Source organism: Hypanus sabinus, chromosome 19 (assembly GCF_030144855.1).
Source record: "Hypanus sabinus isolate sHypSab1 chromosome 19, sHypSab1.hap1, whole genome shotgun sequence".
Taxonomy (NCBI): Eukaryota; Metazoa; Chordata; class Chondrichthyes; order Myliobatiformes; family Dasyatidae; genus Hypanus; species Hypanus sabinus.
The window spans coordinates 55426972-55715329 of NC_082724.1; the positions used below are offsets into that span (position 1 = coordinate 55426972).

General features: G+C 42.9%; 2 protein-coding genes and 2 long non-coding RNA genes across 6 annotated transcripts; 1 reads left to right on the plus strand and 3 right to left on the minus strand.

Moving 5' to 3' along the window:
* Positions 1–49923: 49923 nt before the first annotated feature.
* LOC132377940 (uncharacterized) lies at positions 49924–55002 on the minus strand. Its single transcript, XR_009506849.1, has 2 exons — positions 53731–55002; positions 49924–52697 (listed from the first exon to the last, which is right to left on the minus strand). It is a non-coding gene; the product is annotated as an uncharacterized LOC132377940 (long non-coding RNA).
* Positions 53061–206549, plus strand: dag1 (dystroglycan 1). 3 transcript variants are annotated; one of them, XM_059944446.1, is made up of 3 exons: positions 53204–53339; positions 145981–146410; positions 202446–206549. In XM_059944446.1, the coding sequence occupies exons 2-3, from the start codon at positions 146153–146155 to the stop codon at positions 204843–204845; spliced, it is 2658 nt and encodes an 885-aa protein (XP_059800429.1). In that variant the 5' UTR covers positions 53204–53339; positions 145981–146152; the 3' UTR covers positions 204846–206549. The 3 variants fall into 3 exon arrangements, with proteins under 3 accessions (XP_059800425.1, XP_059800429.1, XP_059800426.1); XM_059944443.1 differs by lacking the exon at positions 53204–53339 and adding an exon at positions 61277–61342; XM_059944442.1 differs by lacking the exon at positions 145981–146410 and having other exon boundaries at positions 53061–53339.
* On the minus strand, positions 88607–89113 carry LOC132378157 (10 kDa heat shock protein, mitochondrial-like). Its single transcript, XM_059944891.1, has one exon. It carries the CDS (start codon positions 88993–88995, stop codon positions 88687–88689), a length of 309 nt encoding a protein of 102 aa, XP_059800874.1. The 5' UTR covers positions 88996–89113; the 3' UTR covers positions 88607–88686.
* Positions 206550–250153: 43604 nt separating the features above from the next.
* LOC132377941 (uncharacterized) lies at positions 250154–266053 on the minus strand. The gene is made up of 4 exons (XR_009506850.1): positions 265863–266053; positions 255454–255524; positions 252669–252751; positions 250154–250680 (listed from the first exon to the last, which is right to left on the minus strand). It is a non-coding gene; the product is annotated as an uncharacterized LOC132377941 (long non-coding RNA).
* Between the last annotated feature and the right edge of the window lie 22305 nt (positions 266054–288358).

The following is a 288358-nucleotide window of genomic DNA, read 5'->3' on the forward strand; positions in this document are numbered from 1 at the left end:
CTCCTAGAAATTTAGTTAGTTGATGCTATTTTTGCTTAGTATTATACAAATTGAAAATAAATATTTCTTTCAAGCGTAGTTTCACAGTCAACACCAGCAATGGCAATATCCACACTAATTTCTTGCAATTCAGTGGCGTTTGATGAAATTTTGAATAAATTTCAAAGGGGACACCTGGAGCAGCTTCTTCATGTGAAAAGTGGTGCATATTTGGAAAGAGCTGCCGGAACTAGTGGTTAAGGAAGGCACATTAACAACATTTAAAAGCCATGCAGATAGTTTTATGGATGGGGGAAGGTTGAAGGGCTAATGAGCAAATGGCTAGATGGGACGAACTCACCGGGCAACACCACAGGTGTGGACAAGTTGGGCAGGTACAATAATATCACTTAAGAAGCTCTTGGACAAGGACAAGGAGGAGCGGGGTTAGAGAGATAAGGGATGAATTCAGAAAATTGGGACTCATTGGGCCAAAGAGCCCTATGTTGTGTGCTCTATGAAGCACATAGCATCAGACATTTTAAGGTTATTGTGCTTTACCCCAAAAATATGACAAAATTTGGATGAGGGATGATTTCATTCCTTTTGCAACATTCCTCTGTACCCCTCAGGGTATTTTCCTTCATCTTCATGCTCTCCTCATCTTTGTCCCCACACTATCCCATAATCTCCACACTGGCCTAATTCTCCAGAGTTAGTTCCCAGCCTCCCCAACCCTGTGACTGTTCAATGCCCCTACCTCTCATGATCTTCCAGACCTTGTAATTACACAAGGTCTCCATCCCTGCAGAATCCCTACTCTAAATGTACACAATTCTCCCTTCCCTGAGTGGGTTCCAAATGACCAACTCCCCCTACCCCATCGATAACAGACGCCAAGCAACACACAAAATACTGGAGGAATTCAGCAGGTCAGGCAGCATCTGTGGGGGGAATAAACAGTCCAACTTTTGGGCCAAGGCTGAGTTGCTCCAGCAGTTTGTGTGCGTTGCTCCAGATTTCCATCATCTGTAGAATCTCCTCCTATTTTGTTGTGTATTAAGAGCTGCTAAGCTTTAAAAAAAAGTAAAACTCCCATAATCCGTGACCTCTGACACAATGGGGACACAGTTCCCGCACTCCTTTCGACACAGTGGCCCCAGTTCTTGCAATCCCTCTGAGATACTAGGCCCCCAGGTCCCACTCTTCCTCTGACACACTAGGGCCTCCGTTCCCGCACTCCCTCTGATACGCAGTGACATGGTGATGCCCCAAGTTCAGAGGGAGAGACACAGCAATGGAATGAACAGTTTTAATAAGAACGGTACAGAACCAAAGGAAAAATAATAGATACTAGGCCAACAAGGCTGCTAGCCAAACTCTCAGACTAAAACCTAACACCTTCATTGCGACTTGGAAGCAATAACTTAATACTAAACTAGTAGCACTCTTTTGCAGAGTCAATCTAAATTAAAATCTTCTTTCTCGGAATGAGGACTAAGGAATCAGGGAGCATGCAGTCACCATGTTTTGGTCAAGATTCAACAAGACCAAAATGAAAGGAAGGGAGTTAAAAACAACTACAATTAAACACTAGTTGGCCCCAATGTGCATCTGCACAAACACGATTGCTGACCCCATTCAGTTGTCCGCCTGCAAGGGTGTCCACACTTTGTGGCAGAGTCCGGTTGTCTGCCTGCGAGGGCACCCAGACTCTGCGGCAGAGTCCATGGTTGTGACCGGGACTCCCTCCCTAGACACAGCTCCTTAGGCACTAGCTGGAACCCCGAATAAGAGACTTGGCCAGGACGTCATGTGCCAGATTCCAAAACTGTTACAGGGGTCATATCCTTCCCAATCCACGAGATACTGGACGCTGGCCCACACTGGGTGAGATGTTAGAAAGTCTCACACAGAATAGGCCAGGGACCTATCCACCAAGTGGGGAGGAGGTGACTGCAGCAAGGGTGGAGGATGTCACAGTCAGCGCAGTCGAAGGCCCACCTCTAGATGCTACACAGACTTTCTCCCCAGCTGAAGAGGATTCACCTCTCGGCAGAGGCGATTAGCCTGCCAAGCATATTGTTTCTGAACGTGCAGTAGAGAAGCCGTGGTCTGTCTCCAAATGTGCTTGTAGGGTTGGACCAACTGTTCAGCAGCAGAAACTCTCACGTCAATCTCTTGATCAGAGAAGAGTGGTCACTGGAATCCCTTCTGGCATTCAAAGGGGCACATGCCATGAGGACAACTGGAGGTTATTGTGAGGGATCTCTGCCCAAATCATTTGGGAGCTCCAGGTCATAAGACCGTAAGATATAGGAGCAGAATTAGGCCATTTGGCCCATCGAGTCTGCTCCACCATTCCATCATGGCTGATCCATTTCCCCTCTCAGCCCCAATCTCCTGCCTTCTCATATCCCTTCATGCCCTGACTAACCAAGAATCTACCAACCTCTGCCTTAAATATACCCAATGACTTGGCCTCCACAGGCACCAGTTGTAACAAATTCCACAGATTCCGTACTCTCTGGCTAAAGAAATTCCACCTCACCTCCATTCTATACAGATGCCATCTATTCTCAGTCTCTCTGGTCTCAGACTCCCCCCCACCCCACCATAGGAAACATCCTGTCTACACCTACTCTACAGAGGACTTTCAACATTTGATAGGTTTCAATTAGGTCAACCCTCATTCTTCTGAATTCCAGTGAATATGGCCCCAGAACTTACAAACACTCTTCATTTGATAAGCCTTTCAACCCCAGAATCATTTTTGTGAACCTCCTTTGAACCCTTTCCAATGTCAGCACATTCTTTCTTAAATAAGGGGCCCAAAACTGTTCACAATACTCCATGTGAGGTCTCACCAGTGTTTTATAAAACCTCAGCATTACACCTTTGCTTGTTATTTTCTTGTCCCCTTGAAATGAACACTAACATCGCATTTGTTTTCCTCACCACCAGCTCGACCGGCACTTGCACAAGTCTCTTTGCACCTCAGATTTTTAAATTTTCTATCCATTTTGAAAAATAATCTATCCTTTTATTTCTTCTCTAATTCCTCAAAACTACCTGCCCCTCGACCTATCTTCGTATCATCTGCAAACTTTACAAAGCCAGGTCATTCACATATAACGTAAAAAGAATCAGTCCCAACGCAAACACCTGTGGAACACCATTAGTCACCATCAGCCAACCAGAAAAAGGCCCCCTTTATTCCCACTCTTTGCCTCCTGCCACTCTTCAATCCGTGCTAGCATCTTTCCTGTAATACCATGGGCTTGTAACTTATTAAGCAGCCTCTTGCATGGCAGCTTGTCAAAGGCCTTCTGAAAATCCAAGTTCACAACATCCACCAATTCTACTTTGTCTATCCTGCTTTTTATTTCTTCAAAGAATTCCAACAGATTTATCAGGCGAGCTCACGTGCCTGCAGGTACCCCAAAACCACATCCTTAACTATCAACAACATGTTCCTAACCACTGAGGTCAGCCTAACTGCCCTTTATTCTGCCTCTCTCTCTTCTTGAAAAGTGGAATGACATTTGTAATTTTCCATTCCTCTGGAACCATGCCAGAATCAGCTGATTTTTGAAAGATCATTACTAATGCCTCTACAATTTCTTCAACCACCTCTCTCAGAACCTTGAGCGGTAGACCTCTGGTCCAGGTGATTTATCTACCTTCAGACCTTTCAGTTTCCCAACAATCTTCTCCCTACTAATGTCAACTTCACACACTTCTGCAACCCACCCCCCCCCCCCCACTATATCCACTCTCACCTCTCTTTTACACTTGGTATCCTCTTTAATATTATGGGATAGCTTAACTTCATATTCCATCTTTTCCTTCCTAATTTCTTTTTAGTTGCTTTCTGTTGGTCTTTAAAAGCCTCCTAATCCTCTACCTTTCCACTAATTTTTGCTCTACCATATGCCTTCTCTTTGGCTTTTATATAACCATATAACAATTACAGCATGGAAACAGGCCATCTCGGCCCTTCTAGTCCGTGCTGAACACTCACTCTCACCTAGTCCCACTGACCCGCACTCAGCCCATAACCCTCCATTCCTTTCCTGTCCATATACCTATCCAATTTTTTTTTTAAATGACAAAATCGAACCTGCCTCTACCACTTCTACTGGAAGTTCATTCCACACAGCTACCGCTCCCTGAGTAAAGAAGTTTCCCCTCATGTTACTCCTAAACTTTTGCCCCTTAACTCTCAACTCATGTCCTCTTGTTTGAATCTCCCCTACTCTCAATGGAAAAAGCCTAATTACATCAACTTTATCTATCTCCCTCATAATTTTAAATACCTCTATCAAGTCCCCCCTCAACCTTCTAAGCTCCAAAGAATAAAGTCAAGTCAAGTCACTTTTATTGTCATTTCGACCATAACTGCTGCTACAATACATAGTAAAAATGAGATAACATTTTTCAGGACCATGGTGTTACATGACACAGTACAAAAACTAGACTGAACTACATAATAAAAAAGCCACACAGAGAAAACTACGCTAGACTACAGACCTACACAGGTCTTTGCGTAAAGTGCACAAAAACAGTGCATGCATTACTATAAACAGGACAACAGGGCAAGGTATCAGTCCAGGCGCTGTGTATTGAGGAGTCTGATAGCTTGGGGGAAGAAACTGTCACATAGTCTGGTCATGAGAGCCCGAATGCTTTGGTGCCTTTTCCCAGACGGCAGGAGGGAGAAGAGTTTGTATGAGGGGTGCATGGGGTTCTTCATAATGCTGTTTCCTTTGTGGATGCAGCATGTGGTGTAAGTGTCCATGATGGCAGGAAGAGAGACCCTGATGATCTTCTCAGCTGACCTCACTATCCGCTGCAGGGTCTTGCGATCCAAGATGGTGCAATTTCCAAACCAGGCAGTGATGCAGCTGCTCAGGATGCTCTCAATACAACCCCTGTAGAATGTGATGAGGATGGGGGCGGGGTGGGAGATAGACTTTACTCAGCCTTCGCAGAAAGTAGAGGCACTGCTGGGCTTTCTTTTCTATGGAGCTGGTGTTGAGGGACCAGGTGAGATTCTCCGCCAGGTGAACACCAAGAAATCTGGTGCTCTTAACGATCTCTACCGAGGAGCCGTCAATGTTCAGCGGAGAGCGGTTGCTCCATGCCCTCCTGAAGTCAACAACCATCTTTTTTGTTTTGTTCACATGAAGAGACAGGTTGTTGGCTCTGCACCAGTCCGTTAGCCGCTGCACCTCCTCTCTGTAAGCTGACTCATCGTTCTTGCTGATGAGACCCACCACGGTCGTGTCATCAGCGAACTTGATGATATGGTTTGAGCTGTGTGTTGCAGCACAGACCACTAACTTGTTCAACCTTTCTCTGTAACTTAGGTGCTGAAATCCAAGTAACATCTAGTAAATCTCTTCTGTATTCTCTCTAGTTTGTTGACATCTTTCCTATAATTCAGTGACTAGAACTGTACACAATACTCCAAATTTGGCCTCACCAATGCCTTGTACAATTTTAACATTACATCCCAACTCCTATACTCAATGCTCTGATTTATAAAGGCCAGCATAGCAAAAGCTTTTTTCACCACCCTATCCACATGAGATTCCACCTTCAGGGAACTATGCTCCATTATTCCTAGATCACTCTGTTCTACTGCATTCCTCAATGCCCTTCCATTTACCATGTATGTCCTATTTGGATTATTCCTACCAAAATGTAGCACCTCACACTTATCAGCATTAAACTCCATCTGCCATCTTACAGCCCACTCTTCTAACTGGCCTAAATCTTTCTGCGAGTTTTGAAAACCTACTTCATTATCCACAACAGCATCCATCTTCGTATCATCTGCATACTTACTAATCCAATTTACCATGCCATCATCCAGTTCATTAATGTATATGACAAACAACATTGGACCCAGTGCAGATTCCTGAGGCACACCACTAGTCACTGGCCTCCAACCTGACAAATAGTTATCCACCACTACTCTCTGGCATCTCCCATCCAGCCACTGTTGAATCCATTTTACTACTTCAATATTAACACCTAACGATTGAACCTTCCTAACTAACCTTCCATGTGGAACCTTGTCGAAGGCCTTACTGAAGTCTATATAGACAATATCCACTGCTTTACCTTCGTCAATTTTCCTAGTAACCTCTTCAAAAAAATTCAATAAGATTTGTCAAACATGACCTTCCACGCACAAATCCATGTTGACTGTTCCTAATCAGACCCTCTCTATCGAGATAATATATGTACCATCTCTAAGAATACTTTCCATTAATTTACCCACCACTGATGTCAAACTTTATGTCATTAGGTCATGGGGTTGGAAGAGACAAAGGAATGTCTCCAGCACTTGATTCACTCTCTCAGTCCGGCTGTTAGATTGAGCGTGTAAATCTCAAAAGAGGCTGGCTGTGGATCCCAAAATTGAACAGCGAGCCATCCAAGAATGGGATGCGAACCATGGTCCTCCATGAAACACTACATTCTGAGGAAAGCAGTGGAGCCTGAGCACATGCTGAACCACGAGGGTGGCAGTTTCACGAGATGACGGGAGCTTGAGGAGAGCAGTGAAGTGCTCAGCCTTGGACAATCGGCTTACAATGGTGGTATTTCCATCTGACAGAAGTAAACCAGTAATGAAATCCACCGAGAGGTGAGACCAGGGGCAGTGAGGCACCAACAGAGGGCAGAGTAGATCAGCAGGGTATCTTGCTCTGGGCACAAGTGGGACAGGCAGAGAAGAAGCTATGGACATCCTGGGACATACATGGCCATCTCAACAATCTCTTTATAAATTCCAGGATGGAAAACCGGATGGAAAGGATAGTCCCACTCCAACGCTCTGGAACACACAGTGGCAAGAACAAACAGCTGGTTGGGAGGTCCCCCTCCTCAGACTGTTTGGCAGCTCTCACTTCTCTATTCACTCAATCACCAGAGCAGCAATACACAAGTGAAGAGGGATGGACTCTGGATTGGTGTTGCCCTCAGCAATGTCAAACTGGTGGGACAGGGCATCATCCTTCCTATTCTCGCTGTCAGGATGGTAGAAGAGGGTGAAATAGAACAGAGTGAAGAAGAGAGCCCAATGGCCTGGATAAGGGGTCTTGGCAACACGGATGTCTGATAGGTTACTGTGATCTGTCTGTACCAGAAAAGGGTGCTCTGCCCCCTCCAGCCAGTATCGCGGGGCCTTCAGGATCTTCCCGACAGCCAGAAGTTCTCGATTCCCAACGTCATATTTACTCTCTGCAGGAATCAAGCAATGGAAAAGAAAAGGATGCAGCCAATTATCTATAGAAGAACACTGGAAGAGTATGGATCCAACCGCGATACTTGATGCATCAGTCGTGACGATGAATGGACGGGATGGGTCTTGATTGCAGCACTGGGGCAGGAGTGAAGCATGGCTTTAGTTCTGAGAATACTTGGTCTGTTTCACTTGTCCATAACAATCCTACAGAGATCTTCTTGGTGAGTGCATTTATGGGGTTGCAGCTGAGTTGAAGATTCTCATGAAGCAGAGATAAAAGTTTGCGAACGCCATGAAGTGCCTCACCTGCTTGATTGTTTGGCGGTTTGTGCCACTCTGTGACTGACTGAACTTTGCGCAAGTCCACTTGAACCCTGGGAAGGGAGAGGATGTAGCCCAAGAACAACACTTGCTCTTTATGGAACTCACACTTCTCCGGCTTGTCATAAAGGTTGTTTTCGAGGAGCCATCTAAGAAAATTCTGGACATGTTCCTGGTGAGAGTAGGAATAGATAAGAATGTTGTAAAATACACAGAAACAAATGGATTCAATGTGTCCCAGAGCAGATCATGGACTAGAGCCTGAAAAGTAGCTGGTGCCTTGGCGAAACCAAATGACATCACAAGGCCTGAGCAAGGGACAGGCCATTTCAGCTCACACTCTGGGTGGTTTACTTGGTTCAGCACTGGATTAAGGGTCGGCAGATGGACTGTCTTTGTGCATTCAGTTCAGAATGATATTTGTTTGCATTTAGGGTTTTGTATGATTGTTTTCTTTTCTCTCTGCTCATTGGGTGTTTGACAGTCTTTTCTTGAAATGGATTCTTTTGGGTTTCGTTGTTTTCTGGCTGCCTGTAAGGAGATGAATCTCAAAGTTGGTTAATGTTCACATCCTTTGATAACAAATGTACTTTGAACTTTGAGGTACTCATAGAGATGCTAAATGATATCTTCCACTTCTCCCCTTCTCGGATGTGTAACAGTTGTAAGCATTGCATGGATCTACCTTGTAGAATATGGTTAGGCAGGCCAAAGATTCCATGATCTATTCTTTAATGGCCACCATTAAAGGGAAAAGAGTTGGCCCCAGGGAGGCGGTTAATGGCGCAATTATATCGCCAGTGTGGAGACAGGAAGGTAACTTTCTTACTAGAGACCTCAAGAAGGTCAGCATATTCAGCTGGAATGCCAGACAGGTCCACAGTATCAACTGGCACAAGGAGGGGCTATGCCGACAAGAGCTTCAGCTGAACCCAGACAGGCAAGCCGAGGGGGGGCCTATATTCTTGCAGGTGGGTTTGTTAGTGCTATAGGGAGTGATTTAAGCTAATATGCTGGGAGATGGGAACCAGTATGATAGAGCTGAGGATGAGGCAGCAGGTTTACAAGTAGATAATGACTGTAACATGAATGTAAGGAAGGACAAGCCAATGATTGGGTACAATTGCAGACACAGCAAAGAGTTAAATTGTACCACAGAGGCAAAATTCAAAAGGGTGAAGAATAAAGGACTGAAGATGCTGTATTTAAATGCATGTAGCATTCAGGATAAGGTGGATGAACTTATGGCACAATTAGAGATTGGTTGGTACAATGTTGTGGGCATCATGGAGTTGTGGCTGAAAGAAGGCCATCGTTGGGAGCTTAACATCTAAGATAACATCTCCCTTTGAAATGAAGAGTATTACTACAGCTCTGAAGAACTCTGCTGCACCTGGTGACCCTGTGATCTCTGTCTCAGAGGCCGACGTTAGACTGTCTTTAAAGAGAGTGAACCCTCACAAGGTGGAAGGTCCTGATGGAGTACCTGGTAAGGCTCTGAAAACCTGTGCCAACCAACTAGTGGGAGTATTCAAGGACATTTTCAACCTCTCACTGCTACAGGGGGAAGTTCCCACTTGCTTCAAAAAGGCAACAATTATACCAGTGCCTAAGAAGAATAATGTGAGCTGCCTTAATGACTATTGCCCAGTAGAACTCAATCTACTGTGCTGAAATGTTTTGAGAGGTTGGTCATGACTAGACTGAACTCTTGTCTCAGCAAGGACCTGGACCCATTTCAATTTGCCAATCGCCACAATAGGTCAACAGCAGATGCAATCACAATGGCTCTCCACACAGCTTTAGACCACCTGGATTACACAAACACCTATGTCAGGATGCTGTTCATTGACTATAGCTCAGCACTTAACGCCATCATTCCCACAATCTTGATTGAGAAGTTGCAGAACCTGGGCCTCTGTACATCCCTCTGCAATTGTATCCTGACTTCCTAACTGGAAGACCACAATCTGTGTGGATTGGTGATAACATCTCCTCACTGACGATCAACACTGGTGCATCTCAAGGGTTGTAAATTTAGTCAGCTGCATCTTGGGTACTAGCCTGCAAAGTATCCAGGACATCTTTAAGGAGCAGTGTCTCAGAAAGGCAGTGTCCATTATTGAGGACCTCCAGCACCCAGGACATGCCCTTTTCTCACTGTTACCATCAGGTAGGAGATACAGAAGCCTGAAGGCACACACTCAGCGATTCAGGAACAGCTTCTTCCCCTCTGCCATCTGATTCCTAAATGGACATTGAACCCTTGAACACTACCTCACTTTCTTAATATTCTGTTTTTTCTGTTTTTTGCACAATTTTTAATCTATTAGATATATGCATACTGTAATTGATTTATTTACTTACTATTAATATTGTATTTTCCTCTATATTATGTATTACATTGAACTGCAGCTGCTAAATTAACAAATTTCACGACACATGCTGGTGACAATAAACCTGATTCTGATATACTTTGTATTGAGAGGACAGGCAGGAAGGCATAGGCGGCAGTGTGGTAAGAGATGGAATTACATCCTTAGAAGGAGGTGACATAGGGTTAGAGAATGTTGAATCTTTGTGTGGAGTTAAGAAACTGCAAGGATAAAAAAAACATTATGGGAATCATATATAGGTCTCCAAATAGTGGGCAAGATGTGTGGTTGAGATCGCAAAGGGAGCTGCAAAAGGCATAGAATGACACAATTGTAATGGGAGATTTCAACATGCAAAGGGATTAAAATAATCAGGTTGGTTTCATATGCAAGAGAAGGAATTCGTTGAATGCCTATGAGATGGTTTTTTAGAGCAGCTTGTGCTTGAGCCTTCTTGGGGAAAGACTATCTTAGATTGAATGTTGTGTAATAACCCAGATCTTACGAGGGAGCTTAGGAGGCAGAGATCATAATATGATTGAATTCATACTGCAATTTGAGAGGGAGAAGGATAAGTCACATGTATCATTTCACAATGGAATAAAGGGAATTACAGAGGCATGGGAGAGGAGCTTGCCCAGGTGGATTGGAGGAGGATACTGGTGGGGATGATGGCAAAGCAGAGGTGGTTGAGTTTTCTGGGAGCAGTTCACAAGGTGCAGGATAGTTATGTCCCACAGAAGAAGTAGTTCTTAAACGGCAGGGGTAGGCAAACGTGTTTGGCAAGGGAAGTTAAGTACATCATAAAAGCCAAGGAAAGGGCAAAAAGTGAGTGGGAAGTTGGATGATTGGAAAGCTTTTAAAATCCAACAAGAGCCAACTAAAAAAGCTGTAAGAAGGGAAAAGATGAAATATGAGGGCAAACTAGCCAATAATATAAAGCAGGATAGCAAAAGCTATAAAGAGTAAAAGTGCGGTGAGAGGTGATAGTGGACCACTGGAAAATGATGCTGGTGAGGTGGTAATGGGGGACAAAGAAATGGCAGATAAATGGAATGGCTACTTGCATCAGTCTTCACTGTGGAAGACACAAGCAGTGTGCCAGAGGTCCGTGAGTATCAAGGGGCAGGAGTGAGTGCCATTGCTATTACAAAGGAAAAAGTGCTAGGCAAATTCAAAGGTCTTAAGGTGAATAAGTCAGCTGGACCAGATGGACTACATCCCAGAGTCCTGAAAGAGGATGCGGAAAAGATAACGGATGCATTGGTCGTGATCTTTCAAGAATCACTTGAATCTGGAATGGTCCCGGAGGACTGGGAAGATTGCAAATGTCACTCCACTCTTTAAGAAGGAAGGAAAACAAAAGAAAGGAAATTTTAGGCCAGTCAGCCCAACCTCAGTGGTTGGGAAAGTGTTGGAGTCTATTATCAAGGATGAGGTTTCAGGGTACTTGGAGATTAATGATAAAATAAGTCAAAGTCAGCATGGCTTCAGTAGAGGGAAATCTTACCTGACAAATCTGTTAGAGTCCTTTGAGGAAGTAACAAGCAGGTGGACAAAGCAGAGGCCGTGGATGTCAGTTACTTGGATTTTCAGAAGGCATTTGATAAGGTGCCACACATGAGGCTGTTTAACAAGATAAAATCCTATGGCTTTACAGGAAAGATACTGGCATGGATAGAGAAACTGCTAGCAGGCAGGGGGCAGTGAGTGAGAATAAAGGGGGCTTTTCTGGTTGGCTGCCAGTGACGAGTGGTGTTGCTCAGGGGTCAGTATTGGGACCGTTACTTTTCACAATGTTTGTCGGTGATTTAGATAATGGAACTGATGGCTTTGTGGCAAAGTTTGTGGATGATACGAAGATAGGTCGAGGGGTAGGTAGTGCAGAGGAAGCAATGCAATTGCAGCAAGACAGACAAATTGGAAGCATGCGCAAACAAGTGGCAGATGGAATACAGTGTTAGGAAATGTATGATAATGCATTTTGGTAAAAGGAACAATAGTGCAGACTATTATCTAAATGGGGAGAAGGTTCAAACATCAGAGGTGCAGAGGGACTTGGGAGTCCTCATGCAGAACTCCTAGAAGGTTAAACCACAGGTTGAGTCTGTGGTAAAGAAGGCAAATGCAATGTTGGCATTTATTTCAAGGGGAAATAGAATATAAAAGCAAGGAGATAATGCTGAGCCTTTATAAGACACTAGTCAGGTTGCACATAGAGCACTATCAACAGTTTTGAGCCCCATATGTCAGAAAGGATGTGTTGTCATTGTAGAGAGCCCAGAGAAGGTTCACAAGGATGATTTCAGGAATGAAGGGGTTAACATATGAGGAGTGTTTGGTGGCTTTTGGCCTGGACTCACTGGAATTTAGGAAAATGCGGGCAGATCTCATTGAAACCTGCCGAATGTTGAAAGGACTAGATAGGGTGAATGTGGAGAGGATGTTTCCTGTGGTGGGGGTATCCAGAACTAGAGGGCACAGCCTCAAAATTGAGGGGGCAACCTTTTAGAACAGAGGTAAGGAGGAATTTGGAGAGAGTAGTGAATCTATGGAATGCTCTGCCACTGACTGTGGTGGAGGTCAAGTCCATGGGTATCTTTAAGGTGGAAGTTGATTGTTTCCTGATTGGTCAAGTCATCAAAGGATATGGCGAGAAGGCAGGTGTATGGGGCTGAGTGGGATCTGGGATCAGCCATGATGGAATGGTGGAGCAGACTTGATGGGCTGAATGGCCTAATTCTGCTCCCATGTCTTATGGTCTTATGCTAGTCCCCACATTTGTAGCTCCTTTAAGGACCAATTGATCCATGCATTGTGTTTAGATTGCCAGGGAAGGCCAAGCGTCACTGGTAGTTCAGATGAATCAACAAGGTAGGAGAGCTATTCTCGATAGTTGCCCTCTAGCACAAGTTGGAGAGGCTGTGTGGAAAGGTGATCTTGCCACTGCCCAGAGGCTAACCATCCAGAGCGCTAACAACAATAGTCTCTCTCAATTGTTGAGTTGGATCTTCTCATGTTTGAGCCAAAAACATATCCATGAGGTTTGCAGCTGCTCTGGTGCCATGGGTCTGAGGCCACTATGAGAAGGAAGCTGGGTGCATTACACAATTAGGGGAAGGTGCTTGCTATCAGGATTCCACTTCCTGCTGACAGGAATCCTCCTTTACCAGGTGCCTGGGAAAACATGTCCTGAGGTGACTTGGAATGCCACAGTCGAGGCAGCAATCTGTTCTCCTGAGCTGATCTCATTCTTCTTGAGCTATGCATACCTGCATATAGGTTCTTCTGTGGGCTCATACTAGGTGATGAGAGAGAGGGTGAAGATAGATGCTGATCCAAAGAGGAGGCGGCGCGGGGCATTGTCTCCCTCTGAACCACTCAATTGTCCAGTTGTCGATTCAAGTGGCCAGGTCATCCAGACTGTCCAGTTTGTCATGCACTGCAAACTCGTGCTGAACTCCTGGGCTAATGCCACTCCTTTGCAGCATCAGTCTAAATTATAATCTTCTTTCCTGGAATGTGGAGTAAGGAAGCTGGCAGTGCTGCCATCTCTGTGCTTCAGTCAAGGCTGAAATGAGAGGAATGGTGTTAAATGCAACCACAATGAAACACCAATTGGCTGGAACATGGAAACTCAGGAGCATGATTGCCGACTCCGTTCCGTTGTCTGCCTGTGAGTGCACCCAACTCCGTGGCGGAGCCCGTGGTCATGACACGCAGGGTCCCCGGTTCCCACATTCCCTCTGACACACCGGGGTCTCGGTCACCATCTTTCACTTAACACACCCATGGGTCAGTTCCCACATTTCCCTTATACTCACCAGATTTCACCTGGTTCAGTTCCTGCTGAACGGTGTCCTGAGTGCACATTCCAGCATCTTTACAACCTGAACACAGAGCAGCAGACTTGCTGGGATGTTAGCTTGTGCAGTGCTTTAACACACACAATAAAATGAACAAAGATTGCAGATGTTATTTTAGTGAGTCAAACTTTCTGGCCAACATTTATCCATCACTGAACCAGATAATCTGGAGATAAGCTGATTGCAGTTTGTGGGTGTTGAAATTAGCTGCAATATTTCTATATTTAACCAACATCTACACTTCAAGAGTTCACTGGAAGCCAAGTACTTTGTACTCTCCAGCTGGATGCAAATGTAATATGTCAATGCACACCTTCCTTCTTGATATTTGCTCCCTGTTAAAGGCCATACTTCTTATCTCCTAGATGGCAGCTGGATAACAGTCGAGAAAACACCCGGACTGATTCCTCCCTTCTTCCAATAGCTCAGATTCAGATTTATTTATCACATCTACATCGAAACATACAGTGAAATGTGTGTTAAAAACCAACACTAGGATGTACTAGGGGCAGTCTGCAAAATGGCCACACATTCCAGAGCCCGCATAGCAAGGCCACCATGCTCTGCAGAACAACACAGGACACAGCAACAACAGTAGAACAAGCCCCATTCTTCTACTTCTGATCAATCTTCAGGCTACAAAATGGACCTCCAATCCGCCTCCAGGCTTTGATCTTTGATATTGATCCAGGATAAATGACCGATGGCAAAGAATTAGGACCTGAACTTCTGGCCTCGAATGCCAGACTTGCCAGTGACAGGGCCCCAAACATTAGGCTTCAAACTCTGATCTTGCCAATTTGTGTACCTAGAAGGTCACCAGCCCTTGTGCCTCCTGCCCACTCGGAACTCCGCCTCATCCACACTCCTCTGCCAGCCTGTCATCCGGCCACATCCTTTGAACACTGGGGTGTTACCCACACCACTGTCCCTAAACCCTAACCTGACCCCCAATTCTCCTCTCCTACCTGGACACTGAGGCCAATTATTGTATCTGTAACCTAATTTTAGGTGCAATATCAACACAGAACTAGGCATCTGATCCATATGGTTCACATACATACCAAATGACAAGCAGTGCTAACAGGGAAAGCTACAGGATTTTTTTCCTAGTAGCAGAAGATGATTGATGCTCATTGTAACTGAAGAAAGAGGTAATAGATTAAGTTGACTTATTCCAACTGACAGTATCCTGGGGCATTTCTAACACTTTTATTTATCAAGAAGTTACTTTTACAGAAGGTATGAAAGCACCAGCTGAACTGGATGCTCTGAGAAATGTTTTAACTTCAGAATCTTTGGGTGACAGAGTACAACAGCCTTTTCTCTTTGAGGCTTTAGGCTTAGTCCAGCCTTGACTGGTGTGATGTGAGGTATTTTAGCTATGCCCCCCCCCACAAAATTAAAGTGCACTCTAACAAGTTGCACAAGGGCATGAACCCATTGCAAAAAAAACTTTATTGAATCATACAGCAGGGGAGAAAATCACTTGATCAGTCATGCCTGTTCTGGCTCTTTGAAGCAGCTTTCCAATGACCTGAAGTTACAATTCCTAGAGCTTTGCAAATGTTTCCTTTTAAAATATGCAATCCAATTACAGAGCATAGATCATCCAACATTGTACAGGCCCTTCGGCCCATGATGCTCAACCTACTCTAAGATCAAGCTAACCCTTCGCTTCTACATAGCCCTCCATTTTATTATCGTGCTTATCTAAGAGTTTCTTAACAGTCCTTAATGTATCTGTTTCTACTGCTACCCTAGCAGGACGTTCCACGCACCCACCGCTCCGTGTAAAAGCTTACCTCTGACATTCCCCTATACATTCCTCCAATCACCTTAAAATTATGCCCCTTTATATTAGCCAATTCTCCCTTGGGAAAAAGTATCTGATTATTCACTCAATTTATGCCTTTTATCATCTCTATTAAGTCCCCTCTCATCCTTCTTTGTTCCAAAGAGAAAAGACCTACCTCATCAGACATGCTCTGTAATACTTTTATGTTATAAATATGTTTGTAATACCATTTCAGATGGTGCCCTCTGGATGAAAGTTCAAAGTCTATTTAATATCAAAGTATGTATGCATTATACAACCTTGAGATTTGTCTCCTTACAGGCAGCCACAAAACAAAGAAACCCAGAAGAACCCATTAAAAAAAGAAGACTGTCGAACACCCAATGTGCAGGAAAAAAAACACATCATGCAAACAATAAAAGTCAGCAAATACCACTCAGAACATGTGAGCCCTCAGACACGAAATCCAGAGCAGCCGGAACAGGCCACAGCCTCAGCCTAGCACAGAGTGGAGTAAACATTGCAGAGGCCTCAGACACGGAGCACGGGGCACAGAGCAGCTGGAACAGGCCACAGCTCAGTTCCGTACAGAGCCGACATCAGAACATCTCACTGTATAAAAAGAAATTCTCCTCATTCATTCTCTTTCCCATCATCTTTAATTTATTTTCTCTGGTTATCATCTCACTTACAATTTATTACTATTTATTCAATCAAAATAACATCAAGATTTGCACTTCTGTAGCACCTTTGTGTAACAAAATGTCCCATTTGAAACCTGGCCCAGAGCCACATCAACAGATAATAAATAAAGGTCAGTGGCGGGTTCGTTAATTGCTGAGTGATCGATGAAAGTATGGAGATGATAAAGGAGGAAATTCCGAAGCTTAGAACTCAAGCAGATAACAGTGGAGTAATGAAAATCATTGACGCACAAGGCCAGAATTAACAGGCAGGATTTCCAGGGGGCCATCATTTTAATTCTACTTCCCATCGGCATTCTAACACGTTGGTCTATTGCCACCTCTACCTCCCACGATAAGCCCACTCTCAAGTTGGAGGAGCAACATCTCATATTCTGTCTGGGTAACCCTCCAAACTGATGGCATGAGCATCGATTTTTTTAACTTTTCTTAAATTCTCCCCTTTGCTCATTTTTCACTCCCCATTCTGGCTCCCCTCAAAAGCATTCCCTTCTCCTCACCTGCCCATTACTTCCTTCTGGTGCCCCTCCTCCTTCTCCCTTTCTCCCATGGTCCACTCTCCCCTCCTATCAGATTCCTCCTTCTTCAGCCCTGTAGTAATTCCACCTCTCACCTCCCAGCTTCTCACTTCATCCGCCCTCCCCCAGCCTCCCACCTTCATCCTCACCTGGTCTCACCCATCACCCATCAGCTTGTATTCCCTTGACTCCCCCCGCCACCTTATTCTGGCTCCTTCCCTCTTCCTTTCCAATCCTGATGAAGCCTAAAATGTCAACTGTTCATTCCTCTCCATAGATGCTGCCTGACCTACTGAGCTCCTCCAGCATTTTGCATCTGTTGCTTTGAATCAGCACAGGGATTTTGAAAGAATGCATGGTGAGATGACATTATGGGGATGTAGAGAATTATGGCCACGGGCAGACTTTAATTTGAGGCTGAGAATTTTTAACATCAAAGCGTTGCCATAGCAGAACTGCAGCCTCTGAGGTCATGAATGAATGGGACGTTGCAAACTGGGATAAAAGCAGATGAAGGATCTGGACGAGATCCAGTTTATGGAGGTTGAACGATGAGTGGGTGGCCAATGAGTCTAAATGATTTTTACTCCTAATTTGGCACCAGTTGGAAGTAAATTATCGTGCTCATTAAAATGTCAGCTATTGTAATGTGAGAACTTTGTTCTGGAGTTGTTGTATTGCAGGAGCATATTCTGAATTTCCTTCAGAGGGTGGGGGAGCACTGGAAATCCGTTCCAATTTCTACCAGATTCTCAGCTTGCCAATGGCAATTCATAATAAAAAAAACTTCAGAATTATTTCAGTCTCACCTTTAAGCTGCCTGAAGACAGCATGTACTATTGGCTACTCAAGATTTAAAACTAGTTTTTGGGTAGTGTGTACATAGAGTACAATTATAGATCAGTTTTACTATCAAGAACTGCCCACACAGGAGTGGTTTGGTTGAGTGAGCTCAGGCTTGGAGCAAAGGAGTTTGAGAGATGACTTGATGGAGGAGTACAAGATGAAAAGAGACATAGATCGAATTGATATTTTTTCCCATGGTGTAAATGGCTAATACCAGGGGACATACTTTTAATGTGCTTGGACGAAAGTTCGTCAGAGAGTGGTGAGTGCGTGGAACTGCCAGGGTGATGGTAGAGGCAGATATGTTAGTGGCATTTTAGAAACTCTTAGATAGGCACATGAATAGTAGAAGAATGGAGCGCTCTGTGTGAAGAAGGATTAGATTTATCTCAGAATAGGTTAGAAGGACAACGCAATATTGTGGGTTCAAGGGTCTGTACTGTGCTGTAATGTTCTGTGTTCTGTGATTTACGAGGAAGGTAATTGTCCTCTTTCACTAATTTCACTTCCATCTGTCACAAAAACTTTCAACAGCTCAACAACCTGTTCATGCAACTGCACATTACCCGTGCCTTTGTATCATGTCTAACAGGACTAAATGACTGAGAAAAGAACCGGAGGAGATGAGAGGACGAGTTTTTTTAAATGATCGGAAATGCATTACCTGTAAAGGTGGTGGAAGCAGATTTAATCATTCAAAAGAGAAATAAATCAGAGTTTGAAGGGGAAATGTTGCAAAGTTAATGAGAACGAGTGGCTCCTGGGACTAACTGGGTTGCTTTTCAAATCAGATGGCATGGACCTGATGGGTCTCCTGTAATGTCTTAATGGCTTCTGTCAAAGGAGAGCAAATAATTGAAACTGAAAGTCAACAAATTATCAGCAGATTTGGACTTCATCATGGAACTGAACTTTGATTAAGTTCATTTGGAACATTGTGATTGCTCTAACTGTGAGACGTATTGCTTACAATCTTATGAAGTTTTATAAGAGCATAAAACAAACAAGAAAGAGGAGCTGAGAAAATAAAGAAAAGAACAATGGAAGAAACAATCGCAGATGCCTCATACTCCAACTAAAGATTAAAAAATTCCCATCATAACTATTAACCTATAAAATAGCCAGATTCAAGTGGTGTAATATCTGCTACAGAAAAAAATAAGAAGCTTCTAGAAAAATATGGAGGCAACTGCACCATAATTGCTGGAAAATTCACTGAACAATTACATATATATAGGTGATTACATAAAAATACAACCAAGCGTAGGGAAGTTACATTACAAGAATAATACAAGAGAAATAACAATTCTACACTCTAATCCAACATGTTTGTTGCCAAAAACCTGAACGTTTTCTCCAAATGCTTTCTACCTGGATCAAGATAACTGTCTTCAATAGTACTTTCCTTTCTGTGTGCAAATTGGCTACCGTCTTCTTCACTTCTGCAGTGAGGACACCTCAAAAGTACTTCAGTATGAAAAACTTTCAACTATATTGAGATGAAGACAGGTGCAATAGAAATGCAAACTTTTTTGTTGTATTACTTATCATTGGCATGGGACTAATTATAAACCAGTTGTTCCTGCGTCACCATGACATGGACTTGGGCTAACTTTAAATACACACACACACACACACACACACTGTCAAAAGCCTGACTGTATGAAGAGTGGTCTTTGAGTACGTGGGATTTCTTTGCTGGAATTTGGGTAACATTGCTTGCTTCTCTAAACTTGAGAACTAGATGAATATGTTTACAAGGTCATGTAGGACCATATAATCCACTGGACTACTGCTCATCGTTGCAGAGTGATACAGCATGGGAACAGGCCCTTCAGCCATCTTGTCCAAGCCAGCCAAAATGCCTATCTAAGTTTGTTCCATTTTCCCATGTTTGGCCAATATATATCTAAACCCTCCTTCTCCATGTACCTGTCTTTAAGTTGTTAATTGGTCCACTTAAAAGTCAGCAATATATTCACCTTTTTTTCAATAACAGCACACATCTTTACCTAAACTGTGATTTAAAGATCCTCTCACAGCAGTGAGGTGCCTGATCTTTTAGGCTGATTGTAGCTTCCCATTGTCCATTGGCCTGGCTTGCGAGGTCCTGTCGGGTGTTGTAACGTCTGGCTTGCAATTCTGGAGCACGGTTTGTGATGTCAATAAATCTCATAAATCTTTACAGCCACTTCTGAAGTATCCTGACTGCTGGAATGAAGGAAACATGCCAGACGACGTGCACACAATGACATCCTACACGTACCCTGTAGGACTATAAGACCATAGGATACAGGAGAGAATTAGGCTGTTCAGCTCATTGGGTCTGCTCCACTATTCAATCATGGCTGACTTATTATCCCTCTCAACCCCATTCTTCTCCCTATCTCTGATGCCTTTACTAATCAAGAACCTATCAACCTCAGCTTTAAGTATACTTTAAGTGACCTGGCCTCCACAATGATCTGTGGCAATGAATTCCCATATTCACCACAATCTCAGCTTGTACGGGAGAGAGAGGAGATAATCAATCAGAGTTACAGGGAAGGAGTCACCCTGCAGTTGCAGGAGGTAAGTAGCTGAGTCAGGAGAAATGGAAATGTGAATAGGCAGTTAATGCAGAGCACCCTGTGGCCATTCCCCTCAATAATAACTATACCATTTTGTTTACTATTGTGGGGGTTGACCTCCCAGGGCATGACATGGAAACTAGGTTACTGGCACCAAGCAGGGGTCCAGGGTGCAGAAGGGAAAAAGGGAGAAGAGGTGAGCGGTAGTGATAGGGGATTCAATAGTCAGGGAGACAGACAGGAGATTCTGTGGATGTGAACGGGATGTGTTGCCTCCCAGGTACCAGGGTCAGGGATGTCTCAGATTGCGTCCAGAGCACTTTGGAGGGGAAGAGAGAGCAGACAGATGTCTTGGTACATATAGGTACCAATGACATAGGAAGGAAAAGCAATGAGGTCCTGAAAAGAGAATTTAGAGAGCTAGGTAGAAAGCTGAGAAGTAGGACCTCCAAGGTACTAATTTCTGGTTTGCTGCCTAAGCCATGCACCAGTGAGGGTAGAAAGAGGATGATTTGGCAGATTAATGTGTGGCTGAGAAGCTGGTGCAGGGGGCAGGGCTTCAGATTCTTGGATCTTTGGGATCTCTTCTGGGAGAGGTATGACCTGTTCAAAAGTGAAGGGTTGCACCTGACTGCAAGGAAGACCAATATTCTCACGGCTAGATTCGTTAGAACTTTTGTGGATGGTTTAAACTAATTTGGCAGGGTGGTGGGAACTGGAATGAAGGGACTCAGGATAGGACAGATGGTCAAAAAGCAATTAAAGCGTGCAGTCAGGCTGTCAGGAAGGGCAGACAGACGATAGGACAAAATTGCAGCCAACAAGATGAGTATCAGTGCATTAGGGAAGCAAATGTATCACTTTAAGTGTTATATCTCAATGCATGGAGTATAAGAAATAAGGCAGATGACCTTGTTGCACTATTACAGATGGTCTGGTATTATGTTGTTGCCATCACTGAATCGTGGCTGAAGGATGTTGTAATTGGGAGTCATACATTCAAGGTTACACATTGTATTGGAGGGATAGGAATGTAGGTGGGAGTGGGTGAGCAGTGGTACGTTTCTGCTGGTAAAGAATCACATCAAATCAGTAAAATGATGTGACATAGGATCAGAAGATGTTGACTCCTTGTGGGTTGAGTTAAGAAACTGCAAGGGACCATGATGGCAGTTATAGACAAGCCTCCCAACAGTAGTTGGGATTTTTTTTTAATGTGTCACACCAGACAGTCAACCATTCTTGTCTGGCGCGTGGTGTCAGGATTGGTCTCTTTTCAGATTAACCGGGTCACAATATGAACGTTCCTGACTCAACCCTTCTATTTTTTACGAGGCCGAGTGACTAGCTTGTCACTCAACCTGGCACAAATGTGAAGTGAGCTCGGGGGATGGCCCAACTTGGATTCAAACTCGGGAGCCTTCGCTTCAGAGTCCAGCGCTGATGCCAGTGCACCACCAGCCAGCCAGTAGTTGGGATGTGGACCACAGATTACAATGGGAAATAGAAAAGGCATACCAGAAAGGCAAATAGTCATGGGAGATTTTAACATGCAGGTTGATTGGGAAAATCAGGTTTGTAATGGATCTCAAGAGAGTGAGTTTGTTGAATGCCTATCTCCCCGCTGTGACAGATGTAATAATGGAAAAGCTTTATTAATTCATATGATTTGGACTTGTCCGGATCTTGAAAAATATTGGAAGTTTTTCAAACTTTTTCCTTACTTTTTAAAGTCAATTTTAAGCCTAACCCTCTGACAGCCCTATCCGGTATTGTTGCAGGACAAGATATTGTTACACCTGTGCCCCTCTCTCCTTTTTGAGAATTGCAAGATCGCTATTAAGTCAGGTCAGGAGACCCAGGAAATGAGAGAGAGAGACATTTCGAATGTCCTGGCCCCAGCGATACAAAGCCACGGTACAGGTCATTGTCTCTTGGAGACGGAATTGTGTATTGAGTACAGTACTTCATGGAAGCCCTCAGGCAACGTGGGCTGGTTGGGGGATGGCATCATTCCACCCTGATTGACATCTGAGATCCTGTGAGTCAGGATAAAAGAGGGTCTGGGGAACAGCCCTTGACACGCACCAGGAGAAACGCTAGAAGTTCCATGATAGCGTTTAATAGTGATAGCCGGTGGAGGGCCCACGTGTGTCCTTTCCCGTTGCCCCGGGATTGAGGCCCTACCACAGAAGGCGGCTTAGCTAAAGGAGAAATCAGCCCCAACGACTCTCGAAGGATCGACATCATAAAAGGAATGAGCAAGTTTTAATCCGTCTCTCTCTCCAACCAAAAGCTGCAGCTTGAATGAACTAAAGTGACTTTTATATTTCCATCGGACAATACATTATTTCCCAGACAACGATAGAGCTATTTCTTATTGATTATTAATATACCCGCGCTTTTAGATTTAGTATTGACGACGTATATTATATGTATGTTTGCATTGATATTATTTTTGTTTATTTTTATCAATAAATACTGTTAAAAATAGTACCATCAGACTTCAACGGACCTCTCTATCTTTGCTGGTAAGTGACCCAGTTACGGGGTACGTAGCAATTGGGGTTCTCGTCTCGAGATTTGACGCCAAATTGGGAGGCCAGTGAATCGGGCTTGTAAGTCCAAACTTGGATCTGGTACGTGGGTAGCCAGACGGGAAACCAGCAAAGATGGACGTGGATGAATTTATAGAAAACCTGACTCAAGAGGCGCTAGAGGCGGCCACCAAATCAGACTTGATAAATCTGGCGAAAGGGCTAAACCTCGCAGAGGTGAGGTTGTCCATGAAAAAGCGGGAGGTGCGAAGGGCAATAACTCAGTATTATATTGGGAAGAATGTGTTTGCAGCTGAGGTATTGGAAAGTATCCCTGAAAAGGTACCAGCTAGAGGGACGGCTCAGTTAGAGTTGGAGAAATTAAGGTTGGAACATGCAATTAAGTTATAGCAGCTGAGAAAGAGAAAGAAAGAGCCGAGAGAGAGAAAGAGAGAGAGAAAGAAAGGGCCGACAAACAAAGGGAGCATACGCTCCAGCTAAAGGAGTTAGAGGTGAAAAGGGAGCATGAGCTCCAGCTAAAGGTGTTAGAGGTGAAAAGGGACCAGGACAGGGCTGAGAAACAAAGGGAGCATGAAATTCAGTTAAAACAGCTGGAAGCAGCTGAAAAGGAGAGAGAGAGGGCCGAGAAGGAGAGAGAGAGGGCCGAGAAAGAGAGGAAACATGACTTGGAGATGGAGAAGTTAAGGCAAGAGCGAAGAGATCAAGGGTCAGACCGAGAGGTTTAATGTTAGTCAGGAATTGAGGTTAATACCTCCGTTCGAGAAGACGGATGTTGATAGTTATTTCTTGCTTTTTGAGAAGGTGGCAATGAATCAGAAGTGACCCAGAGATCAGTGGGTGGTGCTGTTACAAAGTGTGTTAAAAGGGAAGGCACAACGAGCATATACGGCGTTGTCCACGGAGGAGGGAGAGGAGAATTATGACAAAGTAAAAGCAGCCATTCTCCGGAGTTATGAATTGGTACCTGAAGCGTATAGACAAAAGTTCAGAAATCTAAAGAAAGGGTGGAATCAGACGTATACCGAGTTTGCCTATGAGAAGGGTGTGCTCTTGGACCGTTGGTGTACAGCAGAAATAGTGGCAGAGGATTTTTGGCATCTCAGGGAGTTAATTCTGATTGAGGTTGTGTTTTGGAGGATATCCGGATGTATTTGAATGAGAAGCTGAATAAGTCCATCTCAGAATTTGCTAGGTTCACAGATGAATATGCCCTAACCCACAAGACAAAGTTTTCCTCGAATAAAAGTTAACAGAGAGACCGTGGGACCGATAGAGAAAGCCCACCGGCTGAGGCAGAGGTCCCGCTGGGAGCTAGTGGTAAGATTGAGGGGGAAAGGCAAGACAGCCAGAGATTTCCGGGCTTGACCTGTTTTAATTGTGGAAAGGGGGAGCATATTGCATCTAGGTGCTTTGCTCCGAGGAAAGAGGCAGGAAAAGGGAAAGCAGCAGTCCCTGTTGGATGTGCCATGGTAATCAGTAAATCGACAAGAGAGCCCCAGGTAGACAGAGTACGAGAAGGAACTGAGACTTGTATGTCAAACGGAACCGTGTCTGTGAGGGAGGGAGACACACCCAGTTCCAGTACGGATCTGGAGAGACACGGGGGCTGAGCTGTCATTGATTAGCAGTAAGGTACTGGATTTTGGTCGCAAGACGGGAATGGTAGCTGCGAAAGGAATAGGAAAAGGGACGGAAATGGTGCCCTTACATAGGGTCATTATGGATTGTGAGCTGGTATCTGGACCAGTTGAAATAGGGGTGCGATCAGAATTCCCGAGAACTGATGCGGACGTCCTTCTTGGTAATGATTTAGCCAGTGGTAAGGTCTGGTCAGCAATGACAATGACAAGCTGGCCTGTGAGTGTTGCGGTCCCACCCCTAGATTCCAAGATCTATCCCGCATGCGCGATCACTCGCAGCATGTCGAGAAAGGCAGCTGAGACAGAGAGCAGTTTAAATCAGGCCAGTATTGATTTGGCCGAGATGTTTTTACCAACCCTGTACCGGGGGGGGGGGGGGGGGGGAGGGGAACGGAGAATAGGAAAGTGAAAGAGAGTAAGGGAGAGGGGGTAGACCTACCCTTAGCGAGGAGAAAAGTTCTAGAGGCACAAAATAAAGATGAGAAACAGATAGGGATGATCTGTCTGGTTTGGCAGAACTGTTCGAAGAAGTTGAAAATTCTAAAGGTGTTCCCGATAATGAAATGAGGGCAGTCCTAGATGAAAAGGGTGCCCTTGAAGAAGTCTGCTGGGTTGGCAGATGAGGTTGTTTCAGCCCGCGGGGTTGAGTTTACTCCGGAAGGGAGTTGCCCAGAGAGTAGCTGGGAGAATCAGGGGAATTTAGAATTTGGACCGGGTACGGGTATTGAAAGCCTGGAAGAGGCAAATGTCCCGTTTGAGTGTGTCCAAGATGTGGATGCACATGGTACTGAACCTAGTAATGGAGCTCAGAAAAAGTCTGAGGTATTTGATTCAGTTGAAAAGGAATGCAGTCCTTGTGGGTCAGATAGACTTGGTTCAGTGAAGAAAGGGTTAACCTTGGTAATAGTGGGAAGTGAGAATTCCCAGGTGTTTGTGCTCGAAGGTGTGTTAAAAGTTAGTGAGGAGATCAAAAGTGGGGAGATGAATATTATTATTGAAGGAGAAGGGAAATATGTAGTTCCCAAATTGAATGAAACAAATTTAAAGGCTGGACTGATATCAAATGCGGCAATCAGGCTACAGAGACAATGGTGTGGTACCACAAAGCCTGTGAATCAATTAAAGATTGAGTTGGAAGGTAACGGGGGCCCCCCACGCTATTGTTATTCCAGAGTGTGGTGTGAAAAGGCAGAATTTGAAATGCTGTTTTGAACAAAGAGATTAAACTGAAAACTAACGGCCTCAAGGGTCCTGAAAAGACAACTAGCAAATTGCGTAAAATTAAAGAATTGGGTAGAAATTGGGGAAATGGTCTAAGTTTGGAAAACATTGTTGATAAAATAACTTCTATGGAAGGAGCTGGCGAAAGCCTATTTCGCCAGGGTGCACAAGCTCCCCACGTGGGAATTAACCGGAAAAGCGGCGAGGGTTAATGGGACGCCATTTTTAAATGGCAGAAGCCGGTTTTAAGGGATTTCGACAAAGCATGTGAATAATAAAAGACAACCCCCATGGAAGCCTGCCTGTTAAGTTTGAAAGCATGAACTTTTGTAGTATACCCGTAAGCTAAGATCACAACTCTTTAGTTTTTGTTTGCTAAAGAAAAATAAGACCTAAAAATAGGTGGTTATTAAATTGGAGTCTGATGCTACAAGACTTCAGTAAGGTACAAGATGTTAAGGTATTAAAGGAAGTGACAATGTAATCGGTAGCCATCTAGATACTGAATTGAATGTATAACTGTATTACCCTGTAGAAAAAAACTTTTGTATGGTGTTAGATTCTAAAATCCTGTAAGACTCTGTATTGCTTCGTTTTTTCCGATGGTAAAAAACGCGTTGAAGAAAGGGGGTGTTAAGCCTGTGCCCCCCCCCTTTTTGAGAATTTCAAGATCGCTATTAAGTCAGTTCAGGAGACCCAGGAAATGATAGAGAGAGAGACGTTTGGAATGTCCAGGCCCCAGCGATACAAAGCCATGGAACAGGTCATTGTCTCTTGGAGACGGAATTGTGTATTGAGTACAGTACTTTATGGAAGCCGTCAGGCAACGTGAGCTGGTTGGGGGATGACATCATTCCACCCTGATTGACATCTGAGACCCTGTGAGTCAGGATAAAAGAGGGTCTGGGGAACAGCCCTTGACACACACCAGGAGAAACGCTAGAAGTTCCGTGATAGCGTTTAATAGCGATAGCCGGTGGAGGGCCCACGTGTGTCCTTTCCCGTTGCCCTGGGATTGAGGCCCTACCATGGAAGGCGGCTTAGCTAAAGGAGAAATCAGCCCCAACGACTCTCGAAGGATCGACATCATAAAAGGAATGGGCAAGTTTTAATCCGTCTCTCTCTCCAACCAAAAGCTGCAGCTTGAATGAACTAAAGTGACTTTTATATTTCCATCGGACAATACATTATTTCCTAGACAACGATAGAGCTATTTCTTATTGATTATTAATATACCCGCGCTTTTAGATTTAGTATTGACAACGTATATTATCTGTATGTTTGCATTGATATTATTTTTGTGTATTTTTATCAATAAATACTGTTAAAAATAGTGCCATCAGACTTCAACAGACCTCTCTATCTTTGCTGGTAAGTGACCCAGTTACGGGGTATGTAACAATACTAAGCTGAAGGCATCTGATTTACATATTTTGGCCTTTAGCTCTCTTATTGTTAGGAGGGCGCTTTTGTTTAAATGGAGTGATGTTTTTCCTCCTACTCAAGCTCAATGGTTATGCGACGTTATGTCTTGTTTAGATTTAGAGAAGATTCATTGTTCAATTTCTGAATCTCGCCAGGACTTTCAAACATTGTGGGGATCTTTTCTGAATTATTTTCAAAACCTTCTACTCTTTTAAATTCAGATGTTGGCTATTATTAATCTTTATTATATGAGAAGGTATTTTACCTTCTTTTCTGCTTAATGAGCAACTTCGGTCTTGGTCAGGATTAGATTCTTTTTCTTGTAATAAATTAGTAAAGTTATGTATAACTATTGATTAACTTGTATGAATATGGGGTAATGAGATTGTTATTATGAACAGATATAATGTAATCGGTATTTTTAAAAAATATTTTTTGACCTTTTATATACACTTCTTTTACTCTGAATATTGGAAAAGAAAAGGAAGGAGGAAGGCAGCAGAAAGGAAATTATATACCAGTTAGCCTGACCTCAGTGGCTGGGAAGATGTTAGAGTAAATTGTTAAAGATGAGGTGATGGAGTACTTGGTGACACAGGACAAGATAGGACAAAGTCAGCATGGTTTCCTTCAGGGAAAATCCTGCCTGATGAGCCTGTTGGAATTCTTTGGGGAGATTACATGTAGGAAGGATAAAGGGGATGCAGTGGATGTTGTATGTTTGGACTTTGACAGGCTGATTCTGATTCTGATACAAAGACTGGTGGAGGGGCAGGTAGTGTTGAGGAAACAGGTAGGATGAAGAAGAACTTAGACAGATTAGGAGAATGGGCAAGAAAGTGGCAAATGATATATAATGTTGGAAAATGCATGATAATACACTTTGGTTGTAGAACTAAATGTTCAGACTATTTTCTAAATGAGAGAAAATCCAAAAACTAAGATGCAAAGGGACTTGGAAGTCCTTGTGCAGAACACCCTAAAGGTTAATTTGCAGTTTGACTGGGTGATGAGGAAGGCAAATACAATGTTAGCATTCATTTCAAGAGGTCTGGAATACAAGAGCAGGGATGTGATGCTGAGGCTATATGAAGCACTGGTGAGGCATCACCTTGAGTATCGTGAACAGTTTTGGGCTCCTTATCAAAGAGATGTGCTAGCATTAGAGAGGGTCCAGAGGATGTTCACAAGGATTGACTCCAGGACTGAAAGGGTTATCATATGAAGAATATTTGATAGCTCTCGGTCTGTACTCGCTGTCATTTAGAAGGATGGGGGTGGAGGGGGATCTCATTGAAGCTTATCGAATGTTGAAAGGCCTCGATCAAGTAGATGTGGAAAGGATGTTTCCAATGGTCAGGGAGTCTAGAACAAGAGGACACAGCTTCAGGAAAGAGGACCCTCCATTTAAAACAGAGATGCGGAGAAATCTCTTTAGCCAGAGGGTGGTGAATTTGTGGAATTTATTACCACGGGCAGCTGTGGAGGCCAGTCGTTGGGTGTAGTTAATGCAGAGTTTGATAGGTTCTTGATTGGACAGCGCATCAAAGGTTACTGGGAGAAAGCTGGGGAGGGGGGCTGAGGAGGGGGAAAAGGGATCAGCCAGGATTGAATGGTGGAGCAAACTCGATGGGCCAAATGGCCTAATTCTGCTCCTATGTCTTATGGTCTCCTCCTAAAGAAATTCCCCCTGGTCTCTGTTCTAAAGGGGAGTCCTTGTATTTTAAGTGTCACAGTGTGGGGGGGGGGGGGGTTAAGGGTGCTGGACGAGAACCCAAATGCAGGATGCAAACACGTTATGTAAGGTTAACTAAATAGAGTTTATTACTCTTTATAATGAGAGCCGTGACGCAAGGATCGAACAGAGAGAAATCAAAGAGAGCAAAGAGGAAGCGGGAATAGGCATAATGTTTGGTTTCAAGATAGTGGCGTTATGCAGCATGCAGTGGCCACTTTGGAATGAATATCTGTAATCTGTCAAGTAGAGAGCTGTGTACAATCCTGATTTGATGGAGGCGGACATGTGAAGCACGGAGGAACATCTGGTGAAACTTTTGAAGTGCCTGTTTCGCTGCCGCTGCTACTGTGCGATCGGAAAAATCTCTGGGAGGAAGGCCCCGAACCCTCGGCTTTGCCAGTTGCTTGGCGGCCGATGCCGGGCTCAAAGCGCTCGGCAGTGATGGTGCTCGGTGACGGAGGGCTGGTCGGAGGCTCGAAGTTTTCGGACAGACTCGGAGTTGGCTGTCGTTAGGGCTCCCAAAGTGCTGCATCGGCAAGCTGCAGCGCTGAAGGTTCATGGCAGGAAGAGTTTTTCTTCCTTCTACTGTCTGTGTGAGGTGATGGGCTATCGGGACTTTGAGACTCTTTTAAACAGTGCATGGACTGCTCTTTATCAGATTATGCTATTGCTTTGCACTGTTGAAACTACGTGTTATAATTATGTGGTTTTTGTCAGTTAGTCTTTTATCAATTATGGTATTGTCTGCACTGTTGAAACTATACGTTAACTATAACTATATGTAACTATGTGGTTTTGTGTGGGTCTTGTAGCTTTAGGTTTGTCTGGTGGGTTTGTAGTTCCTTTCCGGGGAACGTGCTAAGACGGTAGCACGATATCGATTCGCAGCAGCCTCTCTGGACTCTGGATTGGGGATTACCAAACATTATGTGGTTTTTCTTGAGTGGTCTGTTTTGTGTTTTTTTGTGTTATCATTCCGGAGAACGTTGTCTCATTTTTAACTGCATTGTATTTGTGGTTATAAATGACATTAAACTGAATCTGAATCTGAATGGACGAGGACGCAGGCCCGGGACTAGACTGGGACTCAGGGTCTGGGGGCTAGGACTTGGAGCTTCGGGATCAGAGCCAGGACTCAGAACACGGACCTTGCAGCTTGAACTTGATACGTGGAACACCAGAGCCGGGACTCTTCTTATTCATGAGACAGACACAGACACAGGACATAAAACACTGAGCCGGGAATCCTCCTTAGACACAGGATGGAGTCGGGACTCTTCTTGACACAGGGTCAGGACCCTTCTAGGGTACAGGGCCGGGACCCCTTTTAAACACAGGACACGGATACGGAGACCACACAGCGACAGACTACTATAACTGGGCACAAGTTCGCTCCAAGCAGCGGTGAGCTCTTGACTTACCCCGGCGGTTAACCTTGCCAGACCTGCTCTGGCAACAGAAGGCGGCTTGCTGGCACTTGCTGCGGGAAGAGACTTAGTTTGCTCCGACTTTAGCTCGCACTAGCTTCGGTGACTTTGTTAACACTCCATAAACACTCTTGCCCCGAACTGCTGAAGCCAGAGACTTATAAACAGCCGGTTCGGATGAGAGTAAATTCCTTTAATCACCAAGCCCGAGGGACACGGGAAAACAGGGAATTAAAGGGAAACAAGGAGTCAATGGTCCGGATCGTAACACAGCCTAGGTAAATTTAAAGGGAACCCAATCTGGACCATGACACTAAGGTTGTCTCCCCAGTCCTGGACTCCCCAGCTATTGGAGACATCCTCTGCACATCCACTCTATCTATTCAATAGGTTTCAATAAGATCTCCCCTCATTCTTCTAAACTCCAGCAGGTAAAGGCCCAGAGCCATCAAACGCTCCTCATGCATAAGCACTTTCATTCCCAGACCCATTCCAGTAAAACTTCTCCGGACCCACTCCAATTCCAGCACATCCTTTCTTCAATAAGGGGCTCAAAGCTGCTCAGAATAAGCCAAGCAACGTCTAATCAATACCTTATAAAGCCAGAGCAACGAAGAAGAGTAGGGATTTATGCTCAATGTTCTTACCTGTGTTAACTGAACAGAATAAGATCCCACAGAATTACAGGAAAGAGACTAGCGTGGATAGAAGATTAGCTGATTGGCAGGAGCAAAGAGAGCCCCTTCTGGTTGATTGGCAACAAGTTCAATATTACATTCTTGCTTTTATTTATAGTCCTCTCGAAATGAATGCTAACTTTGCATTTGCCATCCTTACTACTAACTCAACCTACAAATTAACCTTTAGGGAATCCTGCACTAGGACTTCGCACCTCCAATTTCTGAATTCACTCCCAATTGAGTTTCCTTCTGCCAAAGTACATGACCGTTCACTTCCCTACACTGTATTCCATCTGCCTTCACCTATTCTCCTAATCTGCCTAAGTACTTCTGCAGACCCCCCTGCTTCTTCAACACTGCCTATCTTTGTGTTGTCCGCAAACTTGACTACAAAGTTATTAATTCCATCATCTAAATCATTGATATATAATGTGAAAGAAGCAGTCCCAACACTGACTGCTGTGGAATAGCACTAGTCACTGGCAGCCAATGTCAGTTTCCTCAGCCAATTTGGAACTCATACTTTGGAATTCATAACTTGTACTCGACATCAACAAGATCAAGAAACTGACTGGATTTCAGGAAGGAGGGAGTGGGAAGAGCACTGGTTAGGGGGTCAGTGATAGAAACGGTGAGCAGCTTTAAGTTCCCGGCATCAACAGCTTGGGCAATCTATCCTGGGCCCAATACAATCATGAAGAATGCATGCAGGTGGCTCTACTTTGTTAAGGAGGCTTGGTCTGATACCAGAAGACTCTTACAAATTTATTTATTTACTTATTGAGGTACAGCATTGAATAGACCCTTCCAGCCCTGTAAGCAGTGCTGCCCAACAATCCTCGATTAACTTCATACCCAATCACAGGACAATTTACAATGACAAGTTAACCTAACAACCAGTACTCCTTTGGACTGTGGGAGGAAACCCATGCAGTCACAGGGAGAAGGTAGAAACTCCTTAGCGTGAATTGAACCCAGGTCACCTGTAGTGTAAAGCATTGTTCTAACCACTATGCTACTGTGCCACCTTATGTTGATTGATATGAGGTGGAAAGCATTCTGACTGGTTGCATCACAGATCTGGTATGGAGCCAACAGGGTCACTGGAGGCTATAGTTGGTTATAGACTCAGCCAGTTCATCATGGGCACCATTGAGGGCATCTTCAAGAGGCCATGCCTCAGAAGGGTATATCCATCATCAAGGACACTATGCCCTCTTCATGTTATTACCATCAGAGAGGAGGTACAGGAACTTGAAAACTAATACTCAACCATTCAGGCACAACTTCTTCCCCCTGCCATCAAATTTCTGAATGGTCCATGAACCCAACCTTGTTATTCCTTTTTTGTACATATTTTTTGCAATTATAGATTTTATGCTGCGCTGTTGCAACAACAAATTTCACATCATATATTAGTGATAATAATTGATTCTAACTTCTTGACAAAGGAGGGTGAACAAGCTAAATTATTCCTCATTTGTTTGATACTTGAAGAAGAGTTTTGAATGCCTAACTGCCAAAGCATATTACTCTCTCATATCCCTTTCCTTTTGAGCCCAACAGTGTAATTGACACAATGGATTGATTCTCCACCCTGCCTGAAAGATACCCAAGCTGCAAATCCAGACTGCATCCATTGCTCATTGATCTCTCTCAGTTACCATGTGCACTTCTAACACTTTGGCACAGAACATCTTATTCACATCTCACTCCCAGATCTGACTTCTTTATTATCTATTTTGTGGACTTTCAATTCTTCAAGACACCTCAGACTCCAACCATTTCCATACGTGTTGGCTTACATAGCCCTATGACCTGGACAGCCAACTGTAAAACTTCAAGTAAGCACAAAGTACACTACAGATAAATCCTGACGAAGGGTCTTGACCCGAAACGTTGACTGTGTGGCGACCCACTTTCTGCGCAGGCAAACCGGCTCACAAATAGCCCGCGCATGGGGAGAGACTTTGGTAATGCACCTCTGACGTCATTTCAGCCCGGAGAAGACGGGCGCTAGGGATTAAGTGCCAGCGCCGCGAAGGTTGAATAAACTAGTCTTGAAATGACTTACCGACTGCGTGTCGTTGTCTCTAGCTCTGTATGTAGTACATTGCTACACTGGTGACCCCGACGGTCCAAACAGGATTTGGACCAAAGATAACCAACTCTTCAACTGTTCACGCAGTTTCGCTAAAACTGCCGACTTTCTGGACGCTGCGACCACGCGTGTGGTTTAGCCAAGCAGAAGCCCAGTTCCAGATTCGGCAGATATCCTCTGATTCCACGCGTTACTATCACGTGGTGAGCGCCCTTGACCAGGAAATGGCCGCCCAGGTTGCGGATTTCATACAGTCGCCCCAGGAAGAAGGCAAATATGAAGCATTCAAGGTGCTGCTCATTGGGACCTTTGGCCTCTCACGGTGTGAGCAGGGTGCCCACCTGCTTCACCTGGACGGTTTGGAAGACAGGCTGCCATCAGCATTGATGAACGAGATGCTGTACCTGGCTGACAGACACAAGCCCTGTCTCATGTTCGAGACAGCGTTCCTAGAGCAACTACCCGAGGACATACATCTGCTGCTGGCCAACGCAGATTTCAGGGACCCCGGAAGGCGGCGGCCCGGGCAGACGTGTTGTGGAAAGCCACGAGGGAGCGCGTGGCATCCGTCGGTCAGATCACTAAGCCATGCACCCAACAGCAGACCAGACCAGGCCCAGCAAGGGGGCGCACACAACACAGAGGCAGGAGTGAGGAGGCCAGTGAACAGTGGTGTTTCTACCACCAGCAGTGGAGCACAGAAGCAAGGGCCAGGGCCAGCTGCCGCTAATGGTTATGGCGGCTGGCCACCAGGACAGCCTCTTGTACGTCTGGGATAAACAGTCAGGATGCCGCTTCTTGGTCGACACCAGAGCGGAAATCAGCATCTTACCCCTGACGGGGTACGACACCCATAACAGGAAGCCAGGACCCACCCTGAGGGCTGCAAATGGCAGCACAATACGGGCCTACGGCACCCGCACAGTGCAGCTGCAGTTCGGCGCCAGCCGGTTCACGTGGGACTTCACACTGGCCGCCGTGGCCCAACCACTCCTGGGAGCGGACTTCTTGCGAGCTCACAGACTGCTGATCAACTTGCAAGGGAAAAGACTGGTACATCCTGAGACTTTCCAGACAATCTCCCTGGGTGAATAAACTAGTCTTGAAATGACTTACCGACTGCGTGTCGTTGTCTCTAGCTCTGTATGTAGTACATTGCTACACTGGTGACCCTGGGTGAAGCCAAGTTGCCGGCCCCACACCTGGACTCCATCACGCTGGCAGACAACGAATTCACCAGATTCCTGGCGGACTTTCCATCGATTCTGGCACCGCAGTTCACGGCAGCCATGCCCAGACACGGGGTACAGCACAACATTCTGTCCCAGGGACCACCCCTCCACGCCCACGCACGAAGGCTCCCCCCCCCCGGAAAAGTTCCGCCTGGCGAAGGAGGAGTTCAAGAGGATGGAGGAATTGGGGATCATACGGAGGTCTGTCAGCTCATGGGCCTCCCCCTTGCACATGGTGCCCAAAACAGCCGGGGGTTGGAGACCATGCAGCGACTACCGCCGATTGAACGAGGCTACCACTCCAGACCGCTACCCTTTGCTGCACATACAGGACTTTGCAGCAAACCTACACAGGGCAAGAATCTTTTCCAAAGTAGACCTCGTTCAGGGTACCATCAAATCCCAGTGCACCCTGAAGACATCCCCAAAACAGCACTCATCACCCCATTTGGCCTGTTTGAATTCCTCCAAATGCCGTTCAGCCTGAAGAATGCCGCACAGACGTTCCAGCAGCTAATGGATGTGGTGGGACGCAACCTGGACTTTGCGGTTATCTATTTGGACAACATCCTCAGAGCCAGCAGCAGTCATCAGGAGCATCTGTCCCACCTCCGTCAGCCCTACTCCCGCCTGAGTGATTTTGGCCTCACGTTCAACCCGGCCAAATGCCAGTTCGGTCTCGATACCATCGACTTCCTGGGCCACAGGATTACCAAAGACGGGGCAACACCTCTAACTGCCAAGGTAGACACGATCTGCCACTTTGCTGGGCCCAACACAGTCAAAGGCCTGTAGAAGTTCATTGGTATGGTGAACTTCTACCACCGTTTCCTCCTTTCAGCAGCCCGTATCATGAGCCCTTTGTACACCTGATGTCACTTAAAGGCAAGGACATTACTTGGGACGAAGCCTTGGCAGATGCCGCAATGCTGGTGCACCCCAGAACGGACGTTCTGACCACACTCACGGTGGACGCATCCGACACAGCAGTCGGTGGGGTGCTGGAGCAACTCATCGAGGGGCGCTGGCAACCCCTGGCATTCTTCAGCAAGCACCTACGACCACCCAAACTCAAGTACAGTGCCTTCAGCCAGGAGCTGTTGGCACTGTATCTGGCAATCCAGCATTTCAGGTACTTCTTCGAAGTTCACCGCGTTCACGGACCACAAACCTTTGACCTTCACATTCACGAAGGTGTCTGATCCCTGGTCGGCTCGCCAGTAGCAGCATCTGTCCTACATCTCCGAGTACACGACGGACATCCAGCATGTCTCAGGAAAGGACAATGTCGTGGCGGACACACTCTCCAGACCAGCTGTCCAGGCCCTGTCCCTGGGGGTGGACTATGCAGCACTGGCGGAGGCGCAGCAGGCAGACGACGAGATGCCCAGCTACAGGACCGCAGTCTCGGGTTTGCAGCTGCAGGACTTTCTCATAGGCCCAGGTGAGAGGACCCTCCTGTGTGATGTGGCTACTGGCCAACCTCGCCCCATTGTCCCGGCAGCCTGGAGGCGGTGAGTTTTCAACTCCATACACGGTTTGGCGCACCCGTCTATCAGGACAACCATCTGGCTGGTCTCCAGCAAGTTCGCGTGGCACGGACTTTGCAAGCAGGTCAGTGAATGGGCCAGAACATGCACGCAGTGCCAAACTACAGCAGCACACTAAAGCTCCACCGCAGTGGTTCGAACCCACCCACCGGAGGTTCGACCACATTCATGTGGAAATCTTGGGCCCCCTACCAGTGTCGCAAGGAGCGCGGTACCTCCTGACTATGGTAGACCTGTTCACGAGGTGGCCAGATTCCTGCGCCCGAGCACTGATCGCAACCTAGTAGCATATTTCAGGGTACCGGCCCACATTACCACCAACGGAGGCACCCACTTCACCTCCAGCCTGTGGTCAGCTGTGGCCAGCTTGTTGGGAATGCAGCTACACCACACAACTGCCTACCACCCACAGTCGAACGGACTGGTGGAACGCTTCCACCATCACTTGAAGTCGGCTCTCATGGCCCGCCTGAGAGGACCTAACTGGGTGGATGAGCTTCCCTGGGTCCTGCTTGGAATTCGCACAGCACCCAAAGAGGATCTGCATGCCTCGTCAGCTGAGTTGCTGTACGGCACACCCCTGGCTGTCCCAGGAGAGTTCATACCAGCCCCGAGGGGGCAAGAGGAAGAACCCTCAGCAGTCCTGGATAGGCTACGCAAAAGGCTCGGCAGCCTGGCCCCCGTACCGACTTCACAGCACAGACAGACCCCAACCTACATACCCAAAGACCTGCAGAACTCTAAGTTAGTGTTTGTACGAAGGGGCGGACACCGGGCACCGCTACAGCAGCCGTACGAGGGGCCGTTCAAGGTGATCAACAACAACGGGTCCACGTACGTTCTGGACACTGGGGGGAGAGAGGAGGTTTTCACGGTGGACCGACTCAAACCAGCCCATGTGGACTTGGAGCAGACGGTCGAGGTTCAGGCACCGCGGCGCAGAGGCAGACCTCCCAAACAGAGTCCGACCCAGACTGTGGACATTGGGGGGGTGTATCGCCGGTTCTGGGACAGGGTTATGTGGCGACCCACTTTCTGTGCAGGCGAACCGGCTCACAAATAGCCAGCGCGTGGGGAGAGACTTTGGTAATGCACTTCTGGATGTCATTTCTGCCCGGAGAGGGTGGGAGCTAGGGATTAAAAGCCAGTGCCGCGAAGTTTGAATAAACTAGTCCCGAAACGACTTACTGACTGTGTGTCGTTGTTTCTAGCTCTGTATGTAGTACATCGCTACAACTGCTTCTTTCAGCGGATGCTGCCCGACCTGCCGAGTTCATGCAGCTTTTTCGTACATCTTGTAGAACTTCAAGCTGGACCACATAAACCAGCAAACTGTGATTCCCCAACATTAACATGCCCTTGGTGAAAGTCCTTTCATGACTTTGCCATTATTGATAAATTCTAATTTGTGTGTGTTGCTTGAATTTCCAGCATCTGCAGATTTCCTCAAGTTTGCCTTTTAAATTCTAAGCCTGTGGGTTTCCAACTTTGGTATATCTGTGTGAAACGGAAGAAAAGCATGGAGTCACAGAGTAATACAGCTGTGTCATGGTTTTCAGCTCAAATAGTCCATGCTAACGAAAAAGCATATCTAAGCTACGAACACAAAGCCCTGGAGGAACACAACAGGCCAGGCAACATCTATGGAGGAGAATGAACATCTGACGTTTCAGGCTGAGACCATTCTTCAGGGGGCAGAAGCTAGAATAAGAAGGTGGAAGGAAGGGAAGGAACACAAGTTGATACATCAAAATCAGAACTAGGTTTACTATCATTGGCATATGTCGTTAAATTCATTAACTTAGCGGCAGCTGTACAATGCTATACATGATAATATAGAAAAAATAAGTAAATCAATTACAGCAAATATAGTTAAATTAAAATAGTGCAAAAACAGAAACAATAAAGGTGAGGTGGTGTTCATGGTTCAATGTCCATTTAGGAATCAGATGACAGAGGGGAAGAAACTGTTCCTGAATCGTTGAGTGTGTGCCTTCAGGCTTTTGTACCCCCATTCTGACAGTAACAATGAGAAAGGGCATGTCCTAGTTGAGAGGGAAGCTGAGTGGGTGGCGTGTCTAGCCCATCTAAGGTAGTCCCTTTTGCCTGTGTCTGGCTCACATCCCTCAAAAATATTTCTTGTTGCTCTTCAGTGTCAATATTCCTCCTCCATGCCTGCACTCGCTAGACATGGCATGACTTGACTTGTTTCACAGAGATGAAAGACCCACAAGTAGGAGGGAGATTTGCAGGCTGCTTACTTTAAAGTTGCTTGTATCTGCCAGCTGTGCATCACGTCCTCTCAGTGATTCATGCCCTCGTGTCGCTCCAGAACAACTGTTCCAGGGTGGACAGATGTTGTACCCCCTGTTGACACTGTGTCTTTACTAATCCCTCAGCAAAGGGTATACCTGTAATTCCAAAGACTGCAATACTTCTACCAAAAATAAAATAATTTTATCCCCACGCCCCTCCCTCCATACTAATCTACATTCCTCCAAAGGGTGAAGGACTTTGTTGTGGTTTCTGCTGCTTTTTAAATTTTTCCTTCTTTTCTACACTCCAGTTCTCGATCATCCTCATTTTAGGGTTGTGAAACGTGGCTTATCAGGACCATCACCGAGGCTGCTGAGAGAGCCTCCAGATGGCTGTGGATCAGGAGGGGTGATCCGTGGGCCAATGCTGCTGGGGTCTGATCAACCCCAGCTGGGTCGCCTGGGCGAGGGTGAAATAACATTGAAAGACCCAAAATACCCGATGACCCCAGGTTACATCATTGATGATGTGTCCCAGCGCATCCTAGGATGTGTCTCAGAATCGAATTTCACTAACCTTTCCCATCTTTCTCTCAACTTTATGTACACTGACACCTTTTAAAAGACAGTTGGCATGTATGTGTATAGGAAAGGTTAGTAAGATTATGTAGCAAATGCTGACTGTTGGAACTTGCCTGAATGAACACCTTGGTTGGCATGGCACAGTTAAACTGAAGAGCCCAATTCCATGCTTTTCCACTCTACCACTCCAAAAAACTTGGGTTATGATTTTGAAGAGGCAATGGAAGTGGTGATACCTGGATGTTGTTTAACTGGATTTCCAGGAGCTGAAATCCAAATTAAAAACAGAACCAGCTGGAAAAACTAAGCAGGTTAGACAGCATCTGTGGAGAGAGGACTAGGAAAGGTGCAATTTCAGCATTACCAACAATTCTTCCAAACATACTTTTTCAGGACTTTGATCACTTCAACCCACAGCATACAAATTCCCACTGGGAGGTGCGCTTTTGAACTGTCTGTACAATCTGGCATTTTTGTGGTATCCTGAAGGATTCGGTGAACTGGACTGCAGATAGGGCTGCAGCTGCCATTGCTAGAGCAGACTTGGGTCTGGACTGAAACACTGGGCAGGATTGATACGGTGGAGCCCGAGCCCAGGCCCAAGAGTGGACAATGAATTGATGTTTGGTCGACTAAAGCACTGTGCCAGATTAAAAAGATAAATCATCGAGGCTGAGGGCAAAGCACAAACCAGTGTGAGGCTTTACTCAGCGAAGAACTGACTCTGCAGCTATCGGCACTACACATGGCGTTGTGGCTGTGGAGAGCAGTTTGACTCCCAGACTGGCCGCACCACTGAACTGCCCGCGTAGCTGTTGGCTTACTTCTGGAAAGTTTTCAGTTCCTGTTCTGTGCATTGTTATTTGTTCTTTAATTTTTTAAAAAATATTGATTTATTCTTCCTTTTTCACTCATTGAATGTTAGACTGTCTTTGTGGTGGTCAGTTTTTCATAAATTGCTTTCTGTTTTGTGGCTGCCTGCAAGAAGATGAATCTCAAGGTCATTTATGGTATACATAGTTTCATAACAAATGTCCTTTGAACTTTCAAAGATGCAATTTTGGGCGACTTCAGATGGGACTTTATGGTGAGGCATTATGACCCACATTATTGGAGGTGGAAGAAAAAGCTCCTGCTCCTGCTGATGGCTCCCACTTCAGACTCAGAAGAAGACTACCTAGGAGTCACTGGCAAACATACGTTGTTATAGCATCAAGAGTATGCCGAGAAATCAATTAAAAACTTTACATATAGAATACACAATCACAACCTTTTAAACTAGCAAACTGGAACACAAAAGAATGGAAGTGTTAACACTCCTAGGTTAGGCAACACCAGGATTACTATCAGCATTACATTACATATCAGCTCCACATCTTTTTTATATGCCAATATAGACTTTATTCATAATAAAAATACTTATAAGAATAAACCATGCAATGTCTTTTAATTCTTTACACTCATAGTCAATGCTTTCAGTACTGTTCTATTAGAGTCCTACACATCAATAGCACTATTGCCACTCACATGGTACCCTGGGGTGCTACACTACCACAATGATTGAGGGGCTTCCTCACCCTACCTGAGGAATGATATATAGTTAGAATGCTAGCATAAGTGCAGTGGTTAAATTGAGAGGGCAGATTACGTAATTTAGTTGTACATTCTCTGCAATGATGAAAGATAAAAAGTGATTTCATTGACGTTTTCAAGTTATATGGAGATCTGATAGTTACTGAGGTTGAATGGGGAACACGGTCTACAAATTAGAGCTAGCATTTAGCAGTGTAGTTAAGAAGTGCTTTCATACACAGAGGGTGGTTGAAATCTGAAACTCTCTTTTGAACATTGGTGGCAGGTCATTTGTTAATTTTTAACCAGAGACAATTTTTTTGTTAACATCCATGGGCGATCATGGTCTTTCCAGTACCATGATTGTTCTTAGCAAATTTTTCAACCGAAGTGATTTGCCATTGCCTTCTTCTAGGAAGTGCCTTTACAAGACAGGCGACCCCAGCCACTTTCAGAGGTTGTCTGCCTGGCATCAGTGGTCACATGACCAGGATATGCACCAGCTGCTCATACAACCATTCACCACCTGCTCCAGTGGCTCCACGTGACCCTGATCAGGGAGCTAGGTAGGTGTTATGCTTTGCCCAAGGCTAGCGGAGGGAAGGAGCATCTTACACCTCCTTTAGTAGACATATCTCCACCCCACCATCCTAATGTTAATAAAAGATACTAATGAAGAAATGGTAAAGGGTGGGTTTGTGGGGCTGAGACATTGATCAGTCAACATGAAGTGTTTCAAGAGGCTCGTCATGAGGCACATCAAGACCCAGCTGCCCTCCTCACTGGACCCCCTGCAATTCACGTATCGTCCCAACCACTCAACAGACGACACCATTGCCACCACTCTCCACCTGGTCCTCACCCACCTGGACAAAAAAGACACGTATGTTCGAATGCTGTTCATAGACTTCAGTTCTGCATTCAACACAATCATCCCTCAGAAACTGATTGAAAAGCCGAGCCTACTGGGCCAGAACACCTCCCTCTGAAACTGGATCCTAGACTTCCTGACTGGGAGACCTCAGTCAGTCCGGATCGGGAGCAGCATCTCCAACACCATCACAATGAGCACGAGGGCCCCCCAGGACTGTGTGCTCAGTCCACTGCTGTTCACTCTGCTGACCCACGACTGTGCTGCAACACACAGCTCGAACCATATCATCAAGTTCGCCGATGACATGACCATGGTGGGTCTCATCAGCAAGAACGACAAGTCAACTTACAGAGAGGAGATGCAGCAATTAACAGACTGGTGCAGAGCCAACAACCTGTTTCTCAATGTGAACAAAAGAGATGGTGGTTGACTTCAGGAGAGCACCAAATTTCTTGGTGTTCACCTGGCAGAGAATCTCACCTGGTTCCTCAACAACAGCTCCATAGCCAAGAGAGCCCAGCAACATCTCTAGTTTCTGCAAAGGCTGAGGAAAGTCCATCCCCCACCCCCCATCCTCATCACATTCTACAGGGGTTGTATTGAGAGCATCCTGAGCAACTGCATCACTGCCTGGTTCGGAAATTGCACCATCTCAGGTCGCAAGACCCTGCAGCGGATAGCAAGGTCAGCTGAGAAGATCATTGGGGTCTCTCTTCCCACTATTACAGACATTTATACTACACGCTGCATCCACAAAGATAACAGCATTGTGAAGGATCCCACGCACCCCTCAGACAAACTCTTCTCCTTCCTGCCGTCTCGGCACTCGGGCTCTCATGACTAGACTGCGCAACAGCTTCTTCTCCCAAACCATCAGACTCCTCAATACCCAGAGTCTAGACTGACATCTACATCATTTATTATTATATTGTAATTTGTCCTCTACTGTGCCTATTGTCTTGTTTATTAATTATTGTACTGCCTTGCACTGTTTTGTGCACTTTATGTGGTCCTGTGCAGGTCTGTACTCTAGTGCAGTTTTTATGTTGTTTTTACGTAGTCTAGTGTAGCCTTGAGTTGTCTCACATAGTCTCGTGTAGTTTTGTGTTGTTTCATGTAGGACCAGGGTCCTGGAGGAATGTTATTTCATTTTTACTGTGTACTGCACCAGCAGGTTATGGTCGAAATGACAATAAACTTGACTTGACTTGAACGGCAGAATAAGTTTAAGGGGTTAAGTCACACACAAAAAAGTGCTGGAGGAATTAAGCTGGTCAGGTAGCATCTATAGAAAAGAGTACAGTCAACACTTTGAGCTGAGACCATTCAGCAGGACTGGAGAGAAAAAATGTTGGAGGGGGGGGGGAGGGGAGGGAGAAATACAAGGTGGCTCGTGAAACTAGTGGAGGGAGATGTGTAAAGTAAAGCATTGTTAAGTTCATTAGTGAAAGAAATACAGGGCTGGAGAAGGAGGAATCTAATAGGAGCAGACAGAAGGTCATGGAAGGAAGAAAGAAAAAGAGGCAGGAACACCAGAGTGAAGCGATGGGCAGTTAAGGGGATAAGATGGAAGAGGAAAAAGGGGAAGAGGAATAGAGAACGGAGGGGGGGGGGGGGGGGAGGGATTACCAGAAGTTTGTGAATTCAATGTTCTTACCATCAGCTTGGAGGCTACCCAGACGGAATATAAGGTGTTGATCCTCCAAACTGAGTGTGGGCTCATCACAACAGTATAGAGGAGGCCATGTCAGATTGGGAATGGGAAGTGGATTAACTCTCCCTCCTTTCCCAGTTTCACCCATCACCTTGCTGCTCACTCCCCTTCCTACCCCTACCACCCTCTAACTCTGACTCATCTTTTTTTCTCCGGTCCTGCAAAAGGATCTCGGCCTGAAACCGACTGTACTCTTTTTCCATTAATGTTGCCTGGCCTGCTGAGTTCATCTAGAATTTTGTGTGTGTTACTTGGATTTCCAACATCTGCAGATTTTCTCTTGTTTGTGAAGGGGTTAAATCATCTATTTTCTAATGTTCCATGTGTGAAATCTGCCCAGTTTTCTCTTCCTCCCCCTTCTACCTCATTCTGCCTTTAAACTGGAGACAGCCTCTGTTTCTCATAGTTAGAGAGGTCATATGACGCTCACTTTACCACTGATGTCGGGAGGATTCTCTTTGTGCAGTAAGTACTTCCTGATTGGATTTTTAAAATTTTTACTTAGAGATAAAGCATGATAACAGGCCCTATGTCCCTTTGAACCCACATTGCCCAATCACACCCATATGATCAATTAACCTACTAATCCATAGGTCTTTGGAATGTGGAAGGAATACAGGGCACCCAGAGGAAACCCACGCAGTCACGGGGAGAACGTACGAACTCCTTACAGGCAGTGGTGGGAATTGAACCAGGGCCGCTGGCACTGTGAAATACTTCACTAACCACTAACACGTTGAGGGAAATTCCAGGAAAACTTTAATTTAAAAGCTGAAGTCCCAGATGAATGAATTGAGATAGGCCAATGGAGGAAGCCACAACTGTTCCCGGGTGACAGACGTATATCTTTCCCCAGATAGACAGAATTTTTCCCATAGCTGCAGAGCTCCCCATCTGTTCCCAGGCTGTCCCTAGAATAGAGCAGTGGGAACAAATAAGCCTACCAGCTTGCTTTTGCACTAGAAATGCTATGTAATTCACTAGGGAGTGACTCAAAACTAGGAACCTGTGTTCTAACCAACATTGCTCAATGTTGGTGCGGAGACAAACCTTTGCCTTTCTGCTTCACATAATAGTTATCTTGGGCACTAAGGTAAGAAGGTGGGAGATGGTAGCGTGGCATATTGCTTCTCTTTGTAGCTTTTTAATAGAGTTAACACTGCATGGAAACAGGCCAACGCAACAATGCTGACTGAGATGCCCACCTAAATTAACCCTGTTTAACCCTTATCCTTCTATCCTTTCCTATCCAAATGGAAATAATTCAGAAAATGTGTAGCAACACATACAAAATGCTGGAGGAACTTATCAGGCCAGGCACATCTGTGGAAAAAAAGTACAGTTGACGTTTCCGGCTAAAATCCTTCGGCAGGACTGGCCTTTTTTCCATAGATGCTGCCTAGCCTGCTGAGTTGCTCCAGCATTTTGTGTGTGTCGCTCGGATTTCCAGCATCTGCAGATTTTCTCATTTCAGAAAATGTGTAGCTCGGGTGGTTAATGGTTGGGTCGAGTTGTTCTCTGATCTTGGCAATTTACTTGCAAACATTTTGTCACCTTATGAAGAGACATCATCCATGCACTATTAATTACGGTGAAATTAGCAGCACACTGATGCTGCCTTCTCGTGTGGTGACGAAACATTTGTAAGTAAATTGCCAAGATTAGAGAACAACTCGACCCAACCTACCTGTGGAGTTTATTGCCACAGATGGCTGTGGAGGCCAAGTCATTGGGTATATTTAGGGTAGAGGTTGATAGGTTTTTGATTGGTCAGGGCATGAAAGGATACGGGGAGAAGGCAGCAGATTGGGGCTGAAAGGGAAATGGATCGGCAGTAATGAAATGACGGAGCAGGCTCGATGGGCCAAATGGCCTAATTCTGCTTCTGCATCTTATGGTGTAACCATTTCACCAAATGCCTCATAAAATTTGCTGTTGTACTCACCTCAACTTTCTCCATAAGCTCATTCCATATATAAGCACCACAACTCTGCATAAAAAGGTGTTCTTTCAAATCTTTCTCCTCACCTTAAACCAATGTCATCTAGTTCTTTGTTCACTTTTCCCTGGAAAAAGACAATGTTCTCTCTATCTATGCTCCTCTAAGCTCACCTCTAGACTCTAAGGAATAAGGTTCTAGCCAACCCAATCCTTTCCTATAATTCAGGCTCTTGAATCCTTGCAACCTTCTTATAAATCTTCCATACGCTCTCTCCAGCTTAATAACGTCCTTCTCATAACAGGGTGAACAAAACTGTACAAATATTCCAAAAGTAGCCTCACCAATGTCTTGTGTAATTGCAATGTTTAATGCTTCAACCATATTTCAAATGGTGGCACACTCCTCTCTTAACATAGAGGTTGTGTGGTCAGCACCGGAAATAGAGCACAAAACACAAGCTGAGCGAATGCTGCAGAGAGCTGATTACTGACTATAGGAGAAAGACACCAGAAGTCATGAGCCAATCCTCGTTAGAGGATCAGAGTGAAGAGAGTCAGTAAATTTAAGTTCTTCATGTCCTGGGACCAGCAGCACATAAGTGTCATTATGAAGAAGGTATAATGGTACTTATACTTTCTTAGAGGCTTGAGCAGATTTGGCATGTCATCCAAACGTTTGGCAAACTTCTATAGATGCAGAGTGGAGAGTATCCTGACAGGTGCAACACGGCCTGAAATGGAAACACAACAGTCCAAGAACAGAAAAACCTCCAACTGGTATCAGATATAGTCCATCGCAGGAAAATCCATATCCACTATTGAGCACATCTACAAGGAGTGCTACCACAAGCATGCAGTATCCATTGCCATTGGAAGGAGGTATAGAGGCCTTAGGTCTCAGACCAGGTAACAGTTATTAAATTACCTTTTAACTTCCAGGCTCCTGAATCAATGTGGATAAGTTTACTCACTCAGCTCTGAACTGTTCCACAACCTATAGACCCCCTTTCAAGGAGTCTAAACTCAGTATCTCAGCGATATTTATTTATCGTACTTGCTCAGTCGGCCTTCTTTTGCACATCCGTTCTTTGTCTGTCTTTACCTATGTGTAGTTTTTAATTGGTTCTATTGCATTCTGTGTTCTACTGTGAACGCTTACAAGGAAATGAATCTCTCGGTAGTATATGGTGTTTTAACTTCTGAACTTTGAACATTGGAAGTGTTGTCTTTTAGATGCAGCAGCCCACTCTTCAGTTTGAGGCACAAGATCAAATTGTATTAGCTTTGACCAATTCAGCCAACATCTGAAAATGTTGGAAATACTCAGCAGACTGGGTGGCATCTATGAAGAAACAGTTAATGTTTCCTCTCCAGAACGCTTCGTTAGACTTCTAGCATTTTTATTTTTTAAGATTTCTAGCATCGGCATTTTTTTTACTTATCAATAACATTTGTTTAGCATCTTTCTGGTATTTTGGAGGCTTGTTATGTGCGTTAGATGGTTATCACATTTCCCTTTTCTCTTCTCAGTACTACCATCAGGGAGGAGGTCCAGGAGCCTGAAGACACATTCAACATGTTAAGAATAGCTTCTTCCCCTCCGCTATCAGATTTCTGAACAGTCCAAGAACCCATAAACACTACCACACTATTTTTGTTCTCTTTTTGCATTACCTATTTAATTTACATATAAAGAAATATATACATTATTTATTTATATAAGTATCTATGTATGTAAATATACAGTATATATATCTTTCTGTAATATATAGTATATTTTATTTCTTGCCCCGTTGGCACAAAACAAGTTTCACAACATACGTCAGTGATCATAAACTTGATTCTGAGAAAATATTTCTGACTGTGGGTCTATCGAAAAATAGTCAGCACAGAACATTTTGAGATAGAACACTACTTGAGCGTTCTGTCAAAACCATTTAGCAGAATGGCTCATTAGCAGCAGTCACCGATAAGCACCAAAGCCTCACGTGCTGCCAGTGGAAGGGCCTCTCTGAGATCGATCCCTCCTGCACGATCGAAGTCTCATTCCCAGTTCATGCTGCCCTTGAGACGGCTGCTGTGCAGACAACCATTTATTGTTTTGTGGACTATGTGTTTGTCAAGAAGCTCTGTGAAAGGCTGCAATGGCCTTTTTTCAAGGTTCATCTCTACTAACAGCATACATAAAACTCGCTGCAAAACAGGCACAGGTACTGAGACCTGCTTCTTCTGGAGCAGCAGGTCACAACCTTTATGCTGTGGAGTTTACCAACCAAGGGGTCCATGGACCCAGGTTGGGAACCCCTGCTCTACGGGATCATTAACTTGTATACACTGGAATTTAAAAGGATGAGAGGGGATCTGATTGAAACATATACGATTATTAAGGGATTGGACATGCTAGAGGCAGGAAACATGTTCCCAATGTTGGGGGAGTCCAGAAACAGAGGCCACAGTTTAAAAATAAGGGGTGAGCCATTTAGAACGGAGTTCAGGAAAAAACTTCTTCACCCAGAGAGTTGTGGATCTATGGAATGCTCTGCCTCAGAAGGCAGTGGAGGCCAATTCTCTGGATGCTTTTAAGAAAGAGTTAGATAGAGCTCTTAAAGATAGTGGAGTCAAGGGATATGGGGAGAAGGCAGGAATGGGGTTCTGATTACAGATGATCAGCCATGATCACATTGAATGGTGGTGCTGGCTCAAAGGGCCGAATTGTCTTCTCCTGCACCTGTTGTCTGTTGTATAGTTCTAAGAGCTCATGGTAAGCATATTTAAATGATGCCCAAAGTACAAGAATGGAGCAGGAGGAATATACAATCTGAGAACATTTTTGCCATCAACAACCATTTACTTAGTTTGTTACTCTCTTGGCTGATTCAGCAGCGGGCTCACCAATCTACAAAAACTGAGGCTCACCTTTGTTATAATGAGTGAATGTTGTAGTATTGGAGGTGATATCTCTTGGTTAAGATTTTAAACCAAGTGTTTGCATTCTTGGGTGAATGCACAGAGAACTTTGTGATACTTCTTAACTAAAACTTATTGTTATCTCTGCTGCCTTAGCCATTGTAATTGCCTTTCACCATGATATTCAAAGCATTTCAGCCAATCAAGTAGATTTAAATACAAGCATTGTTTTAACAGAAGAGCCATATCAGTCAGTTTGCACACAATAGGATAAATGACTAATCTCCTCTGCAATCTTGGTTATGGGACAGATAATGGCCAGGGCATTAGAAATTCCCCTTCAATGGTTCAGGATCTTTACAAGAGCTTGATGTTCTATTTTTCTCCAAGGGTGCTGGATCTCCCAATTCCAGTATTGACATGTCAATTGCAGTTTGTGTCCCAGTCCATTGCACAACATAAACTCAAAACATTGACTTGGTTAACAAAAAGTGCTTGTTGATGAGACAAGACTAAATCAAAAATTAATTAGCAAATTCTAAGTAAAATTCTTTCATCCCAAAAGTATAACTTTTCTACGCAAAGATAAAATTGTTGCTACACGTGCTTTGGTCGTAAATCAAAATGAGACTAATAAACATTTAAAGATGCACAGGTTCAGCAGGCAGCCAATATGGATTTATGAATGTCAAGGCATGCACAACAAATTTGAAACATATATCTGAAGAAGTGACAGATGACATAGAGATTGGTGTAAGTGTACTATATATAAATTTTGGGAATGTACAAAAGGTCATGGTTAATAAGCAAGCTTTAGAGTGAAGTGATGTACCCTTGGGGTCAATATGATGAATTTATTTATAAATGACAGGCACAGCTTAATGGCAATTGTGGTGGAAATACAAACAGGAAAACTCTGAAAGGTTGTGAAGGATCAGCGAAACATAGACAAGTGAACTGAATAGGCAAACGACTTGATGCAGATGTAACTGAGGTCAACCATTTAGTAACACAAAAATGAGTTATTTAAGTACAAATTTTATCTAGAGTTTAGGATGCATGAAGTTCAAAGAAATAACCCATTGCAAGTATAAGACATTTTTATCCTTGCAAGTGGCCTAAGTGCTGCACCTACCCATTCAGCCCCCTCTCTAACCTCCATTCAGGGCTAAAACAATCCTTCCAGGTGAGGCAACACTCCACCTAAGAATTTGCTGGGGTCATCTACTGAGCCCAGTGATCCCAGTGCAGCCTCTCTGCATCGGTGAGATCCGTCGTAAATTGGGGGAATCACTTCGTCGAGCACTTCTTCTCCATTGACCAAAAGAAGGACTTCCCAATGTCCAAACATTTTAATCCCTATTCCCAGATGTTGGTCCATGGCCACCTCAGGGTGGAGGAGCAACACTTTATATTCCTCCTTGGTAGCCTCTAACCTGATGGCATAAATATCGATTTCTCCTCCCGGTAAAAAAATTCCATCCCCCCCCCCCCCCCCCCTTATTCTATTCCCCACTGTGGCCTCTTAGCTCTTCTCACCTGCCTGTCACTTCCCCCAGTCTCAATCTACTTCCCTTTCGCCTATGGTCCACTCTAGCAGATTCTTTCTTCTTCAGCCCTTTACCTTTCCTACCCACCTGGTTTCACTTACCGACTTCTAGCTACCTTCCTTCCCCCTCCCCCACCCACTTTTTATTCTAGCATCTTCCCTCTGCCTTTTCAGTCCTGAAGAAGGGTCTCGACTCGAAATGTCAACTGTTGACTGATGCTGCCTGACTGCTGAGTTCCTCCATTTTGTATGTCTTGCAAGTAATTACAGTAAAAGGGAAATTATTTTTCAGGCATTGCAAATAGGGTCACATAATATCCCGTAAGAGATTGTGATAAATTTGTACAATAGACTTCACAGTTAGAAAGCCTCACTACACACACAAAAAAAACTATAATATAGATTTACTGGGGGTACAAAACTAACTCTGAAAGAGAACCTGATAACAGGTTAGAGTTACTGCTCATTGAGGCATATTTAGATTTTAGACTTGGGCTTATTTATCACATGTTCATTGAACCACACAGTGAAAAGCATCGTTCGTGTTTTACAACCAACACAACCTAAGGATGTTCTGGGGGCAGCCTGCAAGTGTTGCCACACATTCTGGCACCAACATAGCATGCCCACAATGCTCGGCTGAACGCAACAATCAACAAAAACAACAGCAAGAAAACAAACCCCATTCTCTCAATCCCACCCACTCCTGTCTCCAGGCATCAAGTCAAAGCACTTTTATTGTCATTTCGACCATAACTGCTGGCACAGTACATAGTAAAAATGAGACAACGTTTTTCAGGACCATGGTGTTACAAGAAACAGTACAAAAACTATGTAAAAACTGAACTATGTAAAAAAACAACACAGAGAAAAAAAACACACAACCACACTAGACTACAGTCCTACCCAGGACTGAATAAAGTATGCAAAACAGTGCAGGCATTACAATAAACAGGACAATAGGGCAGTAAGGTATCAGTCCAGGCTCTGGTATTGAGGAGTCTGATGGCTTGGGGGAAGAAACTGTTACACAGTCTGGTTGTGAGGGCCCGAATGCTTCGGTGCCTTTTCCCAGATGGCAGGAGGGAGAAGAGATTGTATGAGGGGTGTGTGGGATCCTTCATAATGCTGTTTCCTTAGCAGATGCAGCATGTAGTGTAAATGTCCGTGATGGCAGGAAGAGAGACCCCAATGATCTTCTCAGCTGACCTCACTATGCACTGCAGGGTCTTGCGATCCGAGATGGTGCAATTTCCGAACCAGGCAGTGATGCAGCTGCTCAGGATGCTCTCAATACAACCCCTGTAGAATGTGATGAGGATGGGGGGGGGGGGGAGATGGACTTTCCTCAGCCTTCGCAGAAAGTAGAGACACTGCTGGGCTTTCTTTCCTGTGGAGCTGATGTTGAGGGAACAGGTGAAATTCTCCGCCAGATGAACACCAAGAAATTTGGTGCTCTTAACGATCTCTACCGAGGGTCTGTTGATGTTCAGCGGGGAGTGGTCGCTCCATGCCATCAGACATTGACTTCCAGACTTCCAATTGACCTTCAGGCTCTGACATCTGGTATCGACCCCCAGACTAGCAGACGGTGGTGTATTTCATTTATACAAAGTTACTACTAAAGAGAATATCTATCTCATTTCACTAACAATATAATCACTGTTATTACAAACACAGTAAATAGATGAATGAAGACAACCTCTTTTTGAAGACATTAATCTACGAATGTTCTTAAATAAGCCACTTGCAACATATTTTTAATTGTGCAAGAAATCTATTACAAGTGATTTTAAAACATTGTTCAAAGAGGTAGATTTAAAGAAACATCAGAGTAAGAAAGATAGATATAGACAGGGTTGGGGACAGAGAGCTTTAGAAAGGAATAACAGAGCTCAGGTCCTAGGAATATGAATCTATCCAATATAAGGCACTGAAAATTGGGAAAACAGACGCAAAAACTGATGGATGGCAATGGCTGGAATCGGTTACAGAGTCAGTCAGCAAAGCATTAGAGAACTTAAACAAGGGTGAGAATTTTGAAACCTACATACTGGTAGGCTGCAATCAATATAGCATCCGCTAGGATAATGGGATGAAGTAGTTAGCATGTGAACTGCAACTGAATGAGTTACAGCTTGCAGTGGTCAAACAGCTTTGGAAAAGTTGAGTCTAAAGGTAACGAGACAGGAGCAGAAGCAACTGACACTACAAGTGGAAAAATGAGCTTTGGTGATAAAGGATGTTCAAATATGATGTGGAAAAAGTCTGGCGTAATTTTTGTAATTGTCACATGTGCCCATATACAGTGGAAAGCATGCTATCCAGACAGATCATGACACATTAATTACTTCCAGAATGATAGGAGCCATAACTGTGGGAGGAATTGTGGTGATGGCCTAATAGAAAATGTACAGTATAGTATTCTCAAATATTTGGTTACAAAGAATTCCTCCTCATAATACTGGTTACCTGAAAAGCTGCATGACAAATCAGAGGCAGTGAAAGGGTTACAATAGTGGTGCTGGGCTACACATGTAATGAGAATGTCCGGTCGCAGACTGGGATCAATTATTAGATATCACCGAGCTGATTTGGGGACATGGACTCATTCTAAGTGCAGAGTATCAGAACAAGATTTTAAGCAAAGTGGAGCTGTAAACCAGGAGCTAGGTCAGCTCACAGGAATGGTACCAGATGAATTACTAAAGCCCTATATTTGGCCATCGTTATCCATGCCTTTCCAGACTGTTCCCAAAATGTAAAGCTGCACTCTTTTAAGGATACTAAGCACCTTTATTTTGGAATCTTAACACCCTTTTGCTTGGGGTCCAGCAGAAGAGAGAACAGCACAGCAATGGTTTGGGCGAAGATGAGGGAGAATTAAAATACAAGCCCATGACAGGACAGAAGGAAAAAAGCTCAAGTCCAGGAGGAGGCCATAGTTATATCTGCCGGACAAACGGCCAAAGCTTCAGGGCCAATCTTTTGCGAGACATGGGTTTCAATAATATTATTCACATTTTTAGTTTTCAGTTCCACAGTTAATTTGAGGATTTAGAAATGTAACCCTAAACCACTTAAAGCTTTAAGACATGACCAAAAGTTTGTCGCATGTAGCTTTCAAATGCATTAGAAATGGAAGTAGGAAGCCATATAGCCTATGGATTTGATTTCCTGTCTTAAACGAGAAGAGAGAGGCAGAGTTGAGCGTGTGTGCGCATCCATCACAAGCGATGAGGACCACTGACATCCTTGGTTTGGATGTCGTGACTCGCGGGTGAGTTTGATTTAAGAGAGGCAGAGTTGCGCAGGTCCTCACTCCCTGGTAGTGGTCTATCTGGACCCAGTGGCAAGACGAGAGGCAGAGTTATTCATATGGTGAATTACAAAGCCGAGGCCGTTAACGGTAGAGTGCTGGAACGTGGTTATCGTCAGAGATGGAGGAGCCCAGATATCCTGAAGGGTCACTGGGCTGGTGGCGACTGCAGACCTGCAGAAAAACGGTTGAACGCTTCAGACTGTTGCTTGGGCGGACTGAGACGAGCCGATGCGAACTGAAGCAGGGTGGAGTGGTTCACCTGCTTCCGAGGTGCATCTGAGCCCGCGAACCCCACTGTCTGCGGTTACCTACTACCTCCCAGTCAAGGTACGGTATTCGGTCACCGGCCGCCGCCGCGCATCCACGCGAGAGGTCGACGGGAGCCGTGGTTGGCCGCTCGGATGTAACAGCGGCGATGTCGCCCATGCTGATTGACTGAAGGCCCCAGACTGCGATTGGGTGATTTGCGTTAACAGCTGGTTGGGCCGCTAGGGGAGGCGGGCCATTCGATTGAGTGAAGCTGTGATTGGGTGTTCTCGTTTGATTGACATGCGGGGAGGCGGGGGAATTTGGATTCGCTTTCTCCGGGTGATTGACAGTGGGAGGGGTGGGCCCGTGAGGCAGCGTGCGGAGGTGATTGGGTGCCAGCGGCTGCCCGCTGGAGGGAGGAGGCTTTCTTGGGCCGCAGCTGCAGACGGCGCAGTCGCGGCTGCGAGTGGAATGGATGTAGTGGCGGGCTGGGAAGCACTGCCTGCTCTCGGATATCGTCCCGCAGCGGCTGGGGCAAGGAGCGCTCGGTGCGGCGCCGTGCAGGTAGGCGCAGCGCGCAGGCCGGGACCGGGGAGTGGGTGGGGGCCGAGGTTTCCCGTTAAGTCAGCATCAGTTGTCATCCCCCCCCCCCCCACTACCACCACCACCTCCTCCCCTCTGTCAGTCCCTGGCCATCGGCCAGCCCAGCCGCTCGCATTCCGCTCCTCTCAGCTTGTCGCCCGGCTTCGGCTTTCAAACCCCTTCCGCCAGACTAGGCCGCTGCTGCCGCTTCAAAGTCACCTCCAGCCGGGGAAGTTTCGCCAACTGCTCCGGGGTAGAACGGGGCAGGTTTAGCTTGGCCTGGCAGGACAGTTCTCTTTGCCTTGGCAACTAGAATGGGTACATGTATTTCTCCCCCCCCCCCTTTCCGTGCCAACAACACTGTGCAACTTACCAATCACCAAACCTGGTTTACGTCTAGAGGCAGCGCCGTTTGCCAGTGGGGTGCGGGCCTGGTGACCGGTATTGGCTGCATTTAAACTGTGATTTGTATCCAGTGCGAGATAAAGATTTGTCACTTGTTACTTGGCTTGCTCTTCTGTTGGTATCAACCTGCTGAATAAGTCTCGTGACAACTATGTTAGATAAGCAATAACTTGCAGCATAACTGACCCCTAAAGATTACTTGGTTAATTAATTATTGATCTATTTCTCTATTTTAACGAGCACTTGTGAAGATGTGAAACTTTTTACCTTGTCTTGCGATCAGGAGCTGGGTTGTTTTGGGCATTCTGCTGGCGTCTGCCAAGATTAAATCAAGTTTTGTATTGAGCCGCGTAATTCTTAATACAATGATTTACTCCAGTTGAACATGCAAAAGCAGCTTTGGTCAATATTGAAAATGAAATTTAAGGCAGTTAATATTGTATTAGTGTTTGTGTTCATTTACAAGGTTAAATTAGTGTTTTTAAATAAAAGGTGGCTTCTGTTTATAAGCTCTTGGTTCTGTGTAATTGCTTAAAGTTAAGGGGCACTTTAAAAATCAGAATCTGCCGGTAATAGAAAAATAATGGGAAAACTGATAATATCTCGGAATCTAGAGGCGTTGACTGTTTCAGCAGATTGTGGGCAATACCTGGAGAAAGTATCTCTGCTGTAGATTTATAACTAAACTGAACTATAACTGAACAGTTTCCTGGACTTTCAGTTTTCATGCAATGTTATTGATAGATTTGTTAATGAAGCTTCTAATGGTGGTTGAATTTCAAAATGCTCTGAATTGTTCGAATTGGCAATTAAACTCAATCTGATAACTTTAATTCAGAAGTGTGAGGTGATAAAACTTGCTTGAAATTAATAACTTTAAAAAGATCTGCCCAAGTGGCAAATTCTTATGAAGTAATATCTTGAGGTTATGCAATTATGTTGAATTGCAGAGGATCTTGACTTGCTCTCACCCTGAGTAGCATTGTCTGGAAACAGCAAGCTGTGGTTTGCAGAGGAAGTGAAGTTCTACCTACATTTCAGAAAAGGCCAAAGCACTTTTGCAGCCCACAATAAGTTTCTGCAATGTGATTGTGACCAGGTAACAATGCTGTGAATCTTGGCCACAGTACAGCCCCTTTGTACAGTTGTGTGGGATTCTTTTACAATCACCTGCTTGCCCAGTTTATGACATGCATAATTGAATAACCAGCCCCTGTGTGTTCCCCAGCCCATTAAGTGGTCAGCCTTTTTAGTCCTCAATGGCAGGGGGTGGAGATCAGCTATGTGTTAGTGTCTGTGAAATTCAATACTGCAAGTGGAAGTTTTCTTGTGAAAATGGTACATATTTGTTGGCACATTTGGGAGGCTGAACAGGTTTAATTACCACCAGTGTTGCATGTTTATCTATCTTTTGCAGCAGTGTGATAACAGGTGATTGTTGCTCTTCATTTATAGATATTTGTTTCAGTAGAAGTTTAAAAGAAGCTATAGTATGTGTAACTTTTATAGTATCCAGCAGTACAATTGTACTTTTACTGGTACTGATTTCCTTTATAGTAAGCCTTCTGAGAATACTGCATTCTTGTAATTCTAACCTTAAGTGCACTGACACCCCACCCCATACACATGCTCCCTTCTGGCTGATTTTTCAGCTGTCTTGAGCTTTCCACCTTTTACAATGCTCCTTAAAACCTAACTCTCTTTGACCAAGCTTTGCCCATCTGTTCAAATATCTGTCTGAGTGATACATGGTCAGTTTTGTCCGGTTCTGTGAAGTGCATTAAGATATTTGCTTGATATAAAAAATGCTCTAAAGTGCAATGTAGAAAGTTTCCTTATTTCACTACCAAATGGACATGTTCTGATTTTATAGTTGTCTCCTTGGTTTAGATTTGCCATTAGTGGAAAGTAGTTTTCAAGATATCTACACCAGTGAATCAGCTTTTCATAGTAGGCAACTCAGACTCAAACACTCAAGGGAATAGTAGTCATAAACCTGACATTGTAATTTATCTCCTTTTGTCTTGGTGCCCAAATAGAATGTGCTATAGGTAAGCTTCTGTCACAGCCTGGTAATGGGATGAGCTAATCCTTTTTAAAATACAACTAGTTTTTCTGTAATCTAAAATGTAAAATGCAGTAAATATTGAGCAGGTCAGGTTGTACCTGTGAATACAGAAGTAGAATTGAAGTTTCAGGTAATCCCACCTCATTTACTACCCCAGTCATTTCACTGTAAACCACTTTTTATAATGCTGTTTACATTGTGAGTGCATGCTGGTATTTATGCACAGCTTACACCATGCCCATACTTCAAAGTTCAATGTGAGTTTATTGAAGTACATGTATGTCACCACATAGAACCCCGAGATTCATTTTCTTACAGACATACTCTGTAAATCTATAATGGAATGATAACCATAATAGTAATAACAATGAAAGACTGCACCATCTTGGGGGTTCAACCAGTGTGCAAAAGAATGCAAACTGTGCAAATGCAAAAAGAAAGAAATAAACAATAAATACTGAGAACATGAGATGGAGTCCTTGAAAGTGAGTCCATAGGTTGTGGAAAAGTTTCAATGATGGGGCAAGTGAAGTTATCACCTCTGTGTCAAGAGCTTGATGGTTGAGGGGTTCCTGAACCTGGTGGTGTGAATCCTGTACCACCGCCTTGATGGCAGCATTGAGAAGGGAGCATTTCATGGATGGTAGGAGTCCCTGATGCTGCTTTCCTGTGACAGTACTTCATGTAGTTGTGCTCACTTGGTGGGGAGGGTTTTACCTGTGATGGACTGGGCCATACCAACTACTTTTTGTGGGATTTTCCATTCAAGGGCATTGATATTTCCATACTAGGCTGTGATGCAGCCAGTCAGTATGTGTAGAAGTTTGTCAAAGTTTTGGATGTCACACCAATTCTTCGCAAGGTCCTGAGGAGGTAGTAGTGCTGCTATGCTTTCTTTGTAATTTTGCTTATGTGGTCCTAGGACTGAACGTTCAATGAGAACTGGCTCATGGACATCTGGTTTCCTTCTCCTGAAGTCAATAATCTGCTCCTTGGTCTGGTTGACATTGAGTAAGAAGTTATTACTGTGGCAACACTCAGCTAGATTTTCAATCTCCCTCCTGTATATTGATTTATCACCACCTTCAATTTAGCCTATGGCAGTGGTGTCATCAGCAAACATGAATATGGCATTGGAGCTGTGCTTAGCTTCTCAGTCATCAATGTACATCGTGTAGAACAGGGACTATACGCACACATCCTTGTGGTGCATCTGTGCTGATGAAGATGGTACCAAGCTGATCTGACTGGGGTCTGCAAATGGCAAAATTCAGGATTCAATTGCCCAACCTTGAAGTTTAATTTTTATATAATTCCTATTGTTGAATGGCTTTGTTGCATGTCACGCTAACCCACCGCAGCACATTCCTAATGCGTGTCTATTGTGATTAAAGTTCATCCTTGATCCAAATAACTTTGCATTGGAGCTAACAAGCACGGAGGCAGCAGAAATGTGGAGAAAAAAAAAATCTGTGATAAGATTGAGGACAACTGATTTAATGTCTAAAAGGGGAGGTAGAGCAAATGAAAGCAGCAAAAGATGATTAAGAAACAAATCTGTATTTAACCACTAATATCAGAACCATTACTAACACTTTTTGGAGAAAACTAGCTTTGATTTTGGAAGGTTATAAAGTGCCTGAATGAATGTAAATGTAGCTGAAGATGTAGGTGTTTTACTGGGCCGGGTGTGAACAAGATGGAAAATAAAACTGGTAAGTGATCAGAGGTTTTAATCTTGCAGACTAAATGCAAACCAGTGCTGTTTTATGATGGTGGCTGAATTGTCTAGAGCAGTGAAGGTGGGCAGTCATTAAGTCACCGCAAAAGTTACTGGCCAGCAGATGTGCACTTCTAGAACGAGAGCATGGTCTTCACAACCTGGAAGACAGGTAATTGTGGGCAGATTAATCAGGAAGGCTCAGTAAAACTAAGCTTCCTAGACAGTTGATATTTCATTCCTCCCACCCCATTTGATGGGCCTCACTGGAACCATCTCTATTGGACATTGGAAAGTAGCAAGGAGGTGGGGATACTTCATAATACTGATATCTTTCTCTTCCCACATACAGTTGGTCTTCTGTTAGAACTGTAACTATTGATGTATTGTCATGGAAACAGACCATATTACAATTTCAAAGGGAAAAAACGCAATGAAGGAATTAAGTTATTATCAGTTCAGTATGTATTTTCCAAATTAAATACAAGGCCAGCAGGCTTGTAGTTCATTGGCAAAGGTTTGAGTCTGTTATTCCCCAGTTTATTAGTGTAAAAAGGCTCAGATTTTACCTGGGTGAGGGAGTCAGTAAGATGTGAATAATTGACCAAAACCGGCAGAACTACTGTTCAGCACCCAATATAGTCCTAGAATTTAGGCAATTAATTTCTGGAAGTGCGATTGGGTTCTGGGTTACAGGAGAGGAAAAAGCAAGGTTGAACAAGGCAAAGAATATTTATCTTTGATTGTAAAAGATAAAATATTAGATAACATAGGAAACCTACAGCACAATACAAGCCCTTTGGCCCACAAAGTTGTGCCAAGCGTGTCCCTACCTTAGAAATTACTAGGCTTATCCGTAGCCCTCTTTTTCTGAACTCTATGTACCTATCCAAAAGTCTCCTAAAAGACCCTATCATATCTGCCTCCACTGCTGTTACCAGCAGCCCATCCCATGCACACACCACTCTGAGTAAAAATACACTTGCCATGACATCTCCACTTTACCTATTCCCCAGCACCCTAAACCTGTGTCCTCTTGTGGCAACTATTTCAGCCCTGGAGAAAAAGCCTCTGACTATCCACACAATCAGTGCCTCTCATCAATGCTACTCATTGGCCTTTCCTCAATTGTCATGGAAGTGAAACTGTAAGGTAAGTTGGGTGTCTGATTAAAGTTACTTCAGTGTATTCTGTACACTATCTCTCACCCATCAATGTATTAGCACATTCTTGAGTGGTTGTTTGGAAAATGTATGCTATATGTGTTTAATGACCTGTTGCTGAAAGGGAGGTTTCTTCATCCTCCTGAACTCAGCAGATGGGTGGCACTGAGGAAGGGTTGAGTCACTTGTCCAGTGGGCTTATGAATCTTGGCTAAGCGACTCTATTTTCTCCAGCAGATGAGTCAAACTTTTACAAATTTAGTCAGGTAACTTGGGAGTGTTGCAAAGTACTTATTTGGATTAAGAGTCATAAAAATCTAGAACTCGCTCACAAAAGGTTGTAGATACTTATTCAATTCCAGCTTGGATTGGAGACCAAGGTGAATAGACTTCTGTTAGGTAAATGCCAGGAAAATTGGAACAGACACTTGGGTAAATATATTGAATGGGGTAGGGGGCAGGGTCAGTGCGCTAAATTGCCTACTCCTCTCTGATTGACTTGATGTACCTGGCAATCTCTAAATTCTCTTCGCCTTTACATTCAGGATCACCTTAATATGTATTTCAAGCAATATTAATAATCATAATCTGCATAGCAGGTGCTTTTCTAGGATTTCTACAAAGATTAACTGGTTAAGCAAGATGTGAAGAATGATCAGTGGGTCTTGTATGTTACCTCCAGAAGCAAATAAGGCTGGCATTTTCTTGGCAAGCATTGAGAATGGACTGAAGAGCAATTCATGCTGACCCTTGGATTGAAAGATAGAAACTTAGTTGCAGTTAAATTATACATCTTTGGTATGTCATATTGCAGATGAATTCCTCAGGTTTAGTAATATGTAGTTAATTAATAATTATGCAATACAAACAATTCTAGCTGCAGTGTGCAGTTACGTTCTTCTCCAGCGTTAAACAAAGATGACTTTTGTGTCTGCCTGCTTAGGGTATTTGTGCACAGTTGGGCTAAGGGACCTTATGGCTGAATACTTAACTGTTATTTTGTAACAAAATGCTGGAGCAATTTGGCATCTATAGAGGAAAGTGGACAGTCAACATTTTGGGTCAGGCCATTCAATTAGTCTGAAAGGGAGAGATGGCCTCTCTTGCACAGTGGTTTTTTTTGTTGGTCTCATAATTTCTCACAAATTCTATTGTATTTAATTTTCCTGTCAATGCCTGCAAGTAAATGAATCTCAAGGTAGTGTATAGAGGCATAGACATACTTTGATAATTGACTTTGACTTGACCAGTATAACAACAGTAGAGGCTTGGGCAAATCTGCGGCTGCTGTTCACCCTGAAGCCGGCTACTAACAGTGCAAAGCACTGGGGGTTTGGGGCTGTTAAAAATCAAGGCACAAGCTGCTAGCATCTTTATTCCTAAAGTCACTATGGCACATAAATTTTTAAGCACATCTACACTGGCGTGTGAAAGGTCATTGGAAATATTCTGACCTGTCCTAGTAATGCAGAAAGGCATTTAGACATGATATTGCATGACTAGAAATCTAAGGTATGCTTTCGAGTTTGATTTTCTAACACAAAAATGAGAGGTAAACACCTGCAGGTGCCTGAGATCCAGAGCAACACATGCACACAATCCTGAAGGAACTCAGTCAGGCAGCATCTCTGGAGGGGAATAAACAACAGCAGTCCAGACAATGAGCCCGAAGGACTGACTGTTTATCCTCTTCCTGCATGCTGTGTGACCTGCTGAGTTCCTCCAGCATGTTGTCCTTGTTACTCTGGGTTTAAAGCATCTGCAGAATCTCTCGTGTTTACCTTTTTATTTTGGTCAGAATCTCAAACTCAGAAGTTTACCTTGGATTTCTAGTCATGCAACATTATCTAGATAGATACCTTTTCGCATTATTAAGTATACAGAAGTATAGTCGATTTCCAGTGATGTTTCTCACACCAGTGTAGATGTCAAGGGAAGAAACCCGGTGTGCGGTGACAAAGCAGGTATATAGTAATCCAGTACAATGCATGTATTTTTCATGTACTTTATTGAATAAATGGAAGGATGGCTTTCAAAGCATGATGTAGTGGCTGCCCACACTGGCCAAATCAAATTGGTCAGAACAGAATACAGGTGCACCTGCTTTACAAATGTTTGCTTTATGCCACTTCGCTTTTACAGAAGGCCTACATTAGTAGCCTGTTTTCGCATTACAAAGAGGATTTTCGCTTTTATGAAAATTTTTCCCATATAAATTAATGGTTCTTCATGTTACACCATTTCGGCTTAAGAAAGATTTACCTTTGTAAAGGCTGGGGGGAGAGAAACACCTGTAACTTGCAATATGATTTAGAATCTTAAATGTACATTTGAGATGCTACAACATGTTTGCATGGTAAGTTTACTCTTGTTATAAATGTTATGATTCTTGTTATAAATTTGGGTATGATAATTTTTCATTTGACCAAGGAATGATTTTGAAAGTAGTTCATGCAAGCATTTAGGTTTTTAATTTGGTTTCTAGTACTAATGAGATTTGCCTCTATGCCAAGCAAGTTCAGTTTTCAACATCAAGTTTAATTTTGACCAACAATAGGGCATTGTGAAGCAGAATGATGTTCTCGTCCAGACCAGCGGAGGACGTCTTGGCATGTTTTCTCGTGATTGTGTGAGTTGAATTTGTTTGCCATAGGTATTGTGTAGTTTTGGTCAGTGTTTATGGTAGATGTAATACAGATGCTGTAATTGTCTGAAGTTAAAAGTCAGCATTGTTCTGCATATCATTCCCCCTACACTAAAATGCTAAGGCTTGGGGCGGCCTGCAGGAAAGTACAACAATTTGAATATTTAAAAAAAAAGGCTAAACACTCATTTGGGAGGTCAAGCCACACAAAGGAGCATAAAATTTGGAGGGCATTTGGCTTGCCTGGCACTTCAGCTGGACTATGAACATACAGATCCCCGTTTCACAAACATACCCTCCATTGTCTTTGAGTGATCCCAGAGCTTTGGCCTGAAAGTAATCCAGAGTTGGCCAGTTTGAAGAGTTCCTTTTCTGGGTGGATCCTGACCTCCACAGTTGCGGAGACAATATGCAACCTGCATCTGTGTGCCTTGTGTGTTTGTTGGGTTGAGCCTTCTCCAAATTGTCCCGTGTATAGGTGAGTGCAGGGCAATGGATGTATTAGGGTGTGTAGTCGATCAGAATTTAAGAGGCAGTAGGGATAAGTATAGATGCTCAGGCCAGATGCAGTCGGCTGAGGGGCCTGTTTGTGTTTAGATTCCCCGTTGATGCACAGAATTAGTATTTTTCCCACTTCTATTCAGTACTTGTCTTCTGTGTGATGGATACACCTTTTTCTAAAATAAAACTTCTGAACAAGTTTTCTTACTTCAGTGGTTGGCAAGTTGATGGAGAAGATCCTGAGAGGCAGGATTTATGAACATTTGGAGAGGCATATATGAGTTTCAGCAAGGCATTTGATAAGGTACCCCATGCAAGGCTTATTGAGAAAGTATGGAGGCATGGGATCCAAGGGGACCCTGCTTTTAGATCTAGAACTGGCTTGCTCACATAAGGCAGAGAGTGGTTGTAGGTGGGTCCTATTCTGCATGGAGGTCAGTGACCAGTGTGTTCTGAAAACCCTACTCTATGACTTTTATAATTGACCTGGATGAGCAAGTGAAGGGATGGGTTAGTAAATTTGCTGATAACACAAATGTTGGGGGTGTTGTGGATAGTGTGGAAGACTATCGGAGGTTACAGCAGGACATTGATAGGATGTAAAACTAGGCTGAGAAGTGGCAGATGGAGTTCAACCCAGCTAAGTGTGAGATGGTACATTTGGGTAGGTTAAATATGACAGAATAAAGTATCAATGGTAAGTGTGGAGGATCAGAGGGATCTTGGGGTCCGGGTCCGAGTCCATAGGACACTCAAAGCTGCTGCGCAGGTTGACTCTGTGGTTAAGAAGGCATGTGGTGCATTGGCCTTCATCAATCGTGGGATTGAGTTTAAGAGCTTGAAGGTAATGTTGCAGCTATATAGGACTCTGGTCAGACCCCACTTGGAGTACTGTACTCTGTTCTGGTTACCTCACTACAGGAAGAATGTGGAAATCATAGAAAGGGTGCAGAAGAGATTTACAAGGATGTTGCCTGGATTGGGGAGCATGCCTTATGAGAATAGGTTGAGTGAACTCGGCCTTTTCTCCTTGGAGCGATGGGGAATGAGGGATGACCTGATAGAGGTGTTTAAAATTATGAGAGGCATTGATCATGTGGATAGCCAGAGGCCTTTTCCCAGGGCTAAAATGGCTAGCACAAGAGGGCGCAGTTTTAAGGTGCTGGGGAGTAGGTACAGAGGAGATGTCGGGTTAAGTTTTTTACGCAGAGAGTGGTGAGTATGTGGAATAGGCTGCCAGTGATAGTGGTGGAGGTAGATACAATAGGGTCTTTTAAGAGACTCCTGGATAGGTGCATGGAGCTTAGAAAAATGGAGGGCTGTGGGTAACCCTAGGTAATTTCTCAGGTAAGGACATGTTTGCCACAGCTTTGTGGGCCGAAGGGCCTGTATTGTGCTGTAGGTTTCTGTGTTTCTGAGAGGGTCAGTATCTGTAGTAGCAAAGCATGTAAGTAGATAAATCAGTTCAAATCAGTGCATCAGGACTGGGGGATCAGGAATGATTGCCGTGTATAGCATCTTGACGATGGAAGCATGTAGGTGATAGTGAAACTAGATACGGAGGAGAGTACATCCTTGGTTTTTGTAGGATGCTAGAAAAGAAACTGCAGAAGCCCATATAGAGATATCTGCTTCATAGTTAGGCACTGGTAATCCTCCTGAAGATTGGACCATAGCTAATATTGTTCCTTTGTTTAAAGAAAATTGCAAGGACAAGCCAGGAAACTGTAGGCTAGTCAGCCTAACACCAGTAATGGAGAAGTTGCATGAGAATTAAGGGATAGGTTCTACCAGCATTTTGATAAACATATTAGAGGTGGTCAGTATGGCTTTGTGTGTGGGTATTCAATTTAATTTGAGTTTTTGAAGTGCTAATATAAAAGATGAGAAGGGCAGTATATGTTGTCTTTTTGGACTTTAACAAGGCTTCCAGATTCTCCATGGTAAGTTCCCCTGAACTGTTAGGTCCCTTGGAGTCCACGAAGTACTAGTTTGGTGGATTCAGAATTGGATTGGAGGTAGGAAGCAGAGGGTGGTGATTGAAAGTCTTGGAAAGGAGGATGTGGTTTTGAAACCCTTGTTTTCTTATAAATGATTTGGATGCAAATGCACAAGACTTGATCAGTAAGTTTGCAAATGACATAAAATTAGGACATGTTGATAGTGAAGCAGATTATTAAAGATGACAAAGGAATCTTGATTACTTAGCAAGGTGGACTGAAGAGTGGCAAACAGATTTCAATACAGATAAGTGTGAAATGATTCTTCTTAGTCCAACCAGCATAGGACTTGCACTAGAGTAATGGAATTACTAGAGTAATTGTACAAGGAGTATAAGTGCATTGTTCGTTGAAAGCAGTGTCACAGGTAGACGTGGTGGTGAAAAAGACATTTACCATTCTGGTCTTCAGTCAGATGATTCAGTATAAGAGTTTGGACATTAGATTGCAATTGTATAAATCATTAGTGAAGTCACACTTGTTCACTTAAAGTACTTCGTAGAATTTTGATCATCTTGTTATAGGAAAAATGTAATTAAAGTGGAAAGAGTACAGAAGAGATTTGAGGATATTGCCCGGAGTAGAGGACCTGAGTTACAGGGAGAAGTTTGCCAGGCCAGGTCTTTCTTACTTGAAACATAGGAAAATGAGTGACCTTAGAAATGTTTAAAGTTATGAGAGGCATGGATAAGGTGGATGGTAATAGCTTCCCACCCCACAATGGTAGGGGAACCCACCATTTTAAAGAAAGAAGGCAAGGCAGATTGTGGCAATTGGGGGCATCTCCCTCCTGTCAACAATAGGCAAAGTGCTTGCACATATTGGTGTCAACTAACTCCTGGTATCTGAAGAAGTACTCTGAATCACAATGTTTTCTACCCACCTAAAGGTACTGCAGACGTGATCTTCACATGCCAAGTACAGGAAAAATGCCATGAGCAAAGGCAGTCCTTGTACTTAGCTTTCACAGATTTGGCAACTGCATTTGATACAGTACACCACCAAGCTCTCTGGCTTGTATCATGTGGATATGGCTGTCCTTACAAGTATTTGCGACTACTGAGGCTACTGCATGATGACTTGCCATCCACGGTACTCAGGAATAATGGTACAGGACCAAAACCCTTCACTGTCATGACAGGTTAAACAAGGCTGGATCACTGCCTGATTTACCATCTTTACTGCTACCATCCTTCACTGCATTGACCAAGACTTGCCACAGGAAATCCTAACTGTGAATAGAATGGACAAAAGGCATTTCAATCTCAACCAGTTCAAGATCAGCACCACCACTGTAATGGGAGCTTCAGCATGTGGATGACAATGCCATTGCAGCACACTCTGAAGAAGACCTTCAGTGTATCTTGTATGCCTTTGCCAAAGCATATAGGGCCCCAGTCTTTTTTTATATGTATAAAAAGACATGGGTCCAGTATCCACTGTTGTCCAACAAGCCATTTATCCAGCCCTCCATAAAAGTCGATATCGTCCTTGAAAATGTTAAGCACTTTCTCCTACCTTGGCAGCATTCTCTCAAAAGCAGACGTTGATTCAGATGTCACGCTCTGCCTGAGTGGTGCTAATGGAGTTTATGCAAGGTTAAGGAAAAGGCTTTGATGACTGCGACCTATTGAACTTTTGGTCTATAGAACAATTGTCCTTCCTGCATTACTGCTTGGAGCTGAATCATTACAGTAGATACCTGTAAACTCTGGAACAATGCCACCCAAGAACCTTAAGATTGAGGATCAGCTGGAAGGGCACACACTATGACCAGCTTACTGGAGAAAGCCAACATGAACATCATCTCCCACGATAAAGCAATCCCAACTCTGAAGGAAAAGTCATGTTACTCGGATGCCTGACTCGAGTCTACCCAAACAGATCCTTTACTCCCAGTTGAAGGAAGGTCAGCGAACCTCTGGTGGGCAAAAAGAAACGCTTCAAGATGACCTCAAAATATCCCGAAGAAACTCAACATTTCATCTGTTCAAGAGGGAGTTGTGCCGTAAAGGGCAAGTGGCGGTTGCAGAAGGAGAGACTGAACAACCAAACAACCCAGCCCTAACCACCAACTACAGCCACCTCTTGCTGTTGCCCACACTGTACCAGAATATATGGATTCTGGATCAGCCTCTGCAGCCGTTTGAGGACCCAGCAGTAGACAAATATCTCGCATGATGGAACTACTAAGAAATCCAGAACTGTATAGGTTTGGGGTGAGAGGAGAGATTTATAAGGGATCTAAAGGGCAACCTTTTCTTGCAAACTCTGGTGAATCTATAGAATGACCTCCTGCAAGGAGTGGTTGAGGCAGGTGCATTAATACAAAGTATTTGGCTTGGCTAGGGATCCTACAAATACAGGTCTGTATCTGGTGTATTACTGTGGTGGATAGGTGGGAAGAAAATCCCCTCCATCTGGTGCCACCAGTCCCTTCCACCCTTCACACCCCCAGACATATGGGCAGTCATATGGTCCTCAAATCACCAGTCCTGATTCATCAATTTGCACCTTTTTTTTAGTGTTTAACCTGCTGAGTTCTTCCAATGTTTATTTTTTGTTTTGGATTCTCTTATCTGCAGCTTCTTTTATGCACCCCTTTTTATGAACCTGAACAGTGTGGTTTGTGTCAATCCTTCCTGCAGACCTCTATCTAATCCAGATTAGGTTGCAGGGAACTTTTATTACTGTTCCAGGAATTTTTTTTTGTTCATAGGATTTAATTTGTTTCTTTCAAGCTGTTAAAATTATTGCAAGATAGGTGTGCTACGACTGATACTTTGTTTTTGTATTACTTTTACATAGAAATGAATCCAGGGTACTCTTCCCAGCCCCGATGTCATTCACACTCCTCTTCCTCTACCTCAATTTATTTTGAAGTTGTTTATGCATTGTTGGGAGAAGAATCTTTAGTTGATTGTATGCTTGAATGTGGAGACCAGTTCAGAACAAGTGACTGGCCATAAACTGAGGGCTGTGGCTCGAGGTCAGATGCATCACCATAAGCCAAGAATTCATTCCTTCTCACCATCCCTGCAACTTTGATTTATTTCATTTTTATTTAGTGACTCAGCCCAGAGCAGGTCCTTCCAGCCTGGCCTGGCATACCCGACCAACCGGATTAACCCAAACCTAATCAGGATCAGTTACAATGACCAATTAGCCTAGCCTTGTATGCCTTTGGACTGTGGGAGGAAACTGGAACACTGGGGTGGCAGGGGGAGAGAGGGGAAACTATGCATTCCACAGGGAGAGGAGAACAGGAGGTGCCAGAATTGAACTCCAGAACACCCCAGGCTGCACTAGCGTTGCCATGCGCCAACCATCAGGTATTTGAGGTGCAGCTGACATGCTGTCTATGTTATTTACTCTGAAATGCACCTTGGCCTACATTCATCATTTCATTCTCCTCTCCCTTTGAGAGAGATTAAGGGCACCAAAGCGGAGCTCTGGCATTTCAGTAGTTTACCATTAAGCTAGGGTGCCATTCCAATAGGTCGGAGGCCTCAAGCACAGTTACTGTCCAAGCAGAGGATGGTTATACTTGGCATTGCAGTTTTGGTGGCTTCATTTGTTAAATAATGTTCTCCTTTCAAAGTCCTTAAAATAGCAACATTGTGAATGAATAACCTGTAGTATGTATGGGGTAATTGAATCTGATATGTACATTATAGAAACAAACCTTTTCAGCCCATTTCATCTAAGCTGACCATGATGCTTTTCTACACTAATCCCATTTTGGGTCTTGTACTGAAGGCTTTATCTCTGTGAATTCTTGGTTCTGTCAGAGTAATTTTCTTTTATCATTGGGCCTGGCTGTGATGTGAGCTTGGTGGGGAAACGCTTGTAATTGTTCCCTCAAAATTAGGCATTATTTCCAAGTCCTTGTTTCATTCATTTCCACCCACCCTAATCCCCAAAAAATAAATATTATTAACGTTCTGTTAGTAGTGTCTATCCTTTGCAGTTGTGAAGTATCTATCTGAAAATCATAGGAATGTACATCACAGAGAAAGGTCCTTTATGGCTCTTCATCCATGTCGACTCTGATGTTAATCCCATTCCTCTATCCAAATAACTGTCCAGTGAAGGAGAAGTAACTAATTTTTGTTCACTGTTGAAATTCTTATTGCATATTTTGACTCCTGAGAATTAAATGATTGTGGGCATAACACCTTACGTCAGTAGCCTATTCAGTTGTAGATGAATCAGTACTGAACACATCTTGTATCTTCACTGCACAAAATTGAGGTACTGGATAGTAAACACGAGGTTCTGTAGATGCTGGAAATCTAGAGTAAATCTAGAGAAATCTAGATGTTGGAGGATCATCAGGTCAGGATGCATCTGTGGCAGTGGTTCCCAAGCTTTTTTATGCCATGTACCAATACCATTAAGCAAGGGGTCTGTGAACCCCAAGTGGGAAACCCCTGATCAATAGTGAAGGATAAACAAATGTTGTCTTGTAGCGGTGTGCTACAGGCAACGCTAAAATTACGACACGGAGTCGGTAACTGCAGTCGAAGGAAAAAACTTTATTCGAAAACTTCAGCCTCACTTTTAAGCCTCTGTCAACCGGCCCCCCATGGCGCAGAGGCTCCAAAGCTCTGTGCTCGCAAACCCCCGTAGGCTATCTAATTGTGAGTCGGTTCGGATACGCTAGGAAATGGGTCGCCACAGTCTGACCTACTGAGTTCTAGCTTTTTGTGTGTGTGTGTTGGGAAGCTGCCTTCCCCCCCCCCCCCCCCCAACCCCCAAGTTGGCTGTGGTCAACTATAGATGTTGTATCTTAGCTGTCTACTTCTCAGCTGTTCTGCAAGTCAAGGCTGTACTGTATGAAGAGCAAGCTGTTGCCCATGCAACAAGCAGCTGGTGAATCCAAACCAACGTCAGAGACCGATGTGGTTTCGTAGGAGTTGCCAGTCAGCATTGAAATCAACATTGGACTGCCTTGGGGACTCCAGCTCTGGGCTTTTCCTTGGGGGTTTACTCCCAAAGCATTCCCTGTGAGAGGGTATATCCACATGGCAGCAGTTTTCTCTCTCCAACCACAGCTGATGAGCCCCATCTGTCCAAAGTGACTGGTTGTAAGGTGCTAGTAACCAGCCTTTGCCTCCCCTGTAACTAGAAACAGTTCTGCCAAGTTTGGTAGCTAAACCAGATGAGAAACTTGGATTTAGTCGGCGGAGGCTATTTAAGATGCATACCATTGGGAGCATTTAATAGAGGGAGATTATCTGCTTATCACTATCTCTTTTTCCCCCCACTCACTGGCTGTAATAACCTTAAGGAACCTTGTGTGTGTTATTGCATAATGATCAGGACTTTACCCACTAGCTATTGTAGGCCTCCTACTGATAGCTTTTGAGGCTGGCCATTTTAATGTTGCCCAAGAATGTTACCTGAAGATCTTGTCAGGTTATTAATGTTAGGGCATCGTCCGCTTCACTAACCTTTGAATGCCTTGGGCCAGGATGGCTAAATAAATGGAAGGAAAGGAAAAAGGGGGTTCTCTGTTAAATTCAGTGTTATGAATTCCATGCTAACTTCATTTCAGGGCTAATTTAAGTGAAAAGAACTGATTCCATGTCGTGTAGGTGCTTGTAATTGGGTGTTGGCGGGGAAAGAGTGGGTTAAAGGAGCTGAATGCCTTCATGATTAAAAATATTTTAGGATATTCATAGCAGTGATATTTTTAGATGAAGTGGACTGCTTATACTAAAGGGCTAGGTTTAAACTGCCTGATTGAAGCTACTAATTAATGGTGTAGTTTAAGCTTGTGGCTTTTGGGAGTCTGTATATTTGTGCGTGGTTCCTTATCGATGAATATTGAATGAAGAAGAAAGCACTTTGCTATACACAAGGTGCAAGCAAATACCAGAGTTGAAAGATCTGGTCTGTACTGTCTGGAGGCTCACACCAATGGAAGAGAGGTTTGTAGACAATTTGCTTTAAGGCTGCATGTATCTGAGAGTGGAGCAGTTGAAACTCATCCCTGTTTAACAGTACACCCACATTGTACCAAACTTCAGATGCTGATGACGCCACTCCTTTCCCTCACAATTATACCGTAAGCATGGAACTGGAATTAACCAGCTGCCCAAGCATCCCACAGTTCTGCCATGTTTGATATTTTTCCCCTGTTCAAATCCTGTCATGTTCTTCATGGGTTTTATTTGCAAAGGATGGATCATATCTGATGATGCTGATTTGACATTTTTATGTAAGCAAATGAGTAAAATTGATTATAGGTTTGCAAAGATATTTGTTAAAGTTTAAAAATACTTGAAGTTTGTGGAACTAAATGCGGTTTATTCATGTGGCTGGGAACTTTAATGGACTGGTGGTCAAATGGTTGTATAGGACTAGTGGTGTACCACAGATATGTGTTGGGAATACAGCTATTCACAACTGTTTATAAATTTTTTTGGTTTAAAAAGCCACTAATTTTGATCATGACAGTGCCGTGGAAGCACTAAATTACAAGTGTTAAGGAGTTTAGCAACTCTGAAAATGACTAAATCACCAGGCCCAGATGAAGTACATCTCAAACATTAAAAGAAGTGAGGGAAACTGCAGAGGCTTTGACCTTTCTTCAATCCCACAGTTTTGACACCAAAGGACTGCCAGCTTTGTACCAATATTTAAAAACATTTTTAGAAAAAAAATTATCCGCTCTAATACTTTGAATGTTTAAAGAAATTTTAAGAACTCAAGTTCAAAAAACTGCAAATTGTATAAAAACTCTAGGCCAATTGTATACAAAATGTAAGGTCAGCAAGTGACTATAATGGTATAGAACTTCATGTAAGAATTACTGCTTTTCTACATGGACATGGTTTTTATTTATATATATATGGTTTTTATTTTATTTATATTTATATATATAGTGCGGAATATGCACTTCAGGCCGAGCTGCCCAGAAACCCCTGATTCAACCCGAGCCTAATCGGGGACGATTTACAATGACTGATTATCCTACCAACTAGTACACATTTGGACTGTGGGAGAAAACCAGAGCACCTGGAGAAACCCACGTAGCTACAGGAAGAATGTACTTGCTCCTTACTCCAGCTCCGATGCAGCACAGAATAAACAAGATTAAGGAACTCCTTGCATATAGTGCTGGGAATTCAACCCATGTACCGTGAAGTGTTGCTAACCACTACACTACTAAACCCTACTTTCTTCCCCTTTTTCCCCATCTTTCCCACAAGTGACTCCAGTTTGTTGCCAATCCTTTCCAGTAGATGTGAATATTGAAAAGTTGAGAGCCTGGCTAATTTCTCCTGCTGTTCTCCCTTAACACTGTTCCCCACCTGCCTGCCACCACCCTGTTCTGCAGTCTGCCCCAGCTGCCCTCTTCCTTTTTACAGACCAGAGGCAGAGCTTGGAATCATGGACTGTGTGTTTCTAGTAAAGGAGTAGAACTGCAGAAGAGTTTGAGTGCCCACTCTGACCCCGCACCCCTAAATCTCTATTTGTTTATCTGTGGATTTTTGATTTACTCTTGCTCTAGCATGAGGAATGCAGTTGCACGAACAAGCACTGTGTTGAGATTTTCAATTGGTATATTAAAACCAGGTCAGGGCGTCTGCTTTTATGTAGTTAGCTGGATGAATGTGTAAAGAATAAACCTAGTTAATGAATAACCATACTATCATGAGAACCAAGTCAAGACAGTATTGGTAATGGGAAACTAGTTTTGTGTCTGTATACCTCAAGCATGCTTGTGATAAGTCATTCAGTTGTGCTGCTCTGTATTGCAGAGTCCATTTGATATATATACATATCGTCCTACTTGGATAGAATGAAACCTGCTTAAAAGTCATCACTGTTGAAAACACCATCTTTTTTGCACTGTATATCTATCTATTTGTTGGAAAGCATTTTTTTTTAAAAAGGAGACAAATTCCTAGCATGGCAACATTCCACAGCAAGCCTGGACAGTGATGGGGAGGCCCTGGAGGCAGCAATTTTACGAAAGAGACTGAAGCTGACTTGTATTTAAAAAGCACCTTATCTGTTTCTAGGATGTTGCCATGCATTCTTAATTATGGGTGAATTGAACACATTGGGTGAAGTGGTCCTGGGACTCGTCTGCCCCATCTTTAAATTTAAGGTCTTGAAATTTAAATTTAAATTTTGTTCAAAATATTTTTAACATTCCCATGATGTACATGTACTTTTATAACTGATCATTGAATTATTCTTGAGTTATTGCCATCACTATTGCTATTTAAGTGGTTCTTTCGATTCTTTAGTACTGAGGGTGACTTTCTTCTATTCAAGTTTTTGGTCCGATGTGGATGAGGTCAGGATAATACCTGTGGACTATGTTGCAGCAGGTGCTGGATAGTTTTGGCATGTTGATTGTGGATTGTTTGGGGTCTGTGCTAATTTTGCTCTTTATAAAAGTCCTTGTGTGCAGATGCAAGGATTTGAGGTCTTTCTGCATGCTCTCCTCTATAGTGATTTTGTAGAACATGAGTAGGGACACTGCTTAGACTATATTTGGAGTACTGTATGCGATGCTAGTCCCACACAGCCACATCCTTCCTATGGTGTGGCAGTGTAGAGAAGGTTCACCGGGATTAGAGGAATCACAGTGAAGAGAATAGATGGGTTGAATTTGTCTCCTGGAGTGAAGATGACTGAGTGACCAAAAACTGTATAATTTTACAAGAGGCATGGGTAGTCCAGAGGTTAAAATCTTTCTCCCATGCAGTTCAGAATATTAAAAACAAGAGGGCATTGATTTAAGGTGAATGAATAGAACCTTAAAGGGAATTTGATGGCTATGCTCTTAGTGATTGATGTCTGGAGCTTGTTGCCAGAGGTGGAATCATATAGTCACAATATTTGAGGCAGGCAAGGCAAAGGAGGAGAAACTAATCAGATTAGGGAGCAGCTGTGGAGGGATGTGGACTGTCAATGTTCTGGGTTCTGATGAAGGGTCTCAACTTTAAATGTTGACTGGACAGTTTCCTCCATAGTTGCTGCCCGACCACCAGAGTTCCATCAGCATTTTATTCTTTGCTGTAGTTTCCAGCATCCCTGCTATCTCCTGCCTCCAGAGCAAAAGCATATGGACCAATGGGATTAGTGTAAAAGGATAGTGTGATTCAAGCCTGAAGGGCCCAATTCTGTGCTATACCACTCGAGCTTGGGTGTTTCTATGAGTTGGTGGGCATGTTACATTTTCGCAATGAGACTTTGAGAATCTGGAATTACTTCCTCTGTCTGAATGGTAACTTTTTTGCAAACTGTCATAGCTAGAGTGCTTCAGGAGACTGGAATCAAGTCTCAAGTGATGTGGCTTTCCTATGGATGCTGGCTGAGTGTAGGTAGTGCCTCAGTGTTGGTCTGGGAGCAGGTGTTGACATTAGTAGTTTGTTCTTCCTGTAGATTTGGAGTATTTTGTGGAGATGACTTTGGTATCTTTCCAGTCCTTGAGGTGTCTGTAGAAGGTAGTGTTTATCTCGAGGGTTACTGTCCTGGTAATCCTTTACCCTAGCTGATGGATTTTGAGGTTTTGATGGTTAAATGCTTGAAATAGCTGTGCTGGTACAGTGAAGGTGTTCGTAAAATTTCAAGTTCATGGCTGCCTGCATTGTGCTTTTGAAGATGGAAGATTGCTGCATTGATCTTTTCTAACTAAATGGATGATTGAGATGGAGCTTGGGAAGAGCAAGGTGGCCAAAGGCTAGGCTAGCTCAAACTGCTGTAGGTGGATAAAGAAAGTCCTTGTTCTTTTTGTGCTTTCCCAAGAATGACTGAGGATCACAGCAAATCTAAGCTGACATTCCAACGCATCTGGGAGGTGGAGGTGTAGCCTTTCATTAAGATCTCTTTTAATTAATCAATTCCAGGGCACCATTTCAATGTGGTTCAGGCCTATACAGAATTTGCCTCTCAACTCCATAAACAGATTATTCTTATTCACATAGCTAATTTGAACCAAGAGTTTAACAAAATTACTGTTTCCCTACATTATACAGGAACAATTTTAATATTATAATATTGTAATAATGAAAAATAATGCACAAATGTAAAATGTCTTTATATTTTATTCCAAATTTCATGTAATTGTTTTCTTTGCCTTCACTCTTCCTCTTCCATCAAACGTTGAGAATGATAAGCTTGCTAAAGCAATCTAATGGATTCTTCCGTGAAGCAACATAGATGTAGGCGCTGACCCTAGTGAAAAGGTTAAATGTTTTCCCGTCTTACTGACATGTTGTCTATTTGTTAGCACACTAGAAGTAGATTGAGAGTTTGCAGTATGTTTAGTATTGTTTGGGGGAAAATTGCAAACATGTTTACTTTAAAAACTATTTCTATTCATCCCTATATACTTATTGGTGGTAATGCTTTGAATTGCACTTTAGACTTGCCCTAAATTTGGCAAGGACAAACTGCGTAATCGCTGTCATGGAAGTAGTGGTTTTGTTTTGTTTCTACACTTTCCTGTCTGTGGTTTTCTGCCCAATATGTTATGTGGGTGGGAGGTGGTGGGCTGGCAGGAAGAGAACTAGAAGATTGTGCTAATGGAGCATTTCTCATCAGTGATGGCATAGTGCAGGATAAAGTCGTTACTTTCAAACAACCACCAAGAAATCTCCTAAGCACTGTCACCCTCTCAGATTCAGTCTGATATCTAGTAAAGGTGTCTCCTGTCAATCTGGCCGATCCTAGATCCACTACAGCCTTTCTAGCTTTAAACTGTACAACATGTCACAATATGAACTAATTTTAATGTCTGTAGATTGCTGCCCTGGGTAGTGTCTCCAGTCTGGTGTTGCAACAATGAAGTTTGTATTGACTGCAAGTCGGGACTGGAGGTTTGTGCAGTGTGTCCTTGAAGCCCTATACGGAAAGCAGTACAGATGTCCCCTGCTTTACGCCACTTCGCTTTTCAAAAGACCTACATTAGTAACCTGTTTTCACATTACAAAGAGGATTTTCGCTTTTACGAAAATTTTTCCCATGTAAATTAATGGTTCTTTGCTTTACACCATTTCGGCTTAAGAAAGGTTTAACAGGAACGCTCTACCTTTGTAAAGGGTGGGGAGGGGGGACACCTGTAGTAAATATTGTTGGGTGATTCCTTGAGCAAACTGTCAATCCTCTGTCAGAATACTGTATTACTAGGCAAGTACCAAGACCATACTTTGCAAATGGTAAGAGTGCATTCAGAGGTTCAGTCTGTACTTGCTTCAACAGGAGCAAAAACGTAAACCAGCTATTGGAATGAACATTTGCTGAGGAAGCTGGAAAAGTAAAGCAGTGGTCTTTGTTCATCCCTTATAGCTGTACAGTACAAGACATTCTTCTTATTCTGTTCCCAGGGACACATGGACATATGTCAACTGTCAGCCAGCAATTTGACCTGGAGCCTCTGGTCTTCAGGTAGAAGGAGCAGTCCATGACTGAAGGCTTGTGGGCTGGCATATTGCATGTTCTACGTGCTTAGAAACATGTGCTTAGGAAGCTTGGTACAGGCATTGCAAAGAACATATGAAGAAAAGCCACTTGTCAAGCTACAAGTCTTGCACTCATTGAACATTGAGGAGCTGGACCATGCTTCTTTTAAAAAAAACATACAGTTGAATTATTCTCATGGAATTCATGAAGAACAATAGATTTCATGTTGAAATGCAAATCTTGTAAATATATGTAATGTCTTGTTCTATGAATAGTGGTATTTTGTATCTAAAATGTTATGAATAACTTTTGAATTAAAAATTATGAATATATTTGTCAAAAACATTCTTTTTTCTTCTGAAACAAGTGCTGTGAACAAAGTATTTTTGTGAAGCAGAATTTGCGTGAGGTGTGAGATCTTGCATTACAAGATTTTCCTTGTACTAGATAATTGGATAACTTGAACTTGAAAGTAAACACTTTCATAGTCTCCCCGCTCTTATAATGGTACACATATTTTATCCATATCCCATCATGGATGTGCCTCTTGTCCTGAGAAATCTGAAGGTGGGTAATGGAGGAGAAAAATCATCTGCCACCACATTACGTAAGTGTGTAGGCAGCCTGTGGCAGACCCAACACAAGTTATACTAAAGCTGAGGAGTAATTTACATTCAGTTATCAGACCAACTTCTGTGGGGCAGTTGGTCACCTCCACAATTTGCAAGCACGACTATAACTGGAGAACAAAATTCATAGCAGCTGCAAAGGAGGCAGAATGCCAGCCTCCACTGTTGCCTTGAATGAAAATTGTGGGAAAGGAGAGAAAGGGGATATGGCAGCATGGACTTGTCTCATCTCCAGGAAATCAGAAATGGCAACATGAAAGCGAGACGTGCCAACTTCCAGAAACATGAATCAACATGAGGACCAAAGCATCCTAGCTGTGAGAAGGGGGGAAATTGTACAGCATTACATCTCCATGAGCCCAACACCTGGAGAGTAATTCAGGAGGCGAACAAAGCAAGTCTCCCTTGGAGAGATCAGGAGGCAAGTGCAGCAATTTATGCATCGCTTGGAAACACTGGGACAGAGTAATCAACTATTGTGACTTTACACATGATACAATACATTTTGGAATTGTGCATGTTGATGGGTGTGGTCTGCTAGATTTAGATAGCTTTCCGGGATGGAGGACAATCTATATTTGTAGTGGTACAGCTCAACCACAACAATCATAATTGTGCTCCTATGGTTAGTCTGCTTGGTAAGGAATGACCTGGGTATTCTGCTGAATGGGAGGCTATTTTTCTGTGCTGTATACCCCGGCTTTGAGAAAACAAGTAGAGCCTGTGTTTAGCAGCCTCCACTGGTGCTATCCGTAACCCAGCTAGCAAGATCAACCTATCAATGCAACTGGACAATTGGACACCAATGGTAAATTCCACATCCAGCCTTCGCTGAAATGGTAAAAAAAATTCCAAGCTATTCAAAGTCTTCAACCGTTCAGATGAACCACTACAGTGATATACCAATTTGAGACCAGATGGATTGCTCTGATCCATGATTGACTTTTTGTGTTCCTTGAACATTTGCGGTCAGGTTCACTAAAAAGTTGGTGTTTCTTTATTCCTGTCTGACTGCTTCCTCCTATTGGCCAACTGTCACCAAGAGATAGCTGATGTGAAGCTGCATGACTTGTGCCTTCAAAGATCTATGCAGGCTAGTGAATGTGTTTGATACTGTGGTGGGAATCAATAAAGATAAGCCTTCAAGAAGTTCTTCATTTTCAAAGATATTCAGAAAATGGGTTGTTGTGGAAAGCTGCCCATGGTGGGAGTTACGGTGTTAGAAATTTTTGGGTTTAGGTCATTTACGTTTAGCAAATGGCTTTGGCTACCAGTCTTCTGTTCCTTGATAATGTATTGTGGACCTAATTTGGAACAATGGATTCCTAAAAGCTTTCAATCCCAGTCCGGATGATGCTGGTGTCTGTGAGGTGGATGAGAATCAGAAGGTGTGAAATTTTTATGTAGTTTCAAAAGAAAGCATTGTGTATGTACTTGTAAATATGGAATTGTCCTTTGTGTTTAGCTCATAAATATCCAGCCCCATGTTGGGCCAGCAGACCTTTCCACCAAAAGCATCTCCATAAGATGCCTGCTGTACCTTTTTGTTGAATAAAGAAGCTGCTTTGTATCTACCAGTAACTTCCTCTGGTGATTTCATTCACGTAGCAACAACAGTGCGTCTAAGTAGTTGAAGATCTTCTCCTATTCCAGTATTCACTCCACGAAGTAGGATGAAATCTGTTGGAGTTTCTTCTAAAAAAGATCTGAGCTCTGTGATCAGTAGCTTTTGAAGCAGAGGATGGCTTCATAACATCCTTGTCATTCATGTAGGTTATGCAAATCCTTCTAGCCTTGTTCGATAATTTGAAGGCAGTGACTGCAGGGTATCCCCAATTATGTTCACTAGCTGAGGTTTTTGACAATGGCAAGCAGTAGAGTCCGGATCACCATTAATTCTGGAATGAGTTTTTTTTTGAGACAAAAACAACTCAAGGACATGTTTTACAGGATTGGTCCAAGCCTGTTAGTGCTATTCTTCCAACTGACTGCAAATTGGAATCAACATGACGTTACCTTTTTCTACAATCAGAAGTGAGATGAGAAATTGGTGACTCATTTTTCTGCTTAATATTGATTGCAAAAGTTGCTGTCTCTGTGCTTGTGTGGATTGCACTTTCTCCCTGTGAATATGCAAGTTTTTTTTCTCCAGATACTTGTTTTTTTTCCACATCCCAAAAATGGGATAATTGATCACTGGAAGTTATCCCTAATGCACAGGTGGTTGTAGGACTCTGGGAATTTTGTGTGTGGGGGTAGTAGGTTACAGGGAGAGCAATGTATTAGTGCAAGGTTACTATAAAAATGGGTGCTTGATGGTTGGTGTGGACTAAGTGAGATGAAGGTCTGCTTCCATACTGTATCTATTACATTTAGCCTGTTTTAGGGCTGCTGATTCAGTTTGATCAGACTTGCTTGATACCGAACAGATCTGTGAAGGGTGATGTGGATCCTAACAACTGGTTCTCCCTTGCAGATTGGGTCAGAGTTGTTTAGACAAATAACATATCACCAGAATGTTCAAGCAGGCAACTCAAGTTGGCTTTGACTCATGGTAGGGGTCTTCCTCATCAGGTCCTTGTACAGCTGAGTTCTCAACATCACTGCAGTAGAGGTCGATCATCATTCATCTTCTAGGTTGTATATTTAAGGTTTGGAAAGACGAGCAATGGACTTTCAAGTGAAGTATAGAGTCTGCTCAACAGGCAACTAGGATCAGCCACTCTAGGAAGGGTATCAATTTGATGAAAGTTGCCCTTTGGTTTGCTTGGTCTTCTAATGCAAGGTTACCTGTGAGCAAAAGTTGCATACTGGCATATTGCCTAGCCCAGAACTATGAGATGAGGAAACCTGTTTAAGGTGGTCCCACCAGTGCACACTGAAGACTAGGAACGTAAGCTAATCATTCATGGAATGTGCTTGAAAGAAGATTTGATGCTATCCTGATTTAATGCATCTTTAAAGAAAAGATATATATTGTATTATATTTTATTGTACATGTGAATGTACTGTTGTATTTGCGGATTTTAAACTTAAAAATCTGAATTGTGGGAGAACTGAGGAACCTTGGCATCTCTGGTTAAATTGAGAAATTCTGCCATTAATGAGATTTTTTTTTTGCAGTCCCAGATGCCTTGATTGGATTTACTAACTGAATATAGATTGCTCTTGTGGAAGTAGCTTGTACAATGTTCTCCCAGGTTGAGCTTTACACTGTCCTTGGACAGGTTGAGTACCCAAATCCAAAATGCTTGAAGCTGGAAGTATTTTGGATCTTGGAATACATAATGAGAACACTTGGGAATGACATAATTTCCGGTGCTACTGGAAGGTGGTCTTTGTCTTGCACTTGTTCATCACACTTCAGGAGGAGAAAACCAGAGGTCCATGAGCCGGTTCTGATCAGAGGTAGTGAGGATCAGCATCTTTTAAATCCTTAGTATATTTATTTTGGAAGAGCTGTCCTGGGCCCTTCGTAATGTGCTTTACACCAAGTACAATTGCAGTTATGAAGAAAGCACGAAGGTGCTGGTTCTTCCTTGGGAGTTAGTGAAGATTCGGCATGAGATCTAAGCATTTGACAAACTTCTATAGATGTATGGTGGAGAGTACATTGGCTGCATCAAGTCTGGTATGGAAACAGCAAAGCTTTTGAATGGAAAGATCCTGCAAAAAGTAGTGGATACGGCCCAGTCCATCAAGGATAAAGTAGCATCCATCATCACGGCCTCCTACCACTCTAGACATGCTCTTTTCCTGCTACTGCCATCAAGAAGAATATACAGGAGCTTCAGTACTTGCTCCACCAGGTTCTGGAATAGTTAATACCCCTCAACCAACAGGCACTTGAACCAAAGGGTTAACTTCAGCTTCATTAAAATGTTTCCACAACCCATGGACTCACTTTCAAGGACGCTTCATCTTATATTTTTACTTTATTGTTCATTTGTCATTTATTTCTCTTCATATTTGTAGTTTGTGTTTTGCACACTGATTTAACACCCAAGTTGGTGTGGTTTTTCATTGATCCTATTATGGTTATTATTCTAATATGGATTTAATGAGTGCCCCTACAAGAAAATGACCCGCAGTGTTGTATATGATGACATATATGTACTTCGATAAATTTACCTTGAACTACTTACCTTAAAACTACTTACGTGAACATATGTGTGCATGGTAACAAAAAGCAGCATAGCAGCATTGAGAAAATATCTGAATCGGCTGTTGAACCACAAACAACAGCAGGCTTTCGGTCTCCACCTACAGTGCCGTGTTTTGATTAAAAGGTTACAGTACACGGCATTTGTAATTTGCTGCTTATTTTGACACTTTAATTCAAGGATTCCCACCTTTTTTTTGATGCCATGGACCCCTCCATTTACTCCTATTAACTCCTAGAGTCTGTGGACTGACAGACAAAGTCCCTGCTTTAAAAATTTAATGCTGTACCTTAAATTTCTACAGTCAGCCTGCTGAATATTCATAATTACCTTCAATTTTCAGTTCTTCATGATAGATCTCTGTTTCAGGATCAGCATACCATTAAGTGACTCTCCAATGCTGACGGTACATGATCAAGATCTTCATTCGTTGTTTAAAGCAGCGTTCTTCACTACATTTCCAAGATCACTTCTCGGAACTATCGTAGTATGTAGAGATCTGAGCACTGCACAGCATCTTGTGGAATTTCCTATTTGTGATGTCATGTCCGCACACAAAAAAACTTGGATTTTGGATAAGGGATGCTCAACCTGTTGCAGCTTGTTGCGATTTTCCTGAATACAACAATACTATGGTTATTTAGAAACTGATCTCTACAGCCTTCAAAGGAGCTGTGGTCCTTGTCAACAGTTTTTTTTAAAAAAAGCTGTTTAGCTGTACAAGCTTTTTAATTACAGTGGAACTCCAGTAATCCACTATTTGACCTTTGGGAGATCCCAGCTGATATTTGTATTTTCCACTTGCCAGCGGCCCCAGTTCTCATTCACTTTAACTCATCTGGACCTGTTGGCTTCCCTCTTGAAACGTGCTTTTCTTTTTTTCATGCTTCCCTTACTAGGTCAGCTAAAATTTGATTAGGTAACATTTTTTCCCAAAGAAAATTAGTGTTAATTGTAGTGGTAATAAAAATCTAGACCAGCACACAGCCTATGTGTGCTGCATTCTTGAGTTTTACTGTAGTAATGGATAATCCACAGCTTGGCTCCCATTCACCCATTTTTGCCCTGTATCGTTTAGTGGGTTGAGCAAGATATCATTGTTCAGTGTGATTAAGGAATTGGCCAGATGAGCATAATTGTGCACATTAACTCCACATTTCCCAAGTTCAGGAGAAGAGTTGAGACATGGCATAAACAATAAAGTCATTTCTGAAGGAGGAACTTGACAGTAAGCACAGTGCTGAGTTAATAAGAGCTGAGCTTTGTTTGTTGCCATCTCCTCTAGTGAATGCTTGGCCAGACAGGTTAGCCTGGGAATTGCTAGTTAAGTCCAAATAGTCATAAAGCTTGGATACCTAAACAGTATATTATTCATTAGAAATCTGTTACTTCAAGCTACATATTTATACATAAATAATAGTATACAAGTTGTATCTGTCACCAATTGTTGACTAAAAGCAAAGTTTTTGCATTAATCATTAAAAAAAATTGTGCTCTGGTCTTCAGTGAATCATTTTAAACAGGCCTCCAGTGTTTGCATGGATACAGTCCTAATTATTGATATCACATACCCAGTAATGGTGCCTAATATTCTAAGTTTCTCATTGGAAATTTGAATTGGCCACATTGGATTTTCAAACAATTGTTGTCATTGATTGGAATATAGGAAATATGTGTATTTGTTCTTAATATATCTGTGCATTTGTACCTATTTCTGTAGTTCGTTCTTTAATGACATAAAGTAATACTCTATTCTCTCCTCGCCCTGTCTGCTATTGGATCTAATTCTCTGGATAGCAGCACATCCTAACATGGCTGGAGTGTAAAGTTGGCAATGGCTTGCTGCTGAATAATAGTCCGAAAGCAGCATATTGGGATTCTTTCGTGATTCCACCTGGCCAACGCTGGATTTAAACTGCATGCAGTATGTAATTTCAGTGTTTGCACCACTGAGGATCAGGTGAAAGCTGATCTGGGGTTTCTTAATTGACAGAGTCAGCTGTGTGGATCATTACTGGTAAGACCAAAGTCATATGTGGGCATGGAATTTATGATCAGGCTGGGTGAGTGTGACTCCAGCCAAAAGAATTGAATCATAAGCAAATGTATACAATTTTCATCCTTTGATAGGGATAAGTGATCCCGTTTCAACTTTGAATTTATAGGGATTGTTGGTGTGCTGCATTAGTGCAACCTCCTTTTATTTAATTTTAAAATGGTCGTAGGTAATTAGTCCTACTATTTCCTTTGCAATGCACAATGCTGAAGAACTCAGCAGGTTAAGCATCATTAGGACTGAAGGGGTTCAGCCCAAAATGTTGACTGTTCCACTTCATAGATGCTGCATGAATTGGTGAGTTCCTGCAATTTTTTGTATGTTGCTTTGGATTTCCAGCTTCTGCAGAAACTTTAATATTTACTTGTGTAATGTTAGCACTTTTTCACTTTGATGTAGCTCCTTGTGGTACTCTACCTTAAAGCTGTTTTATAAATACAGGGGACCATGGTGGCATGGTCTACTCCAGGGGTCGGCAACCCGCGGCTCCGGAGCCGCATGCGACTCTTTCATCTCTGTACTGCGGCTCCCCGTGGTTTGTTAGTTTTTGAAATGTAATTCGAAATTTGAAGATTATGGTGATCTCGTACAATCTAAATAAAACGTTGTGGCGACCCCATTTCCTGGCACATCCGAACCGGCTCACAATTAGCCAGCGTTCAGGCTAAGGGAGATAGCCTACGGGGGTTTGTGAGTACGTGTCTTTTGGAGCATCCGTGCCCACGGGGACGGGTTGAGGGAGGCTTTAAAGCAAGGCTGTTTAGTTCGAATAAAGTTATCTTTGACTGCAGTGTCATTATTTTAGCGCTGCGTGTAGCACACCGCTACAACGTGTTTTTTTATCGCTATTAATATACATCACCACTGCCAATGCCTGACACCCGCCAGTGCGCGCTTTCTTTTAATTCTTCGATCCAAGGAAGGCTAACTATGGAGTAACCTTCAACCCAACATCTTTTTTTCTGAGTTCAAAATGTTTTTGTTGCATGCAGAAATGTAATTTCGTTTTCTCTGCAGGAGTTCATCAATTTCATAAATGCAACACATTATAGTTTATTTATACATAGCATAAAGGCAAAAAAAAAGTTGTATGCAGTGTTATTTCATTTTAAATGTCAAATGGGTTTTGTGGCTCCCAGTGTTTTCTTTTCTGTGGGAAATGGGTCCATATTGGCTCTTTCAGTGGTAAACGTTGCCGACCCTTGGTTTACTCTCTTGTTGAGGATCACCATATAGGCTCCACCTGCAATCCATAGATATTGGACGTCAAGATCTCTTAATTGTGCCTGCAGACATCCTAGGAAACAAAACCCACTTGCAGACCTCTGCATTTCCTGCTGGCAGGACATCAGTGTCTTAGGATCCAAAGAGACTTTGATTCTGTAGCTTGTTAGTACACGCAACCCTGTAAAAGTGTCAGCGGCAATAGAACACCCGGGAGTCTGGTTTTGATGTTAAAACTATTATTTATTTTAGTAACTACTTAATATGGTAACTTAAACCAGGTAAATGAAAGGTTAGCAATGTTATGTGTACTGGCCGTTCTACAACAAATATCTAAAGCACTTGCCAGTAACCCCATTTGATGCACTGGAGATTTGGGGTGTGTGCGAGGGTGATTATCTGTACGGTGGGTACCTGTCAGTGAGATTGGAATTCTCAGAGGGCGATGTGGGAGTGTCTGAAGCTATTGAGACGTTGGTGTTGGTTTGTCCGGACCCGGTGGAAACTGGTGGGGCTGCCCTTCTGGTGGGGACTAACTCCCCTCTTGTGTGACGGCTCCTGGGAGCCAGTAAGGAGAATGCGGGGGAGAACTTTCTGGAGACCCTCTCGGTACACCCAGTGTTTTGGGCAGTGTTCAAAGAAGGGGGTGACCCACAAGGGCTGGATCCGGAGTGCAAACGAGGGACGGTGTGATGTACGCAGGCAAGGCCTAAGGTGATACGACCAGGGAAGGTGGCATTCGTGATTGGGACCCCCAGATTCCCAGGAGTGCCGGCGGACAAAGCCCTGTTAGTGGACACCCCGGGCGATCTTGAGAGGGAGACACGATTTCTGGCAGAGGTGTTAGTGAGGCCAGCGGTAGTACATGCGAGGCGGATAGCTGTGCGTGTCAGGAACACTATGGGGAGAGAAATCACCTTTAAGAGAGGGATGATGCTGGCACATTTGTTCTTGGTGACGGTCATGTCTAGCACACCAGTGAGGCCCACTAAAGGAGAAGGATTGGAAAACCGAGGAAAGCTGACCGCTGAGGCTTTTAACTTTGAGGATTCTCCTGTGTCACTGGAGTGGAAATGCAGGCTGGTGGAGAAGATGTTGAAGTTGAAAGATGTCTTTTCTCTTGGCGAGTTTGATGTAGGTTGTTCCAAGAGCACTCGCCACACCATCCGAGTGACTGAGGACACCCTGTTCAGAGAGAGGTCACGGTGACTGGCCCCTGCAAATGTGGAAGCTGTACATCAGTGGAAGGGTAGTAGCTGTGCTTCCCTTCATTTGTGTGTGTGTAGGGCTTCCTTGTGCTCCAATGCACGTGTTCCTAGCTCTCACAACATCCTGAATTCACCATTTCCATTTTGAACAGTAATGGGCGAAGACTTCTTGAGAGGTGGTGGAGATACTACTTGGAATTTTTGCATGCGAACACGTGGCCTTCCCTATGAAACTGAGCGTAACTAAGAACTTGGTAAGATGTTGGTCTGGGAGCAGTCTCCAATGTTGGTTGCTTTTCCTTCTGCTGACTCCTGGAGGAGTTTTGTGGAAGCTGTGGCGGTATCTTTCCAGCACCTCAAACTGCCTGACATAAATAATCCATAACTCAGAAGTGCAGAAGAAGGCATGAACAGTACTGCTTGGTTGTCAAGAGTTTTGTGCCAAGTCCAAGGTTGATCTTCAATGATTTAAACTTATTTGACCAAAGATTCAGCTAGTACATTGAAGATTATGGTGAACGTCATCATTAATGTCTCACTTTGACAGGTAACAAAGTGAGAAATGGTCCATGCTTTATTATTCAGGACAGTGTTGATAACCTTATAATCTTGCGATTGAGGATCATTCTCTTGTGTACTTGGAGCACATGGAGTGAATTCTTGTATTTGCATATGTTGAGTAGTGAGGTTCATGTGACCTTCTGGAATGCAGTCACCATAAGTTGAACAGATTCCATTTACTTCTGGAAACCTGGCTTTGCTTCTGGACTCTGCTTGTTTCTCCTTTGTGTATCTGGAGCCATCTGTTTACAAATCTGCTATCTGGGGCAATGATGGAGTTAATTATGATCCAGTGACTTGAGAGGGAGAAATGGAAAGCTCTGTTCTTGCCCCCTTAGCTTTGATGCCCAAGTCTGAGTCGCAACTGTTGCTTCGGAAAAATTGAGAGTGAACATTAATGTTAATTTGCTTCCTTGTGCAGTGCACATTGTCCCTCTACTGTGTGCTTGTGATGCTGTTGCAGTTAAGTTTTTCATTGCATCTGTGCCCACCTATACTTGTGCATGTGACAAACTCAAGACTGACTTGTAGAAAAGCTAGCATGATCTCTAGGTCAAACTCTGAAATGGAAATGGCATACAATGTCTCCTGTGTAGTATGGAGAAAATGCTCTTTCAAATATGGTTTAAAGCCAAAGAAGCATTCTTTACTGTTTGAGATCACCAGCATAATCGAGGACCCTTCCACACCAGGTATTCTATTTGCCCTCCCATCAGGCCAAAAATGCAAAAGATTGAAAGTGTGCACCAGAGGACTCCAGGACAGCTTCTGTCTTGCTGTTGCTGAATGGACCTCTAGTACAATAAGGTGGACTCTTGACCTCATTGTCTACCTTGTGCCTTATTCTCTGTCTGCACTATTTTTTTTCAATCTGTAAACTCGAACTTACTGTAAGGACTTGTTGCCTGTGCAACTTGTTTTGGAGAGTCCTGGTGAAATACTGGCTTGCTACCAATAAGTTATCACTTTTAGGATCAGTAGAAGAAACCTTTCATGGTTTTGGAATACCCTGAGACAATTTGTAGACTGAGTAGTTGACCTCATCAAGCCAGTGCCAGTTCTCTGAGCAATCTCTTTGGTCCCATTCCCAGTTCTTTCTCCTTCAACTCCCTAATGATTCTCCAACATGGAAGTGCTATGAATAACCAGCAGTGTTGGTGCAACTCCTAACTTAATGTGGAAGTAGCTTCTCATGTGGATCTTTTTACAATGATACTGTGAATAGGTATGGATCATTCTGAAAATGACCGTTTAATTTCCTCCTGGCAATGAAATCTAGGGTCATCCAGACTTCCTGCACATGAAAAGGTTTACCTTGTTGAGATTCCAGTTGTTTTGCTAATTAAATTGAATGTCATCTGGCTCTTCAACTAAAGGCAACTATTTTCGCACTCTAATCCCTCAAAATTTGAACATTCAGATTTCAGTTCAGAATCAGGTTTAATATCACTGGCATATGTTGTGAAATTTGTTGTGGCAGCAGTATATTGCAATACAATAATAAAAGATATAAATTCCAACAAGTGTACTAATTAAATTAAATAAGTAGTTCAAAAAGGAGAAAATTACTGAGTGTTCATGGGTTAATTGTGTTGTGGAGGGAAAGATGTTCCTAAAATGTGTGTCTTCAGGCTCCTATACCACCTCTCCTAGCAATGAGAAGTAGGCGTATCCTGGGTGATGGGTGGGTTCTAAATGATGGGTACTACCTTTTTGAGACATCACCTTTTTGAGACATCGCCTTTTTGAAAGGATCCAATTTGCTGGGGGTGGTGTTGCATATGATGGAGCTGGCAGAGTTTACAATTTTCTAACTTCTGCCTTCTTTGATCTAAAGAATAAAATTCCAGTCTCTCCACTGTTAATGCAGTTGCAGCTCATTCTACCAATTGTTTTTTGTTGGTCCCACTTGGGACCTTTGTATCTAAAGTGCAGTGTCTTAAGTCATTTAACTTTTTTATGCAAGTACACATAACTCTGCCTGCACTAAAGGGCAAGATCCCATCCTACACATACTGCCATCTGAGATTTGCATTCATATACACCAGGGCTTCGTGTCCTACTGTTACATCCTTTTTTTTTGTTGCCATTCCTATCATCTTGGAGCTGTTGTGAATTTCATTGGCCTTTTCTCTTAACCCTTCTTGGCTGTTTACATCCCCTTTCCCTAAAATTATCCTCACACTGCTACAATTCCAAGCAAGATCACCCATCTTCAAATTCTGAAGCTCTACAAGTCAATTATCAACAAAGCCAGTAATTCTATTGCCAACTCTTAAGAAACATCATTGCATATCTTCAACACAAACAACTGTTTGTTATAATGATTTCCTGTCTCAGTATTAATTTTGTATTCATATTCCAATTCTAGACTATCTTTCTATTCCAAACTTCCATCTTTTGCTGTCCAGCCTATGAGTCATTTCAAGTGCCTTTTGAAAGTATACAGGCATATTATGGAACTTCATGGAAATTTTGAACTGTTCAGTAAGCATCATGTCTTTTAATAAATCTCTTATTAATCATTACATATCCGAATGCCAACTAATTTTAAACTCATTTTCATTCCTAGCAGCATTGCCATCACCAAGATGAAATGAGTGTTTTTCAAATTTAATTTCAATTATAATGTAGGTGATACAGGAAGTTCGGCAGGTAGTAAGATTATAACTAGAATCTCAACATATTTGGGATAAAATCAATAGTTGATGAATACAGTATTTATTCCTTCGAATAACAGATCACCCAGCTTTATTCCCTCTATACCAGTGATTCCCAATTTATGCCATTCAGTAGTGGACTCTGTACCTTAAACTAGTAACTATTTAATGCACTTGTATCTTGCTAGATACTTTCTTATTTTGAAAGGTCATGGGTCAGGGATGCAATGAGTTGGCAAGGATATGACACTTGGATGTGAAAGTGTTTTCACTTCTGATCTTTTGCTGTGATGGAGATGAGTGTTTGTTTCAGGATCCTAATATCAGTGAGACAAATGCTGTGAAGGATAGTTATTAGCATTGATTTGATGTCTCATTGTTCATGAATGAAGCATCTGATACTCCTCATCACTCCTGATAATGCAACATGTAACATTGGGTGACTGAGAACCAACATGGAATCTTTCTAACATTGCCAAGGCTGCCTTTCATTATCCCAAAATTCAACTACAGATGGCCCCCGTTTTCCGAACGTTCGCTTTACGACACCTCGCTTTTACGAAAGACCTACATTAATTACCTGTTTTCGCTACCTGAAGAGTGTTTTCGCTTGTGGTGAACTATGTGCCTGTCTGGACACGCCCCTGCTGACTGCTGCTGTGGCTCCTCCCACAGGCCCCTGTATAAAGGCGATCTGAGGCCTGACGCTCGGCCTCAGTCTCCAGGACATAGTATGATGGACACTCACTCCTGGTTCCTTCTTCCAGTCAATAAAAGCCGATATCTCGCCTTACGTCTCAGTGTGAGTTATTGATAGTGCATCAATTTTATTGACTGGAACAAAAAGACTAGTTCACGGAACAGTCAGTTCATGAAACTGACAGCAACATCCAATGTCTATTCTGTGTATTTTCCAAGAATATCTCCATCCCTGAACAAGAAGTAATCCTTATCTTCTAAAACCACTTTAGTTCCTCCATATTCAGGGAGTAGAACGGTTTCACCAACTTTTATGCTAACTGGCTGTACATCTTCATTCTTTACTCGACTCCCTGGTCCAACTGCTACCACTGTTGCTTGCAAAACTTTTCCCTGAGACTTTTCTGGAATCATAATGCCACCTTTCGTCATGGTTTCTGCTGCAACTTTTTCCACCAGAACACGGTCAAAGAGGGGAAGGAACCTTTTAAATGCTTGACCTGCCATTTCTACTCTTTCTCTTCGAGCAAGCTCTGTAAATCACACAGCTTGTCTGCAACCTCCTCTCCGCAGCAGCGACTATGGCAGCCGTTCCACGTGAAGAAATAGCCTTCGAACCCGACGGCGTGACCTCGAACGTCAGGAGAAGGTTGCATTTCATCAGAACGCAACTTCTAGAACCTCAGGCTTCCCAGCTTTTCATTCACAAAAAAAAATTAAAATTCACATAACCGCAACCCACGCCTCTATGTAAACATATGCAATTTAGAATTTATTTTTTTGGGGAAGAATTGCAAATAAAATTATTGCATAACTCCAGTTTCGCCTTACGTCTCAGTGTGAGTTATTGATGGTGCATCATCGCTTTTATGAAAAAAGGCAGTGCGTGCCCTGAGTAGCTGAGCTCCTCCCCCGGGACTGCATTCCAGCCACCATAGCTTTATCAATAAAGACATTTTGCGGAAGTGGAATTTAAAGGTAGTCATGGGTGGTTTGATCGGTTTTTGAGGTGAGAGCAGCTTCATAGCTTAAGGTTAGTGGAGAGTGCTTGCGTGAGATTTTTGCTGCACTCGACAGTGCTGCAATGATTGCAGAAAAGTATTTCTACTTTATATAGGTTGTGTAGGTTTTGTGTGTTATTTGGTATGATTTAGTAGGTTATTTTCTGGGTCTGGGAACGCTCACAAATTTTTCCCATATAAATTAATGATAATTGCTTCTTCGCTGTACGCTGTTCAGGCTTCTGAACTGTTTAATAGGAACGCTCTACCTTCGGATAGCAGGGGAAACCTGTACTGCCTTGGACATGTAAGTGTCCACCCAGACGTAAACACACCTGAAAAAATTGTTCACTAAATTAGCCATTTTCCATGTAATGTCTTTGCTGAACCCCACTGAACTTTTATCTCGTCTCGAGCCTGTCCATCTAACTCATGATCCGAACTTCTAAGCATCTCTAGCTTTTGCTTGTACCTCTTGAATCAACTTCAGTTATTTGTTTTCAGTCCTGAGTCATGACTTTGTTCCACCCTCACTTCATAGTCTTAAATTCAAATTACTCAGGTGAGTTTAGTGTCATATAAATAAAACCTATTTCTTTGAGCTTCAGTATATTATCAATTCCTGTAGCTCTATCTTATCCCCTGTCCCTCATTCCTTGGATGGTTGCTCCTTGCTGCCTTTGTTCCACCAAATTTCAGCTGTTATGTCCTGAACTTTGAACCCTACGCTACCTTCAAAAGCTTTCTTGGAGTAAAATAAACTAAAAGGATGGTTTTTCGAATTGCAAAAGTTCAACAGAACAACACAATTATTCTAGCATTTATGTAATGCCTTTCATGTCCTTTTCAGGATTTGTGAAAGAGTCTTAGAAAAATGTATTTTTCTGTAGTCACCATTTAAACTTGGGAATTGCAGTAATAACTGGATTGGTCTTAGTGGAGAATCTGCTTTTGAAATTTTGATTGAGGAACATACATTGACCCCCTGCTTTGGAAAGTGACGGTGGTGTCTCCAGTGGTATTCCACTGGGTTGTCAGCCAAGCTTTGACATGTGCTGCAGATGGTCATAAGTTTCTTACCACAGTGGTCCCCAACCACTGGGCCGCAGATCGGTACTGGGCTGCAAATTGTATGCTACCGGGCCACGAGGAAACGATATGATTTGGCAATATGAAACAATATGAGTCAGCTGGCACCTTTCCTCATTCCCTGTCATGCCCACTGTTGAACCTGAACACACGCGAGGTCATCAGTTGCCTAAACACAGTGATTCCCTAGCGCCAGGTAACCGGCAAGTGAGAAGTGCCATTGGTACTGGCCTGGAGCACGGACAGACGGGCGCTGCCTCTAAACCTGTTTAGCACACTGAATGTTCATGGAGAACCCAGGGTGCTAAGATATTCGCAGACGACCTAATTCGGGCTCAGGGTTTCATAAGTAGCAGAGCAGCTACGTCATTGTGATCTACTGAAAGTCATCCCTCGAACCAAACTTTTGTTGGCTGATAGGTCCTACCTACCTACAAGGAGTGCGGGCGTGCCCTGTCGCACTCCTCCTTGCTCTGTCCGGACCGCGGCCCTCCGGTCCTTACCTTGTCCTCACTCCACCCACGACCAGTCGCACCTGGCCAAGGTAGTGGGCGGGCAGGAGGTTGGAGTTCGGGCCCGGAGGCTGTCTAATGAGGCAATGAAGCCCTCAAAACTGCTTCGGCACCTTGAGTCCAAGCACCCTGCACTTAAAGACAAACCCGTGAGCCGAAAAACGTGAGCAAGTGCTGAGAGCCACGAACACTAAGTTGCGGAATAGATTGAACATAAGGAACCCCCTTCGAGTATCGCTGTCTCCTGTCACCCCTCGATGGGATCGTCTTGTTGCAGGTTCCCACTGATTCAGTGATATTGATGTGTTGCAATGATTTTATATGTTCATATGAGGAAAATATGTGCTGTGTTTAATATCCAAACATTAATTAAAATTTAATGAGGCTATTGACTTACCACTATATTCATGCGAGGAAAATATGTGCTGTTAATGTTAAATTTGTTAGATACACTCAATTTCATTTCTAAAAGGGTTTATTAGCCACTTATAAGTGACTTATAGTTGACTTATCACCTATATTCCAGCTGTGATTAACAACCCCACCTCCCCCCGGTCGGCCAGTCCGCAGGAATATTGTCAATATTAAACACAAAGTACACTGCAGACGTTGTGGTCAAATCAACATGTACAAACAGGCTGGATGAACTCAGCAGGTCGGGCAGCATCAACTGAGATGAGCAGTCAACGTTTCAGGCTGAGACCCTTCGTCAGGACTGAAGGAGGGGGCACGGGTCCCATAAAGAAGGTGGGGAGGGGAGGGTGGAAAACCAGAGGAAAGATCAAGGGGTTGGGGAGGGGATAGGCAGGAGAGGTGAAGAAGGAATCTAAGGGGAAAGCACTACGGGTAGTAGAAGGTGGCAGAATCATGAGAGAGGTGATAGGCAGCTAGAAGAGGAAGCAGAGTGAAAGTGGGATGGGACAACGGGGAGGGAGGGAATTACCGGAAGTTGGAGAATTCGATGTTCATACCAAGGGGCTGGTGACGACCCAGATGGTATATGAGGTATTGCTCCTCCAACCTGAGTTTGGCCTCGTCATGGCAGTAGAAGAGGCCACGTATGGACATATCCAAATGGGAATGTGAAGCAGAGTTGAAGTGGGTGGCAACCGGAGATCCTGTCTGTTGTGGCGGACGGAGCAAAGGTGCTCGACGAAGCGGTCCCCCAATCTGCGTTGGCTCTCGCCAATGTAGAGGAGGTTGCACCGGGAGCACCGGATGCAATAGATTACCCCAACAGACTCACAAGTGAAGTGTTGCCTCACCTGGAAGGACTGTTTGGGGCCCTGAATGGTGGTAAGAAAGGAGATATAGAGACAGGTATAGCATTTGCACTTGCGGGTTTAAGTACAAGGTGGGAGATCTGTGGGGAGGGATGTGTGGACCAGGCAGTCACAGAGGGAACGATCTCTGCGAAAAGCAGAGAGGGGTGGAGAGGGAAAGATGTCCTTAGTGGTGGGGTCCTGTTGAAGGTGGTGGAAGTTGCGGAGGATAATATGCTGGATCCGGAGGCTGGTGGGGTGGTAGGTGAGGACAAGGGGAACGCGGTCCCTGTTGTAGTGATGGGAGGACGGGGTGAGGGCCGAAGTGCGGGAAATAGAGATGTGGGTAAGGGCATTGTTGATTATGGCAGAAGGGAAACAACGATTCTTAAAGAAAGAATGTGATCCATTGATATGAATGAATGTCACCCCTGATGTGACTGACATCAAGTGAAGCCCAACCCCTGACATGAATGACTATTGAGGAGGATCAAATACCCAAACCCAGCACAGCCCCCACTTGTCCCATTTAACCTGACTCAGTGCAGTGGACTTAAGAACCCGGGGAATTCAGTGCGGTGGTCCTTAGGACCCAGCGGACCTCAGAAGCCTGTGGAGGTCGGGACCTGCTGCCCACAGTGTTTCTGTCCCGTTGATGGGAAGCAATCGCGATAGAAAATAAAGTGGAAATAATAAAGTGTTTGAAAAGAGCTGAAACGTTGTTGGAAAAGCATTAGGCCACAGTCAGTCAAAGATCGGAACAATTTTAAAGGATAAAGTGAGAATAATGGAGCATGTGAAAGGCCCTGCCCCGATAATGTTACAATTGTTACTAAGCAACGCAGTGGTTTAATTATTAGAATACGTATGTTTCTTAAGTGTTTTATATGCATAGAAGGTAAAATATATACTATATACTAAGACAAAAGTTTGACTGACAATGAATAATAACAGATGTACTTGTTCCAACTTGTGTACAAATCCGACTTAAAGACGGACTCAGGAACAGAACTCATTCGTAACCCGGGGACTGCCTGTATATAATAGGTGGGTGAGATGTTGTGTTTCTCCCTCTTAATCTTTCTCGCCACAATGTTACACTTCATAGCTGGGATGGCTGGACAGGTAGCATTCTGTGGAGAGTGAAAAGGGTTAACATTTTTAAATCAATTACATTTCCTCAAACTGAGAGAATATTTCAAACAATTTTAGTTTTGAAGAATCTATATTTTAAAGGTAAATGGGTAACTCTAACCTGCATATTTGATTCAGCACCAAGATTACAGCTGTTTCGGTCCTCAAGCTGATGTACAGAAATGTGTATACAGTCAGCCCTCCTTATCCGCAAGGGATTGGTTCCAGGACCCCTCCCAGATACCAGAAAAACATGGATGCTCAAGTGCAAACATGAGAAAATCTGCAGATGCTAGAAATTCTAACAACACAAAATGCTGGTGGAACACAACAGGCCAGGCAGCATTTATAGGGAGAAGCACTGTCGACGTTTCGGGCGTTAGGACAAAGGATCTTGGCCTGAAACGTCGACAGTGCTTCTTCCTATAGATGCTGCCTGGCCTGCTGTGTTCCGCCAGCATTTTGTGTGTGTTGGATGCTCAAGTCCCTTATTCAACCTGTTTCAATGTGGACCCTTAGGACCCAGCGGAACCCTAGACCTTATTTAACCTGTCTCAGTGCGGTGGACATTAGGACCTGGTGGTGGAGCTCTGAATCCGTGAACAGAGTTTCTGTTCACGAAAATAATCACGATTGAAAATAAAGCGATCGGAAAGAGGTGAAACACCATCAGTCATTGGGAAAGTGTTAGGCTACAGTCGGTCAACGATCGAAACAATTTTAAAGGATAAAGTGAGAAAGGCCTTGCCCTGATGAAAGCTACAATTATTTCTAAGCAACGCAGTGATTTAATTATTGGGTTTTGGGTTTTTGGTCCTCCACATCAACCAGGCACGATGGAGAGCCCGCTTATGCGCGATATGTTACTTGATCAAACTCGGGAACTTCCGTTCCCGAGCCTGGCGCTGAAGCATACGTTCTTAAGTGTTTTATATGCATAGAAAGGTAAAATATATACTATATACTAAGACAAACGGTTGACTAACTGACGCTAAATAATACCAGATGTACCTGTTCCGAATAACTTGGTAAGAGAACTTGCGATTTTTTTTCGATCCCGATCCACGATAACCTATGCACATCCTCCCTGTACTCTAAATCATTTTTAGATTACTTATAGTACCTAATACAATGTAAATGCTATGTAAGATGGTTGTTATACTGCATTGTTTAGGGAATAATGAAAGAAAAAAAGTCTGTACGTGCTGGAAGAGCACTTACGGGTTTTTACAATTCGCGGTTAGTTGAATTTGCGCATACGAAACTTGCAGGTAGGGAGAGTCGACTGACCTCACATTTGGGAGACTGAGCTTCAAGCCATTGACCCTTTTAAGTGAAGCATGCCAGAAAACAAGCCTTGTACTTAATGTTGGTAAACTATTCAGCCTCTACCAAACCACAGTGGTTGATTTGGGGACCCAGTCAATGAACAGATTGGATAGCGTTAGGTTAAGTGTGATACCTGTGCTATCCCTGTGAATGTAAAATTGAGTTTTATCTCTCAACAGCTGTTATTCAATTGGGTAAGTCAGCAGAAGATTATACTTGGATTGGATTTCAATACGCTTATATATACTTAGATCTGGAGATGGGGCATACTTTCGATCAAGATCTTTTAATATTGCTGCTAGGTCAGACCTTTATCAGCTTTTTTCTTTATATAGGTAGAGTAAGAGATAATTTCTCCACGAATATATGCTTTAAAAGTATCCCAAACTATAGTACCAGCAGTATCTCCTTTAAAATTTTCTTTAAAGAAAAAAGTAATATGGTTTTCCAAAAACTTTAGAAATTTTTTTATCAGATAACAATGATAAGTTAAAACGCCAACTTCTATTTGGTACAGAGTAAACAGGTAATCTTAAAGCCAGAAGCACAGGTGCATGATCAGACAAAGCAATCTCCTTATAATCACAGGTTCATACCGGTGGAAGCAAGTTTCTATCTATAAAAAAGTAGTCAATCTGAGAGAAATATGATGAACCTGAGAGAAATATGAATATTCCTTGGGGGTGTAAAAAAAAACGCCACACATCGAGAATACCACATTGAAATAGAAAAGATTTAAAAAGTAGGACTGATTTATTAGTGACAGGGGTTTTATTTGAAGAGCGGTCTAATATAGGGTCAAGCCAAAAATTAAAATCTCCACCCATCACTAAGGAATACCCATTCAAGTCAGGCAGAAAAGAGAAAAGATGTTCAAAGAACAAGGAGTCATCTCAAGGGGCAAATACGATTAGTTTATTCTCAAGACTACCCAAAACAATAACAAAGCACCCATTTGTATCAGAAATTACATTATGTTGAATAAAGGATACATTCTGATCAAACAGGATAGAGACGCCTCTCGATCTAGATTGAGAGGGTGAGTGAAAATGTATACCCTTCCATCCTTTGAAAAAGTGTGAAATATTATTTTTACGAATATAGGTTTCTTGGAGAAAGATTATACAAGTTTTAAGTTTCCTGATATAAGAGAAAATCTTATTTCGTTTAACAGGGTTATTTAGATGTTTCACATTAAAACTGAGTATATTAAAAGAATCCATCAAGTATCCTTTAGTAGTGTATAAAAGGTAATCACAGACATGTAGATAGCGAATAAATAAAACAGCCAAGGGAGGCTGAAGACTAATTCTAACGTTCCCAACCCAAAACTCCGGTGGCTCCAAAAAAAAATATGTATAGCTGAGCTGAATAAACGATTATATACATTAAATATATGTATACAAAACAAAATATCAAAGTAAATAAGTTCGCTATTTACGAGAAAAAACCATGGGAAAATCTAAGTATTAATCTCTGTAAAAAGGAAGGACAAATAAGGAAAATCAATAAGTAAAACAACATATACTTACAGGTACAAAGAAAAGGACTAAAGAAACAAATAGAAAATAATTAGAAAGGGAAGCGGTTTAGATAACTTCCTACATGACTAATTTAAGGCATTCAAGGGAGAAAAAAAAACAAAATGACAAAATGTAAAATAATGAAAAAACCAGCAATAGAATATTGTATACTATTGAAAAACAGTAAAAGACCGAAAAGTGTATAAATAATCAAAAGATAGGAAAAATCTGAATGAATTTAAAGTAAAGCAAAACACTGTATATAGTTTCATTCCTCAGTAATTACTACATGTATACCTACATAATTACTTTAAGTCAAATTACTAAAAGGAAGGTAAAAATAAAAATAACACTGAGAGAATATAATGTTTTCTTTAAAAAGAGCTGCAAGAAAGTAACATTAGAGGACCCATATAAAGGCAGAAAACAACAGAAAATGGATGCAGTCTGCCTGCATATTTTGCATAGTTTGAAAGATAACAAGGCGCCAGTTACTTAACCAAACAAATGGTTAAAACTTCGTAAACCAAGAAACCTTATTATCAGAAGTAGTAACCTTGAGTTTACACGGATCTCTGAGAGAAAGGCAACAGCCAAGCTTAAAAAGATCAGACATGACCTCTTTGATGCAATCATCACCATCAGAGCACTTGTGTCATACTCAGTCACATAGTTGTGCAACAGCAGATTTGTAAGAACAGGCATTTAGGTTTGCATTAAACTACTGGAGAAGCTTTCTCAATCATATCAGAAGTCAAGTTAGCAAAGGTTGAGAGACAACATGGTTTGCTTTTGATTTACCTTACATCAAAAATCATGTCTGTGATGCTCAAGCATGGTCTAAAAATACAGACTGCATTGATTATTCTCTGTATCCATTCTATTTCTGTAGGATGCTAGTTGGTATTTTCCCTACTGTACAGTGGGGAGAAGTGACATCTCCATAGTCAGCTTTCTTTGAACAGTGCTATTTGACATGCTTGAAGTATTACAATATTTCTAATTCCATGAAAGGCTGTTTTGATTCCATTAAAAGTAGATGATGCTGGGAAAACATTTGGGCTGTTTCTACAGTTTTGCTGGGATTTAATTATTTCCAGGTGCCTTGCTTTTTTCTTTAAAATTACTCCACCCTAGGCAATCTGTCCTAATGACTTAATTCTTTAGTCCTGCAACATCCTTGTCAATATACTCTGTACTTGCACTAGTGTTTGTTAAAGTAACATAGAAACATAGAAAACAGACAGCACAATACAGGCCCTTTGGCTCACAAAGCTGTGCTGAAATTACCTAGGGTTACCCATAGCCCTCTATTTTTCTGAGCTCCATATACCTGTCCAGGAGTCTCTTAAAGGACCCCTATCGTATCCACTTCCACCGCCCTCACTGGCAGCCCATTCCATGCACTAGTGAAATAGTTTAGTCTTACTCCTTATTTCTCAGGAGCTGTTAATGACCTAACTCACTGATTTCTGAATATAAATATGTGCATCTGACTGTATTTAAAAACTGTCTGCTTGAAACATGGTGTAGTGGTTAATGACCACACAGTGCAATTCTAATTGGAAACTGTACTGCATCAATTTTCTATCCCAATTAAGTGGTGATGTCCCAAATAAATGAAGGAAATCCCAGCTACTTTCTCAATTAGTTTTTATTCTTTGAGTTGTCCGAAATAAGTGGCTGTCCCAATTAGCGTGTAGCCCAATTAACTAGAATCCACTGTATTCCCTGCAAGCCTTTATTTCTGTCTGCTGTGTATTCCAAGATCCCTTTAATTCTCTGCATTTAGGAACTTGTCATACACTTTATTAATCCTCTCTAAATACAATAACTTCTTCAGTCTGTACACATCTTCCTGCAGCCTGTGACATCTTCCTTAATATCAATAATGCTGGCAGTTTTTATCATCTGGAAACAACCTGATTGTGGACAGTATGTTTAAGTCAGATCAATGTGTTGTGGCAATGTTTTTTTTGTCTGATACTTGGGAGCCTATGAATAATTTAAAGTGTTGGGTCCCTGACATCAGTTTAGCTGCACTAATTAATGAATGCTTTTTCATTTCATTGAGTAATATATGTGAAAGAAAGTTTGTTGGAGAATGACAGTTGAAAGTGCACTTATAGCCTGTGTGCCTGGGCTTTGCATTTTGGACTCTGAAAGGTTCAAGGCAATGGATTGGTAAGATATCCAGGTTGAAGACTGCTCTTGCCAATCTATTGTCTGTCAATATTCTGCACCATGTGTACTTTTGGTGATTCATTTTGCTGCAAGATGGCCTTTGAATCTGCCTGTAACACTTTGTTTGTCACTTTCTCCAAAGATTGTGTTAACTTTATGCAAATTGTAGTTTGCACATTCACAGAAGAGGAGTCATTTATTGTTATCCATCTGCTATCATCACAATACTTCAGCCACTGCTGTCTTTGCCAGCCCTGTCACTGAAATCTCCATACAAGCACATCTTGAAATGAAAAGCATTTCAGGGAAGAACACAGTTGGAGGCAGGAGTGTGCCATTTGATGACCCGTGTGAGCTCCATCATTCAGTTCTGACCAATATATGAGTGAACATATACCTGAATGTGATGAGAGAATCTGCAGTGGTGGAGAATTGTGATGATCTGCTAGAGTCAACAGGGTGTTCAGTGTTTTGGGAAAGGTGCTGATTGTAAGCCAGATTTCGTGAATCCTTTTCTTCCTCTTTCGCTTTCCTTAAATGTGGTGATCTCTCATTGCCTGTCAAACGTCCTCCAGTAGTGTAATATTGGCAGATGGATTTTATTAGCCTGACACTACCAGACATTATGCATTGCCTCTGTGCACGATAGATGTCACATGTGGAAAAGTACACTACAACTGCTGGTATTGGAGCACGAGGGAAACACATCAGGTGGGGCAGCTCCTATTGAAAACAGAGTTAATGTTTTGGAATTGAGATCCTGAACCTGAAATGTTAACTATCTTGCTCTCTCCACAGATGCTCCCTGTGTTTACAGCAATTTTCATTGATATGAATCTTACTGTTTTTTATACTGCCAGCTGGCACTGATGAAGGGTGTCGGCTCAAATTATTGACTGTTTATTCCCCTCCATAGAAGCATTTTGAGTTGCTCAAGATCTCCAGCATCTGCAGGATTTCTTGTCTAGGATTAAGTGATAAGTTTTGATTTTTCTCCTTGACAGTGTGTGCTTTGGTTCAACAACTGCCCTTGGGTAATCTCTTGGAGTGGGGTGGTGGGGGAATGGTGAAATACACCATACATGGGTGCCATGATAGTATAGTGGTTAACACAACAATGTTATAGTTTAGAGTTTGTTCTTCCCATGACTGCTCTATGGGAGGAAACAGAGCACCCTGAAGAAGCCCATGCAAAGATTTCTGGATAGTAGGTTAATTGGTCATTATAAATTGTCCTGTGCTTAGGCTAAGGTTTAATGGGTGAGTTGCTTGGGGGGAGGGTGTTGTGTGGCTCATTGGGCTAGAAGAGCCAGTTCCATACTGTATCTCTAATTAAAAAGATCTAGATTTATGTAGCAGCTTTGTTGTCACTGCATTTCCCAAAACACCTGCAATCCACTTTAGAAGTTCAGTGAGGGGAATTATAATGAACTAAGAAGTGGGCATGTTGCCCCAACATTGTGTTGATTGAGAGATAAGTATTGGCCAGATCCAGCTGGAAAGCTCATCTACTCTTTTAAAATGGTGCCATGATTTCTTTTGTATTCACCACAGAGTAGCAGAATCTCAGTTCAATCTCTCATTTGAAAGATTGCACCCCCAGCAATGTTGTGCTGTATTGCATTGGAGAGTTGGTCTGTACGGCGTGTTCTCTGAAATGAGGCGTGGACCCGTCAGGAAGAGATGAGTGCGTCCACCCCAAAAGCACTTTCGTGATATACAGATGGCTGTCATATTACGCCTGTTCAAGTAACTGAAATCTGCTCTTAACAAATTCAAAGCACTATCCAGTCATATGAGAGGGGGAAAAAAAGGCATTGTTTTGAGCTGAGACCTTTCATCAAGACTGATGAAGGGTTTTGGCTTGAAATGTTGATTCTTTCTTCTTCCCAGATTCCACCTAACCTGCTGTGTTCCTTCCACAAGCAAGAGAAGGTCTGCAGCTACTGGAAATCCAAATAACACACACACAATGCTGGATGAACTCTCTCGAAACGTCGGCTTACTCTTTTTCTGTTGATGCTGCCTGGCCTGATGAGTTCCTCCAGCATTTTGTGTGTGTTGTTACTGCGTTCTCCAACATTCTGTATATGTTGCCCTGGATTTCCAGAATCTCATGTGCCAGTAGTCTGAGATACGGTGGGATGGTATTTATTACCTGTAAAATTATGTTGCAGAAGATTTACTGGGAACACCCCCACCCCTCCTCAACAATGCAGTGTTATGTGATGACCTGATCTGCTACAGTTGTGTCATTGTGGTTTTAAAATCTTAAAATATGTGGTAGTTTATTGCCATGTTGGATTAAAGAATATTTGAGGAACAACTGCATATTAACTTCAAATACTTTACACTGTTGATTCATCTTTGTTTTTGCCCTAGCCTTTCAAGCGGTTGGCCCCTGGATCAATGATGTGAAGGATCTGGGCTGGGAAGGCGGAAGTTCAAAGTAAATTTGTTATTAAGGGGTTAGGGTCACCATATACTCCCCTGAGATTCATTTTCTTGCAAGCAAGTTACAGACAGACTGACAACAAATGTACAAAAGAAGAATATGTATGTAAATACAAAAATATAATGAGTAAATTGTTCATACTGAGATTGAGTTGTAGAGTCTTTGAAAGTGAGTTCATAGGTTATGGAATCAGCTAATTGCTATGGTGTGTGAAGTTATCCCCATTGGCTCAGGAACCTGATGGTTGAGAGAAAATGATGGTTCCTGAATCTGGTGGTATGGGACCCAAGGCTCCTGTACCTCCTCCCCAGTGGCGGCAGTGATGGTAGGACTGGTGATTAAAAGCCTGTTACTGGGCAGGGGAAAAGCAGCTTCAGGGAGGGAATTAAAATTGTGGGATAATTCACACTGTTTCCCTCCCTGCCCTGCAGAGTCTATTGATATATAATTTTTGTGTTCTTGATGTGAATATTGCTGGCAAAGGTGGTATATTGTACTCAATGTACAGATGAGATGAGATGATCTGTGTGGATGGCATGCGAGTCTTTCCACTGTATCTTGCAATAACAAACCAGTTCACTTATGATCACTCACATTGCCTGAAAGTTTTGGTAGCCATTGAACTGTGTATAGCCCAGGAGTAATATCGAAGGTATGAGCGTATGTGAAGGAATTTTAAACAGGTGCCCAAGAAGATGCTGTTAATCATTTCATGTTGTAGACATTAGCACTTGAGCCTAATGATGATTGAGTGGGTGTTGATGTGGTCAGCTACAGTATTTGCTCCTGGTGCAGTAGCCTCTACGTCAATGAAACCTGACATAGATTGGAGGACAGCTTTGTTGAGCATCTCTCTCTCCACCACAAAAGGCAGGCTTTCCTGGTGGCCACTATTTTAATTCTACTCCCATTCTGACGTTGGTCCATGGCTTCCTCTTCTGCCACGATAAGGCTGTTCTCGGGTTGAAGGAGGGATATCTTGCATTCTATCTGTGTATGTCAACCTGTAACTGTTACCTGCTCAGTTGAGGAAAAACCAGAGAGACACAACTACCCCTGAAGCGGTTTTTATTCAGAGAGGAGTTCGCAGCCCCACGCACTTCGGGCGTAAGGTAGCCAACTCCCAATTTGTCAGTTTACAAAGGTCATACTTATACCCAAAAGCAGGGTACTGCATTCGCAAATATGGTTACTGATTCGAATTCATCAATTGATTGGCTTTTGCATAGCTTAGCATGTGAAATACTCAGAATTAGCAAAGGTTAAAGCATAATACTTAGAATTAATACTGACGCACTTCAAAACACTTGAAATAGGTATCCTCAAAATACTTTGCCAAGCACATTGTCTTGTGGTCGCAGGTTCCCTTTTCCTTGTGGTCTCCACGTCTGGCCTGGCACCTTATTTTAGCTACCTCTCCTTACTTCCCCAATGACGTACCTCTCTCTTGTCCTGTCTACATATTTTGCTACACTTACCCCTCGCCCACCCCCTCTACACGTACCCCTTACCCTTTTCACATTCTCATGTAGCCTCCAACCTGACAGTTTGAACATTGATATCAGGACATTTCTCCTCCTCCTTGCCCCCCCCCCCACTTTCCCTATTCTGCTCCCCTTTTATGCCTTCACTACTTCCCATCAGCCTATCTCCCCCCTCTGCTGTTGTCGCTCCTTCCCTTTCTCCAGTGGTTCACTCTCCTTGAGCCTTCCACCTATCACCTCCCAGCTTAATTTATTACCCCCACCACACACCCACTTTCCCCTCACCTGATTTCACCTATTACTTGCCAGTTTATGCTCCTTCCCTCTACCTTTTTCTGTCATCTTCCTCTTCCTTTCTAGTCCTGATGAAAGACTCGAAACATTGACTGTTTGTTCCTCTTCACAGATACTGCCTGACCTGTTGAGTTCCTGTGGCATTTTGTGTTATTAGGCTCTATTTGCCTGTCCCCCTGGCTTATCACAACCTGCTTTCTCCATAACCAAACTCTTCTGATTCAATTAACACTGATAGCTGCTCCTGTTAAAAGATTGCTTGGGTTTGTACTATTCACACAAAAAAAACAGGATGAATCTAAATTGCCCAATTATTGTCCTATCATGGAAGGAAAGAAAGTAATTAACAGTGCAATCAAACAATAGCTTGTTGTTAATATCCTGCTTATTCATGCTTGGTTTCAGTGTAGCCACTTAAGAATTGAATGCTACAGGAAAGCTAATTTCAAAAAACTGAACATCCGAATGTTTCTCATTACCTGAAGTGCTGGGTGATGATTCTGGTCCTCTGATGCTTATCACAATCTCCAGGGCGTCATTCATAAGCTCCCTCAGGAAGTGGCCTTTGACAACCATCTTCCACTTCTGCCAATTTCCCTTCCTTATATGTTTGTGACAGGATCATTTGATTTCTCTTGAGCATCTTCCTGTCCTGCATTCCCAGGGAATGCACCACACAAAGTGCAAGACAGACTGGGTGGTTTAATATTTTTAGTTAACTTTCAAACCTGTTTAACTTTTGTTAAATATTTGACCTATACAATCTAATACAGTGAATGTTAGGGTCCCAGCATATGTTGGGCAAGATGAGTAATTTTAATTCTGAAGTAATACACTAGAAAGTAGACCTTGCCCAAATGGTACACTCTTCTTTTCATTTTTTATTGGAAAAACTTGGATGCGATCTTGGTGGTTTGTTAAAGAGAATTAAGTGTAACAGGGAAAAGAGAGATGAGTGAAGATGAGTCCATGGCAAGATCAGCCATGATGGCCTACTGAAGATGGCCTACTCCTCCTATTTCTTATGTTCTTGTATTTTACTGGAGGTAATCGAGTTATTTTACTGGAAATAACTCTCAATCCTCTTTAAACCTCTCACTCACCTTAAACTCATGCTGTCTATTTTAGACACCCCTACCATAAGAAATAGACTCTGGTTAGTTGTCCTATCTATGCCCCTCATCTTTTTATTTCTCCAGTATGCAGCCTCTTGGGTTCTTTGCTCCAGGGAAAACTGATCTGGCTCATCCAATCTTGTAGCGAAATCTGCCCAAGGCTTTTATAGCACCTGCGACCTTGCATCCCCACTGCTGTCTGTAAGGAGTCTGTACATTTTCCCTGTGATTGCATCAGTTTCCTCCCCCATTACAAAGAGACACAGGTCAATAAGTTAATTGGGAACGTGGCTGTAATTTTGTGGCTTGGACCTTTTGGTCCAGAAAAGCCCATTACAGTGCTGTATCTGTAATTAAAATTATATCCTGCAGTATGGTGACTAGAAACGTGCACAATACTCCAAATGCAACCTAACCAGTCTCTTTTAAAACTCTAATATGATACCCCAGTCCTTGTAAATAATGCCTAGGCCGATGAGGTCAAGCATTCACCATGTCCATTATCTAGTGTTTTCAGGATTTGTTAGAATTAATCAACTGAAAGTCAAAATGAAAGTGCAGAAGTTTGGAAATCTGAAATGGAAAATATTCTGGAACCCTCTGAGTATGTTCTGACATTAATCCATGTTCACCCTTTGTATTAGGTCTGTGACCACGGGAGTATTTGGGCACTGCAGTCCAGTGGTGTGCAGACGATTTTACGAATAAACTGAAAGGGGGAGAACTGAGCTCATTTGGACCTGGTGTTGCAAATGCCGGAAGCAGTCAGTAGGTCTGATAGTGCCTGCAGTGAGTTTTAAAAAGTGATTAATATTTAAAGTCTAAATTTAGAGCTGGGAAAATGAAGACAAATTTTAAATGGGAAGGAGTAGAAAGAACAAGAAGAAAGTATGATGATTAAATGATGCAAGTGGTGGTACTAGTTGAAAGAGGCTGGAAGAGATTAACATAATGTATAGTGCTTGAAGAGAGGGCTGGGCATATCGGGGTGGGGGAAACTGAGACCATAACTGGAGTGGCTGATTTATCTGACATTAAGATGTAAAGTTGCCTTCAACAATGGTGGTGATGTTTCATATCTGAAGCTGAGTTTCTATTGCTGTAGCTTTGCAGGAACAGCAAGTGACCATACAGTGCTTGGGAATGAAATTTCCTTGAGATGTTGCGGCTGCAGTGCAATTGGAAAGACCTGACAACAATCATCTTGTCAGTGCTGGTGAATCTCCCAAAATCCTGCTAAATGAAGAAATTTGGTGATGGTTGAGTATATTCCAAACTACTGAATATTACTTTTATTAATGCCATAGCACATTTTTAATTCACTTTTTATAGATGCTATGCAGTAATATAATATTTCCAGTTAATGCAGTTTAAAAGAAGTACTGTCAGATGCTAAACCATCAGGATTTCCAATCAGATTGGGGTTATCAGTAATTCACTTCTGCAATCAGTAGCCTAATTCATGCAAATAAGCTTGCATCATATCTCCAGACATTGAGATGAGTGGAATTAATTTGATATTCTCTTGCACAATGGCCTCTGTGAATTCAAGAAGGTGGTGTACTTTGGGTTTTTGCGGACTTTGCTATTCCTCAATTTATAATTCTCCTAGGAACATTGTTCTCTAATTTATGATCTCTGCCTACAGCCATTGATCTGGGGAGTCTGCTCTATGGCTATTCTTCCAAGTAGATGTAAAGGGGGTTTCTTTTTTCTCTTTGTTACTGTTGGGAAAGGGTTTCTTCATTTTGTTAACTAGCAGGAATGCTAATTTACTGATAACGAGAATGGTATTCCTTTGTAAACCAAATGGGGATTAATGTTCTTTCTTCTGAGTCTGTAACCTTTTGTTGACGGGCTTTTGGGCAGATGGGTGCGAGGGGGTCGAGAGAGAGGACATAATGCCGTAAGCTGGGCGAGGATCGGACCCCAAAGGGGGGTCTGAAGCTGAGAGGTACTCTGAGGAGGGGGGATGAAGCTAGATGTGCTTGGTTGACCACTCGGAGGGTCCTGAGCTGCGAGTTGAGGAGTTTGGAGGGGGTCGAATGGTGGCCAGAAGACTTCAGAAATTGAAGTTGTGCACGAAGTGGTTTGGACTTTGATAAGTTTGGCGCCTTTTCTTTATTTTTTTTCTCTTCATATATACTGTATCGTTATTAATCACTTAATTATAGTAACCTTTATAAATTGTACTCATTTAATCGCTTATGGTGTACTGTCTGTTTTTGGGCGAGGCGGGGACATCACACAGCATCCACACCAGCCGATTACCCAGTTTGGCGGGGCCGAAGGCTGCTCCCCCTAGATGAGAATGAGCTGAGCGAGCCTGAGGCAACCCAGGGGGTTACATAGGCTTCTTGTACTCTTGACCTCGTGTAGTTCTACCCATTGAATGGTTTTGGCTGATTCTTCCATCCTCTCCCTTGCCATTATTCCACTGTCCAAAAAAGATGTTCATGAGTAGATGCCAATTGTAGGTGAGTCATTCCAACTGAAAACATTTTCTCCAAGAAGGTCCAGAAAAGCTCTACGTTTTGTCCACACAGAAATATTTGGGGGACAAAGTCTGAATAGATTTTGATGTATGTTGATTATTATTCTGTATTTAGAGAGAATGCTTTAATTCCCTTGAACTCCCTTCTATTGTTTGGCATTGTAATCCCTGCTCTACTCTTAAGTGTCTGAAACTCAGTGCTTTTGCTTTCTGCAGAATTTTCTAAATCCACTGGCAGGATAGAAAACCGGTGCCAGCATCCTACACCATCAAGGCAGTAACCATATTCACCTGTTTCAGGTGGGAAGCTCGCGTTGTTCATACGCCAGGCAGTACTGTCAGAATCACAGATACATGATGTGAAATTTGTTAACTTAGGAGCAACAGTTCAATGCAATACATAATATAAAAGAGAAAATAAGTAAATCTTATTCAGTATACTTTATACAGTATATGTATATTGAATAGATTAAAATGTGCAAAAAAAACCCAAATACTATATATTTTTTAAAAAGTGAGGTAGTTTCCAAGGGTTCAATGTCCATTTAGGAATTGGATGGCAGAGGGGAAGAAGCTGTTCCTGAATTACTGAGTGTGCCTTCTGGCTTCTGTACCTCCTACCTGATGTTAACAGTGAAAAAGGGCATGTCCTGGGTGCTGGAGGTCCTTTATAATGGACGCTGCCTTTCTGAGACATCGCTCCCTGAGGATGCCCTGGGTACTTTGTAGGTTAGTACCCAAGATAGAGCTGACTAAATTTACAACCTTCTGCAGCTTCTTTCAGTCCTGTACAGTAGCCCCTCCATACCAGACAGTGATGCAGCCTGTCAGAATGCTCTCCACTGTACATCTATAGACATTTTTGAGTTTATTTGTTGACATACCAAGTCTCTTCAAACTCCTAATAAAGTATAGCTGCTGTCTTGACTTCTTTATAACTGCATCAATAAGTCAGGTACTCTTTAGCAGAAAGATAACAGAAATGAAGAGCAGCACTGTAGCAGAACGATTAGCATGATGCTGATGCATGGCAACACTTGTCTGCCCCCACATCCTTGGACTGTGGTCATTAACACAAATGACTCGTGTTTGTGTGTCTATATAATGTGTATTTTTGTGTGAATGTACTTGTAACAAATAAAGCTGATCAATGGTCTGAATGCCAACATGTTGAAAGGATCAATTCCCAAACAAAAGGTTCCTCCAAACCCTGATGAACCTGATTCTGATAGGAATCTGTATTAGGGACTGAGTGGGAAGGAGAGAGGAGGGAGCGGGAAGCACCAGAGAGAGAGATTCTGGAATTAAGTGACCTTGCCTGGTGTCTCAGAGCTGAGTGTTTCTGCACCCATGCTTTGCCCTGCCGCTGGCACTCCTCTGCCATCTGTCACACATCCATCTGATGGTGCTTCACCCTCACCATTCCAGCATTCTTTGCTCCTGTCAGTTTTACAAACTTGCTCTCTGCTCCACGTCAACAAAAGTCTTGGGTACCTTGGCTCGTATAAATAAAATACACACACTCAAGACTTTTGCACAGTGCTGTAGAAAGGACTTTTCTATATCACACTGCTGATGAAGGATTTTTGAAGTGTAATCACTGAGCTGCAAACAGCATTTACATTGTATACAGTGTGGATTACTGCCTAGATGGTCTGCAGAATTCCTCTAAGCAGCCCCGTGTGCGGCCACGCAGCAACTGAAGTGCTCTCGCACACATTGCATCATTGCTATGCTGATGGAATTTTATTTTATAGTGCTTTATTTTTTTTAAAAAGGGGAATATTATTTATCTATTTTATTGAAGGTTAAAGTTGTGAATTGGTCAGGATACTGGGATGGGAGAATGCTCTGCATTTAAATTATGTGCAGTTGAACTTGGCAGTATAACCGTAATGCTTTTGTCGCGATTATTAATAATCACTTGGCACTGCGGGACAAATGAATACTTTGGTCAGTTAGGTTTTCCTGTTTACTGGAGTATAGGCCATTGTGGATATTTGGAATGTGCAACGAATGGAGCAGGAATTGTATCATGTGGTAGTTGAAAGTACAATACCACTTCACCCATTTTTCAGTAGGACTCGCCTGCTCCTGACAAGGGAACTTGAGGTGCTTGATGCCATCTCGAATGCTGCTTCTCCATATTTGAATGATTTGGGGTCTATGAATTTCCATGAGTTGGTGCGATCTTAAAAATGTAGTTTTGAGACCATCCTTGTTCTGCTACCCTCCTGGTAAGCAGGACCGTGGAGTACAGTGCCTGGCAATGGGTGTGTGAACAACATGGTCTCCCCAGGTGAATGTAGTTATTGCCTCAATGTAGGAGACTATGTTGGCATTGGCTTGTTGATCCTGCAGTGAATTGGGGAATTTTGTAGAAAGCAATGGCATGAACCTCTCCAGTGTTTGAGTCTGTTTCAGGCATTACTGCAGACTATGAGCTTCATGCTAAATTGGGTTGAAGGTATTGATCTTCACACACACATTTCCTCAGCATGCTAGTAGCTGTGCTGTACTGATGGTAATGGTTAATTTCATCATTGAAAACTGACTTGTAGGGTTCTGTAGGGTTTCAGATTGTTGCCAGGAAGATTGATCTAGTGGGCAGAGTTGGTGGTTGGAGAATAGAATTGGAGTATGGCCTAAGTATTTTTAATCTTCCCAATATTTATTGGAAGCACATTTCTATTTGCTCATTACTGGATGTTAAATTAGCAGATGAGACAATGAAACTGGTCCTGGAATAATGACAAGTAGAAATGATGTCAACATGCACATGAAAGTGATATGTTGCCAAGAGATGGTATATTATGAGATCTTGTTACTGACATATGAAGTCCCTGCCACTTCCTAGTTCAGCAATTTCACTCCCCAACCTTTTCTCCATAAGGTCTGAAAATTATTTTCTCTGGATTGCTTTTTCTAATTCTCTTTCAAAAGCCCTTGTTGAAACTGTGTATTTGTAGTCATGGAATCATTATGGCATGGAAAGACTGAGTATGTATACTGGCTCCTTGTACATAATGTGTTCATTCCCTATAGTCTTCAGTTGCTTGTAACTGAGTTCAAGATCATAAACACAAGAAAAATATTCTCCCCTGTATGTTTTGCCTATTACTGTGAATCTGTCTTCTGCTCCACAAACCATTGGCTAATCGGAATAGTGTTTACCTTTTTCCAATTTTGTCATGATCTTATACACCTCAATTAAACTTCTTTGCACCAAGGATTACAGAATCGACTCTAAAAAAACTTTCTTTTGAAAGTGTGCTAACTCAGTACATGTTGAGGTCTCATCTGGGCTTTTATAAAGATTCGTCATAATATGCAAAGCTCATATGATGTTTCTGTTTAAGAAGCCCATGATCTCAGATGGAGCCTGTTATGTTTTAAAAAAGAAATATATTTGCTGTTGATGCTCATCCTTTTAGACTGTGCCAGTTGGACTGTTGTATATTATCACTTCCCTCAAATTTTGTTGGTATTCCGCTCGGTATGCTGGCTTTTTACCATAAACTCTTGTCTGTTACGGCCCTTGCCACAAAAGTTTGGTACTATCTGTAAACTTGGAAATTTTTGCCCAAAGCATCTGTTGTTCAAGCCATTAGGTCATCACGCACAGTGTACTAGCATTGATTTTTGTTTGTTAATTGGTCTCATTTTGCTGAATAAAGTCTGTTTGTTTTTTTGTCCTGGGTTTTGTTCATGTTCTTACTTTATTCTTTGGTTTTCAAGTTTGCTAACCAGTTTATGGCTGATTTTCAAAAGCTTAAAATTCATTCTGAGTGATATCTATTGCAGTCTATTTATCAACTTATTCTGTTAATTTATGAAAGGATTCACCTGTACAATGTAATTTACATGCCAAATCACCTTTATCAGCTCTTGTCTTCTCCAAAAGTCAATTTAATTTGTTTTCTCTGATTAAAATTTCATCAGTGTGATACCTGTAGCTGCCTGGTATTTTGAACAAAGATTTTTCATTTTTTGCAACAGTAGGTGAGTGAGATCCTTGAAACTCTAAGGAAATTGCAATTGCTTTGTTTTTCTCGGTTTGCATTTTAATGAAGCCAATTTGTAGACATCTATTCTGATTTGATTGTGTTGATGGAGCCAGTGCTGCTATTGTTTATCTCCACCCATCTTTGCAAACAAAACAGGCCCAATTGACCTGGGTAGGCATGCTATGTACATATAATGAATACTTGATTAGCATGTAAGGTTGTCATTATAAACCCAGTCTTTCTGATGCATACTGCAAGAATTTCCTCCATGCTTGCTATCTAATACAAAAATTCACACACCTTTATTGTGATGCACATTTTGTGGTATGGCAGTGATTTTACAAGGAGAGGTATTGTGGTTGCTACAAAAAGTACTTGAGGTACTCAGTGGAAGAAAATTGTCAGTGTTTCAGGTCAACCTTGTATCCCTTCAGAATGGATTGGTGAGATGGCCAGTATAAAGAGAAGGGGTACAAAAAAGCTGGATGAACTCAGCAGGTTGGGCAGCATACGTTGAAAGAAGCAGTCAACATTTCAGGTCAAAACCCTTCATCAGGACTAAACCCTATAAAGAAGTTGGGGGGGGGGAGGGTGGAAAACCAATCAGAGGAAAGATCAAGGGGTGGGGGAGGGGATAGGCAGGAGAGATGAAGAAGGAATCTAAGGGGAAAGTACTATGGGTAGTAGAAGAAGGTGGTCATGAGAGGTGATAGGCAGCTCGAAGAGGAGACAGAGTAGAGGTGGGATGGGGAAGGGAGAGGGAGGGAATTACTAGAAGTTGGAGAATTTGATGTTCGTACCAAGGGGCTGGAGACTACCCAGACAGTGGGTGTTGCTCCTCCAACCAAAGTTTGGCCTCATCATGGCAGTAGAGGAGACCATGTATGGACATCCGAATGGGAATGAAAGGGAGAGTTGAAGTGAGTGGCAACCGGGAGATCCTGTCTTTTGTAGCGGGCAGAGAGTAGGTGCTCGACAAAGTGGTCCCCCAATCTGCATCGTGCCTTGCTGATGTAGAGGAGGGAGCACCGGATGCAATAGATTACCCCACAGACTCACAGGTGAAGTGTTGCCTCACCTGGAAGGACTGTTTGGGGCCCTGAATGGTGGTAAGAGATGAGGTGTAGGGACAGGTGTAGCACAGGTAATCTCCAGCCCCTTGGTATGAACATCGAATTCTCCAACTTCTGGTAATTCCCTCCCTCTCCCTTCCCCATCCCACCTCTACTCTGTCTCCTCTTCTAGCTGCCTATCACCTCTCATGACTCTGCTGCCTTCTACTACCCATAGTGCTTTCCCCTTGGATTCCTTCTTCACCTCTCCTGCCTATCCCTTCCCCCACCCCTTGATCTTTCCTCTGACTGGTTTTCCACCTTCTTTATAGGGCCCCTGCCCCCTCCTTCTTTAGTCCTGAAGAAGGATCTCGACCCGAAACGTTGACTGCTCCTTTCAACATATGCTTGCTTCTTGCCGAGTTCATCCAGCTTTTTTGTACGTCTTGATTTGATAACAGCATCTGCAGTGTACTTTGTTTATAAAGAGAAGGGGAATGTCAATAAAGAATTCCAAGGAGATTAGTGGACTGGTGGTCAACTTGTGTCATTGCGCCTTCAAAAGTTAATAACAAGGGTTAATGGACAAATAATATTTTTAAGGGTAAGAAAGTTTCCCAGTTACCAGCCCCCATGTCCAGCTGTTTCCTGCTTCCCGTGCCTCATCTCCAGTGGATGTAAGTGTATGCCACCTTGACTCTGTCCACATCTTGGCCAGTGTGGATAGCAAGATGAGTTAATTGTACCTTTGTAGTCAAGAATTCAGAGGCTTTTCACAGGATCAGGAAGCAATTGAGTGGTTTTGGCAAGGTTTTAAAGATTCACCGGTATTATATCTTAAATGTAGTTATGTGGATAAACCAGAGGAACTCGAGAGTTTCTCTATAGAAAAAGGAGGCCGAGGAAACACTATTCTAATTGAAGAATCGAGTTTATAATCACTGTCAAATGTCAGGAAATGTCATGTTTTGAACAACATAAAAATTACTAAGTTTTATAAAAGGTGTTAAAACCAGGTAGTACTCGTGGACCATTCTGCCATCTTGGTGGGAGAGGTTTTACTATACTCAAAGAGAAGGGGCTCTACAGTGCCAGAAAGTTCAATAACCTGAGCAGTTGTTTAAATTGCCTGGCAAAGAAACTGAAGGTGGCGTGGGGAAACTATGCACACAGTGGCCACTTTATTAGGTACACCTGCACACCTGTTTGCCAATGCAAATATCTAGTCAGCCAATTGTGTGTCTGCAATTCAATGCATAAAAGCATGTAGACACACAGTCAAGAGGTTCAGTTGTTCAGACTGAACTTCAAAATGGGGGAAGAAATGTGGTCTAGGTGATTTTGACTGTGGAATAATGCTGCCAGAACAGGGATTTGAGTATCTCAGACATTGCTGATGTGCTGGGATTTTCATGCACAAGTCTACAAGTGCGGAAAAACAAAAAAATCCAGTGAGCATTGTTCCCTCTCAATTGTGTGCGTGCACATCTTTTGCTACTAGTGCACAAAGGAATTCAAACTGCATAAAAGGATGTCACGCTCTTACCTCGTTGCATATTAAGTATATTTCACGATCGTACGCAATCACATTTCCTTTTCTGGTTTCTGATGCAGATGATGTTGACAACATGGAGTTTGCAATGATTTATCTGCAAATTTTAGAACTGGCTGTTTTATCCCATTTTATTGAAGAAATTGATTCACTATGTTGAACTCCGAAGAAGCAAAGGGCATAAAGTGCAAAAGGACTGCTTGTTCATTTAAAGCAGAATGGCATAATTAAATACTAGAAACTGCTACACTGAAAGTTGCTGAAATCAGGAATGTGCAGCTACAAGAAATACAAATGTACAATACAAAAATTGGTGTTGCCTGTATGTATTGTCTTGCTGCAAAAGTTGGTGGAGAATTTGCAAGTGGGAAGAAGTGGAGTGATATCTGGAAACTTTAAAAGCGTCATTTAGCAAGCAAATCACATGGACGGCATGCAAAAGCTTTGGTGAAAAAATCCTTCGTTACCCATTGCAGGCCTGCTATGTATGGTTTTGTGATAGTTTTTGCTCTCGTTCATCTAAGTTCTTATTGGCAGTTATTGTATTTCTTTTTTTGCACATGTAGCATCCGTGCCTCCAGTTTACCCCCATTCGCCTAGGGTGAACCGTCGTCGCCCTGCCAATAGTGCAATACTTTGGTGTAAATAGTGTAATGCCCCCCCCCAATACACACTCGCAACCCAAATACCAAACAATGCACCAAAGGTGAGTAAATAATTGCAACTCTGTAGTTATTTCTTAGTGATGGGTTAGTAGAAACATAACCTAAAGGTGCCAAATCAGTAAGTTTATCAGTGTGTGCACATAATATTTTAATACGTTGGAGCTCATGCCTCCAGTTCCATCCACAACAACCTTTCGAGTCTTTGGCCACCGTCTGAACTGCCGATATCCAGTATCCACTGCCCTGGAACCGCTGTCCACTCTTCACACGTCCATCCTCCCCGCTCACCTCCCAAAAAGACTGAACTCCCGCTCAGCTCTCACATACAAGATAGCATAACGATTCTCCATTGGTTAGTTCCCCCTCCCCCCTTATCTGCAGTCATAACCCATTCCAGACACACAAACCCATTATAGCATTAAATAACATTACAGTGAAGCTATTTCATTATAACAATACAGAGAAGCCATTTTGTTAGCCTGAACAGTTAACACCACAGTTACTGGTACTGAGAGCCCGACACACACACTGGTCCATTACAAGTTAGAGAGGACATTGCCAGTGAGCAGTTGTTCTGTAGTCAAAAATCACTTTGTTAATGAGATCAGTGGAGAACAGCCAGACTGATTCAAGCTGATAGGAAGGTGATAGTAACAGAAGTAGTCACACGTTGCAATAGTGGTGTGCAGAAGAGCGTCTCTGAGCACACAGAAGTGGATGCATTGCAGCAGCCTGTATCTCGTAAAGTGTTCCCTAAATGTACAGTGAGTTATAATGTTCAGCCTGGAAGGGTATTGGGTATGGCAGTGGCTTAGTGGTTAAATTAGTGGGCTGGTAATTGAGGTTTGCATTGGGTCCAGGCTTCAATTATCAGTCTAGTAATGCAAAGAATGATTGTTTTAAAAAAAAAAATTGCTGGAAGTGAGGATGTGGAATGAATACAACGCACAAGGTCAAATCAGTCATGATTATATTGTACGGCAGGGCAGGCTTGAAAGGCCAAATGGCCTACTTTAAGTTCTGAAGATTCTTTGACCTGAAACATTACTGATTCTCCTTCCACAGATGCTGAACCCTGCTTGGTGTTGGAGAAACACAGCAAGTCAGAGAATCTCTTGTGTTTAGTGTTTCCAGTATTTGTTTTTACAACAATGCAAAGGCCTTAGTTGAAATCCCACTTTGATAAATTAATATCAGGTTTCTTATAGTAGTTAATTGTAACGGTGACCCCAAAATCCTTGCCTAGTCTGAGCTGTATGTAATTACAGGTCCATTATTGTGGTTGACTCTTAAATGCCTCCTGAAATGGTCTAAAGCCACTTAGTTCAAGGGTCGTTATGGGTGGATAATAAAATGCTAACCTCGACAGCAATTTCCCCAGTTCCTGGAACATAGAAAAATTAAGACGTAGCATTCAATGGTAGGGTGAAGAAACAAAAGGATGCACAAGGACAAAGCTGGAGAAACACAGGAACACCAGAAATGTAGGGCTCTGGTGCCTCTGAGTTCATTATCATCAAGAGGAAAATATGGAATGATTTGAGGTTTCTGTCCAAAACTGGGAATGACTTGTTAATACCACTTGCTCCTACTGGGTCAAGCAATATTTGGAGGAAAAGGAATTGTCAACATTTTGGGTCACAACCCTACACGACTTGATCAGCATCTGCATTCTTTTGCATTCCTGTTCTGAAGTAGCATGAATATTTTTTGAGGGTGTGGCATGCATGAGCCATACCATTGAGAAAAAAGGAGAGGCATTTTAAAGAATGGTTATGCAGTTCCCTGCAGTGTTTCAGTGGACTGGTGGCCGCCTCTGACCACTGGAAACAGTCCAATAGGCTTGATGACCCAGCAGGTATAAAGTGTGCTCAGGCAATATTAAGGAGATAAATGTCTTCACATGGGAGGTGGTGCATTAAGGCCATAGCATGCAGTTGTTTATTTTGCTCTTACAACAAATTTCAGGCCGATGTCCAAATCCATGTTAACTGCAATTTCAGTACTTTCAATGTGTTTTCTCAAACCCATTTTACCCACAAGGCAGTTGCTGAAGTATAAAGAAACTTAAAGTTGGGCACATCATTATGCCTCCAAGATTTCTTTTCTCCTGTTTTGCACTGGTGGGTTACACATTACGACTTGATGGATTGAACAGGGTGGGGGTTGGGAGTGGATGCAGGGTTGTGGGTTGCTGATCAGGGTAGAATGAGATATCAGAAAGTGAACTGGGAGCAGCAGTTTTCCAATTCCTACAAAACACTCAACCATGTTAATGAATTCTCTTCCTCCAGGCATAAGATTGTTAATTAAAGTATTGCACAGAATTTCCTATACCCCCATACAGTTTTAATTTAAAAATCTTCCTCCTTAAAATTCACTCTTTATATGAAATTCCAGCAAACTTTTGTCTTTTACTATATAAAAACAACCTTTTGTTTAGTTACCATAGAGACAGGATGTTGAGGAATTGACTCCTTTACATGGAGGAAGGGGTCAGATTTTTTTTAAGCTGTTCTTTGTTCAGAACACAGGCTTTTCTGTGGCCGTGAAAGATCAGAAGGGGCTGAAATACCAGCCCTTCCAATTGAATGTAAATTACCCCCTTTCAAGGATTTCAAATAACCTGTTTTTGGAGGTGGAGTTGTATGTAAAACAAACACGATCAGCTACCAAGTTCCAGCAAGGAGATGTGTGAAGCTGCATAGCTCCTAGGAGAGGAAGCCTGCTGTTGTGTAAGTGACACTTTTTATACTAAGGTCAGAAATATTGAAAGTACATAGTTAAATTGTGATAGGATTGTGTGGGCGCGCCTTGCTGTGTTTTCCCCCGCAGCTTGCTGCTGCTTTTCACTTTCATTGACCCCCCACCTCGCTTTCCACTCACAATCTGTGCCGTCCTTTACTCCAACCTTGTGCTTACACTTTCTCCTCTCTCCTATACCCCCCACCCCAACCCTGCCTTTGTTTAGTCCTGTGCCTTTTTCAATGCTCACTCTGCTTGGTACCGTTTCCCTGCATTCCGCTCCGCCTATCACACAGCCTTTTCTCCTCTTTCCCCCCACCCCCATTTAATGGCCTCTCAGCCACCTCACCTATTCTCCAGGCACACCTCTGCCCTCCACTCCATCTGTTCCCCCTCACTCTACCCTACCCATAACTTTTGGGACTCGCCCTATCCTTTCTTGACTCCCAATTCCCTATCTACAGCTCATCCTGTTTCCCCACCTCATACGTACACAATGTTATTCAGCAAATCCCTTGCATTTCAGTTGCCTTCCATATCCATTCCTCTTTCTTACCGGGCTTGCTTTCTGTTACTACCTCTCTTGTACAGTGATTCCCCAACTGCTTTGATTTTTTTTAAACTGTTCCTCTCGTTAATCAGTTCCAGGCCATTTTGTGTTTGAGGTGGTGAAGAATTTAAAGAATGGACATGGGCCACAGTGATTGGACTGAGCCATAGCAAGGATCAGTATCTTAGTAGCTACTCCGGTCCATGCCCCTGCTGCAGGCAATGGTTGTTCTTGCATTCCTTGAGGACATCTTATGTGATCAGTGTCCTGGGAATGAATAAATCCATTGGAATTGGGGTGAAGTAAGGCTGAGGCCTTCCTGTGAGACAGGAATGCTGTTGGCTTGGTACACTGTGAGATTTTGATGGGCTCAGTGAATTGGTGTCCAGTATGAGTGGGGCAATGGTGACAGGCAGGTAAGGGTGGTTATTTTTTGCCTACAGTATGGGGTGATTTTAGGTGCCCATCCATAGGACATGCTGGTGCTTGGTTTAAGCTATGGAAATAACTGGGGCTAGGTTTTGAATAGGAATGGGATGGTAGTGAGTTGATGCCACTGTGGAAAGTGCTGTGCATTTGGTCTGGGAATACTTCACTCTCCAGTGTGAGGGAACACTCAAGTTGAGGAAGTGGACCATTTTTATTTGCTAAGAAGTCTGGTGAAGGTAAGGATCAGTTTGCTATAGTGAATTTCTGACTGATGGTTTTGACTGCTTGGATAGAGGAGCAGTTTATTCAGACTTCCTTCCCCAAGAGAAAGAAACTGAGTGCAAAGATGACCGGAAGACCCTGGTATGTTTCGCACAGTACTCTGCAAGGGTTTGCGTTTGCTTCATGTAGTGGGTGAGCCAACAAACTGATCTATTTGCCAAGGTCATCCTAGTGCTGGATTTTCCAGTTGTCAGCCCAATTCTTTACTGGTGCACATTGGAAGTGGCATTGTTGTAAAGGAGCTCTGAACAAGTGTGGAACTTGATGAAGATCAAGCGTAGGAAGCTGAGCACATTGTGCAGGCTTTTTAATTTCCATCATCATTGAAGCAGTCTTTGTTGTGGCATTTCCCAGTAACAAGAGTTCATTGTAGTCCCAGCTTGAGGAAAAGTCAAACTTGATGTTGTGTTTATTATCATGTTTGTCGATGTATAATCCAGCACTGCGGGCATGAACAATAGTATAGTGTCTGGTGGCAGTTGATTTTTCATACGTCAGTATAAATCTTAACTGGAGCTGTAGACTTAAGGTTCTAGCTGGAAAGAATAATCCATATGCAGAAATTTCAGCGGTTTAAAATGTACTAGATGAAATTACAGAAGCATAGATGCTTCATCTTGCATGATGCTAAAGAGTGCTTTCAGTCTTTCTAGTTGAGATTGTGGCGATGATGTGCCAATGTATCTTACTTCCCAAAATCTGTTCCTGTGCTCCTGCTTTAGTGAGTTAACCAGTAAGAAATCTGGATAAAAGCATAGAATTACTTTTTAATATTACTTTTTGGGGTAGATTAACTATATGAAAATAAACTTGGAGCATCTGTAGGTATAATCAAGATGCTGTATACTTTGTTTCCTTTTATTTGGACATTACAATGTCTGTTTTGTCTTATTTAGAAGCCTATAATTTGGGAATGCCTGTTCTAGGTGACTGACACTCCTCCTTTCACAAACAAGAAAATACGCAGATTGCTCTTTTCACCTCGCATGTGATAACTCGTATTTTACACTGTGCCACCAAAGTAATTATTCTGAGTTTTAAACCTGGCTCCCATCTACTGGCCATTTAACCATGCAGGGCATCGAATAGAATTTGTTGCTCACAACACAAGGTCGACAAACTAATTTGGTACAATACAAGGGATCAATCATCACATGCAAAGGAACCCCCCTCCCCCCACCTTCCTCTTCCATCTATCTATATGGCCTAAATAATTGTCATTAGTACCACTGTCCCTTTACACATTACTTTGATATTAATGGATGGCCTGGAGCACTGTATAGACTCTGCATAAGATCATGATTGTTGAAGACCAGGGAGCAATTAATTTTTTTAATTAGCGTTAACTTCGTGTACCTATTTCAGAGTTTGTACTTGAGTCTGGTTCATGGTGTACAGCAGCCTAAAACAGACAAAATTTTTATTTCACCTAGCACTACTTTGCACTACTTTTTGGAGAGACAAGTGGAAAGTAGTTTTTTTTTGAAGTTCCAGAAAGCAAATTATGTTAAATGTATGAAAGCTTATTGAGGCATATCAGACGAAACAATTTAGTTCTAAGGTCAGGAGTACCCTCCATAAATCTTCACAGTATTATACCCAAGGTCTTGTGCAGCATTTGAAAAATATATTGGCCAAACTTTTGGTAACCTAATTTCATACTGTCTGGTCAGGGTTAGATTTTGTCCTTTGTGAAGCTCCTTGGGTTATTTGAAGCTCTCATTCTAGCTAGAAGCTCTCGATAAGCTAGGGAGGGTGCAGAAAAGTTTCAGAAGAATATTGCTGGGCTTGAACCTATAAGAAAAGACTAGATACTGGGACTGTTTTCACTTAAGTGAAGGAGATTGAGGGTTGACCTTGTAGAAACTAATAAAGTCGTGAGAATAGATGAAGTGAATCATCATGCTATTTTTCTACCCATGGTGCCTAAACCTAGAGGACATAAGTTGGAGATGAGAGGGAAACAATTTAAAGGGGGTCTGAGGGATAGGTTGTTCACAGAAGTTGATGGGTGTATGAAACTGCTGGACAAAGTGAGCACGATCACAAGGTTTTTAAAGACATTTTGACGGGTTACTGCATAGGAAAAAGGTATTGGTCAAATATAGGCAAAAGGGACCAACTAGTTAAGGAAGGCATGGGCAAGTTGTGTCCAAGATCCAGTTTCTGTGCTGCATAATTGAATGGTGATGCAACTCAAGGGACTGACTAGTGTACTGTAGAGCATAGATGGAGGAATGGAGAGCCTCAATTATAAGCCAGAAATTTCCATTTTACTGTTGGTTACCAGGTTGTCTCTGTACTAAATTCGCTCACCTGGAATGGGTCTTCTGCCTACCACTTCTGTAAAGAAAGTAGCTCTGTGCTGATTGCCAAGATCCTGAACACACAAGGTCTTGCCAATTAGGCAGTCACCAATATATTTTGAAAGCCGGCAAAAGAGACATTCACAGTTATTTTAAAAAGCCCTGAAAGTTTTAAGTGCACAAGAAATGTGCATGTTTTAGTAAAAATTAAATGTAACCATCTTCCTATAACCAGTTGTCTGTTGAAACAAATGGCATTGACCAGACAGTGCGAGGTTCAACCAGGTGTAGCTTCAGTGGTGAGGTTTAACAGAATATCTCAGACCCTCCTCACTCTTGGAAATGGCAGAAGTTTTATTCTGGACTCCATGAAGCACGCACCTTTTTTAGCTTGGTCTTTGCTTTTTACCAGAGGATTTCCAAACTCCCATGGAGTGGAAAAAATGTGCTTTCATATCTCTGTACATCATTGAATATTTGGTATATTGAGTCTGTGCTGACTCTCAATGAATCCAAATTCCCCATTTAGTTATTCTCCCCACATACCCATAATATTTACTATATTAGGAGAAAATTGGTGGCCAGGTGACCCTTGTTCTTGTGATTTGGGATGAAATTTGTGCACCCAGGTAAATTGATGCACTTGCAAGGAGAACATGCAAACTCCAAACCTGGATTACTGGAGCTGTGGAGCTGCAGCTCCAACCAGCTGTGCTACTGTTCCATCCCAGTACTGCCACCTTATCAATAGAGACTTTGGGACAGGAGGAGATTGCTAAGAAATCACAAAGCCTCTTCTATCTTATTAAGATCAGTGCTCTATAATCTTCGCATCAATGAGTGCAAACTATAGTTTCAGGATTTTATTAAGATTTCTGGGTGGCATTCTGCTTTTGGCCATGCACTTTTCCTATTTGGTATGTAGGCTTGCAGCACTGCCAACAGTATTTTGCTGGGTTGGCAGCCTTGTTCAAGGCAGCTGCCATGAAAGGCTGTTGATATGGCTGCACTATTCAGTAAGTATACTGTACTCTCTGATTTTGCTATTGGAACTGATCAGAAATAATATACATGATTGGAAGGGAGCCCTTCTTGGCCTCAAGCAGAATGCACTCTGGTAGCTTTTAACGATGCCCAGGGAAAGGAAAACACGCCTTTGAAAAATACCTGTCCTCTCCTCCCCTGCACTCCACCTCTCCCCTTTTCAAGTTTTATCTGTGAGTAATTATAGAAGCTAATTTAATGGACCTGGGTACTGTTTTCAAGGGGACTTAGTGGGAGGTGAGCAGTGTGCATCTCTGCTGGTTAAAAAATAAAATCAAATCTTTAGGAAGAGGTGACCTGGGATTGGAAGATGTAGAATCCTTGTGGGTAGTGTCTGAATCTGCAAAGGTAAAAAGATCCTGATGGGAGTGATATTCAGACGTGGATCCATGATGTAGCAGCCATGATGTAGGTTATAACTTCCAGTGGGGGATGGGAAAAGTAAGGGTCATATTGCAATAGGCATGAAGGATTTCAATATGCAGTTAGATTGGAGAAAAATGGGTTGGTGCTGGATCCTAAGAGGGAATTTCTAGAATGCCCATGAAATGACTTTTTAGAGCTTATGTTTGAGCTAACGAGGGGAAAGGTCATTCTGGATTGGGTGTTGTGCAAAGACCCAGATTTGATAAGGGAGCTTAAAGTAAAGGAACCCTTGGAAGGTGGTGATCATCATATGATGGAATTAATCCTGCAGTTTGAGAGGGAGAAGATGGTCAATATTACAGTGGAGTAAAGGGAATTAGAGGCATGAGAGGTCAAAGGGAAGATGAGGTAACTGACTGACAAGCTAAGTCAAAGATTGCATAAAAGAAAACGAGGGCATATAATATAGCAAAAAATGGTGGGAAGTTAGAGGATTGGGAATCTTTAAAAACAGAAGCAACAAAAAAAGCTACAGGAGAGAAAAGATGAAATATGGAAGTCAGCCAGCCAATAATATAAAATAATTCCAAAAATGTTCTGCAGGTATAGGAGTAAGAGGTGAGAGTGGATATTGGACTGCTGGAAAATGATGGTAGAGTGATGGTAATGGGTGAACAAGGAAATGGCAGATGAACTTGGGTTCACTCTTCAGTGTAGCAGACACTAGCAGTATGCCAGAAATTGGTGAGTGTTGGGGGGGCAGAAGTGAGTGTATTTCCTTAAACTAGGGAGAAGGTGCTTTGGAAGCTGAAGCCCGATAAGAACCAGATGGAACTTAGGGATCTGGAAGAGGTAGCTGAAGAGTAATGAACTTTCAAGAATCGCTGGATTCTGGAATGGTTCTGGAGGACTAGAAAATTACAAATGTCACTCCACTCTTCAAGAAGGGAGGGAGGCAGGAGAAAGAAAATTGAAAGCCATTTAGCTTGACTTCATTGGTTGGGAAGATGTCGTGAGTCCGCTATTAAGGATAGGGTTTCAGGATATCAGAAAGTTGACCAAAGTTGTTAAGGGGCAATCTTACATGATAAACTTGGAATTTGAGGAAATAGCGGGCAGGATAGACAAATGAGAGTTAGTGGATGTTTCAATGAATTTTCAGAAGGCCTTTTGACAAGAAGTTATTACAGGAAAATTACTAGAATGGATAGAAGTTTGGCTGACTGGCAGGAGGCTGAGAGTGGTAATAAAGGGAGCCAATTCTAGTTGGCTGCTGGTGACTAGTGGTTGGTATTGGGGCTGCTACTTTTCATGTTGTATGTTAATAATTTGGATGATGGAGTTATAGCTTTATGGCCATGTTTGCAGACAATACAAAGATAGGTGGAGGGGCAAAGGGCAGAATAGAGGACTTCCATTTAGAATAGAGATGAGGAATTTCTTCAGCCAGAGGGGCGTGGATCTGTGGAATTAATTGCCAAAAATAGTTGTTGAGGCAAAGTCGTTGAGTAATTTGAATGTGGAAGTTAAGTTTTTGATTAGTAGCTGTCAAAGTTTATGGGGAGAAGGCAAGAGAATGGGGTTGAGAGGGATAATAAATTAGCCATGACGAAATGACTAAGTACCAATTTAAATAAATCCCAATTACCACCACTTGGTCTTTAGCCTTGTAAATACATGGTGAGAGTCTGCTGTATGGGACTTCATAAGAACCTTGCAAAAGCTTTGGAGTACATCAAACTTGCCTGCCTTGTTAATTTCTCGAACTCCCAACAGAGCCTGCAGTTGACAAATACATGCTGATTGGCCCAATTCTTTTAATATGGATTCCAATATTTATGCAAGGCCAAAATGAAACAATGGTGGATTTCTTTTCTCCCTTTTTAAAATGGGACAAGATGAGCAGTCCTCTAGTCTTCTGGCATTACTCCTGTCATCAGGAAGCCTTGAATACTGAGGATAAAAGTCTCCACTATTTCCTCCCATTGCATTATCTATTTGTTAAGAGTAGAACAATGAAGCCCTTGGATGGTGGGCAACAAACGCTGGTATAGCTGTGACAGCATTTTGTTTATTCTCCCAGTCCATTGCCTCACTAAGTGTTATCTGTACTAATGCTTATTGAAGAATATCACTTGAAGAACACTGGGGCCCTTGGTATGTGTTTCAGAACTTTGCTGAAAGAAATCTCTTGCCTGATACATTCCTTTGTACCCCTGCAAATATTACAAGTCACTGAATTCCTGAAGAACTCAGTGCCTCAAGCAGCATCTATACAAGGAGATAAACCGTCAACATTTTGGGTTAGGACCCTTACTTCATCAGGAGTGTAAAGAAAGAGCAGAAGTTGCTGTTTATTTTCTTCCATAGATCAAACATGAGGAAATCTGCAGATGCTGGAAATTCAAACAACACACCCAATACTGGTGGAACACAGCAGGCCAGGCAGCATCTATAAGGAGAAGCACTATCGACGTTTCGGGCCGAGACCCTTTGTCAGTCCTGATGATGCTGCCTGGCCTGCTGTGTTCTACCAGCATTTTGTGTGTGTCCTTCCATAGATGATGCCTGACCTGCTGAGTTCTTACAGCACTTAGTAGGTGTTGCTCTGTATTTCCAGTATCTACAGAATCTCTTGGGTGCTTAGTATTTCAAGTCTGTATTTATATTGTGCAGTCCTTTAAGTGAATATCCTGTAGAAAAAAGATGGAATTGACTGAGAGGGGTTTCTGGCTTTGTCATCTGATGCTTGGGAATTATGGTAAGCTGCTTTGTTTTTCCCCAGTGGAAGCAAGCAGATAAATAATTTGGGTCATGGGAATCATTGCCCATCCTGTTGGGTTAACTTTGTTTAATTTGATGTTTTTAATACTATATATTTTGAGTAACGGGAAGGGCCTGGGAAGTCAGCATTGTGTCAACATGTGCTCTTAAGATGTGCGCTGGAGTACTTCCGTCTCTGTGATGGGGTCTGTACTCTCTTGGCCTGTTCCCAGCAGCTGTCGGAAAGGCCCATTTTGTCTGGGCTAATCCTCCACACCCCACCTCCCATATGCATTTGTGTGATGCATCCTTGGGAAAGTTCAGGATTTTAGTCTTTACTATTCAGTTTAGCCCTTACTTTCTGGCAAATTAAGTTGATGTATTTAAGAGTTAGTGACACGTAATCTTAGCTTCAGATTAAAGTTGATTTCAGAAATGGTCTTTATAAAGAGCATGCTTGTATAATCATGAATATTGGTTCATTACATATCTTAAACTGAATTGTAGAACTGTTTTTTTAATATGCTCCTTGTTCTAATCCAAAAGAAGTGATATTTGTATTTGTTGCTTTTACTATCCGTGTTTAATGGATTTATTGAGGAATCTCTTTATATTGCACTGGCAGCTAGCTGTCAGTGGGTAGCACCCTTTCAAAGGTTTGTGAATTCTTCCGATCTAGGAGGTTTGAGCATATAAACCTTTCGGGAAGTGAATATAGAGCCCTACAGCATAGAAACAAGTCCTTTGGCCCACCTGGTTTATACTAAACTATTATTCTGCCTAGTTCCATCAATCTATACCTGGATATTAGCCCTCCTTATCCCTCATCCTTGTATTTATCCAAACTGCTGATAAACATTGAAATTGAACCCACATCCACCACTTGCGGTGGCAGCTCATTGCACATGCCCATTACCCTCTGAGTGAAGACATATTCCCCCTTGTGTTCCCCTCAGCATTTCAGCTTTTGTGCTTGACCCATGACCACTAACTAGTCTTGCCCAACCCCAGTGGAAGTAGTCTGCTTACAGTTACCCTAAAACCACTTAACTCGTGATTTTTACACAGAAAATCTCCTTTCATTCTCCTATGCTGCAAGGAGTGGAGTCCTAACTATTCAACCTTTTCCTATAGCTCAAGTCCTCAACTAAGTTCCTCAAGTTCAGGCAACATCCTTGTAAATTTTTCTGTACTCTTTCAATCTTATTGATATTTTTCCTCTTATTCCTTAGTTCCATCCACATAGTCTCAGTTGACGAGATCTCCAGCCTGTCCTCTCTGAGCACTGCCATGATAATTCCCCGACTAGTAATGCTACTCGTCCCCTTTTAATCCCTCTCGCTCTACCATTTCTAAAATAAAAATCCAGTTGTATGTAAGAACTACCAATGAGGAGGAGAAAAGGACATCAAACACTAGCTTTTCTATTGAGTCTGTTACAATATCTTACTCAGCTATTTGTATCTACTTTATGCTATACCATGCAACCAAGCCTATGCATGTAATTTGAGTCTGTAATCCTCGGGTAAAGGCTATTTAGGGGAGATATTGATATCTAATGCCCAAAGTTAGCTACGACATCAAAGTAATTGTAATACAATACCCCAATGGCCCTCTGTATGCTTTTTATTGGTAACTCTGCATTCTGAGCTTTTGCCATGAAGTACATGATGTGACTGGAGTTCTGTGCCACAGAGGGCAGAGAAGGCAGATTACTTGCGTGTATTCAAAGTGGATGTGTACGTAAGGGAAAAGTGACAAACAAGATTTTGGTCAACAAGAGGGTTTCAACCTGAAATGTCAACTAATCATTTCCCTCCACAGATGCTGCCCTGAACTGCTGAACTTCAGCAGTCCATGTGTCCTTCCAGATTCAGCGTCTACCATCTCTTGTCTCGATACTTAGGCCAAGGTGAATCATTCACAATTTTGCTGAAATGATGGCATAGTTCAAGAGGCCAATTAGTCTGCTTCTACTCTTGTGTCAGTGTCAAGGAGTAATTCTTAATGCCTAACCTAAATATATTTCCTCACTTGTTATTGTTGGAACTTCCTCACCTATAGCTGAAACCAGATTGTTATTTTGAAGCTCTGTCACATCTTAATGTTTGTACTGTAGCAATGTGCTACACACAGCGCAGAAATAACGACACGCAGTTGGTATGTCGTTTCGAGACTAGTGTAACACTTACCCAACAGGCTGGTATATGTCTAGGGGAAAAGGAGATCCAGCCACACACCAATCCCACCTCCCGTACACACAGGTGCTGTGAGAATCGAGTTTATGCCTCGCGCCCGCCCACAATATCAAACCCACAACAAATACTGTTATGAAATACACCTTAAAGAGTTTACTAAAATTAAGAGTATTAGGCAATACAATATATATGCAAGGGAAAAAAACAAAAAGGCCCCAACTTATCGAAGTTCAGTCAGTTTAGTGCACATCGTTGGAGCTTGGACATCGAACCATTCGACCCCTCGTCGCTTGCCTTCGACCTCCACGTCTTCGCACCTAGGACCACGCCCGGGGGGGGGGGGGGGGGTCTTCCAAGCAGTGCAGTGCACGTCCACCTTCCTCACCGTCTTCCTCTTGGCTCTCTACCAAAAGCCCGCGAAAAACCCCTCCCCCAAGTTCCCAGCCTCACAAGACAAAATAACATTCCCCATTGGTTAACAAATGAATACAATTACCATATCAACAAGTATAAAGCAAAACAACTGCGAGAGAAACACCTATCAGACAAAGAAGCATTCCTACTCTTAACAAACCAAAAAACCCATTGTGAGTAACATACACAGGACATTGTACACTAGTTTATTCAAACTTTGCAGCGCTGGCATTTAATCCCTAGCGCCCGCCCTCTCCGGGTGGAAATTACGTCAGAGATGCATTACCAAAGTCTCTCCCCGCGTGCTGGCTATTTGTGAGCCGGTTTGCCTGCGCAGAAACTGGGTTGCCACATAACCCCCCCCCAAATGTCCACAGTCTGGATCAGCCTCTGTTTGGGAGGTCTGCCTCTGCGCCGCGGTGCCTGAACGTCGACTGGCTGCGCCAAGTCCACATGGGCTGGTTTGAGTCGGTCCACCGTGAAAACCTCCTCTTTCCCCCCAATGTCCAGAAAGTACGTGGACCTTGAACGGCCCCTCATACGGCAGCTGTAGCGGTGCCCGGTGTCCGCCCCTTCGTACAAACACAAACTTACAGTCCTGCAGGTCTTTGGGTGCATGGGTCGGGGTCCGTCCATGCTGTAAAGTCGGTACGGGTGCCAGGTTGCCGAGCCTTTCGCGTAGCCTGTCCGGGACAGCTGCGGGTTCTTCCTCTTGCCCCCTTGGGGCTGGTATGAACTCTCCTGGGACAGCCAGGGGTGTGCCGTATGCCAACTCTGCCAATGAGGCGTGCAGATCCTCTTTTGGGCGCTGTGCAAATTCCAAGCAGAACCCAGGGAAGCTCATCCACCCAGTTAGGTCCTCTCAGGCGGACCATGAGAGCTGACTTCAAGTGATGGTGGAAGCGTTCCACTAGTCTGTTCGACTGTGGGTGGTAGGCAGTTGTGTGGTGTAGCTGCGTTCCCAATAGGCTGGCCACAGCCGACCACAGGCTGGAGGTGAACTGGGCGCCTCTTTCGGAAGTAATGTGGGCGGGTACCCCGAAGTGTGCTACCAGGTTGCAATCAGCACTTGGGAACAGGAATCGGCAGATGTGTCGGTGAGCGGGACCGCCTCTGGCCACCTCGTGAACTGGTCTACCATAGTTAGGAGGTACCGCGCTCCTCAGGACACTGGTAGGGGACCCACGATATCCACATGAATGTGGTCGAATCTCCGGTGGGTGGGTTCGAACTGCTGCGGCGGGGCTTTAGTGTGCCGCTGCACCTTGGCTGTTTGGCATGCGCGCATGTTCTAGTCCATTCACTGACCTGCTTGCGAAGTCCGTGCCATGCGAACTTGCTGGAGACCAGCCGGACGGTTGTCCTGATAGATGGGTGCGCCAAACCGTGTATGGAGTCGAAAACTGGCTGCCTCCAGGCTGCCGGGACGATGGGGCGAGGTTGGCTGGTAGCCACGTTGCACAAGAGTGTCTTCTCACCTGGGCCTACGAGAAAGTCTTGCATCTGCAAACCTGAGACTGTGGTCCTGTAGCTGGGCATCTTGTCGTCTGCCTGCTGCGCTTCCGCCAGTGCTGCATAGTCCACCTCTAGGGACAGGGCCTTTGACAGCTGGTCTGGAGAGTGTGTCTGCCACAACGTTGTCCTTTCCCGAGACATGCTGGATGTCCGTCGTGTACTCGGAGATGTAGGACAGATGTCGCTGCTGGTGAGCCGACCAGGGCTCAGACACCTTCATGAATGCGAAGGTCAACAGTTTGTGGTCGGTGAACACGGCGAACGGCCTACCTTCTAAGAAGTACCTGAAATGCCAGATTGCTGGATACAGTGCCGACAGCTCCCAGTTGAAAGTACTGTACTTGAGTTTGGGTGGCCGTAGGTGCTTGCTGAAGAATGCCAAGGGTTGCCAGCGCCCCTCGATGAGCTGCTGCAGCACCCCACTGACTGCTGTGTCGGATGCGTCCATCGTGAGTGCGGTCGGAACGTCCATTCTGGGGTGCACCAGCATCGTGGCATCTGCCAAGGCTTCCTTGGCTTTAACAAAAGCGGCTGCGGCCTCCTCGTCCCAAGTAACATCCTTGCCTTTACCCGACATCAAGGTATGTCGCATGATACGGGCTGCTGAGGGGAGGAAACGGTGGTAGAAGTTCACCATACCAACAAACTCCTGCAGGCCTTTGACCGTGTTGGGCCGGGCAAAGTGGCGGATCGCGTCTACCTTGGCGGGCAGAGGTGTTGCCCCGTCTTTGGTAATCCTGTGGCCCAGGAAGTCGATGGTATCGAGACCGAACTGACATTTGGCCGGGTTGATTGTGAGGCCGAAATCACTCAGGCAGGAGTAGAGCTGGCGGAGGTGGGACAGATGCTCCTGACGACTATTGCTGGCTATTAGGATGTTGTCCAAATAGATGAATGCAAAGTCTAGGTCGCGTCCCACCGCATCCATTAGCCGCTGGAACGTCTGTGTGGCATTCTTCAGGCTGAACGGCATTCGGAGGAACTCAAACAGGCCGAATGGGGTGATGAGTGCTGTTTTGGGGATGTCTTCAGGGCGCACCTGGATTTGATGGTATCCCCGGACGAGGTCTACTTTAGAAAAGATCCTTACCCCGTGTAGGTTTGCTGCAAAGTCCTGTATGTGCGGCACGGGGTAGCAGTCTGGAGTTGTAGCCTCGTTCAGTCTGCGGTAGTCGCCGCTTGGTCTCCAATCCCCGGCTGCTTTGGGCACCATTGGCTGTCGGACATCCGTACGATCCCCAGTTCCTTCATCCTCTTGAACTCCCCTTTTGCCAGGTGGAGCTTTTCCGGAGGGGGAGCCTTCATGTGCGGGTGTGGAGGAGTGGTTCCTGGGTCGGGATGTGGTGCTGTACCCTGTGTCTGGGCCTGGCTGCCATGAACTGTGGTGCCAGAATCGATGGAAAATCCGCCAGGATTCTGGTGAATTCGTTGTCCAACAGCGTGATGGCGTCCAGGTGTGGGGCCGGCAACTTGGCTTCACCCAGGGAGAACGTCGGGAAAGTTTTGGCATATACCAGTCTTTTCCCTTGCAAGTCGACCAGCACGCTTTGAGCTCGCAAGAAGTCCGCCCCCAGGAGTGGTTGGGCCACGGCGACCAGTGTGAAGTTCCACGTGAACCGGCTGGCGCCGAATTGCAGCTGCACTATGCAGGTGCCGTAGGTCCATATCGTGCAGCCATTTGCGGCCCTCAGGATGAGTCCTGGCTTCCTGTTGCAGGTGCCGTACCCCATCGGGGGCAAGATGCTGATTTCCGCTCCGGTGTCGACCAAGAAGTGGCGTCCGGACTGTTTGTCCCAGATGTACAAGAGGCTGTCCTGGTGGCCAGCCGCCATAATCATTAGCGGTAGCTGGCCCTGGCCCTTGCAGGGCGGGTGACAACGGCGGGCTTTTGTGCCCCACCGCTGGTGGTAGAAACACCACTGTTCACTGTCCTCCTCATTCCTGCCTGTGTTGTGTGTGCCCCCCTGCCGGGCCTGGTCTGGGCTGCTGTTGGGCACGTGGCCTGGTAATCTGACCAATGGGGGCCATGCTCTCCCTCTTGGCTTTCCACAGCACGTCTGCGTTGGCCAGCAGCAGATGTATGTCCTCGGGCAGTTGCTCTAGGAACGCTGTCTCGAACATGAGACAGGGCTTATGTCCGTCGGCCAGGGCCAGCATCTCGTTCATTAATGCTGACGGCAGCCTGTTTTTCAAACCGTCCAGGTGAAGCAGGCGGGCACCCTGCTCACGCCGTGAGAGGCTAAAGGTCTCAATGAGCAGCGCCTTGAATGCTTCATATTTGCCTTCTTCCGGGGGTGACTTTATGAAATCCGTAACCTGGGCGGCCGTCTCCTGGTCAAGGGCGCTTACCACATGGTAGTAACGCGTGGAATCAGAAGAGATTTGCCGAATCTGGAACTGGGATTCTGCTTGGCTAAACCACACGCGTGGTCGCAGTGTCCAGAAAGTCGGCAGTTTCAGTGAAACTGCGTGAACAGATGAAGAGTTGGTCATCTTTGGTCCAAATCCCGTTTCGACTGTCGGGGTCACCAATGTAGCAATGTGCTACACACAGCGCTGAACTAACGACACACAGTAAGTCGTTTGGAGACTAGTTTATTCAAACCGCGGCGCTGGCATTTAATCCCTAGTGCCCGTCTTCTCCGGGCGAAAATGACGTCAGAGGTGCATTACCAAAGTCTCTCCCCGTGCGCTGGCTATTTGTGAGCCGGTTCACCTGCGCAGAAAGTGGGTCGCCACAGTACTTTGTGAATGCTAAGCCCCCCAGATTCACCTGCACTAGAAACTGAGGGTTCTTTAAATCAACTAATCCTCCTCTGAGCCTTGGCTGTGATGCCAGTATTCTCCCTGTCATGTGAAAGAGTCAAAGGTTTGTAGTTTTTTTATAGCTGCTGCAAAACAATAAATTGCAGGGCATGTCAGTGATGATAACCAGATTCTGATCTGAAAAGCAAGCAGACTGATTAGTTCAGAATTAGCATTTAGAAGCCTAGACTGACTATTTTCCCTTGGGACTTCTGGCAGATTTTGTCAACTATAATGCAGATAAGTGCCTACATTGTAGGGAGGGAAAAAGAAGACGAATGATTTGTAGGTGAAAAAGCAAAATATTGCTTCAAAAACTAATTGTGGGGCCCACTCAACAATGTTTGGAATTTTAAAATCCTGAATGTGATGCTTTTGGGTGGGAGGCCTTCAAGGATTGAGATATCATGTCTGTTTAATGATGGAAGGAGCCAAACACCCATTTGTTTTCTTTCATATCTGGAGGTTTAATGAAGGGACACTTTTTCTCATGCATGCAAGGAGTGAGAATTGTTGAGCATTTTTTAGATGCTACTCCTGTTGAAGGTCATATTGTTGGCGTGCCAAATTGGGTGTGTAAATCGCCACTTAAATAACTTGTATATTGAGATCACTGGGGTTATACTCCTAGGTTAAGTAATAACCACAGTTTCTGAATGAGTAACAGCAAAAACAGTTCCAGTCGGTTTATGGCCATTTGAGAGATTAATGAGAGATTAAAGTAGATTTTTAGTGAGGGTGTCTCTGGGTTTTCTATGTGGATTTTAAGGAAAGGAGACCAGTGTAAGATACAAGACAATGATTGAAAGTGGATGTATAGTAAGTACTGTGCAAAAGTCTTGGGCCGATACTGATAGCTAAGGGTGCTCATGATGTTTGCACAGTATTTGTCAATGTGGAGCAGAGAGCAAGTTTGTAAATCTGGCAGGAGCAAAGGATGTTGGTAATGGCGAGGGCGGAGGGGTGTGGGGCAGTTGGCAGAAAAGGTCAAGTCACTTTTATTGTCATTTTGACCATAACTGCTGGTATAGTACACAGTAAAAATGAGACAATGTGCTCAAGGTGTGCCAGGGCAGCAGGAGGTGGAGGTGCAGGCACACTCAGCCCTAAGATACCAGACAAGGTCATTTTATTCCAAACAATTGGTTTATTGATAATCACAATGTCTGTCTGTTGCTTCCTGCTCCCTGCCCTCTCCCTTCTCTTTTTTCCAACCATTGCTTCCCCTCTCCCTGCCCCCTTCCCACTCGAGGTCCACATTAGAGACCCATATCAGAATCAGGTTTATCATCACTCACATACGTCATGAAATTTGCTGCTTTCTTTTGCTGCAGCAGCAGTATAGTGTAATACATAAAATTATTACAATACTGTGCAGAAGCTTAGGCACTCTAGATATATGATATAGATGTATCATACACAATTTGCTGAAGTCAGTAGTTTTCCCAGTTTTAATCCAGAACTGAGTTCTGTTTTGGCAAAGTTATATTTGACAAGAATCTATTTTTCACCTCCTAGGCAGGCAAATATTTGAATGTCCTAGAACTAATGGACACCCTACAAGGCACTCAGACACAGTGTAGCACTGATATGTTATTACGTGGTTATTCAATTCTTTATTGAAACTTCAAAAAAATTAATTCTAGACGATAAATTTAAAACTTCTGGGGAGCATCTGCTATTACAATAAGCATTCAGTCAGCCAATGAGAGCACTTTGCATATGCTCTGAGCCATTCACAGCCAATCATATATTACTTCATGCAGTGCCTCTCCACGTGTGTAAACGTTCTTGCTCCCTCACCAATTTATTCCATTGGTTTCACCCATAATGCTTGGAAAACGGCCTGCAACTTCCAGTAAGCTCAGTACATCTAAGATATCTAGGAAAAGCATAGACGTAAAATTCCTTGGATTTCAGGTAGAACCAGTCATCCGAAACGTCGTTGAACTGGCCAATGAAGCAGGATTAGAGGGTGTTAATGATGGTGACGTTGGAAAGTTACTGCATTCTCATGGTGAGAGCTTTGAGAATTGGCAGATCAACACATCCTGGGTGAATCTGAGGACACCGGTGGAGAAGAAGAAACACCAGCAAGAAACCTCACCACAAAATGTGCTCAGCACTATAATCATCACAATCACACAAGTCTTGGACCAGTTCATCGATAATGACCCTGACTGGCAGTGAAGCAATTAGGCAAAGACAGGTGTTCTCGACATGATTTCCTGCCACCGAGAGCTGCTTCATGGGGGAAATTTAAGAAAAGGCGGTCAAGTCACGAAGCCAAAGGATCCACAGCCTGGCCCCTCCAAGATATAACCACCACCCACTTCCCACTGCTGCTGTGATCTGTTGCTGCCCCACCAATGTACAGGTCAGGCCTATTTGCATATTTGTTACTCCATGAATTACTGTGCATACATAAAATGCATCATGTATCTCTGGTTTCATTTTATAAAATCAGGCACACTTGTTCATTTACCCTGCATAGCACGGATTTGCATAGCACTCCACCTTCAAGGAATGCATCCTCAGTGTTAAGCAGAGTCTGAGTGTAATTTGTACAATTTGGAGCTTGTATGCAGAAAATGCAATTACCTTTTAACTAAAGTTGCCAGGATTCCTGAAGTAGTGGCACAACTGTAAGGTGCATGCTACCCTTTCTTAGTGGAAGATGATTAAGCTATTATTGTAATGTCCTTTGAAGGAGTCATAATGGTGTTCATTTTTTGATACGTGCCTAGCAGTATAACTACAAATTTTTTTGCCAGCCTTAGACCGTACCTAAGGACATTTCACATGAAATTAATCTTTGATTCATTCTGTACATTTGTATGTATTAGGAATCTGCTGTGGTGTATTGGTCACAGCAACAAAAAACGATATTCAACAATTATAAAGTATTATATATAAAGTAGAAGTTAAAATATAGATATGAAATAAAATGTGAATAAGTACATAAATGACAGCATGTATGACTAGATTAGACGGAATGACTAGAGTTGCTGTAGCAGCCTATCATTGCTGCATGTTAAAAGGTGAATTTGGTATTGCTCAAGAAGAGCCTCCAACATCCTCTACTCCTGTGTGGTCGTCTTTTCCCTAATATTGCTGGTTCACTATTGGCAGCTATATCATTAGTTAATGGGTCCTTGCCTCTGAAATATCCTCCCTAAACCATCCATTATGAAATATAACCATTCCTTTATAGGTTCGGAGTTTCTGATCATCACATCCAAAATCAGCTTCTATGCCCTCATGTCAAAGTTTGTTGTCATCAGTTCTTTAAAGCAGCTTTGATTGCTTTACTTCACTCAAAGCATCATAAAATGTGTAACTAATTTTTGGTTACGAGATGAATTTAGAAGAATCTCTCCACAGTATCCATGCTAATAGATAATAACTGCAGAGACTCGCCTTGCATTCAGGCATGTCACCTGGAAGATTTTGATCCTCAGACTAGCCTGTCAAGAAACATTGAATACAAGTAGTTATTCAGTAGTAAAATATTAACCCAAGTGCCCATCGTCACTTAGGCCCTGCTTTTGTTGCTCAGTAGGATTCCAGGTTTATCAAAGCTGCACCTCCCAAGTTGATTGAAATTTACATTTTGTTTGTGTAGTTGTCCTCTGATTTCCAATGGTCAAATGAGCCCAACCTTCAGGGTGTATAAGACTTCCTTTTGTTGCATGAGTGAGTGATTTATTTCATAGCTAAGTAACTATCTATTGCCTCCTTTCTTCATTGTAATGTTGAACTGAAGTGACAGCACTCTGTGGATTTTACACTACCAATGAGACATGTTTGTCTCAAATTGAACAAACACTTGTCTTCTCCCATTCCTACTCTACCATCTCTCACTGCCCAGAGAATGTGGGAAATACAAAGTGTGCACTTACTGAGGCCACCTTGATGGTGGAAATTCCAAACATCTAGAATGTGATGTTTAGGAACCACAAGTGGCTTTACGCAGACTTTTGCTTAAGTAAACTGAAGTACTGTTGACTTGGGTTTATTTTTATTTGAAGTGATTTGATGTTTTATGTAGATCCAAGGTGATGCAAACTAGTAACTCAGTCCAATAGAGTTAAATTGCTCTTGGCATATTACTATTTGTATTTCCCAGTGACTTGAAGGTTTTGGCAGAGATTCTGATGGTTTCTCACCAGTACTTTGAGGCACCCTACCCAATAACCAGCTGCCCCCCACAATCCCTGGAAGGAGTTCCCCTTAATATTTTACTTCTATTCTGTGACCTCTAGTTCTAGTCTTGCCCAACCTCAGTGGAGAAATATTGCTTGCATTTGCCCTCATAATTTTGTATACCTTTATCAAATCTATCTTCTTTCTCCTATGCTCCAGGGAATAAAGTCCTAGCTGCTTCAACCTTTCCGATAACTCAGATCCTCAAGTCTTGGCAATATCCTTGTAAATTTTCCGTTATCTTTCAATTTTATTTACACCTTTCTTGCAAGTAGGTGACCAGAACTGTATGTGGTACTCCAAATTTTGTCTCACCAATGCCTTGTACAACTTGAATATAACATCCCAGTTCTGTATTTCATACTCTGGTTTATGAACCAAGTGCCAAAAGCTCTTTACAAACCCTATCTACCAGTCATACCATTTTCAGGGAATTATGGATATGTAGTCCCAGATCCTTTTATACTACCTCACTGTTCAGTGCCCTACCATTCATAGTGTAAGTCCTACCCTGATTTGTTGTCCCAAAGTACAAAACTGCCTACCTGTCTGCATTATATTCCATCTGCTATTTTTTTTCTCCAGCCGGTTTTTCTCACTACTCCAGATCCCTCTGCAAACTTTAATAACCTTCTTCACTGTCTACTATGCCTGCAATCTTGGTGTCATCCACAAATTTGCAGATTTAGTTTACCACATTATCATCCAAATCATTAATATAGGTGAGAAAGAACAGACACAGCATCAATCCCTGTGGTACACCCTTGGCCATAGGCCTCCAGTCAGAAGTGGCCATCTCTACTTAACCACTCTCTTGCTTCTCCTGCAAAGCCAATGTGTAATCTAGTTTACCACCTCATCCTGAAAGCCAAGTGACTGAACCTTGTTGATCAGCCTCCTGGCCTTCCATCAGGACTTCATCAAGGCCTTGTTGAAGTCTGTGTGGATACCTACTGCCTTTCCTTCAACTTTCCTGGTAACTTCCTGAGAAACTAGAAGAGATTAGTTTGATATGACCTACATGGACAAAGCCATATTGACTATCTCTCCTCAGCCCCATTCTATCCAAATATTTGTTTATCCTTGGAATATTTCTGCTAATTTACCCATGACTGACAATCAGGCTCACTGGGCTATAATTTGCTGGTTTATTCTTGGAGCTTTTTTGAGCAACGGAACAAAATTAGCTATCCTTCAGTCCTCTGGCCCCTCACCCATGAGTAAGGACATTTTAAATATCTCTACCAGGGCCTCTGCAATTTTTACCATAGCCACCCACAATGTCTGAGGGAAAATCTTGTCAGCTCTTGGGGACATGTCTACCCTAAATTATCTCGAGACAACTATCCATACATGGTACATGACCTCACTACTGTTTTACCTCCATTCTAAAGACTTCATCTCCTGAGTAAACACGAACACAAAAAAAAATCCATTTAAGATTTCCCTCATCTCTTGGTTCCATGCAGAGGACCACGCTGATTCCCGAGTGAACCAATTTTGTCTTTGTCAGTTAAATAATGATAATACCATGACAAGCTCTCCTGCATGGACCATGGTTGAGAATAATACTTCAGTGTTTACTGTCTAAATGATGGGTTGCTAAAAATATTTCTGTGCTGATGGTTTTGATTTGGATCCAGCAGGAGTACTGATTTGTTCTCAACCTTACAGAGTGTGGGAAAGGTCAGCCCATCAGTCACTGAATAAATTGCAGTGCAGGGTGAGATTGGGATGTAGTATTTTTACTTTGTGTCCTGCAAATGGGAATTGAATGATTATGCTTTTGCACTCTCAAATGTGTTTCACTGCAACCTGAAGAAATGTGAATATTGGAAGAGTGAGTGCACTTTGAAGCTCCTGGGACATTAAATCCATGGTGGATGATGGAAATAGTATTGTTGAATAAAACTGTTCATATCCATTTAAAATGTATTTTGCAGATAAAACTGTGTAATACACTTGAACTGAAAGGTCAACTAAAGGTTATGAAGAATTTACAGCTCAGTTTTGAAAATCAATTATTTTTCTTTCCCTCAAATAACCCTTTCAAAGCCTCCTGTCTTTGGAAATTGCAGGCTCAGAACCTTCCTGTTAATTTGTGCTTAAAATGAAAGAGTACGTGTTGAAGTGCACTTTCTGTCCTGGGAACAGGCTTTTTAATTAAATAAAAAAACTACATGCCAACAAATGGAATTCAATACAAACAAAAGCTTTTTAGGATTCTTGTCAAGGACCAGTGGGAACAATTTTAAGAAAATTGGTAAAAGACTCTGTGGTAAATGAGAATCCTGTTTAAAGCACTTCAGACCTGGAATGCACTGCCTGAAAGGTTGGTGGAGGCAGATCCCATAACAACTCCAAAGGGGAATTGAATAATACTTGAAAAGGAAACTGTTTCAGGATTGAAGGATGAAAGTACCAAATGGATGTTCTTTGAAAGTCAGCACAAGCATGAATGGTCTTCTGTTGTGTATGATTCATGATTCTTCCAATCAATTAGAGGAATGGCTCAGCTGTATCGTTACTCAAGTTTAAGTGCCTAATATCCACATCATTTAACAAAACTGCTTAGGGATGTGTGGAAACAGCTGATTCCCCACACTGACATGTAACTCATCTATAGTTCCAGAGGGAGGTAGAACAGAAGTCTATTTCCCTCAAGCTATGTTTAAGCAGTGTTTTTTGTTTGTTTTGATTTAATTCTTGGAAAATTTTAATCACAGGATTTTTTTCCCTTTGTGTCAATTCCTGTGACATCAGATGTTTGTATACTTAACTAGGTCAGTCTAGGTATTGTTATGGGATTCTATGCATCTATTATCAAACATAGTTAACTTTAAACTATGGGAATGTGTTTAGATGCACAATTCCAAGTCTCCTGGGAGGATCTTGAATCAAATGCCTGTTTGATGCCAAGTCGAGTGAAGGTTTCCAGTTCAAGGTGTAATGTGATTTATTCTGCTGTTTAAACTTGCCAAAAGCACTAGGACTAATGCCAAAGAATTATTCTGGGGCTTTTCCTCTTGGCTTGATTAATACGACAATGTCCCTCATGGTATGTAACATTGAGGAGTTGAAGTGCTAGTTTGCAGCGCTCAGCCAAAGTAATATTGATCTGTTTCAGTTGGGCTTAGAGACCTGAGAAAGGGAGGTGAACACTCCCAAAGTTATCCCTCCCAAATTGTAACTGGTTTCTTCCATAGTCATTGTTGAGTGAGATCAATGGCAGATTTACCAGCCTCCTTATTAGAAAAGACATTAGCTTTATTTGTCAAATGTGCTTCAAAACCATAACGTACAATGGCTTTGTGATTCTGAAGTGGCTAAAGAGAACAATGTCAGATTTGCAAAGAGTGGGAGGAGGTACTGTTATGGGCAATTTGAAAAATGGTTTTCTTTCACAGGGTGTGTGTGCACCTGATACATGGATTTGAAGCATGTAAAAGCCAGTACTGATTCAAAAATGTGCTCAGTTTCCTGGATAGAATGTGTTATTTCCACAAAACTGGGGATTTCTCACCTGTCATTGCTCAAAGTGGAGAAGGAACACTCAGAATGGTATAGAGAACTTCAAATCTGTGTATCAGGTGCACACACACCCTGTGAAAGAAGACCATTTTCCAAATTGCCCATAACAGTACCTCCTCTCACTCTTTGCAAATCTGACATTGTTCTCTTTAGCCACTTCAGAATCTCAAAGCCAGAACCAATGCAAACCATCCTTCATTCAGAGGGATTGTCTATGATGAAGACTGCTGTCTACTATAGTTCAGTGCAATACAGTTCCATGTGCTGGGAAAGAGCAGAAATTCTTCCACTAAATTGCTGTATTGAAGTAATGAATAAGTGCACTTTGGCTGCTTTTGTGGTTCTGACTGCAAATAGGAGTTCATATTTTTGTTTGATATTGTGGGCCTTTTTATTATAGCAAGGCACTTCTTAACACAACTTGTTACTGGAGACAGATGCTGAAAGGACTGGAAACCTAGAGTAACTAGGTGCTGGAGAAACTCAGGTCAGGCAACATCTATGGAGGGAAATGGACAGTCAGCATTTTGGTTCAAGACCTTTCATCTGGACTGGAAAGAAAGCGAAAGCTAGTATAAGATGCTGGTGAAGATATTTTCATCATATCTCCATCATTCTCGCCCCTTCCCCTCATTATCAGCCCTCTCATCTGGATCCACCTTTTCACCTGCCAGCACTTGCTCCACCTCTTTCCTCTACCTTTTTATACTGGCTATAAACCCTCCCCTCTTTTTCCAGTTGAAATGAAGGGTCTAAAATGTTGACTGACCATTTCCCTTCATAGAGGCTGTCTGACCTACTGAGCTCCTCCAGCCCCTTTATGTTACTATGTTATAGTTGCTTTAGAACAGTAGCTATGTTCCTCCCTGAAGTTGGTCTTTCGTGGTTTTAAAGATAAGCTGAGGCCTGATGGTGCATCAATATCTTCATTTGATTTCATTTTTCAGAAGCCTTTAGAATATCCATCAAGCTTTGGAGCTGAATTAGATTGATGTCATGTGGGTGTATATCCCATTCACACTGACATTTGGCCATGTATTTTTTTTAAAAAGAGTAGTTAATTGGAATTTCAATCCCACCAAAAAAATTCCCACGAAAACAAAATATTGAGTCCTGATGAAGGGTCTTGGCCTGAAATGTCAATTATTCATTTCTCTCCACAGATCTTACCTGACCTGCTGAGTTCCTCCAGCATTATTTGTTCCTTTAGAATGAATCTCTTATGTTCAAAAATTGATTTGCCTACTAACCAAAAGGAAAACTGTCACAACGAAACATTGGGCCGCTGACAAACTCTGTGTGTATTGTACTTGCTGGTCTAGTTGAGTCACGACTGACTTGAGCCAGTGAGTTTACTCATTGGTTTGTTGTCTAGATCAAATAATGGCAAAGTGAGAAAGTTTTGGAAATGAGAATATGTGCTGACTTCTGGGAATGTCAAAACAGCTTAGAAATAGAACACTTTTCCTTTGTACACTGTATATAACAAAAACCTTTTACCAAATGAAAGCTGTTATTCCACTTGGAATTCTCAGATGAAGAAACAAAGAATCAACAGTCCGATGCAGAGTGTTCATTTTCCCCATAAATTTAATCTTGCTGTTTAATGTCTTGGATATTATTGGCAAGTCAAATGTTTGTTACTTGTCCTCATATGGACATGGAGGCCAGTTTATGAAGTACAGTTCTTAACTTTGTAGTTCTTAACCAGTGGGGCAACTTCACGTACCCTATCACTGAATTATTTGCACAATCTACAGATTCACTTTCAAAGACTCTGGATCTCATGTTCTCTGTGGCTATTTATTCATTTGTTTTGTATTTGCAGTTTGTTGTCTTTTGCATGTTAGGCGTGGTCCTTCTTTGATTCTATTATGGTTCTTGGATTTGCTGAGTATGCCCACAAGAAAACAAATCTCATGGTTGTGTATGGTGACCTATGTATTTTGATGATAAATTTACTTTGAACAATGCAAATATCGAATCAGCCAATCATGAGACAGCAACTCAATGCATGAAAGCATGCAGATATGGTCAAAAGGTTCAGTTGTACAGACCAAGCATCAGAATGGGGAAGAAATGTGATCTAAGTGATTTTGATTGTGAAATGATTGGTGCCAGGCAGGATGGTTTGAATATCTCAGAAACTACTGATCTACTGAGATTTTAACACAAATCTGTAGAGTTTACAAAGAATGGTATGGAAAAACAAACACCCAGGGAGTGGTAGTTTTGTGGGTGAAAATACTGTGTTAGAGGTCAGAAGAAAATAGCCAGACTGGGTGAAGGTGACAGTCGAACGGTGTGCAGAAGAGCATCTCCGAATGCATGATACATCAAACTTGGAAGTTGTTGGGCTACAGCAGCAGAAGACTTCAGAGTTCCACTGCTGCACCTAATAAGCAGCCACTGAGTGCATAGTATAGATTGTAACTGGAAGTGCTCGAAGATACTGATTGCTAGAGGTGCTGTCACGTACACACAACCCTGTAAAGGTATCAGCCGCAATAGAACACACTAGGAGTCTGGTTTTGCTGTTAACAAAACACTATTTTAACTACATAATATTGTAACTTAAACCAGGTAAATCAAGAGTTAACGGCGTTATGCATATATAGGGGTAAATATAGTTCCCAAACTTATTCAAGCTTAGGTGGTAAGTGATACAGTCTTACAACGGTATGGAAGAAAAGTTCAGTGGAAATGCACAGGTGAGATGTTTGTAATCCAAAGGCGAATGTTGTGAGAAGGCAATTACGTCGATATTCCACAGATTCCACAACAGCAATACAAAATAACAATAGCAGTAGGTTTTATCTCCGAAGTTGTTCCACTCCATACATGAAGTATCACCGACAGTGATCTTCAACGAATTTCCTTTCAACACAAGTGGTACCACACCCGAATTCAGCTATGGGACATCTCAAAGTGGTGGCCACAGGATACTCAAACAGAATGCATGTATAGATTATCACCAACAGTAGAAACATTATCACCAAAGGGAACCATCTTCAAGGGAAATACTACCCAGGCAAGGGTCGACACACCAGTAGATTCCACACAGTTACTCAAAACACACAAGGTGATAGCCACTTATCCAGTTCCACAACATACTAAATAACTCCAACAGTGATTTGCCACAGGGCTGCCTTTTTTCAGTGACCTACCACACCCAGACAAAGGGTGAACACACACGTGGTATTCAAAGGTTTTCCCCTCATCACAGAACCCACTCCTGTGGATTAACTCTGTGACGATCACACTTTCGTATTCAAATGGAAACAAACTTGCCCTCACAGGCTACTTGGAGAGAGAGTCCAAGCAGTGATCTCATTGTCACTAGGTTTCTTCTGTTTCAAACCTTCCTCTCCTCTCCTCTCTGCAAACTTCTTCGAGTTGCAGCACTTGTGAGAGTCATTTATCAATACTCTGGATCGATCTCAACTCGCCCCTTTGGGCTACTAAAAGTTTAAACCAGCCACCGACTCACTGGTGTCTTCTGTTGACCAAATCCATCTTGACTATAACTGTGTGTGTCTGTGACCTTGTATATTCAAAACAAGCTGCAGAGAAACCATAACATCGATTGTCCATCAAATAACTCCACCTCTCTCTCTGGAGCAGCTCAAACAGTGTCCAAAAGTCAGTCTCATTCTCCCAGTGTTTTAAAGTAACAGTCCACAGAAAAAATGACCCCTGGGGGTATAGAACAGTGCAGTATCCTATAGGATTTAATACAGGTAAAACTTGATAGGCTAGCTAAGATATTGCAGCTAAACTCAAGTTGTAACTGCCAAGCAAACTGGGCTTACAAATAGCAACCTTGCCTTTATCCAATTGGCTCATGAGAGTATGTAGTTATTACTTTGGAATTTATTTAAATTAGGAACCCAGACTAGTCATACTGAGAGATTAAGCCTTTCTGAACACCACATGGCACAATAATAAAGGAATTGTTGACTAATTTGGCAATCCATTTATTAGACTGTTGCTGGGTCAGTATGTGATGAGGAGGCAGCCAGCGTTAAAGGAATCTGCAAACGATAGGCCAAGTGGTCTGGTTACCCTGGTGTTCACAGTTCACTTAGCACCTGTTTTGATAGCTGTTTGTGTAGTTGAAATCTTTACTAAGAAATTGTAAATTGTAAACATCCTATGGCAAACAAGAGAAAATCTGCAGATGCTGGAGATCCAAGTAAGATGCAAAATACTTTTTGCTAGAGGAACTCAGGCCAGGCATCATCTCTGGAAAAGACCATTCATCAGGATGTCTTGGCCTGAAACGTCCACTGTACTCTTTCTCTTCCCCCCCCCCCCCCCTCCAATAAATGCTGTCTGGCCTGCTGAGTTCCTCCAGAATTTTGTGTGTTAAAAGCATCCTATGCAGTCACCTCACATCTAATCTGATGTAGGGCAGGATTGGTCTCTGGACATAGTAGAAATGACTTTTTAGTAAATCATGTTTTTTTCTCTTTAATGAGCATCAAAACCTTTTCATTTTTAAACCTGACACATTGCGAGCTTTCTGGACCTTGCACAGCAATGAGTTAACATGGCTGCAAAGGTAAGTGTTTTAAAGAATTATTTACATCAAAAACAGTACAGTTGGGACTCAGGCTGGGGTACTGATCAGTTCTGTAGAATCTGGGATTTCAGTAATTGAGACAGAAAATGGAACCTTGATAGAAAATTTCCTGTTGGGGAAATGTGAGAAGCAGAAGAAAAACACAAAGATTCACTTGAAAATAAGGTAATTGTAAATTTGGCAAGTAAAAAGCATTAAAAAAAAGCAATAGGAAAACACAATACATGAACCATAATACTGAAAAGGTCCATAGTCGAAATTGATAAATGCAGAACTTCGATAAAGTAATAAAAAGAGAGACACTACTCGAATTCAGAGGCCCTACCCTCTGGGCACATCAAAAGGCCACACGGGCTCCTCCTCTGGCAGCAGAGCGATCCCATCAGCGCTCAATCTCCACATTCACTCGTCAATGGAAGCATTAATTGGCGAGATGGAGTCTAACATCAGCTTTGTAGATTCTTCACCTCAAGATTCGCACTCACTGCTTCCTGGAATCTTCTCAGAGACAGCAAAGAGCAGGATCACGCATTCGGTCTGCAAACTATAAATCACAGGCTCTAGCACTGCTGCTGGGTCCTTGCCAACAGATCAATGCTACCCTTCTGGAGTAAAGCTTTACTGTCGACGTCTCGGCCGGAAACGTCGACAGCGCTTCTCCCTATAGATGCTTCCTGGCCTGCTGTGTTCCATCAGCATCTTGTGTGTGTGTGTGTGTGTTGTTGCACTGATTATGTTAATTTAGTCAATCAGTGTGCACTGAATGAATTCCTTCAATAACTAATAAACTAATAGTTTTATAGTGTTGTAGTATTGCTAGTGCTCTAATCTGTTCTGTATTTCATTTAAATACGTAATTTGTTACTCAATTAAAGTAAAACTACTCGGGTAGTTTGTCACTTGTACCTTACAGGTGTCCCCTGCTTTACGAATGTTCGCTTTACGCCACTTCTCTTTTACAAAAGACCTATGTTAGTAACTTATTTTCACATTACAAAGAGGATTTTCACATGAAAAATTTTCCCATATAACTTAAGTGACTTATAGTTGCACAATTCTTACAAAGCCAATAAACAAAAGTCCATTGTAGTGCCAAGTTTCTCTGGATCACCCAAATGCCAGACAGGATGCATGGTAGTAAACGGCACCAAGGAGCACAGGTGGTGTATCTGTTTTGGGTTACCTGGAGAAATCGGCAGTAGCAGAACATTGCATTTACAGTAGCCGTAGGATTGACTTCAGCATAAAACTGCTGTGCCGCACTGATGGCTTTTGGGACTGCCTGGTGAAGGAAGCCATTGAAATAAAACTAGAGAAAAACAATTTTAATAAAGATGAAGGTCTCAAGGGGGTGGATGGTATAAATACCAACAGACTGGATGTGCCCAGGCATCATCACTGATGAAGATGACAGTTTGTCAAAATGTTGGTTAAAATCGATACCTGTACCTGGCTGGAAGTTTTTTTTCTGTTATATACACCGGGTAAGCACTAGATCTTTTTTGTAGTGAATATAGTTTTACCAGTTGGTCCAAGAGCCAAGCAGTTGAAACTGTTCTTGAAACTTGTGGTGTGGGACTTCAGGCCTTCAGGTTTAACTTGGTAGTTAGGGCAACACCAGCTGTAAGTTTGGGGTTCGCTCCCCGCTGCTGTCTGTAAGGAGCTTGTACTTTCTTCCCATGATTGCATAGGCTTCCTCTGGGTGCTCTGGTTTTCTCCCACATTCTAAAGATGCATATGTTGGGGTTAATAAGTTGTGGGCATGCTATGGTGTTGCCAGAAGTGTGGTGACACTAGCTGGGCTGCCCAAAACAGTCCATGCTGATTTAAAGAAATGATGCATTTCACTGTTTGTATGTACATGTGACAAAGCTAATCTTCAATCTTTGTACCTCCTGCATGATGGTAGTTGCTGAAAGCTGGCATGGCCAGGGTGGTGTGGATTTTTGATAAATGTTGCTGCCTTCTTGAGGCAGTACCACCTTTGGGTACTGTTGATGGGAGGGATGTACCTGTTATGTTTTGGCAGAGTCCACTACACCCTGCAGCTTTTAGTGTTACTGTGCATTCAAATTGCACTAGACATGATGCAACCAGTCAGTATTCTTGGAGTGGTGGGTTAGTCTTTCACAAAATGGTATTTGGTAGCCACAATCCCAATTTGGATGTTTTGCAGGAAGCAAGTTGAGGGGATTTCACTGTTCTTAGTGTGTTTGGAGCCGTGTTTGAAATGAGATTCATTCATTTTCTGTTGAGTATAGAATTCTGCAGGAATAGGTGGCTAATAGAAGACACTTCCCTCCAGGCCACTTCTAGTATTCAATCGGATCGTGACTGCTCTCTGGTTTAAGCCAATCTGCTTGAATTCTGTATCCTTTATGGTTGATTAAATAAATCCATTCAATAAGTTAAGTTTTAGTGTCCTGTTCTACCTTTCGGTCTAATCTTAGCAAGAATATTCAGGATTTGCTGTACTTCGTACAAATATTTCTTGATGTCACCCTTGAACTGTTTGACTGTGATCTTAAGAAATCTGCTCTATTCTGATTCTACCACCAGGTTAAAAAAATTTTATTTAACAATGGACGTATTCTCTTGCAGGTTATTATCAGATGTCAGCCGCCCAGGAGAAGTGACAGGATTGTGGTCCGCATGAATTTAAAATAAGGAGTATCACTGCAGTGGTTGTGGAGTTTGATTTTTCTCCCTACTACGTGATCAACCCTGCTTCTACATTTTTTTAAGAATAAGATTAGCAATTGTGGTTTTGGAAATGTTTCTCCTGCATGGACTGGGGAGGACTCTGTTGATTCTGGAGCTACTAGAGACTATGGCACTGGCACACTGGCAAAATGAGCCACTGCAGATCATCAGAGACTTGGACAGCCAGATCGAGGCCTCCATGCATTCTGTATTAAGTCAAGACACTCCTGCTGCCTCCTTCAGTGTCCCAGACGGCTCTGCATACATCAGTCGGGCCTTTACAATGAGAATCCCCACTGATGCATTACCTGCCCATGCAGTATTGAAGGTAAATGTCTGCTATTCTATATATTTGTAAGTGATGACCAGGGCATCTGTATACTTGGGTATTGCAAGCATATCAATCTTCAAAAATGAATTAGGCAGTTATTTTTAGTTTTCTTGCCATTCTCCTATAGTGAGAATGCTATACCTTCATTCAGTACGTGCACGGACTATTGTTGGTCCAGGCTGCAAAGAGACTCTGATTCAATTCCCACACTTTGCCAGGTTAGGAGTCTGGGTTTGATGCATGTACTGTGATAAATGGTGCCAGGCTCCAAATCTGTGTTGAGCCATTACGGTTTGATCTTGGTACATGCTGCAATAAGTAATCCTCCTCCCAGACACACTGAGGCTTTGCTTTAAATCTTGAGGTTTCATTGCAAATTGATGATTCAAGTATTCATTTGTTGATCCAGGTGATCTGCACAGGCTTGAGATCTGGATTGCATTCTGAGCAGTCGGATCTGAAAGCCTGCAGGCTGCTTTGTGCAATGTCCTCCGGCTGAAAGACAAATTAATTTTCTACACCGGCAGTATTTGTCTGTAATGTTGTTCATAAATTTTCTATTTTACATATCAGAACAATTTCACAGGTGGCTGATAATACCAGGGGAGCCTACGCCTGGAATGTATAGATGCTTGCCTATTATCAATGAATGGTTTATTCTTAACTCTTTTTGGCTTTCCCTTGTGTTAATGTCAAGAAGTGTACCAGCCCATATACCACATGAAATCAGTGGTCCATCTTCATAGTCCTGTATATTAGCTGTGTGCATCACCGACCTTGTCTTTAATTTATAAAAGATGAGGACACTGCTGGTGAAGTCTGCATTTAATCCTTAAAACAAGTCGCAAGCTGCCTTAAACCACCTGTCAATGTGTGAAGGTACTCCCACACTGCTGTTCTGTAGGAAATGCCAAACTTGTGTGTTGGTGACTTTGAAGGAGTGGTGATGTAGGTCTAAGGAAGGGTGTGATTTTTGAAAACTGAGTTTCTTGGTACCGTTTTATGTATTTTATTTATTTAAAGACTGCACAGAACAGGTTCTTCTGGCCTACTGAGCTGCACCACCTGATACCCACTTAACACTGACCTAATCACAGTACAACTGACAAAGACCAATTAACCTACTAACCGGTACATTTTTGGACTGTGGGAGGGAACCAAAGCACCTGAAGGAAAATCACGCATTTGGGAAGAAAGTTAAAAACCTCAGCTCCCTGAGTGTAATTGTATTGTGATGCTACTATGATGCCACAGTGCCTGTAAGTGCACTTTGCTAATTTGGCATTTGTTAAACATTACCTAAATCATTCTCGCCTTCCCCAACACCTGTTGTAAAACTGTCTTATAAAGAAAGGGGCCGGCTCAGATGAATGTGAGGCTTTCTTGGTCAAATGTAGTGGTTTTTGAGGGTCGAATGGAAGAGTGCTCCCTCTAGTGGTTGAGATCAAATATGTGCTTACTATCTATGTATAGATTCAAAACCAAGAAGCCAAATTGAGTTTAGTGTCACCAGTGCATGTTGTGAAACAGCTGCAATACATAATAAGATGAGTTGCAGAAAGTGTGCATATATGTGTATTAAATTAAATGAGTTGTGCAAAAAGTGAGGTGGTGTTCATGGATTCACTGTCCATTCAGAAATCTGATGGCATAGGGGAAGAAGCTGTTCTTGAATTGTTGAGTGTTTCTCTTCAGGTTCCTGTACCTCCTCCCTGATGGTAGCAATAAGAAGAGAAGTGGTTTGGGAGTCCGGAATGGGTGCCCCCTTTTTGAGGCATCACTCTCTGATGTCCTGGATGCTAGGAGGCTAGTGCCCATGATGGAGCGAACTGTGTTTGCAACTTTCTGTCGCCTCTTTCAATCCTGTGCAGTATCCCTCCCCATAGCAGATGGTGGTGCAGCTAGTTAGAATGCTCTCCACGGTACATCTGTAGAAATTTGCCAGCGTCTTTGGTGACATACCAAATCTCCTCAAACTTCTAATGAAATATAGCTACTGTCTTTGTTATCTGCATCAATATGTTGGGCCCAGGACAGATCCTCAGATGTTGACATCCAGGATCCTGAAATTGTTCATTCTTTCCACTTTGATCCCTCTGAGGACATGTCCTGGATTAGGATGTTCTTCAATAATGGATGCTGACTTCTTGAGGCACTGCCTTCTAAAGATGTCTTCTAGTGAGGAGGATTCAGATTCATTTATCACATGCACATCAAAACGTAGTGAAAAGCATTGTTTGTGTTAACAACCAACACAGCCTAAGGCTGTGCTGGGGGAAGCCCGCAATTGTCTCCACACCTGGTGCCAACATAGCATGCCCACAATGTTCAGCAAACACAACAAGCCCCTTTCCCACTGTGCCTGTGATGGAGCTGGCTAACTCTACAGCCCTCTGCAACTTCTTGCAGCCTCCATATCAGATAGTGATACAACCACTCAGAATGCTCAACGTAGTATAAATTTACAAGAGTCTTTGGTGACATACCAAATAGTCTCAAATTCCAAATGAATCACAGCTGCTGGCATGCTAAATTTGAGATTGCTTTGGTGCATTGGGCCCAGGGCAGACCCTCTGATACGTTGACATCCAAGAACTTGAAGCTGCTCACCCCTTCCACCACTGACCTCTCAGTGTGGACTAGTGTGTGTTCTCCTGACTTTCCCTTCCTGGAGTCCAAAATTAATTCCTTAATCTTGCTGATGTTGAGAGCATAGCTGTTCTTACAGTGCTACTCAACCAGCCATGCCATCTTACTTCCATACGCCTCCTCATTGTCATTTGAGATTCTGCCGATAACAGTGGTGTCACTGGCAAATTTATAACTTTTAACTGTAAACCCATGATCTTTCATACGTTAATTTATGGGGATGTCTTCTGAAAATCCAAATGTGCTATATCCAAACCCAAGACCATCTCCACCTTGCCCCGTCTATCCTGGGTTACATTCTCAGAAAGAGCTGTAATAAATTTCTCTTTCATAAAAACATGTTTACTCCGTGTAAATGTGGTAGAGTTTCTTGGTAATTTGCTACCACTTTATTAATAATGATTTCCAGCATTAACCAGACAACTGAAATTAGACTTAAATGATCTGTCATTCCTTTGTGGATTTTTCCCTTCTTCCTCCTTTCAAGAATAGAGAATGTTTGCTTTATTTCTTTTTATTGGTGGTCTGATGCTTGAAAGATTCCAATATGTTCACTAGAAAGCAAGTCATCGCAGAGGACTTATAAATTTTATTCAAATGTATTTGTCTGATGCTGAAATAGGTGTTAATTGTCTTGCATCCCTCTCTCTTTTTGCCCCTTGATTGTCTACTATTTTGGTAGCTTTTAGTGTAATTTACTGCAAACAACGTGCCTTCAATATCTCTTGTCATTTCTTATTTTTCATGCTAATTCTGCTGTCTCAGCGTCAAAGGGACAGGTGATTAGTTTGTAACTGCTCTTGATATGAACATCAAAACATTTTTTATTATCCATACCAGTTTATATTTTCCAACTTATTTTAGTTATCCTTTGCTCATTGTCCCAGCCCTTAGTTAAGACCGTTCTTTGACATCGATGTTCATGTCAAAGGACCGTTTATAAAACTAATCACTAATGCCTTAATTCTGCTGCCTCAGCAGAAATATTGCAGGCATATTGAATGCTTTCTTTCAATCTAATAATATCAACACTTCAACTACAGAAAGATCACTCCTTCCCCTGCAATAGATTTATTTGAGGTTTTTATTTATTGAGAATTGAAAGTATTTAAATGTCTCGTCACTTATTGTCATTTCTTTAATCTTATTACCCAATTTGTAGCCAACTTATTATTGTACTTATTGAAATTGTCATTATTTAAAAATTTCAGACTTAACAGCAGTCCCTCACAAACTGAGGAGAATTGTCATGATTATCCATCCCCTCCAGGGATCCTTTAATTTTAGATTAATCCTGTTTCATTACAATGGTCTTTGTCACTGAAGTTTTGGTGATTTATAAGAGCAAGGGTGTTTAATAAAAATTCAACAACAATTATAGAATTTTTGATACTAACATCAATTGAACTCAGTTTCCTGCTTTTGCTCCAGATCCATGCCGATTTCCTTCACCCCTTCCATATACTGATCTAATTTCTGACTTAACTAGTGACATAAAATCTATACAGATGGATTCAAACCTGGTGACTATAGCTTTAGTATTCAGATCAGGAAATTCTCCAAATACTGTGCGAAATAAATTTATAATTCAGTGTAGATCAGATGTAATAAAAAGCTGCCAGAGACCATATTCCCAGTGATCAGATGTAGCATGCAACTGAAAACTCACAATGAATGTCAAACTCTGTAGTAAATAAGCCATCAGGACCTGTTTTTGATTTTGTTTGTGCCTGCAATTGTCAACTTGCATTTCAGATGCTACCCATGCACGAGTCTATGGATTAGTGATTCTGCAATAAGTCAAGTGGCTTCTTACGTAAATAAAGTGAGTATTCGCCTATAAATGATAGGGGCACATCATGCCTCGGAATCAGGTTTATTACTGATATATCGTGAAATTTGTTTTTGTTGCACCAATATAGTTCAAGGTATTTTTTTTAAAAAAAAATAAATTACATAATAGTTCTAAAGACAAGTGACAATATATTGTTCATGGATCATTCAGATATCCGATGATGGAGAAGAAAATAAACTTCTCAAAACTCTGAGGGAAGGTTCTCAGGCTCCTGTATCACCTCCCCAATGGGAGTGATGCAAAGTCAGCATGTCCTGTCTGGTGAGGATCTTTAGGGTAACAACTTTTGCTGTGCTGCCTCTTGAAGACACCCTCTGATGTGGATGGTTATGCCTGTGATGGAGTTGGCTGGGTCTACAGCCTTGAGCAATCCAGTGCCAGACTGATGCAACCAGTCTCCATGTTCTCTACCATACATATGCAGAAATCTGAGGAGATTTGGTATAGTACTGAAGACTCCTGCAAATTTCTAATGTATAAGAACTGCTGACATGCCCTCTTTGTGATTGCATCAGTGATAGGTCCAGGATAGTTCCTCTGAGATGTTGACATCCAGGAACTTAAAGGCGCTGACCCTTTCCACCCGGACTTCTCAATGTGAACCAGTTTCTGAAGGCCTCAATTAATTCCTTCGTCTTGCTGACATTGAGTGCAAGGTTGTTGTCACAGTACTACTCAACCAGCCAAGCTATCTTGCACCTCTATGCCTCTTAATTGCCATCGGAGATTCTGCCAGCAGTGAATATTATTTAATGCTCAACTGATTGCATTTGATCTGTGTCTAGTCACAGTCATAAATGTGGAGAGAGTAGAGCAGAGGGTTAAGCACACATCCTTAAGGTGCCCCTGTGTTGATTTACAGCAAGGAGGAGATATTAATGATTTGCTCCAGTGGTCTCCTAATAAATAAGCTACAGAGGGAGGTACAGAGATCCAGGTTTTGAAGCTTGTTGATTCATCATGGGGGATGATGGTGTTGAAAACTACTCTGATTTATAAACTACTGGTTGTCTAGGTGCTCCGGAGCTGAGTGGTGAGCCAGTAGGATCATTTGTGCTGTGGATCTGTTATGATGGGTAACTTGCAGTGGGTCTGTGTCCTTGTTCAGATAGTGTTGATTCAAGCCATGACCAGCCTCTCAAAACAATAGATGATAGTGTAGACAGTAGATCAGTCTACACACACACCAAGTATGATGTGCTTGTGCAATACTGAAGGAATGCTTGGAGTGTTCAAATGACACCAAAAGCACTTGGTCCTACTCACTTCAAGTGAATAGAATTAGAGTACCAATTGTGTGTGGGGTGGGGGGAAGATTGGGTGGCTGATCCTTTGTAGCCTAGATATGTATTCCTCAACTATTATTGTTGAAACAAATTATCTAATTATCATGTGTTAGAAGTTTTTGTGCATAAATTGTTTTATTTTCTGCATTATAACAGTCATAAGATGAACTACATTGATTTGAATGTAGTTCAAACACCCTGAGATTGTGGAAGATCATTTGTAATTGTAAGTCATTTGATTTCAAATCAACTCCAAATCTTATGGAAGCAAGCATGCAAAGCAATGTTGGTTTATAGTATTGTGAAGAATTCCAATTAGATGGTACTGGAGAAAGCATGTACTTGGTCTATAGTAATGAACAGAAGAATTATGGGAGATTTAAGGTGATGGTGATCTGGATAAAGTTTAAAAGCACCCAAATCAGTGAATTTGAATGTTCATGTGATGGGTTGCGAGGGTGGTCAGATCATATGGTAGGTGATCCTCATTAGAATTGCTTTGGGAGAATATAGCAGATCACGATAAGGGGTCCATTCACTGCCTCAAATTGCTCCAATTTCCCAGCTCAATAGTCAAGTATTTGATGGAATGAGTCACAAGCAACTCGTGATGCAAAGTAATCTAACTGAAAGTCACACTTTCAAGTTGCAATTCAATTAAGTTTTTAAAGTTCTCAGTTGGATTAAACAGGTGTCACAATAGGGATGCATTTTGACCAAAAGGTATTTTGTGCCCAATAATTCTCAAGTATTAAGCTACACAGAGCAGTAAAGATAGAAAATGCTGGAAATGGCAGTTCAAGTAGCTTCAGTAGGGAGCAATGTAGTGTGAACATTTCAGGTTGATAGCCTTTCTGTCAGAAAGTTAACAAGTTTTCAGATGTGTGAGGACAATAGGTAGAGCCTTGTCAATTATGATGGCAAGGGAATCCTTGACAGAGATTGAATGGAAGTACTGGTATGGAGGTGTTCAATTTGAACAGGAGATGGTGAAAATGGCATTCTTGAAGAAACAAGGGAGGTGGTTTAGTGAAGGTAGCAGTGAATCATTATTCATATAATGAATACTAGGTAATATTAGTTCCAGACTGATTTTCTGACTGCTCCCAATGAAATGAGATTGATTATGAATGTTGTAACTGGTTATGTAGGAAAATGCATTTGCGTTTCAATGCCTTTTATGTTTATTGGTCTGTGGGTGACTAATTCCAACATGTGGCCTATCCCCAGTGTTCATGAAGAGACCTTGGTTCAGGATACTGGGTACTTCCTATGGAATTACCTTGGAAGTGAGATGGAGAATTAAATCTAAGAATGCAAATTTGGAACAAACACTAACTTTGATGTGCGCAAATTGAAGTGTGATTCCTTAAGGTTATTTTAACCAGGTGTGGTAATAGGTATAAAGTCCCACTACCTATTAAATGCTCCCAATGCCGTGCATCTCAAATAGCCTCTAACAACCAAATCCAGCTCTTGGCCCTCACATGTGGCTTGACTATTAACAGTTTCTACTGACAAGCGAAGGGGTAAAGGTGGATTACTAGTGCCTTCAAGCCAGTCACTTTCGGCATCAGCTGTGGTTGGCTGCTCATCTAAAAGGAAAACTCGAACCTCAAACCACCATTGCCTTGCAGTTATACCTACTCATGTGGAGAACTTCGTGAATAAACCCCAAGGGAGAAATACGGAGCTGGGGTGCCTCTATGTTGAGTTCAGTGCTGACTGGCACCACTTTTGCCAAACTGTATCTGTTTCTGTCATTCCTCTTGAGCTGATTGGAGAGGGGGTGCCTGCTATATAGGCAACGGCTTGCTCTGCATATTGTACTGCCCTGTCTTGTGTATCACATAGACAGCTAGGACACAACATGTATGGTTGACCCCAATGAACAGAGGACCTCACAGTGTGGTGATCAACTCAGTTAAATTTAGATACACAAGTTGGGTAATCTCATTATAGAAAAGTTGTGGAAGCTTTGGAGAGGGTGCAAAGGAAATTTACTAGCATGCTGCCTAGACGAGTGCATGTCTTATGAAGTTAGGTTGAGTGAGACAGGGCTTTTCTCTTTCGAGAGACAAAAGGTGAAAAGTGACTTAATAGAGTTGTACAAGGTAATGAGAGGCATAGATAGTCACTAACTAGAAATTTTTTTCTCAGGACAGAAATGGTTAATATGAAGGGCATAATTTTAAGGTGATTAGAGGGAAGTATAGAGGCGGGGATGTCTGGGGGGGGGGGATGTTTTTTTACACATAGGTGGGTGCGTGGAACAACTACCAGAGGTAGTGGTAGTGGCAGATACAATAGAGGCATTTAAGAAACTCTTAGACGCATGAATGGTAGAAGAGTGGAGGGCTGTGTAGGAGGGAAGGATTAGAACCATAGAGTACAGTCAGCCCTCCTTATCCGCAAGTTCCGCATGTGCGAATTCAACCAACCACGAATTGAGAAAACCTGGAAGTGCTCTAGCACTTGTTGCTCGAGCATGTACAGCCTTTTTTTCTTGTCATTATTCCCTAAACAATGCAGTATTACAACTATTTACATAGCATTTACATTGTATTAGGTATTATAAGTAATCTAGAGATTTAAAGTATACAGGAGGATGTGCATAGGTTATCGTGGATCGGGATCGGAAAAAAAACCTGAAGTTCTCTTAGTAAGTCGGAACAGGTACATCCAGTATTATTTAGCGTCAGTTAGTCAAACATTTGTCTTAGTATGTAGTATATATTTTGCCTTTCTATGCATATAAAACACTCAAGAAAGGTATGTATTTCAGACAGATAGACAGACATACTTTATTAATCCCAAGGGAAATTGGGTTTTGTTACAGTCGCACCAACCAAGAATAGTGTAGAAATATAGCAATATAAAACCATAAATAATTAAATAATAATAAGTAAATAATGCCAAGTGGAAATTAGTCCAGGACCAGCCTATTGACTCAGGGTGTCTGACACTCCGAGGGAGGAGTTGTAAAGTTTGATGGCCACGGGCAGGAATGACCTCCTATGACGCTCAGTGTTACATCTCGGTGGAATGAGTCTGACTGAATGTACTCCTATGCCTAACCAGTACATTATGGAGTGGATGGGAGACATTGTCCAAGTTGGCATGCAACTTGGACAGCATCCTCTTTTCAGACACCACCGTCAGAGAGTCCAGTTCCACCCCCACAACATCACTGGCCTTACGAATGAGTTTGTTGATTCTGTTGGTTTCTGCTACCCTCAGCCTGCTGCCCCAGCACACAAAAGCAAACATGATAGCACTGGCCACCACAGACTCGTAAAACATCCTCAGCATCGTCCCGCAAATGTTAAAGGACCTCAGTCTCCTCAGGAAATAGAGATGGCTATGACCTTTCTTGTAGACAGCCTCAGTGTTCTTTGACCAGTCCAGTTTATTGTCAATTCGTATCCCCAGGTATTTGTAATCCTCCCATGTCCACACTGACTCCTTGGATGGAAACAGGGGTCACCGATGCCTTAGCCCTCCTTAGGTTCACCACCAGCTCCTTGGTCTTTTTCACATTAAGCTGCAGATGATTCTGCTCACACAATGTGACAAAGTTTCCCACCGTAGCCCTGTACTCAGGTTCATTTCCCTTGCTGATGCATCCGACTATGGCAGAGTCATTAGAAAACTTCTCAATAATTGAACCACTGCGTTGCTTAGTAATGTAGCTTTCATTGGGGTAGGGCCTTTCTCACTTTATCCTTTAAAATTGACCGATGGTGTTTCACCTCTTTCCAATCGCTTTATTATTTCCACTTTAACTTCAATCGTGATCGTGATTATTTTTGTTAACAAACACTGCGGATTCAGAGCTCCGCCGGGTCTAAAGACCACCGCACTGAGAGAGGTAAAATAAGGTCTGGGGTCCTAAACTTCACTGCAGTTAAGTAAGGGACTTGAGCATCTGCGTTTTTTTTTGGTATCCGCGAGGGGTCCTGGAACCAGTCCCTCACGGATAAAGAGGGCCTGTGCTGTAGTGTTCTATGTTCTATACATAGCTTTGTTGTGAATCTTTCTCTTCTCTTGGAGCAAGTTCATGCTTGGGTCCCATATTTTACCCATATTAGCAATGAGGATAGTTTAGTTTCATGCATTCAAGTTAACCACTAGAATGCTATATCTTTTTTTAATCGTGCCTAGATTTGCTCTGGTTTCAAGCTGATCTTACATGACCTCTATCATTCGGTCCAAAACCTATCCTCTTTCAAGCCACCATCCCACCTGCTCCCAACCAGGGTTTAAAAAAATCAAACTGCAATGAAAAGCAGTCTGAAAAGCTTCTGAGAGCTTTCACAATAAGGAGGAGAATTAGTTTTGTTGTCTGGCACAAAGAGCCTTTATATTACAGCTATACACTACAGGAAACTCGGATTCCACATTTGTTCTCAAGTAGACAGCATGATTTAAGACTTTTTAAAAAAGAAAACTCAAGTTATTCAGATCAAAATTCGGTACTCTCTTCCCCCCCCCCCCCCCCCCCAATTATATATTGTTTAAACAACCAGAATGAGGAGGTTAAGAAATTTTTTCAAGCCTATTTCACTAAAATAATTGCAGGAGAAAGCTTTCGTTTTTGTTTTAACTGCTTCAACTTCTGTCAGCCAAAACTACTTGTTACTCAGTTTTGTATTCCATTTTTAATCTTTTCTCCTATTGTGTTGCCAGCAGATATTTAGGACTTTTTGCATGGTTTTACATTAAAGGGCCTGTGTTTAAAAATGTGTTACTTGTTTTAACTTTCTCGCTGGTTTTTGAGTTTGTTTTCCAGCTACACTGTCTCCCCAGCTACTTCATTTCAAGTAGCTGTTAGAGCTGGTTGACAGTGCAGGGAGCCACACCCAAGTATTATCCTGCCCTCAACAGATTTGTTTCCATCAGGACATGAGATATTTCTCAAACTGCGGTCACCCATTTTAAGAAATTTTGCTACAGCTAATTAACTGTATTCAAAGTCCAGTTACTTACTGTAACTGTGTCACGCTGCACAACAGCATAATCGCCTTCACCCAGCCTATCCAATTTACAAAATCTCAGTTATATTTTTTCAAAAGCGCTTGTCTTCCATCTGTATGAGACTGGGCAGAGTACCCAGGCTTGCCCCCATAGCTAAAACTCCTGCCACACTGACTAATGTGGGCAAATGGGATCAAAGGTCTGTATAAATATGGTGGGCTGAAGAGTTTGTTTCTTTGCTGTACAACTTTGATTTAAAAAGCTTTGTACAAGTGAGCAAATGTCCTAGGATCATGTAAAAATGCATTCATAGTCAATGTAATAGTTTTGAACAGTAGTTATTGTATAGACTAATGACTCAGACTGCAGTGTAAAAATCCCACTGCAACAGTTGGAGAAATTGAATTTGTATCGTACATTTGAATAAACCTGCAACAAAGTGCCAATTTAAATTAGCTATCTTGCAGTTTAAAAACTTGTCTGGTTCCAAAGATCCTGCAGTGGGGTGTGGGGAAGAACGCTGTGGTTTGGAAGATCATGAGACGTTTCCTCCTGATGTAGCCCAGCAAGCTGTTACAGCAAACGGAATGAAACAGGCGGCACTGCCAAACAGTGAACTAGCCACTGAGTTGGGCAATAAAGGGGCGTCAAATTCATTAACCCTGAAGACTTCTCAGTATAACATTTTGGGAGTCAGGTCAAAATGAGAAAAACTGCTGCATAGGGTTGTTGCTGCAGTCACATTCACAGAATCATATTTTAGCCAATGTCTGCGTGGTGTCACATGGCATCAGATCACATGCGAGGAAAGAAAAGTTCACTAACTTCTAATTTCCTCTCTCAACTGATGAATCGAAACTAGTCCATATTTGCTACATGGTTGGATAAAGCACAATGTATTCTAGATTGGGGGCTTCACTGTCCACTACCAGGATAGTTAAGTAGATCAGGAAGAGTGACTTAAACCCACCAACCTAACCACAGACTGAAGGACAGGTAGTGAGAGCCAGCATGACTTAATGAATCCTACTTGACCTTATTCCTGCCAAACTTGTATTCTTGCCAGTCAAAGCATAAAGCAGTTATTACTCTTCAACCACCAGGCTCCTGGTTCAATGAAGAAAATATTCCAGGAGCAGCCTGAGTGTACCTAAACAAACAACAAATCTCTAGATACCAATGTGCCACATAGTTCAAAGCTCTTAAAGTCCCAACCCAGTCAGATGTCAATAAAGATGTACTGTTAGTTAACTTATGGGAGGAAATGACCTGTGAATATCCCCTCCATCATTGATGCAGAAGCTGTCACAATGGTGCCAAAGAAAAAGCTGTGTTTGCGAACATTTTCCAAAATAATGCAAAATTGTCATGTCTTCTTGAAGACCCCACCACTGCAGGGACCTGTTTCAATCAGTTCAAAACATGTCACCTGGTGGAAAACCCACAAAATTTTAGGGACAAATGGTGTTCTGAGTTGTACATTGCTCAGTGAAAAATTGATCTTTTCTTTGACAGGCAATTAAATGGTACCAGAGCATTTACATTTCTTTGGACAATGAAACAGTCCGTACTCTGATACTGATTTGTTGACTGAGAGGGGAGACAGAATTTCGACTTTGCCAACTCAAAAACTGCCAAGGGCCACTTACAAACCTTATGATAAAAGTAGCTGAAGCAATGGAGGACCTTCCCTCCAGGTTGTGTAGCGTTGTAACTCTTGTTCCTTCACTGTCACTGGATCATAATGCTTAAGTTTCCTATCTGATAGCACTCTTGAGTACCTTCGCTAACATAAGCATCAGCAGTACAAGAAAATGGCTCACTACACAATACCTAGGTTGGGCATCTCCCAATGATTCCCTCATTGAATTTCCAAGCAGCCAGTTTGTGTAGCATGCCTTCCAGTTGATTTATGTAAATGATTTTGACTGAGAGGCAAGTATTGGCTAACTTACAAGGGAAAGCTCATTTATTCTTCAAAATAGTACCCTGGGATCTTCCATATGTAGCCAAAATGGCTTCAGTTTAACATCACGTCCAAGATGGTACCAAGGATCAGAGTGACATTCACTTAGTGCTGCACTGATGTATCATACCAGTTTGAGAATCTCTGCTCCTAACTTGCATTAACAGCAGACATTATTCCCTATTTCCTGACACAACCCAATCTCTTCATTAGAACGGCTTCACTCTTGGAGCTCTTTAAGTACAGCACTGAAGAGTATCAGCTATACTATTCTATAACTGCGATGTAATTCCCTTTTTAAAATTCCTTCACTAGCTCACTGCTTAAAATTGACCAAAAAGGATGTTTCACCTGGAGTTGGGGATGGATTTTATTTGATTCCTGTGGAATATGTTGGAATGCTTTTCAGCTTTGGGGGTGTATAATGTTGTGAGCCTTGAACTCAAAGCTGCTAATTCAGGAGATGGGGCTGCCCACTAGGCAAGGGGTGACATTTAGTACAAACTGTGGATTGAAGGTGACACCTGTACCATGTGGAAAAAAATATATATAATTAACCTCAGAGCTATTTTGTGCTCATGTTAAATGTAACTTGCCTGTTGGAATTTGTAGTACTGCTATTAGTAAATATCTGGCAGTAGGTCAGACTTGTTCAGAGAGGATTTGAACTGTAACTTCCTTGTAAGGGCTGCTGCTTGGAGCAAAACAGCCAGTTAGGGTTTCTAGCAGATGGAAGATGGATTGACAATGCATGGTGAATTGATGATGGCTTTTTAATGAGGACAATAATTACTCATTCCTAATATAATGCATTGGTTGAGTTCAACTGTGTTTTCCTGAGCACGTGGTATGGGAGGCAGAAAGGCTCCTTGCAAACTTAAAGAACTTGCAATCCCTGTAGAAACTGCATTTTACACATACACGTATGTGTACCTGCGCTCTTAAAAAAGAAAGCAGCAAAAATGAAAGGAACACTGGCACTCAGCATTGGAGAGTGAAGGAAAGGACTTTATTCCTTGGAGTGTGAGAGACTCAGAGGGGTATAAAATCATGAGTATAGGCAGAGTAAATGCACAAGCTGTTCTTTTCACAGGAAAAGTGAACCCAAAAACCAGAGGTATAAAATTAAGGGGAGAGGGGAAAAATTAAAAGGGACACAAGGAATAACATTTTCAGACAGTGGTGCATATATGAAATGAGCTGCCAGAGAAAGTGCTTAAGGCAGGTACAATAATATTACAAAGACATTTGGACAGGTACATGGGTAGAAAGGTATAAGGTGGATATGGTCCAAACGTGGACTAATGTGCTTAATTTAAATGGCCAACTTGATCGACATGGGCAAGTTGAACTGGACTAGCTGAACTATTTCCATGTTGTATTACTCTGACTAGATAATATCTATACAGCAAAGGACTGAATGTTTTATTGAGGAAAAATTCCAGGGATAAGAAAGGAAAATTTGAAAAATTCCCCTCCATTCACCAGAGTGAAGTGAACTTGGTGCAGGAGATGAGATTGTGCATGGTTCTGGTTAACGGCCATCCTCTATCTCTGCCCACCAAAGAACCAGCTCAGCTCACTTCAGATATGCAGGCACTCGGCACACAAGGCACAAACCATCAGCTGGTTTCCAAGGTTCATTATCCTCACTTTTTTTTAAAAAACCACAAAATTGCAGATGAATTCCAAAGTCCTTTCTGACAATCGTTAAGTGGCCATTAGAACCCAAATCATGTGGCGACCCACCTTCTGCACGGGTGAACTGGCTCATAAATAGCCAGCGCGCGGGGGGGGGGGGGAGACTTTGGTAATGCACCTCTGATGTCATTTCCGCCTGAAGAGGGCGGGCGCTAGGGATTAAATGCCAGCGCCGCGAAGTTTGAATAAACTAGTCTCGAAACGACTTACCGACTGCGTGTTGCTATTTCAGTGCTGTGTGTAGCACATCACTGCATTGGTGACCCTGACGGTCCAAACGGGATTTGGACCAAAGATGACCGACTCTTCATCTGTTCACGCAGTTTTGCTAAAACTGCCACACACCGCTACAATCATACCTTTTTGGGTGTGTAAATTAACCGACTGCCATGAAAGGAGTGCAGGGTCTTGAATTGATGTCAGCATTTTGTGGCATCATATCTCCTTATCCAGAACGGGTTTCCAACCTGAAATCCACTCACCCTTCGGTTAATGGTGGGGGTCCATGGCATAAAAGGTTGGCAAACCCCCATCTAGAAGGAGGCCATTTAAGTCGATGCCAACTCAGCAATTTCATTGCTCACCTACTAATTTCATTACTCCCCTACCTTGTAAATTTTCACAATAGCCTATTCACCCTGCATTTTAGCCCATCTACATCAGAGTAATTTAGCAATCTACATTTGTATGGGATGTGAGGCAACTTATGACAAGTTGGAAATAAAAGCTTGTGATCACAATGAGAAAATGCAAAGTCCACACAGCAAATGAGATAAGGGTTGAACACTGTAGCTCACTGTATTCAAGATGGCACTGAGCTTGGCTTTCTGAGATCATGGCTCAGACTTGATTGTCTTTAAGTTCAGAGAGATGACTTTGTGGGTGGAGGAGCTAAGGGGCACGTTAGGGTTAGTGGACATGGATGTAGAGGAATTAAAGGTAAGGCTTTACACAGCAGCCTGTGCTCAAACATCAGTATCCTGTTATCACCTAGTCCAGAGGTCAATACTAAAAATGGAAGCCTGATAGCTGGAGACTGAGGGCCTTGAATCCTGTCCTGGAGTGTGAGGCCTGTCTGGTGGGAGGGGCAAATGGGTCTTGCTTTATTGTTTTGTTGCTAGCTGTGTTCCACTTTGTGTTCTGTGTTGCTCTGCTGAGCATTGAAGGCATGCTATGTTAGACCATAAGATGTAGGAGCAGAATTAAGCCATTCAACCCATTGAGTCTACTCTGTCATTCCATCATGGCTGATCCTGGGTCCCATTCAACCCCTGCTTTCTCGCCATATCCTTTGATGTCCTGACCGATCAGAGAACTATCAACTTCTGCCTTAAGTATATCCACGGATTTGGCCTCCACCACAATCTGTGGCAGAATATTCCATAGATTCAACACTGGCTTAAAAACAATTCCTCCTTACCTCTGTTCTAAAGGGTCTCCCCTCAATTTTTGAGGTTGTGCCCTTGAGTTCTGGATACCCCCACCATAGGAAATATCCTCTCTACATCCACCTTATCTAGTCCTTTAAACATTGAGTAGGTCTTAATGAGATCCCCACACATTCTTTTAAATTCCAGTGAGTACAGGCCCAAAGCTGCCAAATGCTCCCCATATGTTAACCCTGGAATCATCCTTCTGAACCTCCTTGGACTCTTTCCAATGACAACACATCCTATCTGAGATGTGGGACCCAAAAACACGGACAATACTCTAGTGAGGCCTGACAAGTGTCTTACAAAGGCTCAGCATTATCTCCTTCCTTGTATATTCTATTCCCCTTTAAACAAATGCCAACATTGCATTTGCTTTCTTTACCACAGACTCGACCTATAAGTTAACCTTCTGGGAGTCCATCTGCACCTCCTGAAGTTTGAATTTTCTCCCCTTTCAGATAATAGTCCACACCTATATTCCTTTTACCAAAATGCATTATCATACATTTCCAAACACTCTTTCATCTGCCATTTTGCCTTTTCTTCCAATTTGTCTAAGTCCTGTTTCAATCGTATTGCTTCCTCAGCACTACCTACCTCCCCACTTATCTTCATATCATCCACAAACTCTGCCACAAAGCCATCAGTTCCATTATCCAAATCACTGACAAACAATATGAAAAGTAGCGTTCTCAATACTGGCCCTGAGGAACACCACTAGTCTCTAGCAGCCAATCAGAAAAAATCCCATTTATTCCCACTTGCTGCCTCCTGCCTGTTGGCCATTCCTCTATCTATGCCAATATCTTTACTGTAACGCCATAGGATTTGATTGTTAAGCAGCCCAATGTTGTAGGACCGTAACAAATGCCTTCTGAAAATCCAAGTAAATGACATCCACCGCATCTCCTTTGTCTACCCTGCTTGTTACTTCCTCAAAGAACTCTAACAGATTTGTCAGGCAAAATTTCCCAGTACAGAAATCATGCTGACTGTGACTTGTTTTATCACTGGTCTCCAAGTACCCCGAAACCTCATCCTTACAACACTTTCGCAGCTCCTGAGGTCAGACTAACTGGCCTATAATTTCCTTTCTTTGGCCTTTCTCCCTTAAAGAGTGGTGATATTTGCAATCTTCCAGTCCTCCAGGACCATGCCAGAATCAGGTGATCCTTGAAAGATCATGACCAATGCATCCGTTATCTCTTCATCAACCTCGCAAAGGACTCTGGGTTGTAGTCCATCTGGTCCAGGTGACTTATCTACTGTAAGACCTTTGAGTTTGCCTAGCACAATAACAATGGCACTCACTCCTGCTCCCTGACACTCAGAGGTCTGGCACACTGCTAAGTCATAATAAGGTTCCAGGAGGAATGATGACTAAAGTCTGATTTATACTTCTGCATTGCATGTACACCGTAGGTACCACATACCCTACGCCATAGGATGACGTGCACCTCCCAAAAAAGTAACTCGCGCGCCGCAGCGATGCAGACCATAACAACTGTGATTAGTCTGCTTGGTAGCATCACATTTCCTCCTACGCATTTCCGGTTGGTTCTTCTTTGCCATGTCTGTACACTGATGCGAAATAGATGAACCAAATCGTTAAATCTACTTGCCGACATGTGAAAATGTTTGAAATGCATTTCCTCATCCAGGGGTCTCATGAAGAAACTCAACACAGTGGCATAGAAACCCCACCGCCAACTAGCATTTTGGTGCACACCAACGCATGCTCGCTACGGCATTGAGCCTACGCAGAAGTGAAAATCAGAGCTACAGTGTAGCCCATATGCACAAGTATAAATCAGCCTTTAGCACCGAGCATGTAATTACCAAGTTAATTAGAACAATAAATTAAGTGAGTTAAAGGAAACCTTTAAAGAATTTTGAAGAAATTAATGTTGCCCCCAGGACATTGTTTAGTTTGCTAGAGGCACTCAAGCAGCATCTGTTGAGTTTCTCCAGCCTATTGTTCCAGATTCCATTATCTGGACTCTTGAATCTGCTGGATAAGTTCTGGTTGAATTACACTATTGTATCAATGCTGTTTGCTGCTGAAGGTGTCATTTGGGCCACAAGGGAGACTGAGTTAGAAAGCTAATACCTAGTGTCGTGGAGAAGTGTGACATTCCACCTGAGCACAGACGAATGAGTCAACCTTTTTTTAAAAGTAAAAGATGGTTAGGGAATGGAGAAGGCTGGTTCGGGGGTTAATTCTTAGTAGATTGCAAAACAACCACAAGAAATAGATTTAAAGTTGTACACAATGTATGACTCCTGTCACACTACTGGAATGTGTTTCTATTCACCACATCACTGGTAATTTAAAAAGTGTTGGATGCTTGGATTGAGACATAAAATGGTTCTTCCTCATCAGTTGTCTTGTGACTTACTTATTGGTCTCAATCTCGCTAATAGCAAATGTCTAGAACAGTGGTTCCCAACCTTTTTTTTAATGCCATAGACCAATGCCTTTAAGCAAGAGGTCAGTGGACCCTGTGTTAGCAACCCCTGGTCCTCCACACGCATGGTGTGGCTCATTCATTGGTCTCGTTGTCTCTGAAGATAGCTTGATAGCTGATGAGATGTTATGCATACAGAAATATTGCCACTAAGTCAAATGGGGGTGTTGAGGGGAGGATATTACTTATGCTACTGGGCTGGGATTTGTATTGACTTCCCAGTTTGTCTCCCTATTTATTTATTTAGTAATACAGCACAGAATAGGCCCTTCTTGCCCTTTGAGCCATGCCACCCAGCAACCCTCAATTTAACCCTCTCCTAATCACAGGACAGTTTACTACAACCAATTAACCTACCAGCTGGTACCTCTTGGACTGAGGGAGGAAACCCACACAAACTCCTTGCAGACCCTAGTAGGAATTGAACCCAGGTCACTGGTATTGTAAACGTGCTTCTGTCCCTTGGCTTTGCATCGCACCCCCCGGCAAGGAAGTACCCAGTTCCTTTTCACATTACTGAATCTGCTCTCACTATTTATAAGACAATGAGCAACAAAAAGCAATAGGAACCCAGACTGCCAAAAAATGAAAGGCCAAATTAGAACAAATCAAATCTAGTTTTTGAATCATTTTGAATTGCATTCACAATTGCAGTTGACTGCTTTCTGACCTTTTTCTAACGTGTCTAATTATTTTCAACACAGGCAGCACCTTAGGCACTTACACATTGTGAGGTGAGTTGAAGTTTATAAGAGTAATTAATCGTCTGTAATGTTACGATTTATTGAAGATTAAAGTCTCATCACAGAATTTTATCAAAATGAAAGGGCTAGCACCTTTTGGATCACTGAACTTACCAAGTGCCATTCACTCAATGTAGTACTTTAGAAATGTAGTTTTTTATAAACTGGTGCTGGGGTAAATATATTTAATGGGAAGCTAGTTAACTATACAGGACAATGCAAGCAAAAAATATTTGTAGGTGGAGAGAGCTTATAAATACTTGGCAAGCCAGGCAACATCTATATAGAGGAATAAAGATGATATTTTGGGCCCAGACACTTCATAACAGGCTGGCTTGCTGGGTTCCTCCACATTTTTTGTTGCTCAAGGTTTTCAGCATCTATAGAATCTTGTGCATTTATAAGTATGTGGACTTTTTTGGGCTGATTTGGTTGTTATTGTGCTATCAATACTTACAATGCATCACATAAGAAATATACTGTATATTGTGCGATTGCCCCACATTACTGGGAGTAAATGAAACTGTTGATTCTCGGGATGTGCTGCATTCTCTTAGTTACTGCCCTCAACCTCAATTGTCAGCACCTCGTCGTTGCGTATATTTTCAAATACTTGATTGGCTTGTGACATGTAGGTCTGAGGACAAACCAACCATCTACTAAGACGCTTTTTAGCTTTCGCAATACTAAAGAGAGATTATTGGCTGGAAAGGGAAGAAAGATTTGTGAGAGAATGAGATGTGATGAAAGTACAAGACAGAATTAGTGGTAAATTTTATCACATGTATGTATCGAGATCAATGAAGATAGATTGGTAATACATTGACAATGCCTTGCTTCAGTGTAGTAGCTGCAATATGAGATGCCTTGAGGATCTCCCAGTTTAACATCTGGGTTTCTTTAGTATCTAATCATGCTGAATCATGATCAATAGCTGGGGGTTATCAGTGTTTATGTAACTTGAATGTTTAAAGTTGAGCAAGTTTAAAAATATCCACCCCTTCATGCTGTGTGTGTGGTAATTGACAGCTCTCCAAGTTTCAGACTGAGTTAAAAGGTCTTGTAGTTCAATAGTAACATGATGTGAAATAAATTCAAAATGATACTGGCTACTTCTCCCTGTTTATTTTGCCATGTTCCTCTGCTTGAATAAGAAAGGTTCCCCAGCTTTAAAAAAAATGTCTGGATTTAGAAGCACTGTAGACCAACACAGCTTTATCTTCCTCTGAGATGGAAGAGTTCATCCATGCAGATGAACGTGGGCTGGACTAGAGGGAGTTTAAATAAAAGCCTACTACAGACACTACTATTTTGTCAAATGTTATCATTGTGCACTTGGCTATGTAATCTTAGTAGAAACAAAGTTGCTTCACAGTCACACAGCCCATTGACTTTGACTTGGTGCTGGTCATGCAAAAGAAAGTTAGCTACTTTCTCTGGCAGAGTTCTGCAATATTTTTCCTTTCAATTACTTATCTAGTTTCCTTTCGAATGCTGTAATTGAATCTGCCTCCACTAACTTGCCCTGAAGGTTTAAAACCAATCTCATAACATCTAAGCCAACAATTCCAGTTCAGTTTTGCGTATTTAAAGAATAGGATTACATTTTTATATGGCATTTCTCATGTCATCAGATCATCTTAAAGTGAAGTTATTTATATTTGACAGGACAAAAACTGCAGATGATCTTTAAAAAAAAGTGCACATCATCCAGCATTTATAGAAAGAGAGAAATATTCATGTCAGTGATACTTCAGTGGTAAACCAACTGTGTTTTAAGTTGTAGAGGGTGTGGGTAGGCAGGACAAAGTTAGTGTTTAATAAGTTGGAGCTCATGGATACCCAGGCTACTTAATGTTTTTGATAAATAAGAATATTCGTCTGTAAAGACCCATTACATTCCTTGAAAATTATCCATATTGTGATTTTTTTTTTCTCTCTGTAACCCAAAACCACATGCAGTACATGCATCAATAAATGTTTAATTATTCATTTTTATCATTTTTTTTTCAGTGATTTGTGAATTCTGTAATCTAACAGTTATAATGTGGGGATCACCTGTGTCCGTGTTGCTTGTGCAATGGAATTTATGTACCAAGTTAGGAAAGGAAAGCCAAATTAAAATAGGTACCCATCAGAAGATTCTGTCCATTCATGGGTGGGTTTATGGCCACCACTACTCAAATTGGAGGCATAATACCTTGTGTTTCATCTGGGTAGCATCCAACATTTTGGCATGAACATGGATTTCTCTGAATTCAGGTAATCACTCTCTCTTTCTATTCCCATTCCCCATTCTGGTTCTCTCTCACTCCTTTTCACAAGCCCATCACCTCACTCTGGTGCCCCTCTCCTTCCTTTTCTTCTATGGTCATCTCCTCTGCTCTGATTTCTCTTTCAGCTCTTTATCTCTTCAAATATCCCTTTCCAAATATCCCCCTCTCCCACCCACCCATCTTCCCCCTCACCTGGTCTCACCTATCACCTGCCAGCTTGTACTCCACCTCCCCTCACCTCCTTATTCTGGCTTCTGCCCGCTCCTTTACAGTCCTCCTGAAGGATCTTGGCTTGAAATATCAACTGTTTATTCCCCTCCTGACTTGCTGAGTTTCTCCAGCATTTTGTGTGTTGCTCAAGGTTTCCAGCATCTGCAGAATCTCTTGTGTAGCAGACTATCATAACAGGTCATGTTTGAAAATCAAGAATGAAATCTCCCCTGCTCTGTGTATTGTTATTTTGTCACCTTTCTTTAGTCTTGAAGACACACAACATTTGGAACTCTCATTTCCCAATTTAAATCTTTCTCACTGCTCAATATCTAGTACTTGTCCATCACATTGTACTGGCCAGAGATGTGCAGAATAATGTGTATGTGAGGAAAATCACAAGTACATTGTGATGACAGCTCTAAGCACATCAACAAATTATTTTAGAGATACAGCATGGTATCATGCCCAATTACATCTGTGACAAATTAACCTACTAACCTGTATGCTTTTGGAATGTGGGTGGAAACCAGAACACCTAAGGGAAACCCACGCAGTCATAGCAAGAACATGCATACTCCTTGCTGTCAGCAGCAGGAATTGAACCCAGTTCACTGGTGCTGTAATAGTATTGTGCTAACCATGGTGCTTCTGTGCTGCCCTAATTATATATATATATAGCTGCTTCTTGTCATTAGGTCAAAATTCTGTAAATTCTTCTTATCGTTTGAGAGTGTTGATTGCAGATATTAAGGAAACCAGCTCACCATTACAGTCGGCCCTTCTTATCCACAAGGGATTGGTTCCAGGACCCCAGCGGATACAAAAAAACGCGGAAGCTCAAGTCCCTTATATAAAATGGTGTATTCGCATATAATCTACGCACATCCTCCCATATACTTTAAATCATCTCTAGATTACTTATAATACCTAATACAATGGAAATGCTATGTAAATAGTTGTTACACTGTCTTGTTTAGGAAATATTGACAAGAAAAAAAACTGTACATGTTCCTCTCGCTCACAACACAAGCAGTAAACGAACGAGATGCAAGGCAAACAATGATCAAACGATGAGTAAAACTTGTAAAACCTGTACAGTAGTTGTTACACTGTCTTGTTCAGGGAATAAGGACGCTTTGGAGGAGGCTCAATAATACTAAAATCAGGAACTGTGGAGGTTGAGGGCTGAGGATCTTCAAGTGTTGAACGTGGAGACTTCAGAATTGCAGATGCTTTAGTTAAAAGTATTGTTACGGGAAGTTGTCTCTTTTTCTTTGCATCATCAAACAAATCTTGCAGTGGTTGTAGGCATGATGTTAACCCTCGAGTGACACGGAGGCTTCATTCCAGGCTTGGAATAATAGTTTTCTTGATTCACGGTTGTTTGAATTCGCGTATGCGGGACTCGCAGATAAGGCGGGCTGACTGTACATTGATGGCAGAGAGGCCTGGACAATGCAATTTAGAGGTGAAACGCCATCAGTCATTGGAAAAGCGTTAGGCTACAGTCAGTCAACGATCGGAACAATTTTAAAGGATAACAGATAAAGTGAGAATAATGGAGCACGTGAAACTCCCTGCCCCGATGAAAGCTACAATTATTACTAAGCAACGCAGTGGTTTAATTATTGTAATACATGTGTTTCTTAAGTGTTTTATATGCATAGAAAGGTAAAATATATACTATATACTTAGACAAACTTTTGACTAACGTGACACTAAATAATACCAGATGTACTTGTTCTGACTTGCGTACAAATCCGACTTAAAGACGGACTCAGGAACGGAGCTCGTACGTAACCCGGGGACTGCCTGTATAATGACTGATAACATATATTCTCTTGGGGAAGCTTCAGAAGCTTTTGTGGTAAAACTAGTCCTGAGTGGTTTAGTGGATTGCTAGGTTCTGAAATCAGTTAAGGTGAATCTAAACTGAGCTGCTTGTTTTAGAAGCTGTTTCCCAAATGCTCCTGGTTTTAAAGGGAATTGTTAACCCAGCTCCAATTTTTTAAGGATCTTCTCTTTTCTCCTCCTGCTTTTACTTACATTGCTGCTCCTGTCTTGAGTGTTAGAAGTGGGCTGTGTTGACCAAACACTGACATTTCCATTCCTATCTTCCCCTTCCTTTTCAATGGCTTATTAATGAGAGGAGAGGGGTTTGGTGCCAAGGCAGGTAAAAGAATGACAGACCTGCAATGATGTAACTGAAGTTGGAGATATTTCAGGAGGCTGACTAGGTTAAAGTTTAAGGCTTGTGTAAGATGTGAAGAAAACGATGCAGGTTGCAGCTGGAGTTTCGAGTAACCATGGTCAACTCCTTCCCTGAATTTCTACTTGACACAGCTGCATCTAATACTAAAGTGTTGGAATTCACATACTAGGTCCAATGTTTAAACTTGTTTTAATGTTTATTTTCCTTGTTTTAAATATTGTTACTTTAATCTTCCCAGCCTGGCAGAGTTGAAAACTGCTCTCTGCACCACATGCTTGTGAGTACATAAAATCAGCTTTATTGCATCTCTGAGCATGCAGTTAAATATTTGCACACCCAAATTAAAGTAGAGCTAGCTTGTTTGTACAGCATGTTTTTATATTTTGGATCCAGTATTTGTGTGGCACCCAAGTGATGCACCACAGACCTTGTCAATATTGGAACATAGGTCACATCAAGTTGCTCTGTTCCCAAGCCTCTATTCACTGAAGCTTCCTTATGATGAGAAATATAGTGGAGTGACTGAGAATATAAAGTAGCACCAATAAAAGAAGCTGTTTGACTCTCTGCCCTCCTTGCTGTGTACAGTCTGTGTTCCAGTGGCCTTCAGCCAACTGTTGTAGGAGGTGAAGAAACCTTGAGTAACAGTACCATGAAGGTAAATCACTGCAACGTGACAATGGATAATTAACAAAATCCTTGAATGCCCAATGAATATTTCAGTCTATATTACTAATGGCTTTCTTTACAAATAATATTTCAGTACCTCCAGCAGTATAGCAACAATATATTATGTCGATATTGGGACAGATCAGATCCTAGCCTTGTTCTCTGAACTTCAGGCTGATGGAACTGTAATGAAGTAGGATTCACAATGTTGCCTTTCAGATTACATTAGTCTGAGGCCCCACTTTAACCCTTGGCCAGAAGTAAAATGTGCTGTGCCACTGTTCTTAGACACAAGTCCCTGTAGACTTGGCCAACATGAAGCCCCCTGTCTATCCACTAAAGCACTATCTCTGTTGCAGTAACGGCAGTGCGTGCTGTTTATTTGGTATGTTCAATTTCCTTGCCATGGCCAATACCACCATTACATCCTGGTAATATTCATGGTATAAACTGGGAGGATTCAGTCAGCTGGCTGCTTGAATGATTTTCTCTCCCAAGTTGAGTCACAGGTCTCTACAGCACAGAAATGCCCTTCAGCCCATCTGGTCTGTGCCAGCCTTTTTTTTGCCTGGTTCCACTTATCTGTATTTGAACCATAGCCCTCTGTACCTCTCTCATCCATGTACCTATCCAAACTTCTATTAAATCTATCAATTGAACCTCCATTCACCACTTTCACTAGCAGCTCATTCCACACTCGCCCACCCCCAAGTGAAGGTTGAAATTTTCACCTTTCACCCTAAATATATGACCTCTAGTTCTAATCTCTCCCAACCTTTTCCACCTTGCCCCCCAAGTCCTACATGTATTTACCCTCTCTATACCCCCCCCCACAATAAAATCTCCCTTCATTCATCTATGCTCAAGGAATAAAGTCTTAATTTATTAATCCTCTCCTGATAACTGAGACCAGAAATATCCTTGTAAATTTTTGTTGTACACTTTTAAGGCTTATTGTTATTTTTCCTGCAGATACATGTGTAATTCTGGTCACAGTACTCCAAATTATATTTTATACAGCCAGCATAACATTGCAAATCTTGTGCTCAATGATTTATGAAGACCAATGTGCCAAAAACATCTTTGTGATCCTATCTACATATGGCACAACCTTCAAGGAATTGTTGAAATGTTCTCCCAGATTCCTTTGTTTAGCCACACTCCTCAGTGCCCTAGCATTCACTGTATAAGTCTTACCTTGCCTTGCCCTCCCAAAGTGCAAAACCTCAAACTTGTCTGCATTAAATTCCATCTGCCATTTTTCATCCCACTTTCCCAGCTGGTGCAAATCTGTTTGCAAGCTTTGATGGCCTTCCTCGCTGTCCATTATGCTTCTAATCTTGACATCATTCACAAATTTACTGATGCATTTGACCACATTATCATCTAAATCATCAATATAAATGATAAACAGCAACAGACCCAGCATTGATTCCTGTAGCACACCTCTAGTCATAGGCCTCCAGTCAGAGAGAACCATCTACTTCATTCTGAATGCCAAGTAACTTAACCTTCTAAACCAGCCACCTAAGTAGGACTTTGTCAAAAGTCTTGCACATCATCAGCAGTACTGCACAAAGCCATGTTGCACTATCCCTAATCGAGACCTGTCTATTCAAGGGAGTAGGCGAGCTTAAACTTAATGTCTCTAAGTGTCCAGATGAAATTAGGCTGGGAATTGATCACATTTTTCATCTGGTCTGCTTGTTTAAAAACTATGTGATTTGTTTTAAATAATTATGCCAGTTTTCACCTCTCTCCTAATCAAAGTCTGTCCCATTCTAGCAAGTTTTCTTCATGATCTATTCTTTTAGACACTGAATCAATCTTGCTACATCGGTCTGAATGTGTGCCAATAACTGTGTGCCCTTCAGAAGGTAAACACATCCAAGTCGTACAATAGCCTACATCTGCTCTTGACAGTGACTTATGAAAGGTCTAAAATAGACTAAACTTTGAGCTAAGCAAGTTCTTGAGACACTTAACATCCTTGGATTAGATTGGTAACAGCTTTGCTTCAGTTTTACTCAATTACCAAACAACTTATTTCTAACCTTTAATATATTTTTTTTTAAAAAGGCCCAAATATTTCCTATCTGTGTTTGATTTTGGGACTTATGATCAGCTCCATGCCATCTTCCGCACCAAATCGATATTGGTTTGATTGAGATCTTATTCCGCTGTTGGGATGTATTTTTGTATGCTTTGGTTTCCATGGGCTTTGAGTAAAAACATTGGCCTGATTGCTAATAACTTGCATAAACCAGGTGATCCAGTGTTCGGCTATTGGTCTATAATGTGTCAACTGATCTAAATCAGGTAGTAACCCATCATGCTGCAATTAATCTCGGTCCAGTAATGATGGAAAAGATACGTTCCTACTGTTGATTCACTTACATTTTTAAGTTTTGTTTTCTTCCATTATTAAAGAATGCGACAAGCTAATTTTTCCAGTGATATTTAAATGCAGTATTTTTCTTGTGGGGGATTTCTCTAACAAAGTCTCTAAGGGTAGCAAAAGATCCTTGGTATCATTCACACCCCCTTACCAGAAGGTTGGCTATATGCTTGTCAGGTTGGGATGGAGCTGTTTCTCAACTGTACATTCCACCGGTATGTTGCTGTATTGCAATATAGTACTCTTGGTCCTTATTTCCAGGATCCTTCAACAAAATTGGAATGGTAAGCAGCTTTTAAGTTGGAATCATATTCAAGGAAGTGCATCTGCTGTCTTTGCCTTTTTAGGCAGCAAAGGTCATTGGATTTTCATGGCTTTTGTCAACAGAGACTTGACAGTCCAGTGCTGCAGAGTGCAATCTACAGCTAAAGTGCATTGAAGCTACAGTGAACGAAGAAACAGATATTGGGAGTTGTTGACTGCTTTCATCTGAATGGTGTTGTCCTTGTTGCTTAGTGATGAAGCTGTGTTATCAAGGTATTCAGCTTGACCCATTGCCTGTAAAAGCTACATTTAAATTGCTTCTGGCAGCACTTGATAATGTACAGTGTTATTATATTACATGCAGAAAGCCAATGCTGGGAGCCCATAACTGTTGGGTTACCCATTTATGTTCTATACTCTGAACAGAATAGCACAGCACAGTATTGTAAAGGCCCTTCACCCCCTCTAAATCTGTCCAATGGTCCATTCTGTTTTCTCCCACATTCCAAAGGCTGCGGGTTAGAAGGTTAATTGATTATTTGGGTATAATTGTGCAGTGCAGGCTCATGGAGCTGGAAAGGTCTGTTACTGTGCTCCATCTCTGAATAAAATAGCTTTACTTCTCAGCCTTGACATCTACGTTAAACTTTCCTTCACTCAACTTAAATGGATGTCTTCTGGCATTGGCCTTTTTTGCCCTAAGGAAAAGGTGATGTCTGTCTACTCCGTTTTACTAAGCCCCTTCATCTTGTACAACTGTAGTTTGCAGATGATACAAAGGGCTCTTGTTAAGCAGTCTCGTGTGTGGCACTTTGTCAAGGCCCTTCTGAAAATCCAGGAAAACAACATCCACTGCCTTCTTTGTTTATCCTGCCTGTAATTTCCTAACAGATTTGTCAGGCAAGATTTTCCTTTAAGGAAACCATGCCGACTTTTGCCGCCTTTATCATGTTTCTCCAAGTATCCCAAAACCCCATCCTTAATGGACTCCAACATCTTCCCAATGACTGAAGTTAGCATAATTAGCTTATAATTTCCTTTCTTCTGCCCCCCTCACTTACAGTGACAATTGCAATTTTCCGGTACTCTGGAATTATTCCAGGATCTAGTGATAAACACAATATTCTGCAAAAAATGCTGGAAATCAAAGGTAACACACCAAAATGATGGTGGAGCTCAGTAGGTCAGACAGCATTTGGAAATGAAGAAACAGTTTGATGTTTCATGCTGAGGTGCTTCTTCAGAACTGGAAAGGAAGGAGGATTACGCCAGAGTAAAAAGGTGGAGGCGAAAGGGAAAAGACTAGCCAGGTGAGTAGACTATGGTAGAAGGGGAACAAGGAGGAGCCCCAGGGGGAGGTAATAGGCAGGTGAGGAGAAGAGGCCAGAGTGGAAAAGAGAAAAAGGAGAGGAGAAACATTTACTGGAAGGAGGAATCAGTGTTAGTGCCATCAGGTTGTAGGCTACCTAGATGTAATGAGATTGTTGCTCCTCCAACCTGAGTGGCTTCATCATGGCAATAAAGGTTGCCATGAACTGACATTTCAGAATGGGGAATAGGAATTAAAATAGTTGGGTACTGGAAAGTACTGCTTTTGGCAGATGGAACAGAGGTGCTCGATAAGTGGATCCCAATTTGTGTTGGATCTCATCAATGTAGAGCAGTGATTCTGGTGATTTTTGAACAATCATTACTAATGCCTCCACAATCTCTTCAGCTATCTCTTTCAGAAGCCTTGGGTGTAGTCTGTCAGGTCCAGATGGCTTATCTATCTTCAGACATTTCAGCTTCCCAAGCACATTTTTAGTTAAAGCAACTGCATGCACTTCTGCCCTCTGACAGTTGGATTTCTGCTTGTGTCTTCCACAGTTAAAACTGATGAAAAATTCTTACTGAGTGTGCTGGCCATTTTTGTCCCCCATTACTACTTATCCAGCAGTCGGATATCCACTCGCGCCTCTTTTACTCTATATATCTGGGAAAAAAAACTTCTGGTATCTTTTTTGATACTTTTGGCCAACTCGCCTTCCTTTTCTCTCCTTATTGCTTTTTGGGTTGCCTTTGTCGGTTTTTAAAAGCTTCTCAACCCTCTAGCTTCCCACTATCTTTTGCTAATTAAATGCCCTCTTTTGCTTTATGTTGTCTTTGACTTGTCTTGTCAACTGTGGTTACCTCTTCCTCCTCTTAGGATACTATTCCTTTTGGGTGTATCTATACTGTGCTTTCTGAATTGCTCTCAACCTCCAGCCATTCCTGATAGTGTCCCCTTGCAGTCAGTTTTGGCTTTCTCCTCTTGATGCCTCTAATTCCCTTTACTCCACTATAATTCTGATACATCTGACTTTATCTTCTCCCTCTTAAACTCCAGGATGAATTAGGGTTAGGGTCATATAACCATTGACTCCCAAGTATTACTTTACCTTAAGCTCCCTAATCAAATCTGATTCATTTCACAGCACCCAATCCAGAATTTCCTTTCCTCTAGTTGGCTCAACAATAAACTGCTCCGAAAAGACAATCTACAAATTTCCTCTTTTGAAATCCAGTGCCAACCTGGTTTTCCCCATCTACCTGCATATTGAAATGCCCTCTGGCTGTTGTAAAATTGCCCTTATTACACACCTTTTCTATCTCCCATTTAGTATTTTAGGGACCTAAACATTTGTTAGGACAACATAAAACAGGCTGATATGTTAGATAATCTTAACACCAAGGAAAAGGATGTGCTAGAACTTTTGAAAAATGAAGGCTGGATGGAATGTACCCCAGGTTGCGAAGAGAAGCGAGGGAGAGATCATAGCCTTTGGCTATGATATTGCATCCTCACTGGCCTCTGGAGTAATACCAGATGGTGGCAAATGTTATTCCTTTGTTCAAGAAAGGCAGTAGGTATAACCTTGGGAGTTAGACCAGTGGCTCTTACTTTGGTGTTGGGCTAATTATTGAAGATGATTCTGAAGCCAGATTTATGAGTGTTTGGAGAATAATAATCTTATCAGGTATAGTTGGCAAGGCTTTGAGGTTGTGACAAACACATTGAGAGTTGAGCAATGGATGTGGTGCACATAGATTTTAGTAAGCATTTGATAAGGTTTGCCGTGGTAGGGTCATTCAGAAAGTCAGGAGGCATGGAATCCAGGGATACTTGGATATGGATACAGAATTGGCTTGCACATAGAAGGGTTGCTTTGTGTTAAATAAGGGGTCTGAAGGTACAAGTAATAAGAGGGCTACTGGAGAAGTGAGGCAGAAGCATCTGGACACATATCCCAAGTGGGACAAAACAAGAATCAAACCAAAATGTCAGTTTAATGGGAAAGATGATACGGAGCTGATCTCAGATTGGCTACTTTCAATTCTATATTGTTGCCATCTTACTGAGCTGATTGGCAGTCTAAACCTTTCCAGACATTAATATTGCAATATTTTCCTGCTAAGCTTATATTTTCCACTGTATAAAAGTTCACCTCATTCAAAACTGCTTTCCATATCCTAACCTCACCACAAGTTTTATTTGCCTAATACTTGTATGCTGAGTGATACAATTCCCAGACCAATAATTCCTTGAGTTTAAGATCTGAGTGTTCAAATCCCTGTTTACTCTTGCTTCCCTACCTCTGCAAACACCTGTGTCCCAGCAGCTTCATATTTGCTTCTTGAACACTCGCCTTTTGTGACTGACTTTGTTACATCAGTGGTAGAGTTAGCTCTGCACCCATTTAGAGCCTATCTCCATCTAACTTCTCCACACCTTTGCCATCAAGATTCCCTTTAAGGCATATCTCAGCTTGAACATTTGTCCATTCTTCCTTAGCTCTGTTAGATTTTTGAATAATGCTGTGTAATAAGTTGATGTTTCACTTCACTAAAGATGCTGTGTAAATGCAGATTGCCATTAATCATAGTGACCTTTGTTTTTGTTAATATTAAGCTGTGGAAAATTAAGTCCATTTCAGTTTTTCATTAGGATGTTAAAATAAGGAACAGGAGTTGGCCGTCTGGCCCTTTGTGCCTCCTCTGGCATTCATCAAGATCATAGCTGAGCTTCCATCTCAATGAGACCTTCCTGCAGTATCCCCTAGCCCTCAATGCCCTCTAATCTACAGACCTTGCCCAGGTGGATTGGAGGAGGATACTGGTGGGGATGATGGCAGAGCAGAGATGGCTGAAGCTTCTGGAAATAGTTCACAAGATGCGAAATAGATATGTCCCACAGAAGAAATTGTTCTCAAATGGCAGGGGTAGGCAACCGTGGCTGACGAGAGAAGTTAAGGACTGCAAAAAAGCCAAGGAAAGGGCATATAAGGTAGCAAAAGTGAGTGGGAAGTTGATGGATCAGAAAGCTTTTAAAATCCAATAAAAGGCAACTAAAAAGCTATAAGAAGGGAAAAGATGAAATGAGGACTAACTAACCAATAATCAGGATACTAAGTTTTTTTTCAGTGGTATAAAGAGTAAACGCGAGGTGAGAGTTGATATTAGACCTGGAAAATGATGCCAGTGAGGTAGTAATGGGGAACAAATAAATGGCAGATGAACTTAATGAGTACCTTGCATCAGTCTTCACTGTGGAAGACACTAGCAGTGTGCCAGAGGTCCGTGAGTGTCAGGGAACAGCAGTGAGTGCCATTGCTAATTACAAAGGGAAAAAGTGCTAGGCAAACTCAAAGGTCTTGAAGTGGACAAGTCACCTGGATCAGAGGCCTGAGAGAGGTTGCTGAAGAGATGCTGGATGTACTGGTTATGATCGTTCAGGAATCACTTGATTCTGGTAGAGTCCCAGAGGGCTGGAAGATTGCAAATGATTCTCCACTCTTTAGGAAGGCAAAAGAAAGGAAATTATAGGCCAGTTAGCCTAACCTCAATGGTTGGGAAAGTGTTGGAGTCTATTATTAAGGATGAGGTTTTAGGGTACTTGGAAACTAATGATAAAATAAGTCAAAGTCAGCATGGAAATCTTACCTGACAAATCTGTTGGAGTTCTTTTGAGGAAGTAACAAGCAGGGTGAACAAAGGAGAGGCAGTGGATGTTGCTTGGATTTTTAGAAGGCATTTGATAAGGTGCCACACGTGGAGGCTGCTTAACAAGGTAGAATCCTATGGCATTACAGGAAAGATGAGGGCACAGTTAGAGGAATGGCTGACAGGCTGAACGTAGCAAATGGGAATAAAACGGGGCCTTTTCTGGTTGGCTGCCGGTGACTAGTAGCATTCCTTGGGAGGTAGGTATTGGCACTGCTACTTTTTGCATTATTTGTCCATGATTTGGATAATGGAATTGATGGCTTAGTGGCAAAGTTTGCGGATGATACAAAGTTAGGTGGAGGGGTAGGTAGTGCTGAAGAAGCAATGCGATTGCAGCAAGACAGACAAATTGGAAGAATGGACAAAAAAATGGCAGATGGAATACAGTGTTGAGAAATCTATGTTATATTTTGGTAAAAGAAACAAAAGTGTAGGCTATTATCTAAATGGGGAGAAAATTCAGATAACAGAGGTGCAGAGCACTTGGTCTTCTTGCAAGACTCCCAGAAAGTTAATTACAGGTTAAGTCTGTGGTAAAGAAGGCAAATGCAATGTTGGCATTTATTTTGAGGGGAATAGAATATAAAAGCAAAAAGATAATGCTGAGCCTTTATAAGATACTAGTCAGGCCGCACTTGGAGTATTGCCAACAATTTTGGGCCCCTTATCTCAAAAAGGATGTCTGTCATTAGAGTCCAGAGGAGATTCACAAAGATGATTCAGGAAATGAAGGGGTTAACATATAGGGAGCACTTGGCAGCTTTTGGCCTGTACTCACTGGAATTTAGAATGTGGGGGTATCTCATTGAAACCTACTGAACATTGAAAGGACTAGATAAGGTGGATGTAGAGGGGATATTTCCTATGGTGAGGGTATCCAGAACTTGAGGGCACAGCCTCAAGATTGAGGGGTGACCTTTTAGAACAGGTAGAGGAATTTTTTTTTAGCCAGAGTAGTGAATCTGTGGAATGCTCTGCCACTGGCTGTGGTGGAGGCCAAGTCTGTGGGTATACTTAAGGTGGAAGTTGATCGTTTCCTGTTCAGTCAGAGCATCAACGGATATGGCAAGAAGGCAGATGTATGGGGTTGAATGGGATCTGGGATCAGTCATGATGAAATGTTGAAGCAGACTCAATGGGATGAGTTATCTAATTTTGCTCCTATGTCTTGTGGTCTTATGACCTGTTTTGAATGAGCTCCAGCTGGTTTGCCGCTATCCTCCAGACTAGAGACATCAATTATTCACTACCCTCTACATTTGATAATGGAGGTGAAGAAGCAATTCCTAAAATGTTGAGTGTCTTCAGGCCTCAATGTCTCCTCTCTGTTCCTAGTAATTAGAAGAGGGCATATCCTAGGTTGTGAGGGTCTTAATGATGGATGGCATCTGTTTGAGGCGTTGCCTTTTGAAAATGTCTTCCATGGTGGTGAGGCTACTCATCTCAGTTGTATTTACTTGCTGCCTGTTATGCCACTGGCGTTTAGAACAGCAATGAAGGTCCTCCCTCTGGTGGTATTCATTATGTCAGTAGCTTCCCCTCAATTTTCACTGCTGTCAAATATGCTTGTCCCAAGTGGAGACTCAGGAATACTATTGCACTCAGATGTAGAAAGATTCTTCGTTGCCGTTTCCATAACAATTTTGATTTGCCAGTCAGGGTTGTTTGCCCTGAGCTGAACCTGGAGGACTGGTGGCCCACTCTTAGTCTGTCCTCTACCCTTTCGACCTGTTTGGCATGGGTGATCCTACCAAGAGCCAAAGCATATAGCCCTGACTCCAGCCAACATAGCTCTCTGGGTCATTGATGCATTCAAGCCTCCAAACCACAAAAAGGTTGTGGTCCTCTTGGAGGTCAGTCCTATTTAACCTGCCCCTTATTGCGAGACTGACTTCCTGGTTCTCAATACCTCAGGTGGACCATACTTTCCTCAATCACCCTGTTGGAAAATTTTGCATTTCAGTAACTGAACCTTCTAAAGTGAGAACACAGGCCTTGTCCACCCGATCTCTTTTTGACAGAATCTATCACTGTTGCATCTAGTGTGGTAAATACATTACACTTCGATAGCAAGTACACAGTATCTTTGAGCAAACAGAACAGTACAGCACTGGAACAGGCCCTTCAACCTGCAATGTTGTGCCAGGCTAATTAAATTAGTAATCAAATTCCCAACTAAACTAATCCCAAGCAAGATATTCTGCATATGCTGGAAATTTTGAGAAACAAAATGCTGGAGGAACGCAGCAAGTCAAGCCACATTCCCTATGGAGATAATCAATTGCCATTTCTGGCGGTGACCCTTCATTAGGACCCCAAAGGAAAGCGACAGAAGCCAGAATAAGGAGGTGGGGGGGACTGAAAAGAGTACAAGCTAGCAGGTTGAAACCAGGTGAGGAGAAGTTGGGTGGGGGAAAGGGGGATGAATTGAGAAGCTGGAAGGTGATGGGTGGAAGAGGTAAAGGGTTGAATGAAGAATTTGATAGAGCAGTAAACCATGGGAGAAAGGGAAGGAGGCGAGGCACTAGAGGGAGATGATAAGAAGGGAGCCAGAATGGAGAACTGAAAAAGAGAATGGAGACGAGGGGATAAATTACCAGAGGTTAGTGAAATTTATGTTCCTGCAACCAAGTTAGAGGCTACCCAGACAGAATGAGGTGTTGCTCCTTCAACCCTCATCGTGGCAGAGGAGGCCATTGGCAGGCATGGGAATACAAAGTCAAATTGAAGTGGGTTGCCACTGATAAATCCCACCTTGTGTAGCGGTGCCTGACAAAGCAGTCCCTCAATCTGTCAGGTGTCACTGAAGTAGAGAAGGCTGATCCAGGGGAATTACAAACGTTTGTAGATCCAATAGATGACCCCAGTGGACTTGTAGATGAAGCGTCCCTTCACCTAGAAGAACTGTTTGGGGCCCTGAATGGTGGTGAGGGAGGAAGTGTAGGGGCAGAAGTCACACTTGCAGGAATATGTGCCAGGAGGAAGATCAGTGGAGAGGTAAGCGGAGAAGAGAGTCATAAAGAAAGTGGGCCCTAAGGAAAGTGGAGAGTGAGTGTAGGGATGGAAGGATGATTTTAATGGTAGAATCTGGTTGTAGATGATAAAGTTATGGAAAATTTGCTGAACTAATTCCTTCTGCGTACACAATGCCCATATCCTTACATTTCCCATCCATTCGTGTGCCGATCAGGGAGCCCTTTGAATTCTTCTATGTATATGTCTCCACCATCACAAACATCAACCATTCTTTTTTCAAAAAATAACCTGACCCGCACATCTTTTGTTTCTTAACCACCTCACCTTTAGACATTTCAGCCCTGGGAAAAAGATACTGCCTGTCAACTGTTTCTCAATCTTAAATTGGTCTTCTTTCAGCCTATGCCATTCCAGAGAAAATAACCCCTTTTCTTGCCTGTCTTGATAACTCATGGCCTCTAGTCCAGCCAGCATTCTAGTATGTCTCTTCTGCACCCTCTGCAAAACTTTGATGTAATTCCTTTAATGAGGTGACCAGAACTGTGTAGAATACTCCAGATGTAGTCTAACAAGAGTTTTATAAAGCTACAACACAGCTTCAATTCTTGCCATATTCAATCTACAGGAACAGTTTTGGAATGTGTAGAATTTTGACAGATAACCATCATATCTACTGGAATTTTGAGATTCATTGGCTTTCAGTATTCAGTTAAGTCTGTTACATGGCTTCCCTCATGGACTTCCTCGGCCCTAAACGTTGACTGTGCTTCTTCCTAAAGGTGCTGTCTGGCCCCCCGCATTCCACCAGCATTTTGTGTATGTTCCCTCATGGACTGTTTGGCTGGGTGGGTCCTGCAAAGGCTAGAGTGCATCCTGGGCAGGGATGATTATGTTTCAGTCTGAATTTTGTGTATATCTTGGTGTAAATGTATATATTGGACAGGCTTACAAGATCACAATAAAGCCCTGCACTTTCCAGGTTTTAGAAAGTATTGTTTAATCTGTCGTACCCAAGAAAAATCGAAGCTGATATTTGTAATCCTTCAGATGAATGAGAAGGCCTGGAGGAGAGTGCTGCAAGTGCTGCCATCTGAAGGTTGGATGGTTACAGCCATGATTCCGAGCAGACATTAAATACTTTAACTGCTGCCTTTGCATAGCCCTGATGAAATTGAACTGGATCTAAATGCAATAAAAGGTGAGTTAATTCTCCCTTGTCACCTTTTGCACAAAGGGCCATTTATAAATTATGCAGAGCCTGCTGCCAAGATTACATTTTGTTACAGACAAACGCAGTCTCTTCACCCCATCAAGTCCATGCTCAGCACCGAGCACCCAATTACACTAATTATTCTCTCCACATTCTCCTCAACTGCCTCAGATTCTACCACTAGGGAAAGCTTACAATAGCCAACGAGTCTCCTAACCCAGGGGTCACCAACATTTTTTTGCACTGGAGACCAATTTAATAGTGACAATATTCTTGCGGACCAGACAACGGGTTGGGGGGGGGGGCCTGTTAATCACGACCGGAATAAAGGTGATAAGTCACTTATAAGTGGCTAATACACTCAATTTTGTTTCTAAAAGGGTTTATCTAACAAATTTAATATTAAACACACAGCGCATATTTTCTTTGTATGAACATATTAAATCATTGCAACACACCATTGAGAGGACAAGGTAAGAGCCGGAGGTCTCCGTACCGGGGCCGCGGCAGTCGCAGTCCAGAGAGAGCGACCGACCGAGCGAGGAGTGTGACAGGGTGAGTGCCCGCACCCCTTGTAGGTAGGTGGATCTATTGACCGACAAAAGTTTGGCTCGAGGGATGACTTTCAGTAGATCGCAGCGAAGTAGCTGCTCTGCTACTTACAAAACCCTGAGCCTGAAGTAGGCCATCTGCGAATATTTTAGCACCAGGTTCCCCATGAACATTGGTGTGCTAAACAGGTTTAGAGGCGGCACCCATCTGTCTGCACTGCAGGCCAGTACCAATGGCACTTCTTGCGAGGCGGCTGGTTACCCGAGGCCAACCAGTGATCCCTGGCGCTAGGGTATCACTGCATTTAGGCAACTGATGACTTCACGTGGGTAATGACTTTGCGTGTGGAATGACCTCGTGTGTGTTCAAGTTCAACAGTGGGCGTGACAGGAAATGAGGAAAGTTGCAGCTGACTCTCATCATTTCATATCGCCAAGAGGAAGTCAGAATCAAACCCAAACTGCTGGAATTGAGTCTGCATCGCTGCTGTCCTTGTTAGAAGCATCTTGCATGTTCTCTGCATTGCAAAATAAGAGCCTACAAAATAACTGAGTTTAATTACTATATTATTAAAAGTGCAGCCTGGTGTATCCCTGATGATGTGATGGGGTCTTCAGATTTAAGATGTCCTTGTTACTTCCTCCTACTCTGTTAAAATCTCAGTTGTATTCTGAATCTACTATTGGGGGAGTGAGGTGTCTTGTCAGAATCATGATTCAAACATTTAGTGCTTTTGGACTTATGTTTGGAATCAGGGAAGTAAATTCAGATGAACTTGGATATACAAATGTCCTAATGAATTAGGATATAAAGTGAAGGTGCTGAGCTGACGCAATAGCAGTGTATTATGTGAACACACCTACACATTCCAATGATGTACCTGGCTGAATTATTGATGAGCTCACATTGTCAGGAGGCAAATTTTATGACCAGAACTCTCTTCAGGATTTCCAGATGGTGTGTTTGAATGCCGCTACATCTTTCACTTATACTCCATCATATAAAAAAATTAGTCACTCACTGACATTTATGATTTGTAAAATTTTCTCATATTTAGTAATGTTTTCCCAGTAGGGCTATGGTGCTTACCGTTTTAATGGTTGCTTCTTAAAGGTACAACTAAGTGCTCAGTGAAATGCTATTATTTTTTGTGCTATGTGCGTATATATTTATCTGTATTTACTTTAAAAATGCTGTATCATTTTTGTATTGCAGTGGTCTTCCAGCACAGCGTTTTTCCTCTTGCTGTTGAGAAATATTTAATTGGCATTAGGAGTACTGTGATTCTGCAGAATTTTGCATTATTTGCCCCTACCTGGGAATGTGGTCTCCTCCTTATTTTGAAACTTGTTTCCTTTTTAAATTGAGCTACACAAAGGGAATCACATGACCAATTTTGCATCTCCATGCACTGTTTCAAATATAGCCTAGACTGAAGGGATGAAAGTCCTGTAGGAGGTGGTACAGAGTGAAATAAGTTTGTGTTGCCCTGTTGCAGCTCGTAGCCAGCACAGGCCTGCAGCATGGAGCTATCCAAACCTGTGGTTCTGCTGTCAACCTCACACTGAGAAACCAGAGTGTAACTTTTAGAGAAAGTTAAACAAAACTAAGCTGATGCAATTAAGGCTGAGGCCAGCATAGAAAACCTTTCCTTGCATCTACTCTTTGCTTAACTGAGTTGCAAGTCACTTCTGAGGTCTTGTAGTGGAGAAAACAGTTTAACTTGATGGTTATGTTGAAGTTGTATAAGATATTTGTGAGCCCAAATTTAGAGTATTGTGTGCAATTCTGGTCATTTACCTAAAGGAAAGATATCAATAAAAATTAAAGAGCTGTAACCCCAGGGTTCGGTGTGTTGAGTTAGTCTAGGGAAAGACACTCTCCAGCCCACCAAACTTGTGAAATCTCATTTATGTGGATGCTGCGTGATGTTACAAATTAGTACCACACAATAACAAACAGTACATCATATGCAATTAAACTATTATTTAGCTTTGTAATTCAGTTTGAGGGTTAGTAAAGAAAACAACAAGAAAAAGGGCCCATTTTAATGAAACCTGTTCCTGTTGGAGCTCACTCTTTTTCTGTCCGTTCGTTCTCCATTGATTTTCCCCTGGGTGTCGTTGGCTCGTGACCCCATTCCACATCCACTCAGTCCTGCACTCTACAACCTCTCCCTTCTGGCATCTTCTCTGTCCATCTTCCACCAAACAAAATCCCATGAATACCTCGCTCTCGATACACAAGAAAGAAAAACAGTCCCCCTCATTAGCGGTGCACATTCCAAAGCCCCCGTTATCTCTAGTCATAACCCAAACACTGCTGCTACAGGAAAAACCATTTAATTAACAGTGAAACCCTTTCCAGGGCATTATATTGTTCCCAACCCACCAAATTTAGTCATGTCCTCATGACTTATAGATAATTTGCCAACTCTTCCTGCAAAAACACAAGTCCAACCCAGGTGTAAAAGGCAGTGACATAGTTCCCCAAAGCAGTAGGGACCACTTTACACCAGTGTTACATAGGCCAGCCTATCTGGCGGTCTCCTGATTCGGTGAGACCTCCATACCTCTTCACGTTCCGACACTACTGGGGATACTTCAGGTCTACCTGGTGAGGCCTTCCCTGGCCTATCACTCGTGCCCACCTGCAACTCGGACCCCCCGACCCTTGGCTGAGCCCCGCTTCGCCCCTTGCAAGGTCCTGCTGCAACCCAGGCTGTCCACAGATAGCGCCCCCACCCCGATTTCACCTGACTCAGTGTGAGAAGGGTTGGGAGTCCTCCTCAATAAGTGGGGAGTTCAAAAGGCAGCACATACCATACCCCCATGTCCTCATACTCTGAATCAGTATCCCACTCGGGCAGAGACCAGTCTAATCTTTCCTGCTGCTGGTCCTGCAGTCACCCTGCGTCGCCACAAAGTCCTCTTACTAGGTGTAGGCTTCGAGTCAAGCTCTGTGTCAACCTGCACCTCTTGTCCCAGTGGCCGAAGGTGGTTCCGATGGGAAATCTTGACAAGCCCATTCCCATCCTCTGGTTTCACCAAGAAAACTGATATGTTTAGCATTTGACTCTCCACTACATGGGGATAGCCACCCAGCGGTCGGCCAACTTGTGCTTCCCAGGTAACTCCAAATTCCTCATGAGAACCTCCTCTTAATACCTTGATTCTGCTTGGCAGCCATGACCTCAGCTAATTCATAAGCCTTTTTCAGCTTCCTTCTCATATCAGACACCTACTTCAGATGAATATTCGGTGGTAGGTCGTCCTCGTCAGTCCCACGTCAAAGGTCAGTGGGCAACCTTGCCATGCGCCCAAACTTCAGATAATGTGGCAAGTACCCTTCATTTCAGGTACAGTTGTAACGGTGGACAAGATGTCCAGAATGTTGACTCCACCTGCTCTTGCTGATCTCAAAGGTTCCGAGCATGTCTGACGCAGTCCAATTAAACCTCCCAGGCTGGGGATCACCCTGCGGATGATTGGGAGTAGTCCTCAACTTACTGACTCCCAAGTCACTCATGGATGAGCCTGCTCTCGAAATCTCGTCCCTGATCACTATGTATCTGCCTGGAGAGTCTATAATAAATTAAGTACTTTTCCCATACATTTTGGCCACTGTGGACACCTTCTGTTCCTTGGTAGGAAAAGCCTGTGGTGTCGTGGTCCATGATGACTAAGACATTTTCCGAGTTGCTGTCATCAGGTTCTATTGACAGGAAATCCATACACACCAGGTCCAGGGCACTCTGCAAGTGGGCTGAGGGAACTGCCCACGTAGGCAGCATCTTCCTATATATGCATCAAATGCACGACTTGCAGTATTCTTCGACCTCCAGCTTCATTCGGGGCCAGTAAAACCGATCTGAGCAATTCATACCCCTTTTCAACCCATAAGTGTCCAGAATCATCATGAAATGACTTCAACACAATCCTCCAATACTTCTCAGACAGAACCAGCTGGGAGTGCCGAGGTCGATCTGGAGGTGACATGGCCCGGTATAGGATCTGGTTCCTTAACTCCAACCTGGGCCATTCTCTCAGTAATGGAGGCACCACAACGTGTTTCGTCTTCTCTGCCTGAGCCTTTTCGACCGCTGAACAAACAGTACCAATGTCCGGATCATCTCGCTGAGTGGCTGCCACTTCTCCAGAATCAATTCCAGTAACTTGTTTGTCTTCAGAGCAGTCAGGTTACAGGAAACTTATGGAATGGTGTCATCAGAAACTCCCAATTGATCCACCGCTCGATCCTGCCCTTGCTTTCTGTCTGCCTTCACTGTGATGGTAAACTGGCCCATGGCTTTTACCCCTGGGGCAGAAATGCTCCCCCTCTCTTTGTTCCTGTCCAGCCCTTCATGCACACGTCGGGACAAAGCATCAGCATCAATGTTCCTACTTCCCAGCTGGTACTTAAGGCTGAAATCATGGGCAGACAATGTCACCAACTACCTGTGGAACCCATTTTTGCTGAGGTCAGGATATAAGTTGGGGGATTGTTGTTTGTCCTCACCTCAAACTTGGCACCGTAGAGGTAATCACTCAACTTATTCATCACAGCCCATTGCAATGCCAGAAACTCCAACTTGTGCGTGAGATAGTTTTTTTCAGAGGGCGACAGACTCCGGCTGACAAACGCAATAGGCATCGACCCAGTGCCCTGATACTGATACAGGACACCCCCCCCAAGCGCTCTCTGCTGGCATCTGTATGCAGAACATACGGCAATCAGGGGTCTACAAAAGCCAGAACAGGCACTTGGATCAGCATCTCCTTCAGCGACGGAAAGGCCTCTTCACATTTCGCATCCCACCTCGGTCTAAAAGGCTCCGAAGGTCTAAAGTACTCTTTACCCTCTTCTCCTTTAGTCCTCCCTTTCTTCCCCAAGTTAGGGTAACCACACAGAAAGCTGATTCAACAGGTGACTCACTTCCACATAGCCCTTCACAAACCTCCAATAGTAACCCCAAAACCTGAGGAATGAGTGCAAAGCACTCGCAGTCTGGGACCTTGGTCAGGTGGTCACTACTTCTATCTTGGGCGGATCTGTAGCTACTCCATCCCATGAAACTATGTGCCCAATGTAGCTAACAGAAGTCTTGCAGAACTGGCACTTGTCCAGGGAAAGTTTTAACCCTTCAGCTTTCAGGCAGCCCAGCACCTTCAGTAGCCTCGCTTCCAAGGTGGAGTCAAACATTGAGGTAATCCAAATACACCAATATCTCAGTTTGCAGGGGCTCCCAATATGCCCTGGAGCATCCTTTTGAACTGAAAGAATCCCAGTGGACTCATAAATGGCACCTTCTCTTTGTCAGCCTCACTCATGGGGATCTGGTAATAACCCCTCCTCAAGTCCAGCACACGGAACCACTTCGCACCATTCAGACAGAGCAGCGCATCTTCGATTCTTGGGACTGTGTACTGGTTGGGGGCGATACCCCTGTTCAGTGTCCTATAGTCCAAACACATCCATACCCTCCCATTCTTCTTTCTGGCCACTACTATCAGGGATGCATAGAGGTTTCGGGACTCAGTGATGATCCCAGCTTCCTTCAACTTGCACAAATGCTGTCAAATCAACTTACACAGGGGCCTGTCGCCATGACCTCTCTGTGAGTGGGGCGTCCTCAATCACCCAGATAGTGTGGCGAGTGCTCTTGGAACAACCCACATCAAACTCATCAGTGGAAGAGACACCTTTCAGCTTCAACATCTTCTCTGCCAACTTCCTTTTCCAACCCACAGGTGCCAGTGGATCCCCAAAGTTAAATGACTCAGTGGTCAACTTTCTCCTTTTTTCACTAGTTCCTCCCAGCCTGTCTCACAGGGACACTAGACATTAACATCACCGGGAAAGGATGCACCAGGGGCATCTCCCACTTGAAGGTGACCTCCCTCTTCGTAGTGTTCCTGACAATCACTGCCATCCTGTTTGCCTGTACAACCAACTTTGGGCCTCACCAGTACCCCGGCAGGCACCCCTGACTCCTTTTCATGGTCTTCCGGAGCATCTACCAAGAAGGCCTCGCCCTCAGGCATTCCGGGAAATTTGGGGTTTCCCATTACTCTCACTACTTCCCCGGGCCATAACACAATTGGCTTGGACTCGGTGAGTCCTTGTCTAAGCTCATTATCCAGCTCCATGCAGCCATGCGTTTCTTCAAAAGCAGCTCGAAACACCGGGTGAACGGACAGTATGCTCAGGAAGCTCTCTCCAACTTTCTCTTTGCAGGCCCCCATGAACCTCCTCACAATAGGAGTGTTGGTCCTCACGAAAATTGTAACGCTGTCCTGCTCAACGGGGTTCAGACAAACTAGCACTAATATATCAAGGGCCTCAGGCACTCTCACATCGGCATCCAAGTCCACTCAGTCCTGCAGTCTACGACCTGTCCCTTCTGGCACCTTCTCTCTCCATCTTCCACTGAACAAAAGCCCACAAATCCCTTGCTCTCAACACACAAGAAAGATAAACACTCCCCTCATTGGACGGTGCACATTCCAAAGCCCCCGTTATCTCCAGTCATAACCCAAACGCTGCTGCTACAGAGAAACCACTACATTAACAGTGAAACCTTTCCCAGGGCGTTACAGAGCGCAAAGGAAATTTACAAGGATGTCAGAACTTGCAGGCCTGAGTTACAGGGAAAGTTTGAATAAGTTAGGAGAATGAGGTGAGAATTGATAAAGGAATACAAAACTGAAAGGCATAGATAGGTTAAATGCAAGCAGGCATTTTCCACAGGTTCGGCAAGACTAAACTAGAGGTCATAGTTTAAGGTTGAAAGGTGAAATATTTAAGGGGAAACTGAGGAGTAACTTCTTTCAAAGGATGTTGAGATCGGAATTAGCTACCAGTGGAATTGGTTCAATTTCAGCATTTAAGAGTAATTTGGGTAAGTATTTAAATTGGAGGATATGGAGGGCTATGGTTCAGGTGCAGCTCATTGGGACTGGGCAGAATAATAGTTTGACGTGAACTGGATGAGTGAAAGGGTCTGTTTCTGTGCTGTAGTGCTTTATGACTCTGACAGTATTGTTGAACAGTGCAATGTTAAGTTAAATTTTTATTAATAGTTTTTATTCCAAAAAAAATCTTGCAATTTTGTTTTTAAAAATGCCTATCGCCGCTTCCAAGTATTCCAAAATTAACAGGTAACGTACTATTACTGAAGTGTGGTGACTGCTAATAATGTTGTGAGGCTGTGGAAAAATTGCAGTGGGTAGGATTCCACTGATCAGATGGCCTGGCAGTACTCCCAGTAAATATTCAGTAGATGACAAGGTCTGGCATTCCCTTGTTGATCCAAGATGGTCCCAGAGTATTGTGACTCTTTACAAGCTCTCATTATAATTGCGCTAAATTGATTGGTGCCAAGTCACACTTGCTGGTGTTTGATAGATGTTGTAAAGGTGTTGCAGCCCATGAGTACTGTGCCATAAGATAAGGGAGCAGAATTAGGCCATTCGGCCTGTCAAATGTACTCGTCTGTTACATCACGGATGACTTATTATCCCTCTCGACCTCATTCTCCTGCTTTCACACCCTAACTAATCAGGAACCTATTAATCTCCGCCTTAAATGCTCCCAATGAACTACCCTCCACAGCTACCTATGGCAACAAATTCCACAGCAACACCACCCTCTAGTTAAAGAAATTCCTCCTCATCTGTTCTAAATGGACATCCCTATGTTTATTCTTAGGCTGTGCCCTTAGTCCTAGACCCCCCCCAACCATAGGAAACATCTTCATTTGACCTGATAGAGGTGTACAAGATGAGAGCCATTGATTGTATGGATAGTCAGAGGCTTTTTTCCTAGCACTGAAATAGCTAGCACAAGAGGGCACAGTTTTAAGGTGCTTGGGAATGGGTACAGAGAAGATGTCAGGGGTAAGTTTTCTCTGCAGATAGTGATGAGTGTGTGGAATGGGCTGCCAGCGACAGTGGTGGAAGCGAATACAATAGGGTCTTTTAAGAGATTCCTCGACAGGTACATGGAGCTCAGTAAAATAGAAGGCTGTGGGTAACCCTAAGTAATTTCTCAGGTAAGGACACGTTCGGCACAGCTTTGTGAGCAAAGGGCCTGTATTGCGCTGTAGGTTTTCTGTTTCTATCTAGGCATTTCAATATTCATTAGGTTTCAATGCGATTCCCCCCTCACTCTTCCTAATACCACCGAGTGAATACAGGCTCAGTGCTATCTAAAGCTCCTCATCAAATAACTGTTTTCTTTCTGGAATCATTCTCATGAAGCTCCTTTGAATCCTCTTCAATGTCATCCCATTCTTTCTTAAATAAGGGACCCAAAACTACTCTCATAGTCCGTGAGGCTTATAAAGCTACAGCATTACATCCTTGCTTTTATACTCCATTCCTCTCAAAATGAATGCTAACAATGCATTTGTCTTCCTTACCACCTACTCAACCTGCAAATTAGCCTTTAGGGGATCCTGTATGAGGACTTCTAAGTCCCTTTGCACCTCAGATTTTTCAGTTTTCTCCCCATTTAGAAAGTAGTCTATGCCTTTATGCACTTCCGTCTGCCACTTTGCCCATTCTCCTAATCTGTAAATCCTTCTACAGCATTCTGCTTCCTCAACACTACCTGCCCTTCCGCTTTTCGTCGTGTCATCTGCAAACTTGGCCACAAAGCCGCCAATTCCGTTATCCAAATCATTTACATACATCATAAAAAGCAGTGGACCCCACCCTGTCACTAGTCACAGGCAGACGTTCAGAAAAGGCTCCCTTTATTTCCACTCTTTTCCACCTGTCAATGCCAGTATCTTTCCTGTAATGCTATTGGTTTTAACTTATTAAGCAGTCTCATGTGCAGCATCTTGTCAAAGGTCATCTTAAAGTCCAAATACCCAACATCCACTGATTCTCCTTTGCTGGAATTCTTTGAAGAAGTAACAAGCAGGATGGACCAATTTGCCAGGCAAGATTTCCCCTTGAGGAAACCATGCTGACTGGCCAATTTTATCCTGTACATCCAAGTAGATAGTTCCCTAATCCTCTAACTTCCCAGTAATTTTGGCTCTAATATATCCCCTCTCTTTTACTTTTATGTTGATTTTGACGTCCCTTATCAGCCACTGTTGTGTCATCCTTCATTTAGAAAACTACTACTTTGGGATGTATCTATCCTGTGCCTTCCAAATTGCTCCCCAAAGCTCCAGCCATTGCTGCTCTGTTGTCATCCCTTCTGGCATCCTCTTCCAATCAACTTTGGCCAGCTCCCCCCTCATGCATTTTTAATTCCCTTTATTCACTGTAATACTGATGCATCTGACTTTAGCTTCTCCTTCTCAAATTGCAGGGTGAATTCTATCATCTTATGATCATTATCTCCTAAGGGTTCCTAAACCTTAAACACCTTAATCAAATCCATTTCATTACTCGCACTCAATCCAGAATAGCTGATCCCCTAGTGGACTCAACTGCAGCTCCTCTAAAGAGCCATCTTGTAGACATTCTACAAATTCTCTCTCTGGATCCAGCACCAATCTGATTTTTCCCAATCTACCTGCACATTGAAATCCCACATGACTATCTTAACATTGCCCTTTTGACATGCCTTTTCTGTCAAATTTCTATTGTAATTTGTAGCCCACATCCTGGCTACTGTTTGGGGGCCCATATATAACTCCCATTAGTGCCTTGACCCTTGCAATTTTAACTTTATCCAAAGGCTTTTACATCATTCAACAGGTATGTCACCTGTTTCTAAGGATTTAATTTTTTTTACCAACAGAGTAACTCTACACCCTCTGTCTACTTGTCCTTTTGATACAATGTGTATCTTTGAATGTAAAGCTCCCATCCATAATTTTCTTTCAGCCATGACTCAGTGATGCCCACCCTGTTTGATTTTTGTCCCCCTTTTTACACTGCATCACATCCCACTGACTGCAATTTTTCCCTATCCTTCAGTCCAGTCCCACCAAATCTGAGAGACTGAGACTGCTCTCTCACCCCAAAAATCAGTTTGTGAGAACGCTGTGTAGTTTGCGACCCTGTTAAAACTTGGTGCCAAGAATTATAGACAGCACACTTGCATATGATTAATGGAGTTTATGGATGTTAACTAATCGGTTAGTAAAGAGAAAAAAAGACAAAAAGGGCCCATTATAATTAAATAGTCAAATGTGCACAAGTTGGATCCTCAGTAGACCCCAGCACCTTGCTCCATCGAATCACGGTCCCCACCTGTTCGAATCCTACAACCGATTCTCTCCAGTGTCTTCTCTCCATCTCCCGCCAAACAAAGACCCCCATTCACACCGGTGTCAGGAACACCAAAAAAAGCTCCTGATTGGATGGTTCACCTTCCAGAGCACTGTTATCTCTAACCATAACCCAAACACTGCTTCCACAGGGAAAGACCTTAACGTTAGCAGTGAAACCTTTACCAGGGCCTTGCACTGGGCATCTGAAAGTACAACCAATCCAATACTTCTGAAGTATGAGTAATTTATGCACTAATTAGCACATGGCATGATTTCTTTTGTGACATGACCAGGTAATCCACATTAGTATTGGTTGTGTGATAATATTATTAGTGTGAATAAGAATGTATCTTTATGAAATAGTGTCACGGAATGTTATGCCTGCCTCAGAGGATAAATATAGTCATAGCTAATATCTCATCCAGAAAAGCTGAATCTTCAACAGTTCATATTTCCCCAAAGCATTCTGCTGTTAGCCTGGAGTGTAACCTTTGGCTCTGTGCCATAGTTGAGTCATAATGATACTTTATATACAGTATACTTGCAGTATTGAGAAAGGAAAATAATAATTAAGATCTTGATGCCAAGTTATTTTACATCCAGTTTTTTTGTTTGCTTATCGTCTAGCTGACTGTAGGATCCAATTCCAAATCAACTAATAATTTTAAAAGTAAATATTCTCTTCTATAAAAGTTGTTTGCATTCCTCTCAGCTAAACCCAAGTGCAACTCCAAATTACATAAACAGACAAGACAACTTGCTTATTTATTTTACTTAATGTGGTTTGGCTTCGCCCTTGATTCTCTCAAGACAGTCATGCCTCTTGAATTAGGTGGGGTGTGATATTTACGAATGCTTCTTTTAAGCATCTTTCTGTTTTGCTACCGAATTGAAGTCACAAAGCATAAACCAGACCGCCATACTTCATTCCTTTCAGTGAACAAGTGAAATGTAATTGGCTTTATGGGAATTACCATTCAGATACATTATACTAGGATTCAGAAAGACTATAAGGAAGGTATTAAGATTGTGGTTATTGTATTGTAATTAGTTAATAAACTTTATTGAGCTTCCAGAGAACTAGGCAGGAGAAAATGGGTATATACCTCAAACAGGATGGCAAGCTTAACTTTGACCCATCAGTGCATATTAAGTAATGGCCTCTCTTAAACAGCAAAAGAGAAAAAAGTGTTGGAGAAAGATCTAACTAAAGACATGACCTCAATCTAAATTCAACCAAGAAACAAGATACCAGCAGACGACACCAAGCTAGCGATTCATCTGAGGAAATAGCTGTGCTAAATAAGCAAACAATGGCAATGGAGATGGAATCACTACAAGAAACAGTAGCCCACTTGCTAAAGAAGTTGCTGGAAAAGGCTCTCGACCCCATACAGAATCATATGGCAGAGAATGGCAACATTCTTCGGTTGTTAAAGGAGCAAGCAGACATTCATGCAAAAAAATTTAGCATGGTCTTCAACAAAATAGACAACATTCATGTTAGCTAATGTAAGAATGAGAAAGATACCAGCTCCTGGGCTAAGCTTTGACAGAATGGGATAGACTCATTCCTCATATACCCGGTGATTTTGAGAGTGAATATCGAGGGCATGAAGATGTCGTTTAACTTGGCAGAGGAAGCAAAAGAAGCCCTGAGATCATCAATGCTGGGAGGTATGGAAGAAGACCCTGGGCAAAGTCCACACACCCCTCAGGAGGAGATGGAACTGCATCAAGAGTTCAAACCAGCCGGTATGCGCAATCTAACAGGCACGGGCAAGTTAGCGTCCTGGGTGTGAAGTTTTCTGGTTATTCTTTTATTGGAAAGTCATTCGATGCACTTTTGTATTTAGTTAATTAAGGGGCCAATTTGTTTCTGAGTACTGCAGGTCAGAGTTTTAAGGCAATGGCTCAGTTAACTTGTTAGTACAAGGACCCAAATGTCATACTTCATCAAGAATGAAGCTGAAAAACAACAGTTTGTTCTGAATAACTTTAGTTGTACATGTTCATTTCGGGTTATGTCTCGAGTAGACTTGTTTACATTCCTGGGCGCGAGATAAGACGTCACTGACATCATCACTAAGCGACGGTCCACTAAAGCAGCAGTCTCCTGCAAGAGAGCTGTTGGGGTCTTGATTATGTGTTATACTATAGAATGGTGTTATAGAATGGTTTTAATTATATAGGTTAATGGGTTTGACCAGCTGTTTTTTCATGTCTCTTTGATATGATTGTCAATGGGAACCGCTTTGCCTTTCTAATTTGTTGGTGCTAGAGGGGGTGGTTAATGCTCAGTGTCTGACATTGCTAAGTGACACTCGCAGATGTTACAAAGCAAAAGGTTGAATTGGAGGGGTGATGGGAAAGGGGGTAGGAAGGGGGTAACTCAGGGCTCCACCACCAGCTTACAATAACAGATCCAGGGGAAGATGAACAACACAGATAAATTAGAAAATCTTACTATTGTATCATTTAATGTTAGAGGATTAAACTCTCCCTACAAGTGTTCAAAGGTTTTGGATTTCTTACACAGAAAGAAAATAGATATTGTGCTGTTACAGGAAACACATCTTAAACCTAATGACATTCCCAGGGTTCAAAACCGCTTTTATAAACCCATTGTGGCATCAGCTGATGGAACTCGTACGAAAGGAGTTATATTAATGAGACATAGTATTAATGTATCAATTGAAAGGACTGGCTCCGACAATGAAGGATGTCTAGCTTTTTGCTGTGCATCCATTCAGGGTTAAAAAAAAAGTTGCATTCATTAGCCTATATGCCCCAATTATATTCGAGGCTGAATTTTTTCCCTCGATTACCTCACAATTGCTGAAGTTATGTGACTACCAACTATATGTTGGTTCAGACATGAATGATTTGGTAAACAATAACCTCGATAAATCTTCCTCAACTATATCAAGCTCTCAAGAATCTGCTTCCAAAGCACTTAACCTCTTTCTAACTGATTTAAATTTAACTGATGTGTGGAAGGTGCATAATCCATCTGCTAAAGACTATATCTTCTCCACAAGACATAAAACTTCCTCTCAGATAGATTACGTTGTAATATCCTCTGGTTTGCTGCCTTTGGTATACTCAATAGAATTTTTGCCCAGGGATCTATCTGATGACAACCCAGTTATATCTACTTTTAATTATGATAAAATCAAAAATAAGGTACTAGGTGGAGGTTTAACTCCACCCTTCTAAAAAAAAAAATGACAAATTTCTAACAACTGAGAACAAAACTGACGGAATTTATAAAGTTAAATAAAAATAGTGTTTCGTATGTTACAGTGGTTTGGGCCTCCATCAAGGGTTTCTTATGAAATAACACCATTTGGTTCAGTTCCCATCTACATAAAACCCTGCTTCAAAAGATTTCCACCCTAGAAGAATGATGTAAGGTTTTGGAGAATGATCTCAAAAGGAAATACACCACAACAAAACAAGCTCAAAACAAAACAAGCAGGATTAAATGATTTATTAAGAAACAGGGCAGAAAATGTGATCCAAACACAAGTGTTAAGCAGAAGGCAGCAGACCGAGCCAAATTTTGACACTAACACCCAGACAACAGAAAGCTAAAAGCTGACTAGGTGTGCTAAACGTGGAGTAGTATCTTCAACAGAGGAAATAAACAAGACATTCAAGAATTACTTTAAAGAACTGTATACAAGTGGCTCAGACTGACTTATGGATTTTGTGTTTTTTTTAGTGGATTAGACCTCCCTACATTGTCATTAGAGGACATCAAAATTCTAGACTCTCCTATTACACTGGATGAGCTACCCAAAGCAGTCAAAACTACAAATAAAGGGACGTATGCCAAGTATAGGTGGCATACCTGTGGAACTTTACCTAGCACTTTGGGATATTCTTGGACCAGTATGGTTAGAAATATTAAATTATGCTATTAGAAATGGCACTTTCCATAGAGATCTAAACACAGCCCTGATCACAGTTATACCTAAGCCCGGTAAGGACCCTTGGAGTGTGCCGATCACCGTCCAATCTCCTTGATAGATGTCGACCTCAAGATATTTTCCAAAGTCTTAGCCAGTAGACTCTAGATAGAAGTCTAACAGATCAAACGAGCTTTATCAGGGGACGTCTCGCATCTGATAATATTTGCTGGCTCTTACACGTACTGAGTGCAACACATAAAATCCCACCTGCCTGTGGCTGCTACATCTAGATGCTGAAAAAGCATTTGATCGCCTTGAAAGGCCACATCTTTGGAGAGTTCTAAAAGAATTTAAGTTTGGCGATAAATTTAAACACTGTATGCTTATTCTTTTGTCCGGGTATGTGTGAGAGGAAGTTTCTCAGAGTTATTTGACATAGGACGGGGCACACGACAAGGGGACCTCTGTCTCCTATAATTTTTACTGTATCTATTGAACCGCGTGCCCATTTAATTAGAAACTCTCCTCAGATCTCCCCTATTACAATATGTACAACATCACATTCAATGTCACTTTATGCGGACGACACATTAGTTTATATGGCAAATGTTCAACAAACTCTTCCCTATGTTTTAAAAACACTGGAGCAATTTGGATTTCTTTTAGGATACAAAGTTAATCTGTCAAAATCAGCACTGATGCTGATTAATACAGATAACAGTAAGGTGTCTCTCCCTCCCCAGATTAAGGTTACAAATCAGGTCCTCTACTTGGGTATTAAAGTTAATACTTCCCTATCATCTGTGGCTAAAACAAATTACTCTTTAATTTTGAAAAAATTAGATGAAGACACCTGCCAGCATCAGTCACAGCCTGTGTATCGGTCATTAAAATGAACATCTTACCCCGCATTAATTTTATCAACTCAGTGTTCCCATTTGCACCTCCAGCCGGATATTCGCAAAAACTGGACTCTTTACTACTATGCTACGTTGGAACGGTAAACGACCCAATATAAAGTGGTCAGCTTTACAATTCAAAAAGTCAGATAGGGATTGGCATGTCCAAATTTTAAACTGTATTACTGGGCATTTGTATTAAAATGTCTTAGCTATTGGATGGAGGAGGATAAAGTTTCATCATAGAAAAATATAGAACAAGAATTAATAGCACCAATAAGGCTGACGAACTTTCTCGTTATAGATATGTCTACCAAAAAATTTGATTTGTATTACAGTCCAATTTTAATCAAGTGCTACAAGTGTTTAGAGCAGCAGAAAAATTCCTAAAATTTAAAAGAGTGTGGTGCAAATCATCTCCATTATGGAACAGTAATCATGTTCTATCTGGGGGAAATCATTCACTAACAGAACTTTGGAGGATAAAGGTATTACTACACTTCAAGATATTAATGGGGCAAGTACTATCCTTAGCTTTCAAGAACTGGTATCTCGATATAATATTGATAAACACTCTCTTTTCTTCTACTTTAGAGTAAGATCAGCTTGTAAAGCCTACGGGCTTCCCTGGGGGGTCAGATTTAAAGGACCATCCCATTTTAAGTTGGATACAGTGTGCTCCAGGACAGATTGTCATATATCTATGATAAATTAAACTCCCAGAAATATATGCCCACATCAGGAATGAAAGCCTGGGATAGGGACATATCTGAATTGGGACAAGACTTAGACTGGGATGCGATTTGGGATAATGCTGCCGGTGCTTCGAAAAACCCAAATCATCGGTATATACACTTGAAATTTTGTCATAGAGCATATTTAACGTTGAGAATTAGGCATCAAATGGGACTGGTTCCTGATCCATATTGCTTATTTTGCCCCCACGGAACCATTGGCTCTTTTATACGTGTTGTATGGGAATGTCCAGGGGTTTTTAGTTTGTGGGGAAACGTTATCAATACTCTTACAGAACTAATGGGGGTACAATTACCAATGGACCGCACTGAACATCTAAATGATGACTCCCACCTTTCCCTTACGAAAAAAACATGCAAATTTGATATCTAACTTAAAAGCAATTCTGTTAAAATAGGAATGCTGTGTCTGTGTATACACTACTAGTCAGTTGGTGGAGGGGAAAGGTGGGTGGGTGGGGATGAGGGTTGGGGGGTGGCTGGATTAAACAGTGAAAATGTAATCAGCAACTGGCTGTATTAAATGTAATTTGTTGGCATTGATACAGCATTGATTTAGATGGTAGGATTCTGGTCCAGGAATGTGTAATATTCTTTTCAGCATGCTACAGATGAAGTGGATTTAAGACCGACAACAGTTTATTTAAATTTTCAGTGTTTTTGCCAAAGGATCTCAAATTCAGAGGCCCTCCGTAGGTCAGGGTTGACCATGGATGTTGCGTCCCAGCTGTCTATGTGATACACAAGCCAGGCAGTATGATATGGAGAGCAAGCTGTTGCCCATGTAGCAGGCTTTCCCTCTCCATGCGGCTGTTGAATCCAAAGGAACAGCAGAGAGCGCTACAGTTTGGCACCAGCGGCATGCAGAAGTGCCAGTCAGCATTGAACTTGGCGTAGGGCTACCTTAGGAACACGATCTCCAGATTTTTCCTCTGGGCTTACTCTCGAAGCCTTCCCTATGAGTGGCTATAGTCACAAGGCAGTGGAAGTTTGAGATCAGTTTTCCCTCTAGATGAGCTGCCAACCATGGTTGACAAGTCCCATCTGTCTGAAGCGACTTGTTTTAGGTGCCAGTAACCTGCCATTGCTCCTTCTGTCAGTGGTAATTGTTCCATTGGGGTTAGTAGCTAGGCTGCAAGTGAAAGCCTGGAGCTGGACTTGGTTGTTAGAGGCTATTTGAGACGCACACCATAGGGAATATTTACCGTATCTGGCTATAACAACTTCAAGGAACCATGTCAAATTAAATAATGTGAAATGCATCAAGTCTCAAAACTGGCCTTTTTTACAGATCCTGACTTTTAGAAATTGTTCAGAGAATGTGAAGGACTAGGGCTGCTTTCAAGTGGCAGATAGATTCTGTTTTTACTTTGTAGTAATTATTTTTGTGTGGCCTGAATTATATAAATACTGCACAGTACATTGCCTTATCAGAAGTGTTATCATTCTGATGTGAGTTCTACTCTTTGGTGGCCTTTCTAAGACAGAAGGCGTATTCCACAGAGCTTTGGTCGAAACTTGGTCTCTTTCCCCAGTTTGTTCCACTATAAAAATACCTTCCCACATTTCTATCAATGGATGAAATCTGTCTAAAAGACATCTGGATGTCTATTTTTGTAAATTGAGGCAATATATGGTAGGGGAACAGTAGGGACACATCTCTGAATCTTACGTAACATTTGTGTTGGGAATATGAATAGCTATTGCATGTCAGCTAAGGGCTGTGGAACGTTGAGCCAGATTACTGGGGTTTGTCATTTACTGTATGTCACATGTTTTGTATCCCAAATATCTGACTGCACCAAAATGTGGTCAGCAATTTATACGAGATCTGAATTTGTCAAAAAATGAAACTGTATGAAATTTTATGTATATAAAACTATTTTAACAAAAATTCTGAACTGAACCCAAGAATCAAATTAGAGTGGGACAGGCAGTACAAATGCGTGAGAATGAGGGGCAGATAGTGCACTCAGTGGCAGTAAAGAAATGAGCTGGAAATTGTAGCACGGGCACAACCTTAGGATTGCTACAAAAGGACAGTTAAATGTGAGAAGTCTGGGCACTTGGGATACGGAACTGAGGAGTAGAGTATCAAGGGGATGGTCTTGATGTTGCGGTCACGTACCTGGTGATGAGTTTTGGGAGGAGCTGGGCCCGAGGAATGGTCTCGGTGACCAGAATGACGCAAAATTATCATAGGTTGGTGTATTGCACTGCAATTGTATTGTAATGCAGCAGGTCTGACTGAACATATTATATTTTCTGTAAAAAGATCAAGGATCAACTTTATTCACCATATCCAAAATGGCTTCATCACAGCCTAGTGTGGAAACACCAATGCCTTTGAACGAAAAATCCAACAAAAAGTGGTGGATTTGGCCCAGTAAATCGTGTGTAAACCCTGCCAACCATTGAGCACTTGAAATGCTGTTGTCGGGAAGCAGCATCTTATCAGATATCCTCACACCGCGCTCCCCCCCCCCCCCCCCCCGCCCCCCAGACTTTTCTCATGCTACCATCAGGTAGAAGGAGTTCTGCCTCAGAGCTCACTCCCCCAGGTTCCAGAACAGTTACTACCCCTCAGCCATCAGGCTCTTGAACAAAAGGGGATAACATTGAGATGTTCACATAATCAATTATCTCACTTGAAGGAGTCTTTATCTTGTTATTTCATGTTCTTGTTATTTATTGCTATTTATTTAATTGCATTTGCAGAGTTTGTTTTCTGCACTCTACTTGATCTTTCATTAATCCTGTTATAGTTGCAGTTCTCTAGATTTGCTGAGTGTGCCCGCAGGAAAATTGATCTCAGGGTTGTATTGGGTGACATACATGTACTCAGATCATAAAATTTACTTTTGGTGTGACCAATAAAAATATTCAGAAGTTTTAAAGAATAATATATGTATTATTTAAAAATAAAATTATATGTTGGGTACAGATATGAAACGAAATGTGTGTAATACATACCAAACATACTATTTACAGTAAATAGCATTATAAATTAGTGGTTTAAAGTTTTTACAGTGCAATGACTGAGGTAATGGATAGAGAGGGCTGAGGATAATCAGAATGCCGGGGGAAGAAACTTTTAGAATGAAGATTTTCTTTTCATAGCTCTTCAAATAGTGGTTGAAGTAACAGTATCTACCACCTTCCAAACAGAAGTGTAATGGCTGTTTTGAGGTGCCTTAATGGTTTGTGCTGCTAAACCTGGAGAATGGAAGAAATGAAAGTGCCTGTTATGTAGAACACTGACCAAGTGTTGATTGGGTTTCAGTTTCTATTGTGTGAGATAAAAGTCTTGTACTGCAGATAAATTGGTGTCTCTCTTCTATCCCATAGGTCACAGAGTCTGGGAGGGAAACTCTACCTTCGTGGCTGCACTGGGATGCTGTGAGTCATTCTCTACATGGGCTGCCACTGGACACGGACAGAGGAGTTCACTACATCTCGGCCATCGCCATGGAACCAGCTGCAAATGGAACCCTGGTGCCTTTTGCTGAGGATGTTTTCTCTGTTGAGGTCCTGCCAGATGATCCGTTGGATAGTACACCCCTTACTGTGTCATCGCAGTTGGTCAATGAAGTCACACCAATGATCTGTGCACAAGAGGAGCCACTTACCATTCTGACGGTAATCTTGGATGCGGACCTAACAAAGATGACAGCCAAGCAACGAATTGAACTGTTGGATAGAATGCGCAAGTTTGCAGAAGTAGGTCTCAATCAAATGAAACTTGTTCCAGTTGTCAACAACCGCCTGTTTGACATGTCTGCCTTCATGGCTGGTCCTGGAAATGCCAAGAAGGTCGTGGAGAATGGGGCTCTGTTATCCTGGAAAATTGGCTGCTTCTTAAATCAGAACAACGTGCCGAATATCAGCAGTGTGGAGGTCCCTGCTAAAGAGGGCACTATGTCAGCCCATCTCGGGTATCCTGTGGTAGGGTGGCACATTGCCAACAAGAAGCTGCAAGTGCCAAAGAGAATACGGAGGCAGATTAATCCCACGCCAACACCCATCATTGTGGCCCTGCCACCAACAACCGCTGTTAAAGAACCTCCCAGCCGTATAGTCCCTACGCCCACCTCTCCCGTTATTGCACCCACCACTGACAGAGTGGCCCCACCCATCAGAAAGCCATTGATAAGCAGACCCATCAAGACTGTGAGACCAAAGGATACAATTACCCACACACCCACGCTGGGTCCAGTGCAACCAACAAGGGCGCAGGAGAAATCGAGTACAACGGTGCCTGGTCAGATCGAGCCCACCGCCACGAGGCCAGGTTACGTGGAGCCCACTGCTGTGCCGTTCCCACGCACAACCAAGAAGCCTCGGGTCACCACTTTGAAGCCACAGGTCACAACCCCAACCACCATGACGGCAAGCACCAGGAAAACGAAGGTGCGGACCAAAGCGCCCCGTGTCACTGCCAGGCCGTCCACCACCAAGCTGCAAACTACCTCACCGCCCACCAGGCGCACAACCAGCCCCGACCACGTCACCAGGCCCGGCCGGGTGACTATCCCTGATAACCGGCCGCCCAAGCGCATGAATCACATTGACCGTGTGGACTCATGGGTTGGTACCTACTTCGAGGTTAAGATCCCATCCGACACTTTCTTTGATTACGAGGATGGCACCACTGATCAGCTGCAGCTGACCCTCAAACTCAAGGAGCAGCAGCCCCTGAGTGAGAGCTCGTGGGTGAAGTTCAACAGCACCAGCCAGTTACTCTATGGCTTACCGGACTCTGACCACGAGGGAAAGCACGAGTACTTCATGCACGCTGCAGACAAGGGTGGCCTGACCGCTGTGGACGCCTTCGAGGTCCACGTGCACAGCCGGCCTCATGGTGGCAAGTCCAGCGTCAAATTTGCTGCCCGTTTCCACGGCGATCACCGCAAGGTGACCAACGATGTCAACAAGAAGATCCAATTGATCAAGAAGCTGGCCTATGCTTTCAACGATCGCAACAGCAGCAGCGTGACCTTGCACAGCATCTCCAAGGGCTCCATTGTGGTGGAGTGGACAAACAACACTCTGCCACTGGAACCCTGCCCAGAGGAGCAGATCCGCTCACTCAGCAGCCGTGTGGCAGATGACGCTGGCAACCCGACTCAGATCTTTGTGAGCGCCATGGCACCAGAGTTCTCACCCTTGAATGTCTCTGTGACGGGGACAGGGAGCTGCAAGAACATCCAGTTTGTTCCAGTGGTCCAGTACAAGGCAATCCCACTGGAGCCCACCGTGGCTGTTGCTCCAGGTGAAGCACCGTCCAGGACCAGCAACGATGATGTGTACCTACATACTGTCATCCCCGCAGTGGTGGTAGCCGCCATCCTCCTCATCGCTGGCATCATCGCTATGATCTGCTACCGTAAGAAGCGGAAAGGCAAGCTCACCATTGAGGACCAAGCCACCTTCATCAAAAAGGGCGTTCCCATCATCTTTGCCGATGAACTCGATGACTCCAAGCCCCCTCCTTCATCGAGCGTGCCACTCATCCTCCAGGAAGAAAAGCCCCCTCTTCCTCCTCCAGAGTACCCCAGCCAGTCTGGCCATGAGGCTATCCCTCTGGGCCAGGATTTGATTGGTGAATATACACCTCTGAGAGAAGAGGACCCTAATGCACCTCCCTACCAGCCTCCACCACCCTTCACAGCACCAATGGAAGGGAAAGGCTGCCGTCCAAAGAACATGACCCCTTACAGATCCCCACCTCCCTATGTCCCACCCTAATGTTTCAGGGACCGCGGGTTCCAGGTTCTCCCCCCCACCCCCCCCACCTCCCCATCCCATGCATCTTCCCACCCCCATATCCCTATGCTTTTCCCTTCCCCTCTCCAACCCACCTCTCCTCCACTCAGTGTTGTCTGTAGGAATGGAAGCCTGCTGCATTTTTTAATTTTTTCGAGCACTGGGTCTGTTGGTTCGGAAGCAAAGAATTGCTGGAGTTTCACTGCAGCACCTAACGCTGTTGATCTCCCTGGCTTGGCGGATGATCTCCACCAGTCAGCATTGTTTCCTTGATCTCCTATGTACCTTGTAACTGCAGGCTTCAGAACATTTGTTTTAAAATGCTAAAGAGACCACGGGCAGCACTGGGGATGTTTGATACAGTTTGCCTTTAACACTAATTGTACTGTTTTCTATTCACACGTGTCTAGCAACAGAAGTATAACAAAATGGTAGCCTAATGTAAATGTCAGAGACTGTACTGAAATCAGTTTGTTTTACATTTAATCCACTGTACCTAAACTTATACTTCTAGTTTGGCCATGTTGATTGTTTTAAGATACAACTTTACTCTGCTCTGGCTTTTGGGACACCTTGTTAACCTTGGTTCTACTCGTCATCATTTCTTGCTGTCAGGCCTTTGTTTACGGTTCTCTAACACCTTCCCTTTGCCTGCCATCAGTTCTTTAGTGCATCTAGTGCTGAATGCTCCTGCAAAGCTACCTGGCACCCTGCACAGCAACACTGTTCATCTTTTGCGTTGTACGCTCAAATTTGGTATGTCCTTCATCTTCTGCCTCCTCACATCCTTGCATGTCTCCTATCTCCCTGACCTCTTCCTTCATTTCTCATTTGCAACACATTTCATGCTCTGCTCTGTCTCTCTTCTCTCTCTCTCTCCCCCGCTCGCGCACTCTCCCCGCCCCCCCCTCCCCCCCGCTTGCGCACGCTCTCTGATCTGTGCAGTTCGTATAAATTTGCCCATTTGTCGAGTCCTGCTACTCCTATCAGCTGCTTGGCTGCAGACAGACAGGGGTCTTATGATAGATTATATTCTAGTCAGCCAGAAATGATTAAAATAAAAAAATTCAATCTAATTTTTTTACTAAATTTTTGATACAGCCTCAATCCTTTTATTAAAAGCATACTGCAATTTGTAAACGCTTGGCTTCTTAGGAATTATTAAAATGAAATTGGTTTTGATTTTTTTCTTCTTGCTCTCTATCTATCTTTTTTCATAGATCACCTTATAAATTTTAATTTAGAAGGTTTTTAAAAAAAAGAAATTACTGCTTTTATTTTTAAAGATGATTATTCTCACAGGATATCATATAGGTGTGATGCCTACCATATTTTACTGGACTGAACTACAAAGAGATGGTATTTGAAACTTGGACTCAAAAAAACCATTGCAATAATTGTGTGCTACACTGGCTTGGGTGGTCCGACTTTAGGACTGGCTTAATGTGCACACCATGGGATCTTGAAGCCATAATAGAACATGGCGCGCATGCCCCACATGAGCGCTTGGATCTGCATTGGCCAGAAAGATCTGATTCATCCATTGTCACGGTGATTGGTGGGCAAATCAAAACAGAATAATGCATTGTTAGCAATTTTACTTTTTACAGTTATTAGTGAACATTTTATTTATGCCACTAGGCACTGTATGTTGGAAGTCTTGTATTAAAATGTGTTTTCACCAAACTGATTTATATTTCTGTTTCTTGTAAGGAATGGTGCAATCAGGGACCCTTCTGCCTAAAGTAGAACTTTAATCTAGACTAGTGGGATAAAATAACAGGTTCAGTTACCGTGCTTGTTGCCTTCGCTGTGTTAGCCGTTGAGTTAGGCAAGACTTGCAGTGAAGTCTATTTTAGCGATTAAAACTTAGTCCATTTAAAGAAACTAAATAAGGCAGATCTCATAAATTGTACAATACAGAATCACTAAGATAAATCTGGGTTATTTCTCCAGCAAATGCAATGGATGAAAGAATTTGCACTGTAAAAACGATGTTTGATGTCAGTACCAGTCACCTAAAGCAATGCTAATTTCATGTGTGATTAACAGAGCAATTATGCAGTTGTCTTTACTTGGGTAGAGGCTGGAGGTGCAGCAATATGCTGTCTAATGATGTCATCTGAATCCAAAGAAAACTACATTCAGTTGTCTCCCACACCATCACCAACTTTATTGCCTCTGGGGATTTCCCATCCACCGCCACCAACTTCATAGTTCCCACAACCCGCACCTCCCGTTTCTACCTCCTACACAAAACCCACAAACCTGCTTGTCCAGGGAGACCTGTTGTTTCAGCTTGTTCCTGCCCCACTCAACTCCTATAGTCATACCTCGACTCTGTTTTATCCCTCCTAGTTCAGTCCCTTCCTACCTTAATCCGTGACACCTCACAAACTCTTGATCTTTTCAAGGATTTCAAGTTCCCTGGCCCCCATCATATTTTTACTCTGGATGCCCAGTCCATCCCCCACCAGGAAGGAAAGGCCTCAAAGCTCCCTGTTTCTTTCTGGACACCAGACCTAACTAGTTCGCCTGCACCACCACTCTCCTCCGCCTAGCGGAACTTCTCCTCACACTAAATAGTTATTTTGCCCTTTAGCTCCTTCCACTTCTTTCAAACAAAAGGTGTAGCCACAAGCACCCGCATGGGTCCCAGCTATGCCTGCCTGTTTGACGGCTACGTGGAACTGTCCATGTTCCAAGCCTACACTGGTGACCATCCCGCACTTTTCCTATGCTGCATCGGCGACTGCATTGGTGCTGCTTCCTGCACTTGTGCTGAACTCGTCTACTTCATCCATTTTACCTCCAACTTTCACCTTGCCCCCAGGTTCACCTGGTCCATTTCCAATACCTCCCTTCCATTTCTCAATCTCACTGTCTGTATCTCCAGAGACAGCTTTTCCATCGATGTCTATTACAAAACCACAGACTCACAGCTACCTTGGCTAGACGTCATCCCACCCTGCTACTTGTAAAAACACCATCGCCTTTTATCAATTCCTCTGTCTCCTCCACATCTGCTCTCAGGATGAGGCCTTTCATTCTAGAATGAAGGAGCTGTCCTTTTTCAAAGAAAAGGGCTTCCCTTCCTCCACCATCAACACTACCCTCAACCGCATCTCTTCCATTGCATGCTCTTTCCCCATCCGCCCACCACCCTATCAGTATTGGGATCCTCTTTCTTCACCTGCCACCCCACCAGCCTCCGCGTCCAGCACATAATTCTCTGACTGGATTCCAGCACCAAGCATACCTTTCACTCCCCCCCCCCCCCCCCCCAACTGATCTCCCTCCTGGCACTTATTCTTGCAAGCGGAACAAGTGCTACACCTTCCCCTATACAACCTCCCTTGCTACCATCCAGGGCCCTAAACAGCCTTTTTTTCCCCCAATCTTTTTATTATTATTGATAATATGAACAAAATACAATTGATATATAGGTAATGGGATTACAAACATACACATTTCCATTGCGCATGAAAGAATACATAAGCAATGATTACAGTATAAATGAGTATAATAAAATCATGAATGATACAGTGTATATATATGAACAAGGTAAATCTGGGTATATCATAATATATAATATAAAAAAACAGAAAAAAGAAGAAAAAATATTATGCAAAAAAAACTAAACTAATAATCTAATTTTTAATAAAGAAAAAAAAAGCAAAAAAAGAAAAGGAGAAAGAAAAACTGGAAAAAGAAAAAAAAGGGCTGTTTATAATATCTCACAAGAATACATAATCATCAGTGTCGTCAACTCCGATCCTCTCAACATATATAAAATTAAAGCTGGAAAATCAAATAGGCTTGAAACAGGGTCATATTACATCATATGAAAATATTGAATAAATGGTCTCCATATCTTTTCAAATTTAATAGAAGTATCATATACACCACTTCTAATTTTTTCTAAATTTAAACATAACATAGTTTGAGAAAACCAATGAAATACAGTGGGAGGATTAATTTCCTTCCAATTCAGCAAAATAGATCTTCTAGCCATTAGAGTAAGAAACGCAATCATTCGACAGGCGGAAGAAGATAAATGAAGTGAGTCCATCATTGGTAAACCAAAAATTGCGGTAATAGGATGGGGTTGTAAATCAATGTTCAATACCGCAGAGATAATATCAAAAATATCTTTCCAATATTTTTTCAAAAGCGGACATGACCAGAACATATGAGTTAAAGACACTACTTCAGATTGACATCTATCACAAATAGGATTTATATAAGAATAAAAATGAGCTAATTTATCCTTGGACATATGGGCCCTATGTACGACCTTAAACTGTATTAATGAATGTTTGGCACATTGATGTATTAACTAATTGAAGAATTCTATCCCAATTCTCAATAGGAATAATAAGATTAAGCTCTCTTTCCCAATCATTTTTTGTCTTATAATGGGGCTCTGAATGTATCTTCATAATTATATTATAAAGTTTTGATATAAGCCCTTTTTGAAAAGGGTTTAATTCAAACAAACTCTCCAAAATATCTGAAGACACAAAATTTGGAAAAGTAGGAAGTACAGTATTTAAAAAATGCCTAATCTGTAAATATCTAAAAAAATGAAATCTAGGCAAATTATATTTATTAGATAATTGCTCAAAAGACATAAAACAGTTGTCCAAAAATAAATCAGAAAATCGTAGTAATCCCTCAGTCTTCCAAGCCGAATAAGCTTGGTCTATAATTGAAGGGTGGAAAAAACAATTAGATACAATAGGAATATTTAAAACAAACTGAGTCAACCCAAAAAATTTCCGAAATTGAAACCATATACGTAAAGTATGTTTAACTATTGGGTTGTCAATTCGTTTCGGCAATTTAGAAAGAGCAAAAGGGAGAGAAGTCCCTAAAATAGAACCCAGTGCATAACCTGGTACCAATTTAATTTCCAAACTCACCCAATGAGGGCTAAAAGATCCATCCCAGTCTTTCAACCAACATAACAAATATCTAATATTAACTGTCCAATAATAAAATCTGAAATTAGGTAATGCTAACCCACCTTCCTTCTTTGCCTTCTGTAAGTATATTTTACCTAACCTGGGATTTTTATTCTGCTATATATATGAGGAAATTTTTGAATCAACATTAGTAAAAAAAGATTTCGGAATAAAAATTGGTACCGCTTGAAAAATATATAAAACTTAGGTAAAATAACCATCTTAATAGCATTAATCCTACCTATCAGAGATAAAGATAACGGTGACCACTTAGTAAACAAGCATCTAATCTGATCAATTAAGGGTACAAAATTAACCCTAAATAAGTCTTTATGGTTTTTTGTGATTTTAATCCCTAAGTAAATAAGAGTCATTAACTAATTTAAAAGGTAAATTTCCATAAATTGGGACCTGTCTATTCAAAGGAAACAATTCACTCTTATTAAGATTTAACCTATACCCAGAAAAATCACTAAATTGAGCCAACGATGATAGAATAGATTTCTGGGGTTAGAAATGAATAATAATAAATCATCTGCATACAAAGGTAACTTATGAATATCTGTCCCACAATTAATACCCGGGCAGCCTTTTCGGGTGAGGCAACGCTTCACCTGTGAGTCTGTTGGGTTCATTTACTGTTTTCAGTGCTCCCAGTTCGGCCTCCTGTATATCGGTGAGATCCAACACAGGTTGGGAGCCCGCTTTGCTGAGCATCTACACTCCACCAGCACTGGGATTTCCCAGTGGCCACTGTTACGTACCCCGTAACTGGGTCACTTGCCAGCAAAGATAGAGAGGTCCATTGAAGCCTGATGGTACTATTTTTAACAGAATTTATTGGTAAAAATACACAAAATAATATCAATGCAAACATACAGATAATATACGTCGTCAATACTAAATCTAAAAGCGCAGGTCTAATAATAATAAGAAATAGCTCTATCGTTGTCTAGGGGATAATGTATTGTCTGATGGAAATATAAAAGTCACTTTAGTTCCTTCAAGCTGCAGCGTTTTGGTTTGAGAGAAAGACGGGTTAAAACTTGCCCTTTCGTTTTATGATGTCAATCCTTCGAGAGTCGTTGGGAGTTGATTTCCCCATTGTTAGCTAAAAACCGTTCTTCCGTGGTAAAGGCACACCGATTCCGGGGCAAATGGAACTGGACACACGTGGCCTTCCCACTGGCTTTCGCTATTATGGGATCGCTAGCGTTTCTTCTGGTGCGTCTGAGGGGCTGTTCCCACAGACCCTCTTTTATCCTGACTCACAGGGTCGCACTTGTCAATCAGGTAGTGATGATGCAATCCCTCCACCAACCAGCCCACTTTGCCTGAGGGCTTCCACGAAGCACAGTATTTTAATACACAATTCCGTCTCCAAGAGACAATGGCCGTTTCCCGTAGCTTTATATCGCCGGGGGGGGGGGGTGGGTGTCAAGACATTCCAAACGTGTGTCTCTCATTTCCTGGGTCTCCTGAACTGACTCAATAGTGATCTTGTGATTCTCACAAAGGAGGGGGCTACCCCGCACCCTTCGGCCCCTCAGAGCTGTGGTACATTCATAACACCACCCATTTTAATTCCAATATGATCATCTGTGTCCTCCTCCACTGCTGTGATGAGGCCACACTTGGGTTGGAGAAACAACACCTTGTATTCCATTTGGGTAGCCTCCAACCTGATGGCATGAACATCAATTTCTCAAACTTGCAGTAATGTCCCCCACCCCAACCCCCTTCACCATTTCCCATCCCCTTATCCCTCTCTCATCTTATCTCCTTGTCTGCCCATTGCCTCCCTCTGGTGCTCCTCCCCAACTTTTTTCTTTCTTCCATGACCTTCTTTCACCAACTTCCCAGCTCTTTACTTCATTCTTCCCCCTCCAGGTTTCACCTATCTCCTGGCATTTCTCTCTCCCCTCTCCCCAACTTTTAAAACTATGCCTCAGCTTTTCTTCAGTCCTGCTGAAGGGTTTCGGCCCGAAATCTCAACTGTATTTTTGTCCATATACTGCATGGCCTGCTCATCTTGTTCTTCAGTGACACAGTTTTCCATCTACTTCATACCTGCCCCTTTTCAAACTACTACACCTCAAACATTTAATCAATGTATCGATTGCCATAGATTGTGCTAAGTTATATAAAAGTAATTAACAACTACTATTTACTTGTCACTGCCTCTGGAACTTCGCAAACCTATCCCAACCTGAAATTTGTGGTTCTGGAATACCTTAAGTTGTCAGGTGTGTCAAAAAATCTAACTATTATATTGTCTCTCTGCCTTTGTCTTGTGTCACCACTTCCCTAATCATCTAGAATTTCCCTTTGTTGTCTTATCCATTGTAATTAATTTGAATCTTTTTCTGTAGTTTCATCTTTTTAATTATTTGCATTACAACCTGATGTTTTCTTCTATGCATCTTACCTATAATTGTTTTCAGTAATTGTCACTTTGTGTGTGATAAATGTTCCCCAACCCTTCAGGTTCACTTTACTTTAGTAAATCCGGCAGTGACCATTCATTACTCTACTTTGTACTGGGATTAAAAAACACACAGCTTGTAATTTTATCACACTCCTGATTCCTCTTCCCAGTTTATCTCAGTACAATTGATTTGGTGGAGTTGTGGATAGTGAAGAAGGTTATCTAAAGATACATCAGGATAAAGATTAATTGAAGGTGAGCAGAGAGGTGGCAAATGGAATGTAATCTGGGCAAGTGTGAGGTTATGCAACCTGGGAGGTTGAATGCAAGAGGAAAATACAGGGCCCTTGGATACACTGACGGACAGGAGCATCTTGAGCTGCAAGTCTGAAAGTGGCAACGCAAGTAAAGAAGGCATGTGGCAAGGTCCTTCATTGGTTGGGGTATTAAGCACAAAGATTGAAAAGTATTGTTGCAGCTGTAAAACTTCACTTTTGAGTGTTGTGTACAGTTCTGGTTGGCACACTGTAAGGAAGATGTGGAGGACTTGGGGAGGGTGCAAAAGAGGTACATCAGGATGTGGCTTCTTAACTCATTCCAAGATGAGCACCTCTAATTGCCCTGGAGAAGGTGGTGGTGAGCTGCTGCAGTTCCTGGCTATCTAATGGAATGCATTGCTGGGCCATTTCAGAGCGCAATTAAAAGTCAACTACTTTGCTGTGGGTCTGAAGTAATGTCATCCAGATCAGGTAAGGATGGGGGTTTTCCTCCCTTACGGGACAAGCGTTTTCATGGCCATCGTTCCAGGATTCTAATTCAACTTAGTCATCTGCCATGGTGTGATTTGAATCCAGTGATAATCCAAAGGCTACATTTTTATATTTTTTGTAACTTTTTTTCTGCTATTGTAATTATTTGGTCCTTTGCTTTGCACCTTGTTCCAAATGGAACACTGTTTCATTTGGTTGTATTCATGTGTATGGTTGAATGACAATTAAACTTGAAATTGAACTTGAATACAACTGCCCAGTCACCTATCTGGATCCTCTGATAGGAGACTATTGCTTACGAGAGGGAGTGTCAATGCAAACAGGAAAGCTGGTAGCATTATATAAAATGAGAGGCATAGATAGGGTAGATAGAATGTCTTTTACAGTGTGAACATGACAAATACTAGAGGACATAAGTTTAAACTAAGAAGGGAAAATTTTAGACCATAAGATGTAGGAGCAGAATTAGGCCATTTGGCCATCAGGATCACGGCTGATCATTTGTTCCCCTCTTCAGCCCCACTCTTTGGCCTTCTCCCTGTAACCTTTGATGCCCTGTCCATTAAAGAACCTATTAATCTCTGCCTTAAATACACCCAATGACCTGGCTTCCATAGCTGCCTGGGGTAACAAATTCCAGAAATTTACCACCCTGGTAAAAATTACTACATCTGCTTTAAATGGATATCCCTCTGGTTACAGAAACGTGTTCTAGACCTTTTAAAGGATATTTACAAAGCAAGATAGTGAAGACGCAACCAGATCAGGTGGTAGTAGCAGAGGCAAGAGGCATTTGAACAGGCAGGGAGTGGAGGGAGAAGGACATGTGCAGGCAAATGAGATTAGTTAGATCAGCATCATGGTCAGCAGAGACACGTGGAATATAAAATAGTACAGCACAGGAGCAGAACTTTCGGCCCACAATGTGCCAAACCAGCTAAAAGTAAATTAAAAACCTTAAAACTAGCCCTCCTACCTACACAATGTCCATGTCCCTCCATCTTCCTTGTATTCATGTGCCTATCTAAACATCTCTTAAAAGCCTCTATTGAGTAAATAACAGCCATCACATCACCTTTGACCCTATCTCCTCTCACCACCATCAATGCATGCCCTCTGGTATTAGACTTCCTACCCTGGGAAACAGATGCTCCCTGTCTACTCATTCTATGCCTCTCATAATCTTATAGATCTCTATCAGATCTCCCCTCAGCCACTCCAAGGTTAACAGCTCGAGTTTGTCCAGCCTCTCATGATTGCGCATTCCCTCTAAACCAGGCATCATCCTGGTAAACCTCTTCTGCACCCTCTCCAAAGCCCCACCATTTCTATGTTCTATCCTTCCTATAGTGGGGTGACCAGAACTGTATGCAATATTGGAGATGTGCCTAACCAGGGTACTATAAAGTTGCAACATAACCTCTTGACTTTTGAATACAGTGCCTTGACTAATAAAACCAAGCATTCCATGAGACTCCTTAACCACCCAGCAACCTGTGTAGCTACTTTCAAGGAACTACAAGCTTGGACCCCAAGATCTCCCTCAACAGTGTGCTGTTTCCTTGCAAGCTCACGTTTATCTGGGTTAAACTCAGCCTGCCATATCTCTGTCCATACCTGCAACTGGTCTCTTGCAAATTGTATTCTTGACAAATGTTCTACACTATCCACAACTCCACCAATCTTGGTACCATCCGCAAACTTGCATCTACATTTTCATCTGTCACTTATGTACATCACAAACAGCAGCACAGGTCCCTGCAGAACACTACCAACTTGAATAAGTCCTTTCGACTATTACCTTCTTTGCGCAAGCCAGTTCTGAACCCAAACAGCCAATTCGTGCAAATTGTAATCTTCTGGATTAGCCTCCCCTGAGGGACTATATCAAACACATTACTAGATAACATCTACTGCTCTACACACAAAATGCTGGTGGAACGCAGCAGGTCAGGCAGCATCTATAGGGAGGAGCGCTGTCGAAGTTTCGGGCCGAGACCCTTCGTCAGGACTAACTGAAAGGAAAGATAATAAGAGATTTGAAAGTAGGAGGGGGAGGGGAATATGTGAAATGATAGACCAGAGGGGGTGGGGTGAAGCTGAGAGCCAGACAGGTGATTGGCAAAAGGGATACAGAGCTAGAGAAGGGAAGGATCATGGGACGGGAGGCCTGGGGAGAAAGAAAGGGGGAGGGGCGCACCGGAGGGAGATGGAGAACAGGCAGAGAGAGGAAAAAAACTAAATATATCAGGGATGGGGTAAGAAGGGGAGGGGCATTAACGGAACTTAGAGAAGTCAATGTTCATGCCATCAGGTTGGAGGCTACCCAGCCGGTAGATAAGGTGTTGTTCCTCCAACCTGAGTGTGGCTTCATCTTGACAGTAGAGGAGGCCATGGATAGACATATCAGAACGGGAATGGTATATGGAATTAAAATGTGTGGCCACTGGGAGATCCTGCTTTCTCTGGCGGACCGAGCATAGGTGTTCAGCGAAACGGTCTCCCAGTCTGCGTCAGGTCTCACCGATATATAAAAGGCCACACCTTCATCAAGCTCTTCACACCTTGTCAAAAAAAGCTCGATCAAGTTGGTAAGGCATGACTTGCCCCACACGAAGCAATGGTGGCTCACGCTAATTAGGCCATAGGTTTCCAAATACTTATATATCCTATCCCTAAGAATTTTCTCTGGCAATTTCCCTACAAATTATATGAGACTCATTGGTCTATAGTTTCAAGGATTTTTCCTTGTTCTTAAATAGAGGTAACATACAATTAACCACTCCCCAGTCCTCTAGGTCCTCACCTGTGTCTAGAGAGGACATGAAGATAACTGGTCAAGGGCCCAGCAATTTCATCTCTTGCCTTCCTCAATAACCTGGATAAATCCCATCAGGCCTAAGTAATTATCCACCTTAGGACCCCTAATGAGTGTTAACACTTCCTCCTCCTTGATCTCTAAATGTCCTAATGTATTTATACACTCAGCACGAATCTCCTAGTCTTCCATGTCCTTTTCCTTAAGATACAGTGGGTCACACACCCTGCTTTGCTGCACTTTATTATGCACTAAAAAATCCTCTGTGCAGTGCCCAGAATAGAAAGCAATATTCCGAAGGGGTCTAACCAGAGAGAACATTGATTTTACTGATTGAAATAAAGACAAGCAATTCGTATGATGTCATCTCCTGCACCTGTTGATGGTTTTGATACCATTTTTGTTGTGCATTAAAAATCGCTCAGTTTACTCCACCTTTTTTTTTGGTTTCTCATTTTAGAAAACATCGTGATCTAACTTAAGTTGAAGTGGATGATCTCAGACTTCCCAAAATTAAATCTTTCAGTGTCTTTCCCACTTGATCTATCAATGCCCCTTTGCAACTTTTACTCTGCCCAATTTAGAGTGACACTTGGCTTGTGTTGTCAGCAAAACTGTACCATACTGGGTCATTCCCAGCTCTTAGTTTCTGGTGCTGAGAAGCCCCATGTTCCTTGACCAAATTTGCTCTTTAAATACCAAATTTACCTCCTAAACTCTAAATCATCTTGCCAAATTTGTGGATTAAACAAAGTAAAATCAAGCTCAGTTTTAAAATGAATTTTGGATAGCTTCTGTACAACCTGATCCAAATATCCGTCACCCTCTAGCTCTGGTTCACTGGAAGACTGCAGTTGGTCACGCCTCCGTGTGTGATAAAATAGCTGGATTTCTCTATAAATACAAGCTGGCATGTGCATTTAATCCAAAGCAGTAAATGCACCCACAGTGTTCTGGATGTTCAGACTGGGTCGGTGGCTCTGAGAGCATGACTGTGGTATGCCCATAATCTGATCTCTGATAAAATTGCTGTTTAAAGTGGATGATGTCATCTGCTGCTGTCAAAACAAAATATACCAGGCTGAATAAATGGGGGGAGGATGGAAGCAAATCCAGTTACTACATAGCACTATGTCCCCTTGATCATAACCAACTGGTGAATTTGGCCCTTTGTACATAGCGCTAGGCAATTTGCAAGCACTTGTATGACACCGGAATGGTTGGGTGCCTCCACAACATCACTAAGGCAATGAAGAACATTGAGTCAGAGGGGATAAGCAAAGCAGGAAGTCAGAGCACTACAGTCCCTTTGGCCCATCTAATCTGTACCTGGACCATAGCTCTTCATACACCTGTCATCCATGTACTTTTCCAAGCTTCTATTAAATGTTGAAATAAAACCACATCCATCACTTCTCCTGGTAGCTCATTCCACACTCTCAGCACCCTCTGAGTGAAGAAATCCGCCCTTAGGTCCTCTTAAATATTTCACCTTTCACCCTTAATCTATGACCTCTAATCCTGGTCTCTCCCAACCTTTGGTAAAAGCCTGTTTGGATGTACTCTATACGCCTCATAATTTTGTGTAGCTCTATCAAGTCTCCCCTTATTCTCCTACACTCCAGGAAATAAAGTCCTAACCTATTCAACCTTTCCCTATAACTCAGGTCCTCGAGGCTTGGCAGCACCCTTCTAAATCTTATCCGCACTCTCAATCTGATGGGCAGTCTTTCAACCTATAAGTAGATATCAAGAACTGCACACAGTACTCCAAATTAGGCCTCACCAATATTTTGTACAACTTTAACATAACATCCCAACTCCCGACCCCAATACTTTGATTTTTGAAGGCCATTGTGCCAAAAGCTCTCTTTACAATCCTCTCTACCTGTGACGCTACTTTCAAGGAATTGTAGATCTGGATTCCCAGATCCTTCTGCTTTACCACACTCCTCTGTGCTCTACTGTTCACTTTGCAAGTCCAGCTCTGGATTGTACTCCCAAAGTGCTGCACCCGGTACTTGCCTGCATTAAATTCCATCTGTCATTTTTCAGCCCAATTTTCCAGCTGGTCCGGATTCCTCTGCAAACTTTGATCGTCTTCTAGCCCTCAATTTTGGGCTCGTCAGCAAATCTGATTATCCAGTTTACCACATTATCATCCAGATCATTGATATAGATGACAAATAGGAATGGACCAAGCACCAATCTTTGCAGCAAACCACAAGTGTGAAGCTTCCAGCCAATTCCTGGTGGTCACACTGCATTCCCTGTTCATTGATGGCCTTCCCAAATGTCCCATTTCTCAATGTCCTTCCCCCATTCCTGTTTCCCAGTATCTTCAATTTATTCCCTCCTCCAATCTCAATTTCCCATTTATAGGTGCCCTTCTTAATGCTTCCAATTATTACTTGGCTTTATATTTCCCATTTATATTTTCACGTTCGTTCCACGCAGATGGCTGTGGAAGCCATGATTGATTGATGGCCTGATTGATTAGGGCATTAAAGATTACAGGGAAAAGATAGGAGAATTGGGTTGAGAGGGATAATAAATCAGCCATAATAAAGTGGCAGAGCAGACTCTGTGCTGAATAGCTTCATTCTGTTCCTATATCCTATTATCTTTCCACGACACTAGATGACAAAGATTTTTCTTCCTGAATACTTTTGGGTGTATCTTATGTATTTTGGGCTGCTGATCATGAAGTTTCCCTGTCACACACCATTTTTAAAAAAAATAATTGCCTATAATTGTTATTTCAATTCATAATTCAAATCAATTAAAATGCTGCCCAAAATGTAAGCTGAAAAGTTTATTACCTTGTCCAGGCAAGCTTAGGCAGGCAGATGCTGCATAGCGGGACTGGTTTTAGAAAAGCACCACACACACTGTGCTCTGTGTTGGATGCATATCGGTTTGTGATCGTAGCATGTTGTATGTACTCAAAGTATTTTCAGGAGTATTTATGATGGCAAAATATTTTGCCAAAGTTGCAACAGCTACAATACTTTGAGATTGAAGTGCATACTGGATACAAATGTAATGGGCATGACTCCTCTTATTAAGATAGCCAATGAGCTCTACTTTAGGTATAAAATTGGCTCCTCACATTTGTTGCACAACACGTGCTGTCAATCTTAGAGCTTGGCTCAGAGGTGCTCAGGAGTCGATGCCATTGCTGTCCCAATGATATGGCGAGAGCAGAAGGATCATGTGACAGACTGCTGCTTCTGTCTGACCAGCGTATCTGGTTTCTCTACTAAATACAAGAAATTACCCCAATCTCCCTTCAGCCATAAGACCTGTGCCACATGACTTCCAGTACAAAAGCCACCAGTGTAGAGGAGGCATGATACACAAGCCAGGAATGGAAAAGTGGCACTGATACAGATTTTTGAATCTTTTATGTTGAGTGAGCCTCGTATTCAGAGACTTGGATTTATCAAAGGCAAAGGCAGAATTTCTGGATTTAAGGATAGAATCTGCTGTCACCAGGTCAACTATTTCTGTGAAGGATTGCAGTATTTATGACTGATATTTCCTAGAGTAACTGATATCAAAAGTAATCATTTATGTTGGTCCACACATCAAACAGGTCATCAATGACAGGCAATTCAGAGAACTGCTAGTGGAACCAGAGAAAATCGCATGGAAGGCTGTCAAGGATGTTGTTGAAAAATTTCTTGACAACTACATACAGCTGGTTGACAACATGCTTCAAGCATACAAAACTATGAAGCGCAACATGTTATTAAAGATTCATTTTCTGCATTCCCATTTAGACCTCCTCCCCGCAAATCTTGATGCTGTCTAAACAATATTGTTTAGAATTATGATGGAAAAATAGATGGATTACACCAAGGCAAAAATAATTGGTTAGAAAAGGGATTATTACAATGGGAAGAGAACAGACCTGGTCTGGACAAACCAGAATCACATCTTGGATAGCAAAGCTATAATAGAGCACTGGAAAGTCTTTAAAGTGAATACACTTCAGCTGAGGTGTAGGTGCATTCACGTGATGGAGAAGGATGGGAACAATGAAATCAGAGCCCTTTGGGTGACCAAAAATACAAAGTAAACCAGAAAGCATAAGATAGACACCAGTTTAACACATGGGAAGTAAACTAGTTATTTAAAATTTCCATGATGTAATTGTTATATGGAAAATTGAAAGTTACAAGTAAGAAAAACAAGAGTGTGAGATAAGATAGCAAGTAAAGAACAGGCATCCAAAATATTTTATCGGGATGTACGAATAGGAAAAGGGTTGTCAGAGGAGAGGTATGGTGGTTCAGACTCATGAAGTACATCCTCATGAAGGCTTTTTACAGTAAATGAGTATTAAGAGCAGTTACTCCCACCTCTGGCATTCTTCTTCAATCCATGGCTCAGGATGACGTAACCAAGGCTCTGCTGAAGTGTGGCAGAATCCACACTGAGCATGTGGGAACACATTGTATTGGCAAGTAGGTGCTGCTAGATAGACATTGCGTCATTTTGCTGGTGATTGACAGTTACTGTCCAGTACAGATTTGTTGTACTGTGAGGTGTTTTCCATTTTTATGGTAGTGTTACAACTGGCTAGAGGCATCACTAGTTCTGAATTGTGGGTTGTCACTACCTCAGCCTGGAGACAGTCTTATTACAAGCTTTATTACCTTATTACAAGCTTTTGCTGTAACCAGATCCCTCAGATGTTTCTTATCATGGAACATGCAACAGTACAGGCCCTTCAGCCCCTGATGCCCTTAAACTACTCAGATCAATTTAAATCTTCCCTCCTCCATAGCCTACAGTTTATCTTCCATATTTCTCATGGCTGAAAGAACATTAAGAGTTTCTTAAATGCCCCTAACCTCAAGCACCACCCCTGGCAGGGCGTTCCATGCACCCAGTTGCCTAAAAAAATTATGCCCCCTCATATTAGCCATTTCCAACCTTGAAACATGTCTGGCTATCCACTTGATTCATGTCTCACCATCTTGTACACCTCTGTCATCTCTCAGCCTCCTTTGCTCCAAAGAGGAAAAGCTCAACCTATCCTCATATCACATGAGCTGGGGAGTGGCCTCTGTGACAGCTGGGGTCCCACGAGAGAGCTGACTTCCTGCATAACACGGTTACAAATATTTCATCTCTCACATACTGTACCCCATGGTCACTGGAGGAAGGGAGAGTTCCTGAAACCTGCTCCCATTTGCTGTGTAATTGTTCATCACAGTCCATGATGTGACCCGACTATAGGTCTGTTCGCGCCTTTGTCCACTGCGTGCTCTTTTTGGTTAAATGACGGGTAGGCCAGATTTTACTGCCAATCCTGAATGAACCCAAAGACAATCTTCATTTCCCCTGCACTGAAGCTTGTCAAATTCAGAATCAAATTTATTATCACTGACGTGAAAGGTGGTTTTGCGGCAGCAGTACAATAAATAACATACTATAAGTTACAGTAAGAGATATGTAAAAAGAAATTAGTGCACTATTGAGGTAGTGTTCATGGATTCGTGCCCATTCAGAAATCTTTTGGCAGAGTGGAAGAAGCTGCTCCTGTGTCTTTGACGACAGTGATGAAGAGGGCATGGCCTGGGTGGCAGGCTACTTCATGACGGATGCTGCCACCTTGTGAAGATTTCATCAGCAGTGGGGAGGTTAATGGCCATGATGGAGCGGGCGGAATCTACGACCCTCGGCAGCTTTTTCCGATCAAACTGAATGTCAAATTACGAGTAGGAGTAGGACATTTGGTTACTCAATAAAGTCAAGGTTGACTGAGAGTCATACAGCATGGAAATGAGCTCTTCAGCCTGTCTCAATCTCGTCTTAACTACCTGAATTTGACCCATAGCCCTCGAAACCTCTCCTATCTATGTACAAACGTTTGTACTTAACTGTGCCTGCCTTAAGCACTATTTCTGGCACTTCAATCCAACTACACATTGCTCCTTACATGAAGAATCTGCCTGTGGTCCTTTTAAAACTCTCAGCTCTAATCTTAAACATATAAGTAATAAATATCAAGAGCACAAGTTGCAGAGTCCTTAAAAGTGAGTCCATAGGTTGAGGAATCAGTTTAGTGTTTGGGGTGAGTGAAGTTATCCCCTCTGCTTCAAAAGCCTGATGGTTGAGGGTTAATAGCTGCTCCTGAACCTGGTGGTGTGGGATTTGAGGCTCCTATAACTCCTTCCCGATGACAGCAGCGAGAAGAAAACCTGGCCAGGGAGGTGAGGGTCCTTGAGGATTGCAGCTTTCCTGTGAAATGCTCCTTGTAAATGAACTCCATGGTGGGGAGGGATTTCCTATGATGGACTGGTCATATCCACTTCTTTTTGTGGGGTTTTCTGTTCAAGGGTATTGATGCCCCATTCCAGGCATCATCCGGTCAGAATTTTCTCTAGAAGTTTGTCAAAGTTTTTGATGAAATGCTGAATACAGGAGCCTGTCTGAAGTCAAGGCTATCAACTCACCATCATCCCTGATGAAACATCCCATTTAATCCTCCAACGACTGAATTATGTCAGAAGTTATTTAGAGTGTAAGCGCATAACCGAAGCAGGAATAGGCCATCCAATAAATTCATGGCAGATTACATTAGTGACTCTTTCCTGCATCAACTCCATTTCCATTGTCAGAAAGGACTTCATTAGTTGGGGGTGTGTTCAAGAACTTGGGATATGGTGTTCTGCTCTAGTCGCCTCACAGGGAGAGTGTGGAAGCCTTGGAGAGGGTGCAGAGGAGTTTTAGCACAAAGCTGTCTGGATTGTCCAAGCTATGGCTTTTCTCTCTGGGGCACAGAAGGATGAGAGGTGACTTGATAGACCTGAACAAGGTGAAAAGCAGTATAGGTAGCGGATATCCAGAGACCTCCCCAGAGCGGAAATAACTAATACTAGGGAGCATAACTTCAGGTAATTGGAATAAAGTTTTGGGAGGCTGTTGAAGGGAAGTTTTTACACAGGACAATGGGTGAGTGGAACACCCTGCCAGAGGTGGTGGTAGAGGCAGATACGGTTGAGGCATTTAAGAAGCTCTTGGAATAGGAAGACAAAGGGGAGGGTTGAGATTGACCTTGGAGTAGGTGAAAAGTCAGCACAGCATTGAGGGCCGCAGGGTCTGTACTGTGATGGACTGTTCTATGAAAGGTAATATCTGTGCTTGCTCACTCGAAGTATTGTGTTTACAATCGAAATCCCTTTTGAATAAATTAGTAAATCGTTTTGTCATCACACGTACAGTGAAAAACTTTTGCTTACCATTCATACAAATCATTTCATCACATCAGTACATCGAGAAAATACGCAGGAACAGCAGGAAGAGAATGCAGGATAAAGCACTGCAGTTGCAGGGAAACTGCCATGAAGGAAGCCAAGGTGTAAAGTCTTAGCGTAGATTGTGAGGTCAAAGGTGCATCTTATTTGTGCTAAAGGAGCATTCAATAGTCTCATAACAGCAGGGGATAAGCTATCCTTGGGCCTGGTGGTATGTACTTCGAAGCTTCTGCCCAATAAGAGGGGGTAGAAGAGAAAGCTTGTTCCTGTGATGTGATGAGCTGTGTCCCGAACAGTGCAGCTTTTAGCAGTCTGGGCAGAACAGACAGATGAATCTGGAAAGGATGTTTTCTATGAAGAGGGTGAAGGATGGGTGAATAAGTTTGCAGATGACACGAAGATTGGAGGAGTTGTGGATGGAGCTGTAGGTTGTCAAAGGTTACAAGAAGATATAGACAGGATGCAGAGCTGGGCAGAAAACTGGCCTACAGAGTTCAATCCGGATAAGTGTGAGGTGATGCAATTTGGAAGGACAAACCAGAAGGCTGAGTACAGGGTCCATGGTCAGTTACTTAAGAGTGTGGATGAACACAGGGACCTTGGGGTTCAAATCCATACATCCCTCAAGGTCACTGCACAGGTTGATGGGGTAGTTAAGAAGGCCTATGGGATGCTAGGCTTCATTAATAGGGGAATTGAGTTCAAGAGTAGAGAGGTCATGTTGCAACTCTACAAATCTCTGGTGAGACCACACTTAGAGTATTGTGTTCAATTCTGGTCACCTCATTATAGGAAGGAAGTGGAAGCTATGGAGAGAGTACAGAGGAGATTTACCAGGATGTTGCCTGGTTTGGAGAACAAGTCATATGAAGCAAGATTAGCAGAGCTGGGACTTTCCTCTTTGGAGCATAGAAGGATGAGAAGGGACTTGATAGAGGTCTACAAGATTATGAGAGACATAGATAGGGTGGATAGCCAGTACCTGTTTCCCAGGGCACCAATAGCAAACACCAGAGGGCATATGTACAAAGTTAAGAGAGGGAAGTTTAGGGGAGACATCAGAGGTAAGTTTTTTACACAGAGGGTTGTGGGTGCCTGGAATGACTTGCCAGAGATGGTGGTGGAGGCTAAAACATTAGGGGTAATTAAGAGCCTCTTGGACAGGCATACGGATGAAAGAAAAATAGAGGGTTATGGGGTAGTGTGGGCCTAGTACTTTTTAAGGGAATATATGGGACGGCACAACATGGAGGGCTGAAGGGCCTGTACTGTGCTGTAGTATTCTAATGTTCTTCTGGTATTCTAGTGTACATCCATTAAGGTTGGTGAATACCAAAGGGAATATGTCAAATTGCTTTAGCCTGTGAAAGTCCAGGTGCTTGTATGCTTTCTTGGATGTGGTTGTACTTGGTGATGGTCACTCCCAGGAGCTTGAAGAGAGGTGCTTCCTCCCCCTTATGCAGTCAGCTTCAGGTGTCTCCCCAAACACCAATAGAAATATGCAGGGATGGGTAAGCAAGACATGAGAAGCAATTTGTATTTTGTGGATATACTTGCATCACAAACCTCCTCATTTTGCCCGTTCATTTCTCACAGGTCTTTGGCCCAAGCATCCTCTTACTGATTATCTAAACAGGAGGTATGGATGGGATTTTCAAGGGCTTCAGTGTCTCGTGCCAGTGAAAGGGCTGGCTTCTTCCTGTGATTGATTGGCATGTTCTTGTCTTGCTGAGCTTTATGAGAATTGTTCCAATTCCACTCTTGCTGATATATTCCTCTTGAAAGTTCAGTCCCTCTGAAGGGTAACAATGTGTTTCACCTTGCCTTAGTGGTTTTGTAACAACTCCCTCTGTGGGATGTAAGTTGTTCCTTGACTCCCTGGGTAGTTCTCTTTCAGTAGATGCACTCTGTGGCTATTCTAATGCGTACCTCCCTTACCTAATGAAGTGGCCACTGGGTGTATTTCCATTAGCTTCTGCTGCTGTAGCCCATCCACTTCAAGATTCAATGTGTTGTTCATTCAGAGATGTTCTTCTGCACAACATTGTTGTAACCATAGAGACTATAAGAGATGGGAGCAGAATTAGGCCCAGCCCATCATGCCTGCTCCAATATTTGATCATGGCTGATTTATTCGCCCTCTCAAGCCTATTCTCTTGCCGTCTCCCTATAACCTTTGATGCCCTGACTAATCAACAACCTATCGATCTCTGTTTTAAATATACCCAATGACCTGAACTCCACAGCCAGCTGTGGGCAATGAATTTCAAGGATTCTTCCTCATCTGAAGGGACGCCTTGTATTCTGAGGCTGTACTCTTTGTTTCTAGACTCACCCACTATAAGAAACAACCTCTTTACATCCACTTTATCCAGGCCTTTCAATACACGACAGTTTTCAATGTGACTCCCCATTTATACAGGCCCAGAACCATCAAACACACCTCATAAATTAACTCTTAATTAGTGTCTGCGTCATTCTGCAATTCACCGCTAAAACGCTAGTTGGCGGTGGGGTTTCTATGCCACTGTGTTGAGCTTCTCTGTGTACTTCAAACAATGGCGACTGAAACTGAGCGCATCGTGTTGGAATTGGAGCTAATAAATGTTGAACACGAGTTACTTTTATAGAAATTACTGCAACGCAGAAAAGAGAGAAGACATCTGAGGAGATGGTGTGTACGACCATTGGACGGATTGAGGCAGAAGGAGTTACATTTCTGGGGAGGTGTGTGTCAGGCTACAGTGTAGATTCGATGCAGAAGTATAAATTGGCTTTTACTGCTGACTCAACCTGCAAGTCAACCTTTAGGAAATTCTGCACAAGAGCTCCCAAGTCCCTTTGCACCTCTGATTTATGAATTTTCTCCTTTTTTTAAAAAACAGTCTACATCTTTATTCCTTCTAGCAAAATGCATGACCGTACATTTACCTACACTGTATTCCATCTGCCACTTCTTTGCCCATTCTTCCACTCTGTTTCTGACGACTCCCCGCTTCTTCAATACTACCTGCCACTCCACTTCTTTGTATCATCTGCAAATTTGGCCACAAAGCCATCAATTCCATCATCTAAATTGTTGACGTATAACGTGAAAAGAAGTTGACCCAGTACCAGCCCCTGTGAAACACCGGCAGCCAACCAGAATAGGCCCCCTTTATTCCCTCCTGCTATCAACCAATCTTCTATCCATGCTAGTATCCTTCCTGCAATACCATGGGCTCTTGTTAAGCAGCCTCATGTGTGGCACCTTGTCAAAGGCCTTCTGAAAATCCAAGTACACAACATCTACTGACTCTTTTGTCTATCCTGCCTGTTATTTCCTCAAAGAATTCTAACAGATTTGTCAGTCAATATCTCCCCTTAAGTAAACCATGCTGACTTAGACCTATTTTACCATGTGCCTCCAAATACTCCGAAACCTCATCCTTAACAATCGATTCCAACTGGCAGAGAAGAGGAGTTGAGGCCAGCAAAAGTCATTTGTGACCTTATTAAACTCTGGGGCAGGGTTCAAGAGGGCCTTCTCCTGTACCTCTTTGTGTTCTCATGTGATCTAAACATAGTGACCCTCAGGCTCACCTGTTTGGGTGAGGCCAATGAATCCCACAATGTTAGTGGCTTCAAGATCTTACCTTTCCTTCTAAGCACATCATCACTCATTTTAAGGAACTCAAGCCAACCTATGTCCACAACTGCTGTAGCATATTTGTGAGCCATAACTAGTGACCCAGTCCTGGAGCAAATGAGAATGAGACAAGATTTGACAGAGCTATACAAAATAAATAGAGCAAATGCAAGCAGGCTTTTTCTACTGTGAACATGAGGAAATCTGCAGATGCTGGAAATTCAAGCAACACACACAATATGCTGGTGGAACGCAGCAGGCCAGGCAGCATCTATAAGGAGAAGCGCTGTTGATGTTTTGGGCCGAGACCCTTGGTCAGGACTAACTGAAAGGAAAGATAGTAAGAGATTTGAAAGTAGGAGGGAGAAGGGAAAATGCGAAATGATAGAAGACCGGAGGGGGTGGGGTGAAGCTGAGAGCCAGACAGGTGATTGGCAAAAGGGATACAGAGCTAGAGAAGGGAAAGGATCATGGGATGGGAGGCCTAGGGAGAAAGGAAGGGGGAGGGAAGCACCAGAGGGAGATAGAGAAGGGAGGGGGGAGAAAAAACAAAAAAAAAGCCTATACAGGTATCCGTTCCCCTCTTTTCCTTCGCTATATCGACAACTGCATTGGCGCTGCCTCCTGCATGCATGCTGAGCTCGTTGACTTCATTAACTTTGCCTCCAACTTTCACCCTGCCCTCAAATTTACCTGGTCCATTTTCGACACCTCCCTCCCCTTTCTTGATTGTTCTGTCTCCATCTCTGGAGACGGCCTATCTACTGATATCTACTATAAGCCTACAGACTCTCACAGCTACCTGGACTATTCCTCTTCCCACCCTGTCTCTTGCAAAAATGCTGTCCCCTTCTCACAATCCCTCCATCTCCGCCGCATCTGCTCTCAGGATGAGGCTTTTCATTCCAGGACGAAGGAGATGTCTTCCTCATTAAAACAAAGGTGCTTCCCTTCTTCAACCATCAACTCTGCTCTCAAACGCATCTCTCCCATTTCCCGTACATCTGCCCTCACCCCATCCGCCCACCACCCCACTCGGGATAGGGTCCCCCTTGCCCTCACCTACCACCCCACCAGCCACCAGGTCCAACGTATAATTCTTCGTAACTTCCGCCACCTCCAACGGGATCCCACTACCAAGCACATCTTTCCGTCCCCCCCTTCTGCTTTCCGCAGGGATCGCTCCCTATGCGACTCCCTTGTCCATTCATTCCCCCCCCCCCCATCCCTTCCCACTGATCTCCCTCCTGGGATTTATCCCCAGACAGTCCTGGTGAGACCCAACGCAGACTGGGAGACCGTTTTGCTGAACACCTACGGTCGGTCCGCCAGAGAAAGCAGGATCTCCCAGTGGCCACAAATTTTAATTCCACATTCCATTCCCATTCTGATACATCTATCCATGGCCTCCTCTACTGTCAAGATGAAGCCACACTCAGGTTGGAGGAACAACACCTTATATACCGGCTGGGTAGCCTCCAACCTGATGGCATAAACATTGACTTCTCTGACTTCTGTTAATGCCCCTCTCCTTCTTACCCCATCCCTGATATATTTAGTTTTTTTCCCTCTCTCTCTGCCTGTTCTCCGTCTCCCTCTGGTGCTCCCCTGCCCCTTTCTTTCTCCCCAGGCCTCCTGTCTCATGATCCTTTCCCTTCTCTAGCTCTGTACCCCTTTTGCCAATCACCTTTCCAGCTCTCAGCTTCACCCCACCCCCTCCAGTCTTATATCATTTCACATTTCCCCTCCCCCTCCTACTTTCAAATCTCTTCCTATCTTTCCTTTCAGTTAGTCCTGACCAAGGGTCTCGGCCCAAAACGTCGACAGCGCTTCTTCCTATAGATGCTGCCTGGCCTGCTGTGTTCCACCAGCATTTTGTGTGTGTTGCTTTTTCTACTGCAATTGGGTGAGACTAGAATTAGACATCAAAGGTTAAGGGTGAAAGGGAACTTCACTCAGAGGGTGGTGACAGTATGGAATGAGCTGCCAGTGGAAATGATGAAGGTGGGCTTGATTTCAGCATTTAAAAGAAACTTGGTTAAGTACATGAATGAGAAGAGTACGTGTGGGTAGATCAGACTAGGCAGAATAACAGTACGACATGGACTTGATTGGCCAAAAGGTCTGTTTCTGTGCTGTAGTGCTCTATGACTCTCTGACAAATTGGAAGTCCTGGAGCACAGTAACCTTTCAATAAAATCTTAAAGAGTAACAAGTTGGATTTTACTACTTACTTTAGCCTTTAATTCTTTCCTTAGTTATTTTTGAGGACCTATCAGTTCCAAGTAATAAACCAATATATTGTACCTGAGTCCATGCTGAGTCCACTGATTCTGTCCAAAGCAGCATTCAACCTTATTTCCTAATTAATATATTCTTTTGAGATAGGCAGCAGAAAGCAAACTGCCTTCCCTTGCAGTTAATTTAAGACACAAGAGATTCTGCAGATGCTAGTAATCTGGATTAATACACAATACATTAGAGGAGCTCAGCAGGTCAGGCAGCTAATGAACAACCTACATTTCCTGCCAAGACCCTCATCAGGACTGGAAAGAATGGGGTGGGGGCTGGGGAGGTTGAAGTTAGAAAACAGAGCTCGTGGGGGTAGCTCACAAATGATAGGTGAATTCGGGCTAGAGGGGATTCCCTCCCCTTTGTTTTCCCTTATTCTTGTGGTCCTGCTTCTCCTTTTCTTCCCAGCCCATCACCTTCACCTTCCTCCCTCTTGTTCCCTGCTTCCTTCCCTTATTCCTTGGTATACCAACTGCTCCTATCAGTTTCTGTCTTTAACCTTCCGGGCCTATCATCTCCCATCTTACAATAATATTCCCCTTTTACTCCCACTTCCCCATCTGCTCACCCAAATTCAATTATCACCTGCGAGCTCCAGCTGCTCCCCCTTCCCCCTACTCTTTCATTCAGGCTCCTGCCCCCTTCCTTCTCAGTCCTGATGAATCATCTTGACCTGAAACATTGACTATCCATTTTCCTCTAGAGATGCTGTCTGACCTGTTGAATTCCTCTAGCACTTTGTTGTTTCTGCAGTTCAATTGATTCACCTGACAATTTACACAAATTATTCTAAAATATTGACTCATATATTAATAAAGGATCATAAGGAAGCATCTTAAAATCTCAAGTTCCAATTGTTGCCGTTTCAGATCTTAACTTTGATTCGTATATTTGTGAAGCTGCAGAATCTCTTGCCATATCGCAATCATGTTCATACAGCTACAGGAGGATATTTGTTTAAAACAATAGAAACAATTTAACATGCACTGGCTCTGCTTAAGAGCCCTGAGTTAATAGCTTCCCTCTTTCTGTCGTAGGAAAATTATCCTTCTATAATTAGCTAAATTGAATTATTTTGGACATTATTATATTTATTCATTGTAAGAATTTCTCTGTCAAGAACTAGGTAAAAGCTAAGCTGCCTAACACAAAGAGTTGTGTTTTTATAAAATGCAATTTGAATAATGTTATCTAAATTTTAAAACCTTTTCGCAATGGTTATGGATGGTCTCCATCAGACAATCTGCTATTACTTATAGTAATTTTAATGTCATTCCCTGTACTGCTGACATAAAGCAACATATTTCATGATAAATATCAGTGATAATAAACTTGATTTTGATTAATTTGTTGAAATTATTCATTTCCCACTGTTTCCTGTGAAAGAGAGTTGATTGCTAATATTGATACATGTGTAAGCCAACCTACCACAGTCTAATACAGTTAAATGCCCTAGTGCTGTTATATTTGCCTTGGGGATATTAATCCCTTTTGCAGCACGATTTATAACAATTCCTTCAAAATGTCTTCAAGGTTGGAATACCACTCTTAATAACTGTGCGATGTGAATATGTAAATTTATGTGATCCCATTAACTTCTGTAATCCAGTACGTATAATGGGATTCCTAACACTATCAATACATATATCCAACATGTAAATTATCTCACCTAACAATAGATAATCCCCTGCCAAGGCCCCAAACTGTAGCCAGGATGTGGGATTTAATTGCAACAGGATAAGGAATAGGCACGTAATAAGGGCAATATTACAATGGTCAAGGGGGATGTCAATATGCAGGAAAATCAGGTTGGTGGTGGTAAGAGATGGAATTTGTAAAATGCTTATGAAATGGCTTTGTAGAGCATCTTGTGGTTGACCCCACTTAGGGGAAAGGCAGTTCTGGATTGGGTGTTGTGTAATGAGCCAGATTTGATTAGGGAGCTTAAGGTAAAGGAACTCTTGGGAGGCAGTGATCATAATATCATAAAATTCATCCTGTAGTTTGACAGAGATAAGATAAAGTCAGATGTAGCAATATTACACTGGGATAAAGAGAATTACAGGAGCATGAAAGAGAATCTGGCCAAAGTTGATTGAAAGGGGATACTAGGAGGGATGGCAGCAGAGTAGCAATGGCTGGAGTATCTGGGCTAAATTCAGAAGGTGCATCCCAAAACTGAAGTATTCTAAAGAAAGGATGAGGCAACAGTGGATGAGAAGGGAAGTCAAAGACAGCATAAAAGAGAAAAAAAGAGGGCACATAATATACCAATAATTCATGAGTAGTTTAATGGTTGGGAAGATTTTAAAATCCAACAAAAGGCAACTAAAAGAACCATAGGGAAAGAAAGGTGAAATACAAAGGTAAGCTAGCCAGTAATATAAAAGAGGATACCAAAACATTTTTTTCAGATATATAAATAGTAAAAAAGACACTGGAGAGATAGTAATGGGGGACAAAGAAATCATGGACGAACTTACTAAGTACTTTGCATCAGTCTTCACTGTGGGCAACACCAGTAGCATACCAGAAATTGGAGCTTGTTAGGGAGCAGAAGTTAGAAGAAGGTGTTTGGGAAGCTGCAAGTTCTGAAGGCCGATAAGTCACCTGGATCAGATGGACTACACACAATGTGTTCTGAAAAAGGTAGCAAAGATATTGTGGAGGCATCAGTAATGATCTTTCAAAAATCAATAGATTTTCCAGAGGACTGGAAAATTGCAAATGTCACTCCACTCTTCAAGTAGGGAGGAAGGCAGAAGAAAGGAAATTATAGGCTAGTTAGCCAGTTTAGTGGTTGAGAAGAAGCTGGAGTCCATTATGAAGGATGAGGTTTTAGGTGCTTGGAGGCTCGTGATAAAGTAGGCCAAATGCAGCATGGGTTCCTTAAAAGAAAATAGCACCTGACAAATCTGTTGGAATTATTTGAGGAAATAACAGGTAGGATAGACAAAGAAGAGTGAATGGATGTTGTTTACTTGGATTTTCAGAAGGCCTTTGACAAGGTACCACATGAGAGGCTGCTTTACATGGTAAGAGCCCATGGTATCACAGGAAAGATACCAGCATGGATAGAGGAGTGGATGACTGGAAGGAGGCAGTGAGTGGGAATAAAGGGGGTCTATTTTGGTTGGCTGATGGTGACAAATCGTGTTCTACAGAGCTCTGTATTGGGACTGCTTTTCCTGTTATGTCAGTAATTTGGATGATGGAATTGATGGTTTTGTGGCCAGGTTTACAGAAAATAAATGAAAGGGCAGGTTGTGTTGAGGAAGCAGAATTTGGCAAAAACACTTAGTCAGATTGGAGGAATGGGCATACTGTCGGGAAGTGTATGGTTATGCACTTTGGTAGAAGAAATAAAAACAAAGACTATTTTCTATATGGGGAGAAAATCCAAAAATCAGAAGTGCAAGGAACTTGGGAATCCTTGTGCAGGATTCACTAAAGGTTATCTTGCAGGTCGAGTTGGTGTAAGGAACACAAATGGAATGTTAGCAGTCATTTCAAGAGAACTAGAATACAAGAACAAGGATGTATTGGTGAGGCTTTATAAGGCATTGGTCAGTCTCCACTTGGAGTAGTGTGAGCAGTTGTGGGCCCCTCATCCAAGTAAAGATGCGCTGGTGTTGGAGAAGGTGCAGAGGAGGTTCATGAGAATGATTTGGGGAATGAAAGGGTTAACATACGAGGAGAACTTGATGTCTCTGGGCCTGTACTTTCTGGAGTTTAGAAGAATGAAGATGGATCTCACCAAAACCTATCAAATATTGAATGTGGATGTGGAGAAAATGTTCCCTAGAGTGAGGAAGTCTAGGACCAGAGGGCACAGCCTCAGCATACAACTACGTCCCTTTAGAACAGACATGAGGATGAATTTCTTTAGCCAGAGGATGGTTAATCTGTGGAATCCATTGCCACGGTGGTGGCAGCATTTCATACATCAGGACTGGATTCCCTATACCATTGCTTCACACAACTAACGAATAATCTTTCAGCTGCTCAAAACCATCCTCCTCACTATCCACAATCCCAACTTTTGTGTCATCTACAAACACATTCAATAACATACCTCCTACAGTAACATCAAGTCATTAACCTGTAGTGCATCACTGGTCACAGGCTTCCAATGATGATAGCAACCTTGCAAAATCACTCTTAATAGCTACTGTACAATCTATGTATTTAATTACTCAGCATCCATAGCTCTTTAGGGTAAAGAATTCCAAAGTTGCAACCATCAGAGAAGAAACATTTCATCATCTCACTCTTGGGTGAGCTAAGTCTTATTCCAAAAGTATGCCTCCTGATCTCGGAATCTTCTGTCCTAATGTCACCTTTCATTTTTCCCAATCAAAGATCCTACCTGTGCTGGACATTCTGTCTTCTCTCAGGTCTCATCGGGCAGAAGATATAAAACTCTGAAAGCACACTCCACCAGGCTGAAGGGCAGCTTCTATTGAACTGTCCCCAAGTTAAATAATGATAAACTCTCAAATGATCTCACTGTCTTTCTCTGTAACTCTAGTACTACATCGGGTTTTTAATTAACCCTTGCACTACCTCAATGTACTGATGTAATGAAATGATCTGTACAGATGGCATGCAAAACAGTTTTCCACTGCAACTTGGCACATTATGACAATAATAAAACAGCTTGTATCAGAATCAGGTTTATTATCACTGACATACGTCGTGAAATGTCATTTTGTGACAGCAGGGCGGTGTAATACATGAGTACTATTAGTTGCAATAAGGGATACACTCAGTGGCCTCTTTAATAGATACTACCTGTACCTCTCCCACCTCTACTCAATGCACTTTGTGTCAATGTAACCGCCGTAAATAATACACAGTCAGCGGCCATTTTATTAGTTATCTTCTATACCAAATAAAGTGGTCACTGAGTGTGTGTTTGTGGTTTTCTGCTGTTGTAGCCCGTCCATTTCAAGGTTCAATGTGTTGTGTGTTCAAAGCTGCTCTTCTGCACACCACTGTTGTAACGTGTGGTTATTTGAATTACTGTTGTCTTCCCGTCAGCTTGAACCAGTCTGGCCATTTCCCTCTGACCTCTCTCATCAACAAGAACTGAGGCTCCCTCGAAGTTTTGTTCTTGCACCATTCTCTGTAAACTCTAGAGGCTGTTGTGCGTGAAAACCCCAAGAGATCAGCAGTTTCTGAGATACCCAAACTCAGGCACTGACAGTCTGAATCACATAGTTCGCATTTCTTCCCCATTCTGATGTTTGTTCTGAACAACAACTGAACCTCTTGGCCATGTCTGCATGCTTTTATCCATTGAATTGCTACCACATGATTGGCTGATTAGATATTTACGTTAACAAGCAGATGTACAAGTGTACCCAAAATTCACCATGTATCTTTGCAAGTTAGTTGACAAGGATTTGAAACTTTTTGATTAATACTGAGGCTATGATTGTATTGAATGCTGAGCTGTAGTCATAACAGCAGCCTGACCTAGTATTATTATTGTCTAGGTGGCCCAAGGCCAAGAGGAGAGCAGTGAGATTGCATCTGCTGTAGACCTGTTGTGGCGAATGGCAAATTGCAGTGGGTCCAGCTCCTTGCTTAAGAAGGAGTTGATGCTAGTTATGGCCAACCTCTCAAAGCACTTCATCACAGTAGATGTGAATGCTACTGAACAATAGATGTTGAGGAGCTCACCCTGCTCTTCTTTGACACTGGTATGATTTCATCCTTTTGAAGCAGGTGGGAGCCTCTAACTGCACCAGTGAGAGATTGAAGATGTCCTTGCACTCTCCCACTCTACCAGGTACACCATTTGGGCCCAACACCTTGTGGGAGTTTGCTCTCTTGAAAGATGCTCTGAAGTCAGTGACAAGACAGAGATCACAGGGTCACCAGATGCTGCAGGGATTTGCATAAAGTAGATGTGGTTTTATTCTCCTTTCAAAGCATACATAAAAGGCGCTGAGCTCATCTGGGAGTGAGATATCACTGCCATTCATGATGAGACAGGCTAGCCGCTATTGACATCAATGGAGCTGTAGTTGAGATGGTGGATAGTGTCAAGTTCCTTAGTGTACATATCACCAAGGATCTTACCTGCACTGCACATAACGGTTGTGTGGTGAAAAAAGCACAACAGCGCCTCTTTCATCTCAGATGGCAGAAGAAGTTTGGCATGAGTCCCCAGATCCTCAGGACTTTCTACCGGGGCACCATCGAGAGCATCCTGACTGGCTGTGTCATTGCCTACCCTCAATCACAGGGCACTGCAGAGAGTGGTGCGGACAGCCCAGCAAATCTCTGGATGTGAAATGTCCTCTATTGAGGACATTTAGAGCTGCAGGTGTGTAAAAAGGGCCCGAAGGATCGTCAGGGACTCCAGCCACCCCAACACAAACTGTTTCAGTTGCTTCCTTCTAGCAAATGATAGCGCACCATTAAGGCCAGGGCCAACAGGCTCTGAGACAGTTTCTTTCAACAGCCCATCAGATTTATCAATACACGTTGATCTGATTGGATAGCTGACTGTGCATACATGTAAACAAAACATTGATGTATACGATCTTAGTGTTTGGGCAATATCCTCCCACATTTCCCTTCCTTATTGCTTGTACATTGCGACAGAGACGTAACATAAAGATTCTTATTCCCTTATGTTGTGAGGTGGATGTAAGAAATAAAAAAATAAAGATTCTGTTAGGTCTGCAAACCCTGTTGGAGCCGATGTGCATCCAATTCCATCTTTAGCCTCAATAAGTTTTGGGGTTTTTTTGCTCTTAAAATAGCCTCCTGTAAGTTGTAACCTGGACTTCTTGTATAGTTCTGGATTACCGATCTAGAATGCCTCGGCAAATCTAGCCCTCAGCAGACTGCGAATCTCCTGGTTCATCCACGGTTTGGGTATGTCCAGTGTGTTCTCGAAGGCACACATTCAGCTACACAGGTCTTAATAAAATCGCTGACAACTGAGGTGTATTCATTCAGACTTGAAGATGAATCCCTGAATATTGACTAGTCCACCAACTCAAAGCAGTTCTGTAAGCACTCTCTGCCTTCCTTGACCATACCTTGGCCCTCACTGCTGATGCTCTGCTCTTTGGTCTCTGCCCATATGCTGGGAGTAGAAGTCCAGCCAGGTGATCAGACTTTCCAAACTGTGGGCGTGGGATGGCACAGTAAGGTGGTGGTATAACCTCTGGTTCCACAGATGATGGTGGTTGTTCAGAGTCTTCATCAAGCAAGCCTGGATGAAATCTCCCACAATGATAGGGAAGGCATCAGAGGGCGCTGTTTCATGCCTACCTGAAGTTGGCCTCAGGTGGAATGTACACTGCTACCAGGGTGACAGCAGAAAGCTTTTTCAGCAGATAAAAAGAATGACATTTAACCACTAGATGTTCCAGGTCAGGTGTGCAGGACTGAGATGGAATCGCTATGTCTGTGTGCCACAATGAGTTAATTATAAAGCATTCTCCACCTCTTCTGTCTTTAAAAGAGGTTTCTTTGCATCTTTCTCACAACGTTTTTTTCCCTCCTACCTTTATATAATCAGTTACACTCAAACCCTCCAATGATTAGTGGATTGTAAATAGCTTCAGCCTCCAGGACACCCCACACTACCCCCTGCAGACTTGAAAATGAAATGTCTACCCACCTCGTTATCTTCTCTCTGTAGATTGCAAAATCAATCTGAATGAGGAAATGTGATATTAAATAAAAATAATTATAAAGTAATTATTTTGTTTTATAAACCTGTAAAGTTGTTAAATTCTAGCTTACTGCAAATTTTATTGAAATGTACAAATTCTTGTTAGGACTTGATTGTTTTGAGGCAGGGTTGGTACATTCCCAGAAACACCAGACCATGCAGATGCTGGAATCTGGAGCAAAAAGCAACTGTCTCCATAAATGCTGCTCGACCAACTGAGTTCCTCCAGCAATTTGTTTTAAGATATTTCCCTGGCTGGGGTGTTTAAAAACAGGTGTCTGAGTCTCTGTATAGTCAGTCAGACGTTCAGGTTGGATGTGAAACAAACTTTGTTACGTACAGAGGAAGTAAATCTTTGGAATTCTCAGCCCAAGTGTTTCAACCCCCTGAATACAGCGTCATAGAGCATTGAAGCACAGAACCAGACACTTCATCCCATCTAGTCCATGCTGAATGATTATTCTGCCGAGTCCCATTGACCTGCACCTGGACCATAGTCCTCCATACCCCTCCTATCTATGTACCCATCCAAGCATCCAATGTTGAAATTGAACCCACATCCACCATTTCTGCTGGCAGCTCACTCCACACTCACACCACCCTCTGACTGAAGAAGATCCCCTCAGGTTTCCCTTAAATGTTTCACCTTTCACCCTTAACCCATGATCTCTGGTTGTAGTCTCCCCAACTTCAGTGGAAGAAGCCTGACTGCATTTACCCTCAACTTCTACACCTCTAAGAAACCCTGCCTCATTCCCCAATGTTCTAGTGAATGAAGTCCTAACCTATTCCTTGTAACCCAGGACCTCAAGACCTGGCACCATTCTTGTAAATTTTCTCTATACTTTTTCAATCTTATTATTATCTTTCTGTAGGTGGGTGGCCAGAACTGCTCACAAAACTCCAAATTGGGCCTCACCATATACTCAAGGTTAGAATTTTGTTTTGGTATGAAGGGATATGTGGTTATTGCAAGGAAGTGGGGCTGAGGTAAAAGATCCTTCCAAGTTAAAATGTCAAGGTCAAAGTTGAATTTATTGTCATGTGCACAAGCACGTAATCACAGGAGTAATGAAAAACTTACTTTCAGCAGCATCACAGGAACATAGCATCATATAAGCAAAGTTCACAAGAAAAACATAAATTCTACACAAAAGAACACAGTCAGCAAAAAACGACCAGGTCCATTCGATGTTTCGGGCCGAAACCTTTCGGCAGTACTGAAGAGAAAAGGTGAGGAGTAGATTTAAAAGGCGGTGGGGGGTAGAGAGAGAAATATAAGGTGATAGGTGAAACCTGAAGGGGAGGGATGAAGTGAAGAGCTGGGGTCAAAGAAACAGAAGGCCATGGAAGAATGGAAGAAAGAAAAGGGGGAAAGGGGGGAAGAGCACTGGGCAGGCAAGGAGATGAGGTAAGAGAGGGAAAAGGGGATGGGAAATGGAGAAGGGGGGTGGTGGGGGGGGGCATTTACGGAAGTTTAAGAAATCAATGTTCATGCCATCAGGTTGGGGGCTACCCAGACGGAATATAAGGTGTTGTTCCTCCAACCTGAGTGTGGCCTCAACACAACAGTACAGGAGGTCATGTTGGAATGGGAACAGGAAGTGGAATTAAAATGGATGGCCACTGGGAAATCCTGTTTCTTCTGGTGGACAGAGCATAGGTGCTCAGAGAAATGGTCTCCCTATCTACATCAGGTCTTACCAATATACCACACCGGGAGCACCAAACAGTATATGACCCCAACAGACTCACAGGTGATGTATCGCCTCACCTGGAAGGATTGTTTAGGGCCCTGAATAGTAGTGAGGGAGATATAGAGGTCAGCAGGTCAGGTGGCCTCTATGGAGAGGAATAAACAGTCAACATTTTGGACTGAGACCCTTCATAGTGGTCATACGGTAATTTTCTATTCTGAGGTAGTGATTAAGATTGTGTGGGTTGGTTCTGTCATGGTCTTATTGAACGGTGGAGCTGGTGACCTATTTCTGTTTTTATATCTTGTTATTTGTAAGTGCTGGGTTCTCAGTAATATTAACTGTTAACTGCTAATAATAAAATGGCTTCTCTGTAATGTTAACTATGAGGTAATGTTCTCTGTAGCTGAAATGTTTGGGTTATAACTACTGATAATGGGGTCTAACCAATGGAAGTCATGTTATTCTATCTGTAAGTGTGGGAACCTGGGTGTGTGTGCCGGAGATCAGCGAGGAGAGGTGAAGAGGGAGAACGTGCGGGAAGCGCTCTGGTAAACCACCATGGTTGGTCCACTCCGAGGGTCATGGAGTTTGGAGGAAATCGAATGGTGGACCGAGGATATTGCGTGAGCTCCTACGTGTGCATAAACTGTATAATCTCTATTCTTGGCACCTTTTTATTTTATAATATTGTTTCTCTACTAACCCCATAGTTACATTAAAATTTATAAAGTGTAATCATTTAAACATACTTTGTATACTGACTGATATTTCATGTTGTGGGTTTGTGCCGAAATGCATACACAGCATCTACGCAAACGTGAGACAGTTTGGCGGGAGACGCTGTTTCCCCTAGATGAACGTGGGTTGATAGAGCTAAGTGTTACATAAGCATAATGTAAACACTTGTAACCTAAGTTCATCTAAATTCACTTAACTAAAAAAACACAACCATTTAAAACTACCCAAAAGGAACAATGTATGTTGTCAAACTGGGGTTTTAAAGTTGACCCACATGGTAGGCTGGTCTGGAAGGTCAGGTCCCATGGAATCCAGGGCGAGATAGGTGGATTCCAAATTGGCCCGGAGGTAGAAAGCAGAGGGTGGTTGTTGAAGATTGTTTCTCAGAATGGAGGCCAGGAACTAATGGTGTGCAGGGATCAGTGTTGGGACCCTTGTTATTCCCTGTTATTCTGTAAACGATTTGGCTGTAAGATTGTGGTTGACATAAATCTAGGGGGTGTTGTTAATAGTGAAGAAAATTATCCTAAGGGATTCTTGATCAATTAGGTAAGTGGGTTGATGAGTGGCAAATAGATTTCAATATAGGTGAAGCATTTTGGAAAGTCAGACCAGCGTAGGACTTGTTCTATGAGTGGTAAGGGACTAGGGCATGAAATGGAAAAAAGGGACCTTGGAGTATGGGTTCATAGTTCATTGAAAGTGGCCTCACAGGTAGACACGGTGGTGAAAAAGGCATTAGCATGCTGGCCTGTAGTCAGAGGATCCGGTACAGGAGTTGGGGCATTATGTTGCAATTGTAAAAATCTTTGGTGAGTCTGCACTTGGGGTACTGCCTACAATTTTGGTCACCCACTATAAAAAAGATGTGGTTAGACTGGAAAGAGTGCAGGAAGGATCTGAAAATGTTGCCAGAAATAGATGTCCTGAGTTATAGAGAGAGATTGGCCAGACTATATCATTATCCCTTGGAGTGTAGGAGAATGAGGATGGCCCAGTAGAGGTATATAAAATCATGAAGGTCATAGATAAGGAGGATAGCAGCAGTCTTTTATCCAGGGTTGGGAAAGAATTGAAAATACATGTGGACTAAGATGTTAACAGTCCTGTGCTATCACCAGTGGGATCATCAGTTGATCTGCCACCTGTCCTCAGGAGTTTCGGCCCGCTTATGATCAAGACTCCCTCGAGGTGGTGGGCCAGCAGTGCTAAAGCACCACCTCCCACTGATGAGCTTAACAACTTGGCACCTGCCTCTGTCAGAGTTGTTGGTCGCTTCCATCCAACAGATAGTCTACTCTTCAGGTGTCTATGCAGCTACTGAAGAGTTTACAAAACATGGATACACTGTCCAACTATCTGCCCCTCTGCATATTTGGTTAACTTGTGCTCATGGGCTTCATCGATGTTGTCTTCCCAGGGGACAGTGAGTTCACCAATAACCACTCCTCTACTGGTGTCAGACCAGACGATTATATCTGGACGCAATGTGGTGAAAGCTATTTGCTCTGGGAAACTGCCTTTCCCATTCAGGTCGGCCTTGACACATTGGCTGAAGAAAGTATGCTTGATCGTGGGACTGCGCTGTACACCCGTGACTTGGAGCCTTCTTTCACAAATGATATGCGATGTTCTGTGCAGCATGGGGCATGAGATAAGTTGTGCTGCAGTACTCTCTGCTCAGCTGCTTCTGTTACAACTTTGAGAACATTGTTACGTCTCCAAGTATACATGCTGCTGGAAAGATTGACTCTGCATGCACTCAGAATATGCTGGCATGATCCCTTCTCACCACAAGCAGCGCACCTGTCCGTCTTATCTTCATACCGGGTGCTGAGGGTGCAGGTGTTGGGAGCAGGTCGTACACTGCTCTGCATAGAAAAGAAATGCGGAGCGGTTCCATCTGCCACTGGACATTCCAAGATAGATGTCGTTGTTCAACACTTTCCCACCAGGTCCAAGCCCCTTGTTTGGCCAGGCCAGCTGTTTTAGCTAACTTCTTCTCCTCTTCTACCTCTCGTATTTCTTGCGTTACAAGCTCACGACGCTCCTTACCTGTAGAAGATGACCACCACTGGTGGGTTGTCCATCCAAGACCCTGGCAGCCTAGCTGGGTAGCCCCAACCGTCTCCTTGTGCTTCAATCTAGACTCTGCCTCATCAACTGCTCCATGGGCTGACCACTCCCTGCCTGATCTCACATCCAGCTGGGTGTTCTTGATGACAGGGTCTTTTGAGTCTCGAAGCATCAAGAATGATCCCCGGCGCAGATTGGGGGACCGCTTCGTCGAGCACCTCTGCTCCATCCGCCACAGCAGACAGGATCTCCCGGTTGCCACCCACTTCAACTCTGCTTCACATTCCCATTCGGATATGTCCATACGTGGCCTCCTCTACTGCCATTTTGAGGCCAAACTCAGGTTGGAGGAGCAACACCTCATATACCGTCTGGGCAGTCTGCAGCCCCTTGGTATGAACATTGAATTCTCCAATTTCCGGTAATTCCCTCCCTCTCCCTTCCCCCATCCCACTTTCACTCTGCCTCCTCTTCCAGCCACCTATCACCTCTCTCATGATTCCGCCTTCTTCTACTACCCATAGTGCTTTCCCCTTACATTCCTTCTTCACCTTTCCTGCCTATCCCCTCCCTGTTTCCCCTACTCCATACATTGATCTTTCCTCTTACTGGTTTTTCACCTGGCACCTACCAGCCTTCTCCTTCCCACCCTCCCCCCACCTTCCTTATAGGGCCCCTGCACCCCGCCCCCAGTCCTAACAAAGGGTCTCAGCCCAAAATGTTGACTGTTCGTTTCCATGGATGCTGCCCGACCTGCTGAGTTCCTCCAGCATGTTATGTTGCTTTGACCCCAGCATCTGCAGTGTACTTTGTGTTTAAGAATGATCTTACCTTGGCTACCTTGACCTCTTCAACAAGGGATTGCACTGGGATGGAAAGCTTTGTCTGGCTACTGTGGATTGCAACATTGGTGAGGCTGATCGGTACTCCAAGCCACTTCTTCACATACTTGTTGATCTTCCGTTCTGTTGCCTCAACATGGGACATTGCCTCTTCATAGACAGTTAGTGGCATCAGTCCGTACTACAAGCACCACAACTTCAACTTGCCAGGCAAGCCACACTTGTCAACATACATCAGACCTCTGTTCTCCTGACTCTTGAACTCTCTCGGTGTCTCTCAGCTCTTCTGTGTACCATCGCCCGAGGTTCTTAACTGGTTGGTCCTGAATGGATGGAATCTCCTCTCCACAAAGGGTGAAAAACATAGTCATCCTGTATGTAGCTGGAGTTTCAGAGAAAATCAGAAGGATTTTCAACAAACACCAAATCGCTGAGTTTTTCCAAACTTACAAATACATTCAGACAGAAACTTGTCTAACCCTAGGATCCTACACCTAAACACAATGAGAACTGCACAGATCTGTATATCAGAGAGAAGAAAACATTCGCTTCACAAACGGACGGCCCAACATAGGAGGGCCATCACCTCAGGTCAAGACTCAGCTGTATACCTACACTTAAAAGACAAGGGACACTCCTTTGATAATAACGATGGACAGGGAGGACCGGTGGTTTGAAGGAGGGGTTAAAGAAGCCACCTTTGTCAAACTGGAAACCCCATCCCTGAACAGAGAGGGTCAGGTAAGACACCACCTATCAGCTACTTACAATGCAGTCCTAACATCTCCACAACAATTCACACCTCCATTCATGCAAGGATAAAACTAATGACCCTCTTAATACCTCTGTGACTCTTAACGACCCTCACATGATTGCTATACCTTTAAACAACTCACAGAGTTTATAAGGTGGAAAACTGCCCACCATGGATCAGAACTGAAGAAGCCTCTCGGTTGAGTGGCAAAATGTCTTCTAGACAACACAGCAAGTCCAGTTGCCTTGATTTACTACTGCTTGATACAGAGGCAAATGTAGTTCACATCTTGGCAACAAAGGAGGTATCACAGAAAGTCATTCTGGGCTTAGTGAGGAAGTTAAAAAGTAGGACACTGAAGTTGTATTCTTTCAAAAAAGTAAAAGCAAAGGAAGATATTGGAGAAATAGTGCAGGGAGGATTCCAAGTACATGGTTGGAGTACCTGAAATACTGGGTTACATAGGGAATAGACCGCAAAATTATAAAATATTGATTAGGCATCAATCAGAATATTAAATCCAATTCTGGTCAAAGAACTTCAGAAAGGAGGAGAGAGAGAGAGGGAGGGAGAGGGAGAGGGAGAGGGAGAGGGAGAGAGAGAGAGAGAGAGAGAGAGAGAGAGAGAGAGAGAACGAACTGAATTACTGGGATGGTTTCATAACTGAGAACTTTGTATTTCAGAACATAGAACAGTTCAGCACAGTACTGGTCCTGTTAACCTACTCCAAGATCAATCTGACCCTTCCCTCCTACATAGCCTTCCAATGTTCTATCATCCATATGCCTATCTAAGAGTTTTTTTTACCTCTTATCATCTCGTGCACACTATCAAGTCACCTCTCATGCTTTTCTCCAAAGAGAAAAGCCCTATCTTGCTCAACCTACCTTCATAATCCAGGCAACATTCTGTTTTACAAATAGCTGACACAGACCTAAAGGACAAACTACCTCCTTAAGTTCTGTAACAAATCTACTCTAGGTTATAATGATTTATAATCACAGTTATAATTGCTTGTTATGAATGACTTGCAATGTTTTTTATATAATAACATGCTACGGTTATGAGTTTGTTATAATGAAATATGGAATTTATTTCAGATTTCCTGCATCTGCATTTTGTTTTGCTTTTGATGATGAATTGTAAGCTGTCTGTGATTTATAATAGTGTACTTATAATGATATGGATCAATGATTATAATGACTTGGTAAGAACTCACATTGTTAATCCAATGGACATTCTAATTAGTGACATGCCAATGTTATTTCAGTCACCAATGACATATCTGCATATCCACCTGCACAAGTCTTAGCAAAGTGAATGGAACTGTACCCAAGTAGTCACCTTCACTAGTGAAAGAAGTTGGAAGCAGCTAAGATGGAGGAACTATATAAATTCCAACAATTATATTTTAATTTCTTATTCTACTTATCTACATTTACAGAAACCATTGCACCTTTAACATAGTCAATGAGATTGAGAATATTTATGCGTGGAAATCGTAACTTCACCTGCAAATCTTCTGGGGCCATTTATTGCATACAGTTCTCCCAATGTGGCCTCCGCTACATTGGTGAGACCTGTCGTAAACTGGGGCACTGCTCCGTCAGTCACCTCTGCTCCATCTGCCGAAAGCGGAACATCCCGGTGTTGCAATTCCCATTCCTGTTCCAACACATCAGTCCATGGCCTCCTCTTGTGCCATCTTGGGCTGGATGAGCAACACTCTATATTCTGTTTGGGTAGCCTCCAATCTGATGGCATGAATATCGAGTTTTCCTTTGAGTAAGACAAAAATTTCCTTTCACCACCCCCTTCTATTCCCCACTCTTACCTCTTCTCACCTCTTCCTGAGTCCCCTCCTCCCTCCCTTTCTCCTACCATCTACTCTACTCTCCTATCAGATTTCTTCTTCTCCAGCTCCTGACCTTTCCTACCCACCTGGTTTCACCTATCAGGTTCTAGCGATCCTCCTCCCCCTCCTCCCCCTTCCCCCCCTTTAAATTCTGGTGCCTTTTCCATCCCTTCCAGTCCTGAGGAAGAGTCTCAGCCTGAAACGTTGACTGCTTGTTCATATCCATGGATGCTGCCTCACCTGCTGAGTTCCTCTAGCATTCCGGGTGTGTTAGTTTGGATTTCCAGCAGCTGCAGAAGTTCTTGGGTTTATTAATATTTGATAGTCAGTACAGACCTGATGGGCCAAAAAGCTGTTTCTATGGTGTCTCTCTCTATGACTCAATGAGAAACTACCAAGAAAAAAAGGCTGAATTTCTTGGAATCAGAATCAGAATCAGGTTTATTATCACTGATGTATATTGTGAAATTTGTTGTTTTGCTGCAGCAGAACAATGTAATACATAAAATATACTATAAATTGCATCAAATATATTTAAAAATAAACAAATAGCTATTTGATGTAGTTTGGGACTCAATTCTCAAGTCAGTTAATTCAACTTGTTTATGTGCTCACCACTGTCTTTTACAGTTTAAGGTTGTACATAGGGCTCACATGTCTAAAACTAAATTGTCGCGGTTTAATCCTGACATTAGTCCTGTTTGTGACAAGTGTAAAGGGGGCGAGGCTTCTCTTATCCATATGTACTGGGCCTGTCCTAGTCTAGAGAAATTTTGGAGAGAAGATTTTTTAACTTTATCCCATATTCTTAATTGCCACTTAGAACCTAATCCTCTGATTGCTCTTTTTGGTTCCCGGGATGAGGCAGATATACATTTGAGTCTGACTAAATGTCTAACATTATCTTTTGCCTCTCTTTTGGCTAGACGCTTAGTTCTCCTTAAGTGGAGAGATGTTGCCCCACCCACCCATGCTCAATGGCTTAATGATATTATGTCCTGTTTAGACCTTGAAAAAATTCACTACTCACTTCTCAACTCAGACATAAGGGACCTTTTCTTGAATACTTTCACAACTCTTTAGATTGTCTATTTTCTTTAATCCCTTACTTTCAGCTTTTTTTCTTTCTATAAGTTCTATGGTGTTCTTTTTGTTTGAAGCTTCATTTTAGTTTTGGCAGTAGGCACTATTATTCTTTGTTTTTATTTATATTTACCATTTTGGGGGTTTGAATGCTCCGATTAATTTTTTTTTACATCTTGTAATGGTTGGCCTGGAGTTTTTTTTCCATGGGAGGGTGGGGAGGATACTAACTGCATATGATCTTTTTCTGGGTGCTTTTTCCTTACTGTTTTGAACTATATAATTATATGTTTATGAACTATATGTTTATTTTGCACTGTGTTAATCTTCATTTTGCTGTTGGGTTTTTGCTTGTAGTGGCTGTAGAAATGCATAAAAAATCAATCAATCAATCAATCAATCAATCAATAAATAAATAAATAAATAAATGGATTAGTAGCGTCAAACAAGGGGGAAATTAGTGATCATGAGTTCAGGGACCATTCCAATGTCTGATGACAGAGCAGAAGAAGCTGTTCCTAACACACTGAGTGTGTGTCTTCAGGTTTCTGTGACTCACAAAACACTTGGTGTCTCTTGAATTGTCAATACATGGCTTCCAGTTTAGAAGACAGGTATGAATCGGATATCTAAGGTGCAGCCTCACACACCTTCCATATGTGGTCTGTTTGAAAATTGGGATGAAGGTCTTTTGGAGCAATCGGAGGAAGTACTTTGAACATAAAGGGTGTCGAAGAACTCAAAATCCTCAAAAGGTCTTGATACTGGGCTAGTTGACCAGGTATGCATATTAAGCAGATTGGAGCTCAGGTGGGTAACTGGAATTGGAGTAACACTCGGTTTAGCTGAGTGGCCATTCAGCTCACAGATGATGCTGATGTCATTGGTTTGAATACCAACTCATTCAGCCAGAAGGATAAAAACAGGGAAATAACAAACAAACCATAAATACCAAGAGATCGCAGTCAAGAGAAAATCTGCAGAAGCTGGTAATTCAAGCAACACACACAAAGTGCTGGAGGAACTCAGCAGGCCAGGCAACATCTATGGAAAAGAGTAAACGGTTCTCACAGCTACCTGGATTATACCTCTTCCCACCCTGTTATTTGTAACCTTCTCTCAATTCCTCCGTCTCTGCCACATCTGCTCTCAGGACAAGGCTTTTCATTCCAGAACTAAGGACATGTTCTTCTTCAAAGAAAGGAGTTCCTTTTCTCCACCATTAAACCTGCCTTCAACTGCATCTCTTTCACTTTGAGCTCCCTATCCTCCTGCCACCCCACCAGGGATAGGGTTCCTCTTGTCCTCAACTACCACTCCACTAGTCTCTACATCCAGAACATAATTCTCCAGAACTTCCGCCTTCTCCAATGGGATCCCACGACCAAGCACATCTTTCTCTCTCCCCCACTTTCTGCCTTTGGCAGGGATCGTACCATTGTCCATTCATCCCTCCCCACTTATCTCCCTCCTGCCACTTATCCTTGTTAGCGGAACAAGTGCTACACCTTCCCCTCCACCTCCTCCCTCACTACCATTTAGAGTCCCAAACAGCCCTTCCAGGTGAGGTGACCCTTCACCTCTGAGATGTTAGGGTCATGTACTGTGTCTGGTGCTCCTGGTGTAGCCACCTGTATATCAGTGAGACCCGACGTAGATTGGGAGACCGCTTCACCAAGCATCTACGCTCCATCTGCCAGAAAAAGCGGGATCTCCCAGTGGCCACCCATTTTAATTCTAGTTCCAATTCCCATTCCGACAGGTCAATCCATGGACTCCACTACTGCCACAATGAGGCCACTACTCTTGTTGGAGGAGCAACACCTTAGGTACAGTCTGGGTAGCCTCCAACCTGATGGCATTAGCATTAAACTTCCTCTCCTTCACCATTCCCCATTCCCCATTCCCATTTCCCTCTCTCACCTATCTCCATGCCTCCCCAACACTTCCCTCAGGTGCTCCTCTCCCTGCCCTTTCTTCCATGGCTTCTGTCCTCTCCTATCAGATTCCCCATTCTCCAGCCCTGTATCTCTTTCACCAATCAACTTCCCAGCTCTTTACTTCATTCCCCCCCTCCCAGTTTCACCTATCACCTACAACCTTCCCTCCCCCCACCTTCTTATCCTGACCTCTCATCCTTTTTCTCCAGTCCTGATGAAGGGTCTCAGCCTGAAATGTCGACTGTTTACTCTTTTCCTTAGATGTTGCCTGGCCTGCTGAGTTCCTCCAGCATTTAGTGAATATTAGGAGATGCCAGGGGAATTAGAGATTCGCCTTGTACTAACCAGGGCACTGGGGTCGTGTGAATCCAGAAGTAGAGGCCTGAAGAACTCTAGAGGGCAAAGCCAAAGATCAAAGACAGAGGTTCAAAGGAATTCCTAGGGCCTGGCTTACCAAGGTCAGAGGCCCAAAGGTCGAGCCCATGTCAGGCATCCTGGAGTGAAGTCCAAAGTTGGAAGCCTGATGTACGTGAGTCTGAGAAATCAGGGACAATGAGTGGAGGCCTGGGTGCAGCTTGGCCTGTGATTTGGGAAAGGGGCTTGCTTTGTTGTGCTGTCTTGTTTTCTTATTGTTTTAGTTGTTGCTGCTTATGTTGTTCTGTGGAACAAACTATTTCAGTGCCAGAATGTGTCGGGGCATTTGTGGGCTGCCCCAGTATATCCTTGGGTGTGCTGATTGTTAACATTTCACTGAACATGTGGCAATACGAGAGAATCTGCAGAAATCCAGAGCTACACACACAAAATGCTGGAGGAACTCAGCAGGCCAGAACACCACTGGACACGGGCCTCCATTCCAAGAAACCTTCGATTACCACCGCCAGTTGGCATTTACAGTTTTCAAGTCATTGCCCTGAGACATTGCCTATCTGTCCATCAACACTGACTAATCTTCTTGCAGATCATCACCTTGTTGTGGTGGACAGGCTTGTGAGTTCCCAAGAGTGGTGCCATTTGGAGTTTCGCCATCTGCTGCTTAGATTCTGATAGGGTCACTCGCAGAGCAAGGGCAAGGCTCCAGACAAAGAGAGATCCAACCAAGACCTCGACAGTGAAGCTGGCTGAAGATGATGACACTCCACAACAGCATGAAGCCAGATGAACGCTCCAGCAGTGAAGGATCCCTGGTCGATTTGCACTCCATGCCACTGGACCCTGACCCTGACCCCGATCTGTGAGTGACCGTGTGATGGCTGCCTGTGCTTCAGCCTCCCCACGTTAAACAAGGTCACCACATGGGCATTCTCCATTGAGGGAATCCACCCCAACATCCTAGATTAAGTCCAAGTGGCAAAGGGGGCAGGATTGTGAGGTCAGGCAACCCCTCAGCAGAGTATGTGGTTCCTGGATTGCTTCTACAGCCACTTGAAGACTCACCAATAGACAACCCTCCGGAGAGACGTCATACTCGACTCCAGTTGTCACACTGCTGACTAACATGCTGAGTGTACTCAATAATCTCTTCTTACCGGAATATTCTTACGTTTTCTTAATGGGGAGACATGAGAGTGAGAATGATAAAAGAAAAATTTAAATCAGAAGCAAATTAACATAGCTTCCCAACTCAACAAGATAAAATACGCTTTAGCATTCAATAGCCCAGTTCATTTCTGACCGTTTACATGTACGAAAGTTGAATTATCCACTCCACCATGTTTCTTTGATCACTTTGCCCACAACCTCTCCGATTTCAACTCTGGAAGTTGCTACTGATTCTGTACGTGGACATTGTGGTGAGTTCATTCCTGGGGTCACATCAGCCCAGAACTAGCAGACACATCCAAACGGTGTGACTGGAGCTATAACAAACTCACTACTTCTGCCTATCATTCCCAGGCGTCAAGCCCCAAACCCAACATTATCGCAATCCCCTTTCTGATTGGACAACTGAATGTGGAGAGCAGTGGGGTGGGAAGTGAGAGAACGGGAACCCACAGTTGCTCCAGGAGGACGGAGAGTGGGTGAGAACAGAATTGTAGGCAGTGAAACAAAAGATCAAACTAACCCTTCCCTCCTATATAAACCCCCCCCCCCATTTTTCTATCTTCCATGAGTTTCTTGAATGTCCCTAATATATCTGCCTCTGCCACCACCTCTGGCAGGGCATTCCACATACCTACCACCCTCTGTGTAAAGAACTTAACTCTGACATGCCCTCCTATACTTTCCTCCAATCTCCTTAAAATTATTCTCCCTGTATTAGCCATTTCCTACCTGGGAAAATGTCTCTTGTCTATCCACTCAGTCTATGTCTCAAAACCGTTCACTTCACTGGATATCTCAGTGCACATGTGACAAATAAAGCTAATCTTGAAATCTTTAGATGCTGCCTGACATGCTGGGTGCTTCCAGAATTTTCTGTTTTTTTTTATTTTCAGATTTCTGATGTCTACATTTTTTGTTTAATTTTCACTTAGATGGAGTCCGACAGCTTAGAGCAGAATTCCTTCGATTCTCAGGGTGAGGTAGTGGCAGATGGAATTTCATCCAGAAAGGGTGAGGTAATGTATTTTGGGACGTCTATTGCGGGCTAAGCAAATACATTAGAAGGCAAAGACCACAGAAGTGTTGATATACGGGCAAGTCCATCGCTCCCTGGAAGTGGTGGGTAGGCTCATGAAGAAGGTTTGCTTTCCTTCCTACACAGGACTATTAGATTGGGGCATCAAGTTGCAACTTTACATAACAAGAGATTTAAAAGGGCCTTTAGGGGCAGCTTCTTGATGCAAAGGATGGTACATATTTGGAATGAGCTGTTAGAAAGAGTGGTTGAGCTCTTAGGCCATGTCCTTGGCATATTGAAAAACGGTCTGTTGTGAAACCCTGAGAGTGGGTCCCATTCCTGCAAGAACCAAAGTCAGCGTGGAACTCCAGGTCAGGTCTTCAAAAGAACCTTGAAAGGGAAAAATAAAGATATTAAAGATGGAAATAGAGCTGTTTCCAAAGATGCAAGCAAAGGAGTCGCTGCTTAGCGCCATCATGACTAAGCTCTGCCTTTGTTTGTATTAACAACCATCTCAGCTGGAATGTGTGGTAAGTGTTGATACACATTCTGATGCCAACAATGCCCACAAAGCTCAGCAGAGTTCATGGATAGCACACGGTCAGAAAGGGTTTAGAGAGCTATGGGCCAAATGGCAGGTGGGACCAGCTGGCTGGGCAACACCTTCACTGTGGACCAGTTGTGCCGAAGAGCCTGTTCACATGCTGTACGATTATATGATTCTAAAGCATCTCTCACGCACACGTAGAATAGGGTGTGCAGGTTTGGTTATCACACTATAGCAAGCATGGGGTAGCATTAGAAAGAGTGCAGAAGAGACTCTCCAGGATGTTGCCTGGAATGGAGGGCTTTAGTTACAAGGAGCAATTGGATGGTCGGGGATTATTCTCAAGCACAGGGGGATGAGGGGTGACCATGTTTTTAAAATTATGTGGGGCATTGATGGGGGTACATGGGGTGCTCTGAAGAGGTGTGTTGAGTTCATTCAAGGTTATCGTGTCACTGAGAACAATACATTACATACAGTATCAAATGTATCCTACGCTGATGTTGCCTTTATTTATTCATACTGCATTAATAAAGATAGGAACTGAGGCAGTCAGCCGACCTGTCAAGGAAGTATAATAATTCATCGTAGATTACAACTGATGTGCTTCTTATCTCTATTCAGCAGGCTTACTTTCACACATTTTAATACCCTTGACAACACAAATCAATCAAGTTTTTGAAATTTCTGATACCGTCTGTGCTGTTGGGTGAACGGAAGCCAGAATTAGAGGTCTCTGAGTGACAAAAAATGGCTCAGCAGGTCAAGCAGTTGTCAACATTTTAGGTCGACATTCTGGTTCGAAATCCTGCACAAGGACCGCGAGTGGCAAGCTGAGGTGGCCAGCATAGAGAGGAGAAGAGGAGTGGTGATACTGGATTGGTGTATCAAGGAGGAGTATAAGATAACAGGTCGGTGGCGTCCAGTAGAGGTGAGCTGGAGCTTTGGAGTTGGGGACCTGTGGCAAGTGAATAATAGAGGCAGACAGAGAGGGAGAGAGTGGAAAGAGGAGAAGGGCAGATGGAGCAAGGTGTGGGTAGGGGAGGGTGAAGGCTGGACACTGTTGCTGAAGCACAATAAGCAGAAACACAAAGAACTACCAGAGCACCACACACAAAATGCTGGAGGAACTCAGCAGGTCAGATAGCACCTGTAGAAACAAACAGTCAACGAGACCCTTCTTCAAGAATGAAAAGGAATTGTGAAGACAGCAGAATAAAAAGGTTGGGTTAAAGGAATGAGGATAGCTAGAAAGTGATGAGTGAAGCCAGGTGGGTAGAGAAGAGGAAATCGAGAGGGGAGTGGACCATGGGAGAAAGGGAAGGAGGGAGGTGATAAGGCAGGTAAGGAGCAGAGATCAGAGGCCAGAGTGGGAAATAGAAGAAAAGGGGAGGGGGGAAGGAAAAAGTAATTTTACCGGAAGGAGAAATCGATGTTTGTATCATCATGTTGGAGGGTATTTAGAATCTGGTGTTGCTCCTCCACCCTGAGAATGGCCTCATCATGGCAAAAGAGGAGCACATGGACTGATGGTTGGCCACAGGGAAATTCCACTTCTGGTGGATGGAGCAGAGATGCTCAACAAAGCAGTCCCCTAAACAACATCAGGTGTCACCGGTATCGAGGAGGCTGCATAGGGAGCACCAGACACAATAGACCACCCCAACGGATTCACGGGTGAAGTGTTGCCTCACTGGGAAGGCCTATTTGAGGTGTTGAATGGAAGTGCGGGAAGGGGTAAGTGGGCAGCTGTAGTTTGCAGGGGTATGTGCCAGGAGGGAGATTAGTGGGGAGGGATGAATGGACAAGGGAATAACAGAGTGAGTGGTACCTGTTGAAAGCGGAGAGAAGGTGGAGAGGTAGGATCCTGTGGAAGATGCTGGAACCAGGGTTAGACTTGGTCTTCTCAACACACTACATTGGAAAATAAGACACAGAGTGAGTAAGAGCCAAGCAGGAGTTGACTAGATAAACTGCAAGAAATGCCCCTGTCTAACACTCATTTTGGTTTTATTTAAAAGGAGTATTTTAGTCTTGATTATCTGGGCAAAATTTGTTTCACCTCAGAAAGGACTTGAACCCATAATCTTTGATTTAAGAGGGTAGTGTCTTATCCATTAGGCCACTAGGTACATGCAAGGGTATGGCTGAACTTGGCACCTTGACCCTGAGTCTCTATACGACATAGAACATAGAAAACCTATAGCACAATACAGGCCCTTTGGCCCATGATGCTGTGCCAAACATGTACTTACTTTAGAAATTGCCTAGTGTTACCCATAGCCCTCTATTTTTCTAAGCTTCATGTACCTATCCAGGACTCTCTTAAAAGACCCTATCGTATCTACCTCCACCACCATTGGCAGCCCATTTCACGCACTCGCCACCCTCTGCATAAAAAACTTACCCCTGATATCTCATCTGTACTTACTTCCAAGCACCTTAAAACTGTGCCCTCTCATGCCAGCCATTCCAGCCCTGGGAAAAAGCCTCTGACTATTCACACAATCAATGCCTCTCATCATCTTATACACCTCTATCAGGTCACCTCTCATTCTTCATTGCTCCAAGGAGAAAAGGTCAAGTTTACTCAACCTATTCTCATAAGGCATGCTCCCCAATTCAGGCAACATCCTTGTAAATCTCCTCTGCACCCTTTCTATAATTTCCACATCCTTCCTGTAGTGAGGTGACCAGAACTCAGCACAGCACTTCAAGTGGGGTCTGACCAGGCTCCTATAAACCTGTAACATTACCTCTCAGCTCTTAAACTCAATCCCACAGTTGATGAAGGCCAATACACCGTATGCTTTCTTAACCACAGAATCAACCTGCGCAGCAGCTTTGAGTGTCCTAAGGACTCGGACCCCAAGATCCCTCTGATCCTCCACACTGCCAAGAGTCTTACATTAATACTATATCCTGTCATCATATTTGACCTACTAAAATGAACCACCTCATACTTATCTGTGTTGAACTCCATCTGCCACTTCTCAGCCCAGTTTTGCATCCTATCAGTGTCCTGCTGTAACCTCTGACAGCTCTCCACACTATCCACAACACCTTCAACCTTTGTGTCATCAGAAAACTTACTAACCCATCCCTCCACTTCCTCATCCAGGTCTTTTATAAAAATCACAAAGAGTAAGGGTCCCAGAACAGATCCCTGAGGCACTCCACTGGTGATCAACCTCCCTGCAGAAAATGACCCGTCTACGACCACTCTTTGCCTTCTGTGGTAAGCCAGTTCTCTGCCCCTGAGTCTCCGTATGACATCCCTGCCCCTGTATCTCTTCCTTCTCAGCAGTGGTTACATTGACTATTGGTCAGAATGTTAATTATGCCAATATAGTCTTTTGCAGGATGTCCTTGTGTGTTCAGACTTTGAGTTGCAGTGGTTTACAAGATGACAGATACTCTGGAATCTTCTGACGTTTATCCAGTGATGGGAGAGAAGTAATTATAAGGATTGATTAATTCACGACCTACCCTCTGAGAGACCAGACCAGAAAACCCCTCCCACATCCGCAAGCGAGAGGCCTATGCACTATTGTCTAGGGTGCTGTAACTGGGCAAAGCTAACAGCACACTTGATGCATTTTTTAATTTCTATCTAGATTTGTTTTCCTCTCTACAGCTACCGGTATCATATGCTCAGCAACAGTTGATACACTTCAGGCCATCTGATCAATGAAATGTCTTTGATTATTGGAAATGTCACTGCTTGTCGTGAGGAGAAAGGTTTACGAAGGTATCATTAAGCATTTTGTTTTGTCAGGTATCTGTCATGGTCATCATTTGCATGGACTCATTTGACTTAGTGAATGTTGTGTTACACTCTCCTGTCTCTCTGTCAAAGCGCAGGGTCTGTGTGGCATCTGTCCACATGTCATGAAGTTGCTGATGCACCTCAAGCATTCTCTTTCTAAATTAGCACTGGTAACCAGAAGAGCGGAGAGCAGATCCCTGACATGGACCCCCCACACTGTCCTCAGCAACAGTGTTCACTTGTGATTACTTGAGAACCAGTTCATAATGCAGCTTCTTCGATGCGATGCTGCTGGAAGTAGGGTTTCCCATTGTACGTGTACTTGTGCCTGTGACAGTAAGCCCGACTTTGTCACTGTATTGTTGTGAATGTGGTGTCCTGTAAGACTGAGTTAGCTGTGGATAGTCTTTTTGCTGACACGCACCATGCATGTTCATTTCAGCCACGAACACCCAGTTGGACATAGGTAACTCAGAGATATAATCTGGTGAATATCTGCATCCCCTGTACTACAATGACATTGTGTAAGCAAAACCACGTAGAATCATACAGTGTGGTAAAAAGATCCTTCGGCCCAACTTGTCCATGCTGATCACAAAGCCCATCCAATCTAGAGTCATTTGTCCATGTTTGGCCCATATCCTTCGAAACCTTTCCTGTCTATGTATCTGTCCAATTTTACTTTAAAACTTGTTATTGTACTTGCCTCAACACTTGCTCTGACAACTCATTCCATATACTGTATGTACCACTCTCAACATAAAAAAAAGTTGATTATTAAATCTCTTTCCTCTATGTGCTCCAGTTCTTGAATTGCCAACCCTGGAAATTGACTGTGTGCACTCACCTTATTTATAACCTCACTTCTGTAACATCACCTCTCAGTCTTCTGTCTTAACCAGATTCAAATTCATTTACCTGTCACATCAAAACATACAGTGAAATGCGTCATTTGGGTTAACAACCAACACAATCTAAGGCTGTGCTGGGGGCAGCCCGCAAGTGTCACCACACATTCTGGTGCCAACATAGGTCATGCCCATCATGTTCAGCAGAACAATAATGCCAACAGAACAGCAGCAACAAAAACACCAACTGCAAAGCAAGTCCTTTCCTCCCTCCCATCCCCCCCACCCATTTGCAAACACAGTCGGGCCTTCAACCCAAGGACAGGCCACATCCGGGCCTCCAGTGGATCTGCAGACATCGGGCCTCCAATTTCCAGACATGCTGACCCAGGGGCTTTGAACATCGGAGCCCGACTTCTGTCTTTGACTTTCAGGCTTCCATCTTCGCTATTGACTCCAGGACTTGCCCATCATGACTCTGAATTCCAGGCCTTGAACTCTGAACTTGTGTTGCTGTTTGTAAGAATTATTAGACATTTATACCAATATCCTTTCACTCCTCAGAAATTCTAAAGTATTAAATTCCATCTGCCATTTTCCTACCTGTCCCACCACATGGAAGATCACCACTTCTCCCACTTCCTTGGTGAGAGAGGGCTGGCAAGAAGCTTACCACCACTAATGAAAGCTGGTGGGGATCTTGATGCCTGCCAGAGAGAGGTTTAAGAGATCTGAGGGAAAAAAATAGCCATTTCAAATGTGGAATCTCCCTGGAAGATCCCAGAGTGTAGAAAGTTGTCAAGAGTGACAACGGGACATTGAGAGGATACAGGGCCAAACTGAGAAATAGCAGATGGAGTTCAACTCCAAGAAGTGTGAAGTGATTCATTTGGAAAGGCTGAATCTGAAGGCAGAATTCAGGGCTAATGGCAAGATTCTTAGTGGTGGGGAGGAACAGAAGGATCTTGGGGTCCACATCCACAGATTTCTCAACATTGCTGCGCAAGTTGATGGGGGTGTTAAGAAGCATTATGATGTGTTGGCGTACATTAGTCAGGAGATTGAGTCTAAGAGACACGAGCTAATGTTGCAGCTGCATAAGAACCTTAGTTAGACCACACAGAATGAGGAGGCATCATTTGAAGGTGATTGGAGGTTAGAGATAAGATTTTACATAGAGAGTGTGGGGTGTGTGGAACACACTTCTGGAGGTGGTGGTGGAGGGAAATAAATTAGGGACACTAAAGAGACTCTTACATGGGCAAACACGAGGAAATCTGCAGATGCTGGAAATTCAAACAACACACACAAAATGCTGGTAGGGACACTAAAGAGACCCTTAGACAGGCACATGGATGATAGAAAAATGAAGGGCTCTGTGGGAGGGAAGGGTTAGATTGAACAGAGTAAATTAATAGGTTGGCACAAATTCATAGGCCGGTGGGCCTGTACTGTTCTTTTTTCTATGTCTGGTAATTTTCATAAGTTGCACCTCCACTCGAGGAAGTTAACTAGTAATTGAATGGTTCCGTTTAATATCAGAGAATGTATACAGTATACAGCCTGAAACTCTTACTCTCTGAAGACTTCCTTGAAATGGAAGAAAAACCCCAAGGAATGAATGACATAAAAAGCAGAAGAACCACAAAGCCCTTCTCCCCCCTCCCATGCACAAGCATCATCAACCCTCCCTCTTCATTCCAGCAGAGAGCATCAGCAATCCCATCACCCCCCATGCAAATCCCCGAACAGAGACCATGGTCTACAGTCCTTCAACAATTAGTGTTCATCCCAACAGTTCAACATCCCACAGGCTCACTCTGTCACCCACAAGGGGGAGAGAGAGAGAGAGAGATATCACAGTGAGTGGGGGACAAACAGCTTGCTATTTCGATGTTACAGCCTACAGCACCGCTGTTTATTTTGAGGTTCCCTGGACTCTCACACCATCGAGAGAGAGGGAAGGAGAGAGGGATCACATGAGTGCAGGGGCCTCCAACAGCTGCACCCACTGCCTCGATGTTTCGATCCCCCACGATGCTTCAATTTGCGACACCAGTAAGAGATCAGGTCCACAGGGCCGCACAAGGCCGCACTCCAAAGGCACCGTCTTCCGAGCCACTCCTGGAGCTCTATTTCCATCTTTAATACCTCTACTTTCCCCTTTCAGGTTTCTTTTTAAGACCCTGACCTGGAGTTACACACTGACTTCGGTTCTTTGCGGGAATGGGACCCGCTCTCGGGGTTTCACAACTGGCCGATATTCAACATGCCAAGGACATGGCCTAAGAGCTTCACTCGCCTACGGAGGTCCAAGATTTCGGGGCTCTGGAGACGGGTGGATCAAAGGTTGGTGTCACGGCAGGAGACTGGTGTGTCTTTGGGAGATTGGAAGATCTTTGGCTATTTTCCCCAGAGACCTGAGATTTTTGGGCACAGAACTCAGGAAAAAGCTATACAATGGACTTTTAACATCATAACTCAGCGAGTTGTTTGCTATGTCTCCCCTCTCGCTGTGAAATGGAGACACCTCTTTATTAGGGAGAGTGAGAGCCTGTGGTATGTTGAATACCAGGTGAACGACTGGTCTTTGGGGTACGCAAGTCTGTGTCTTTGCTGCAGCCCTGAGTGCTCAGTGGTGGGCACCAATGCTTTTTTTTTTGCTGCTGGGGTGGGGGGGGGGATTGATGCCTGCTGCCACTTACACTCGGGAGGGAGAAGAGCTGAGGGGGGACTTCAGGGTTTAAACATTTAACCATCATTCATTCTTTGGGGACACTCCTCTGTTTTCATGGAGCATTGTGAAGAAAAAGCATTTCAGGATGCATTCATTTCTCTGACATTAAATGTACCTTTGAGATATTGAAAGCTCAGCCAATCAGCAAACTGCAAGAATGGGAACACACTGCCACGAAGAACCGTGGTTTGTGTGCAGCTGTCAATCACGGACTTTGACAGGACCCAGCACCCTTGAAAAGGAGAGAAGAGACATTGGAAGATGATGGGCTGGCAGAAGTCTCCCTCTGGTGCCATCTTTAGCTCCGCCCCCACTTCTACTGCAGAGGGAACAGCGGGTCTGAGGAAAGCCAGTCATTCCAGGTATGAATGAAATCTCTAAACATATTCACACAAGGAGGATGGACTACACAGTGCCAACCTGTGATATGGGGATTGTTGTTTGAATGTCCCCATGGTATCTGCTCAGAGCTTAGTAGAGGCAGGTGCTGGGAGATGATGGTACTGGCTGTAGGAGATGACCTTAGCTTCCTGTGGTCAGGGCTTTGGGTGGATCCAACTAGACTCTTGAATTTTAATACTACAATAGCAGAATGATTAGATTTAATGACTTTGCACAGATTGCAGATGATTGCACAATGACTGGATTTAACCCCATGCAGAGTGAGGAAATTGGAATAATCATTGGCAGCTCCTCCTCAAGGTTGCCTTTTTTCTGGTATTAAAGAGACAACAAAGCCCAGAGTTTCAACTATTTAGTGCACAATTGTCCTTCTCAACACAAAATTCAGTGCTCATCTCACTGACAGAGGGCTTTTATATTTGTCGCTCCTGACTTTGGATGTTCTTCTGTACGTCCATTCAGAGTAATTCTTACCAAAAGGGGAGTTTGAGCTCAAGAGCCGGGAGGTAATGTTGCGGTTCTGTAAAACACTAGTTAGACCGCACTTTTTGTATTGTGTTCAGTTCTGGGCATCTCATTACAGGAAGGAGTGGAAGCTTTAGTGAAGGTGTAGAGGAGGTTTACCAGGATGCTGTCTAGCTTAGAGAGCATGTCTTATGAAGATAGGCTGAGCGAGCTAAAGGCTTTTCTCCTTGGAGAGAAGGATGAGAAGTAACTTGTTAGAGGTGTACAAGATGTTAAGAAGTGTAGATTGAGTGAATAGTCAGATACTTTTTCCTAGGGTGGAAAGGGCTAATATGAGGGGGCATAATTTTAAGGTGATTGGAAGAAAGAATAGAGGGGATGTCAGAGGTAAGTTTTTCTATGCAGAGTGGTGGGTGCATGGGACATTCTGCCAGGGGTGATGATAGAGGCAGATACATTAGGGACATTTAAGTAACTCTTAGATAGGCGCAGGGATGATTCAAACTGGAGGGCTATGTCAGAGGGAAGGTTAGATTGATCTTGGAGAAGTTAAAAAGTCAGCACATCATGGGCTGAATGGCCTGTACTGTGCTGTAATGTTACTTTCTGTGTTTTGAAAGCTCCCGATGCTGCACTTGTTAGTAGACTGATGCTACTGCCATTAGTGCAGGTATCATATTCACTGGACTCACTTTGTGGAAGTGGGTGTTGGCAATCATGTTAATGCTTTTGCCATGTAAGCATGGGAAAAAATCCTTCCAGTAAAAACCTGGTTTCATGAATGAGCAGCTGTTTTATAACCTACATGATGAATTTCATTACATTATGAAATTTATTATCTAAGTATGTACAGTTATATACCATTGTACACTACCTTGAGATTCATTTTCTTGCAGGCATTTACAGGAAAATAAAGAAATCCAATAGAATTTATGAAAACCATACATAATCTAAGACTGACAACCAATGTGCAAAAAGAGACAAAGCATGTAAATAAAAAAAAATCCGGAAAACACGAGTTGTCGAGTCCTTGAAGATGAATTGATAGGTTATGGAATCAGGTCAGTGTTGAGGTGAGAGAAGTTAAGTACGGCAGATCAGGAGTAATGACTGCTCCTGAACCTGGTGGTGTGTGATCTAAAGCTGCTGTTCCTCCAGCCAAGTAGAGTGAGGCCTTGACGATCGATACCGGTTTCTTGTGGTAACACTTCTTGTGAGTGTGTTCACTGTTGGGGAAGGGTTTGCCTGTGATGAACTGGGCTGTATACACCACTTTCTGTAGACCTTTAACATGGGTGAAGATGTTGCATTTTATCTTCCAGGACACTTCGATAATATCCTCGAATCTCTTCCACCTGGATATCTTTCCCCATGACAGAACTTGGGGAAAAAAATTGCCTCTGTCAGACATTATGACTCCAACCCAAAACAGACAAACTAAAAATCTGAATTTATTCGGATCATATCCTAAAGCCTGGAATTTTTCCCTGGAATTTTGTACACAGCACAGCTGCAAAATGTGATCTCATCCAGCTCACCATTCACCGCTCAGAAGAATGTGACTAGCTCAATAGGAAGGAATCTGTTTGAAAATACGTGGGAGGAAGGCTGTTTGTTCTCATTCACTGCAAATGTTGGGTCAGGGTAACTGTCAACAACACAGAGCAAGCTCATGTTTATACTGAGCTTATCATATCTCTCAGCAAAGTGCTTCACAGGCATTGAGTTACTGGAAATGCAGTCATTGGAAGTAGCTGTTCTGAACTCAGTGATGTAGGACTTCAGGCCTACTGACCCTCCTGTCCGACAATGGCAGCAAGAAGCGGGCATGGCCCAGTCAATGAAAATCCTTGATGATGGATGCTGCCTTCGAGAAGCAGTATCTGCTGAGATAATGTCAATGGTGGGGAGGGCTGTACTTGTGATGGACCGGCCTGTGTCCACTACTCTCTGCAGCTTCTTTGCAGTGCAACAGAATAGCTATATCAGGCCATGAAGCGACCAGTCAGGATGCTCCGTGCTCCGGGGCAAACGCTTTTTAAATAGCGTCAGCTACACGCATTTGTGTTCAAAACACATACAAAATGCTGGAGGAGCTCAGAGGAATAAAGAGCTGATGTGTTGGGCCAAGACCCATCATCAGGACTCTGGTCCTGATCAGATCCAATCCTGGTGAAGGTCTTGGCCTGAAACATTGTCCCTTTATTCCTGTCCATGGACCTGGTGAGTTTCTCCAGCATTTTGTACGCGTTACTCTTTGAGTAATGTTTCGTGTTCAAAGTAAATTTATTATCGAAGTACCTATATGCTGTATACTGCCCTGAGATTCATGTTCTTACCAGCATTCACAGTAAAACAAAGAAATACAATAGAATCAATGAAAAAACTGCAAGGACTGACCAACAACCAATGTGCAAAACAAGACAGATTGAGCAAATAAAATAAACAAATAAATAAATAAATAAATAATACTGAGAACGTGAGTTGTAGAGCCCTCGAAAGAGCCGTGGGCGTCTGCCTCCTTCCCATTCCAGGGACTTCCAAGTATTTCATTGTATGTGAGATGCTTTGGGATTTCTTAAAGTATGGTGTGACGGAAGGTGAGCTGTTTCGTTGCGCCTGCAACCGGATAAAAAAATAGGTTAAATATATATTAGTATTTTCCCCCACCCATTGCTGGGAGCAACGATGGTTGACTGAGCTTCCTTATTTGCATTTTAATACAACAAAATCTCCAGAGGCATATTCAGCTTAATTATTTTTCTGTTGTCAGTGTGAATTTCCCAAAGTAATGGTGACCATGCATTACTAATGATGGAATTAGTGTTTCAAACAGCCTGTAATTTATCTCTGGCTTCTTGCTGTTCTCCATGGTTTAGCCATGCTCTAAATGGCACCCCTTCCATATGCAATGATTCTAACCTCACTCTCCAGATCTTTATTTTATTTGGATATATGATACGGTAACATCCCCACCGTCCAATTAAACCCTTACATCTTTGGAATGAGGGAAGCTGGAAAAACGCACACAATCACAGGGAGGATGTACAAACTCCTCACAGACAATGGCAGGACTTGAACTCCACTGTGTACTCAGATACTCTTCTTGGACTATCCCTGCTGGTTAGGGATGATTTGTCTCCACGCCAGTTCTGAGGGGTGCAAGATGCTTGTGGGTGGATTCTTTAAATATGAGATGCTGTTGTCCACCAGTGGCTTGACAAATGATATCTCGGTACAACGACAAGGAGAATCCGGATGTTTATAATGCAGACTCTGTTGTTCAGAGTTTATATACACATTTACACTAAGCACGTACATGCACTCTAGCTTCATACAGTTACATGACCTTGGACATACCTCTTTGTCTGCCCCCTCCCTCACCACCCTTCTCTGCTTTGTTCCACCATCCCTTGGTTCCTGTCCCTTTTTCCCCTCTCGATTTCCCTGCAGTGTTACACAGGCGCTGTAATAGTGTTACACTAATGGCTCTGAGACTATGCCACCCACCCAACCCATCCAGATGGTCAATCTTCACATGTTCAGCAGGAGGAGTCCAAAAGCAGACTACAGACATCCCATCTCTCCCAGAAGTTCTGGGAGTCTCCGGCAAATCGATAGTGGCTCCCTGACACCCACAAATGCTATACAATACCCTGGAAATTGATTTTTGGGAGAGCGAGAGCTGGGGATCGGGAGCGGGAGAGGGAGAGCTGAGTTTAACAGGCGTCATTCGTTCATTAGCATAGCTAACATTATTTAAACTACCTGGCTAGCTGCTAAGGAGCCACTTTATTGCAGACATCCCACCTCTCCCGGGAGTCTCCCGCAAGTTGATGGTGCTACCTCCCTGAAATGAGCTTTTGCAGGGTGGGTTGTCTGAAACTATCCATACTCAGACTGTGGGCAGTGGCTCTGGGATTTGATGTAGTGCTTTGATCCAAAATGTTAACAAGTCCTTCTCCTCTCATCAACTGATGAGTTCCTCCAGCAGATTGTCTTGTTATTTTTATTTCAAAAATAAATGCTATTCATAATAAAGTATCTATACAAAAAGAAGAAACAGTGCAAATCACTTTATATGCTTACTGCAATTGGATCAATACATTCAGAAGTGTTAGAGCATCTTTTATTTTCTATATATTCATCACAGGTAAAGCCCACCCCACCACTGAGCACATCTACGTGGAGCATTGTCACAGGAAAATACCATCCCTCATGAGGCAACCCACCACCAAGGTCATGCTGTCTTCTCTCTGCTACCATCAGGAAGAAAATAGAGGAACCTCAGGACTCAGAGCACCAGGTTCAGGAACAGTTATTACCCCTCAACAATCAGGCTCTTGAACCAAAGGGGAAAACTTCACTCAACTTCACTCACTCCATCACTGAAATGTTCCCCCAAACTATGGGCTCACTTTCCTCATATTTATTGTTTATTTATTTATTATTATTTCTCATTTTTTGTATTTGCACAGTTTGTTGCATTTTGCGCTCTGCTTGAACACTAAAGTTGGTGTGGTCTTTCATTGTTTCTATTATGGTTATTATTCTATTATGGATTTATTGAGTATGTTCACAAGAAAATGAATCTCTTTGAAAGTGGAACTTTGATCTTCAGTGCTAGTCATGTGACTCTCTGGGGCAATAGATACAAGGGGTTACCTCACAAGACTTGTCCCTTAATCACCCAGTAGCAGAAGGAGCCCAGACTATGATCCTTCCTCACAGGGCTGCACCGAGCTTCAGTATGTCCCTCTGCAGCCCGGAATGTGCCAGTCAGTAGCATATCTCTACAGACATCTTGCTTGCTGTGCTGGAAGACCAACAAGTTCCAGGCACACCAAAGAATGTCTTTCACAAGGCTGATGATCTTAAAGCTGCACTTGTCATCATTCTATGGAAGCAGCCTGTAAATCAAAGAACCTTGTATTACACAGCTGCTCAGAATGAATTAGACAAGGATCCTTGCAGCTTTCACCGTAACCTCTTAGGAAATCTGAAAAGAGGCTGGCGACTGTTTCCCCTTCAACAGCATTGTCCCAAAGGCAGCATGCTTTAGTAGTGACCGTACAGGAAAGCTCTGACAGGGAGCTGCCCCGTCACCGCCAGCCGGTTTGTTGCTCCAGATTCCGGCATCCGCAGTCTCCTGTGTCCTCATCCTTTCCGAGAGCTGGCTGAGGCCAGATCCAGCATCCAACCAGTCACATTGAGCTGAGACAAAACAGGAAATGTTGGAATTATTCAGCTGAGTCAGGTGATTCAGGTCAGTGACCCATAATCGAAGCACGTGTTAAATAGGCCTGTTTGTGTTATGGAGATAGGGGAAAGATGAAACAGACAAAGAAATATCTGTGATAGGGTGGAGACCGAGAGAAAATGGATAGCCAGCTCTGACACCATTTTGTGACATCTATATCTATTAATGTTTACACTGTTTTTCTCTACATAGTTTCTGACTAACCTACTAAATATTGCCAGCAACGTTGATTTTTATCTCAGATTTGCAGCAGCAGCAGAGTCTTGAGCAACACACACAAAATGCTGGAAGATCTCAGCAGGTCAGGTGCAGGAATCTGCTTTTTACCCAATGACCTGGGGTCAGCACAGATCAGGACTCTTCCTAGGCAATCTCATATGAGAGGGATGACTAAATAGTATTTGGCCTGTGGCTATTATAATAACCTTTGCTTCTGGGCAGTGGACTAATCAAGAGTGAGGTTCAAGAGTGTGGTAATCAACCTAGGCCTTGGTGGCTCCTTGTGGAACCATCCTTGGTTTCCCCAGTCAGTACAGATTAGCAACATCATCTCCTCTACAATCACCATTAGCACATATCAATGACCAGGCTGTGTGCTTAGGCCCCTGTCCACTCACTTTATACTTACGACTGTGAGGCTAAGTACAACTCCAATGCCGGATTCAAATTTGCTGACGATACCACTGTTGTTGGCCAAATGAAATCAGCACATAGGAAGAAGATGAATGGTACCACAACAATAGCTTTTCACCCAATGTCAGCAAAAACAAAGAACCGATTATTAACTACTGAAAGAAGAAATCGGAGGTCCATGAGCCAGTCAACATTAGGTGGAGAGGAGAGGAACTTTAATTTCCTCGGCATTATCATTTCAGAGGATCTGCCTGGGTCCAGCATGTAACAGCCATTACAAAGAAGGCACAACAGCACATCCACTTTCTTAGCAGTTTGTGAAGAATCCGCATGTCATCTAAAACTTTGACAAACTTCTATCGATGTACAGTGGAGAGCATCCTGACTGGTTGTATCACAACAATGAGAAAGCCTACAAAAAGTGACGGAAAAATGAGGAAATCCACAGATGCTGGAAATTCAAGCAAAACACACAAAATGCTGGTGGAACGCAGCAGGCCAGGCAGCATCTATAGGGAGAAGCACTGTCGACATTTCGGGCCGAGACCCTTCGTCAGGACTAACTGAAAGAAGAGATCAGTTTTCTTTTCTTTCAGTTAGTCCTGACGAAGGGTCTCAGCCCGAAACATCGACTGTACTTCTTCCTATAGATGCTGCCTGGTCTGCTGCGTTCTTCCAGCAAGAAGTGATGGATACAGCCCAGCCCAACGCAGGTAAGGCTCTTCGCACCAGTGAGCACACTGACAAGGAGGACTGACAGTGCAGGAAAGCAGGGACCCCCACCACCCAGATCATGCTTGCTTCTCGCTGCTGCCACTGGGAACAGATACAGACCCACACCACCACATTCAGGACCAGTTATTACCCTTCAGCCATCAGGCTCCTGAAGCATCATAGGTACATTCACTCACCTCAGCTCTGAATTTAGTCCACAACCTATGGACTCACTGTCCAAGGCACTACAACTCGTGTTCTCAGTGCTTAGTTATTACTTGCTTGTTTGTATTTGCAGACTTTGGCTTCTTTTGCACATTGGTTGTTTGTCTGCCTTTGTGTGTAGTTTTGTATCCATTCCATTGTATTTCCTTGTCCTACTTTGAATGCCTGGGTAGTGTCCAGTGACATACACGTGCTTTGATAATAAATTTACTTTGAACTTTGGTTCCCTGAGGCCTCCTGAGTCAGACACCCTGCAAATGATTCAGTAATCCACACACACAGTCAACCTTCGGACTGGAAACAAACAATACTTCAGCAAGGCCGGTAGGTAACCTGCTATGCCACTGGGAGACTGAGTTTCCTTGCCCCCTGGCTCCATTGATCTTCTCTGGCCCCACTATGTTACTGATAGTGGAAGACCCAGTCCTGAAGCAAGATTTTGACACAAAATACCAACAAATACTTTCATCCCACAAATACTGCTCAACACACTGAGTACCTCCAACAAATTCTTTGTTACTTCAGTGCAAAACCTGTAACCGCCCATGTTCCAAACCTCAAATTTGCTCCTGACCGGGATGGCAGGGAAATGACTTGAACATTGCCCATAAAGTTGTTCACTTAAATTACCAGCCAATAAGGCAAAGGCATTGAAATGAAGATAGATCCTCATATTTTCCGTCAATATTTTTAAATATTTTCTGATTTCCATTTCGTCCCAGCAGCCCCAGTGACACATCACCAGCTCCATCTTTCTTTGGATCGGTGGCTACAGGTATCAACGTTTCATACGTGATGGGGGGGAATGTCAAAGAGGTGGGGAGTTAAATTACTGATTAGAAAGTTTGTCATGGCAACAGTGAGAGAAGACATCTTGCGTGCTGTCCAGTGAAGCCATAGGCTTAGATCTCTGGAACAAGGAAGGTACGGTCACTGTGACGGGGTTACAGTATACTCTAGGCCTCTCAATAGTCAGTGGGAACTAGTGGAACCATACGCAGGCAGATCATGAAAAGATATAAAAATGACGAGACAAACGGTGAGGATGGCAAGCTTACCGTTACAAATGAGAATCTCGGATGACAAATGTTTTTGTAAGCTTAGTCAAGAGGGACAAGAAAGCATATGTAAGGTTTAGGAGGCTGAAATTAGACAAAATCCTTAAGGAATATAAAGGAAGCAGGAAAGAACTTGCACAAGAAATTAGCAGAGACTATAAAAACCGTGAAATATCCTTAACAATTAGTATTAAGGTGAACCCCAAGGTATTTTATACATATGTTAGGAGCAAGACTGTGGGTGGGGAAAGGGTAAGTCCTCTCAAGAAAAAAAGGATGGAATCCATGCCGTGGAGGAAGCTAGTGAGGTCCTTAATGAGTTCTTCATATCAGTATTCATCAAGGAGAACAATGACGGTGAGATTAGGGACAGGTATGGTGATATCCTAGGACTTATCAATATTAAGAAGGCAGAGGAGTTAGACACCTTGCAAATCATTAAATTGCTTATGTCTCCAGAGCCTGATGGGATTTATCCCAGGATATTGAGGGAAGCAAGAAAGGAGATTGATAGAGATTGTTTATTCCTCTTTAGTGGGATGCCAGAAGACTGGAGAATAACCAATGTTGTTCCTTTGTTTAAGAAGGGCAACAGGAACAAACCAGGAAATTATAAGCTGGTGAGAGTCACTTTAGTGATTTGGAAATTATTGCAGAGGATTTTTTGGGACAGGATTTACTCTTTATACAAAACTTTTCATCTCTCGATGTTCTTCCATTCTATATTAAGAGGTGTTTAATAACAAGTCGGTTGGTCTATAACACCCCCAGACCCGTGACGTCCCCCATCTTAAATATAGTTATTAGCTTAGCTAGCTGTCGGTTCCCTGGTACTGCACCTTTTATTCGAATAAATCATTAAATATGTGCAATAATGCTTTTGCAATCTCTACCATAGATTATTTTGATACGTGTAGATGGAATCCATTAGGAGTTTCGCACTTTTTAAACCTGATTATTTAATGACCCCTTTGCTCTTTTAAATATGCTTATTATTCATTAAATCATTCTGTGTTGGGTCCATCCTTTTCACTAATCAATACTGAAATTAATATTTCTGCCACCTCTCTGGCTTTCCATTAGTAGCCAATCTGAACCTTCCATTTCTCCTTCTTGCGTCTGCAAGGTATTTCACTTTGTTGTTTTATTGCTTTTAGAGCTCCATAGCTGTTGACTGGTTTCCTACTTGCCTTTCTAGGTGATATTTTTTACTCCATTCCTCTGAATTCCTTCATGCTCACTCTCATGACAGACTCTCCTGCTCTCAAAGTACATCTATGCCTTGCAGCAGGGGCTGTGACCCGGATTATTAGCTCCCGCAGATGTTGCCTGACTTACTGAGAGCTTCCAGTATTTCTATGCATAATATGCCTCCTTCCCTGCCCTCTGTTGTTCCCTCATGTTCTCATTGCTCTATGGAGTGTACTGAGTGTTAAGTTTGTTCCTTTTGGCAGAATATATTTCCTTCTGCACTCTGTTGAATATTTTTAAATATTTATCGCCATAATTCTACATTGTTGGTTGGCCATTTTGTCTTGAGCCTTCCTTAGTTATCTTTTCTCCAATCGATGGTCTTCTTTGTACCTTTGCTATTCAAGAACGAGAGACGTGGCCATGGTGCACCCTTTGTTAGATATCAGACGGATGTCGGTCTTGCAGAGATTGGACAGGGATTCACCCCCAGGTCAGAGGGTTCTGGAGCCAGACTTCCACGCAGGCAGGAGGAATGAGTTCCAAGGACTCCTGGGTTGGCAAATCAATGAGATCGGAGTTTGAGGCTTAGCGTTCAGGGTCACGCCATCGGCAAGCACAGAGTTTGAGGCCAGGTGCTCAGTGATCAGCATGCCCAGGGATCAATACTGAGGATTGAAGCCCAAAGACGTATTTGGAAGTCCTGAGGTCAAGGTCCATTGGCCAGGGCCGTCTGTGAATCTGCTGGGGAGGTCAAAGCCCAGTGTCTGCGGGCCTGTCCTCAGCTTATAGGGCTGTGCACATTCATAGTTATGGGTGGGAGCGAAGAATGGGACTTGTTTTTGATGTTGTTTGTTGCTCGTTCTGTGTTCTCCTGAACATTGTGGATATGGCACTGGAATATTTGGTGACACTTGCGGGCTGCCCCCAGCACACCCTGGGGCATACTGGCTGTTAATGCAAATGATGCATTTCACTGTATGTTTCAAATTACACATGACAAATAAACTAGAATCTTGAATCTATTATCACCGCAAAGTTTATGTCTGGTATGACAAAACATCGTGGAGACCCAGCCTTAAGAAGGCAACATACATCATCAAAAATCCCCACCGTCTGGGCCAAGCCACTTCGGCTCCTCATCACCAAGTTCAAGAACAGCTCCTTCTCTTCAAAAACAACCAGTGAGCTCTTGAACTAATTGACACAACCAGAGTTCAGCAAAACTCCGGCTACTTTGATCACTTTGCACTAAAACACAGTTTGTGACTTTTTGTTCTAATTGTAGCATTTTCTTGTACTAATTTATGCTTTTCTCGAGAATGCCACTAAAATGGTTTGTCAGAATCAGAATCAGGCTTATTATCACTGACATGACGTGAAATAAGAGTACAAGACATGAACTTCACTCTAAGTTACTACAAATAAGTAAGCAATACAAAAGAGGAATCATGAAGTAGTGTTTATGGGTTTGTGAACCATTCAGAAGAGAGTGAAGAAGCTGTTACTACAACTTTTTCTCCTCCATTATCAGATTTCAGACTGTGGGTCTTCACACTGCTGTACCCCCTCCCTGATGATAATAACGAGAAGAGGGCATGTCCTGGATGGTGAGGATTATTAATGATGGATGCTGCCTTCTTGAGGCAATGTTCTTTGAAGATGTCCTCAAAGGTGGGGAGGCTTGTGCACATGAGGTCTACAACCTTCTGCAGCCTCATTTGACCCTGCACATTGGAGCCTCCCTCCCAGGCGGCGGTGCTCCTCACCGTACACCTGTAGGAATTTGCCAGAGTCTTTTGTGTAGGATACCTTCTTTGTGATTGCACCAATCCGTTGGGCCCAGGACAGATCCTCTGAGGAGCTGACCAGCCTCTGGAAGCTGCTTGCAAGGAAGTTCCCATTGCACCCGAGCATACATGTACTTGCGCACATGGCAATAAACTCAACTTTGACTTTTGATTTATGATTACCACTGTTTAGCTGTCCCCTCATTTCACTTCTGACAGAATCATAGAAATGTACAACACTGAAATGGGGCCTTTCAACCCACCCTGTCCATAGCGGCCATAAGGACCTTCTATACTAATCCCATCAATCTGCATTATATTTGTATCACTTCACATCTTCCCTATCCAAGTACCCATTCAAATTCCATTAAACACTGTAATTGTTTATGCCTCCACCACCTTCTCTAGCAGCTTGTTCCATACCCTCTTTGTGATAAACTTCCTTCTCAGATGCTGTGAGGTAATGCTGTAGTCCTGTAGAACCCTACTTAGACCACACTTGGAATATTGTATTCCGTTCTGGTCACCTCATTACAGGAAGGATGTGAATGCAGAGGAGTTTTAGTAGGATGCTGTCTCGGCTAGAGGGCATGTCTTATGAGTGTAGGCTGAGCAAGGTAGGACTTTGCCTTTTGAGTGAAGGGGAGTGAGAAGTGATTCGATAGAGGTACACAAGATAATTGGAGGCATAGAGTGAGAGGATTTTTCTCAGAGCGGAAAAGGCCATGAGGACCGGTCAGTTGACCCGCCCCAGAGTTTGAGCCTTGATTTCAGGGTCCCATCATTGGCCAGTCCTGAGGTTGAAACTGAAGACTGAAGGGTGATCTGTAATCCAGATGTCAAAGCCTGATGGCCTAAGATTGAAGACTGGAGGCCTATCCTGGAGTTTGGAGGATTGTCTGCATGTGTGGCTGGGTGGGAGAAGAGGGTTAGTTTTGTTGTTGTTGTTGTGGTGTATTCGGTGGGTTCTGCTGAGCATTGTGTTATTGCCTGAATGTGGGGACACTTGTGGGCTGCCCCCAGCACATCCTTAGGTGGAGTTGGTTGTTCACACAAATGAAGCCTTTGTCTGTTTCAATGTACGTAAGACACAGATCTGAATCTGAAGATTCACTAGATGAAATTTCTTATCCTAATCCACTTGCCTTAACTTTTACTGTGAAATGATGCTCCCTGGTCCTATACTGATTAACCAGAGAAAATATTCTGTCTGTAGGAGCTTGAAGAGATGGTTAAACATCAAATGAGAGGAAACTCTATTAAAATAAAGTTAATTTCTCTGTTCGGTAATGCACACAGACTGAAGGTCCAGATGCCCAACAGCTGACATTTCTTGTGCTCAACTACACCCAGAACTACGTCTGTTGCCAGAGTTTTGCAAGTTACACTCAGTGACCATCTGCTCGTTAGTGCAAATATCTAATCAGCCAATTATGTGACAACAATTCAGCGCATAAAAGCATGCCAACGCGATTAAGAGGGTCAGTTGTTGTTTAGACCGAACATCAGAATGGTGAAGGAATGTGATCTAAGTGACTTTGACAGTGGAATAATTGTTGGTACCAGATAAGATGGTTTGAGTATTTCAGAAACTACTGATCTCCTCGGACTTTCATTCACAATATGCTCCAGAATTTACAGACAATGATGCAGAGAATCAAACACCGTCCAGTGAGCAGCAGTTCTGTGGACAAAAACACTTTGTTAGTGAGAGAGGTCAGTGGAGAATGGCTGGACTGGTTCAAGCTGACAGGAAAGCAAGACTAACTTAAATAATCACATGTTACAGCAGTCACATGCAGAGAAGCACCTTTGAACTTACAACATGTCAAACCAGATAGGCTACAGCAGCAGAAGACCATGAACATATACTCTGTGGCTACTTTATCAGGTGCAGGAGGTACCTAATAATCTGCCCTCTGAGTGTATTTTAGGAGTTTGAGGAGAATTGGTAAGTCACCAAAGACACTAGCAAATTTCTACAGATGTGCCTTGAGGAGGATTCTAACTGGCTGCACCACTGTCCAGTATGGAGGGGCCACTGCGCAGAATCAGATGAAGCTGCAGGAAGTTGTAGACTCAGCCAGCTCCATCCTGGGCACTCGCCTCCCCAGCATCGAGGACACCCTCAAAAGGTGAAGCCTCTAAAAGGCACCATCCATCAAGGACCCCCACCACCCAGGACATGCCCTCTTCACATTACTCCCATCAGGGAAGAGGTATAGGAGCCTGAAGATGCACACTCAATGTTTTAGGAAAAGCATTTTCATCTCCACCATCAGATTTCTGAATGGTCAATGACGTACAGTGGTTCTGATTAAAGTGGCCAGTGAGTGTATATTCCACCTGTTGCGCCCTCACCAATTCACATAACCTGTCCATAAACACTACAGGTATCTCTGCACCAGGCAATCTATTTCCTCTACAAGTCCTCCCCAGCTTAGCATTAGGGAGTCGATTTTCCGGCTGCCATGGGTGGTAGGAACCTTCTCATCTCAGCCACGTGAGCCGTTTGTGTTACAAACAGTTCAATGAACTGTAACTCAGACGAGTTGTATTGGAGAAGTAGGTGACGAAGTTTTATCATTAGAACTGTGATTGGTAGATCTCTGTCACAGACTCAGAGTCATGGAACACTACAGCACAGATATGGGCCCTTCACCCCATCCAATCTGTGCTGAACTATTAATCTGCCTAGTCCTGCAACCTGCACCCAGACCATATCCCTCCCATGCAGGTACCTATCCAAACTTCCCTTAAATGTAGAGTCAAACCGACATCCATCACTTTCACTGGCAGCTTGTTCCACGTCTTTACCACCAACTGAATGAAGGAGTCCCCTTCAGGTTCCCCTTTCACTCTTAACCCATGACCCCTAGTCCTAACCTCACCCAAACTCAGTGGTGAAAAGCCTGCTTGCATTTACCATATCTCTTTCCCTCATAATTTTGTATATCACTATCAAATCTCCCCTCATTCTCCTACTCTCCGGGGGTAAAGTCCCACCCTAATCACCCTTTCCCTATCACTCAGGTCCTCAAGACCTGGCAACATCCTTGTAAACTTTCTCTGCACTCTTTCAATCTTATTGATATCTTTATATCAAAGATATCTGATTGATATCTTTCCTGTAGGTAGGTGACCAGAACAATACCCAACACTACAAATTAGGCCTCACCAATGCCTTGTACAACTTCAACAGAGCGTACCGATTCCTGTATTCAGTACTTTGATTTATGAAGGCCTTTGTGCCAAATGCTCTCTTGTTAGGTCAGCACATCAAAAATGAAGAAGAAAGACCAGCAGACAGAGATGAACCATGATATGAGTAAATGTTCCTTTACACTGGCTAGGAGACTTCCTCATTTGCATTAGAGAAATCCAGGGTCAGATATGAAACACAAACAAATAAAGGTCACGCCATCATCCGAGATAAAGAGATTAGTTTTATTTGTCACTTCTACATCAAAACATCCACTGAAGTGTGTTGCTTGCGTCAAATCAAATCAGTGAGGATTGCACTGGGCAGCCAACAGCTGTTGCCATGCTTCCAGCACCAATAACTTAGTAACTCTTACTGTACATCTTCAGAATGCGGGAGGAAACCAGAGCACCTGGAGGTAACCCCATACGGTCATGGGGAGACCAGCCAAACTCCTTACAGAGAGTGATGGGAATAGTGCCCTGATCTTACAGGTGATACTGTAATAGTGTTATGCTGTATTGTTGGGGTAAGAGTGATTTCTGCTCTTCGGGCATGACAAGTTCTTCAAAGGCGAGTCTCCCTGGTGCATCTTTCACCATCACACCATCCAAACAGGAGCAAGTGTTGGGCTCCTGAGGACTCTGATGCCAATATTAATTTTGAAAATTAAATGAATTAAAAACAGATTTAAAAGCAGATGTGTAATTTTGTATATCACTATCAAATCTCCCCCCATTCTCCTCCACTCCAGGGAATAAGGTCCTAACCTATTCAGCCTTTCCCTATAACTCAGAAAGGAATATTCCAGAATGTGCCAAATGGCTTCTTTGATCAAAATGAGCTACACAGAGACACAAAGCGTCACTTCCAAAGGGAAAGACTGATAAAGAAGTCGTCTGATTAGAATATGAGAACAGCCCAGTCAATATTGTCTACTTGGGAAACTATTCTTATCGAACTAGAATCAGCCCATATTGATGTCTAATCAGGTGTCCATAGGCAGAAAAGTCAATGGATGATAATGGACCAATGCGTACAACAACACAGCTTTCCTACTTAATTGCCATGTTAAGTGATTGAGAGCTTTGCGATATACTATTTTTATTAATGATTTCAATGTAGATTTCAGGGGCTTCATTCATAAATTGGTGGACAGATGTATGATATTTGTGAATGTTAGCACTGCCTATGCTTTGAAAAAGCTGTTGCAGTGTACACATTGGAGGATCTGACAAGACTAAACTCAACAGAAAAGTGAGGAGTCTATATTGTACCTCATAGACAGTACAACACAGTAATTGCCCACAATGTTGTACCAATCTTTTAACCTACTCCAAGTTCAATCTAATGTTTCCCTCCTACATACCCATTCATTTTTCCATTATCCATGTGCCTACCTAAGAGTTTCTAAATATTCCTAATGTAGCTGCCTCTACTACTGTCCCTGGCAGGGTATTCCACACACCCACCACTCTTTGTGTAAAAAACACATCTCTGACATCCCCTCTATACCTTCCTCCAGTCATCTTAAATTATGCCCCACATATTAGCTATTTCTGCTCTGGGAAAAAGTTTCTGCCTTCCATTCAATCTAAGCCTCTTATCATCTTGTACACACCTACCACGTCACCCCTCATCCTCCTTCGTTCCAAAGAGAAAAGCTCTCGCTGACTCAACCTGTCTTCATAAAACATGTTCTCTTAATCCAAGCAGCATCCTGACAACTCTTCCCTGCACTCTCTCGAAAGCTTCCACATCCTTGGAAGGATGAGGTGACCACAATACTGCAAGTCTGGGCTAGCCAACCTTGTGAGGTTACATTTAGCTTGTACCTACATGATAATTCACTATAAAACATGGGATACCGGTACTACATTACCTTTGTATAAGACTCTGTTTAGACCTCGGTTAAAATACAACATTTAGTTTGGGTGTGCAAGATTAACAAGTAGCTTAAAGTAATGTTGTCTTTTAGTTTAATTGACCTGAGTATTAAACTGGCTCTCCAGCTGGAAAGTGACAGTGGAGAGGTAAATTGCAAATTGTACAAATTTGACCTGAGACTAACTCTGGACAAAGCTCCGAGGACAACAGGCAGACAAGCGGAACAAGAGATCTCTTCTCATTGAAGGTTTTATAAGCTCAAGCACTGTAGCTGTTGGCACAGGATGAAGGGAGAAATGCTGCCAGGACGTTGTCTCGCATGCATGACTTGCATGTACAGTTTCATTCTATTGTGTGCATCAGAGAGACAAAACGTCCCCACATTTACAATCACAGTGCTTAACAACGTCACATATCTACTAAGCCACTCCTTCGTGCTCTTTTACAAAGTAGGTTAACGGGCCATTCACAAAGTGTGTAGATCAGCACAGGGAGGATATCAATGGATTAGGACAAGATAAGTGTCAGAAGGTGCAGATGCTGTAGAGTCTCAGTGGGATGAAGGACCTGTTTCTGTTCTGTATTTCTCTGTGACTCTAAGCCTAGTAGATTGACCTTCCTTTCCGTTGGCATCGGTTGAGATTTGTTTTCTGTTACACGATGTAGTGTGAATTTTAAGTACCGCCATTGTGGGAGAAACAAGGTACGGGGCAAATGGAGGCACAGTGAGGAAGTGACGCCAAGCAGCCTTGGCAGAAGTGCGGTCCCAATGCTGCAGGCAGGAAGGAAGGTGAGTGTAGGGGAAACTGAGGTTTAAGGAAACTATCATGGTCACTGTAAAATGGGGGCACAACACTATTACAGCTCGCAGTGTCAGAGTTCCATTCTGATGTCCTCCGTAAGAAAGTTTGTATCTGCTTCCTGTGTGCACGTGGGTTTCCTCAACCAGTCCAAAGATGTAGTAGTTAGTTGGTTGATTGGTCGTTGTAAACTGTCCTGTGATTAGACTGGGGTTGAATCAGTGGGCTGCTGGAGGGTTGGGTGTGGCTCGGTGAGCCAGAAGGGCCTGTTCTGTATCCCTCTAAAATAAAACTTAAAAATAAATAAAACAAGAAAATAGGAGTTAATCTTCATAACTGAGTTTCTGATTCCTTACAGCTTTCTGCTGACTGGCTGGACTGAACTCTGGTTGTCTTTGTCCATTCTTCACTGCATATTGACCCTCATGCTCCATCTGGGTAGCCTCCAACCCGATAGCATGAACATTGATTACTCCAACTTCCAGTAATTTCTCCCCTTCCCCATTTTGTCTTTTCCATTCTGGCTCCCCCTTACCCCTTCTCTGCATCTGCCTATCAAATCCTTCTGGTGCCCCTCCTTCTTCCTTTTCTCCCATGGTCCACTCTCTTCTCCTATCAGCTTCCTCCTTTATCAGCACTAACTTTCCATCTATCACCAGCCAGTTCCACACTTCATCCCCCATCTGCACCCTCACCTGGTTTCACCCATCATCTAAACAGGAAAATCTGCAAATGCTGGAAATCCAAGCAACACACACAAAATGCTGGAGGAACTCAGCAGGGCAGGCAACATCTATGGAATGAGAAAACACTTCAATGTTTCAGACAGAGACCTTTCGTCAGGACTAGAAAAAAAGATGAGAAATTACCTGGTCCATTTCTGACAGCCCTCACCACTTTCTCAATCTCTCTCTTTCTCTGTAAACAGTTTATCTACTGGTAACTTTTATAAACCCACTGATTCTCACAGCTACCTGGACTATACCTCTTCCCACCCTATCACTTGTAGAAAGTGCCATTTTCTTCCCTCAGTTCCTCTGCTTCACCATATCTGCTCTCAGGATGAGGCTTTTCATCCCAGTAGCCTCCGCATCCAGCACATAATTCTCTCTAACTTCTGCCACCTCCAAGGGGATCCCCCCACCAAGCACAACTTTCCCTCCCTCCCACTTTCTGCTTTCCACAGGGATTGTTACCTACATGATTCCTTTGTCCATTCGTCCATTCTGGCACTTATCCTTGCAAGCGGAACAAGTGCTTCACCTGCCTTTACACTTCCTCCCTCACCACCATTCAGGGCCCCAGACAGTCCTTCCAGGTGAGGTGATACTTCACCTGTGAGTCTGTTGAGGTGTCTAGTGCTCCTGAAGTGGCCTCCTGTATAATCGGTGAGACCAGGCATAGATTGGGAGACCACTTCACCAAGCACCGCTCTAGAAAATGCGGAATCTCCTGGTGGCCACCCACTTCAATTCTACTTCCTATTCCCAATCCAACTTGGCAGCCCACAGCCTTCTCCACTGCCCTGATGAGGCCATGCTGAGGTTGGAGAAGTATCACCTTGTACCCGTCTGGGTAACCTCCAACCTGATAGTATGATTTCTCAAGCTTCCAGTAATGCCGCCCCTTCACCATTCCCGTTTTCCTCTCTCACCCTATCTCCTTACCAGCCAACGGCTCCCTCTGTTGCTCCTCCCCTTTCCCTTTCTTCCATAAACTTGTCCTCTCCCATTGGATTTCCCCTTCTCCAGCTCTTTATCTTTCACCAATCGACTTCCCAGCTCCTTACCTTAACCCCTCCCCTCTCACACTTCCACCTATCACCCACCATCTTGTAGAAACATAGAAAACCTACAGCACAATACAGGCCTTTTGGCCCACAAAGCTGTGCCAAACTTTACCTAGGATTACCCAAAGCCCTCTATTTTTCTGAGCTCCATATACCTGTCCAGGAGTCTCTTAAAAGACTCAATCATATTCGCCTCCACCACCATTGCTGGCAGCCCACTCCACCCACTCAACACTCTCTGCGTAAAAAATTTACCCCTGACATCTCCTCTGTACCTACTTCCAAGCACCTTAAAACTGTGCCCTCTCGTGCTAACCATTTCAGCCCTGGGAAAAAGCCTCTGACTATCCACATGATCAATGCCTCTTATCATCTTGTACACGTCTATCAGGTCACCTCTCATCCTCCGTCTCTCCAAGGAAAAAAGGCCGAGTTCACTCAACCTATTCTCATAAGGCCTGCTCCCCAATCCAGGCCACAACCTTGTAAATCTCCTCCGCACCCTTTCTATGGCTTCCACATCCTTCCTGTAGTGAGGCGACTAGAACTGAGCACAGTACTCCAAGTGGGGTCTGACCAGGATCCTTTATAGCTGTAACATTACCTCTCAGCTCCCAAACTCAATCCAACAATTGATGAAGGCCATTACTCCATATGCCTTCGTAACCACAGAGTCAACATGTGCAGCAGCTTTGAGTGTACTATGGACTCAGACCCCAAGATCCCTCTGATCCTCTAACTGCCAAGAGTCTTACCATTAATACTATATTCTGTCATCATATTTGACCTACCAAAATGAACCACTTTACACTTATCTGGGTTGAACTCCATCTGCCACTTCTCAGCCCAGTTTTGTATCCTATCAATGTCCCACTGTAACCTCTGACAGCCCTCCACACTATCCACAACACCTCCAGCCTTAGTGTCATCAAACTTTCTAACCCATCCCTCCACTCCCTCATCCAGGTCATTTATAAAAATCACAAAGAGTAGGGGTCCTAGAACAGATCCCTGAGGCACCTGTACTTCTTCCTCCCCTCCACCCACCTTCTTGTTCTAATCTCTCATCTTTTTACCCCAATCCTGATGAAGGGTTTCAGCCCAAAACATCAACTATTTATTCTTTTGCATAGATGCTGCCTGACGTGCTGAGTTTCTCCAGCATTTCCAGCATCTGCAGAATCTCTTGTCTTTATGTACATTTATTTAAAAGGAATAAAGTTACAAGCATGCAGCAAGGAAATCCCTAACAGGCATTGGAGGAACTATGGTAGAACAATCAGAGACATTTTGTTTCTGTGCTCAACCTGATCACATCAAAGCACTAAGAAAACTGGAAAATACCGAGGCTAATAATTTCATCAGAAAGCATTGCCATAGTTCTGGGCCAGCAGTGATAACATCCCACAACCACTTCTATGGTTACATAGTGGAGAGTATCCTGACAGGTTGCATCACACCTGGAATGGAAAAACCTACAAAAAGTAGCTCTGACCATTAGCGGAAAAGCCCTGCCCAGTACTGAGCTCATCTACAGGGATTGCTGCCACAAGAAAGCAGTGTCTATCATCAAGGACCCTCACTATCCAGGTCATGCTCTTTTCTCCCTGCTACCACCAGGAAGGAAGTAGAAGAGCCTTAGGTCCCACACCACCAGGTTTAGGAACAATTATTACCCTTCAACCATCAGGTTCCTGAACCAACATGAATAACTACACTCACCTCAACTCTGAACTGATTGCACAACCTGCAGATTCATTTTCAAAGCCTCTGCAACTGATGTAGCGTCCTTCAAAATGAGTCTGTAGCTTGAATAGACTAGATTACTGCAGCACACTGACAAGCTTTAACTTATTCAGAATGCTGCTGCTGCTAGACTTTTAGCCAAAACCAGGATGAGAGAATATGTCTCCACCCTATTAGCTCCTCTCCATTGACTTTCTGTACCATTTAGAATGGATTTTAAAGTTTTCTTATTTGTTTTTAAAGTTTTCATCACAGAATCATTTTCAGTTTATAATCCTGTTTGAGTTCTCAGTCTTCTGGGGCTGGTCTCTTAAACATTCTCCCTCAAAAGATCATGAACAGGTCATCTTTTTTGAACTATGCTCCTAAACTGTGGAATTCAATACCTAAAATTATAAGAGATGTAGAGTCAGTTGACACGTTTTAAATGCCAGCTCAAAACCCATTTTTTTAACATTGCTTTTAACAAACATCTTTTGTCTTTTATTTTCAAGTTTATTTTTGGTTTTCATTTCATTTTCATGTTTGTACTTTTAACCCATTGTAAAGCACTTTGAACTTGATGATGAATGTTCTAGAAATAAAATTATCATTATTCATGTTCCCAATATTATTGATTATCATTGTTTGGGTTCTTTTGCACATTGGTTGTTTCTCAGTCTGTGTACACAGTTTTTCAGTGATTTTATTGTATTTCTTTGTTCTACTGTGAATGCCTGCAGGAAAATGGGTCTTAAGGTAGTGTATGGTGACATACACAGACTTTGACAGTGAACTTCCTTTGAACTTAGGTTATCAATTTTCAGAGGGAAGTGCAATAATTCACTTCAGCTTCTGTATTTTTCTGCTTTGTTATTCACAATTATTTGAGCAACTGATCAGTTAGGATTGTTCATTCCTATATGTCTAGACAATCTGGAATTAATTTGTCAGGTGACTGATGAAAACACGCTTCCAGGGGAGGTGGTAGAGGCAGATACAGTATGGACATTAAAAAAATACTCTTGGGTAGGCACATGGATGATAGAAAAGTGAGGGATATGAGGGAGGGGTGGGTTAGATTGATCTCCGAGTAGGTTGTAAGGTCAGCAGAACATTGTGGTTTGAAGGGCTTGTAATGTGTTTTGTGTACTAAATTGTGCCAATCCTCAAATCATGCAGCAAATTCACAGTAGGTTCAATTTTCTCTTCCAGAACTATAAAAGAAAGATTAATTAATAAATCCGAGTTGTGGTTGAATCAGCAGGAAATGGAACATAAATAAAATTTGCTGACTGTTCAAAGACAACGCCAAATGCGTCAACTTGGCTCTTAGTAAATATGGTCTGCTTCCTTCATTTCTCTGCTTTCATGCACGTAATCATGCTTTTTGCTCCAAACTCCTTTGTTACCCAAGCTAAGTTGTACATTGTTGAAGGCTCCAGCATCAGATTCCACCAGCAGTCTCTGGTTACCATGGAGACATGACATCTTTAAACATGCTGACTGGAACCTCTCCCTCAAGGTTCATAGGGTCACATCCTTTGTCTTCCTGGTCTCAGGACTTGTAAACTCTGAATTGCTTGGGAGATAATGGCTCCCTAACAATGACTTTGACCCCAGGAGTATTCAGAGATGTGCAGATGGGGAGAAAGCAAATGCAAATGAACCTCAGCATCAGGCAGAATCTGGTATCAAAAAGAATGACAATTGAACCATTCATGATGGTCAAGCTGGTTTCTCCTGTACTTCCAACAACCCCAATCCTCTCAATCAACCCCTCGAAACAAACTATTTCTTATATCCACCCAGTAACAAATGCAAGTGTTTACCTTGTGACTTTAATAAAACAAAAGCATTAAGTCACTTTGCAACTGTGTACTGGAACAAAACTCACTGCACTGCTTCGTAATGGGATACAAGCATAGTAAACCTGATGCTCAGCCAGAGAACAAGTTTTAAGGGGCCTTTCAGAGGATGAGAGAGGAAAATATAGCAAATTAGAGATGATGTTCATGTAGATAGGGCTAAATATGGCCTAAATTTTTGAGGCATGACTGCCTTAGGAGACGGGAAGCAATGATGCCTCATTAAACAACAGAACTTCTCATTGTCAGACATGTGGAGACAGAAGATGCAGTTTAGGTTCACAGTTAAATGAGGCGTTTAGGGCAGGGCCTATTTCTTTATTTCCATCTGACTTTTTGTACTCTTGGGAATAACTCTGTGTAATGTACATGTGATAAGCTAGATATGGACCACATGCACAGCTCTATTCTGTCACACACAAGACATAGGCCCTCTGCGTAAATGTGGTATTAACAGTCCATCTACACGGTGCTGCCACCACAGCCATTCACTGTTCTTCCTTTTATCTTCTGGGAGGTGATGCAAGAAGTCCGAGTGACCAGACTCAAGAATAGTTTCTTTCCCACTGCTGTCAGACTTTTGAACCAATCACCTCTTTCACACCCCCTTCAAGATTCAAGCCTCCATTCAAAGACAAGGCAGCACGAGAGCTGACATTCTCCCAAGAACATTAGGCCTGTTGCCCCTTCTACACCTCCCTATCTAATCCCTTCAGGGTGGATTAGATACAAAGTCAGGCTCCTCTGCTACATCATACCAGGTCCAAAATAGATGATATGAAATGCAAAGCCACTTCAACACTGTGCATCAAATTGTATTGTTTTATAACATTGGCTCAGCGGATTTAGTTTGGCTTTTTTGACACTGATCAAAATAAAAAGACTCTTTCCTGTCAAAGTGAAACAGATCTCTACAAAGTGATCTAAATTAATTACAAATATAAAACCTAAAATAATTCATTGAATGAGGAGTCACCCCCTTCAAGTCAGTATTTAGTAAATGCATCTTTGGAGCAATTAGCCTCGAGTCTGTGCGGATAGGTCTCTATCAGCTTTGCTCATCTGGACACTACAATTCTCCCCCATTCTTCTTCACAAAACTGCTCAAGCTCTGTCAGATTGCTTGGGGATCGTGAGTGAACAGCTCTTTTCAAGTCCAGCCACAAATTCACGATTGGATTGAGGTCTTGACTCTGACTTGGCCGCTCCAGGACATCAGCATTGTTTTTAAACCATTCCTGTAGATTTGGCTTTATGCTTGGGGTCATTGTCTTGCTGGAAAACAAATCTTCTCATAAATCACAGTTCTCTTGCAGACTGCATCAGGTTTTCCTCCAGGGTTTCCCTGTATTTTGTTGCATTCATTTTACCCTCTACCTTCACAAGCCTTCCAGGGCCTGCAGCAGTGAAGCATCCCCACAGCATGATGCAGCCACCACCATGCTTCATGGTAGGGATAGCGTGTTTTTGATGATGTGCAATGTTTGGCTTACACCAAATATAGCATTTAGTCTGACGGCCAAAATGTTCAATTTTGGTTTCATCAGACCATAGAACCTTCTTCCAGCTGACTTCAGAGTTTCCGACATGCGTTTTGGCAAACTCTAGCCAAGATTTCATGTGAGTCCTTTCTCAACAGTGGCTTTTTCTTTGCCATTCTCCCATAGAGCTGTGACTGGTGAAGCATCCGGGCGATAGTTGTTGTATGTGCAGTCTCTCCCATCTCAGTCATTGAAGCTTGTAACTCCTCCAGAGTTTCGTAGGCCTTTTGGTCCCCTTCTTGCACAGTCACTCAGTTTTTGAGGACAGCTTGCTCGAGGTAGATTTACAACTGTGCCATATTCTTTCCATTCCTCGATGATTTACTCCAAGGGATATTCAGTGACTTGGAAATTTTCTTGTATCCATCTCCTGACTTGTGTTTTTCAATAACCTTTTCATTGAATTGTTTGAAGTGTTCTTTTGTCTTCATGGTGTAGTTTTTGCCAGGATACTGACTCACCAGCAGTTGGACCTCCAGATACAGGTGTATTTTTACCACAATCAGCTGAAACACCTTGACTGCTCACAGGTGATCTTCATTTAACTAGTTATGTGGCTTCCAAAGCTAATTGGCTGCATCAGTGATGATTTGGTGTGTCATATTAATGGAGGTGAATACTTAGGCAATCAATTATTTTGTGTTTTATATTTGTAATTAATTTAGATCACTTGTAGAGATCTGTTTTCACTTTGACACAAAAGATTCTTTTTCGGATGATCAGTGTCAAAAAAACAATATTAAATCCACTGTGATTCAATGTTGTAACACAATAAAACATGAAAACTTCTGGGGTGAGGGGTGGGAGGTGAATACCTTTTACAGGTACGGTAAATCGGGCTAGACACAGGTGCCACTACAGAAGCAGGTCAGAGGTCATGTATTCTGACTTAACCCCACCAGCCTTTGGACCATTTCCAAGGCACAAGCTGTGAAAGTGTTGGAACTTACCCATGTTCAGCCATGAATGCAGCAATGATTAGCTCTTTGACTGAGAGGTGAGACAATTCCACCCAATATGGGACCTGTGCCTGCTCAGTGCAGTCTGCATTTCTGTACAAAGTAACCAGAAGTAAAATGGGCTCTTTACTTTCACTACACCACGTAATATCACAAGCCCAAGGCATCCTCGGAAGTCATTTCTCTCTCCTCTTGATACAGAGAAACAACTCCATCATACACACTCACCCATTCTGACAGCACCTACAGTGCACTGTGGACTCACAAGTTCAGAAATCCGAGGTGCAAAGGGACTTGGGAATCCTTGTGCAGGATTCCCTAAAGGTTAATTAGCAGGTAGAGTCAGTGGTGAGGAAGACAAATGCAATGTTAGCATTCATTTTAAGAAGACTAGAATATAAAAGCAAGGATGTAATGTTGTACTTTATAAGGCACTGGTCAGACCACTTCTGGAGTATTGTGAACAGTTCTGGGCCCCTGATCCTGAGAAAGGATTGATGGCATTTGAATGAGTCCAGTGAATGTTCACCAAGATGATCCAAGGAATGAAAGAGTTATTGCATGAGGAGCATTTGAAGGCTCCGAGTCTGTAGTCACTGGAGTTTAGAACAAAAGGGGAGGGGGGGATCTCATTGAAACCTACCGAAAATTGAAAGGCCTAGATAGATTAGGACTAAGTTTTCAATAGCAGGGTTGTCTAGGACCAGAGGGCGAGCTTCAGAATAAAAGGGTGTCCATTTGGAACAGAAATGAGGAGGAATTTAAAAGATCTAGAAGATTATAAAGCTACTAGGAAGGAGCTTAAGAAGGAAACTAGGACAGCCAGAAGGGGCCATGAGAAGTCCTTAGCGGGCAGAATTAAGGAAAACCTCAAGGCATTCTACAAGTATGTGAAGAGCAAGAGGACAAGACATGAAAGAATAGGACCTATCAAGTGAGACAGTGGGGAAGTGTGTATGGAACCGGAGGAAATAGTGGAGGTACTTAATGAATACTTCACTTCAGTATTCACTATAGAAAAGGATCTTAGTGATTGGAGTGATGACTTGCAGCAGACTGAAAAGCTTGAGCCTGTAAATATTAAGGAAGATGATGTGCTGGAGCTTTCGGAAAACATCAAGTTGGATAAGTCGCCAGGACCAGACGGGATGTACCCCAGGCTACTGTGGGAGGTGAGGGAGGAGATTGCCGAGCCTCTGGTGATGATCTTTGGAGGATTGGAGGGTTGTGGATGTTGTTCCTCTATTCAAGAAAGGGAGTAGAGATAGATCAGGAAATATTCACCAGTGAGTCTTATCTCAGTGGTTGGTAAGTTTATGGAGAAGATCCTGAGAGGCAAGATTTATGTACATTTGGAGAGGTAAAATATGATTTAAGAGTAGTCAGCATGACTTTGTCAAGGGCAGGTCATGCTTTACAAGCCTGATTGAATTTTTTGAGGATGTGACTAAACACATTGATGAAGGAAGAGCAGTAGATGTAGTGTATATGGATTTCAACAAGGCATTTAATAAGGTACCCAAATGCAAGGCATATTGAGAAAGTAAGTAGCCTTGGGATCCAAGGGGACATTGCTTTGTGGATCCAGAACTGGCTTGCCCACAGGCGGTAAAGAGTGGTTGTATGCGGGTCATATTCTGCATGGAGGTCCATGCAGTGCTTCAGGGATCTATTCTGGGACCCTTACTCCTCATGATTTTTATAAATGACCTGGATGAGGAAATGGAGGGATGGGTTAGTAAGTTTGCTGATGACACAAAGGTTGGAGGTGTTGTGGATAGTGTGGGACTGTCAGAGGTTACAGAGGGACATTTATAGGATACAAAACTGTGCCGAGAAGTGGCAGATGGAGTTCAACCCAGATAAGTGTGAAATGGTTCATTTTGGTAGGTCAAATATTATGGTAGAATATAGTATTAATGGTAAGACTCTTGGCAGTGTGGAGGATCAGAGGGATCTTGGGGTCTGAGTCCATAGCGACTCAAAGCAGCTGCACAGGTTGACTTTGTACTTAAGAAGGCATACTGTGTATTGGCCTTCATCAATTGTGGAATTGAATTTAGGAGACAAGAGGTAATGTTGCAGCTATATAAGACCCTGGTCAGACCCCACTTGGAGTACTGTGCTCAGTTCTGGTCACCTCACTACAGGAAGGATGTGGAAGCCATAGAAAGGGTGCAGAGGAGATTTACAAGGATGTTGTCTGGATTAGGGAGCATGCCTTATGAGAATAGGTTGAGTGAACTTGGCCTTTTTTCCTTGGAGCGACGGAGGATGAGAGGTGACCTGATAGAGGTATATAAGATGATGAGAGGAATTGATCGTGTGGATAGTCAGAGGCTTTTTCCCAGGGCTGAAATGGTTGCCTCAAGAAGACACAGGTTTAAGGTGCTGGGGAATAGGTACAGAGGAGATCTCAGGGTAAGTTTTTTACTCAGAGAGTGGTGAGTGCGTGGAATGGGCTGCTGGCAACGGTGGGTGAGGTAGATACAATAGGATCTTTTAAGAGACTTTTAGATAGGTACATGGAGTTCAGTAAAATAGAGGGCTATGGGTAACCCTAGGTAATTTCTAAGGTAGGGACATGTTTGGCACAGCTTTGTGGGCCAAAGGGCCTGTATCGTGCTGTAGGTTTTCTATGTTCATCACCAGAGGGTGATGAATCCATATAATTCATTGCCACAGATGGCAATGAAGGCCAAGTCATTGGCATATTTAAAGTGGAGTATGATAGGTTCTTGATTAGTAAGAGCATCAAAGGTTACGGAGAGACAGCATAAGAATGGGATTGAGAGGGAAAATAAATCAGCCATGATTGAATGGCGAAGCAGACTCAATGGGCTGAATGGTCTGATTTTGCTCCTATGTCTTATTACATCATGCCCAGGAAACAAGTATCCTCTAATCAGATTAATATCTATGCAGATATCTGTACAAGCTCTATAAGACCTAATCCCCAATTTTGCCATTAATTCAATTTATTTTATAAAGTATCCATTTTGTCTGCTACCACCTGTGTTTCAGTGAGTGCATCCAGATGAGATCAACTCAATGCATGAAAATATTTCCATTCTGTTCTCTGCTTCAATTGCCAGTTGTCTGAAAGCTGTGTCCACTGATTATTCATTGTTGTTTATTTTATCAATCCCTGATTTAGGTATACTCAACATATTCCACAACGCTCTGTACAACAAATTCCAGATTCACCACTCTCTGGCTGAAGACATTCCACCTCATCCCAGTTTTAAAAGAACATCCTTTGATTCCGAGACTGTGCCTTCAGATACTAGGCTCCCTACTAATGGAAGCATCCTATCCACACCAACTCAATCCAGGCCCTTCAGTAAAATCCCCCTCTAGGCACAGTACAAACACCATCCATAAATTCGCTGAGGACATGACTGTGTCAGCAGAATCTCAGATGGTGAAGAGGAGGTGCCTAGCAGCGAGATAAATCTGCAAAAGCTGGGTGGTGTCGCAACAACAACCTTGCACTCAACATCAGTAAAATCAAAGAATTGATTGAAGGTTTCAGGAAGGGGAAGTCGAGGGAATGCACATCAGTCCTCATTGAAGAGTCAGCCATGGAAATGGTAAGCAATTTCAAGTTCCCAGCTCTGAAGACCTATCCTGTGTCCAACATATTGGTGCACTTACAAAGAAGGCACATCGGAAGACTTTCATCGGAAGACTGAGAGTGGGTATGTCACCAAATTTCTACAGGTGTACTGTGGGGAGCATTCTAACTAGTTGCGCCACCATCTGGTATGGAGGGGCAGCTGCACCGGATCAGTAAAAGCTGCAGAAGGTTGTATACTCCATCAGGGGCACTAGCCTCCACAATGCCCAGGACATCTTCAAAAGGCGATGTCTCAAAAGGTGGCATCCATCCTTAAGGACCTCCATCACCCAGGACATGCCCACTTCCCATTGCTATCACCAGGGAGGAGGTACAGGAGCCTGAAGACTCGCTCAATATTTTAGGAACTGCTTCTTCCCTTCTGCCATCAGATTTCTGGATGGTCAATGAACACTACTTCACTATTTTTGCAATACTCATTTTATATTATTGGGATTTATAGTGTGTGTATTGCACTGTATCCCTGTCACAAAACAACAAATTCCACGGCACGTTGGTGATACTGATTCTGATTCTGATCGAGGATAAGCCCAGAAATGTCAAACACTCTTCATATGTAACACACACTGTACCATATAGCCTACTGTATATTATGGGACTATTTTATGTTGTAGTAACACTTTATTGAGCATGCGCTATTGGGCGTGTATTGATCTGTATATATGTGTTCAGTTCGGTTTCAATTAGAAAAGAACCCTGTCAATGTAGCTCCCACCTACAGCGTTTTTATTAATTATATTGTTGTGTAAATGGCCACATACACAACAAATTGGCGACAAGTTTAATGAACCTACATCGTATCAGAACGCTGTGTTTATTTGATAATGGCACTCAGAAGAAGAGCGCAGGGTACAAGCCAAGAAGCAGGCGAGGCCGCAGCAGTCCAAAAGGAATCTGAGACAGTGGGAGCGGCTGAACGTCGGGAGATCAAGAGACCACAGCTGGCGCTGACCTCAGGGGCTGAGGGTCTGCCTGCCCAAGATGGAAAAAAGTGACACACGCATCTAGCCAGAGTACG

Excerpts from the sequence above, each read along its gene's own strand:
- LOC132378157 (XM_059944891.1), bottom strand. The coding sequence starts at position 88,995 with ATGGCAGGTCAAGCATTTAAAAGGTTCCTTCCCCTCTTTGACCGTGTT.
- dag1 (XM_059944442.1), top strand. The coding sequence starts at position 53,076 with ATGCGGGGAGGCGGGGGAATTTGGATTCGCTTTCTCCGGGTGATTGAC. Across the intron at positions 53,340-202,445 it reads CTCGGTGCGGCGCCGTGCAG|GTCACAGAGTCTGGGAGGGA; the intron begins GTAGGCGCAGCG and ends TCTATCCCATAG.